At 31.5% G+C, this 288,358-nt stretch overlaps 7 protein-coding genes and 2 long non-coding RNA genes across 12 annotated transcripts; 2 read left to right on the top strand and 7 right to left on the bottom strand.

The window, feature by feature from the left end:
• Positions 1 to 11,676: 11,676 nt before the first annotated feature.
• Positions 11,677 to 12,354, bottom strand: LOC137931081 (uncharacterized). Its single transcript, XR_011108943.1, has 2 exons — positions 12,289 to 12,354; positions 11,677 to 12,021 (listed from the first exon to the last, which is right to left on the bottom strand). It is a non-coding gene; the product is annotated as an uncharacterized lncRNA (long non-coding RNA).
• Positions 12,355 to 32,183: 19,829 nt separating this feature from the next.
• On the top strand, positions 32,184 to 35,461 carry LOC137931049 (inducible metalloproteinase inhibitor protein-like). Its single transcript, XM_068774450.1, has 3 exons — positions 32,184 to 32,480; positions 32,840 to 33,034; positions 34,179 to 35,461. Exons 1-3 carry the CDS (start codon positions 32,426 to 32,428, stop codon positions 34,445 to 34,447), a joined length of 519 nt encoding a protein of 172 aa, XP_068630551.1. The 5' UTR covers positions 32,184 to 32,425; the 3' UTR covers positions 34,448 to 35,461.
• Positions 35,462 to 42,207: 6,746 nt separating this feature from the next.
• On the bottom strand, positions 42,208 to 44,488 carry LOC137931323 (uncharacterized). Its single transcript, XR_011108957.1, has 3 exons — positions 44,407 to 44,488; positions 42,373 to 42,558; positions 42,208 to 42,293 (listed from the first exon to the last, which is right to left on the bottom strand). It is a non-coding gene; the product is annotated as an uncharacterized lncRNA (long non-coding RNA).
• Positions 44,489 to 45,347: 859 nt separating this feature from the next.
• Positions 45,348 to 52,347, bottom strand: LOC137931041 (rh5-interacting protein-like). 2 transcript variants are annotated; one of them, XM_068774437.1, is made up of 9 exons: positions 52,227 to 52,347; positions 51,563 to 51,757; positions 50,399 to 50,611; positions 49,624 to 49,812; positions 49,265 to 49,480; positions 48,282 to 48,479; positions 47,730 to 47,918; positions 47,036 to 47,248; positions 45,348 to 45,528 (listed from the first exon to the last, which is right to left on the bottom strand). In XM_068774437.1, exons 1-9 carry the CDS (start codon positions 52,264 to 52,266, stop codon positions 45,386 to 45,388), a joined length of 1,596 nt encoding a protein of 531 aa, XP_068630538.1. In that variant the 5' UTR covers positions 52,267 to 52,347; the 3' UTR covers positions 45,348 to 45,385. The 2 variants fall into 2 exon arrangements, with proteins under 2 accessions (XP_068630538.1, XP_068630539.1); XM_068774438.1 differs by having other exon boundaries at positions 45,348 to 45,525.
• A 9,263-nt stretch (positions 52,348 to 61,610) lies between these two features.
• On the bottom strand, positions 61,611 to 63,566 carry AspRS-m (aspartyl-tRNA synthetase, mitochondrial). The gene has a single exon (XM_068774423.1). It carries the CDS (start codon positions 63,473 to 63,475, stop codon positions 61,616 to 61,618), a length of 1,860 nt encoding a protein of 619 aa, XP_068630524.1. The 5' UTR covers positions 63,476 to 63,566; the 3' UTR covers positions 61,611 to 61,615.
• A 910-nt stretch (positions 63,567 to 64,476) lies between these two features.
• Positions 64,477 to 72,132, bottom strand: LOC137931149 (inducible metalloproteinase inhibitor protein-like). Its single transcript, XM_068774550.1, has 3 exons — positions 71,910 to 72,132; positions 67,643 to 67,822; positions 64,477 to 64,748 (listed from the first exon to the last, which is right to left on the bottom strand). Exons 1-3 carry the CDS (start codon positions 71,977 to 71,979, stop codon positions 64,534 to 64,536), a joined length of 465 nt encoding a protein of 154 aa, XP_068630651.1. The 5' UTR covers positions 71,980 to 72,132; the 3' UTR covers positions 64,477 to 64,533.
• A 2,450-nt stretch (positions 72,133 to 74,582) lies between these two features.
• Positions 74,583 to 76,737, bottom strand: LOC137931086 (probable RNA-binding protein 46). Its single transcript, XM_068774485.1, has 4 exons — positions 76,048 to 76,737; positions 75,392 to 75,876; positions 75,116 to 75,320; positions 74,583 to 74,787 (listed from the first exon to the last, which is right to left on the bottom strand). Exons 1-4 carry the CDS (start codon positions 76,702 to 76,704, stop codon positions 74,605 to 74,607), a joined length of 1,530 nt encoding a protein of 509 aa, XP_068630586.1. The 5' UTR covers positions 76,705 to 76,737; the 3' UTR covers positions 74,583 to 74,604.
• A 3,880-nt stretch (positions 76,738 to 80,617) lies between these two features.
• Positions 80,618 to 123,051, bottom strand: MFS9 (major facilitator superfamily transporter 9). 2 transcript variants are annotated; one of them, XM_068774256.1, is made up of 11 exons: positions 122,878 to 123,051; positions 93,107 to 93,284; positions 89,498 to 89,616; positions 87,200 to 87,314; positions 86,150 to 86,324; positions 85,794 to 85,894; positions 85,444 to 85,600; positions 84,320 to 84,492; positions 83,649 to 83,752; positions 82,231 to 82,351; positions 80,618 to 81,894 (listed from the first exon to the last, which is right to left on the bottom strand). In XM_068774256.1, exons 1-11 carry the CDS (start codon positions 122,931 to 122,933, stop codon positions 81,688 to 81,690), a joined length of 1,506 nt encoding a protein of 501 aa, XP_068630357.1. In that variant the 5' UTR covers positions 122,934 to 123,051; the 3' UTR covers positions 80,618 to 81,687. The 2 variants fall into 2 exon arrangements, with proteins under 2 accessions (XP_068630357.1, XP_068630356.1); XM_068774255.1 differs by lacking the exon at positions 122,878 to 123,051 and adding an exon at positions 116,051 to 116,296.
• Positions 123,052 to 160,996: 37,945 nt separating this feature from the next.
• LOC137930848 (cardioacceleratory peptide receptor-like) lies at positions 160,997 to 279,526 on the top strand. Of its 2 annotated transcripts, none has more exons than XM_068774184.1 (11): positions 160,997 to 161,042; positions 254,132 to 254,291; positions 258,085 to 258,220; positions 270,287 to 270,390; positions 273,070 to 273,163; positions 274,660 to 274,755; positions 275,121 to 275,324; positions 275,550 to 275,651; positions 276,806 to 276,986; positions 277,859 to 278,003; positions 279,082 to 279,526. In XM_068774184.1, the coding sequence occupies exons 2-11, from the start codon at positions 254,136 to 254,138 to the stop codon at positions 279,172 to 279,174; spliced, it is 1,311 nt and encodes a 436-aa protein (XP_068630285.1). In that variant the 5' UTR covers positions 160,997 to 161,042; positions 254,132 to 254,135; the 3' UTR covers positions 279,175 to 279,526. The 2 variants fall into 2 exon arrangements, with proteins under 2 accessions (XP_068630285.1, XP_068630284.1); XM_068774183.1 differs by lacking the exon at positions 160,997 to 161,042 and adding an exon at positions 208,666 to 208,824.
• The last annotated feature ends 8,832 nt before the right edge of the window (positions 279,527 to 288,358 follow it).

Here is a 288,358-nt window from a genome sequence, read left to right as displayed (position 1 = left end):
ACTTTCTTGTAAACAGTTCTAATTTAAAATTTCTTGAAAACATTAATAATCTAAAATTTTGAATTTATGTACAATTTTATTCACTTTATAAGACATATTTGAACCTGTCTTCTATTCCAGAATAGTTTTAAGGAACTATATTTCCGTAAAAACATTTTGATAATAATTTAAAAGACGTATATTATTTTCTTGTTAATGTTATAATTTGTTTAAAAATTTACGTTATGAGGAACCAGGTAAGGAAACTTTCAATAGATTGTCATTATAAAATCAATATCTGCACTTTTGGTTGACTTCAACATTTTTTATATTATTAATTGTATGACACCGCTGTAGTTTCAGATAGCGCCGATAGATGACACTAGTAGACGTTAGCCAGACGTTATCTTTTGACAGTCATAAAAATTTAAACAGCTCTGATTTTAGAATTGCTTAAAGAAGAATCAACGAAGACCTAACAAAGAGTTAAAACATACAATATTAGTACAAAAATACTGCTTTGTGATATACTGCATTATACAGTTAACCGTGGTCTCCGGGAACATATGCCACAAATATTTTTAAACTATTAAAGAGGTGTGTTTTGTGTGTTTACTTCCAACTTTTAATTTATGTGATTGTTGTTTTATGTTAGATATAATTATGTCGACAGTCTACGTTAAGAATGCAGTGAAATATTTGTGTCCGCAAGCCCCTCTCCACTAAACAAATAGTTCATTATAACAAATTAAATTAACAACGACCAGTTGAAAATTTGTATTCTAACAGATAAATTCTAATAAAAAACACTTCTACTTTCTAATAGTTTTTAGAAGTTAGATATTTATAAATATGCATTTAAGTGCCTTTGCATTTGTAACAGGGAATAAAATTTAATGGAAATCTTTTCATAATACAACAATGAAAACCATTAAGATTTATTTAATATTCCATCCCTGTCTGACAGTGCTGAACAAAATGAATATCAATAAATTCTCTATCAAAACAAATGAGTAAAAATTAATTTCGCTATTTAAACTCGAAAAGCAACTGGACTGTACAAATTCATTATGATATTTAATTTTAATTACAGGTGAATCTTTTGTAGCTCGAGCGCCGGGGTGAACAGAACGTAATTAATCCCCTGCGTTCTTTCTTTTATTAAATTTTTATCATAACATAATTTTGTTTATTGTGCTTTTTTATATCCTGTAGTATCGTAATAAATGAGATATTTAAATAAATATAATAGCACTTATCACTATAAGACTTAATGTGACCCATACTAATTTTTTGTCGGGAGCGATTCTAACCTATAGTTATGTTATTTAATGAATGAGTCGTAAGAGCCGGGCAAAAAGACAAATGCGCAAAATTTCCAAAACTTCAAAATTTTTGTGTTTCCAGAGCCTCTAATCCAACTCTTTTAAATAGACAGTGAGCTCTACCCTTGTCGTTTCATATTATTCATAATTTAATAAAATAAAATACTACAATGTCTGAAGACGAAGGTTTTTGACCAATAGGTTACCAGTGGTGATGAGCGGGTCGGAGATGTCGTCTCTTTCGGCAGGCCTCATAAGAAGGCTCAAAGTCACTCTATTTTACTACTATTTTACTTAAATATATGCTACATACCTTAGATTAGTGTCTCGACAGAATGTTTTCTTTTTCGAGAATTAGATTCTACAGCTGTTACCGTACTTGGTTTTAGAACTAAGTCACTAAATAAATACTCATACCAGTAGAATAACATTTAAAAAAATGTATCGATTCGCGTTCACGAATAATATAATTTTTATTCTTAGAATTTTTTATCTATCAATTCATAATTTGCGAAGTTAAGTCTACGCTTAAAATAATTTTAATACGACCTCAAATTCACGACGTGTTAACGGATGCAAGAGAAATTTCATTAACAAATTGGATTACAGTCATTGGTTGAACGATTTTTACTTTTATTAACGATATGTATTATAAATCATGTTATTCAAAAGTTGGATCTTTTATAAAATTTTAAGATATATATGTTTTCTAAATGTCTTTACATCAATTACGTCAAGCTCTTGTACAAAACGTATGATCCGGTATTACCGAGTATGTATACAATTTTTATTACGGGAAGAATGTTTTTATTAACATTTTATGATTATCTCTAAGTCGGTTGAACAACTTGAGAAAAAGGTTGTATAATTTCTTCTTCTTTTCGGTCAATAGATGCGCATTGCAGGGCATAGTCTTTACTCAAAGATCGTCACGATAACCGGTCATGACCTGACCGCATCAAGCTACTTCCCACGACGTTAACTGCGTCGTCGATCCTCCTTGTGGTTGCCACACGAAAAGCTTTTACTCCAACGGCCATCGGTTGCATAGGCGGTGTGCCCTGCTCACTGCAACTTCAGACGAAATATTCTTCGAGCTACGTTGGTGCCCTTGGTTCTTCTGCGGTTCATCATTACTCATGCAATAAATATAATATTTAATGGAATCAGGCGTTACCTTGCGGAAGTCCATCCTAAGTAAGAAAAGAACCAATATTTAGCCACTTCCGCACATGCAGTGGTAGTCGTTCAACAAAGTGCACCGCCCGCCAGCCCGCTGATAAATGCATATGCGGCAAACAATGCGAATTACACAACTGCCACCGTTAAATCACTCAAAACGTGTTTCACCCCTCCACGGGGCATCTTCAGGAGTTATGTTACACCGATTAGTGCCAAACACAGACTCTGTGTTTGCCGCATATTTATCAGCGGGCTAGCGGGCAGTGCACTTTGTTGCACGACTACTGCTGCATGTGCGAAAGTGGCTAAATATTGGTCTTTTTCTTACAATAAGTATAACTTATATAATTTATCACTGAGTCAACGTTGTGGTACATTCTGTGTAAAAAAAGATAAACAAAAGATAAATGCGTTTAATTTTAATCACGAAGGTGTATTTTTAAGTAAATCACTAGACCGTAGTTGGCTTTAAATAACAAAATTTCTTTTAAATAAAAATTCCCCCAAATCGAATTCGTATTTCTGCATATTTCATTGGTTATAATACACGTGGGACTTCGTTTTAAGTGGCATTCAATTTAGTATATTCATTTAATTCTCAGCTGACAAGACAAGCGCATATTGATATAGTCCTAGAGGAGTAAGTATACTATTATTAAAAAAAGCTTTATTATATGAAACAGTTTTGAAATTGTGCTTGCTCTGTTATTTTATGTACTGCGCGTTTGTTACTAAGATTAATCTAATTAATCACACCTAATAATGTTTGGAGAATCAGTCAATGGATATTCGCTTCAAGAGTTTTCTTTGCAAAACGTTCCGTAATTAGTTCGGACGCTAATCCCGTACCGATGGAATGAGAAACAAAATATGTACATAAATAACACAAACGTGAAAAATCTATGGTACAGTAATATGTTTCCTCATTGTACAGTGTGTTAGTTTTAAGTCTGACAATATGATGCTAATTGCTATTAACATTTCTCAATATTCGCTATAATTTTTTTAAAAGAAAACAATTTATACGGGTTCAATAAAAATAAACAAAGCCTTCATAAGAATATTGATTTATTTACAGCATTCGTTAATCAATCCGGATGATAATAAGATAAATAAAAATATATAAACCTGGACAAATAATAAACCTTGGCTGGAAATAAGAAGCAGTATGAAGGAGTATCTAATGCTGCACGCAGTATAGTAATGATAGTACAGGAGTTTTTAGACATTTTGCATTTAAAATTTTTTAGCAAAACATCGCAAGAAGAAAATTAGAATGAGTAGATCAAGACGAAGGCTCACTTTATCCCTTATCCCCACTATATTGCGCAAATCAATAAAAAATTCATACCGATACCATCAATTAATTAAAAAAACTCTGTTAAGAAACTCAAAGGATCTGTAGTACTTAAATTGGACAAGTACTCTGAATTTATCAAAATAACACAACTCGAAGTAAAATGTGAACAAGTGTTACTAAAATGAAAATCTGCGTGAAATCGTTTTCAAAACTGATTCTAGCTAATTTTTTTTAGTTATTCAATACAGAAAAAAATTCTTAATTTTACTATTTGTATTAAACCAGTTTTTTTTTAATTATCACGTTTAAATAATTTCTTCAATGTCGTTCGTAATACTTTTTAAATTAAGGAATAATCTTAGGCCACAAATACTATCATCCAATACTATCAATAGTTTTAGATTTACATTCAAAATCTTTCGTTAAAAGCAAGTTTTTTAATCCATTAAACTTGCTTTGTTCCAGTTAAAGTTAATAAATACAAAATTGAATTAACGTAATTTAATTTTTCCTGGAAATAGATGGTAATAAAATTAGAATCAAAAAGAAAAGTTTTATTTTTCGATAATAAGATTTTGGCATTTCGAAGCATGATTGACATGATTCACTAGCGAGTAATAATATATTTTTAGCCTCTATTATGAAATTCTTATCTCTTCAGTTAGGTTAATTTTCATAAAAATTCTTCGCATATTATGGAAGATAAGAATAGAATTAGCCACACATAGCAATGAACGTTAAAAATAACTGTTATTTCTTTGGATAGCGAATTGCAGTGCTATTGTAAAATTTTATTACTTTATTTTTAGACGTCGTAGAATAATAAGATTTCTGAATTTGAAATTTTGTTTTCCTTTACTTTACGTTTTCACACTGTAAAAAAATAAATATTTGATGTAAATTTCTTTTAAATATAACGTTGCTTCTTTATAAGTGCCCTGAAATCCTAAAATGTAACACTGCCGTGTGAAGTAAACAACATGGCTGTTCCATACGGAATGCATATGTTGATAAAATAACGTGACTGTTTATACAGTATCACAAAGAGGTTATCGCAGCTATCGGTTTGCGCGGCGTATCGAACTCTACGTCATTTTTAGTCGAAACATTAGTCAATGCTGTGTCTTGTTGTGGCGGCGTTCTTAAAGGCGAGTTGCATATCAAACAAGATGGTTGTTTAAAGTAAGTTGACTTCGCTTAAAGCGTGCCGGCACGTAATGTGTGATGTGACAGCCACACTTATTCTGTGTTTTTATTATTTCAGTGCAAACAAGCCTTCAGCTCCCGTCAGCTGCTTAATTCCTCTTTACTAAAAAAACTTTACAGAAACATTCAATTAAGCTCCCCACAATACAGTAATCAAATATCCTAATATAAAGTACAAAGATAACAAAATAACAATCATTTTTATAATTAATCTTTATTCTTTTCTACGTTTGCAATTTTGAACTGTGCAACTAGGGAGAAAATGAAATTATGAGTATTACAATAAAATTTCTATATTAGCTCGTAAAAGAAATCCTATCTTACGTCTCCAATCGTTAAATTTTTATTTCTTCTTAGAATATTAACCGTCATGACCACGCATAATTCGGCCGTTTTATTGTCAACTAATGGACATAATAAATCTGTAACCAGTGTTCCATAAATTATTATTTTCTTAACTTTGCTCTGCTTTTCGCTATTGATTTAAAATTTTTTGAATTATATATTTAAGAGATTAATTAATTTTGATTCTAAAAAGAAAAATTGTTCGTCTCGTTCGGAAAAATAAAGGGTCTTGACGATAAATACCTACTTTGGTGAGATTAAAGAAAACCGAAGACATAAACAAAAACAGAACCATCTTAGAAGTAACATTTGAAAGGCTTATATCCATTGCTATTTTAATGTGTCGCCTTTTTAGAGAAATGGCAGATTAGAATTGTGAATCTATCCTAGGAAACATCATATTTAATGACAAAATATCTACATCATTTATTTATCAAGCAGAATAACAACTACATGTAATTATAAATAGCAATAAGATAATTAATCCACCATTTACAAGTTTACATTTATAGTATTTGGTTCAAATAAAATTCAAATAATAGGTCACAAACAAATTTTTTAATCGATTTACTACACCAAAAATGTTTTCTAATCATGCAATATATTGATATTATGTTATAAACATTTACAAAACGTATTTTAAGTTGGATGTTATTACAGGTGAGCTCAATTAGATTATCTATTAAATTGGGCTCTTTTGACATTGTACTCTTGTTGCAAAAAGTGGTCGCTATGCAGGTTATAGATTGAAAGTTTTTAAAAGGCGAATGAACAGCTCATATCTCAGCTTACTGCTTAAGATGCATTAAATGATTTAAAGCTTTTTTTCCTATTTTCTAACACGGTCTACAAAATGATCACTATGATAATCATATGCAACAGGTTTAACTTCTGACAGTACAAAGTCTCCAGGGACAGACCAAACAATGATTAATTTTAATATTTAATAATAATCAAAATTCTGAAAAAGCTATTTCTTCTTATGTTTTCATTACATAAAGCGTCAAGATCTATGCCTTCCCCATATATTTCCAATAGGACCGGTAAACTTAACAAGGTCATCTGTCCACCTTTGAGGCGGACGTCCTGCGTTACGTTTGCAGCAAAAGTTTTACTCTCGTGTATACTATCGACAAAAAGTATAAAAATTCAAACTAGATGCGATTCTTCTTTTTGGTCGTTTATCTTCATTACTGAAATTCACGCCTTTCTTGGAAAGCCTTGATCGAGGGTTCGACGAATTGCCTTCACAGGTCTTTATAACGAATTTTTCTGAGTACTTTCGTTGTTGTGAGGCCCGCCACCACCCCCAGATCCCGCCTATCGGATGGATCGATCGTTTTAACTAAAGTTTAACTTTCCCTGAATAAATTCAGCAATAATTTGATGAAATATCACACAGAATAAGTTGAATATGTTTATAAATCGAAATTTAAAAAACAATCAGTTCTAAAAGCTCAACGTATACGTAACGTCGACACGGAGACCTGTCTTGAGGAAATCATTAGAAGCATTTTCAGTATTTTGAAACAAAGGAACGTAATTATAAAACTTTTTGCACGAGCTTCACACAATAGCTCTTGTCGTAATTATTTCCATACCCGTTTCTAAAATGCCTCAAAACTCTTCGTTTTTTATTTACCATTATTCGTCCTTTCCTATTTTTTCCCTTAATATTCCACTTGATATCTAGTTCAAGTCTAGTACATATTTATGTATGTATATATGTGTGTATATACATGTGTATATACATGTGTATATATATATATATATATATATATACACATGTATATGTATAAATGAGCATTCAATAGTTTTAGTTCATCGAAATGTTTAGAATTTGATTCAGTAACATGGTTGATATTATTATAAAGTATACATCAAAAATTGATAAATTTCATTTAAAAAGAGCAGCTGAGTTTCGAGTCTTCTCCTCTCAGTAAATCATCAAAACGAGCAAGTAGTAACTAGTAATGTTAAAATAATTGTTGATTAAAAAGTGCGTGGTAATGCGTTATTAAATAGAGATCATTTGAATTACATTTCAATTGCATTTTCAATGTTTAAATCACATTACAGGACCAAGGTAAACGTTTAAGATATCATGGACAGCAAGACGTACCATAACATACAGGTTTCCTTAATATGCTAAGGGGGTTGTTGTCGGGAACGTAGACGGATAAAAGCTTCGTCGATACCTACTCACTGGACTGGCTGAGTCAAGTTCATTACAGGACTCTCTATTACTACTATCCTGAGGACAGCACAAGACAGTATGTCATAGAAAGAGCTCCCCGTTAGTTCTATCAAGGCGTTTCTGGACGAATGCCTTGAATCGTGAAATAAAAGATAATAAAGAGAAAACATCGAGTCCAGTGATGTCAAATAAAGCCTATTTCTTATAATAGGTACCTGTTAAATGGTTTTGGCCATTTATAAATTCTTTAGTGATTTATAGGCTTCTCTTTCACTTATTTATTTTTATTCTTCATTTATTTATGTAAAATAAAAATAATAAAGTAAATAAATTAATGCACTGTAAAGAACGTATTGACGTAACAGAAAAGAGAAAATTAATAGTTACTCCCCGTGCATCATAATTTCAGCCGTAAGACGTCAGTCACTGTGATGGATACTGGTGGTAATTCAATGAACATTATTAGCAAAGATTACAAAAGATGTTTAACCAAAACTTTGATGGAAAGGTATTAAGTAAAATTATATGAATTGGTTAAGAATAATTTATGTATGTGCGGACATTGCTATTCAACTTATTTTTATTATTATTTGCTTGCGGTCATCTACGATCTTACGAAAAAGAACAGAAAAGCCAAATGAAATAGAAATTAGAATAGGATTGATTGTCAAAAATCAAAAAAAATGAATCACTGCGGATATCCACCACTGCCCGCCACATAATGCAACTATTTACGACTTGTGCCTCTGCATATTTTTTTCCATTATTAAAAAAATTCTCAATTTATTTTACACACAGTGAAATGATTAATATCAATACTATTTTAACTAGAGATTTCTACATCATTCAGGCACACAATTGTTGAATAGTAAAATTAGCAGACGGACATTAGTCTAAACAGACATTTTTCAAGAGATGCCTGTAACCCTTTTTTAAATTAACTGTAAACGTGTTCAGTGGTATATATATCTAGAATATGAAATATTCGCATTGTGATTCGATTCTAAAAATTGTAACTTTTTATTAGGTACATAAATAAAAAGAAATTTATGAAATACATCTTGTACGTATGTGGTTTTCCACGCGCAGAAAACGCATCGGGATTATTATATAAGCATTGCTTTATATTTAGTCAATAAACATATTTAGTCTTTTCATCGTTTAACCGTGTCTTTTTTCTTATATTACAGTCATCATCGAGATCATTGAAACTGTAAGGCATCCTCTGTTGGACTTTGGCCACTCCTAAATATTTCCAATAAGACCAGCGGAGTGCGACGTGCATCTACCGTCTCACGATAACCTTAACTAGGTAGTTCTATTAGTGCATCAATATTCATATTTATTTTAATGAAAACAAATATACTCTATTTAAAATCCTCAAAATTTTTAATAATTACGAGAACAACTAATTTTTCTTCATTAAAATCTCATTTCGACTCAGTCTTGATACTAAAGGCCTTCATTTCTTAAGGCACCGGAGCAAAGAATGGCGAAAGATTTTTCATTCGTAAGGCCTCCGAGGCTAATTAGTGTTGCTGCAATATGCAATGCGACAAGCAGCATCCTTTGAGAGATACTAATTTTTTTTAATTACATCAGCCAACGCAATATACACCCTAAGGTTTTATTAAATTTGTGCTATCAGAGTTAAAATTGTTAACTAGAATGGCTTATCATACAAAAATATACTACCTCTTAGAGTATTGCGACAAGATCTTTAACATTGAATGATAGTTTACTGTCTCCCGAAACTGTATATAACCTCTATAAAGGGTGATTGGTTCTAAATTACATATATAAAAACTTTCCATGGGTGAATGTATAACTTGTTTATCAGCAAAAAACTTTTACACCTGTTTCCAATTATCGTACATAAAGTGATCACTCTGGATTATGTAACATTAATTTGTTTTTCTTTGGGAATACGATAGGTTAGTGACTTGTGGCAAAACGAAGTATGCAGGGACGGGTAGAAAGTAATCAATAATTTTAATATAAAGTAAAAAAAAATTGCAAACGTTTATTCTAACCTCGAGTATATTATTACTTAGTTATTTATTATTTCAGAAATCATTGTTTTTGAATTGATTATACTACATATTGATTACCATCAAATGTAATATGCAATCACTGTTTTAAAGCTTTTACATCTATAACCAACCACATTGGATCCTGTATACAAAAAATGATTTCCAACTATATATTGACTCAGCGCGGAATCTAATAATTCTTTTGCCAAGCAGAAGTAAACTAAATTTTACGAAATTATAAATTCACGATCGTTAAAAATGAATATTCTCTTATCGGTATAAATCTTAGCTACAATATTTTTCGCAATGGATATTTTAAAATTAGATCGATAAACGGCAGTGTGAACTTCGCAAAGCGTGCGGGGCACAACAAATTTATAATAAAAGGTTTCAATTCAAACGCAAAAGTTTTAGTAAAAAGAAAAAAAATACTTAAATATTCTTTGATCTCAAATAATCTTAAAACGTAAAGGTTGTCTGTTATTTCGACCGCTGATAAAACAAATACTTTCTACTGGCAACTGTTTATCCGCTAACTATTTCATCTGATGTATTGGCGATTGCTCAATGAAGATAACAAAATCTTTATTTTACAAACCACAGTTGAAAAAACACCTAAACATTTACAGTACAAATCATGAGAATGCAAATAGTCTAACGTAAAAATACTTAATTTCAGTTATGAACATCAATTCTTCATATCAAGAATAATATCATCATCATTGAAAATCATCTTTTCATCTTTAGGACATCAATTACTGGATACAGGTTTCTAATATGACCGAGTGGAAGTGATCTTCATCCAACGTCTTCCGATGACCTACATAAAGTCCTTTAATCCATCTACACTGCGGTTAGCGGCCTTTGGTTTTCACTCCAAAACCCTCAAAACCACAACAGCCTTCTGTATTTATTTAAAGATACATCGTTATATTAAAATAAAAGCTAGCTGGATTTCCCTGTGTTTTGTAACAACAATTTTAATATTTTTAAAAGTATTACGAAACTAAACAAAGTTCGTCGATTTATACAACTACGTACGTAGTTTTATCGTTACCGCTTTGTTTTTGAACGCAACACAATGATTCATTTTTCATGCTCGAGTACTCCCCGTTACTTCACTCCGGGGACTATAATTTAACGGGATTCAACTATGGATGCCAGATGCCATGTATTTGGCTTGAACGTACGTTTAAATTCTTGTTTATCGATAAAACAAAATTTGTAATCTAAATTCTAGGTGTGACAGATAATTATATTTATGCGACGTAGAATTTTGTTTATATATTTCGCCTAGTGTAAGAAGAATACATTATAGCATGTTCTATTTTTTGATATATTGATAGCTTCAACTAAGATGTATTGTGTTTAAAAGGATAACTATTGTGTTGGCATACACTCAGATCATTAAATCAATAGATCTCTGGACTAAAAAGAGAACAGAAAAAACAGTATCACGATTAATGCCTAGATTAGTTTTTCATTGTTATGGCGTACGTAAATATTTTATTTCTACTAACATATGTTTGCAGACGATGACATGGCACGCTGATCTGAAAGTCTTTGAGTTCAGGCAATGCAACACAGTTTATTTTAAAAGTCTATACAAAAAAGTAATTTAAATACAAGTTATTTTCGTAAAGATTGTCGTAAAATTTTCTAAGTTACTAAGAAAATTTTAAAATTAACACAATTAATATTACTTGTCTAAATTGTTTTAAAGTATGGTTGGTATGAAGAGCAAGGAAAAATAGTTGGCACAAACAAAGGTAGGGTTGTAATTTAACATGACTTTCAAAAGACTTAAATTTATGATGTTATACATGGAACAAGGTATATATAAATGGGCTATTTCCTTAACTTTGAAAACACGTTGTCAAACGTCCTGATACTAAATATTTATAAATACAAAAAGGTTCTGAATCTACCATATGTTATATTTAAATATTATATTCCATAAAATTGTTACTCTTGACTGAAGCGAGGTTCCCCAAATGATATGTAGACCGTGACCAGCGGACCGAACGATTTTTCGAATTTCCTAAGCTAATACCACTAATAATACAGTTTAATTCCATGTTAATATAATACCAAAAAAAATAAAATAACTTACATCAAAATTTTATTCAGTTAACTTGTAAATTTCAAAGAACCACAGGTACACATTATTTTTTTTAATACATGTAATGTGTTGCTTACACAACAATAAACAGAATATTAATTTTTCTTGGGCATAAGCTGCAGAGAATTACGGACCACTTCCTCTGCGGCTTTGTTTGTTATAGATTTTATTATAGTTTCTGCCACTGCAACGCCCTTTACCTGGGCTTCATTCGGAGTTGGAGCAGCTAGTGGCGCTGCCTGCCCGGCGAGGGCAGACACAACACCAACAACTGCTGCCGGAGGATTTAGAATGCCCGAGAAGAAATCCATGTTTTAAACTTGTCTATTATTCTGAAATAATAGATTAATTTAGCAAAGATCTTTGCAAATCGTAAATAAATCCGTCCAAAATGAATGGTACTAATAAATAACACTTGATTATACGAAAAAATTCAGTTTTTATTTTTAATTCCTTTGAATATATATGATAACAGCCTAGTTCTTTGAATAGATCCTTCAAACACTGAAGATCAAAATAAATGTCTATATTTTTAGAGAATGAAACATGTATTTAGACATAATTTTGTTAAAATTTATTTCAAAAATTTCATTACTAACCTTAGGTAAATACTCGACTCCAGAACTGAATCCTTACTGATGAATAAACCGGCGCATACCGCTTTATATATGCGGGCGTTTTGGATGTATTGTACACATACAGTTCTTAGCTTATGTTTTAACTCTCGGCCGTTGAGAAAATAAACAATTCGGCTTAAAGCAAATTTTACACAGAGTACAGAAATGTAGATATTCATGAATTGATTTGGAGGTCACCTCACCGCCTTAAATTTGTTTCTTTGATGACCTTTCTTAATAAAAATATGACCAAATAAATACACACATATAAAATAATTACACCTTGCCACGTTGTTAAGATCTACTGTAGGTATTAAAATAAAATAAAAATAAGACACAGGATGAAGGCCGTTTCCAAACGAACCTAATAGAAATTTAAAGGGAAAGCCTATGGAGATTTGCTAAAAAAAAAACTATTAGGAACAAAGTATTTAATTTACAGGAAATTTAAGTACAAGTAAATCTTCAAAGAATTCTTCTTGGTTAGCGATGCATTTATCCCAACAGTAACTCACGATAAGAGTAACTTCTAAAATACTTCTTTCGGAAGGCCGGTCAGTTACAGTTATCGTAGCTCTTTGAATTTCGGGAATTTAGTTAAAACATTTTCCTTCTTTGTGCTAAATCCGGACAGTAAGGCGGGTTTTAACAGACAGACATAGTTTTTGCCAAAAAAACTCGCCAACCAGTGGAGTTGCGTGGCACGGTGTATTGTCGTGATAGAGTAAACCGTTGGCCCATTTTCCTGGCCTCTTACGATCTCTTACGATATGCATAGTTCCTCGGCAAGCTCTTAGACCGTTAATTTTCTATTTGATCGAATCATTTTTGCTGCTCTTTGCAAGTTTACATCGGTTTTTAAGTCGAAGGACGCCTCCACCATTGCTCATCCTTAACCGAATTATTCCCGCTTTTAATCGCTTATACTACTTGTAAACAATTCACCATATTATCGCTATATACTGATTTTATTATGAGCTTCTTTGGCACTTTTTTGACAGTTAAAATAAATTTTTGTTCCAAATCTATGATGCGTGACAAATACATCGAACATGACCTAACTGTTCTAGCTGTGGAAGCTGATAGACAAGCTGCAACTGGTTCTAATTTGATAATAAAAATGATTACATAGGTTACAAATCAAAGTATGTAAATAAACTTGATTGCTCATACGTAAAAACTAAAATTATCTTGCTACTTGTATATTTGCGATTAAAGCTTTTGTCGTTATTTACTCAAAAATGGGAATTTAAGTACCTATTAGCAGTAAATTGCTTCTTTTGAATTGAACAACTTTTGAAGAGGACTTTGCAATATCTAACCAAGTAAATGCGTTAATAAACTATGTTGCCCTGCCCTTCAATCAATTAAAAACTCTTGAATTCTATAACGAAACTTATTTAATAATATACCTTTATTTTTAGGTTAAAAACTAAGAAAAGGAAAGTGTAAGATATTTTGTGAATCTTTATTTTATTTTATTACTCTGAGAGTGTCCATATATAAAATATGAAAGAATTACTAAATTTTTGAAGACAAAATTTAGCAATTACGAGATTATTATATTACGAGTATTTTTATTTCTTGTATTTATATTGTGTCTGTCACTAATAGCATATAATTTTAAATTTTGGTACATAAATAATATATTATATATAATATATAATAGGTAATAGAAGCATCCAACACGTACTTCTTATATAATATAGGTGTTGTTAAGAGCAAATCGTTCAAATTAATAATTTATTGTAAAATCGCTAACACTCAACTGAGACGTACCATCATGAAATGTTATTCTTACCATAAAGAACATAAATTTATGTACATTTTCGTTTGATTTTCATCGGAAAACATAAATATTTGTATTTAGTATTTGCCAAGTGCGCAGCTGCATACGATGTTTGTTCCGGAAGTATAAATAGAATCAAAAATACCGATAACTTATGTCTTCAGTTGCATCCGTTTAATGTTATTTAGCTTAAGTAAAAAACTATTATGACGCAAGCAATACTACCTTATTTATTTGCTCTTGTATGTATTGAAGTTCAAAAAGGTATAGTAAGTAGCTAAAATGTTATATATAGTCCCACCACGCCACGACTACTAGCTCGTGTTCGCCATTCGAGAACCTTCCGGTCGCAACAGCCATCGGTTGCATCTGTAACTTTCCGTACTATAAAAACAAAGTTTGAAAGGGAAAATTTACTACCGAAAATTACTTTTGGAAACATAAAATCCCAATGGAAAAACTTTAACTAAACTGCTGCTATTCTAATTTTTATGTGTTGTTTAGGTTTAAGTAGTTTATTGAAAAAATTAATAACAATAATTAAATAAAAGCCACGCTTCTCACAGTTTTAAGGTTAGTCCCGCAGATTCGATATTTAAAAAAAAACAAGAAAAACTAACATTTTAAAAAGATTTATAATAACTTTTTAAATTGAAGTGGATTCGAGTAATATCTTAAAATCCTTAGCAAATGTTTAACGGATTAAATATGGATTTTTTGTGATAATTTGTATAAAGACTTCGAAGCTTACATTCATAGAACACTTTCTATTATCGGAGTTAATATTTTCTCTAACAAATCTGTTTCCTCTAAATAATTTTTCAGAGAAATTCATTAATTATTAAAATAATAGACACTATACTTAAGTGCTCAAGTTATTAAAAGTACATGTCGGCAAAATAACTTTGTTAAAAGAAAATTTCGGGTATTTTAATGAGCGGTAAAGGCGAAAGTACTAATGGCCGCTGGAATCTTAAGGTTTTTTATACATAAAGTTATAACTAGGGAATACGAGCTTGTTATATCTTTCTCCAGGTTTCATGCAATTAGCAAGTCTCTTTGGGCAACTGTATCCAATATAATAATACACAACTATGTAGTCTCTCACTTATATATGCAACAAATTTTACAAGATTAATTAACAAAAACTTGAAAATAATCCTATTAAAATTTATTTAGTGTCTTACCATATTTGGCGATTAATTTTTCTACTATAAAGGTAATTGTGTTCTCTTCACAGATATGGGGGCGTTTGGAACCTTCATAGCTTTAAGTTCAATCATACTACAATAGAGGAGCTTAATTTGATGTCAGTTATTATAAATTTAGGCGCTATATAGTTCTTAGTCGATAACAGTATAAACAAATGAGAATTAGGAATAATTAATGTCGGAATTGAAAGTAAATAGTAAAATTAATTGACGAGAATTTAGGAATCTTATATTCCAAAACCAGCTTATTGTTTCCGAACGGAGGCAGCAATAGGAACGGTACCGCCCTAAAAAGGACGGAAGCTTTTATGGCAGTAGCGGGTCAGAGAGTTAATGAGAGGCGTTATAAAATATCTTAATTTTAAAATGTTTAAGTTATTACAGATGTAAATATATTCAAATTAGGTATAGGATTTTTTTGTGAGAGAGCAGTAAAATAGCTTCAGTTGTAGAAATAAAAGACTGGAACTACTGCTCCTTTATATCTAAGAACTTATGAACTACAATGAAGTCAACGTCAGTCGTAAAACACCCAGTGCTGGATATTGGTATCCCCATTCATTTTAAATAAGACCGGTGGAAAGAAATTTGCCTTTTTCAGCGACTCTAACAAGATAAATTAACTGCCCTGTGAGTTGTTATCCTACGCAAGGCTATGTCAGCCTCTTTCGTTCATCTCGTAGAGTAATCTCGAGTTCTCTCTCTCTCTGGCTCGTTGAGCAACTGTGCGCTTGTCAACTAGGCCCAAAATGAGGAACAACATTTCTGTGTCGTAAGTAATTACTGGTAAATACGTACAACAACAAATAATAGCAATAAATATGTTAAAGATTGATTTCCATATCTCAAAAACGCTACATCTGATTCATAATTACGTGGAGTTATTAAACAAAACATCTATTCTTGGGATTGTGCACAAATTTGCAACGTTTCTTAACAAAGTTAAACAAAACACAGCTGAAACTGTTTACCTCCTGTTTCTCCAATCGTAATCGATACCATTGCAATTCTTGGTAATTTCAGTCTAAATCTGGTCAAACGTTCGTTCACAGAAGTTAAATAGTAAGACCGCTTAATTTATAATCATGGAATAACAAATACTTTATTTACTGACTGTACGCTGATAAAACTAGATAAATTTGGTACAGTCAGCTAAAGAATAACAAGGAGTATTTGAAACTAAGATATCCAGTATTTGAAATGTATACGTCTATGAATAAATGAAAAAAATATATGAAATATAAAAAAAAATCCATTGGCTGACATTACAAATATGATCGTAGTAAATCATAGAACTAATATACAGATATACAATAATCCCTGATATTACGCGTAATATATACTATACAAATTAAACAGTTTAGAAGTACTCCATATTATATCAACAGAAATAAGAACAAAACTCTTATAAGAACAAACTCAACCAAAAATACAACCGTGCATAGAAAAAACAATATAGCATAGCAAATAGAATAAATATTTATATCTTTATAAAATTGCTTACTGTTTGTTTGTTTATTAAATTATTTGCAAAAATACTTTAAATACGCGTAAGACTTAAAAAAATTTATTTTTTATTAAATTGAGGTGAAAAGTTTTTTTTTACTTCATCATAGATATCCACGACGCGGTTAGTGTCGAAGTTATCTCACGTCGTAATACTGGCTGCATGTGCAAAGAATAAAAAATTGCACATTTATATGCAAAAATAATTATTTCTTTAACTAGCGAGTTTAAATTCATAACGGTAACGGAATGCTTACTTTGTATCCTAAATTGATAAGTTTCATTCACAACACGTAACCCTTTGCTAACTACATATTTACAGAGCACGTCACTATTAATGTAATTCCACGTCTATATTCAAAATGATAATGCAAAATTCAATTGCAATGTTTATGGTCCGTAATGGATTTTTTTTTTGTAAACAAATATGGTCACGGTTTGTTTTAACCGACAAATATTTCGAATCTTAGACCGGATTCAAAAGCTAATATTCTGAATTAAACGCTTGCACACATATTTATGTGTTTTAAAGGATTATAAGAGCGCTATTTACGAGTCTTGACGATACTAGAACTCGCAGTTTCTATCACTCCAGCAAACTTTGCTCCGTGCTATGCAGTCGCTTAATGAACATGCCTTCATCCCGTTTAATTACCGCTCTTAATGAAAGTACTTTTTGCTTTCGCGCAGAAAGATTTGATTTTGAAGAACTCAAGCAAGGAAATTTAGTATAGAAGTTAATATGTACAAGTGAATAACTGTAATTAGTGCCATCTGTGCTCGAAATTCTACAAAATATTATGAAACTACTTATTTCACTGTTGTCTTTCAGCACAAACTTTAGTTCATCAAATACTTCTGGTACAAAAGTAACACGGCAATGGTTAATAATATATAATACCTACATAACTACAGTTCTACAGACCACTTCTTTTATTTTTAAATTGCATTTGTGGAAATTATACCCTTTCGGCATCCTAGATTCGAACTGGTTGTGTAAGCGAGCTAAGAACTGGGAGAACTCTCACCAGTTATATCAAACCAAATTTGTTTACTGTGAAAATGTGATTGTTTACACGTGGACTGCCAAATACGAGATAATTCGTAAATTACGTTCTTTTCTAAAACGCCATCTACGAATTATCTCGTCTTGTCTTTACATTTTTGTACAGCTACGATTATACTCGAAATATATCAGTGCTAATATCGATAGCCGGCTTCTGGGAAAAGAACAAAAAATCAATGCTGGCTTGCACGAAAATAAAATTCATTAAAAAACAAACAAAATAAATATTAATTTTAATAATATTATATTATAATAAATATATATTATAAAAATTAGTTCAAAATCAGAAAATATAATAAAATTATATTATTTATAAAACTTCTTAAAACTTTTATGCTTTTTGATGATAACTATACACTAGAATTAGAGTTTTTAATAATATAATGACTTACGTCCAGCAGGTGACATTTAGCCAACAGACATTTCGTCGACACACATAGGATTGATATATTGACAACGAATATGAGGTCGTAGAGTAAAATACTAACTATGCCCTGCACGCGTCGCTAAGCCGCCAACTAAAATATATTTTAATAAAAAGACATTACACTAGTTGTCAATTAATTTTGAGTCGTTTTATTGATTTTGTTAATTTCGAAAAAAAAAATGTAACAACGCCGCAACGTTTCGTATTAATTCGTTTATATTAATATATTTTATTTCATTTATATTGTCGACATAATGCTTCTTTGTTCCTATATTTGTCGGCCAATGGTTTTCCTATCAAATTTGCCCTAGTGTTATGTCATAGAACTAGAGAAATTACTTAATAATAACGCCTACGACTATGCCGTGTGAAGCACAAAAGAAGCGTTTTAGACGATGGTCAGAAAGAAACACTTATAATCAAATACAACTTTTGTAGTCCCAAAGTGTAATAATATGTTGTATAAAGTATAAAAATATTATAATGAAAATGAAGAAATAAATAAAATATACTTAAAGTGAAAAAATTATTATTATAAAATAAAAGATAAAATATTTGTTACAAAATTGTTTATTTAAAAAAATGTATAACTAACTTAACATATGCACACGATACTAATTAAGATGTAAATTGCTGATGCTGCCTTGCCATCTGTACCTTCGTATGTGGAAGCGGCAGCCAAAATACGTGTATGTTTTTAATCATTTACTGCAGTCGGTATTACTTTAACGGTTTTAGTTACCTTCGGTTCATCTAAAAATTAGACAAATAATCATAAAAAATATTTTACATGCTTATCACATATTATAACTATATCCAAAATAATACTTAACAAAACATTGCTTTTCTTTCTCTAAGAAAAAAATTATGTTAATAATTATACATATGTGTTATTTTTATATAACAAAGGTAAATAAACACACAAGCTATTCCCAAGTAGAACGTACTATTATATATATTCTTTGGCGCAATACTTAGGTATTATTATGTTAATAGATTTAAATCGTATCAGCTATAAAAATTACAACTTACTATCATTGTTCTCCCAAACACTTTCAATTAACTCTTCAACAACTGTACCATTGGCATGTATAGTTGTTTTTCTTTCTTTCTCAATTTTAGGCTTCGTTTCTACATTGATAATGTAAACAAAACTATAAGCATCGTCCTCATTTACTATTTTTTTCCAAAATTCGGGATCAGTTGTGGAAAACCAAAGTACAGGTTTGCTAACAGAGGTGTAATCTGTAACAATGCTCTGAAAGTTAAGTTGTTGATCAAGGCTTACAAAGAAGTTTCACATTGATAGGTCTGGTCTACATTTACATCGAAAAAAATTGTGATGCAATAGTTATTGAGGCTGGTTGAACAATTTCATGATTACGTTCTATAATCATTAAAGGATTGTCGTTGCTCACGGTAAACATAAGAATTTTAATAAAAGTTTATCTCGCATCAAATTTAAAGCATTTTAAAAGTTATAAAAGAACAACTAACCTTCATCATAATCTTTTTTATCGTCCATGAGATTGTCCTTTCTTACTTTTTCAGTTTTGTTGTTGTTCTCTAATTTGGTTGTATTTTCTTGATTTACGTAAACTTGATCAACCAAGGTAGGAAGTGGATTAGAAAAGTTAGCTTTATTTGAACGACTGTTATTTATAATTTCGCTTGGTAGCGTATTGTCGATCTGAGATTTATTTGAAATACTTTTTGTGTCTTTTACATTAAAATTATTTTCAGAATATTTATGCTTTTGGTCTACATTCACCACTAGTGTCTTATTAAAATTATTTTTCTTTGAAACTTGACCATTATTATTTATAGTCGCTTTTTGAACAAATTCTTTGTTGAGAATTTTTATTTCATTCTGTTCAGATATTACTCCGTCAGATATGTTTGAATTTTTTATAAATTTTGATAAATTTATAATTGAATGATTCCTTTCTGTATTAGCTGATGGATCAATTTTGCTTTTTTTATTGCTTAATAAATCGTCACGGGTGTTTTCGTTTACTTCTGATGTATTGACTTTTAATACTGGTTGTGTTTCCTTTGTGGTTTGCTTCACAATGATGGTTGTAGGTAACGTCGTTCTGGTAATTTCTGCATTTTGGTTTTTTCCTAAGCTTTGTTGCACTGCTTTTTTTTCTTTTGTTGTTTGTGCCACTACTGTGGCTGTGGACGATGTCAAGCTGGTAATTTCCGAGCTTATATTTTTTCCTAAGTTTTGCTGAACAGCCTGTTTTTCTTTTGTCGTTTGCTTCACAATTGAGGATGTAGGTAATGTCGTGCTAGTAATTTCAGAAATCATGTTTTTACCTAAGTTTTGTTGAACTGCTTGTTTTTCTTTTAAAGATTGTGCCACAACTGTGGTTGAGGGTAATATTGTGCTGGTATTTTCCGATTTTTTATATTTTCCTAAGTTTAGTTGCACTGTTTGTATTTCTTTTGTTGTTTGCGCCACAACTGTGGTTGTAGGCAACGTCGAGCTGGTAATTTCTGATTTTATATTTTTCTCTAAGTTTTGCTGCGCTGCTTGTTTTTCTTTTGTTAATTGCACAACAAATGTTGTTGAAGATAAAGTTTTGTTGATAGCTTCCGAATTTTTCATTTTTTCAAAGTTTTGCTGCTCTCCTTGTTTTTCTTTTTGAATTTGCTTCACAGCTGTTGCTGTAGGTAATGTAAAGCTGATGATTTCTGTGTTTTTGTTTTCATTGTTAAAAATCGTACTAAACTTAGAAGGCGCTATTAATTTCTGTGGGATAGGTGCAGTGGAATGTTTTAATTTAGGTTGAATCAAAGGTCGAATATTTTTTGATAAGGCAATGTGTGGATATTTTCTTATAATGATTTCCAAGTTATTATAATATTCAACATCCCCATTTTTGCGTATAAGGGTGTATCTTGCATTCTGAATGGGCTTACGAAAATTACTTTGAGGCTTTATAGTTGTTAGTTCTTGCTGCTTAGTTCCTTAAAAAGACAAAAATATGTAAAATTGTAAGCATAAATTTTAAAAGAATTATAATATTTTATATTTACCTTGGTTTGGTATGAATAAAACATTTTTTATCTCTTGATGATTCCTGCCAATATTAGGTGCCGTTGATGCAGTTTTCTTTGATAAAGATGTCGTTGATGCCTGTTTGTTGGTTTGAGCGTGTCTAATATTAGAATCAGTTAATATTTTCTCTGGATTTAATGATGGCACAGGTGTATTAGATATCTTTGAAAAAAGATGACTTTGTAAATTATCAATATATTTTTTCTCATCCATGGGTAATTTCTTTAACTGTGGACTTAACTGGCTGAAATTCCGATGAAGTTTTTCTTGGTTCATATAACTAATAGACTCTTTACTTAGTACTAAGTTATTTCGTCTATTAATATTTAACGGTTGTTGAAACTGCAGTGGCAAATTATGAACTTGTTTTTTAAGACTCTGATCTGAATCTATCTTACTTTCTTGCTTTCTTTGTAACAAATAGCGTTGTTGTAAATTTCTATTATTTACAGGAGCAACTAATTTTGAAAACCGATCTTGAACATTATAAGCTGCGTTCATAGCATGTTCACCTTGATTATTAGAATCATTGTGAATATTACGACTAGGTGCTGAAACAAAACTTTAATTTGACTTGAAACTTCATAGTGTTTCTTATTTATATTATTCCATATTTTAGTTAGGTGCTAAGCTATAGTATGTTTAATTACATTGTTCTTCTAATAAAATGTCAAATATTTGCAAATTCATTTTTTTCTATTATTTAATGGTAACTTACTCTTCTAGAAACTTTTACATAAAAAAAACAAACAAAAATATTACTTACAAGCTTTTGATATGAAAAACACTGCCGTGTAAAATATAACAGTTTTAACGTACATTTTAGGAAGCGACAATTCGATTAAGATTTCGAACAATACTGTTAATTCGAAGACCTACTATTTCAAATAATAAGTGTAAACATTTCATCAGAAAAGCTGTGTACACAATGTTATTTCACTGTAATATCTTTATAAGCGCTTGACTACGCAAGTAAACCAAAATATACTGATGACGTCAAAAAAAATGTGGGCATTATTATTTAGAACACCGATAGTTTGTATTTTTTTAAGATAGGGTGATTAGGTATAAGTAGTAAAATCATTTGCTGACAAACAAGCTCTTCATTCACCACTTCAAAGATTTACTAGCCGTTTCCAATCACTCTCTATAAAACATGACTCTGAAATATTTAATATTAGTTTAATTTTTCCATTGGAACGCAATAGACCATAAACTTGTGGCAGTAAAAATCTATAGAGGCTGCTAGTAAACGAAATTTATTTTATTATCTAGTAATTCGAATTTCGAAAACAAGTTTTTCGTACTATATTATACCTCTATTTTTGGATATGTTTTTCTATACTATGTATGTATAATGAGCTATAAGTTCACCCATTTACATCTTTTAAACCCATTTCCAATCATCCTGTATTTTTATATAAGTGGAGCACAGACATGAGCTGTTTTTACACTTCATTAAGCCAAGTAACTGCGATTTCATGGTATACATTTAGACGGCCCATTGTAACAATACGTACCAACTCTAACCTTTTGATAAAATAGGCAATAGCTCTTTATATGCAAATATTCGAGAATATCTGATAGATACTTTTTCTTATAGCTTGTTAAAGAAAATATTAAATCTGATTCCTGTTTGTTAATCCTGTTTTTGATCTACTAGATACATATTTTTATGTTTTTAGGAAAAAACTGTTAATCATTCCCAAACGTACGAAATACGGACGAAAATACAGATCACGAAAATTTTAGTTCGATACCGAAAAAAACTTTTGCGAAAATTCTTATCTAAAAGCCAAGTCTGAACCGACCGAAATTACTCCGGGAAACTCGTCCACTTCGATTGATACGACTGGAGTGTTGGCACGCAGCAAACTTTTCGAATATTACCCGTTTCGACAAAAGGTCACCGGGTATTGCGTCGCTTTTGGAATCACACATATGGGACGGACGATATTCAAGGTTGACAGGAGGTCTGTAAATACAAAGTTTCAACCTTTTAATTATATTAAAAAGCTACAAGAGCAAGCCCTACACAAATCCTTCGATTTTTCTACGATTTTGTTAATAAAAGTACAGCTTGAACGTGTTTACTTTGGACACTGAATCACAAAAAACACAACCTGTTGATATTGGAGTCATGTTAATCTATAGTCATGTTAGAATAAAACTTCCGTAGCGTTATTTTAAATTGGAGTCTATTATTAAAGGACATTAAAGGAGCTTAATTTGATGTCAATTTTTATCAATTTGGGCTCTTTAAGCATTCTCTTAAGCAACTTTAAATGATTCGTAGAGGAAAATAAAATACATAAAAAAAGAACCTCCAGAACACTGTCATCATTTAGACTAGTCATTTCATAAGCTATTTATATTTTTATTAGGAAACCGTTTTTTTTTTCAATTCGTCGTATCATGCAACGTGGTGTTACAATTTTAATCAACAATTGTTTGGAGGTCCAAACAAAAAACATAGAAGGAATAAGAGTAACAATCTATTCACCAACAGAAAGTACTGTTCAACAAAGAAATCACAAAACAAGCAAAGCTCCAAAAACAGGCACAATGACGCGAACTCCATTATCTTTATCTTAGTTACGTAAACACAATAAGTTTCACCGACATTATGTCGAAATTTTATGTAAGAATCATCGTACAATATCCCAATTAAAAAAACGGCTAAATATTTTACATTATTATTAGGAAAATTGGCAAAACGAGCAAACAGCTCACGAGATGAAAACAAGTCATTGTAGCTTCGGTGAGTAGTTCTAGTTATACTTCAACAACTTCTTCTTCAACTTTAAGCGTTAATACGGTTTTGTCGACTTACACTGTTGTTCTATCGTAGCCCGTAGACAAACGTGGATAAGTTAGCTGGGTATCAGGTCGTTTGACTATGTAGTCAAGGTCACGGAAGAAAGGGATACAGGGAGGTGCAAGGAGTAAAGAGTTTCTATATCCTAAATGAAATGTAACACTGATGCGTAGAGTAAACCGCATGGCAGCTTCATACGGAAAGCTTTAACGGAATGGTTGTATTGACAAAATTACCAAATACATATGTAATTTTGTCAACACGGTCATTACTAACAATATTTACATTCCTAATACTAATTTTAAAGGTTTCGTCAGTCGACAGGTTTTGGCGACGTTTGTCAACGCAACGTGTGTTGCTACAGCGATCTTCAAGGCAAGAAGCATGACAATAAGACGATTGTTCTTCTTTGCACAAAGCGTGCCCTCGGTTGAAGCTAGCGGACTAACAATAATGTAATTGCAATTATTCTGCCCATATATACTGTTATAATTATAAATAATAGTTTTGAATTAGGAATCTCTCATTTTTATATGATTGTTCATTGTGTTTTTCTTATAATATATTGTAAAATATCTTGTGATATTAAGTGGCTTGATAAAGAGAACCGAATCGCTGTGATTGTATTATATAAACTAGGTATGACAAAATACAATTTTTAAATGTTTATATACCAAATTATTGGTAGGTACAATGAAACCTCTCTTTCTCAGTAAGGGAAACAATTCGATAAAATCTTGTCCGATTGCAAAATATTTTATCTCAGAAGATGAAGATAGCATCTACAACCATGTAGCGTGTTTTATAATATGACTTAGGACTTATGTCGCCTAGAGAGACGCATTGGTCATTTCTTAACTGATATTTAAAAAATAATGGTGTGGTTAAGTCAAAATAACTACTTGAGCAGTACGTAAAATGTTTACAACTGAGCAATATTTTTACAAACAAAATGGCTGTTTATTCTCAAAGCTTGAAAAAAGCTTTCCTATTAGTCAATGGAGTATTATTCAAAGGGCATTATTCGATTTCAATGATGGTTTGGTGGAGTGTAAGCTATAAACAAGTTATTGAGTTACCATATTTTTGTAAAAGGTATCATAACATAACCAAGGTTCTTTCGGCAAGACTTGGCGCTGGGTCATAAAACTCGACCCACTCAATCTTGGTTAGACTTCATCAGCACTAAAGATTGGCCGTCATCTAGTCCTGATCTTAATCCATTGAGTCTTTATAGCTAGTTTTAGAGGGTTAGATTTGCTATAAACGCCATGATATATTTCATTTTATGTTTGGAGTCCATAAAACAATTCATACGATTGTCAGTGAAGAGTTTTATCCAAATAATTAGAGCGTGCAATAGTAACTGGTCCCAACGTTTAAAGGCCTGTATTGCCGCTAATGGAGACCACTCCGAATAAGTTTTAAATGCATTTATTTTATATTAACGTAATAAAGTAACAAAGTATAGTAAATAATGTTCTCATTATTAAATAAGATATAAGACTAAATAACTTAGTACCTATTTTATTAATTTTTTTCATTCATAACATTTCTATTGTTATTTTATTATACCTTAAATTGTAATATCGTTTTCTTGAGAATTTATTAAAAAAAAATTTGTGGTTTTGAAATTTCTTCCGTATAGTCAAAAAATTAATGATAATAGGCAAATTATTTATTTTGTTAAACTTACTGTTGTAAAATAGCTTATTAAATTGAGCATGGATAATAGAACACTGCCATCTAGCGTACAATATATGCACCAAGCAGAAGTAATTAATTTATGTACTTAATCAACTAGATGGCAGTGTCTATCATTTTATTCCTAAATAGTTAACACCTATAATCTTTTCATATTTCTATTGAAATTACATAAGTGCAATTTTCTGCAATAAAGATATAAATAAATATGTAAATAACATCTTTTTAATTATTTTTATCATGCATGTAAGTTCCTAAAATCAAAGAAGCTGTGGCGGCATTTACGTTGACGCCATATAGGAGAAAGAAAAATTGGTCTGATATTGACAGGGCGTCAGTTAGAACTGGGAAAAACGAAGAGCAGCGCTGGCGAGAATATTGCAAAACTCCTCTGCAGCTGACCCGACAATTTGTCACTCGACATACCGAAATTTCTAGCAATGAAATTCTTTTGACAGCTTTTATTATTAATTTAGAAATTTAAATATAATTTACTACAAAGTATTGCAAGTTTGACAATTTTTATTAAAATGACTTTTTTTCCTTTACGGGTTAACCCCAATGGAAACCATAGCAACGATGTGACGTGTTAGTTAATATCTTAACTGTGCGGAAAAACTCGTATCACGTGATGTGAAACGACACGTCATAATTATTGCCCTGATCTCAACAAGTGCATCAATGTTGTGTATTTATATTAGAGGACAAGGACAGTTGCTGAACATAAAATAAATTTAGTAATTTAAATAAAACAATGTATACCTATTATATTGTAGTTATTTAACAGAAAACTAAGATAGCGTGAATTAAAAAAATAATAAAATTACCTGCAGTTACACTTACATCAAAACAACGTAAAAATTGCAAAATAAATTGAGTTCACTTCTGTTACATATGAATTACAGAAAAAATTATAATAAAACAAATTGTGTCGAACAGAAATCATATTTTTATTAAATGACATCTAAAATTATAACCAAAGTTAAATTTTTTATATCGTTACTCCATAATTCGCAATTCTTTCTCTACAATATGGCTCGTTTTATTAATGTTTTCATTAAATAATTTGCATAGTTTGTTTCCGAAAACAATATGGTAATGATGAAATGAAGTAAAAATTGGTTCATGGTATGATGTTTTAAATTAAATTGTATGAATTAAACCAATCGATATTCTGTAATAATTTATGCGTCCTAAACTCAATGATCAATGTACTTCCAAGGAAAACGATAAGGAGGGTTCAAATGTTCTGGTAGAAACCCGTGCGTACAGATTCTACTTAAAACACTGCGTGATTTATCTAGTATAGATTTTTTCTATCACTGATGTCGCTAAAGTTTACCTGATGAAGTTAATACCCTCGTCTCATTTTCTATTATTTTCGTTATCCATAACAATATGTTACGTGCTACCAGCCATGTAACTTAGAAATGTCATTCGATTTCAAACATGGTCAATATCACGCTGATGTAATTGACCTGAAAATTGTTTAATACGTGTTATTTTGCACATACAATTTATTGGATTATTGACTCGGCAGAAATAACAGGATACTCGTCACTATACTATATTAGACAGACCATGATTATGCAAATCATAAATATGTTCAGCCGAATTAATGTAACGTTTTAGTTCTATCCTTAAAAATGAAGTACCACTTTATGTACTTATATAAAATGATAAAACAAAAAATGAAAATGATTTATTTAGAATATTATAAACGATGTGATTCCGCTATTTTATAGAGAATCCTTTGAAAAATCATCCTTCGAGCTTGATTTAATAGAGAGATCTATTTCAAGACAGTTATAACGGCCTTATTAACGTTTAGTTTTTCTCAACAAAATGCTATTCCTAATTATATGGAGGTAATCAAATATAAAAATGTAGTAAAAAAATGTACGAGGGCTAACACAAACTTTCCATTAGCGACGTCTCTAATTTAACTAGCCTCCGATGTCCAGTGTGTATCCTAAGGTTATTCGAAATAACCAAAGTAGAGTAATTGACTTATAGGTGTCGAAAGTGGTAGCCCAGCGATAAGGACTGAGACTTGCAAAAGTAGATTGCGTGTTCGTTTCCCGGGATATTTCTTACATAATTCACACTTTTTTCATTAATAATATAGGATTGCCACTGCTCACAAGTTTCCAGATGATGGGCAGCAGCGTTTTTTGCGTACCATAATACCACACTGCGATCGCCAACACCCCTGCAAAGTGTACCGATTATGGTATATCCCCACAGATATCTTTGGCAGGGGCCTAAGCCTTGCAGTGGGCGTCTATGAGCTAAAACGAAGATTGGTGTTGAATGGCGAGCTATTCATAATCCTTTATTGTTTGTTGAAAAGATTTTAAAACATCGCTATAAGACTAGTAAAGATCGCAGATTAACTTTATTGATAAATCACTTTAAATATGGAATTCAAACAATTAAAAAAAATATATTTTCATAACAAAAGAATAACAATAAACTTACTAGTTTAACTAGACCCTTTAAACTAGGCAATGTCTCGTAGACTGATTTCAGCCGTAGGATGGAGGTCTCCCCAATAGATTATCAAATGGACAGGTAAGAAGTGGCCTGTATGTAGTGTCTACCAAGGACCTTAACAAGGTCGACAAAAGTAATAACTAAATTAAATCTACTATATCAGCGATGAGAAAACGTGGCCTGCGACCGGCTAAACATGTTTATGCGGCCCGCCAAGCATTTCTAAAATTGAATTTATACTACTGACTTTTTCTCATCAATGTATTGTTATAAAATTATAAAATAAAATGGTGGTACATACTAAACCGATAGAAATAATTAATATTAACTACCAATCAAAACTGAGCGATGCACCATTAGAAAGCTGCGTACGTATTGTATATACGCTTGTAACGAAAAAATGGTGGAAAATCTTATATATTTTCAAGTATATTCATTTTTCCGTTCTTATCTTGTTAATTTTTATTTAGAATTAAAACTTGTTTATTTTCCTATTCTAATGTTTATTAATGATAAAGTTTTGTTAAATTAATAATAATTAATAAGTGTTACATTATGTGCGGCCTGCTTAAAAATTTTAAAATTTAAATTGACCCGTTGATTAAAAATGTTGCTCACCCCTACACTATTGTTACTTTACACTTTTCTTAATAACTGTATTTTTAACTTTCTAGATATTTTAGGTTGTAATAAATAAAGCTTCTTATTGAAGCCAATTAAAAGTTTTTTTTATATTAAAAATTTCCAATGTCATAGGTAATTACCGCACGACTGACAAAACGTCACATAGGTGTGTGTAGTGGGACAGAGATAATGCTCTACGAAGCCGAAATTAGCCGATTGTCTCTTTCCAAAGGTCGATGTGCAATATTTAACGCCGAGTACTGTACCGAATATATCGGTATCATTATAGATAAAAATAACATTAAATATTGATCGTGTTTTATTTTACGAACGGTTTTTAGAAATTGATATCATACAAGTTGTAAGGGGAAAAAGTGAATTCAGTAACCGTAGTAAAACCATTTCAATTACATCGGCTTAATGCCATTTTCTCTTTTCACTTTATCGTATTAAAAACTAAAATACACAAACTTTTACACAATATTGCATGGCAGCTAAACCAGGCGCTACAATCTTTACAGAATTTCGCCTTCTCTTTTCAAAGTGAAGTGTTTCACCAGTGGACGAAATCGTCGGATTAACTAGATAGATTTAGTATAAATTAACTAGATAGATATGCTATAGATTATAGTAGTTATTTAATTCGTATATATGACTAATTTGTTACATTCGATTCTGTTAGCAATTAAATATTTCGTTTATTTCGGGAGGTACGAAGGTAATATTTTTCGTATAACAAATGTTTTTTATTGAAAATCCGATGGGCAGGCCATATAGTACACAGAACTGATGACCGCTAGGGCCTGAAAAGACGGGAGTAACGACCGGCTAGATAAGTGTAAAACGTTCGCCCAAAAGCTAGATAGACGAACTAGGCTAGGAAGACGCTTGAAGCAGCTCGCTTCCAGCCGGTCTCATTGTAAATCCAAAGAGTATATTATCCAGCAGTGGACTTTTTGCGTTTGAAATGATTATAAATTAAAAAAAACTATTCTCAAAAAAACCTAACGGTAATGTATTTTATTATGTTTTATATTATACTACTAAGATAGTACTCAGTATAGACAGCAAGAGTATATAAAAATAAATAAGACTCAACGGTAAATTAATCGCAATTTTTAATAAATTTCTTTTAGGAAGTTCTTTAAGAATAAAAAAAAGAAATTATAAACGGTTTATAACTTCTTTTTTTATTCTTAATTTTTGGAATGAATGAATTTCTTGGAATTTAATTAAAAATAATTAAATTCCAAGAAATTCTATAAATCGATTTTAAGAACTGCTTACCGTTTGGCTCAAAGTCATTTATTCACTCATGTTATACATAAAAAACTAAGTGTTTATATAATTTAGGTGTATTTTCATTGAAATTATATTTACCGTCTGAAGCCATTCTTCTTTTTCTTTACAGCTGACAGACACCCATTGCAAGGCAAATCATCCCTCAAAGATCGCCACGACGACCAGTCTTACCTTGCCCGCATCGAACGAATTCCTCTTGCCTCTTCAAACAAACAATCATTTAATCTGCGTCGGTGACGATCTCGCAGCTAAACTCCAAGTACAGCTCTCTCCATTGATAGATTTAGATTGATAACTTAGCGGTACCATACACTGGTCAAAGATTTTCATCTTCAGTCATTGCGAAATTGGAATATTTTAATTTATCTGATCTACAATTAAGAGATTGTTTGGGTCTTTACGTCTCTATGTTTGTAATAAGTATAAATAAACTTAATATTACACTTTTCTGTATTATATTTGTATGTCAAAGTTTGTTCTGATGTGTAAAATTTGTAAGTATTAATTAATTAGTGCAAGTGAGGTATGATGTTATTTGCCCGACCGAGAGTTCGAAAATAAAAACCTTGAAATAATATATTATAAACAATAACAGGTTTGAAGCGTGTAAAATTCTCATAATATGTAGACGAAATTGGCAAAACTTGTTTTAGTAGGTACAAATCAATTTATGTCTTTATATTATTTAATTTTTTAACATATTTTTATTAATCATGCTTATTAGTTTTATTAATTTCGTTACCTGCTACTATAATCATCATTGTTATAATTATTTGACCCACAGTATTCCCTTTTTCAGATGATTGATCAAACTGGGTCTTATGAACATCATCAAATATTAATAATTGAACGATGAACTGCTACCAACAATGTAATAGGATGTTACTCTAACACATTGGTCAAGTCGGATTTCGAGATAAAGGAAAAACACTTTTGTTTAAAAGCTTTGGTTAAAACTACTAGTTTTCCTACATTATTCACTTATATTTAATAACAGCAATCACAGCTGTGTACCTCAGGACATTATTGTCAAAAGCCCAATTTGATTAAAACTAAAGCTAGATTAAGCTCCCCTACAATGACATCTAACTAAAAAGTAGAAGGGTTCTAAACGTGCCCTGATCCGAGAAAAGCCTACAGTAACCTCAGATAACTTCTTTCTTCTTCTTTTTTTCAGTCTACAGAGTCCACTGCAATACCGCGACTACCGCACCAGGAGATCACCACCATGACCAGTTTTCCGCTGCCCGCATCCTGCGACTTTCTGCCCTCTTGACAATGTCAGTCCATCTAGTAGCAGGCTTACTCACGCCAATACTACCTTCTCCTAGCAGCTAATCGAGAACCTTTCGGTCCCGAAGGCCGTCGGTTGCACAAACGATATGCCCCGACCACATTTCAGACGAGAAATTCTTCGAGCACCGTCGGAGAACTTAGTTCTTCTGTTCCGATCTCGCAGCAAAACTCTGAGCATAGCCGCTCCATTGCTCTCTGGGCGACATTGGTCAAAGACCTACGTTTTTAAACTTATTATTTTCACAATATCCTTAATCAAGTAGTAAAGAAATTTATGTCAAAACCTTATTATTAAAAATTCAAAATACTCTAAGTTTTAGTATAATATATATTTACATAAATCGTTAAAATAATAATAAACACAAACAAGCAAAACGCACGTAAGTAAAACATAACATATCAAAAAAAAATAATGCAAATAAGAAGCATCTATTATATTAGATGAGGAAACGGGCAATGTTTACTGGACTATGACGATATAATATAATATAGTACGATGATATGTGCGTAAAAATGGGGCCAACATACGTCATTAACTCCCGTTTCCCCAAAAATTTAAACGTTTCTGATGATATAGGATTTCCGTATTCAAGAGCGGAACATCGTCAGACTTAGGAACGAGGAATTCCCTCGGTCCGTTCGTATCGTGTACTTATATACGCGCGCGAAGTGAAATTTTTTAAATACGAACGTAGTGCTCGACCGGCCAGTTAGCTTAACTTTATCGACTGCCATTTTTTATTATAAGTTTATTATAAGCATCTTTGCAGAATATTTATTGTAAAATATAAATTATAATATTTACAGTTCAAAATGTGGAAAATATTTTTATTACTTGCTGTTATTTCGTGTTACACAGTATACGCAGGTATAGATATTCACTACTTTATTTTTAATTATCAATCAAAATAATAATCATCCGTTGAATGGACTTAAGTTATTTTATAATATATGTTTAGTTATACAGTGTATTCATAATTTATCATTTACGATTGAATGACGACTGGAGTCGGTCATTCATCTTAAAGACGGCATTTACTTGTTTTAAAATTGTATAAAGGCAGTGTGACAAAATGTATAAAGTGTTAAGCGTGTCTTTGGTTCATTAGTATTGTATTTTAGTTCTATTTCGATCGCTATTACAACACGGTATATGCACTCGCTAAAATAAACGTGCTATGATGAAGAATAATTTAATGTAATTATAAGAAATATTTATTCTTGAAGGTGTAGTGGAATGCGGCCCTAATGAAGAACTGGACAGATGCCCATCGAACTGTGCGGACTCGTGCCCGACACGTAGTGGAGAATTCGACAACTGTAGACCTGCAAATCGAAAGAACTGCCCCCAACCAAAATGCGTATGTCGGTTCAACTATCGTCGAGCTGAGAATGGAACCTGTATACCAACAAGGGAATGTCGTGAGTACTTTTTTTTTTCAAATATTTCCTATTTTTTAAGACTACACAGCTTATATAACGTAACAGTAAAATATTGAGCTAATTCTAACCAAAAATAAATTTATATACTTCCGACACACTGTCACGTTACTGATGATATTAGAATGCAAAATTCTAAGGTTTCGCTCTTCATTTTAAGCTCTTTGAACGTCTTTTCTTTAACTTAATAATTAATTAAATTTTAACGGTTTAATCCAGACTCTAATTAAAACTTATTATCTACATAATTATAAATCTAAATGTGAATAACAATTCTCGTCTAACTTTAGGAGTTTTACGAATAAAAATAACACTTAAATATAAATCATCTACACACCTAATGTTGAAAACCGACCTTGAGACAGCTAATCACTCTATTATGCGCCAATGTCACGATCTCTTAAAAAGCATGGCTTAATGTACTGATACAGCAATGTAATTACTAACAACAAAGAATTTTATTTGTTATTAAAAAACGTTTCAGAGGAATAAAAATAAATTTATCTTGTGCTAGAAGTGAAAAAAGATTTCAAACAATATCTTAGGAGCACGTTCGGCAAATACGGAAAAATATCCAATCGCGGAATCGCGCAAACTTGTGAAATCAGACCGTTAAAATTGTTATTTTGTGATAACAACAATGTCAGGACGTTCAAACGTTGTCATTCTTATATTGGCAAATTCGTTCTTATGATTCAATTTACTCTGACAATTGTTACATTGCGAGTTTATATTCATCATTTTAACGCTAAACGACATAAGAAATCATTCCTGAGACCACGAGATATAAATATAATAAACATCTATGTATATTGACCTAAAATTAAAAAATCTTATACTTTGCAAGACCTGGGATTGGTGATTTGCATCATAAAAAGACGTAACACAATAAAAAAGTTATGCAATTTGATGTGTTGTAGTTTATAGGTTTGTCTTAATTTAGCACTAATAAAAAATCATCTTTAAAAATTTAGCAGCGCTTCGTTTAAGTGATATGTTTTTTTTTTTAAGTTAGGTTAAGTTTTATTCGTAGATATTTATGTGTATCTTTTAAATGTTTTTTAAGTAATACACTTTTTTAACAAAATAGCGTTTAATTATAATTTAAAATATTTTTTTTCCATAGCCGCATTCGAGTGTGCCGGACCCAATGAGGAGTACAACCCATGTCCAAGGTATTGCCCAACCGATGACTGCAGTCAAGCAACACCGAACGGAGAATGTCCTTTGTTTGGGATTTTAATAGTCGTCGAGTGTGTACCAACCTGCCGATGCAAACCTACATACTGGCGAAAAGATGGAATATGCGTACCGTATCAAGATTGTCCGGAAAATGAATATACTAGAAGAGATTGGGAAGTTTTACTCCCTTTAGAGCAAGCCACACATACTTAATTTGAACATGTATCTCAGACAAATAAGCTCAAAAGTACTTGCATCTATTTCTTATTACATTATTGCCAGTCTGGTTTCTCAAATTTATACTTTACTGCAAAGATATTGTCTCTAATATTTCTAAAGAAATTAAGAAACTAAAAGAAATTAAATGTGAGGAATGTTATGGACTACTGTAATAATCACTACGGAAATAATTATGAGCTCGGAAAACATGTGACGTTCGAAGAATCAAATATATATCACACGCAATCAAAACTATTGAGTGCTAGCAATAATGAATAATTGTTATTATAGTAGGAAAATATACTAAACCACTGATCACGCATCCTAATTCGAACAGTCATATCGTGATCAAATTATGAAATCCAATAATAAACAAGGTAACTGATTATAGGTATAAATGCTTTAAAGAAGTGTATACATTCACTCCTTTAAAGCTCATTCGGTCGGGCAGAAAAAAGGCTTAAAGGTTTTACATCTATTTTCAAATACCCTGAAAACTTTCGAATAAGTTACATTCATCTTCTGCTAGCACAAACTCTCCAGAAACGGATTTATTTTTAAAAAATAACCTAATTTATACTTGAAATTTAATTGTTTTATAAGCTAGAAGGCTAGTAGGAATCTTGAGAAATTAGCGGAACGCGTAAATGAAAGAATACAGGAATATTTAAAATAAAATTATTTTCACTACATTTCACAAAAGTAAGTTTTAAGTTTATATTTATAGGTGACAAATGTTCCTTGTTAAATATTGTTATGACAAAAGTTTTTACAGGTTATTTGTATTTTTATAATAAAGAGTATATATAAGGTACAAACTTTAAAAGTATATGTTCCTCAAAATACAAAGTAAGATATAATTATGTATAATTTGTAAACTAAAGACTTACAATATTCTGCAACTGCTTTTATGTAAAAGCATATGTATATGTATCCATGTGAGGTTTAGTCTAAATTAATAAATCAATGTTTCGTAATTCTAATTTGTGAATTCAATTAAAAAAAAAAGATAAGAGTATAAGAGAGATAAGAGATTTTAATAAAATAATAAACAATATTATATTAAAAGGTACATTTCTTTTTCCCAGTAAAACGAAGCAAAGATTAAAATCATTTAACAAGATCATAGTGAAGTTAAAACACTTTAATAAAATTAGTTTTTATATTAAAAATCCCTTTCGTGCCCTTTGTTCAATTTAAATAATATTATAATATGTATTATTATATTTAATCCTCAAATAAGTCCTCATTATAAAATTTATTTATGTCGTAAACTTATACACATTCTGACAAAATTATAACCCGTTAAATTGTTAAATTTCATTGCAGTAAATTGTATATACATAACATAAAAAACATCTTTTTGCAACAATCAAAGATGAACACAAATAAATGAAACATTTATTCGGATCAGCCTTTATCTTCAAGAAATACATTACACGCAGCACCGATTGTCTACCTACAAAATCCTTAACAACCTGTTACACAACAATTTAATTTTGCGTCCTTATTGATATAATACTACTTTAAATTAATTCTAATTTTATAAATAGTAACCATCTAAAAAAAACCCTTAGCGAATGTTTGCAACGCCTTTAACAAAAATACGGCAAATTTACATTGAACAGAACTATGCAAATCCCTTAATGAACTCAATAACCCAATTGAATTTTATTTGTTTCAGTTACCAGAAATGATTGTTCGAAATATATTATACTTAGAGCTTATTAAATTTGATGTTAGTTTTGAGACTCTGATAATATGACATTATAACTAGATTTTGCTACTAAAGTTTTTAAAACATCACGTTGTGCTGAAAACAATTTAAATGATATGTCGTTAACAGCAAAGTTTTATTCATCTTCATCATTATTAAATCAGCCATTGCAAGGCATAGACCTTTCTCTATGATGGCCACGATCAGCGGTATAGTGCTGCCCGCATACAGTGACTTCCAAAATTATCTTAATAATATACTTGTGTCTTTTGTACTTTTACAATGTAAGAAGGTATCAGCTCAGTCTAGGGAAGACAACGCTATGTACGGTAGTGGATGCGTTACAGCCAAAATGATGATCACGCACAGCACAGTGCACAAAACTTCTTTCAACCCGTAATTTAAGATGTTACTATATATTATATTATTAAATATTATTATCTAGATCTAACCGGTGAAGATGAGACGCGTTTTTTATATACTAGAGAAGAAAGTACTTAATATAATAAAAAATAAATTAATATTTACTCACTAAATAGAGTTTGTACACAAATCATGATTTTATTTATTTATTATTCTCTACAAAAATCATCAAAGTTATCTAATGTAACCTTATTTGAAGGGATCAGGCACCTAGGCTAGAGTCACACTTATTTTTTTGGGAAGATTTCCTAATATTTTGTTTTCACTATAGTTTAAGAATTACACAAGTTTTTTTCTAATGTGATTTAAAAATTAAGTAACATAGGTGAATTTATGTTTAGAGTTGTGAACGAAATAAAATAAAAAAAAGTATTTCAAAATTAGGAAGTCTTTGATGTCATGAGAATGTGGTAGGTTTTAAATAATATCATGTTTTTTGGTATTTTTTGGTATCAGCAATTATTTTTAAGTTGAAATTGTCAATACATATTAATAATTTTAAATTGGTTTTATTTACATATATAATTAGATCTTAGTTTCAAAAATTCTGTTATTATCATAAATTATATATGTATTGTATAAGTTGATTTTAAAATTTAATTCTCATCAATTTTTTTATAGTCGAAGTTATATTATTATTATATTTATGACAAACTTTTTGTAAAACTATCCACTTAAAATGACGGTACTGTAACTCTCTGGTTTTAAGTCATATTTAATGTTTAATTATAATATTTGCGGCCTTTGGATCTAAATTAATAAATAAATCCTAATAAATCATAAAATGTCGCTAGTGAAAAGGATTTTATTTGCTTCATCAAGCAGAAAAACTATAACATCGGCTGTTCACTGCTGGTGAGAATATAACAGATAAAACATCGAACAGAAAACATATACAGCTAAATAAAAGGACGTTGGGGAGAGGCCACTGATTCCAAAGGTAATTCGAAGTATTTTAGAGTAGCGCTGAAGCTCCTGAGACCACTACGCAGCGTTGATTTGTACACCAATACCTCGCTTTGCGTCGTTTCGGTTTGCGTTTTTTTCGCAGTTGCGTCGCTGCTTAATTAGTACTAATTTTCACTGTGCGTCGTAAAATTTTCGGGGTTGCGTTGTTTTGGGTTCGAGTCTTTAATTTTTTTTTTAATTTTCTTTTCTTTTCCAAAAAATTGCCACACTTTTGCTTCTAATAGCGCCATGCCATCGAAACTCGGGGATTCCCTTTCTGACTAAAAATCAAGGCAATTTGAATATAGTTTTATTTTTACTTTGTTTTGCTAATTTTGGAGTTCAGTTTCAATTACGTAGTTTGTTGTGGTGTAGTGTGTTTCTGGTTACAAAAAAGGTATATATTTTTTCAATTTATTTATTGGCAGAGTTATATTATTTTTGTTTTTTAAATGTTTACTTTGTTCAATTTTCATTTTAAAAAGTTGTATTTTCGTAACCCTGGAACCTATCTTTGATCTTTACATGGTTTGCTTAAAAAAATCTTAGTTCACTTTGCGGCGTTTCAATTTGCGTCATATTTTTACCACGGCACCAAGTGAGGTATTGGTGTAGTTTACAATATATTGCCCATTGTATGAGAAAAAAATAAATGTAATATTTACTAAGTCAAGATTAGAAATGTATGTTTGTATTTCAAATTAGTTGCTAAATTAGTCTTAAGCCTTAGAGAATTGTCATATAACAACATTTCAAAACTTCCATAAAGAAGAATAAGTTGATGACGATAATTTATGAAAGTTATAAATAAACTTCGCTTTAAACCTTCTTTGGTTGAACAGAGCACAATTTGTTTGTAGTTTTTTTCAAATTTGAGAGTGACGCCCAATTGGGCTTTTTTGGTATTATATACATGGTCATCATAATAACAGCAGATACATTAAGTGCAAGGCGTGGTGATGATGATGGGGTTTTGCGCTGTCTTTACTCGAACTTAACTTATGTCAGTACATATAATTCTCTAATTGTCCACAGGTGATCAATATAAATGATTGAAAGTGAAAAATAGTGTGAATCAATGCGGTCAAAAATGATGCGGACCACTCCGTTTCCGCAAACTCATTTCGACGAAATTGTAACCGGCCGCAAGGCTCTCAGCGTCGACTTCAACAGAAAGAAGAGATTAGTTATTACTGTTCATTTATATGATGATGTTTACCAAAAGATCATGGTTCGTTTTTTCTCGACGTATGGTGATTAAAAATGTGACAAAGACGAAGAAAAGATAAAAAATAATACATAACGCAATACAAACTTAGATCTTGTGTTTGAAGTTTTAATGAGTTTTTTATCAGTTTTATTATTTATAATAAAATATGCACTGCACGAATAGTACATAAATTTATTTGTTATTATAAACGTGTCTATATAACGGCCATTGTATGGCCTGATAACGCTTAGTGAAGATGCTTCGACATAATTTTCTATTAATTTTTACTCTATGCTTTGCCTTGCAGAGTGTAATAGCTACAGGTATTTATACATATATTAGTTCCATAAATTATATCAAATAACTATTTATTTATGAAAAAAATTCGAAATAAAGTAAAAATCATATATAACTATTGATATGTTTATAATATCTATAAATTAAATTAATATTAAAATATCTCAAATATTTTAATATTAAATATCTTATTTTCCAAGTATATATCTTATACGCATAAATTGAATAGTTTATACGTATAAGAATACTTGGTAAATAAGCATTTTTATTTTGGAACGCACCCTTATCCCAACTGCAAGTATAATTTCGCATAATTCTTAGCTAATTTCTACTTGGTAAAAGAAAAATGTCTACTAAATTTCAAGTGTCTAAGCCTCATGGTCGGAAATACCGTGATGAGTCAGTTCATAAGTTGTAATTTTTCTATATAGGTGAAAATTAATCTTAGCGATGAATATCTTTCGTCTTTTTCTATTTACAAAAATATTAAGGAAATTCAAATTTGGTTAAGCATCTATAATTACCATCGAACAGTGAAATTAAGATGCCGCAAGAATGAAATGCTATTAATGAACCCCGGGCCGTGTGCTGATCGATTTTGTCCTCGAAACAAAAACGCTTTGAAGCAAGTGTGCTCGAGTCCACCGCATCTCAAACTCCCGCCTCGCTGCGTGTGCAAATACAATTACAGCCGTAATCGAAGGGGAAGATGTATACCAACACATTCCTGCCGTAATTATCACATTTATAATATTTACTTAATCTAAATATTAATCATTATATACCAAAACTGTAAACAGTGATCTCTCTCGCTTTTAGATGTTCATGGATTGATAATAATTCCCATTTTATGTTTAAAAGAACCAAAAATTAAATCATAACTAAAATTGTAAATTTGTTAGTCGAACGCTGGTTTGTAATCAACCAATAATTCATGTTACACATGAAATGAAAGATCAAATTTAATGTGAATAAGTAAGTTATTCACATTAAATTTGATCTTTCATTTCTTAAAACAAAAAAAAAATAAACTCTATCTTAGTTACTTTTCTTTCGAATCATACTTAGTTAATTTATTATACATATGCACGCCAACAGTAAAATCAAACATGTTTATTTGTTGTAAGCGTACACAGCTCTATTTGTTCCAACTTAAATAAGAAAACGCATTTAAGAAATGCATGAAGGAAAATTTAACTATTTTTATAAACCTCATAACGTGTCTACTTTTGTTTTGTCATATCTTTTAATCTTTCGTTGTAGCAACAATACATTGCGGTCATAATGAAATTTTCGATCCATGTCCACCACCCTGCCCCAGCGATGATTGCAGCCAAGCAACTCCTTCCGGAAAATGTCCAATAATAGGTCGCATAGGAATAACGGTGCAGTGTCGTCCAAAGTGCCGGTGCAAACATCACCACTGGCGTAAGAACAACGTCTGTGTTCCTTACAAAGAATGCAAACGTGAGTAATATATTTAGTCATATAAAAACTATAGCAGTGGTAGCATATTATTTATAATAATATTATTTATTAAGACATATAGCCGTAGGTAACGGATTTTGTTTTTGCTGAAGGGCCATCGTTTTGTAAATTATATGGTCTGACAATACACCCTATAAATAGTAGAGGAAAATATCTAGATAAAACTGGAACATGTTTCCCAGAATACAAATTTACAACAATCATTAATTTGTGGCGCTGATCAATCTATACAGAGACCACGTGACTGTGACACGTGATTTTCGTAAACTCCGTTCTTCTCTGACTTTATTTCAATTCCTGCTAAATTTCAAGTTACTAAATGTTATTATTTCAAAGATATAGTGAAAAGTCAGTACATAGTAGAAAATCTCATTTTTATAGCTAATTTCATTATCGCTATTAACAATTTTTTTTTAATTTCTTTATCTTTTCAGCGAATGAAATTATACTACCAATAAAGCCAGGTAAGTATTGAGTTCCATCTCGGCTTTATGTTAATTATTACCGAGTTAACCAAAAAAATGTAGGTTTTGTAATGGAATTTTGTTTACAAATAATTTTAGAAAGTAGTAGAAAGTTCTGTAAAGGATTTATTACGCATAATCAGTTTCCTACATGCATGCATCCAGCATGATATATACAGTATGATTGGTTATAGAAGTAAAAACTAAGAACGGGTAAATGTATAATTTATTTACTGTCAATTAACATACGGTACATCCTATCCCAATATAAATAGTTTCAGATATAATATAATATAATAATGTAATGATAGTAGAGTAAAAAAATGTTTTTTTTATTCAAATTATTACATATTACAATTAAAAATTGTTTACTATCTGTCCCTCCAGAGTTTGTACTGCGAGAAGTCATTGGGCTATAGTATTCTCAAAGAAAAGTAAATTAGAGTATTTCAAAGTAATAAAAACTGGTATATAAGTTTTAAGGCATTTTGACCACAAATGTGCTTAACATTCACCTCTTTATAGCTTTTACACTTATAACCAATCCATCCTTTATATATCTAGATAGGCACTTTCACGGCGCCTATACTTGACTTCATATATAAGTGTCGGTCATTTACCACAACGTAAAAGTTTTAAAAAAATCATCAAAATATACTTAACTTGAACCATATACTTATTAATGGCCAATAAAGCTAAATTTGAAACTTATTTAAAACGAATGTGATTGATATATTCATCACTTCACTGCACACACACAGTAAGTATAACTCTTAATTATACTTACTGTAAATAATTTTTTGTAATACTATTATATAAAATAAAGCTATTACTTGAAACCGCATGATTTTTATTACGTAATTACTAAATAATATCTATTTGACATGTGACAAAAATAACCAAAATTACGGATTACATTTTCTTGCTTTCAGAACCACGTTCGTGTAACGCAACAACGGGAAACACATAGTTAATATCAAAAGTGCGAAAGAAAATAGGGAGTTTTAGTTATTTTTATATATATGTTCTTGTATTATACGTGTTTTTATCATTAGAAATTATTATACTAGTATATAAAGGACATATTTATAATTGAAATAAAGTTGTAGCTAATAACATTAATTACGTAAAATTCGTAATAAGGTTTTTATATACAACAAATACGCATACAGATTCAATTCCAAAGTTCTATTCTAAAAAAGAGAGTAAAAAGTGGATGAGAAAACCAACATAAAATATGTTTAGAGGTTTCATATTTTAATGAAGATTTTCAACTGTTATTCTGTAAGCGATCTGAAAATAAAAAGAAATGTTTTATAGTTTATATCGGTACAAATAAAGAATCCTATGAATTTCATTAGTTTTTACTTACCGCAATCATTTTCTGAGACACAATTTTCTTTAAAATCTCTGTAGAATCCATTTCTACAAACGCATCCGACTCTGCAATAATCTTCACTTTTCATAGTACATTCAACGTTTCGTGTTTGACAAGTTTTTTCTGGGCACGGAGACTTACAGAGTAAGATTTCATTTGATTTTAGACATCTCATTGGATCTAGAAAGCGGCATATATAAAACGATTATCAGTATTAAAATTAAGTTAATATTTGTAGAACAAAGACAAACCGGCGTTAACCGTGGCTAAAATATCATCATATCAGCAGCAGATGGACACCCATCGCATAGCAAAGTCTTCCCGCGACCTTTCACTATGTTATAGGCCCACCTAGGGGGACCTAGCTAAGCCGCGTCTACTAGCCCGTGGTTACCACTCGAGAACCCTTCGGCTCCAACGATCATCGGTTGCACAAGCAATGTGCCCCGTGAACTGCTACTTTAGACAAGCAAATCTGCGGACAACGTCAGTGACCGTGGTTCTTCTGCGGATATCCTGATTTCTGACTTTACATTTTGACTAAAGTATAAATATTAAATTGTGATATTTTTAAATTATTATATTGTAATAGTTTTAAACATAAAACTTTGGTATAACTGGAAAGAACAATAAATAATCTTAGATAACTACTTATATTAAAAAAGGCAAAATTAACAACAGCTAATTTTGCCTTTTTTAATACAGGAAAAGACAGTACTGTACAAATACAGGAAACATCCTGAAACCGTAATAATTTGGCAACATTTTTTATTTATTTATTCTTTGTTATGCTTTCGAAATAAATGGAAAAAATTTTCAGTAAATAAATTTAAATGCAATGGGCTGTCTTTTTGCAAACAACGATATCTTCCAGACAATTATTGGACAGACTTAATTAACAATAAAAAATAGTGGGCAGTCTACTAACATGGAGGGCGTTAGTAATGAATGTACATACATGTACATAAATACTTTCGTAAATACATAAATTACACAGTAAAAATTGGTCCACTCTTGGCCTTATAAATATTGAAATTCGATCATGTCGTACCAGTTTTCCTTATTTTTGTTGACATCGTTTGTAGACATTTTATGCCTGTTTCAAACCCATCGTCAGATAAAATTTGTTGTTTTCCTCTTATGTTCATGACATTAGATAAAATAAGCAAAATAAATAAATTAGTACTATCGCAAATATAACTAATTGGTTTATTATTTACATATTTCCATAACAAATACGATAATCCCGATTTAATACTGATTACAATTTTATTGCTAAAATACATGCACAAGGTATCGGGAATTAACTTTTACGTATTTTTCCATTCCGAAATATCATTACGGCAAGAGGTTAAACAAGGATTCAATTATTTTATGAGAAAACACAAGAGACGGTTCGAGCTTTTCTTCTAAAGCCTTTAACGTTACAAGCTCTGCTTAAAGACAACAATCGTAATCGAGACCGGCTTAAATTTTAAAAACGGACCATTTTAACGACTTAATTGATAAAATAACCATTCAAGACACTCGGTCATTCGCCAATAGGCCCATTACTTTTAAAAACATTAACTTTACTTTTGTCAAAACATTTCTTCATGAAATAAATGAGCTTATGTAATTAACTTAACCTGGCTAGTTACTATCATAAATAGATGAAGTCGCAGAACCTTCTTAAAACTTTTTTGCTAACCTGCCTTTAATATTCCATAAGAGAACCACAAAAAAGTAGTTGAAGAGCCACATGTTTCTCAAGAACCAAAGTTTGTCACCTCTGATCTAGTGAATAGAATACCTACCACGTGCCACGATATGTCCCCTACTGCTGGTAGTATCAAAAGCAGGTACTAAACGATTTATATTACATAAACAAATAATGATACCATACAGATATCAAATAAAATGATTATATTTGAAATAAAATGATAATGATGTTCAATAAATTTAAAAATGAAATGATGCCTGAAAAAGCAAAACATTTTATACGATAGAACTAATTATTAAAAATTTGAAAACAAAATAAATACAAACCTGAATTCGCGTACTGCACCATGATAAATAATGAACTGCAAAAAAGAATGCTCAAAAACGTATGCATTGTTCCTGCTGGCCGACAACTAACGCAAGGTGTCAACAATCGTTGGCTTTTAAATGAGGTAAAATAGAATTGAGATAAAATGCAATACCGAGGACATTTGTCCTCTTGTTTATTACTTATTTAATTACAAACCATATCCGGCGGTAAGAATTAAATGCAAGCCTACCCAAAATTTACTTTCTCTTTGTTTTAAGCCGTAAATACAAGAAACACGAAAAACTATAAAGATTTTTTTCAAGGTCTTGTGAAGTCATAGAACTATTTATTGAAACGTAAAAACACTCATTTCTGGTCCAGCTGAAATCCCAGAGTTCTACGGGAGACACAAAGGAGGTCTACGCTAGCTTGACAAAAAAAGTTGAGGGTTCACAATTCTCAACCAAGAGTTCATGAAAATTTGTCAGCTTTTGATACTGAAGAACTGAAATGTTGACATTTCTACTGAAATGTGGGCATATAATATTTTAAAAAGTTCAACGACTGTAAGATATAAAACTCACATATTCTTTATTAGGTGTTATCTATCTGGTCTTCACGTGTCGAGTTTTGAAATATGGTAAAAATGCAGCTGCGTAAAGTCCACAGTAAAGAGTTAAATTTTGAAAGTGGTCTGCGAGGAAACTCTTTGAACCTTTACCATAACAATTTCACTACCGTTTCAATCTTTATATTCGTCGTCGCGTACTGTCGTTTAACTGCTGGTGGTAGATTTCCAATTATACTGATTCGTCTTTCTCACTTTTTCAATATTTCAAATGCTATGAAATAAAACTATTGGCTTTTTAACACTTGTTGTAAAGTTTGCTATTATTTTTTTTAGGTAAACAAACACAGTTTAATATTTCAACAGTTTATTAAATGAACGAGAAATGACACAGACAAAATCATTTTATACGTGTAACCTTGTAGGTATTACTTTCTTGTGAAATCTTCGTCAGAATCCATTTCTTTTTCCGGAACAACATCGAGGATGTACCAATATTCGATATCGAATATAAAAGGAGTTTTACTGTTAGTCGATTCTGATACTTCATCAGAATCGCTGCATTTACCTACTGGGAAAAGAAAAAAAATTGTTATCTGCAAGAATTACATATGATGAACCAAATAGAATTAATTTTATACGAACTCGTCATTAAGATCTATTTATCCATTACTTAAGAACGGCTTACTGAAAAGTTGGTAAAAAAACAATAATAATTTGTCTATCGTTCTTTTTCTTTTTTGTACAAGTTTCCTAATATTTTGTGCAATTTTATTAAGGCAAAAAAAACTTTATAAAATTGCACAGAATATAATGTCTAGTAGTAGTAAATTAATCTATTTATTCCAGATTTAAAACCGTAATAAGATCGAATCAAGAATGAAGACATCTATAGACAGTTATCTACATAACCCTGTAGATTAGTAGAAATGGCACTGGGCAAATTATTAAACATGTTTCTGCAGTAAAAAGAAAATAAAGGGAAAGTGAAACTAAATCATGGAATTTGTGCACATACAAGAAATTTAATCGCTTAAATTGAACCTGTAGATAGTGAAATAACTGGGTAAAGGACGATATAATCTTTTGAACGGATATACGATGCTATAAAAGAATTATAAAAACAAGGTCGTTAAATTATTATAGCAAATATTTAAAGAAAACCGCCGAGATGTGTCTCTACCGATAAATAGTGCATATATCTCAATGGTTTTAGCATTAGAGCACCATAGTTAGTTAAAATACATAGTTTATGAAACGATTTATATGTCATAAAATCAACGAATTGTAGTTCCTAGTCCTTTAAGTGCTCTCGAATCGAAACACCAAAAAAACCGAGCTATAGCGCAATTTTAGCCTCCCTTTCATCACTGCATGGCGGGAAGTGTACAAATTGACCAAGAAGCTTGGCAGCTTCCCAATGAGGAATATCAAAATAGATTGCAAGCACTCCTAAATCGGAACACTGAATGGGTATTGTGCAATAGTCCAAGCTTGAAGTTCGAAGGCCCTTACTGTCAGTCATTTCATGGAGCTTTTATAAAAATAACCTAAAAAAGTTCTTCGGCAAGTGCCGGCTGTCCAAACAGGGGTCCGCATGGTGATAATTAATAAAACTGTACAAGCAACAATTGCAAATTCAAATTTAAATTCTAACATTCTTTACTCAATATGAATGAATTTGGACTCGTCTTGACGTCTAAACAATTCTAGCACCTGTTCGGATAATAAATTACTTAGACCTAAGAAGAACAAGCGAAAGAAACATTTGAGAGAATATACGTTTGATCTGCAGCAAACTAAAAGCTTGGCAACCTCGCAATGCGATGGAACCTGATAAGTCAATAAATAAAAAGCCCAACCAAGATCCCGTGGTAACTCTCGCTGTTAGTTCATGTACAGAACCAGTATTTCAAATTTAGCAAGAATCTGTTATAGATGTCCTGTTCACTATGTGACCGTGTTTATTTTAGTAATAACAAATGAAAATGAAATGTCACTGTACTTTTAGTACGCATTTCTCTGATATTATCTCATTAAACAATAGAAAGAAATATAAGCTATATAAATACATTTACCAGGAGGAAATAGATTTGTGTACTCAGGACATTCGACTTCTGGAATACATGGAGACATTGAGTTCATTCTCCGAAATCCTTCTTTACAAACGCAACCGGGTTGACCTCTTTCTTTCGAGTCACATTTGTATTGCTTTCCGAGAGAACTACAAAGATCAGAAGGGCATGATTTCTTGTCTGCTTTGTATTCTTCGTTAGGACCACACTTTTTATCTGAAAATGTACATTAATATAGTTTACTCGGACATCATCATCTAATCAATTGTAACCTAATTGTAAATTGTGTTTAAATCATAGATAATTAATTCCCACTAAAAATGCATAAAATATTTTCTGTTACGTAATTCACGTTAATTTTAGTACATATTTTTCAACGATTACCGAAAATTTGGAAAAAAATAACACTGGATGCAGGTTGCTTCCAACTAATCTTACTGGAAATCTATCGGGAAGGCTATATCTTCAGCATTGTACGTCCTACGGGCCAAGTGATGATGAGATACAAAACATTTTTTTAAATTAACTGTTATACAAAATTATTATATATAACTCAATTAATATATTTCTTTGCTATTTTTAACGCTAATATTAAACACCATTTCTATTTTGCTTTGGTTCACTTATCACTTTTCCATTGAAAATAAAGTATTAGTTATAAATAAGTTTTTGGATTTTTAATTGAAATCAAGCTTACCACACAAATCGCTCGTGACACAGAATCCATCAGAGTTTCGATAAAATCCATTATTACACAAGCATTTGTTTTGACAAACTTCGTCAGTGTTGTTTAGGCATCTGTAACGTATGTGACGACCTACGCATGTTCGAGGACGCGGACAGGATTTGACACATTGTATACTCTCATTGGGCTTTGAACAATTATCTAGAAAATTAAACATAAAGTGTAATTTAATACTAAGAAACGATATGTACTCGTATATATGTACAGATTTTAAAATGATTTGCTATAAATATGAAAAACTTAGGCACATATTTTTATTAATTTACCTTTAGAGAATTTGAGCAACTAATACAACTCTCAGACCTATAAATATAATCGTAATGATTATATATTAATAATGACGTGAAGTTAGTTAGTAACGCGTAACAGGTGGGTAACTACAAAAAACTCTATCTTAATCTAGATTTACCATACCATTTCATTTGCATTCATTTTTACTTTATTCTTTTATTTCCTATCTACATTTTTATTTAATTAGTATATATTACATATAAAATGATTTACCACTACATTGATCACCGGTAACACATTGTCCGTCTTCATTTCTGTAGAAACCGTCATCACAAACGCATTTATGTGTGCACGTCTCGTTTGCGATGTACAGGCAACTGACTTCTACAAAACGATTGTTGCAAGTTTTTGGCGGAGGGCATACTTTCACACATTTCAAAGATTCATGCGGTAGTTTGCATTCTGGTTTATCTGTAACATAATATACTATGCAATTAATTTTTAATTTTTAGTACCTATCAACAGCCTCTAAACATTTTGTACATATAAAAATAATTTAACACGTTATATGTTTTATGACCCACCGGCTAATCTGATATTCACCATACTGACATATGGCCGAGCTAAAATAAAGAAATCAACTATTTTTATTAATTGAAATTTATATTTTATACACATAAAATGTGCTTATTTATACATAAAATAAAAAAGTACCATTTTCTATCTAGTTAAAGCGACATATAAAAAGGCCTAAACCATAAGAGTTTTTAATAGATTTTAAAACCTCGCCGTTTAGTTAGGCGAACTTCTAAGTGCGTTTCGTTTGACGACTGTAAAAGTGACAAAATAAAGTATTACAAGAAGGAAACGTTCCCGATAAATCTTATACGAGTCTCAAAGGTAACACCCATCGCTTAAATGGTTCTGTGAAAGATGACTTACTGGTAGGCCCCCACCCCATATGGAGATACTCGATTTGTCACATAGCCTTCAGCGTGTAAATTATTTTGCACAGTAAAGTCAGACAACGTTCACGTTATGACAAGTAAGGAAAAAAGGAAGAGAATTGGTATAAAAAAACAAAGTAGGGTAATCATAAAGATCGTGTTAGCTTTAAATGAAGTCAAGGCTGTTTATTATTCCTGTTATATTTTAATAAACACTAAAGTTAAACCAAGCTCTTTAAACGGCAAGTCGCATGAGCGCTCACTGCTTCCTTAGTGAAACATACATGAAAATAAAAAAATAAAACTTACTGTAATCAGGCGAATTTTTTAATTCCGGACATTCTTCCATCGGAATACACGTTGAATTTAAACTCAATCTTAAAAATCCTGGCTTGCACACGCATCCTGGTTGGCCTACTTCATTTGAATCACATTTGTACCGTGCCACAATAGAACGGCATGTTTCAGGGGGGCAAGTTTTTTTATCTGCCTTGTATACTTCGTTCGGTCCGGTGCATTTTTTATCTAACACCAATACAAAACTAGCAATTAATTATATGGAATAACATTTACAATACTATAAACACAAACAAAATGATATTCCGCCTTACAAAAACCAATCCACTTTTTGTCAAAACACCAGATTTTTGGCATAATTCAAAACTTACCACATAAATCGCTGGTAACACAAAATCCATCTGAATTTCTATAATATCCGTCGTCACAAACGCACTCGTCCTTGCAAACTTGTGCGGTAACGTCCGGACATTTGTAGCGGATGTGTCGACCGAAACAAGTTCTGGGTCGCGGGCATGACGTCGTGCATTTCAAACTCTCGTGGGGTTTAGTGCATTTTTCTAAAAAAGGTAAATGTGGTTATTTTGTTAATTATTTAATTAGGAAAATAATTTAAAAAATTTAAATTTATTATTTTATAATCTATCTTTTTATTGAAAATTATGGGTTTTAGGTATTGGTTAACGGTAACGGTAGATAATTATGACACTTTGAATTATATTAAAAATGTTACATGTGAACGCATCTTTATTTTTTATAATAGTTCACTGATACCATCTATGCGTTTCGCTTGATTACAAAAGTTCAGTTGATAGTGAGCTATATGTATCATCATCATAGTTTCAGCCGCTTCAACTGTTGGACATGGCGCCTCGTCCATAGATTTCCTATAAAACCGGTTGCAAGCAGCCAGCAATGGGCGTCTTCTGGTGACCGTTACAAGTTGTTTGTCTAACTTTTGAGTGGACGTCGTACTTGTGCTCGCCAGTCTGTGGACGCCATTTTAGAACCTTAGAGCCCTGCGGCTATCCATACTGTGCTATATGGTCAGCCTACTGCCACTTCAACTTGCCGAACAGATATGCTATGTCGGTTACTTTAGTACATACATTACTAAATACTTTTTTACGTATTCTTGATAATTACTTGGAACGTTGGGGCAGCTTTCGTAAGGTACACACCGATCACCATCTCGCCAGTAATTCTTCTTGCAACGACACGATGGCCGACATTGCAACGGTATACCGATGCGGCCGATGACTTTGCAAGTTCCGTCGGGTGTAGCGCGACTGCAATTATCATTCGAGCACAATGGACAAGGATCAAATTCTTCATTCACACGCGGACATTTGAACGATGCTGAGAAAAAAAAACAAAATTATGACATATATATATGATATATATGATATATATATATGATACTATAAGATATGCTTTAATATTTACATCAACATTTCATTTCAAGAAATTTTTAAGAAAAAATGGGACGAATTTTTAACAACTTCGCGGTCTTAACAGAGATACGCCTAAGATTACCAAGTCTTTAAGCTTTTTTTTATATTCCAATGTCTTTATATCCTGTTCTTGTTTAAAGCGATGATGCAAAATTCATCGAATTAACTTAGTCACCATCACTTTTTTTATAATTTTATACCCCGTGATAACACGTGAAAGACATATCTGATAAGTAATAAACCATTAATATGACAAAATAAGGAACTTAACATAATTAATACATACACTACTGCATTGTAGCTTTTTACAATAGAGGGTAAAATAGATTCGTCGATTAAACCAAAATATATTTGTGCTACTAGATAAACATATTTGCTGAGTGAGGGTGTTACTTTGATATTTATTTATTACTTTATTTTAAGTCTTATAAATTTAACACAAAAATATTACAATAACAATACAGAAGTATAATTAACAGTCTTCTGAGATTTTTTGCAGAAAACTTTGGATGTATTGTGTGTGACGTTATGTGACGATTGATACGATAAAAGAAGTACTACTAATAAAAATTTACTGATAATGTATATCATAATTAATAATAAAATAAGTAAGTATCAAACAAATATTGTATTAAAATATAATACGTAATATTATAAACTCATCAAATAATATATGAAAAACTTAAAAGAGAATCCGAAACGAACAAGGAAAAATAAAGGAACAAATCTAAGACAGTGCCAAGTAATGCAGCCTTAAGAGACCTGAAACGTTTTAAAAGAGATTTACTACGTTTTAATAAATAAGTAACTGAATCTTTAATAAGTTAGTGATTCTATTTGTACAATGTTAACTTACGACATTCTCTAGTTGGCACACAAGTGCCGTTATGTAATCGTCTGTAGTTGTTTCTACACGTGCACTTAGGCGGCGGACAGACTTTCTGGGATGTGGTCAAACACGCGCGTGCTTCCTTGTCGCTCGACGGACAATATTCACATGCGGGGGACGGACAATTGTTCATAATTTCATTTTCACCACACGTTGAATCATCTGAATAACAAAATTTTGAACATAGATAATTTAAATAATGTATATCTATTGAGACAAACACCTTCAGCTAAAAAAGGACAGGTTTGCTAGATAGTTTTGATGCCACTTTCGGGCGTCCAATAGGGTTGCGGTATGCTCTACTGTATTTTATTTAAAAAAAGCTATCGCATGACAAATTAGTTGTTGGCAGATGCAGTGATTTTGAACTCTCTCTCTTAAGCGCCAAATTCTTATTTGTACATTAAATATGAATTCCAATTTTCCTTGGTCATGCCATAACTTAAAAACGACTTAACAGATTTCATTATTTTTTTTTAACTTTCCTAATACTCTGCAGTTTACTAGTGCTACTTGCAATTATTATTATTATTAATAAACATTAGTTGACAGCAAATGAGTTATACATTCACCCCTTTAAACCATTTAAAGTTTGTACAAAAACGTGCATAAAATAGAGGTTTATACTTACGGTTATCGGGTGAGTTAGCTAATTCGGGGCATTGCTTCATGGGAATGCATGTAGAATTGGCGGCCAGTCTCAAAAATCCTGGTTTACAGACGCACCCTGGTTGACCAACTTCTTCAGGATCGCATGCAAATCTTGACACAATTGAACTGCAAAAATCATTTGGACATTTCTTTTTGTCTGGCTTATATTCTTCATTAGGATCTCCACATTTCTTATCTAAAAGAAAATAGTTATGAATTAATTTGCAAATAATAATTCAAAAGTAGTTAACCGACTTTAACAAAATATTTAGTACATTGCTACCGAAACCGCTCTACCGCGGCTTAGAAAAGCGTGGCTAGAAGGCCAATAAAGAAAGAGCATAAGCTCCGATGCCGCTAACGTTAACAAACATATCCAGAACAGAGTATAGAACTTTCGGTGCGATTAATTGTTGAAAATGTTATTTTATTGTAAAAAATATTAAACTGAGAAAAAAAACTAAATAACACGCAAAATCTGTTTTGCCCATTGATCATTATTCGATATATTTAGTGACTCCATTACGATTGTGTTGCATTTATTTATAATTAAATATGCCGAATTCATTACTAATGTTAATTTTATTTTACAATACGTCGAAAAAGTAGCTTACCACACAGCTGACTAGTGACGCAAAATCCATCCGAATTTCTATAAAACCCTTTGTTACAAGCACACACATTGGTGCACGGTGTGGTTGAATTGAACATCGGACAATGTATAATCTTGTTACGGTTATCGCAGGTTGCCACCGGGGGGCATTTCCTAACACATTGAATACTTTCATTTGGCCCAGAACAGTTAACACTTTCTGATAAAATAAAAATGATATAAATTATAAATTAAAATAATGCTTCCAAATAATTAATTACTTATTAGTATTGGTTTTCACAAACATGGTCACAAAAGATCGGGTACTTTTTTTTAAAATAACATCTTAATTTTTTTTTAATTTTTGAAAAATGCTGTTTGCTATTTAATATTTATAGCCTAACCGGGTACACAGGCGCCTAGCACAGATCTAGAAAGAGGTCTACTGTTTACTCGAACTTGAGAGCACATTTGAAAACCTCTGCTAGGGCGAAAAACTTTAGAAGTTTTTCCGGATTGGGAACACGCTCGGACGGAAGCTCTTTGGCCTCTTAGGCGTGAGCACAGAGAAACTAGGAGCGATTTTTGATTGCTTTGAAACACGATAGAAAGAAACGCTGATAAAAAGGTCTGATAAAAATCTCCATTTTATGAGTGCTTCTTACATCGATATCACGTTAAAATGAGTTTGACGACGGGTCAAATCACTAAAATATTGAAGTATTTTCATATAAATATAAGACGTTAATAATTATTACCATCTGGGCGTAACAGTGCGGTATTATATATTTTTATTAAACAATATTGTGCACGATATTGAATATACTAATAGTACCATTAGGCAAGAAGCACACCAGGCTTTTTATTCTTTTTATGCATAATCTGACCTTCTCGACTATTACTACTATTTGATTTCAAACTTAAACATTGTGAAGTTAATATCCGTGTACAGGACACGGATTTCAATAAAAAAAAAAAAGCAATCGTTAGACGTTTCATGATCATGTCTACTTTGAGATATCAGCTGATAGAGGCTCTCTGCAAGGAAAAGAACCTTCCACATAAAGATCGCAAAGATCGCCACGATGACCGGTCATGCGCTGCCCGCAATCAGCGCTTTCCCACGACCTTGACTTTGTCGTCCGTCCACTTAGTGGAAGTTCTACTGGCACGTGGTCATCACTCTTGAACCTTGAACATCTGCTACACGAGCGATATGCTACCCGGTGCCATTTTAAACAAACAGTTTTTCTAGCTATATCAGTGACTTTGATTCTTCTGCGGATATTAAAATATATACTTGAATTGACATCCTAAGAAATTATTTTTTAAATAGGCATCCAAAAAAGTAGAGTCAAAATGGTTTCTATTTGAGTCAGCACCTAAATAGTTCATTAAAATTAATTTTATCTCACATATTACTTATAGTATCTATATAAAGTTTTCTTAACATAAACCGTTAGATATTTTTTTATTATTGTCACTATATGAAAGAACCATGTATACTCCTCTGTTCTTTATTATAGAAATATATTAGTAACTGCTCCCGTGCACGCATCGTAGAAGAAATATTAAATAAAAAAATATTACGGTCGTGCAAACATTATCAACTTAAATCGTAAAACTAACTCACTACTCTGAATTACTTGCAATAAAAACGTTACAATCAATGTAGACGTTCGTCTAAACGTTATTTCCTCGAATTAACACCGCGTTGGTCTTAGCATTGGACCCTTTGGTAAAATATTATCATCGCCGTCCTTGACAGTAAAAGAAAACATCATGAGGAAATCGAAAGAAAGACGATAAGATATGCGACATACAATCCAACGGAGATTCCATTAGGCATATAACACTGCGACCCGCACACGCGCTTTCCCGAGAGAAGACAATAGTATATATATGTTTAATAATAACACTGATATCGACCACGCTATCTAATTTTATTACGCAGTGACATAGTATGTTAACAACATTACGTTAATTAATCGGCACGTCTTATGCCTCAAGGGAAATGTTATGTTCCTTTTTTATTATTTATAACTATAACTTACTCTCATGTCCATTAGTACTAGGTGACTTTTTCGATGTAACATTTTCTATAGTAGCGTTTTTGGATGTTGAATTCGAATATGCGAAACTGTTTGAAGAACTACTTTCAGCGGTAGTTTTGCTCTGGGCGATGGCAACAGACTCATTATCTAAAAATAAAATTAGTTAATGTTTGCTACAGTACAATGGTATCTTACTATGCTTTTAAGGAACATGGGTCATGCAACATCACCCGACTGCTGCTGAGACCGAAAGTTTCTCGAGAGATCACGATCAGATAGACGCGAGTAGATCTCTCTCTAGGTAGAACGACGGCATAATTAAGATCGCTGGACGTCGCTAAATAAGGGCAGCGATAGACCAGACAACCCGGCAACCCTTGGCTTATGCCTTGTAGGGGGCGTCTATTTGCAGACATAATAATGATGACGGTCTTTTGTAAACATCATAATCAGCGTCATTATTTCAGCCTTTGGAACTCCACTGTTTAACCATAAACTATCTTGGCTTGGATGGAAGTATTTTGCATCCAATCCTATGTTTTTTTAAATGATAAAATTGTTATTGTACCCAATATCGATTAGTCCATTATAGCATTACCATTATTATAGTCCAAAATTCTTACTGTTATTATCTATACGTAATAGTAAGTATAAAAAAAGTTAATCGTGAATGCGTAGTAATTTTATTACAAGAGTCTTCAGTATAATATAAATGTTTATTTTCCTCGACAATGTCATCGATATATTCCACATATGTAGCTAAAGGAGAATCATAAAAAATATAACTAATTTTCTTGCTTAAACTTATTTTAACACATTATATGTACTTTGCACTAGTCGACTGTAAACATGTAATTTTTTTATGAATTTTATTAATTAAAAAAAGTAGAATGTAAAATTAATTTCTTAAATTTAACCGAAGTATACTCGAATCACAAATACTCGAGAAATATTTTCTTTCTTAAATTAATAATATAAAACAAATTTCAAACATGAATTTTTAATATGTTTACACACCTGCAATTAAATATGTAATAATAAATTACAAAAAAAAAATAACCTTAAACATTCTTAAACATGACGTTTATAATTTATTACTATGTATTCAGTTGTCTCTGATACATAAGTGCCTGAATAATTTGTTAAGTAAATAATGTGATATATTTGATACGTTAAACTGTTTAATATTTATCCCAAAATTAGGCACTTTTTTAATATACACAGTATTCTACATTTTTATACACGATACATATAGAAGTAATAAAATTATTGTAACGCATTTTCTTAAATCGTATACAGGGTGATTAAAAATAGGTGTTAAAGCTTCAAAGATATATATTTATATATATGTATATATATATATATAAATAAAGCATCTGTCACAAAAAAGTTACACCTATTTCAAATGTCACATGAAATATGTTATTTTAATTTACTTTGTCTATTGAATTGCGACAAGACAATAATTTTTAGAAATACAAAGTCTACGGGGACAGACTAAAGATTAATAAATTTTAATATGTAGTCAAAACTTTTTCGTGCTATATTGTCTTTACTACATTTATTATTTCTGAAACCATTGATTTTTGGATAGGGTGTACAATAAAATAATTGACAGCAAATTAGCTGTACACTCACCCCTTTTACATCTACTTCTAATCGCTCTGAAGGCAAAAACTAATGAGAAGTTCAGAAGTATTTTGAATGAACTTTGTATAGCGCTATGAACTTAATAGCATATCTATAATAATAACCAATCAGCTATATATATATATAAAGCATCAATTAAAAATTCATAAACATTATAATGTTAGAAAGCAATCTTTCTGTATCTTTTACTTGTTATATATCTATATTTATTATCATTGATATCTATTTGTGTAGGAATGCTTTGTTTAGGATACCATATGTGCAAATGATGTACAAAGTTCAAGTACGGCTTGTTGTTCAGGGCGCGTTTTCTTGACTGTGCTATGGAAAACTTGGAAGCTTGTACATGGAATGTCAAAATGATGGTTCAAGATAGCCAGATTTGGCTCGATTGGTTGTTTTTGTTCACCATGAATCCCTATTAGAAAAAGATTATTTCTGCTAAGACCCGACTCGATTAAGGGGCAATACATATATATATATATATATATATATATATATATTAATTTATTATAGAGTGACAGTCCAAATCTTCAGACAAGATTCTCTCGAGAGGACGGTTGCGTTCAGTTACTCCGCGTCCAATGATATAAAATATAAAATGTGATGATCTGTACCGAAACTCCCGAAAACACATTTCATTAGTTTTTATAAGGAGATTTTTGGTGAAAGTTTTTAACGCTCTTCCAACAAGACGAACATAGCTCCCAGATGATCGTTTGATTACTTAATTGTTTAAAATTAAAGCTCCATATTGAAACACTACAACTGTCTGGACTTTTTAAATAGCGCTATATCGCAAATATTTCGTGTGTTTAACAATTATTAGTAGTAACAAATGACAACGTAAGCCGCAAAATTGTACAACGCATTAGTCTGAATAATTATTTAGAATTAAAGCAAATTCACTGTGAAGCGCTAGTCGTTCCTTTTGAAAAATATAAACGCTATTTTGGTGTACCCTCAGGGCGAAGAAAGAACAATCGTCTAGTAGACTGACGAAAAACTTATCTACTTCTATAGTTTACCACTCCTTAAGCTCTGTTCACACGTAAGGTTCCCTAAAGAAAGGTTGGCACTCGCGAGATAACTATAGGGTCACAACATATTTAGCTTTGAGTGTGGCAGCTATATTATCTTAAGTAAAGAACCTATCGCTATCTTAGAACTCATGCGGCATAAAAAATATTACATATTTTATAAATTAATTGGTATCTAAATAGAAATCTAGTTGTTGTAGACGTGTGCCCAACGTTATTTTTAATTTTACATATTAAAACATTTACTTTTTAAAACAATATAAATTAATAAATTTCATATCATTTATTTGTAAAACCGTTATTTATTTTTAAATATTTGTAGAACATTAAGAAATTATTCAAGATGGCGACCAATGATCAGGTGTATTTAGGGCAGTCCGGAGGGCTAGGAGAAAACTTTCATGGACCCTTGAACTCGATTCCGAGGAAACTGTAAAAGCCCTCCGCTCTCGCAGCGAAAATATCAACAAAAACAATAGCATGGGATTGCTCTTCTAGCGCCCTTCGGAGCATGTTAGAAATGTAGTTATTCGATGTTAATAAAATATTTTTTTTTTTTATATTTAAATTATTAATCAAAGTGTAATATTAACAGTAGTGCACAATTGTTTCTCGCTCGTTAACAGACAGAGCTAAAACAGTTAATTGGCTGAGAAGAGCATACATAATTTTTTAGATATTGTTTTTAAATATTCTTAATTTCATCCATGAGTATAACAGTAATATAGAACGCGATTATCTGTCTTTCCGTAACTATAAAAGCGATACATAGACAAGAATCAAGACAATTTCTACAAATTGTTCTCTACAGAATAGAGTTGTTTTTGAAAACATTAAATGCACACACACGCATAGACTTTGGAATTGTCTAAAAATAGTGCAATAGAAATTGTTACACGCTCAAAAAACTTATTTTTTTGCCGAGACGATTCTTAACTATTTGTAATGTTTGGTACGTCAAGGAGGCAGTTTTGTGGGTTCCACAATTAGTGTACTTAACATGCTGTTATTCAACCCGTCTTCAAGACCAAAACAATTTTAAATTCTTAATGATTTTTTATCAGTAAATAATATATATATATACAAAATAAACTTATACAATAAGATGTAAATTAATAGGAATTAACATAAATTTTATAATTCAAATAAAATTTAAAGTTATTTAATAACCTTTAATGACCTTTTAGCGGCTATAATCAAGATTCTTTTACTAAAACCTAGAGAAATAACATTTTAAAAAACCACAATACTCTTTTCTATAAAGATTGGTTGCAAAACTTATGATTTTTTTGGTATGTACCAATAGGTCTATTTTTTAATTAGTTTTTTTTTTAATTTTATGTTATAGATTTCTGTATTTAAAAAATACCACTTAATAATAGTACAACATGCATGTATTAATAACATGAATGTAATCTTCGACACGCATAAGTAGACGATTTTTTTTTCATATTCAACGAAGAACACTTCTTATTCTAGGAAAAACGTGGAAAAACCTAACCGTACAAAATGGATATAGCGCACAAGTTACGTTTTTTTAACTTGCAACTATAATTTACGGATTGATTATTATGTTATTATTAGAGATAGCTATAATATAAAAATGTAGATATAATAGACTTTAACAAAAATTTTACTGGTAGTATAAGAAGAAAAAACTCAAAAGAAATTAAAAAGTTTAAAAGATGAATAAAATGAACCAAAATTGGTACTACATCGTAATGAAATTGTTTTATTTTTCACTTTTATTGCTATTGAAAATAAATTTAATTTACACACCATAAATAATTTATATCACATAATCAATCTATAATAAAAAATGTATATTTACCTGCATCTACTCCATACAGTAGATAAATAAAAAAACATAATAAAAATAACTTAACCATGGCGAAAAGACAAAAAACGTCTGCCGGCAATTAAACGTGATCGTGCAGTTATATACCGATTTATTATTACACCTACACATACAATAAACTACGTAGATGTCGATGAAAAATTTGAATGTAAATAATTTATGAATAATTTATACGCAGTACTTTTTCACGTTCTTTTTTATCATTTGACCATAGCTGCTTCATGCTATGAGCTTCATCGGCAAGGTGGTGAAGCACTAAAAAGTCTGTAGACCTCTTAGTCATCAATGGACGGCAGACGCTCCATGGTTTGACTGGGCACAAGGGCTCGAAAATGCGTGTAGGTTAGAGCTGATAATCGATGCGTTTCATCATCACCATCATATCAACCGTAGGTCGTCCGCTGTTGGACATGGGCCTCCATCCCTTATTTCTAATAGGACCGGTTAGAATTGGCTTGCATCCAGAATCATCTGAAAACCATAACACAAGATAGTTGCATGTCCACCTTGTGGGTGGAAGTCTTGGACTGCACTTGGTGATCCGTTAGCTCCATTTGAGGTCTCAGCAGTCTCCTGTTCTGAGCCCTATGTAGCCTACCCACTGCCACTTTAATTTTTGCTAAGCCCCTGAATATAATTTACTTTATGGACTCTTAATTCCTGGTTCGATCTTGTGAAAGTCTCAAACATAGCCCTCTTCTTGGCTCGTTGAACAACCGTGAACTTACCATTGAGGGCCGAAGTGGGGAAACCACGCTTCTGCACCTTAATCAAAGGGTTTAGGATTTACTATTTGATAGTTTTTTAGGTTAAAATATTGTCGTCGCCTTTTTTTACTGTCACGATCTGTCAACGACTATCATATTCTATCTTAACAAACTTTACAACATGTATAAAAGATGTAGATTTTAAACGTTGATCTGAGTTTCACCGCACAACTCTGCAAAAAAGCAACGCTTTGCCACAACTTACTCGTAAATAAATTACTGGCTAATGAATATTACCTTTTCATTGATGCAAGAGCCTTTATAGAAAAACTGTCATACATACTCATCCAGTTCGTACCAAGAATATATTAAGAGAAAAAAAAGATTCACAAGTTAATATAAATCTGTATTTACATATTTATTTAAATAAAGTATAACATATATTTCAATAAAAAATTAAATAGCGAACACGTTATTCCTTCTTAATTAATCTATATTTAATTTAAAACTTTCAATAATTATAATCTCCAAGTTAGCTAATATCAAAATTAATCTCATACACTCGTGTCATATTCTACCAATGATTAAATCAGAATTTTTCTTAATTTTATCCTTTAGGTCTAAGATAAAAAAACAAACTTATTGAAGGTTGTGATATTACGTTTATGGAATAAAAATATTGGCAATTTCAGTTGTTAATAATTAAAAATGCGTTTTTATACAAGTTAAACTATACAGATTAAAAAGAAATGTTGAATTACCTTAATACTTAAAATCAATGCAATAATATTTGATGCATTGCTGTAAAATTTTACTGTATTGATTTTAAATTAGTAATTTTACAGTAATATTTTACTAGCAGTCAATAATGTGTAAACTTAATTAAGTTTACACATTATTGACTACTAGCAAAATATTACTGTAAAATTACTATGTGTGGAATTCCACTATAATGACATAACAAAACATGATAATCTACTTTTTATGAAAAAAAAGTTAGCAATAACATGACAGACTACCATAAAATGATGTCGCCCATTGCTTATTCTTGTAATAAATAGCCTCTGGAGTTAAAAGTTTGACTCAAATCATAACATTTCCATGTTTAAATATAAACAAATCATGATAGATTTCTGGTATGCAGTGATGTTTCAATATTGATAACATGATATTTCAGTCATACCTGATTTAACATAAGAATTGACAGACATTTTGCAGTAAAAAACAAAAAAAAATAATAAGCTTTTACAGTTATCTATTAGAACCCATATTTTTATTGCAAAAACGCAAAAAAGTAGTTGCCAATTTTGGACATCTTGAGAAAACTTAGACAACATGGAATCATAATGTTTTGTTTTGTCCCTCTACAAATTACATAAAAACCTAATCAAAATTAATAAGGAAAGACACTATTCAACTTTAATAATACTTTTTTTATTAACAGATTATAAATACAGGACAGTAAATATTACTTCATAACACTTATATGGTAATATTTTTTGTCATCATCATTTATAACATTTGGTGCTCCAGATAATGGGTCTTTGCCTTCATGTGATTTGGGAAATGCTATAACATCTCTTATTGAGTCCGCTCCACATGCTATAGTCATTAACCTATCAATTCCCAATGCTATGCCTGCATGTGGTGGACATCCACTTCTTAAAGCATTTATAAAGTGTGACAATTTACTTGCATCTATTTTAAGCATTTGCAATATCTTTTCCTGTAGATCCACATTATGTACTCTGACAGATCCTCCGCCAATTTCATTACCATTCATGATAATATCATAAGCAAGAGATCTTACTTTCAATGGCTCCGTGTCTAACATGTGTAAATCATTGGGATGCGGGGCTGTAAATGGATGGTGACAAGTTTCCAAACCGTTGTCACCATTAACAAATAAAGGAAAATCTACAACCCAAAATGGTTCTGTAGATTCTTTCATTTTTATCAAACCTTTTGTTTGCAAAACTTCTGCTAATAATATTCTTATTTCACCTAAGCAAGTACAAACTTTATCTTTTTCACCAATGGCTACAATTAATGAGTAATCCCCAAGCAAGTTGGCATGAATATTGTTTTCCATTTCATTTGATAGTTCTTTGGAAATGTTTTCATTCAAAATAATTTTTACATTATATTTATGTTTTAATGCATTTATTTTTTCTTTGTACTTTGCAGACAATTTTCCCACTTCAATGGGATAAGGTAATGCAAATGCATTAATTGTTGTATTGCTGTCTTTGTTGAATAAAGAAGAAATATTTTTTAATTTTAAATCATAAGCAATGATTGGCTTATCTGTGCCATAATTTTCTAATGCATATTGGTAAGTCATCCTTTTAAATGGAGGCTCCGGTATTTGCATTGTAAATGTTTCATAGAGCAATTTCTCAATTAAACTAAGAACATAATCTAAATTTGTAAAGGACATTTCTATGTCCAATTGTGTAAATTCTGGCTGTCTATCTGGCCTTGTTGTTTCATCTCTATAACACCGAGCAACTTGAAAGTATCTATCAATACCACCAGCCATGAGCATCTGTTTAAACTGCTGTGGACTTTGGACCAAGGAGTAAAACAGTCCTGAATAATGTGTTGGAACAATAAACTCTCTAGCACCTCCAGGTGTTCGACAGAATAAGGTAGGTGTTTCAACTTCCACATAGCCATGTTTCTCAACAAGGAATTTTCTCATTTTGTGAAGTATGGAAGACCTTAGTCGTAAGTTATTTTGCATTTCAGGAAACCTTAAATCAATGTAACGATGCTGCAATCTTAATTGCTCCTTAGGCTTTTGATGATCTCTCAAATTAAATGGTAATTTATTAGCTATGTTAAGTATTTCTAAATTGTCTATAGCTATTTCTATTTCACCTGTATCCATTTTAGAGTTTATCATATTTGAGGGTCTTAGTGTAACTACACCATCTATTAACACAACAGACTCTATAGGGATATTATTAAAATTTATGCCACCATTATTTACTATACATTGTATAACTCCATAAGAGTCCCTAAGTAGGAGAAATTTAGACAAGCGGAGGTACTGCACCCACCCACATAGCCTTACTCTTTGTCCATTATCTACTGGTCGCAGCTCCCCACATGTATGTGTCCTATATGTAAAAGTGTTATAATTTTTCCCACTTTCAAATTCATTTTCAACCTTTTTTTCCTCTACTAGATATGTATGTTTACTTTTATAGGTTAAAATTTTTCCATAACTTATTTTATTTTTAAATCCATTGTAAACTTGCGTTGACGGTTCAATAAAATTGGAAAAATTGCTAGATATATTAACTAGTCTTCGTCTCAACATGTTATATACTAATTTAATGTATTTAATTCCAAATAAATAAAAAATAATAAATATCAAATAAACACGATAAGCTATATTGTGCCTCACATATCCCAAGAATAAACTATTTCGTTACGTTTTGTATTCAGACGAAACAATAATTATATCTGATTCTTAATAGATATTTTTCTCTTCATGTAAATAAGGTAAAGTGTAATTGACACTGACACGACTTTTTGTAAAGGTGGCAATAGTAATATACTTTTGGCCACTAGAAGAACACATTAAAAATAAATATAGTATTTAGACGAGTGGGTGAAATTAACCGTATTAGATTTATATTTTGGGTTATCATTTATGTTTTTGAATTTGTTAAACTTTCCTGTGTGTTGCATATAAAAGTTTTGTTTGTAAGCTCGATTGATTGCGTAAGAAATAAGTCTGAAATATATTGTCTGTGATAATATAAGAATAGTAATAAAATTTGTAATATATATGTAAATATTTTGGTCCGATGTTTGTGTTTTGTTTGTGTTAATTAGGAACATATTTCATGAAATACCTGTGCGTACTGCTTAATCATTTATGTGACTATATTACATAAATAGTGATTAGCTCCTCAAAATCAGATTGTTATAGCTATCTGGTCAACATTAACTCGAAAAAAATTTTAAGTCTACTTTGTATTTAATAATATGAAATACACAAAGGCTACTGAAAAAATGTTCCCTTATATGGCCCTTGAACTTATCCATATATCTAAAATCTATTTATAATTTTTAGATTAAATTAAATTTTCAGTTTTTCACTCTTTAATTTTTGTAGTTAAAACACTCTTTTATTCCACTCATATGTACATATTTACGTATAAATTGCATATTTGTTTTAATGTGTCTAATGAAAAAAAAAAGAAAGAGGGAGAAGTAGTCTTACAAAATTTATTAATTGATTCAGTATGATTGTGAAATAACATAATGTTTGATAAATAAAATTTTCAATCAGAAAAAATATATATATATTGTTTTTTTTTTAGTACAAAATATAACCTTTACAATTCAAATGAAGAAAATACAGCAGATTTAATTAAAATCGGGAGAATTTGCTAACTCCGGACAATTGCGGAGAGGTATACACGGAGAATTGATATTTTTTCTTAAAAAGCCCTCCTTGCATGCGCATCTTGTTTGACCCACCTCTCGTGAATCACATTTAAATTTTGCTACAAGTGAGAAACAAGTCTCGGGTGGGCAGCTTCTTACATGATGTCGCAGTTCTTCGTTGTCTCCGCATGTGTCTGCAAATAAAAAATTACTATTGTATAATATCTATTATAAACTAATATTTTTCTGAAAGTTTTATGATTAGCACAGACAAAATGATAAACTTTAGCTAATGTTATTAGTTAACAATGCCATTATTTGGGCCGTGGTGCTGCAAACAAGAAGCAGCAAATGTTTGTACGTTAATTTGGGTCGTATATTCTGTTGTTTATAAGAAATACAAATATTGTAAGTTATCCTGTAGAATTTTAGTGTGTAAGCACATGATAAGGTTCCCATTATCTGTCAATCATAATGCGGTAAAATATGAACACGCTGTTATTTGAATGGCATTTCTACTCGAATGTATATGTTTATGTAATCACGTGACGTAATGCACGTCATTAAGGTTTGAACAAAAATATACTTTAATAAAATTTAAGTCATTTTCGACTGGTACATATTGTAAGTCTAAATTGTAAATGATGACATTAAAGGGGGTTACACCCCAATAAAAACAAATTCGCTTTTTTGTAATTTGATGTTATTGCCTTTTTAAATTCGTGGAAATTATTGATGGTTTTGTGCTTTACGCTCTATTTTGTGAAAACTAAGTTCAGGAGAATTAATAAAAATCTAGATAAAAAAAGTGACTGGAAGATATTGAAACACCTAAAACTTTTTTATTTCATACAAGTATATTTTCAACCAGTTGCAATTTTGAAATAATTTTCTGTTTATAAATATTCTGATATATACTGATAAATTCTTTGTGCCATAATGTTACTTAAATATACTTTTGTTAATTTCAGTTTTGATTTGAATACAAGAAATATGTTTTTAAGCAAATTGTCTACATGTCATCGAGTCAACATAACGATAATTTTCACGTTAATGAAAAATTTAGAATAACTGTAAATTAATGGTTAATTACCAAATGCTTTCGTTTTTCCACAAGCTAATGTCTTTATTAGGATAATTCAGTGATTGAAAATAGATGTTAAAACTTTAAAAGCTTAAATGTAAAGGACAAATTCTACCAATTAATAATGTATAGTAAAACCATCCAAAATTAAAGGATTCACATATAATAAATAACTTAATAATAACAGCAAAAAATGCGTTTTTAAAATTCGGATGACTACAGATTAAAATTAATTACAATCTGTTAAATGCTTTCAATCTGACCCTGCAGACTTTGTACTGCTAGAAGTTATTTGGCTCGCCGTATACCGATAAAAATAATGTATTGTAACACATTTTAACAATCATCTCTTTATACAAGGTGATTAGAATTAGGTAGTAAAACTTAGTTTGCTAACAAATTAGCTATATATTCACCTTTAGAATTTGATAGAAAATGAAACAGTTATATATACTAAATAGTACAATTATCGTATTTAATTGTATTTTTTTCTCAAGGGAAGAAATGAACTCTGCCAGAGTGCTCTACAAAATTTAAGAAATGAGAAGATACTTAATGATGACATGAAAGAATAATAATATATATCCGTAAATGCCCGGCTTTTGATTGGCATCTCGGGAAATAAGTTATTTACTATACGTTGTATACAAAATGTATATATTTATTGGTAAGGTGTAGTTAAAACTTAATTTGTTTATAAAAAAGATGAATAATTTCGACGAAAGATATTTCCGATGTGCAAAATCAAATGCTAGGTATTATTAGTACATAAAATTATGCTTCAATGTTAATCACGGAAGATTAAGTTGTCCTTTCATGAAATTAATTAATGTAGATGGGTTCAAATCGACAAAGTATTTTAGTCATATTATTTCAGTGTATGTGCAAACCAAATTGTCTCACTGTTTTAATTTTATATCGAATGAGGGTAAATAAATATAAGAATTACTATGTCTTCCAAGTTAAGAATTGTTGTCAAAAATTAAATAACACGTAGTTGGGAAATTTTGTTTTATTTGCACTATTATAAATTATCTTCATTAAATAAAGGATTCCGCCTTAGTGATAGTTAAGCGATGTTTCTCATAATCAAAAGTATCTTAAGGAAATGTCACTTCAAATTCAAAACACCAAAAATCCTTATTGTGATGAAAGATCTTTTGTTCCGGAACTCTGTAAATAAAATTATATAATATTACGGAGAAATACTAAATCTTAATTGAAATCATCTTTAATTTATTAATACTGTTCAAAATAAGTTTACAGCGAAAGTATCCTAAAATGCGTATATCATATTTAATTTAAAAGCAAAAAATAAAACTTAATCAGTATATACATTTTTGCTAATAATATCTGTACTGTCAGTAAATATTCCAGGATCTTATCTACTTTAAAAATATTTTCATCAGAGTTATTGCTCTGACAAATATACATTTGTATATTTAAACATTCTTAGATATACACTTTATATTATTGTTAAAAAAAGATTTTTTATTCATATCCTGTCGCATTTTATATTTATCAACAAATTTAAGGTTTTGAAATGGAGTGTGGTCTCGCAAGCGCACCGTACAATGTGGACAAACGACCTTGTTAAGGTTTTTTTTGTTTTTCTTTTTTATTTCACCGGACGCAGACCGCTTCCAAGCCGTTCAAAAATAAATCTATGAATGCTTATGTCAGGCAACGGACGTCCTACTTCTGTAATCATGGTGATGATGAAGATGGACAAATATTTGGAAGTATTGTATTAAAAACTAAATATTTCGTCACAAACGCTCTGATAATTGATTTGGCACGTCGTAAATACTAATCATAAATTACAAAGTCAACTGATTTTGACCTTACACATACCTTCTAATATGTTTATATAGAAAATACATAAAGAGAAGTGAAGATTTAATATACCCGACGTGCCAAATCCCGTGTAATGCCAATCATGAAAAATCAGCTAAAATATAATTCTTGTTTACAAATTTAATAGAAAACGATTGTTGAAGATACGTACACACTGATTTATTGGGACGCAGCGATTCGACAAGTCCCTTGCATAACCCTCGTCGCAATAGCATCTGTCCACACATTTTATGTTTATGATACGACAGGGGATATTTAGTCTGTGACACTCTCTGTCGCAAGCACTACCACATGAGTAGTGTTCACGCTGTGACGCATCACATTTGACTGGAAAAATATTAATATTTTAGCAATCATTTTTTGTATTAGTTTAACGCATAAGATATTTAACGCATAAAAGGAATATGTTATTGCAAATGCTTCTGAATCGGCCCCGAGGACGTCGGTGTTAATGTCTAGGCTGTATTTATTCTATTTTTTTTAAATATTCGAACGTGTAATATCCATAGAACTTACTGTTTCTTAAAAAACAAATATAGGTACCGAAAGCCCAGTGCCGGTTAGAGAGTTTTCAACGTCGCGAACAAAACTAAATTGGGCGCCATTAATACTAGAATTAACACATATTATTACAAAAAAAAAATGGTAAAAAAGCCGTATATACGTAGAGAACTGTGTAAAAATATTATTTATTTTTAAAAACTACAATAGTTACTTAAAAGTAATGCAATATTTGAAATAACCGAAAACGCATTTGGAAAGTTGAAATTCCTGTTACAAACATTTGACTTACAAGATTTTTGTGATGGTATTTGTCATAAATTAATTTAAAAATATTCAGTTTTATATCGGTGCCTGATTATTGCCTTTAACAACAATAAGAACTTGTCAATGAAATAATTAGTAATAAATTCATAGAGAATTTTTATACGGAGGAAGTAGGTGCAAGAGGCAAAACAGATATCTCTCTACAACACGCTGAAGGGTTTAGGTCTATTAATTCATTTTTGCAACGAATTTCTAAATTAGCGTTGTATGGATTATTAATAATAAATATAATACGTAACGAAAAGTTTGGCCAGTGAAGGTGATCTGCGAATGCGTTGCAACGAGGTGTTCTTACACCTGCTACGCGAGTCGTCAGCCCCGAGCTGTACCTGGTTCCTCTTTCTATTTCGGTGAATCTTTGGAATGCTGATAAGTTACTTCTCTAGGTTTTTATTTGATGCTCTAACTGCAGTACAAACCATCAAATTAAATGTAAATTATTCCTATTTAATTTTAGATTTTTGTTAAACAATATCACATTGATTTAATATGTTTATTATATTTTAAAAATAATATGTGATTAATGTTAATGAATAAATAAAAGAAGTAATTAATGTTAACGGTAAAATCTATTAAAAATAAATTTATTAGCGTTTGACTGATATTTTAAATTTTGTAATTAAAACAGTATGTTTTTGATTAAGAATTTGTTAGCTTTTATTCCCGTATACATAAAAAATAAAAACAAGTTTGTTATTTACTGTATGTATGTCTTATGTTATATTTTAAATAAACTTTTTTGAAATAACTTTCAACAATATTTCATTTAATACTCCCCTACCATATATATATATATATAAAGAATATCATCCTTCCTTAAATGAATGAATGTCAATATTCGATTAAATTTGAAATATTATTTCTCAAATGAAAAACGGCATTCACAATAAAATTATTACCGAGCGGGGGGAATCCCGTAACACGCGAGGCACGGGTAAAAACCATCTACGTAACCTATTCAACACGATTGGCGAGTGATGATAAATTGCAGATATTATAAATAAACACGAAGCGAATTCTATAAAAATAGATACATTAACAAATATAAACCCAATTCCTAATATTAAGACTTAAGGTATTATATAATAAATATAGAATTATGTTTTAATTTCATTTATAAACTGTGCGTATATGCAAGCTACATAGACAAAATGTGTAAAAAAATTTGTAGTGTATTTAGCTACCGTAGGGCGGTTTCCGTGATCGAATCTTAGCACTAAAATTATGGAACTAAATTTAGATATGTAGTAATTATTTCTATACCATATAGGATTTATTTATTCCACCAAATTAACAAAAACAGCATATGTAATAAAATGTCATCAACCTTCAGAGTAGACGGGAGAGATCCCGAAGGATTTCTTTTTAAGAACCCGGTTTATTCCATTTTCTTTCGCTGACACGGAGTACAGTTTTAGCAATGTTATAGAGTAATTTTAATTCGTTTCTATTTCAAATAGGCAAATATAATTTATTTCCAATAGGCACGAGAACAACAATACATATATACGTTTACATTATTTTCATTAAACAAAGTACAAATTAAAACACTTGCCTTTTGTAGGCACACACAAACCTGGCTAGCCCTTTTGCTAGGTTATAATTAATCTTACAGGTAAAAGCTAAGGTGTGAATGTTCATTGGCTCTCAATTGATGTATGGAACACCTCATCCAAAAATCTATGATTATATAAATATTAAATAACGTTATGATAACATATTGAGAAAAAGCGATTAAAAAATTCCGATTACTACATTTAAAATGTTTACTTATTATGTTCACCCTGAACTTTAATGCATGTCGCATTCCAATACAAAAAAAAAACTAATTAATGAATTATATTTAAGAGTAGTTACTTTACACAGAGCGATGTGATGTAGGTGTAAAAGCTATTTGTTGACAAATGATCTAAACTACTCAAAACAAAATAGGGCCCACCGCAACTTTGTCTCTAATCGTGTTTATAAATAACTAATATACTAATCATTGACAAAATGAAGCACTACCACTTCTAGCACACATGTTTATTAGTTCATAATGTTGTTTTAAAAGTTAACTTTTTTGTTGATTTCAGGTGGGTAGACAAAAAAGTATAGTGCTTAAATTTATCCATTTCTTAAATGGATAAAATGGCATTATTCCCGATTACAATGCCAGGTTCTCGTCGTCATATGGATGTGGAAACTTCGACAAAGGGCAGTTCTTTTGCTTCAAGAGGGAGAATCGCAAAGATCGGTTGCATCTCGCCTTGGTGTGTCACGGCGAGCTATTCGAAACGTATGGGAGCGGTTCCAGGAGACAGGTACTGTGGCTAGAAGACCTGGATCAGGAAGGATTCGAGCCACAACTGCTCAAGCAGACCGGTACATTCGATTGACTGCGCGCCGGGACCGCACGACAACCGCCCGGACCTTGCAATCCCGGCTAAGGCAAACTACTGGCACACGCGTTAGTGATCAAACCATTCGGAATCGACTCCACGAGGACGGGCAACATTCTAGGATGCGTGTTATTCGTTTAAAATTAACAAGGGCTCACCGGGCAACACGTTTGAGGTTTGCGCGTGAGCATTTGAACTGGACCATGGACAATTGGAGGACAGTACTCTTTTCAGACGAGTGTAAAATTAAGTTTTTTAGCGATGCTAGACGTGTACGTGTGTGGAAAAGAGAAGGAGAACGTTTTACTGAATCATGCATGCACGGTACTGATCGTTTTGGGGGCTCGAGTGTGATGATATGGGGCGGTATAAGCTTGTTAGACAAAACAGAGCTGGTGATCTTGAACGAAGGGACGGTCACTGCAGCCAGTTACGTCGAGCAAGTAATCCGACCTTATGTCATCCCATATTCACAAAGAGTAGGTGATAATTTTGTGTTTATGCAAGACAACGCTCGTGGGCACTTTCTGATGCCAATATCTCGGTTTTACCTTGGCCAGCAATGAGTCCCGATCTCAACCCGATTGAGCATTTAAGGGATCAATTGAAAAGAAGTCTTAAAGAGACCCATAGCCACGTTAACAGCCAACAGGACCTCATAAACTCTGTTGGGAACGAATACCCGACCAAAACATCACTCATCTGATTGAGAGTGTTCCAGATAGGCTCAGAGTGCATACGGAGCAAAGGAGGTCATACTCGATACTAAAGAAAAGCTCCCGGCAAGTTTATTAAAAACAAACAGTGACTATAAAAGTTTTTATTGACAGTCTACTTAGTGCTCATTTTCTCTAAAAATGTGTATTTGAGTGTATTGCGATAAAATTAAACAATTCAAACGTTATTTTGTGTTTACTTAATGTGTAAAACCCTAATTCAACATCGACTAATTGTAAAAATAAATAATCATATATGCACATAAATTAAGGGGCAAAATGATGGTGGGCCCTATTTTGTTTTGAGTAGTATATATTCACATTTTTAAAGACATAACCTATCACCTTGTAAATATTTATATGTACCTAAATAAAGACGAAAGGCTCAGAATTTTTAAACTAAATTAGGAGTATGAAAGTCACTGCTTTATACAAGATATGTATATACCTTGGATATAAAAGACAAAACAAATATCTTAATAAACTTACCTTTATCTAGTGAATTTGCAGTATGCTGCATAATCGAGACAATAGCGAAAAATAATATTGGTGACCACATGTTGTGAACTATATCGAGCAGTTTAAACTGTTTAAGAGATTCGCTTGGCTTGCATTTAAATATGCAAAGCGAACAAAATCATCCAGTTATAGCGAGAGGCGACGGTAGGAGGGGGAAGGGGGATTATGTTTACTAACAACGCTTTTGAACTTATGTTCTTGTACGTTTTATTTAGGAATATGAATAATACGAAATATAAACTTTTTTGAAAAATATATCATTTAGCCCGAATTTTAGTAACATTTATAATAAATAATCCGGAGCAACGTACTTATGTGAATTATTATATTCCACAATAAATTTAGTGACATTGGCATGGCAATCAGTGTAGTAGAATTATTTATAAGTTACTAATAAAATTTATGGTAAGTAAAGATTTTTAATAAGAGTTTCAAAGAGTGAATTTTGTTAAGAATTAAAGGATAATACAATTGAAGGGGAACAACCGTCTACTAGGAATTCCGATGACGTGCCGCGCGACTTACATGTAAGGTAACGGCACCAGTAATTGACCACTTAAGAGCTCTGCTAAAATGTTTTTTTATTGACCACATACATTTAAATTTTAGAATATCAGTGGGTACTTAAAGGAAATTCTTATACCCTTCAGATTAAGTTTTGCTAATAAGTCTTTCAATTTAACAAATCATAAGCACTTAAAAATTATTATTTAATTTCATACAAAACGGTCAACTACTAATGCCCTTACCTTATATATTATATATATTAATACCACGATTAATTAAATCAATGTTTAATAAAATTGTTTTAAGAGTAGTCGGCTTTATCGATATTACTAACAGCGGAGTCCAATGCTACGATGGCAAAGGACCGTTCTAATCCTCCGCTATCTGAATGTAGTCTAAACAGTCGTGTATGGGAGGTAATAATGTCGCGTGATCAAAATTTGTTATAAAAAAAATGAATTTTCTTTTTGATTAAATTCTAGTCATCCGACAGTGCCGCGGCTGCGTAGTTATTTACTTACCAGGACATTTATATTAGGGGGACCAGAAAGTAATGTCGTTTCCGTCAACATATTTTACAGAAAAATTAATGGAATTTTACCGCCCTGTCATTGAAAATTTGTATACTATGGCATATAGATGGCAAAAGATTGTCGATAATTAAGTCGAATGTATTGTTGATTAGAAATAAAAACTCGCTATAAAACATTCCCCATTGCTCTGTGTGGCCGTACGAAGCCAATGAACATGCTTTACTCAATAAATCATTTTGCAAAGTTTTTATAGCATAGTCAAGATGACAAATGTATATTGAACAAGAGATGTTATGATTTTATAGCGTGCTCATATTCGAGTATAAGCAAATAATTGTTTAAAATTAACCTTTGTTAGCCCTGATAATTAAAGAACAGAATATGTTATAATGAAGGCTTCGAATTATGTAAACTGTATTATAAGTGTCACATTTAATAAAGACAATATTTGGAAATATCAAATAAATACGAAAGCCGCTATTAATAAACTATTGAACGTAAGAAGAGGCTCAACATAATCTATGTATAAACGTTAGATATAATTATTTTATAGAAACTATCAGGATTTAGATCACAGAAATCATCTAAGATAAATTTACTCAAGTTTACCTAGTATTATTAAAACGCCTACATGAAAGTGAATTTATAAATTTATTCATCATGCAGTCGTCTAGTAATATATAATTTTTCACAGGGTGGTTTGAGAGTAAAATCAATATATTTATGGTTCCAATTCAAGAATAAACGAAAATCCAGGGAATATCGAACTACTTACAAATACTTCCCTTTCAAAAATGGCAGCGGTGAATTCGAAAAGAATCGCCTTTATAACATTTCGAGCGCCAGGTTAAGTTTGCTTTCGCAACGCCATTTCACTCATTAAAACGATTCAAGAAACTTTTTATGTTCTAATAAACAATGTAATGAGGCCTACAGAGAATTTAGTGTAATGTCAAACTCAAAAACCCATGTGGCACCAGTGTTTGAGATTCAAAATAGAGATCTTTTAATAATGTACATAAATTTAAAATGCAAGAACTTACACAAACTAAAATGAAGAATGTAGTTCAAAAGATATATTGTTTAGTTGGGTAAAAGGTAACCTAAAATAATAAAGACAATTTAGAAATAGGTTTATTAGTCTTTGATGAGGTCACAAGAAAATAATGTACTATGACAGTAAACCATAACTTTTAGTGCATTCACTCTGAATATAAGAATTATAGACACAAGGAAGCACTCAATAACCTTAATTTTACCTAGGTAAACAAAGGTTTTACTGTTATGAATTATTTAACAATGTATAAGATTTTGTCAAGAAAGAATCTAAACAAATGTTAATTAAACAAAAAAACAAGTCTTCTTACGAATGGAATATTTAACTTAAACTAAAATTGTCACAATTAAGTATTATTAAACATTAATAATGTTAATTAATTTTACACAATATTATATTGTGTAAAATTAATAACTATGTCAAATACAAAATTTTTTTTAGTCATAACATTTTGTTAAATAATCTATACAATGACAGTATTGTATTGAATTATTTATCATTAATTCAAGGGAACAACAAGCTAAATTCTAAACTTAAAATCTCATAATTAAACGATACAAAAATTAGCTTAAAGAGTTCTCCATACAGGAGACACTGGAAGAGACATATGACTTTGGTATACGGAGTTTATGTAGTCTAAAGGATAAGCTCCAACAGAGCTTGGTATACTGGGAACCACTCTAGTGTATGCTGGTGGAAGTTGGAGAGGAGTTAAAGTAGCAGACTGTTTTATCAGGTCCATTCGCAGCATCTGAGGGAACAAAAACAATTACAATTGCTTTAGAATATACATACAGGACAGTTGCTAATAGATAAAAGATTTAAACTTGATATTAGTGTAATTTCAACAAGTACTAATTCTAATTTTGGCTTTCTTAAATTATTTTTTCTGAAACCATTGATTCTTTGGATAGATATAGTAGACGTAGTATATAACAGCCCCAACAATCACCCTCTCCAGTCTTTATAGGAAGGCAGAGAAAGGTTGACAAACCATGCAGACAACTCAGTCACAAAGAAAATAAATTTTAATGCAATCTAAATAAAACAATGAAAAACAATTGCTCAATGAATGTTACCATAAGAGAGTTCAAAGCCATATTCGCAGCTTCAACTTTTGCTTGTTGAACAGTATAACAAGGTCTGGTTGTGAGTGGTCCAATTCTTTGGGCTGTGCATGTCAGTGGCTGCCCCACCCAAGGCAATTCCACTGTACACATCCACATGTCACCAGCTGCATCCAAATACTTAAGAAAGTTATATACTGGAGGCAACCAGGAGTATCTGAAATAATTACATAAATTTCATATTGCTATTTTGTAAGAAGTAAAAATGTAATAAGTACCAATACTTACTTTTTACACATTGCATCAAGCTTAGCTGGTGCCAATGTATAAGTAGACTGCAATGTATGAGTGTGCTCTGAAACACTTGGTGAATAGCATTGAGATTCTTCAGCACAGGCAGATCCAATTCCTTCATCTTTAGTAGATTTTTCATATTCTTTTTTGTTCAAGTGCTGTTTATAAAGTGCAAGAGTATGAGAAATATCATGACTGTTATTAAATTTCGCGTTGCCTCTGCTCAGCTTCTGTATTCTGTACAACTCTCTGTCAACCGGTTTCGCCCATTTAATTTCTATGTTCGACCCATCAATTTCAGCGTTCTGCAACTTCGTCATAGCCAGCTCCGCGTCTTCGCGTTCGAAGAAGTGTATAAAAGCGTAGTCGTACATTTTCTTAACACGCTCTATTTTCTTGCAAATAGACTTTTCAAATAGAGTCTTTATCGCATCGGGGGGTGTTCTAATTTGAAAATTACGCACGTATAAAGCCTTAACCTGAAATGTTTACACAAAATTTATAACATTCGCAACTATGGGCATAAATATACAAATCGCAAAAAAATCACAAATACGTTTATCATTCGCAAAACATTCATAAGTTGTTTATTATCCGCAAGAGCCTAATAATAAATATTTAAATGCAAAGCTACGTTATAAAGAACTTACCTTCTTCATGTGTTCATCATCAATGTCTGGTTCGGGTTCAGCCCAATCGACCTTTACCTCCCGATCCCAAAGTTTTACACAACCAGGTATTAAAGCTTTTCGAGCCATCGCCGCAGCCTTATGAGAAGTGAACTCTACGAAAGCGAAACCCCTGTTAAGTCGCTTATCGTAGCAATACCTGTACAAGATTACTTCGACGATTCCAGACACATGCTTACAGAGTTCTTCAAGTAACTCTTCTTTGGTTTTGGTTTTCGGTATGCCGCCTACGAACAGTCTGCAGTTGTCGACAGATTTAGCGACTCCAATGTTGCGATGGGGCCTGATCTCGTATCCGTTTAGTAGATTAACAGCGACGGTAGCTTCATTCCTGTTTGCGTACGTTACGAAAGCATACCCTCTATTAGATCCAGAGAAGTCCATCATTAATCTCATCTCGTATATTTTCCCTGCTGTAGAAAATATTGGCACTAGTTCATCTTCGAATATTTGTCGAGGCAGTTTCCCGACAAAAACTTCGCACCCTTTCGGGGGTGGAGGTCCCGTCCAGTCGGCCGGCGGTCCGTATTTCCTCTGGCCATTGTGCTGGACAATTGGATACCCAGTTTTTTGAACAAGTTCCGATAATTTTTGTTTCAAATCAATTGTTTGCTCCATGTTTTCGAAAATCAACAAGATTCGTGCGCACAAATCAATTGAACAACGATCAGCGAAAGAGCGGTGTTTCAAAGTGGCGGCTTCTTTTATAGTTTTGCCGACAAACATTCGAGGCGGCAGTGACGTCATATTTTAATTCTGTTGCATTTTAAAACTTTTAGTTTCTTTTAAGTGTATATCTTTAAAAAAGCGTATTATTACATTCAATATAAATATTAAATTATATTTAATCAATAATACTGCTCGTAAGCTTTTTGAAGATACACAGCTTACATTTAAGATAATTCAATTTTATTAATTTAACGTTTTTTAAGAAAGTCAAAGCAAACTAGTTTCCTGTTACATCAGATACGTAAATAATAAAATAGTTTTCAGTGTAACTTTGAATTCAATCTATTCATAAACCACATAAAACATCGTCAAGATTTTTGGACATATAGACCTTTCAAGTTCCAAAATAAGTGTTTGTTCATTAAGCCATATTAGACTAAAAAGGACTGAACCATGACAAACATTTTTTTTTTACTTGTATGTACCTTTGTATAACGAAATATTTATAATCGTCGTAAATGTAAAAATACTGAATTTATATATTAGGAAAGTTTTATTCAACTTAATGTCTATAAATTTCTAAATAATTTTTAAATTATTAATTTTACGGCGTAGTAAACAAAATAAGATAATTTTGTGACGGAAAAATCATTACAGCTAACATTTGTAATAAATAAAATAAATTATTACTATTACAGGCTTCCGCTTACTTTATTAACGTGTATTTGAATGTTATAAACTAAAATAATTCTGATATAATGGTAAAGCATATAGTTATATAAATAAAAAAAGATAATTTATATTATTATTATAACGAATTTCTGATTTATATCTAAGTTTTGTAAATACAGAGTTCTAAGTGACTTTACGCGTATTATCAACAGATGGCGTTGATCAGCCAAATAAAGAAAGGCTGGAAATCAAGTTTTAGAAAAAACTTTTTACTCACCGTTGCTTTTTACATTATCTATCAATATCGCTTTGGACTCTAAATTTTAAACAAATTTTATGACACAATTTCGCAAAATTATAGAATTAATTTTTTTTAAACGCAAAACAATAAGACTACTCCGCTATTTCTCTTTGAATATTTTATAAGGGGTACAAATAGTTTATTCCTTTTAGTTCGCCCATAAATTTAAGCAAAAAATTCAAATTCGTTGTGAAAAACTCCAAATAATCATATCAAATCAAATCATCATAATTAAATCTAAATAAATACAAAATTTCTTTTTTTACATGTCTTCTACAAATATATGTATATAACTTACATCTATACAAATAAGTCATTAACTTTGTTAGCTTTTCCTTGCATCTCAATTTATATATTAACGGTATAGAGCAGATTATAATGTGTAAATTATTTTCTACCCTACATAAATTAACAATTTATTTATTTATTTAATCAAATTAATGAGAAGGACGCCGTTTCGTGTAAATACATTAAAATTGACGGTAGATATCAAAATTATGATTTGGAATACGGGCTGTTTTTAAAATAAATAACAATAATTAAAGAACATTCAACATTTATTATTTTTGAACTCCTTACAGCAACAGTTATATTAAAGGATTTAAATAAAATGTCTGATTTACCTGGCAGTGTGTTTAATCTTTTGAGAGTACAATTGTAAATAGTTATTATATATTATTAGTTAGTCTAGAAATATGTTAGGCTAGGTTATAAAAATAGAATAGTCAGCGTTTGAAATACAAAAAGTACAGATTGTATGTGTATAAACTCAGTTCTAACTGAACTGAACATTAGGATTAAGAATTTAAAAAATCGAAGAATATGATTTGTTTATACCCGCTGCAAAAAAAAAATCTTTGATAAAATAGACTTGATTAAGAATGTCAATAGTAATAATACTTTTACTTCTAGCCTCATTGACAAGCTCACACTTGCTTAAGGAGCCATGGAAAGAACTTTTTGTTCAGTAGACAGAGACTCATAGTGTCGCCGCCTTGCATATTAAACTATATAACACACTACACTAAGACTCTACTGTCATAAATAGTGTAATCTATAATCTATCTGCTTCGCATTTAAATTTAGGTTCAAATGGAAAATCAATTTGGTAACAAAGGCACGTTGATGTATACCGAGAAATCGAGACTCAACACATGTAAGCACGTAACCAAACCCGCACTGACACACGAAACGCACCCGTGAGTCACCAAACGGTGCACGGCACCCACAAGACGGTCACGCCCGATGCCAACCACGCTCCAGCCACTGATGTCTACCAATTCACGTCAATACAGAGTAACACCGATAGCGAAACACCCAGATCTACCCAGGAGCCCCAGAAACCCAGACACGGCTACCATGTTAATAAGTAGGTGAATCCACTGTCTCAAGCACATCTGCGTCTACGTAGGACACCCAGTCCTACCCAGGAGACCCAGAAACCCGGGCACGGCTGGGTGTAAATCAGGTAGGCCCGTCGTCCTAGGCTATCAGCAAACACGGCCGGATCACTGATCCGGAAGGGTCCTCCACACTCGCCTCTGCAGACCCGCCACAACCACCATCATCTCAACATGGTCTTTAATCTATCTCTCGATATACATCATCTCATAATACAAATCAATCTACCAATAGTTTGTGCAACTTACCCGAGCCTAGGGTAAGTACTAACCAACCGTCATCATGCAAGAATCTAACCACGTGAGGCCTGTGACAGTTTTACCAATCAGTCACAGCACAACACGGCTCCACCTATGTACTTCTCACGCGCACACTCCGTGCGCCAACACATACCTCACCAACGCATGTCGTCTTTATTCTGAAAAATACTCCCTCCGTCTTCCCAAATAGAGTTCGATCTTTCCAATAACATTTCGTCCTCCCGAATATAAATTCGGTCCTTCCCGAATAAAAAATCGGTCTTCATCCCTTTTTTCCATCTTGACATAATCTGTCATAAAAAAAATTAACCCTCGCATAGCGATAACACATTGTCAGGGTGGCAAAAGAGGTTTAATACATTTAATTGCACTAACCACGCGTCCAAAAAATGTATTTCGCGACACAGCAAGGCATAGGCCTCTACGAAATCTATCCTAAAGGGCTACCCCAGCCGCGTCTACCGGCTCGTGGTCGCGACATGACTTTCGACTAGCGGCAATGGGCAGGATATATAGCGTACATAACCAGCCGTCGGAGCTTTAAGGTTCTGGAGCGGAGACCACAGACCGGCAAGCTCAACTTACTACCTCCACCGACAAGTTGAATTACCTATTAGAATATCTTGTTTAAGTTATTGGAAAACGTTGGTTGTAAGCCGCTTCCAACCGGTTCCAAAAAGGCACGCGTCCTATGGCTGAAATTAATCAGAAAACTCAGTGCCACTTGTCCTTTATCACGTTTAAGGCACTCTTCAGCAGGATATATACCTTAACCACCTGTCATCAAGTCTTAGTTTTGAGTTTTGAGTCTTTCAACATCATGGCATTTAAGCCGTTTAGCCGCGCAACAGTTATCAGGATTATTAAAATAAAACTTCTAATTTCGTTTATTTGTTTATTGATTACACTTAGAAATATACAATAACTCAATACACAAACAGCACTGTCCGTAATAAATCTTAAAATTAAATTATCACATCAAAACACAAAGATCTCTATTGAGATTACATAAGTGAATTTGTGTCCAAAAAGTATTCCATTAAGTGTCCCTTATGACTTTAGTTTGTTATGAAAATTATGAGATAATGCGGAAAAGACTTGTTTAGTTATTCGAGAAAAAATTAACTCAAATGTTTTATATAGTAAAAAAGTTTTTATGTATGAAAACTTAAAAGCTGTATTAAATTAATCAAATAAATGGAAGCAAATAGATTCAATAGTACGTAGAAAGTTTATAAGCAATTTTTTTTAATACAAGCAAAATAAAATTTTAAATGAATGAAGTTTATTCAAAGACAGTTAAAACTTATTTCTGTTACCCGAGGGGTAATTAAAAGTGACTTTAAACTATGTGTGGCTAAATTATTTCTGTCTAAGCAATGGTAAATAGTTTTAAGCTAATAAAAAAGAAGGCATAATTTTCTGTCAATAAAATAGCAAACTATATTGCTTATAAAGATAATTAAGCGTTACTTGAGTTTTTACTGCATTTTATTTAGATGCTTTATTTAGACTATAAATAGCGTTAGCTAATGTACATACGCGATAAAATGTACACACAAAAACCCATATAGTGTTTATGTATCTTTATGTGTAACAAGCTAAGTAAGAAAAGGACCAATATTTAGCCACTTCCAAGCCAATCACAGAGTCTGTGTTTGGCACTATTCGGTGTAACATAACTCCTGAAGATGCCCCGTGGAGGGGTGAAACACGTGTTGAGTAATTTGGCGGTGGCGGTTGTGTGATTCGCATTGTTTGCCGCATACGCATTTAGCAGCGGGCTGGCGGGCGGTGCATTTTATTGCACGACTACCACTGCATGTGCGGAAGTGGCTAAATATTGGTCCTTTTCTTACTTAGGATGGACTTCCGCGAGGTAACGCCTGATTCCATTAAATATGTAACAAGCTGTTTAGCGCTAGTTTTTATATGGTATTAAGCTAAAGATAGGGGCAAGTCCATGCAATATTAACGTGACATGTCAATATTGCAATCAAAGCTTTAGTAAAGCACGGCTAGGTGGGGCCAAGGAAAAAGCTGCCAGTATAGAGCGGTCGATACACCCTCCGTGAAGCCGTGCACGTACCCATGGCGCGGTACAGCGGTTTCGGGAGCGCTTTAACCGATAAAAAAATTAAACATCACAATAAGCATTTTTAAATATTGCTAGGCCATTGTATCCAGGATTGTCATAAATATTTTCTATCTAAATTAATACAGAGTCCGATAAAAAGCAAGTTTTCATACCATTAAATTTATACAAATCTTGTCAAAAGTTATTGTGCGTTACTTCAGTTATATTTCACTATGGTCCATAGCTTTGTTGTCGTATCCTCCCCTGGTTGTAGTGACGGAGGCGCCATCTGTGTCGAAACTAGCGTCGCTGTCATTCTCAACTACCCACGGCTGCTTTTCAGCGGAACACAGCAAGCCGTAGACAATTGCACCCACGAGGTAAATCGCACTCGATATGAAAAACACAATACGCCATTGCTCTGCACTCTGCAAAGAAGAATATTTTTTTGTAACGAAAAGTGTTTTCCATAGCAAACCAGCATTTAAATTTCGGTTAACTATGTATAGGATTATCAGATATCTTATTATAACTCACCAAGTTGTAAGTAATATATTATAACAATGTACTGAAAACTTATGAAATACTTTTTAATGCTTGCTTCGTGAACTAAATAAACCTCTCCGCGATGCTTGCTCGTCTCCTTAATTAAAATTAGTAATCTTTTTTTTTTTTGGATACACTGTCAAAGTTAACAGTGACGTCTAAACTAGGTCTTTGACGCTAGCTCTTCAATGTAAAGGAATGTAAATAATAATTTTTACTTTATCTGTGACTATGGATCCGGCTAACGGTGGGCTTATGATGCCGGGCAGTGTTGCCACTGTGTTGGACAGCCCCATCAAAATGCTGGCATGTGGTGGTGCTATATCCAAATGGTTGACACTGAAAAAGAATATTAAAGCTTTTATAAATCTAAAAAAAATAAGAAAATTATTTTCCAATATAATCGGTAAATGGCGTCTTTTCACAACTGGTTTTTTTATGTCTGTATTATAAAAAAACTATAGAATTTTTATCTAAACACTGCAATTACAAACTATGTGACTTTTCCACGCATCATATATTATTTATATACAATGCATCAAAAAAAATCAACGTCCAAACTGAAACAAAGAACAGATGTTAACCAACAGAAAATATTTTTTTTTATCACAATCTCATTTTTTTGCGGTTACTGTACCTAATGTGATTATTATGCATTTATATGTTGCTACCATAACTCTGAATATACACAATTCCTCTTAGTTTACTAGTAATAACTTTCGTTTTGTCAAAGTATGAACACATCTTTATATAACTTTGACGGGACCTCATTAAAAAAATGTACATGGGCACTAGTGCTATTAAATGTTGATGTATTTAATAAGATTTCTTAAATGGTATTAAAATTATTGATTTATTACTAAAAATACAAGAAAAAAATAGATATCTGACACAGCCCCTATTTTACGTGACTCCATTTTACTTATTTAAAATGTTTGTGATCCATACATGTGTTTTCTAAATCTCCAATTTTACTCTATCACAGTGAGAGGTAGATAGCGGAGATATTTGTCAAGTATGAGTGAGATAGATAGTGATCCTACTCATACATATGTATATATAGTATCAAGCTTATAACAATAACTATTAAAGTAGGCTGTAGATATCAAGAATTTATTTCGAAATAAGTTAGTAAATAGTTTATTAATAAAAGTTTTTTTAAGGTACTATTACAGAGGAATGGTTATAGGTGTAAAGGCTTTAATGTTGAATGTATTGTTCATTTGCTATCAATTATTGTCTAAAAGTTTTTGGTTTTAAAAATAATCAATGACAATGATAATATAGTAAGAAAAAGTGTTTTTAAAATTAGGATTGCTACATATAAAAATCAATTATCGTTTTACAATATATCTTCGCAGACTTTGAATTGTCAGCAGTTATTGGTCTACCGCATTAAATAAAAAAAATAATGTTACGTATTTCAGAGAACATAATTAAACATTTTAAAGTTTTTCCCTGACAAATCAGTAATACATTATCATCCCTCCTACAAATCCTGTTTAATTAGTGTTCGTTTTTTAAAATATTAATGAAGTTTATTGGAGACTATTTATGTTTTCTAACAAGTATTTAAAAAGATGTTTTATGTTTAGTTCTGAATCAACATAATGGAATACAAAAATAAATTAGATACCTGAATCCAGACCAAGCAAATCCACCCAAACCCACAGCAATGGTGAGAAATATAATGCAACCCACCACACTGCTTGCATATGCGGCGGCCACCATAAAAACTGTCTGAAATTATGAAGGGGAAATAAAAATAAAAAATTTTGTTTTTTTTTTTCTTATTTTTTCTCCTTTTACTAGTGACTCAGTCTGAATTTGGTGAAGTCATAAAGGTTAACAAGACTGTGTACAGGTAAAGAAGTATTAAAAAATTTTACATTTTATTTATAATTTTAAAACATCATTCCTAAGGTGAACTATCTTATATAAAGTCAATCTTAGCACAAAGACGTTTGTCTTTTTTAATTTAGCAAGTTTTCGCGGCTTATATACTATTTATCTATACTTTATCTATGGTGTTCTAAAACCGGATCAAAATGTAATATATTTAGACGGTAATAACACGAGACTTGATATAATAGTATAGTTAGGTAATTAAAATGTTACAGGTTAATAGAAACATTTTAGAGTTAAAAATTACTGGGAATAGTTATTTTTTTATCTGAATATATTTTACAGTTAAATTGAGATTTAATAAATTATATTCTAGGCTGAGTCTCATCATTGACGAAATTAAAAATTAAAATAAAAATCTTTCAAATAATTATATTGAGGCCTGGATGTAGGAAGTCTCACCTGGGACAAAAACGCACCGCAATTGAATATCTTTCTTATGTTGGTCCTTGTAAATGTGCCGCGTTTCAACAGCCAGTCGGCCAAGTGGCCCGCGAACTGCAGAACAATGGCCATGGCCAAGTATGGCACTGCCGATAGCCAGCCCGTTTGCGATGTTTCAAACTTGAATACGTCTGAAAATTTATTAAAGAAATCAAAAAATATCTAATTTTCATTTAAATTCAGGTTATTCATTTGAACAATATTGAAGTTTATAAATGCAAAATAGTTTTACATTTAAAAGATAAAGTAAATATGTACAAAGGAAAACATGACTTGTCAGAGTTTGAAGAAGAGAATTTCCCTTCTTCTTCAAAGTCAAGGTACAACGAAATGTATCGCGTCTGACTTCACGGCCTTTCCACCTAGCAGACAACGGACTCCACCGAACCTATTACCCAAAGACGAAAAAGACCAATACACCGAGTATTCCAAGAATAAGCATTTTTCAGCTTGCTCCGATGGATTTAGTCTTTCACTTCGCCGTAATTCAGCCGTGGAAGCTAATTAAGCCACCAGCAGCTCCACCGCTGCCGCATCCGAGGAGTGATCTCGTTTAGTAACGGAGAAAAGAGAGACATTGCAATACCGACACACTACATTGTCTCTCTTCGCTCGCGACCTAGCCTTAGCTGGGGGAGCAGAAATCGACGTTTCTACCTTTGCTCTAGGTTGGGGTCATCTTGCATAAACGTACATGATACGTACCCTCTGGGAACAGTCGAGCTTGTGCCTGGATTTTCTCAGCATATCAGCATTCCGATCCAGTAGTAGCTTACTACACATAATTTTAAAATACTTGCTGATTCAAAAGTGCGTGTCAATGCCTATTTAAGTAAAGATATTTTGAATTCGAAGTTGAAGGTCAAGGTAATTTATGTAGGACCCACTAAAACCCCCTCGGTGGTCATTCATGATACTTTTGGAGAAGCTCCTGGATCTCCAAAGGCATAGGTTCGTCTAGCATATCCAGAATAATCTGTCTAATTTTCCGTACGGATACCAAGAAAAGGTGGATGGTGGTAGAACAAGACCGAAGTAATACCAGGATGGTCGGTATCTGATGGTGATCCATAAAAGCTTACCTTGCATAAAAGTAGGTAAAAAGGTGAGGAGTGTATAAAAGCCCCAGTTCTCACTGAAGTGCGCCATCACAATCGCCCACACCGGGCCCGAAGTCAGCATAGCGCAATAGGGATGACGAAGTCTCGAACCTTCCACACTCTGCGTGCCCCGGGATTCCTGCAATAGTATTTTTTTTACATAAGTATTTTTACCTGGCATATGTTGTTCTGCCGTTGAATCCGTTATGCCGTTACGTATGCCGTTGAATAATACTAATATTTTTACTTTGTTTGTTTCGCAGTAATGGTTGAAAAATTAAACAGTTAAAAATAATAAAAAAAAAAAACAGAATATAAAAGTCGTCACTTACCTGTATGTATTTAAGTTCGGCCGCTGTTATGTGGGGATCCTTTTCTGGTGAATCCTTTACAACCAGCCACCAAATTGTTGTCCACACCAACCCCATGATACCTGAGGACACATTTATTTTTATATTATTGAAAAAAAAAATATTCTTTAGTATCATTTCTTGCAGACTTGCTTGCTTGCCTGTCGCATTCCATTACCTTATACAGGTTGATAAAAAATAGCTGTAAAACCTTTAAAGATTTTGTATGACATACACTATACATTCACACTTCAAAACTTTTATACCTGTAACCAGTCGCCATGTACATCTCTATATATTATTTTAGATTTTGACATAAAATATTTGAACAGTTTTACCAAATACATAGAAAATTCCGGGCCAGCCAGTGTAGTGTGCCAGCAAGGAGCAGATAGGCATGGAGACGACAGTGCCCGCGTAACTTCCGCTGAACGCAAAGGTGGCCAGTCGGGCTCGTTCTTCGCTCGGAGCCCATCGCGACCACACCGCATGAATACAAGGATACGTCACGCCCTGGGGACATAAAAACGGTTCTTTTTATATGTGCGACTACGGCTTTTACATAACAGACATATAACGACTACATACTACTACGAAGACATAATATTAATGACATGTACCCATGTCCATACTAAGTAACGACTTAATTTAATTTGATGAAAATAAATTATGTAATGTTTTTTGTAAACATTCATCAATGCTGGACATAGGTCTTCGCTACATCCTTCCATCATAAGCTGTTTCTTTACTTTCTTTGACTCCGGAACGCTGTTGCTCAATTCATCTACATTTCTACATTCAGCCATAACTTCACTGTCATAATATTTTAGTTTTTTTGGTAAATCTCCTGGATACGCACAAAAGTGTTTACTGTGTTTTTTTGAATTCCTTCCCCCAGAGGAAAGAACATATGTGGAATTCATCCACTAAAACTACCTCGGTGATCGTCGTCTTTATCTTTGAAGGAGCACCTGAAACTCGTACGGAACGCATAAGGCACTTTGACAAGGTATATTCTGCGGTGAAGCTGATCCTGCTCCCGTATCTTTGCCGTGCAGCAGCAACATGGTAACATTTCGTATTGCCGCCCTCTCAGGTTCATTATCCGTCACCACAATGACATACAAACATATAATCAACCCACTGCTACTTAATCAAGCAAGATTTTGAAATCCAAGACTACTTTAGTAGGTCGCCGGATATTCTTAAAATTTACTTAAATTTATACTATTGTGGTGATCTCACCACAGACAACGCGTCGCTTGTCTTACGTAACTAATTTCCGGAATGACAAACATTTTTATGCTTTTAAATTACACGTGTGACTGTTAATATGTTTGTTTATATTTAAAAAGACTTTTATTAAATAAAATATGAATATGAGTTACCTCAAACAGGCCCTCTACTATCCTTACAGCGATTAACAGTGCTGTGCTTGTGTGAGCGAGCGGTGGCGTAAAAAGGGTCAACAGTGAGGTGGCACCGATGCCGATAGCAAACACTCTGGAATTAAACAAATTGTAATTTTAGTGATTTATTCGTATTATCATCATTCGTAATAATCATTTGTGTACGTGATAGGAAGTATACCGAAGTAGAGAAGAGTTCAATTTGATAGAGAACGTAATCAAATTGAACTTTCTCTAATGACAACCTGCATTTGATGTAATTGAAGTAATGCCGTTAGCCGATTTAGGCTTCGTGCATTTTCCTCTACAATGAGCTCACGAAAACAGCGGTCCGTAGACTAAAATTTTATTCTGGAGGATCGTATTCCAATTAATACGATCACGTGTACACGAACAGCGACCATACCTGTTTAGGTGTGAAGGGTAAAGAATCGGGAATGGCAACTTTAAGTTACGAGTACATTGTTGCTTCCAAACCCTACAACGTACTCAGATGGGTTTGTTGTGTAATCATTTTCACAAATAAAACAGAAACATTCCAATATAAACTTCGTTATCACTTAAAAATCCTTTAAACTGTAGTTGAATTTTTAGTCTAATCAACTTGTTAAATTTAATGCCTGGTTATTCAGAAAAAAAGTAAAACCGTACGTGAACATTCGTTTAAAAAAGAGTTTCTAATTTTATGGAGCCTAGACTAAATGTATTAGCTTAGTTACATTTCTTTTTTAACCCTATAAACAAAGCTATTATTTATCTTTATTAATAGTATTCTGCACATTAACAAGAATATCATATATGTGTTTCTTGACAAAACTTTTCACTTAGTTATTATATCTCATATTATAAGATGGCAAGAATGTAACGAAGTAACCCTTAGGTCATAAGTCTGTGAATTTATTTCAATATACCGCATAGCGAATGGCTGAATTTTGACATGTTTACTAGTAAGAACGATAATAAATGATTACTTTCGTTCTTACATAATAATTTTTAAAGATTATATGATAATTCTATTAGAAATAATTATGGAAGGTAAATAGCCCTGTGTAGGCAATACAGCGCAGTACAAAAAAGTGCAAATGTAATGTGTAAAGTATTTCGAAATAAAATAACAAACAGGACTTCATATCACTTGTCATTTAGATACAAGATGACTTGTCGCTTTAACCGCAATGTCCTCTAAATCGGAACATATGAAAACATAATTACTCGACGGGAAATATTTTTGTTTCCTATAAGGCATCTTACTGTATACATTTGAAGTGATTGTTGAATTAAAAGCTGTGGTAAAAAAGATATTCTTTCACGAAGGCATTGTGGCGGTGCCTATGCTCTAAGCCATGGTTGCACAGACTTATTAAGACTAGGGGTCACTTGGACAAATCATGAACTGATAGCGGGCCGGCCGCCAGAAATATAGGTAATTAAATTTTTTTGCTTCTATTTTGGAATAGAATTTAATATTTTTCAAATGTACGGAAGTATTATTTTTGCCGTGGTCTGTGCATCCATGTTCTAAGCTAACAATACTATGTTCCAGTTTGATGAATGATACGATAAAAATGAGGTATTACGACTATAAATCCTATTTAACGACGTTGTGATAAGCAACTGTTTGTTTAATTAGCAATGCACTGGAATTCTAGTGAAAAATCTGTAATGATTTTAATTCTAGTTTTTCCGTACATTTTTCTTGATATTTTCGTATTTTACACATTTTCGGGTAGATTTAGATTAGTTAAATTTTTATGTCGAATGTTTCGTTTTCACGCTTCTTCATAGAACAAAACATACATATTATAGTAACGTAAGTCTCACTTATTAGTCTCTAGATGGTTCACAGTGTCTAAAAATACAATAGTACATAAACAGTACAGTCCATTCATGATAAGAATTAGCCATTCTGTTCTAAAGTATGCCTTTAACTGGTCACTGTGAAAATGACTTTCTAATTGGAGACAATTTCATCGGTGGGGTACTGGCTGGGCTAAAAAAATAATGATTCAATCGAACGGACTGATTAATAATTAATGTCTCATTAATATCTTTTATTATAATCCTTATATTTTAAAATGATGAGCGAAGATGTCATTATCGCCAGATTTTGGATTACAAAATTTTGTACACCAAGTGTCACTTATTATAAGACGAATTAGCGGTAATTATCACTCGCTTTTTAGAATTAAAAAAAGATAAGCAGTTGTAACTTAAAGCTACTATTCGTAATGTTTAGTTTTTAATCTTAAATCTTTGTGTTTTAAAAATGGAACGAACCTGTTACCTCCTATTTTAGCTGCTAGCCAGCCGCCCGGAAGTTGCGTAATCAGATAGCCGTAGAAGAACGAGCTCAGCACCAGTCCTTTGGTTTGTGAGCTCCATTCGAACTCTGGTGCCTGTGGGTTTTAGTAAAAAAAGTTATTAAAACCTTTACATCCAATTACTATTTATTCATATATTGTTGCTTTTGTATCCATTCCATCACGTTATTTGAGAAAGTCTTATGTAAGTAAAAGTCAGAAATAGTTTTGCTATTTTTAGTAAGAGTCGAGAAATATATTTGTTTCTTGTAGTACTATAACAATCACTAAAATTATTTTACAACGTTAATCTTGTGAGTTTTAACGTAACATCTATTTCTTGCGCTAAATTTATTTCAGTATTGTAGTGTATGTATATAATTATGACTATTTCTGTCTGACTGTTTGACTAACAGTTCGGTTTCCGCAATTAGCACTTATGCATGCGTCAAGCAAATAGGTTTACTGAGTTCATCCTTTAAGGTTTTGCCCCACGCAGACCTCAAGACAAGATTTTGTTCGACATCGCAAAGACCTTTGACAACTGTACACTCAAGGTGTTCAAGACAGGCTCGTTAAGATCATACTAGCCTTCCTGTCGAACCTCACTTTTCGATACCTAGCAGAAGGCGCAGTCTCCACTGCTGGACCCATCCATGGAGGCGTCCTCCTTTTTTGATTTTATGAAACCAATTCTGTTTAGCACCGCATTATTAAGAGATTTGTACAAGATGATTCTGATTTCTTCGATAAAGGATGCAGAAGAATTATCGACTAAAGAGAAGGTAAGGAAACTATATAAAGCTACCGGTAAGTGAGAATTTGAATATGAATTTGAATACCAGTAAGAGAAAGACGAATATTATAAGAGTTTTTTTTTGTAAGTCAACTTCCATAGCTTTTTTATAACTTTACGGGAGAATTTTCATAACAGAAAAATATCTTTTAAGTTTCTCGATTGAGCTTAAGTTACGGTTTAATACGCGCTGTACTAAAACAAATGTTTGACATTGATTTTTTTACTGTTTTGTACCGAATATAAAATATAATAAAATTTTAATATAAACATATTATATTCTATATCTACTATACTTCATAGAATTAAGAACTTAATTAAGCGTATAAAAATAGTTTATCCTGGCTTAGCAATAAATACGAAAAGAAACTAATAAAAAGCAAAAATAAAAAAGAAAACCAAATACGATTGGTTAGAACAAAAATTTACTCGTAACACACTACAATTTTTAATTATGGCGTCTGGTTAGTCGGCAAAATGTAAAAACAGTTGCCAACCTTAATTCTCGGCTTTACTATGGTGCTACTTAATTTTGTCACATAGCATTCTCCATTAATTTTTCTTAAGGATTGTACTACCTGGCGTTTTTGATTCATGTCTACATTTAGTTTGGTACGTAAACTTATCAGTAAAATTATATAGTTAAAGGCCGTAAAAGGAAATAGGGCGAAATATCACTAAATTTTTATAGCCTCTAAGTAATCACAAAATCCTAGGACATAATCTAATGTACAATTCCATTACCATAATCGGTCACATCTAGGTTTTTTGTCTCGCATAATATGAGAAGGCAAATGTAATAAACTCTACCGAGGCAGTTAAAACGGGCGAACCCTTGTGAACTTAATACGCGTTTGATAAGGATAAAGATTTACGGACCATCATATTAAATGTATTTCTCGCTTGTATAAATTTATGTTTTTTACTGGACCTTGCAAATTTCACTATACGTTCATAGCTGCTGCGATATCCTAGTGGATAACTTCTTACAATCGTCCGCCGTACGTTCATAACATTGACACGACTTACAATTTTACTTTACTTAACAATTTTAAATATTTTATAAAGAATATTTTTTTATTTATCCAAGTTGTCAAGAAACAACTTTGACATCAATTTGAATAAATGTAACAAATTTTAAATGAAAACTCATGTAATTCCTAATACTACATGCATATTTAATATATAAGAATTTAATCTAACTCATTGCACTCGGAATGTCAGCACTGCTGGCATGAAGTTTTATTCCGGCAATTCAGAATGCAGACATTGTTGGCATGACATTATACAAGGAATGCGCAATAAAAATAAACCCATAACACATGAACGATTTCGAAAAATGTTACTGATGGAATTAATTGAAGATTTTCATGCACCCAAATTACGACCAGGGCAAGTATCCAGTAGTAATAAGGAGCAACACCTAGAAAAAGTTCAACATTTCAATTTTCAATTACCTGGAAGAAAAACTAAGGACTGTCCGGTGTGTTCCAAGCCCAATGTTCGTAGCGAAAGAGGATCAAGGAACGGTTTTAAGCGAAATTTCAAATTTGAAACAAAAAATTGAAAAAAATAAAACTTCATATATTCTCTCAATAAATTTATGTAAAAATGTATTTTATTGTTTTAATTTTTTTAACAAAATTTTATCCAACATTTTTATTGACAAAATATATATGTCATTATCGAGTTGTTAGAAGGAAATGTGAAAATAATCTCAGTGTGCGAAGTTCTAATCTATGATTCATTTAAAATTTATTAAAGGTTTAATTTTAGTAAAGGCCATAGTACTAAAGGACATGTAATTTTTGGATCGTGGTACTACATGAACAAAATTAATAAAATGGGAGATTGTTGCAACACATTTGTTTGGCAAAATAACACCAAAAACATTTTGTACCACGTTGAAGAACCGCTAAATTTACACGTGAGCGGAGTTCAAGTGAATACACTGAACCATTAATGATTTAACATCACACAACCCTGTATAAATTAGTTGATACCGCGTGGTAGCTTACATATTGTACCCTTTCTGAGAGGAGGCGAAAGAGATGTTATGAACATTACAAGAGAAATAAAAAAACTAATAGTAACAAAACGGACAATATTTATAGCATAAGCTTGGCTTCTATAAATGTTATATGATACCTAGGTGATGCACGAAAGATTAACTCTGGCTACAATTGTATTTAAAAACAACTGTATATTGTATGTCTAATTTTATTAGAGATAATCCGACCACGACATTAGTATATCTAAATCTTTGAACAAAAAAACATGACAAACCATTTTTCGGACTTCGTAACTATTATATTTTACTAAAGAATATTATGTCGTTGAATATGTCTTGCGTAGAACTTTTTCATAGTTATAAAGCGTGTTAAGCGAGAGACAAGTATGCTAGCCGTTTTGAAGCATAGAAATGATGTGCCATCTTCATATAGTCAATGGAAAAATGTTTCGGTATTGGCAAAACAAACGTATTACGCATTTATTTTAATACAAACTTTCTAAAGAGACTTTGTACTGCCAAAACTTATTAGCCTGTAGCATTTCAACAGAAAACAAAATGAGACGTGTTTTAGAGAATTCATTTCTGTTAATGATTTGATTTATTAGTATTAAACTAAAATTATTAATATGAAAAAGATCTATGTTATTTTTAATATTTTCCTAGCAATTTTAAAATTTTCCTTTACAAGGACGTTTCTTGTGTATAAACAAGGATACCATAAAAATGGTTTATTAGTGGAAACGACGTTTGAGTTTAGAAATACAACTCCTACTCACGTAAATGATGGTTCCATTTTCCAGTTCGGTTTGGACGGGTTCTGTCATGGCGACCACGGCGACGGAGAGGTTCACACGGAGCGCGTAGCAATTGAAGAAACCAAAAAACGCCAGGAGTGCTACCAGTAGTCTCCGCTTCCTCCAGAAGCGCCATGTTGTTTGTTCTTGAGTTTTCTCCCTGCAAAAATGAACAAATTTTTTCTTAATAATAAAAGGATACTTGGGATGAAGACATTGATTACAGATAATAAAATCTGTTTAAAATTTAAAACCTAATTATCTGAACTTAAGTACTTTTTTACTATGCGGGAAATGAAATACTAAATATATTTACCATAAATAATTCGCAATTGCCCTAAGTCTAGGTTTGGCCCTATCGGGCGCCTTGTGTTGGGATACATTGAAGCCGCCTCATAAACCGGTAAAATTGTATGAATGAACGAATATTGAATGATGTAATGACCCGAGTGATGGTTTCCGAAAGAACCCTCGAGCCGTTTTTGACATTTATGTAAACGTGGTTTAGGCTGTGTCCTAGCCTTCCTGGCTCTGTCCTTTCGACCCCGAATCCAGTAATTGCCAATAAGGCTAGTATAGATCCTGACGGAAAATATAAAGTGGATCTACAGCGCACAATTCAAAAACTTTTGCACGCTATTAAGGTTAATGCCCCAATACCAGCAATATCCAAAATCGGTATTAATTATCGTATCAGATATTCCAGATCGGTGTTATGAAAACTAACATCCTTCCATTCGGTAGAAGTTATAGCAAAACAGAACTTGTATATTAGATTAAAAGTTTGAATACCATATTTGAATACAAAAATATCTTGTATATCGGTAAGTATAGACCATTTTATACCAAATATTATCTATTTTGGCGGTAAAAATTTCTAGGCTGGAGGTACATACGTATGGCTTGAAATATAATGCTTATCACCATTCCAACAACAACTATCACTTGTTAGTGAGTTTATCAATATTACAGTTTAAATGTCGCTATAGGTATTTCATAAAGAAGGAAGTCTACGTCCAATGCGTGTTACAGGTGATGATTCACAGTGTTTAAACTTGGTCTTTTACTCTGGGCCTCATTGTCTAGCTGCTGATCAAACCACGAGATCGAATGAGGCGATGACGTAAGCAACCGACAAAGTGACAAGACAGCGACAAGCAGAGCTTAGGATCTCTACCCATAAGATGGACAAGACCTTGTTAAAGTCTTCGGAAGACTCTGGATGCAGATCGCTTTCAACCGGACCAACAGGAAATCTATGGGGAAGCCTATCTTTTGCAGTAGAAGACTTTTCACAGAAATGGTTATGATGTCAGTTGCTTTTAGGAGCGCACTGCTTAGTGTTATATAAAAGATTTGACGTTAATGGCGTTGGTTTTTACATAAGTTGAATAAAAATCATACGTCAAACGTAGCATTGAAATGTAACAGTACATTGGTTACGTGCGCTTTCGTAAGACACTAGTAGCATAACAGGCGAGGTTACTGGTTTAATAGTTTGGCGAACTTCTGTATTGGCCGGTATTTACTACGCGGTTAATATAATCGGGGCGGCATGAAGCGTGACGTTACGAAACTGGGTCATGCTGCAAATTCGAATTCAATCTTAGTTATGTTTTAAGTTAATTTTAACACATGAACACAGATAAGATCTTATACTTCCATTTTAGGTATATATTTTTTTTTTCATTATAGATTTTGGCTCTTCCTCCTAATACCTTCAAGGCGTGAGTTATCCCAGGTAATTTTATTTTAACAGTGTTTCTAATGTATTCTATTTATAGTTGAATGAAAAATAGCTGATTTTGAGCTACTACTAGTCTGTTTTTTTCTTTAAACTGGATCTAGCTCGACACTGTTTAGTAGCTGGCATTTACAGATTTCGTTGGCTTTAAAGAGAACCCGACAAGCTGTAAGCCTATATTTCGTTTACGAAACTTAGCTCGAGGCCTGCTTCGGGAACCCCGGCTTCATACTATCAACTACTATCAAATACTATTCACGCTTATATAGAAGATGATGTTCTTCTTTTTTTTCAGCTGTTAGATGCCCACTGTAAAGTATAGGCGTCCCCCAAAGATCACTGCGATGACCGGTCTTGCGCTGTCTTTATTCTACAACCTTCAACTATGTCGTCGGTCTACCTAGTAGGGGGCGTATCTATGCCACGTCTACCGGTCGTGATCGTTGAGCCTGTCGGTTCCAACAACCGGCCGGCTATATCCTTAACTTTGGATCCCTTGCCGATAACCTCATTTCTGATTAGATCACGTAGCGAAACTCCGAGAATTGTTCTCTCTATTTTTTTTAGATGCCCTTGACACTTCTTATGAGGCTTGTCGAAAGCGACCACATCTTGGATCAGTATGTCAATACTAACAACACACATTGACTAAAGATCTTAGCTATTAAAAACAGTAAAAGTCACACAAAATGTAACTAACTAAATATGTAGTAATCTTCGATGAGCCGAGATAGTAAAGCTTCGAGTAGCCCAGTGGTAGAGGACTGAGACTTGAAATCGTAGGTCGCAGGTTCGATTCCCGGAATATATTTTGATATAATTCACACTTTGTCCATTAATTATCCTGGATTTCCATTGCTCACAAACAAGTTTCCAGAGGATGGGTAGCAGTGAATTTATAGTGATATTTTGCCGACATAAGAAACATTCGTTTCATAATAAAAAAAACCGAACGTTTCCTTATCTATATAAATAATTACGGTAAAAAGATATTCAGTCTGTTGTACGTAGCCAAAGTGTCTGTTCGATAATGTGTTAGTCAGATAAATATCTTTTTATGTCAGTGCATTGAAAATATTCAATTAGCTAAAAAAAAAACCTTAAAGACGAATATTTTATTTTAAAACACAATTAAACAAATATGTCGTATAATAGACGACTTACAACATGCAGTAATATTAAAATTGAATATTATGAATTTAAAAATTGAGCCTCCGATCGTCAAGAATTTTACAAATAGCATTAAGACGTGTTGAATTAACAAAAATTCAAATATGGATCAAATAAAAGCAAGGAATACATATGTACTGATTTATCAAGGTATCATCATAAAGCTTAGAAACTTGAAATTTGGTACTAATATTAAGAACGGATTATATAAAAATCCAACCGCGGAGGGTTTTAAGAGAACGATTTTAAAGTCGTAAAGTGTAGTGCGCCGAGGTCATGTCTTATACAATATGAAAAGTAGACAATTACACAAACTTTCTCAGCTACATATTGTGAAACAATTTGTTATATTAGTTAGTTATTCGTTTTTGAGAAAAGGAAATTCTTGAAATTCCTTGAAGTTTATTCTTTTTTTAAATGGCCCGACAAAGGCAACATTGGATTTCGAGCACAAGGACATATTCTGAATTCTAACAGAATTTTATTTTCTTTGCGGATTTTCATAACTGTAATGACCTGTTTCGGCTATTGACTTCATTTGATTTCGCATAAAAACTTTGAAGAATTAATGAAGTTTTATAGTAAAATGCATGTATTCTAACAAATTACACACAATAATGTCATTTCAAAGTCGAAGATGGGTGTTTATCATGGTTAATTTTAATATTTTTGTCGTTATGGTTTACAACAGACAATCGAAATTTCAATTTAAGTAACAGCTGGATATTCCGAATGAGGGAAAACAGGAAGTTAACTGGCGTGAAATGCGCACGATAGGAACATTCGAACGAAAGTAGGTTCCATGTTTATGTGTGAAAATTATATTTTTAAATAATATTGCATGTGTTTATTTTTAACATTGGAGGGTAAAATATTAGCCAGTTTCATAATATTTAATATCCCATAATCAGACACATATAATTCAGGCATAGCAAACCGTTGGTTAAGAATGATTAAAAGTCTTTTAGATAGATTATCTTCATTGTTAAAAGTCGTGTTCTTCCTGAAAAGCTTTAGTCCATAATTCGACAAGTTGACTCCGCAGGTTTCTATTGCTTTTCTAAATTCTACCGTTATTATGAGGCCAGTTACCACTCGAACAGAGTCCGCTTTTGATCTCTTTCCCTCTACTTTTCCTACGAAAAGCAGCTTATCTCCGATGCCTCCGTGCTATGTGGCTGAAGTAATCCAGAATCCGTATGTTACAGATGGTTAATTGAGAACATATCTGTTGGTTCTCTTGTCAGTCATGCGTAGCATTCCTCGTCAGCAGCACATTTCAAGAGCGCCGATCTTGCTTCAGTCTTCCCTGCGGTACAAGGTTCAGATGAATAAAAAGAAGATTAAGAATATCAGCGTTCTTACTAGTCTCATTCTTGTAGTGTAGTTGTAGACACTTCATTTCTGACATTTACTGGCAGAATTTCTGTTATTTAAAGTACATCAGCGAAATTTACTGACTACTACTTAATTATATTATAATTTTTGAATATTGTAAAAATGTTATGAATTCATTACTATGAGTGGTAGTTAAAGATTTCCGGTCATTAACTAAAATAAAAAATTATCTTTTTAGAGTTGAGTAGATATCTTATATATTTATTTTTTGTAATTTAACACAATTATTTTAATTGAAAATTCTTACACCGCGTCGTTACACAGGTAGTTCGGTGAGAGTGAAAAATGTCTTGTTTACTAGGCCGCAGTAGAGAGTCGTTAAATAGAGCAAAACGATATAAAAGTGAAATATACAAATAGAAATCCTAAGCGGATCTGCGCAGTGCCTATTGACATTTCCAAAACACACACTATACACTGCGAAACCAAGTAATTCACAGTCAATCCAAAACATGTCAAACAAGAATATTCAGGAAGAAAAAGCTCTCGATTTTCCTAGTTGGAAGAGTTGTCGGAGTTTTTTCCGCTTTCCCGTGGTGGCAATAATGTTAGACAGGCGATAGTTATCGACTAAGTCGAGGTTAGATCTTCTCGAGGACTCTTCAGTCGTAATACTAAACGTGTAATAAGTATCTAATAGATTCAGGCGTTACTTTGCGGAAGTCCATTCTAACAAAGAAATGGATTAATATATAGCAACTTCCGCTATGCAGCAGTAGTCGTGCAATGAAATGCACCGCCTGCCAGCCCACTGATAAATGCGCGTGTGGTAAACAATGCGAAACACAACTACCACCACAATTCAACACATGTTTCACCCCTCCACGGGGCAGGAGATGTTACACCGACTAGTGCCAAACACCGAATGATAAGTGATAACTCAAGTCCAGGTCCCCTGCTAAAGTCCCTTGCAAATATGGCGAATAATGAAGTAAAAACACTTATACCTTCATACAAATAAAAGGGGTAATATGTATGTCTGTCGTTAGCTGGAAAAAGGTGTGTTGTCTTTGGTTCATCATTATTGTTTCGGCCGGGTAACATTCCCTACTGAACAGAAGCCTCTTCCATATATTTACATAAGGATCGGTTGCAAAAAACCGGCAGCTTGCATCAAGTGTTTTCGGACAATCGTAACCAGGTCTGTCCACTTTGAAATCGTACTCTGCACTTTATAGTCTTTGGTTAATCACATTGGCGCGCATGTACAACGTGGAAAACTTATTTTATATTGATAAATAAAAAATATAAACATTGATAGTGGTTTCTATAATACCACGTTCGATTTATATTTTTTTTCCTTTGGAATGAGACAGCCTAATAGCTTTTAACACTACGGAATACTTCAGATAGCTAGTAGTATATAACACGACCAACAAGGAGAATGTCGCTTGTAAGGAAGTATGTAATGACCCCTAAGTTACAAACTGTTACTTAACATCGGGCGTGTCTCCGTTGTGTCGTTAATGTAATATATAATGATCATTATATTCTAATGGTTTAACTTCTGGCGAGAGCTTTGCTAATGTGTTCGTATACTATTATAATAGGGTTCCATATTTGTGATAACTTATTGCAATTAGAAGCGTACCGTTGAAATGTTAAAAAAGGAATGTTATAATTAGGGCCGTGCAAGTGCACCAAACAATAGTTAACTACATATTGAAAAATGTTTATATACTATTGTCAAACATTATACGGTATGTGTTTTTTTATTTATTGAATATTTTAAAAACCTGAGTTTGTATTTGCAGTAAAAATATTGGCACTAAATAAAAAAAACAATAAAAAATTATTGAAAATATAAGATTAAAATATATATTAAATTCTCAGGTACTAATTCAAGGCAGTCAACAATCATCAAACAATTCTCTCTTGACGAGGTTTAATACACAGCAATGGGAGTAATAAATTTTATTGCAGATTAAAAATTTACGCGCATTCAAAGTCATTCGAAGTTAGTTCTAAATACAAAACAAATTATATTTTGATTTATTGTAAAAATAAACATCACAAATTATTTATCCAATAATGTTAAGTTTTATACGTCTGTTCAGTTTAACCAATTTGGAAACAGTTTACTATTTACGTAATTATACATATATACAGGCAATATTCTAATATATGATTGTAAACAAGTAGAAGTCTTTTTTCTACACACAAAACTCGAGTATTTAATTTATTGTTTTATCTTATGCATTAATTTTTAATTGAGTATATAGAATTAAAATGCATATTTTAGTTACATATTTTACTACGTAGATATTTACAAAAAATTAAAAAGCAAACGTCTGCAGAATAAACACTACGATATCTAAACGTGACGCAACAAGCCAGAGTCCAAACAAACCTGAACAGTTAAACATGCTAAACAAAGAGTCACTGAAACAATGAACGCAGACGGAAGTGACAATCATTTGTAAACAGCCATTAGAGCAGATATCACTTCGCTGCCGTCTCCCCCTCTGGGGAAGTCGTTAACCAAATCCCGATGGTGCAATCAATTGTACTTCTGTAAGATGCTTGTCAATGGTGTCGGACAATCTAATTAGGTTGTGACCCAATTACACTTTTAAATCTTACTTCCGCCTCATTCTTCAATTTAATCATTCTATCGGAAGATTCCATTATTGAATGAGTTTAAAGGGCCTTAATTGCTGTCGAAAAAGTGGATATTTTTAATAATCTTTTACGTTTTTATATTTACGTGGAAATCTTCATCATAACAGACTGTAGTAATCATAGGCTAAGTAATTTGAAGACTTGTTAACTCGACACTTATTATTACTTCGCACTTCTTTCTTAATTTTTTAATCAATTTAAAAAGATGAGCAGTATCTCTCTGTAGATAATCCTAATGTTTGGGAATACAATTATCCTACGCCGAAATTAAAAGAGGAAGAGAAACATGAAAAAGCACAAAGATTAAGCTTAACATTTTTATTTTACATTTATACCATTTGTATTTATATTTGAACTGCAAATCAAAAATATTTATTCTGATTATTTATGACTTTGTGACATATAACAAACATATTGTATTGAGTACGTAAATATTAAGTTTGGAAGTAATGACAAAATATTGTAGGTAAATCAACGTCGAACTTTAAGTAAGCAAAGGTAAATATGTCGATAGAATAGACACTTATGATGGATGATGGAGGACATTCAAGTAATATGTCGTGTTTCTACGCACCAGTGGTTCATATTTGTAAGAACCCTTTTAAATTCAAGGTTAGACACGTTGCTTTTGTTAACAATACATTCTTACACGTAAAGCGACATAATCATTATTTTTACATTTAATATTTCGTCCCTATTACTTTTAATTGAATATTTTATTGTTGAAAATAACTGGTCAAGGGTATGAATACTGTATTTATTAAATTCTATTTCTATTAACCAATTGCTCAATGCCAGTGTCGCCTATGTTCAAGATTATTAACATTTCAGCCATGAGTCCACTATTGGACAAAGTCAAAGAAGCTTTATTATATAAGATTATTACAATGATGTATAATAGTCAGCTTAAAATTAAGTTTAAACTAGTTCATGCCGCCCCACCCACTGAGAAGAATTAACAAAAAATTCAATGAGAACAAAAAAAATCCCTTTAAGTTGGAATAATTTCTTTCCAAATGATTCCCATAAATTTCCATAACGACTGATTACAGGCGATCTACATCCAGTGTCTTCGACTGGCCGGTATATGGTTTACACTCCAGAACCTTAAATCACCAGCGGCCACCTGTTCTATGCGATGATGAGGCCCACAGCCACTTCAACTAAGCTGTATACGTTTCAGATAAAGCACTAAAATTATACTTTTTATAAGGAGCAATTTAACCTAACTCTAAAAGTTAGGTTAAATTCCAGAAAATCGGTAAAGTTTTTTAAGATAAACTATATATATATATATATATATATATATATATATATATAACAACCCACATACATATATGTATATATTTTAAGTAATTAAATATTTTTGACTTTTTTACTAACAACTTTTTTTGATATCAATGTTTTTATGACAAGTTTTAGCGTCTGTTTTAATATTGTAGCACTTTTCACCTAGCCTAGCTTTAATGGAAAAAATACCACAAACTTAGTTATAAATTTTTCATTATGCTTAAAACCACATTGAAATAATAATATATTAATATAGCGATGTATTCACCGGGCCTTGGACTTTGGACGGGCAAGCGCAGCCTGGGAACTCGTGGGGTGGGCCGACCACCTTGTTAAGATCGTCAGATAACGCTGGATGTTCGTTTTCAATCGGTCTTAATAAAAATCTCTCGTTATATCTATGTTCAGCAATGGAAGTTTTTTTGAAATGTTGATTATGGAAATATATTTAGTAATAATTAGTAATAATTGTTTCCATGACGATGCTTCAACCTGTACGATTATGTAAGTTTAATGCATTTTATAATTAAGTAATCAAACTTCACATTTAAATTAAAACAAAAAAGGGGAAAATATGAAACTCGGTTTTTTTGGCAATAATGACTAACCTTAATGATAATATATCACGCATATAAAAGAGCAGAAAAATAAAAAGTATAACACTCGAATAGCATCCAGTCTGCAATCGTGACTTTTTGAGATACATTAAGAAACATTTAATTATATCAATAATATGGTATGAAATGCCTTAAGAAAAAGAGGCTTAAGAAAACTACCTATCGTCCTGGTGCAGGTCAATTTTAGTCTCTATGTAAAAATCTAGACACTATTATTTAAATTATAGTAATCTGTATACTACTATTACATATATTTTATACGAGTTGGTTGCCGTTGACTGGTCGTACAACCAATGCAACGATAGTGTTGGCACTCAGAGTATCGTTTTTCCATATCCGGAGTTGTACACAATGCGGAGTGATTTTTTCGATCATATAGAAAAATGGGAAAACTTTTGACCACGATGCCGTAGCTCCAAGCTCTTATTCAATAAGGCCAGAATATATACGACTGTAGCCGAAGCAGTACACACCTCTAAAGTCCAACACAGATGTCGTTACATAGTGCACGACAAACTTTTCCAAAAGGGTCTTGATCTTGAATAGCGACGGATACGAACCAGGAGTCTGTGGACTATTCCATGCGAAACGTAAAACAAAATTTAATGCACTACCGTTGGAGGCGCAGAGAAAATATCACAGTTTCAAAAGGACGACCCTTTGTTAGCAACTGGGAAACGTAATTACAACGTTCTCCTTTTAGAAATTCCTTGGGAGTTATTTGAGCGTCTTGAACGCAGGCTCACTGTCACGATTGCCTGACCTAATTCTTTCGTCGTTGTAGATTAGAATTGTCACTTACAAAAACAGGATAAGAGCGCCCGGGGTAGTGTGCCTCATTTTCATGGAGCACTATTCCCATAGATTTGATTTTATTATTTTATATTCAATGTGAACTACACGCTGTACGTGACTTAATATTATAATCTACAATAATAGGGCCTTGTTATACTAGATACACGCATGTAAGCTGACTCCGATGACTTTAAATAAGATCTTTAAAACCCTATATCTTTAACAATCCAGTAGAAAATGAAGTCATAAAATTATTATTAGAAATTTAAGATACTTACGTAATGATAATATAGTGTGAAAAAGTGTTATCAAAATTCGGATTGCCGAGTCTTAAAATTAATTATTGATTACTATATTTCTATGTAAACTTTGTACTGCCATAATTTATTGGCTTGTCGCATTTCAATAGAAAATATAAAGTAATGAAACATAATCAGAGTAATCACGTTATTCTTTATAGTTAGAAATAGGTGTAAAATCTTTAAACAATTATAATGCCAAAAAATATAACCGAACAACCTGTATTATTAAGATTAACTGTTTTATAACAATCTTTTAATAACTGCTTATATGCACATGTTGCGATTCGGGAATGAATCTAATTAACTTTTATAGTAACCCTTTAAATTAATAGCAGCAATAACAGGAGAAACAATGGAATGTCAATTTCAAAGTCATCGAAAGATAATTTAAACCTGTTACTTCCAGTTTTTATTTTCTGGATTGAAGAACGCTCGTAAATTCAATTTAAACTCTTTGAATAACAGCCGTAGGTATAAACTGGTATATAGTTTTATAACAACAGGTTTACATTCTATGTCATTGAGTACACAGGCACGGATACCGGTTTCAAATTGGACTGAAATGAGCTTTTGTAACTACCTCTAATTTCCGCGTGTTTAACTGCATTAAAAACGGTTTTAATATTATGATACACAACAAATTTAATTTGATTTTTATTTGTGTAATTTTGTTTCTGTCGATTTTAAATTAATCTACTTCGGATGTGGCTCAACGGTTCTTAGTTGCGAGAATGTTCCGTGACGTTGACAATGGTATGTTTATCACATAAAATTAAAGATAGCGTTGTCTTTTGGCATACTATTTCCAGTTGATGATATCTTTTAAAATGTTAAAGCTTAGTACAGTATAGTTCTTTCTCTTTTATTTCTTTGAGAAATGACAACTTTAGAGTAAAATTTTATCCATTAAAGCTAAGATCTTCTCGGCTAATATCCGTCAGTGCCCTAAGACGGAACTCTAAGACCAATGTGTTAATAATTTATGGCACGGAACTCACAGTCGATCAACGTGCAACAAAATGAGTTATGCTTAGGATTTATCTACGATATCAAATCAGAAATGTAAAGATAGTTCAGCGTATTGGCAAGTTTAAGTGACAGTGGTCAGAATACATAGGATACAAAATAGTTGGTTACACGGGCCATAAGGTTCTGGAGTTGAGATCGCAAACTGGCAAGCACTGCGTAGAAGTCCTCTCGCAATGTGAACAGAAGACCTTATTCAGGTAGTCTAAAGACTCTGTATTCAGATAGCTTCAAACCTATATCTGATCTTATCTAAAATCTATGTTTACTGGACGCCTTATGACTGAAATGATGACAGTATTCTATAAAGTACCATAGACATTCAGAGTTGCCTCAGTACTACTTGAATGTTCCTGCTCTAAGAGTAACTATTCCAGTAATGTCTAATAAGACGACGTTATCATGAATTTTAATTTTGCTTAGGTTGGACGTAATGGATAATGACAATCGCATTTAAATAGTTTTGAAACGAAAATAATTATCACAACGCAGAAATTTTCACCAATCGATGAAATTCTCGTTTGGTTTTAAGTATAAAGTGTCAATACAAGGTTTATTCATTGTATTCTTAGTATTTTATAATTAACAAAAGGATATGTTACAAATTTATGTATTTCCTGTCAAAATTTACTTACTGATAATAGCTTTTTATCAATTGAAAGAGGTTATTGTAATTGAATCGTCGTGAAATTTATAATAAAGTAAACGTTTGCCTTGTAAATCTCTTAATTTGGTAGTGCGAAACTCAAAGCATTATAACTAAATTTAAGAGAAAAATCTCTAATTTTATTTTGGATTAAAAACGTTGGTAAGTATTAATTTGAAGTGTAGTTTGTTCTCTATATCTCTTTTTTGCCGCGAAACAGTATCGTTTTGTGCCATGACAAGCATCATAGCTTAAATTACTGCGTTCATATGACAGTGCTGTATTAAATTTAGAATTTAAAAATCCTGATTTAAATTGAATAGTGTCGATCGATTCTGGAATTGAAGATAAAATTACGGTGAAAGCTACAATCCCATGAAAACATTCTGTAATATGTAACATTAATTTTATTTTTCTATTGGAATGTGACAGGCCAATAAATTCTTATAAGCACTCTACAGGGACAGATAGTAAAAAATAATTGACTTTAATATGTTATATAGTAATCAGAATTTTTAAAAACGATTTTTCTTAGTACATTATCATTATATTATTTTTTTTGTAACCATATTATATTTTTGATTTTTAAAAAGAGTGTAACCTACATTAATTAACAGCAAATGAGCTGACATTCACCACCCTTTAAAGCTTTTACATGTATAAGTAATCATACTGTATATGTTAAACACGAAAGCAACTACTATTTATTTATAATAGAGAATGCATATTTTTGTCTTCTGCAATATAGTTTGTTGAATGAATGTCGCAAACAAACTTTCCAAGTGTAATTTAATTACAGTTCCCACGATTCGGTGTACAACGGGCAATGTACGAAGCAAACGCAGTCAAACTTTAGGACTTCCTAACAAAATTACCAGAAGAAATGAGGGTGGGAGGAAGAAAAACTTCTGTTTATTACTTTCTCTTTGATGTGGACGTGACAGTTTGCGAAATTAAAGTTTTTATTTCTCTCTTGTGTATACAAATGTTTGAAATTGCTGTTCGTGCTTCGCCAATAAAAAAAATATTCCTCAAATTTTTTCAAGTTTAGCCATAAAATAAAGACGACTTTTTAAAAACTTATTACAAAATAAAAAGCATAATGCTATTAAAATTATAATAAATACAATATTGTTAATAATAATAGTCAAATAAATTAAATACATAATAATAGAATGTAGTGTTCACAGGGTAGTATATAGAAGAGTCAAAAGAACTCCAGAAGAATGCCTTTTTCAAAACCGCTAAGCGCAGCATATGACGTCCGCCTACAAGGGGGACAGACGATCTTACTAAGGTTGTCGGAAGACTGGATTTGTAACTTCCCATCGGTCTTATTGAAAATCTATGGAAAAAATCTATGTCCAGCAGTGGACGTGATAAGAGATAAATTCATTTTTCTCGCCGCCAACATTTCCCTCTAAAATGAAAGAATAAAAAAATCAAAAGTTTATTTAACACAATATATTTACAAAATCTTACAATCTTTATAAAAATATTTTATCGTAAACGTAGGGTACATGAATATTTCTTACAAATAAAAATTTCTTTCCGAGGTGGTAACAATCCTCTTGAGGAATACGTTATGATTACTTATACGTCCATGCGTGGTAATGAGACTGTCCGCCCACGACATTCTACCCCCCCGTCTGTCTTTCCCCCCTATATCACTACCCAAGCTTTTAATTCAATGCCAGAACTACCCACGCATTGGTAATATTAAATAAACTTTTTACTTAAAGATTAAGACGAATACTACGTTTTAATTTAAATAATATAAGCACTAATGTAACAAATGTCAAATTAATGTTCATACATTCTGTTACACCGAATGTTACCATTGCATATGTTTATATATAACATAAGTAATTTACAAGACCCTATTTTTAAATATTTCGTGTATCTAAGTATATATATATATATATATATATATATATATATATATATATATATGTAGGTACACACACATGTGTCTATTCGATAGTATATTTTTCTTGACCTTTTAATATATAATGTGCCATGTAATAGACAGGAACTTTGGAATCTAAGACACATACTTGACCTAGTGTACATACTAGAGAAAACACGACGAGTTAATATACATCAGTTGTATTTTATAACACATAGCAAAAGCTACTAACTAATCTACCTTTTTAAAGTTTAACAAGAAGTTCTTCTGTTTTATATATTATAGTTCTACCGCCACCTACTAATATTGATTCATAATTTTGTATTAAATATCAAAGAGTACAATTTGGTATATTTCTGTTTAGCATGATAGAAAGGGCGGCAAATCATAATGATTTCACAAACCACAGATCACGTTTCCGTATCACGAACAATCACTCGTTAGATTGAATGAACCAATGGTTTCCTTCGGCAAACAGTGCCTAAGCAAATATGTGGGGAAATTTAATATTATACCTGTATTAATATTGAGGAAAATTCTGATAGACAAGTTGCTTTTACTTGTTATTTCTATAAACTATTTTCGTTTATTGCGTGTTATAGTTTTATACATGGTGATTATATCGTATCGATGATATAGTATTGATGATAGCTTTAAATAGGTCAAGCTGTAGCTCATATGTTGTCAATTAATGCGTGGTACATCTTGTCCAAAAATCAATGAAGTATGAAATAATAAAAAGCATTTTAGAACGAAACATAGATATATAAACGAAACGGATAACATAGATATATGAAAATTAATTATTGTTTACTATCTTTTCCTGTTAAATTCTGTACTGTTAGATGTTATTGGTCCGTCGTTTTCAGAAAGAAACAATAAACTAATATAACTTAATTCAAAGAGTTCACTTTGTAGATTTGACATAGGTGTAAAAGCATTTTGAAAATAAGTCAGCTATAGATTTACCTCTTTAAAGTTTTTATTTACATCTATAGCCAAACATCGTGTATACATACAATATATGTAGTTATAATGTCATATGCAAATATTGTACTTCGTTACTTAAACGACGTTATATGATGTTTTTAAATGGAAAATTTTATTAATAAATTATAAATTGTTTGAGCCAACGTTTCACTTCATTCATTCCATATAAAGCATCAAAAAATAGAAAAGAAGTTTCGACTGTTTTGTAATTTTTTAAAACTAAACAATTTAACAAGACAAAAGGCTGCCTCGTTTATATTAAAGAAAACAAATAGGAATAGCTCACTATGTGAAGGCACAATAAGATTGTTATCGTAGGAAGTTAGTAATAATATATATGAAATATTTGCTATACCAAAATTTGCAATTTAAAAATGAAATTTATAAAAAAATCATGGCAAAATACGAACTCGTACAAAACGCTGGCCTAGGACACTGAAGCCATTAGTTAGTTGATGGCGAAGTAATTGCCCACGAGGATAGACGACTTAATAATAGATCTATTCAGCTATACACATAAATTGCTTAGAGATAAGGTCTTCCTTGCAAATTGCGTAATAAAAGCTGATATCTGAAAGGATAAAAAGTTTTATATAAAACCATGTAAATTGAAATGTGTAACTTTAGTAAATGTAAACAATGTCGGATAACTTTTTTTCAAAGTTTATTTTCAAAAAACCTCTATTCAAAACCTTTCATTTTACTGGAAGGTATGTTTCTAAAATATCTTTTATCCTACTTTAAATATTTTGTGAAAGACATTTTGAGAATATTTGTCGAGAAATGTCAAAGAAGCCAACACGTGGTTCGCAAATATCAGTATACCGACACCTACGGCAATATGCAAATAAAACCACAATAATTATTCTGTAATAAAATTAACGTTACGTGCCGCGGCAATTTTAAATATTTTTCATTCAGACCGCGGGAGGCATATAAGACCTGCATCTTAAAAATTAAAAAATATCGTTTAAGACGATATTATTTAGTATTTTCAATACTGCATAGCTATAATTAGCGGGAAAAAGTTATAAATTTTAATATGCATTCCGTACGCGCATACGTGATGGGAAGTTATCTATATTCGACCCTAAAACTTATTTTTTAGAAACCCCATGATTTCAAAGAGAACTGTGAATGGCCTGAACGGAAAGTGCAGCGAGTGTCGTATTCGCGTCATATGGCACGGAATGATGATGAATGATGAAATGGTGTTGAACATAGTTTTTTAGTGATTTCTAGCAATATAGCTTTAATTTTATATTCCTGTAATTTATAATTTCTTATACATTGAGACTATTATTTTAAAATAATTTAAATACTAGTGATTTTACTATATCAAGAGAATACGTCTGAACGTATTGTGAACTGTATGCTGGTTGTACTGTGAATGTAAATGTATTTTGTATACACTGTATTGTGTATGTACTGTGGACGTATTGTGAACTAAATTGCAGTACGTAACATGGTTTTGTTAACTGAGAAAAAATTCATTGTTTGAAAATTACACGTTTAACGCTAGATTAAGTGTTAAAGTCGCAATTAACATTCAGTAGCGATTTAAATATTTATTTTTATAAACTTCGCGAGCAGTGGTAACCCAGCGGTGGCGGACTGAGACTTACGATTGTATGTCAATCTTATAAAATTGACACTGTGCATTAATTATAAAGGATTGTCACTGCTCACGAAATTTCGAGAGAATGGGCAGCAGTGTCCTCTGCGTACCATAGTATCACACTGCGATCGTCAACCCGCCTGCCAAGCGTGGCGATTGTGGTATATCCCTTCACAGATGTTTTTAGGTGCGGCCTATGCCTTGCAGTGAGCATCTATGGGCTATAAAGACGATATATTCAACTTGGTAAGTAATATCGAAAATTAGAAAAAAAAATAAGTACGCATTTTAGTTTATTTATTACGAATAAAATATTATACTTAATAACCAAACGACTAGAATACAAACTTGAGAAATGAAAAAAAAAACAACGCGACAACCCTTCAAATTGAATTTTGACAGCTGTCAAATGATAGCGTGGTTCGGAAAGTCTAAAGTCATATCGTTTTATTTATAAACCAAACAAAGAATGTCAGCAATATAAATGTTTACTTACATTGTACGAATGTATCTTTGTGTCAAAGATTCGGTAAATTTTTTTAAAAGGAATTTTTCAAGCAACTTTTGTTGGGGGAATTACTTTACATGACTTTTTTACCTTCAAACATACCCTCATAATAAATAGATCATTCATCGGTCTATCTGCAGCACTTTAGCTACAACAATAGGAGCATTAAATGGTCATCTAACTGACTATGTGAAGATATATTGCTACTGAAACCAGTGCCCCGCTGGCTAAACATGAGTAAAAAAAAAGTTGTCGCCGCGAGCGTTCACGGCGGCCTGTTCGAACGGAGCGTACGATACTCCTTTCGTTTCAACACGCATATTCCTAAGACGGTACAGCGGTTACGGTAGTACTATAGTAAATTAAATTATAGTCGATAAGATAGTAAATAACATAAATATATAACACAATAAAATATAATAACACAATAAAAGATAAAATAGTACATAACAATTATAGTCGAGCCGTAGGTAGCTTCTTGTTAGGATAACAATGCCGACATATTATGTTGTTTGACGAATTGAAAGTGCTTGTAGTAGCTTATTCGAATAAATATTATTTTGATTATGAGTGTTACTCTTAGATTTACTCAAAACATAATTATAAAAAAACCTTGAATATATTGCAGGCATCATCCTTCCATAAGTAATAACCAGAGATAGAAGTGGCTGATTTAAATATAATAATCATATGTTAATATGAAATTTCGGCAAAGCGAAGTGCTTCACATGCTTAACAACTATGAACGAATATGCTTAACAACCTGTACTTAATAGAATAATCTTGTTTATGAATCTATTAGCTTGAAAATCAGTATAAGGAGTCCGCCGATGTGCCATCGATAAAACTGTTTAAAAGTTTAACAAAATGGCGGCCATTTGTGACACGACCTATGTAATTATATATGTAAGTGAATAAATAGGCTTGCACTGTTTACTTCAAATGACAGTATGAGAAATGACAAGGACATGTGTGACAGACGGGAGATGACGATATGAGATATAAATGCTTTTTCAACGACTTTGTTTATTAAATTGAAACGAGAATAAATTAGTGTTTGTTTGATGAAATAATACCTTAATAATTATAATAATAAAATGGATAAAGAATATGTTGCAAATGTTCGTAACATTCATAAGTCAGTACAAGTTGTACCGGTTTATGTTTATCGTAAATTTTAATAAGATTGACAGATATTCGGTACATGTAATTCAAGTGTGCTTCACATCAATTATTTCCTTTATGTATTTTTAAAATATAGCATTAACTTAAAGTTAATATTTATTATGTACATGAAGATAGTTTATAGGTTTAAACGCTTTAAAGGAATTGATGTGTATGTCATTTACGTTCAATTAGTGTACGTAATTATAATATGTTAAGAGAAAGTTTTTTCAGTTTATTATTTACTGTATGTCCCTGTAGACTTTCTATCGCCAGAGGATTAAGGCTTGTGACATTTTAATAGAAAGAAATAGTGAACACTTTATACAAGGTGATTGGAAATGAGTTTTAAAGCTTTACAAATATTGTATAGAAAGAACATTGATTGTAGAGTGTGGAGCCAATTGGGTTGCTAAACGTGGCGTCTATTATCATTTTTATTTGGAATTTATTATTTATCTACCCATAGATATATTTGAGGGAGGCGTATACCTTGCAGTGGGCTTATAGTGTATATGGGCTGAAACGACGAGATTATGGATGTGATTTTAATAACAAAATATGTCATCTTTCCAGACGTTTCATTGTTCATGAAAGACGTGTCCGTTTTGAAAAGCCTTGATGGAATCCGAATCTCTTTCGAAACCATACCGTTCTCTACTTTCCTCGGGGCAGTAGTAATAATCCAGCAAATTGACTTAATGACTGACGATTGACTTTTACCGCTTACTTTATGCACATGATGAGGTCAAAATCACTTAAGACTCGTTGGTAACATATTGCAAAGAGCCTGATTTTAATCTTATGTTGGTTGAGGACGGATTTGGTGCGTCTTGTTGTCTATGGTATGGTATGTGTTCAACACCACATTTCAAAGGGCTCAATTCTTTTCCGGTCCACTGCGCGAATTGACCATGATTTAGAGTCGCATATAAAATGTAGAAAACCAGCGTGCTCTTGAGTAGATAATCATCATCATCACAGGAGCCGATAGACACCAAGCCAACAATAGCCAAGATAATCGGTCTTGCGCTGCATGCATCCAGATACTACCCGCGATAATAATGATGTCGTCGGTAGACCTAGTGGGCAACCAGTGACGTCGAATATATGTTTATACTTCAAAATTTTAAGTTTTTTTTATTTACGATGGTAACGATAAACAACTTATGTGCAGATGCATTCGAGGATTGTAAAACGCAATAATCTAATAGCCTATTCATTCTGTTCCGTGAGTGGTCAATGTAATAATGCAGCATATTACAGTAGCGTAATTGTCTATAATCCGTGGAGAATTACGTCTAAATAAACATGATCAATTTACATCAACTTAAATGTCAAAAGTTACAAGCAAACCTTCGCAAATATGATCACATTTTAAGCAATACACAAAGTCGATTTGTAACAAAATAATTATTTTTTTCATTTAATTTATATTTAAATTATGAAAAGAAATTTTTGGTATTTATTAAAAATCTACAAGAGAGGGCAAAGTCAAGCGTCGTTTGGCCAAAATGATGACGCCTTATGCTTTCAGTGATACCGTGAGAACTCAGTATATAAAAAAACATGTACAGGTTAACTGTATGTATTATTTATTTCAGTTAAGTACAGCAACTTTTAAGAACAGAAAAAAGGCGGGGAATTTGAAATTGAAATAATTGTTATAATTTACGATTTATTTTCATGCAATATTAAAACTTTGTAAATTCAACGGGATACAGCACACGGCATTAGATTTAGCACGTTAGCTCAAAAGTATCATTTGTAGAACACAACTTTAAGATTATTTTTGTTTTCATGTCAAAAAAATAAAAAATAGGATTTATCATTATTTATATTAAAAATATGTCCAATTAAATAAATAATCAATCATGAAAATCATCAAAATGAAATTATCATTAGACAGCATAGTAATATTATGTATTAAAATACAATCTATACAAACATATAGAAAAGATTTTTACTTTTGTAATGCCTCATCACAACCTCTCTGGAACTATAAGGCTTAGACTTCAAATTTGTTAGAAATATTCTTTCCACTACTTAGTGGAGCTCAGCTAAGAACGAATTTTACGGAATTCCACCCGAAGGGAGAGTTGGGAGGGAAGCTCAAAAAAAGAATTCTCTTACGTATAAAAATTGGCCAGTATATTTTATATAGTATGTTCAAAAGTAAAAACAATTTTATAAAATTACACTCACAAAGGCAGTGCGGGCCAAGCGAAGCGAGCGGGGTATAACTAGTGGTTATGTATAAGAGCAAGCGCCGATTGGAATGCAAGGTCAAAAATTCAAACAGAGTTTCAAAAAGGTTTTATAGAATTAAAATATACTGGAATGTTTCTTGTCCACGGTTTGTTACCTAAATAGGAATCTTCCTTGTACCCTATAAGTATTTTGCTTCTATACATTAAAGTTAAAAAAAAAAACTATACAATTGAATAAGAATACGTTATTGTAAGTAGTCGCTTTGAAGACCCAATACGGTGAAATAAATAAATTACATTATTTATTATTGTTACATTAAGAATTTCGCGTGGGTGCCTTTCTAATTTTGAATCTAGTGGAATCGGTGAAATACCATCTCAAAGCTTTGGACTCCATACAGACACGAGACAAAAGGCTTATTGGTAACGATGCTTTGTTGAGCGCCAAGCTTCAAAGTTTGAAGTAGCGGAAAAAACCTGCCAGTTTATCGGTGTTTTATAGACTACATTTTGGAGAGTGTGCGTCGGAATTACATAAAAAAGCTCCACGAATTTCTGACACCTGTACACGGTTGAAATCCCTTCAACTCGCAATAAGTGTTTTGCAACTACATTTACGATGCGAACAGCTAAGGAATGGAACAATCTACCGGCGTCATTGTTTCCTGGTAACTATAACTTGGTAGTCTTATGTCAAGAGCGAATAGGCGTCTTCTAGGTACGCATGTGCCATCATAAACCTCGTCATCGATTAACAACTGGCGAGACGGAGGTTAAACACTGTATATAAAGATAAAAAAAAAAAACTTTTAAAGAGGTTTAAGCGTGCATATGCAAACGTAAAAATTTAAGCTTAAACGACATAATAGATTAAAAATACTGCATATACGAATATTATTGTTTTAAATTTTCATACTACTGTATTTTTATATCATTTAACTAACAAGGGGACTTGTACCCGTAAAAACTTTAAAGAGATAAATTCACCATACACCTTATCCAATTCAATAATTTCAGATATAATAAATAACGTAATGCATAAAAAGCGATATTTTTTTTTATAAATACTGATAGATATGTATTAAAAGTAATTATTGTTTATTATCTGTCCCTGCAGAGTTTGACAGAAGTTATTGACCTGTCGCATTCTAATAGAAATAATAAATTAATTTATTTTTAATAATTGGGTTACAAGCCTTAAAACTTTTTGACGACAATATATTTCCAACTCATCCTTAATTATCTTGTATATACCTCTAACTAATCATCCCGTATATACCTGACAAACAAAAGAAAATAACTATTTTATTTAAAGTAATAAAGTACAAAATAGTGTACATTATTTCCTGGTTGTTAAGCATTGTTAGTCATATTGCGTTAGAGGCGTCATACAAATTTATTGAGCAATAAAAGTAACGCGTAAGTAATAAAAGAAAGTTCACTCGACTACAACAATCGAATTCGATATTTTCATATCATCTATGTTTAATAGCGGTAAAAATTTTTTCATCACTGAAAAGGTGACGGCTACCACTATTGTGCAACCCCATGCCCAGGTACGAGCCGATCTGAACCATGTTCGATAGCACAGTAAACCAAACCAATACACAGGAAAAACAAGAGAAGAAAGAAGAAGATACGTATAATAACGAGTCTCATTACGAATATCATTATATATAACTCTTTCCCATGATCTCTCTGTGAGACTTACAGCACGACAGTAGAACAATACAAGTCGACGTTTTAGCCCATATACGCCCACTGTAAGGCATTGGCTTCCCCTAAACATACCTATATGGATGGATATACTACAACCGCTATGGTTGGCAGGCGGGTTGCCGATCGCAGTGTGGTCTTATAATACGCAGAGGATGATGCTGCCCATCACCTATAGACTTGTTTGTGACCGAAGAAAATTCTATATAATTAAAGCACAAGGTGTAAATTTTATAAAATTTTATCCCGGGAATCAAACCCCCTACTTACTGGCAAGTTTCAGTCCTTTACCACTACCACTGCTAACAAAAACGTTTTCATAAAAAAAAAGTTATGATCTTAATTATGAAGCAGGATTCTGTGATATTTTTTTTATTATTGTTAGATTTTATTTAACATAGATTGTATAATATGTTTTATCAATAGGTGTTTAATAAGCTCATGTTGGATCTAAAAGCTAACAACTATTGTCCTTTTAATTTTATAATATTCTACGATTACAGCAGTTTTTAGTTTTTCTTTTAAGACCTTCATGGTCGCTGCGCTCATATGGTATATCGCCATCTTAAGATTGTACTGAATTATAAACTCTGGACAAGAGAACATTACTTTTTTGGTTAATGGCGAAATTGTTTACATGTGAAGATGTTACATTATTATGTAGTTTTGTTGACCAGGTATACGAAAGAAATATTTTTTACCTATTGTCTGGCCCATTTAAGTAAAACAGTGCGTATAGTAAAATTTTATTATTAATTAATTTAATTGATTGGATCTTCATGTGAAATATATTAAGAACCGATACGTTCATCAAAACTAAAAAGCTATAGACAGAAAGGCTACATAGTATATCGAAGGCACAAAACAAAACTTATTTTCACAACATGAATCAAATTTACACATAGCGGCAATACCAATTTACACGTATATTCCAGTTATACAATGCTACTATTATTAAATTTTTATATTAACCTTAATTATGAGAACTGAACAAAAAGTATATTTTAAAAACATCAAACTTAAAATTTACATTATTTAATAATTAAAATGCACGGTATAATGATTTTATGATTACGGATTAAAACAAGCTTTTGCCGATTAATATTTCCGGTTCAGAATTTTGTCTATTATGTTGCTTGAAATGTTTGCCACACGTGGCTGGTTGTACACTTTAAATGTTTATTTTAAATTTTCGACTTACCTCTCTGTGGAGTTATAAAACATAGCAGCTTGACGTTTCAAATCATCGCCCACTGTATTGTCTTCGGTCATTTTTGATCACAATTTTTCACTACGGATCACTGTTCCGTGATTTTATCACACAAACGAAAATAAGCCTTATTTTAGAGGTAAAGGGTAGATTTTTAGATGCGAGTAGTATTGTAGAGTAAATATTTCGAGGCCGGCAAATCGGTGTTTGACGCCCGCGCCTCTCACTCGCCGCTGTCGACTGATCACCCACTCACGCGACCAAAACCCCCACTAACCATGCATGTTGACATTGTAGCCGGCGACACGTGAAGACGTGAACGTTTCGAGGGAAGTACAACAATGGAAATGCAACTCAATATTACTGTTAGACGACCTCGCCGTTGACTGTTCATACTGTGTAATGTTAACAATAACATGGGGGTTCAATCGCATTAGTTTGTGGGCGGAATTCATTCGAAACTAATGCTTACTCAATAAACAAATCCAGAAAGCTCTTTACTAATACCTTACTACAATTATGTATATTGGTTGTTCGTTTTAAATTTCTGCTAAATATGAGATTTAATATCTGCTATAGCTCATTTGCTGTCAATTACTGTATCGCAAAATCAAGGGATTCAGAAATAATAAATATCGTCGTAATGGTGAGAAAAAGCGTTTTGAAAATTCAGCCTATTACGTAATAAAATTATTTATTGTTTACTGTCTGTCCATGCAGACTTTGGACCGCCATAAGTTACAGGCCTGTCGCTTTCTTATAGAAAAAGCCAACTTATGCAATATATTTCGAGTGACCATTTTACACAGAGTTATTTAAAATAGTTGTAAACTCTTTAAAGATTTACGCTCACAAATGAGCAAGGTATACATTCCCATTTAAAGATTTTACTATGTATTTCCAATCATTCTGTATTAGCATATTCCTAAATATATAAAAATATGTAAAGTTTTTCGAAATACTATTTCCAACTAGAAATGTGTTTGTGTGGTGATAAGAACTGATATGGAGAGGATCACTATCTGCTTTAGATATAAAAAATTAAGCCATATTACAAAGGCACTTAACAAAATTAAATATATTCGTAGTCCGTTTAAATATATATATATATTTTCTATCCTTGACTGCCCTGTGACCGTTTTTCTTTTGATCTCATACATTACTGCGTATATTACTTCTTACGGAATGTACGCGCATACTGTAATAGCAATCTAATGCAAAGACAAACAATGTGTCATAGTTTCGATTTCCAAATGAGTCCATATTTGCAAAAATTGTCGATGTTAATTTTTGTTGATATATTGTGTATGTTTCGTTTACTTGGAAAATCAACATGACTTTTTTATTCAATTGACCCTTGAGTTATTGTACGCATTAATATTTTTTGCACTACAAATTAAAATTTTGCAGACAGTGGTCATATCACAATAGATATCGTATTCGTAATTGATTCAAGTAAAAATAACAAACTGTATTTTTTACCATAAAGGGCAACTTTTACTTAGAGAAATGCATTCAAATTTCGAATGCTTGTTATCGACCGAACCCATAGATATTTTTTTTAAATCTCTAGATTTTAGATAAATGTTATAGTTAAATACATGGCGCAATAACTAAATGAGATACATCGTACATGTTTAAGTGATTTGGGCAATAGTCACGTTGAATAAGAAATTCAAAATAAGTTATATTATTATATAATACATTAACTAACTGACCCTACCGACGTTATACTGTATGACGTGTACAGACAAAATAAAATTGGCAACGTAAAAATTATGGATTTTTTATATTGATACGACAAGCACTCAACGAGTATCTTTGCTATTTATTTACTAACATTACAAGTGCAAACCGTAATGGAATTTGTAATTATTTAACATGGAGCCATCTGTAAAGTATTGGGAAACTACAAACATATGATCGATTCAATCAATTTTAAGTTACGTCGTGATCAAGGCTAATATGGATTAGTTTTATATTATAAGCATGTCAGGCATAGAACGTCTATTTTCTCCTCTCCAAAGATTTTCAACAGAACCGGTTGAAAGTGTCCTGCCATTCAGTCATCCCGCGATTTTAAAAAAATCTCTATCTGACCACATAGTGGGTGGATGTCTATAACCTTAAGACCCCAGCGGCAGGTATGCCAGGAAAAAAGATTAATGACGAAGACCCGCGTTTCTCAAATGTTACAGAGCGATAATTAAAAATAGTACAGATCGAATAAGAAATTAAATGAATAGGAAAAAAAACACAAATGTGAAATAACTAAAGCTAAAATAAACAGAAAAGAAACTTATATGAATATGCAAAAAATGTTTAATTGTGAAAGTAAATAAGTATTTTAATTAACGATTTTATTTATTATAAATAAGTAATCAAAAAACTCATAAATACGATAGGGTAGAGCAAGAGACCAATAGTGGGGGTAATTGAAAAAAAAGGCGACAGGGATACAATGTCATATAATTCACACTTTGTGGGTAAGTTATAATGGATTGCCGAAGCTCACAAACAAGGTTCAAGAGAATGAGTTCCAGCGTGCCTGCCTAGGGTGGAGATTATAGTATATCCCTTATAGATATCTTTGGAGAAGGCCTAGGCCTCGCAGTAATTGACTATGGGCTGAAACGACTACGATATCGATATAACGATACATATATAAATAACAATTTATACACTACAATATATGGTGTTAACTGTGGTGTATTCGTGAAACAGCACAAATATTCACCATAATTTATATATGTCAGGTTGATTGAGAATATGTTATGTACAATAAAGTTTAATAAAAAATATCAATAAATTATTCGTCTTTTAATATGTAATAAAATTATTTCAGTTATTTCTGACTATACGTAATATATCTTAAAAATGTAAAATTACCTTTTTCTTTTCTAAAGCCTCGGAATTGTAATGAGCATTGTATTCCTACCAAACCTTGACTTGAATAGTTTAACAACGCGTACATTGCGATAAAAATTCATTGCTTACCAGCATGGAAGTGTTATTGCAAGACATTTAGCGTTAAAAGCGCTTAGTACAGGTCTTTTTGTTTTAAGTAGTAAATTATAAACAGTAATCGAATATTCGGATCCATATTTGTCTAAATTTATTTTTTACTAGAAAATACGGCTTCAACGGAGATGTTCATAAAATTTGTCACCTGAAATTTCATTTTTCTTCACTCCTCCCCCTCTTTGTTATACCACGTTAAACTTTCTATAGCCCCCTCAAAATAAAAATTTTAGATCATAATAGCAAGGTTCCGTGATAATAAGCATGATTTATTTATGAAAATTAAATCAATAATAAATATATACAGCAGAAAACGATTAAATAAATTCTTTATTGTTCAGATTTCCAAAGGTTTCTATATATTCTGAGATATCTATAATCGACATTGAAGTATCTTATTAGTGATCGTCGATCGGCGTGACAGATGATTACAGAGATGACATAAGGCGAAACGTAAAAGCCTTCCCTATATATTACCAATCGGACCGGTTGGAAGCCGCCTACATCCTGCATGTTCCGATGACCTTAACAAGGTCGCGTGGGTGAATGTCCTACGGTTGTGAGTGAATGTTCTACGGTTGTGGGTGAATGTCCTACGTTTGCTAGTCTCTTCCCTGGTCACTTCAACTTTAAGACCCCAGCGTCCATCAGTTCTGCGCGCTGTATGATCACCATTTCAACTTGAAATTTAGCTGGGCTATTACAGCTACTTTCGTACTTCTGCGGAACTCTTCATTCTTGATTCGATTTCGTAGATAAATCTTGAGCATAACCCTCACTAAGGCTCGTTTAGCGACCGAGAGTTTTTTAACGTGGACCTGAGTCGTATCACATTTCACGACGTAATTCATCACTGGTAAAACCTTTTGGTCGTAGACTATCGTCAACAATATGAATAAAGTTATTGTCTTGGGTCAAGGAAGGCCTTTTTACAAGTAGTATGTATAAACTGATAACAAAATCTTTTTGATTGTTCTATTTCTATCTGGCTGGTTTAGATAACATGAAAAAAATTATATTTTAAGAAAAAGTAATAAAAAAATTGTTTCAAGTTACGTTTGTTTTTTTTTTTCATAACAATTAATTCCAATGAAAAAAGAGAAAATACAACGCCAGCCGCGATAAATATTTTGTGAGGTTTATAAGAGTTAATGCAGTATCACTAAGGGAAGCACAACATTGGTTTTCCAGTTTTAAATAGGTAGTGGAAGTGATAATGCTTCCACTCTGATCTTGCACATTTAGGTACCCACTTGTTTCGGTCTTTTCTGAATTCTATAGGCAGCAGTAGCATATTTGTATCAAGAGAGAACTGCAAAAACTAATGGTTTTATTTTTTATCTGAATTCACATAATATCAATATGAGCGACATCATGTTCTATAAGGTACTATGAGATGATAAAGTCATGAAACAAAATGGTACCTATAATTGAATATAAATAAACTGTAAAAACTATGTTACAAATTTTCAAATAAAATGCGAAACTTTCACCTAATATATTATAATTGTCTTAAATTAACTTTGCTGAAAACTGATAAATTAGTGGTGGAGAAGCACAACTGTGGTATTAACCAAGACATTAGTACAAAATACATAGATCTTTTAGGATGTGCTTAATTGTTTGTGAACACTTGAATAAGATGAAGTTCTGAGAACATTGAATTCAGATATCATACTAAGATAACATTGATTCTTGAATATGCAAATTTGATACTTATAAAGAAAGTATAATGAGGTAATTACAAGTAAATTATTACACAGTTAGTTGTTCTAATAGTCTTATTTTTGATGACCATCTACAAAGGGCCAATTTCGAATATTTTTCAGACGAATTTTGTAACACTACTGAAATATTAAATATCTCTTAAATTATAAAAAATATCCAACCCAAATAACGCAATTTATAATATATTTGACATTGGACATTATAAGAATTGAATATATAAATAAAATCAAACATCAAACAAGAAGAAAAGTGACAAAATTTACTATGTCCTTATTAATGACAAATTCACAAAAAAAGTAATATTGAAATTAATGAATGGATGGAAATGAGGACATAATAAATTTCAGAACAGGTTCAAATATTTATTTTCTAATATTAGTATATAGATTAGTTTGTAAACAAAAATTTTGTCTGTTAAACTATTTTTTAATTTTCTCTATCATTATCTAGATTAGGTACCTTATTATTATTTATTTAGTATTAAGTTTGGGTACTACTGTTGTAATAACATGGGTTATATGACTATTACAATCAAAATCTCTTTAATTTTCTGAAGGTGGTTTTCAGGTTGTGGTCGTAATCTCTCAGGGTAAGTCAATCCAGTCAAGATGATTTAAGTTAGCAACCAGTTTTAAAAACTAAGAATCGAATAATTAGGTTAATCACCATTAAGTTAAGTGGGTGTTAAATTAGTTTGTTAAAATGATTCATGCCTTAACCAAGAGCTATATCAGAACCTGCGCCTTGATAGTTTCATTTCAGAATTTCCAACTAGTTACTTATAAGTATTTATTAAAAAAAAAGAACAAATTCAACACAAAGATATATTTCTTTTATGTTTTCATAAAGCTGATTGTTTATGTCAATTTCTCTCCAGTTGCAAATTATCCCTTTTTTCAATTTGACATTTATGAATATATTTAATAGCAATATAGAAGAACATGCATAATAACTGAAAAGTTTTGATTGAATCAGTAAGGTCCTTTATTTGTTGTAGGTTTTGTTTTTTCTATTTTGTTAGCTTATTGATTCAAGTACAAAGTACTGTGTTGTTTTGTACCTATTAAAAAAAATTGTTTTGTATAATTATCATTAATGTATGGTCTTGTTTTAAGATTTACTATAATATTTTTTATGTATGTTTGTGTTAATGACGTTGATGTGCCATTGTCATGCAATGTCTCCGTGTTTTGCTCGGACTATCAGAATACTTTGGTGTTATATACCCTTTTCTGTTAACCTTACAACTATTCAACAGCGTGAAATAGTGCTAACAAACTTGCCTGAGAGAAATTACTTTGACTATAATTAAAGAAGCTTTTGATATTGCCGATAATTTTTACGGCTTGGTATTTTTCATATTTTACCAATTTTATTTTTATTTGAATACTGCCAAAAATAAAAGGGATAGTCTCTAGGCTTGGTTTATTGAAGTTTTGAACTTAAAGCATGACTGTAGTAAAAATCCTTTTATTGGGCAATTTAGTAAACTAATAGTAAGAGAATGCTGCAAATTAGTGCACTAAAAATGTTTTAAAGTATTTGATGTGATCACAAATTGCTTGCAAGCGTCTAATTTATACCTAAATTTTTATTAAAATCAAGCAATAGATATTTGTAATTATATCTATTAATATTTAAATTGGTAAGAAGTAACAGTTTAGATATAAGATTTCTTTAAGTTAATGGTAAGCATCTTCTTCTCAGACTATTCTTACTAGAGAATATTTAAAAATATCAATATTGTACATTTTCAAATATTAAATAAAACAGTTTTATTCTTTTAAATTACAAATATTGTACAGCTGCATATTTGTAATGAAACATTGAAAAAATATTTTAAAAAGATATACAAGAATCGACTTATTAGATTCGGAGAAAGCCACATGCATTTAACCCAGCATTTTACTACTGAAAATCCATTAAATATACTAGTTTTACTCTTTATTAATTAAAGGTAAAATGTACAAGTAAAGGTAATTTATATGTGTTATGAAATTTCTGTTATAACCATTTTTTTGCTAATACATTTACGTTCGATATAAGTATATTAAATAAAAATTGCTTACCCAAATTCGGACACTATTGGAGTATATTTATATCTCTTATATCGACTATTATTCATGTTTGTTGTTTTAACACATTTTGGAAAAATATCACCAATTCTCTACTCTATTACACTATTCATTGTTTTGTATGTATAAGTAAACAAATATTATCAAAATAAACAAATTTCTAGTAAGTTGACTTTACTTTCCAGAGTAACTGTCAGTGTCAAAGTTAGTTGATTTTGACAACTTAATACTACGTGAAACAATTGTACAACTATGTAAAATGGGAAATATTTTTCATTGTATTAAATAACAAATATAAAATTATACTTATAATTGCAATGAAATAAATTTTCACTTCTATAGAGTTAAAATTAATCAGATTACTAACAATAAAAATAATACATACTAAGTACAGGTTTGTGCCTCGAAATGACGCGTCGACCCTTCACTTCAGACAAGCAATTCTGCGAGCTACATCGGAAACCTTGGTTCTTTTGCGGATTTCTTAAGTAGAGTAAAGCTTGCCCTGAGCACTGTGATAATTTGGAATTCTTAAAACAATCCATACGATTGGCAATGCAAAGAATCCTCCCATAGAAAGAGAGTGTGCTGCTGATTGATGACAGGCCTCAACTTTTAAAGGGCTGTATTACAGTCAATGGGAAGCACTTAGAAAAACCTTTATTAATTTTTAATGATTTTATATTAATGTATTAAACTAACATTGTAATACTAACAAATAAAACATGTTGTTTTTCTACGTAACAATATTTTGGCAAAACTAAGTATAATCGTTTACAATTTCGAGCGTAATACCTCCGACGGCTACTAGAGCCTTAGCCGTGCCACATAGACATTGGACATTCCTATCATTGGATATATATGTTTGTTTTAAGACCTACTTGTCCGGAGGCTCTATTAAGATCATCGAGCATTGTACCTTCCGAGTTTTACCGAGTCTTCCATGGTGTCGGCCATTGTGACTATAGCATCACAAACCAAAGGTGAGGGATATATTCGCAGTTTATGTTGACGCCGAGCTTATTACTTTGATGATTAGGTCACTAATAATATAATTATTGCCTTTATTCTAAGAAATAAGTTGAATCGATAGGAGTTTTGAAAAAAATATCTGTATGTACTTTAAATAAAAAAAAAAAACTAATGTAAAACTATTTTTAATTTGAGTTTATTGATCCACTAGTCATATTTAACAAGGTATAAACTTTTGCCTTGATATGAAAACATAATATATACAAATTGTCACTTATAGTGATAAATTAAACTCGGCGCATATCGTATTAGAAATGAAATATAGGAGTAATTTCTTAAAAAAGCTTGGAAGTATTCGGTTTTATTTCTTAAAGTAAACGAAGATAAAATTTATTGCTGTTGGTAAAGTGTTGAAACTGAAATGTTTTGCGGCGAAGTCTCATTATTCATGTCAAATTTTACGCTTTGCACTATGACAGAATAATTATTACCGTAGCGGAGGGTCGACTTAACGGAAAATGAAAAAGTTTTGTCGCCGTTATAATTTGTTGCTTCTGTCTTCCGCTTCTATTATTTTAGCATAAGTGGTTATATCTAAAAATTGAACTCCTCACTTATTTTACGACTTCTTGACTAAAGTGTTTGGACTGAGAAACAAAATTTTCAATGAATAAGGTATAACACAGCATCTTCAATAAATAAAGCGACAACGATACAGAAATAGTTATTTTTTTCCAGTTCAACATTTTAGAAATTGTGTATTAATAATAGTATTATTTTAAAACATAAAAGAAAAGATTTTGTTGAAAAATATAAAGAAGATTATAGACTTGATAGTTCCATTGATACAAGTGACCTACTTTTCTTGAAGCGTGATGAAATAAAAAGAAATTGTTTGGTTTTTTTCAGGGTTCATTATCATACTTTTGTAAAAAAAGGTCCGTGTAAGAAATATACATATTTTTAATATAAAGATGTCGGCTTATATTTATTGTCGTGGGATTATTAACAAGAATATATAAAATACATAAACACGTAAAATAAATTTAAACAATTTGTAGTAATTATACGCAATAAATAAATTTTGATATTTTGTGAGAGATTGTCGTTTATCGTTTTACAAAAACGATAGGCGTTGTCTTTATGGTTTTAATAATACCGTTGTCATTTTAATAGATGTTGTATTTTTTATGTTTATAACCTGTGAGTATATGTTACCAATGCATAATGACACAAATTAAAAAAAATATATTTATTGCTATTTTAGCTGTCACTGTAATTTGGTTTATTTTATAGACTTTAAAATAAAATAGAGATTGTAATGAGGATTTCTCCTAACTTTCGGAAACATCAAGTATGTAATCTCTGTCTATATTTGGTTGTTAGCTAAACCACGTCTTTCATTTTTGCCTTCAATACTACTGTTTGGTTTAGTGTTCCGTAGTTAGGGACTAAAGCATTTTAATGTCTCGTGGTGGCCAAAACATTACAGTTAGTTTATTCTTTTCATTTATTTAATAGTTAAGTTTATTATTAGGTAAATAATTATGTACGCTTGTACGCACATGAAGGGCAGTTACGTGTATAAACAATAGGAATAAATAAATAATTTATAATTTTTTCATGAAATTATTTATAGACATTTCTCGAGTTACGATCATTCGCATTTACGACGCAAAAATTTTACAATTTTTTCTAAAAAATGTGTAATTTTTTTTTAAGTTTTCGTCACATACCAAAACACACACTAACATACTAACGTAAATACATCGCCTACCAAACTTCATTATTTCAATGTTCAGTGTCGTTTGTGAACAGGGAAAATCAATATGGTTAATCGTTTAACTTTTGAAGAAAAATGTTCACTATGTGTCATGAGATAAATTACCATTAAAGGCGATTGTCGTTGATCAATATGAAAATTTAAAAAAAAGTTTAATATTCGAATTCACAATTATAAATGTATTAGACCATACGAGTTTTCAGATATTTATTCGTCGATTTCTCTGCATCTTTAAAAAAAAATGTTAATTGAATCAATAAACAGACATGTTTTTTTATTGTAAATAATGCTAAGATAAAACAAGTAAACTTATATAATTTTGTAACAATTTAAACAAGTGTAATAAATTTAACAGATCTGTGGTAACAATACAAAAAAGGGTTATTTATATTATGTAAAACATAATTTGCGACGTTTATTCCACTAAACAAATTGTTATCTTATTTCTTATTATTTCCCTGGTCAAATAGGTACTTCAATGTTACATCCAGTGTTTATACATGTCTAAACTTTATATTCTATAAAATTTAATAATTTCGAAAATTGTCGGTTACAGCTAAAGGTGAGTTGACGTTTTAATTACGAGCCCTTACATTTTAATTATTAATTCCATTTTACACTTTAGTTTGATCATACAATAATAATTGTTTCTGAGTTTCACGATAAAGTCTTTAAATATATATTTATTCGGGTAATTGTAAAGAAATTGTTTGATCTGTTATTATGTTTTTAATATATAACTGGATGCTACGACAAATATTCTGTTACAAATTTTACGTCTTTCTCAGTTCTCTTACTATGAAATCTCTATTATAATAAAAATAACTTTCTTTTTTATCTATGGTCCGTTTTAAAAAGTGTCATTTTCTTGACTTTTACGCATTTTGACATTAATTTTTTTAATAGATAAAACTGATATGAATAACAGTAGTGACACAACTTCCTTATAATCTTACTTTTTTCACACCAAACCGTAAAATGGTTTATTACACAATTTTGTCGTCTTCAAAGGGTACAAAATCACAAAAAATTAAAGCGATTATATTTGACGACCGACATGTTGAGACCAGTCTGCAGCTCCCGTGTACGCGGTCTAGATTTTAATACTTATGTCAGTTTCCATTGTTGTGTTAGATTATATATTGTACAAAATATTTTAGCTAATAATTCGATAATGTATTTAAACCAAATGCCATAAAATCTTTATTAAATCTTGGATTATCTTTACCACATGAATTCCGGTTATTGTAAGCGGATATATATCTCTTTGATCGATTAGTACAGATTATTAATATTGAATGTAACTCAATTCTTTCGGGTCGCTAAGTTTGTCTTTGTTAGCATTAATGTACTCGGTCTTATCTTTTGGTAATTATGAGGTCATCCATCTAACACATCGCGGTCTTTTCCTGTCGTATACTTCATCAATCTTTCTGGGTGTAAGTTATTTGCTAATAAGAAATTGTGCAGATTATATCGAGCTTATTGTTCAGATATATTAGTTGATCTTCGCATTGATAAGCACTTTGTTTTGATGGCGCTACAACCGTTTGTAGTCTAATCTGTTAGTATCCAGGTGGAGAACCTTCACATGTTCCTCAGATTGACTTTCAGCCATTTTGACTTATATGTGTTGTACGTGATCTATAAATGTGATTAAAATTTTAAGTAATTTGTAATATTTTATCAAATAAAACATCGAAAACAAGACAGAACACATCGAAATCAAATTCTTACATCATAATTTTCATAGTAATACGTCAAATATAAAATAGATTTCTTATGAACTCTTTAGTTACTTTTAAAAATGAACCCACTGTAGGTATTTTTTTTATTTTGTTTACTTGTGATTCTACGCAGATTAAACTACTGAAAATGGAACAAATATTTTAGATGTGTAACAGTATATTTTTTACACGGTTCTGTTTAAAGAATTCTATTCCATAAGAAGGACACCCAGAGAGTAACGGAGAGGGCTATGCACGGTGTTTTGCTGCAAGAAAGAATCAGAAACAAGAGGATCCGCAGAAGAACCTATGTCACGGACGTAGCTCAAAGAATTGCTCCTGAGATGATAGTTGACGGGGCACATCGCTCGTGTAGTCCGTGGCCTTTGGGGCCGTCGGATCTCGAATGGTGACCTTGAGCCGGTAGGCGCAGCATAGACCCCCACTAGTTAGACCCACGAAATTGTTAATATCGCGAGAATGCTGGATGCGGGCAGCGCAGCGCTGGTTATCATCATTGCTGTGGGCGTCTATCGGCTGAAAAGGAGAATTGCGCTTAAACAAAGACATTGCTATGTTTTAAAGTACAAATTAAAAGCAAAAACAAAATAAAATATTTAAATCGGATCGTACATAATATACCTAGTACGGCGTATTTAAATTGAGTTGCAAAGATTTTCATTAACAATCTTTACAAAGTTTAAAAACTTCCCGCAATACGTTGTACCTGTCACATAACTTTACGGTAGATGATTAATGAGTGGTTTCTGTCGACAAGCGATCTTAACACCTTTCGGGTGTGCGTTCATTTAATTTACATGTTCCATGTAAAGCTTTATATGTAAATATACGATGAAACGATTACTGTATCTTTTTTACTCTTTTATGTGAATTAAAATTAAATATTAGAGTATTGATGTAGCGATCTACACCCCGTACCACCTAGGGAAATTCAATATGTTAAATAAGATCTCCTTTGTTATATTGGAAGCCATTCAATTACTTAAATAGCTATTGTTTTAATGACAATTCTGCCGTAGAATGTTAACAGCTGGGTATATTCACTCATTCAATCGGTTTTTAACCTACGGAAGTACGAAAAAGTCTGTGCTCGTCGATAAGATTTAAAATGGTGGCCCAACCGCGAGCGAAGAAATTTGTTAGCCTTAACTACTTTTTATTCCTTACTTAGGTCTAACACCGCCTTCTTAACTCCATGCTTGCAATTCCTTTACTCAAACCATGATAGAAATCTACGGACGTCAAATAATCTTTTACTGCTTTGTTCTTCGCACAAATCTGATTTTGTTCATTTTTCCTTTCCCGTCCGAAGCGTTCTGCTTTTGAATTGACTTTCCCTCGGCATTAGGGTCAGGAAACCGATATATTCTTAAAAAGGGTGTATAGAGCGGTATATATATATATATATATATATATATATATATATATATATATATATATATATATATATATATATATATAACATTTAGTGTCCGCTAATTGTATCTGCACCACTTTGAGTTGACAGGTAGAGAACGCCTAAAGGTATAAAGTCTGCTTTTACAAAATTCGTAAAAAGGGTAAATAAATGAAAAAAATGTATGCCTACCACATTAATTATCCTTTAGATAAGTTGGATGTGGTCCACAACCAGCGTTTTCCGAAGTTTATTATTAATTTTTTTTTCATTGTGGTACAGTTAGACATATAATAATAGCATTTGGTAAGAAAAAGTTAACCTAGCGCCAGTTAGTAGCATGTGCACGAAATAAATATTTTTACTCTGAGGCAGTATCATTAAGGGATATGGTAATAAAATTATTGCGTAAACGTGAAGAACCGCGAATGTTCATGCATATACTGAGTAGTCAAGGTGCTGAAGGTTGTAAAATTGCTTTTAAATTATTCATGAAAACGCTGCCTTTTGATCTGGAGTGCTTTGTTTTTCGTATGATCTTTTTGTTACACTATTTTTTTAACATCAACTACCTTGTTAGTTGTTAGAGGCAAACAAACATGTTGCTACAATTTTCGATATAATTTATAAGTATAAAAGTCTGTATCGATAATAATTATTTTGTACAGTTGCAGCTAAAAAAAACCTTACGGTAAATCTTTTCAGCAAGCGTAGGTTTCTTTATTTTCAGACGTTACTCTTTTTTGCTCCATTTTGTTCACAAAGTAGTAAAACCGATTTATATTACATAAGAAATTAGCATTGAGTAATTACATCAAACTGTTATAAAATTTCGCTTTTTCTTTATAGCAATTTTTGTGAAACTAAAAATATAATGTAACTATTACTTTCACATAGTATTATTTTCTAGCTAGTAGCGAGCCTTAGGATTATGAAAATCGGAATGATTGAACGAAATTCAGCGACATAGGCCAGCGGATCGGCAAGTTGCAGTGGACATACATTCTGGGAGCTACATGTGGATTTGGAGTAATCGTTCTACGACTGAAATGCCAATCTGCAATTAGTTTTTTTTCATAACAAAACCAAATAATTTTTATTACTACTATCGCGTATTTTCCATGCGGCGATGAGGGAATATATAGCAATAAAAGCATAAAAACGTGACAGTCACAAGAACTCCGAATTTATGTAACTTAAACACACCAATTAGGCTATTTCTCTCATAAATATGCTAAGCTGTATGCTAGTTATTTCTTGATAATTCATTATATATAAATTATATCATAACTGTAATTTTAGCACAATAATTTTTTTCCTGTTTAATAAAAAACTGCGCCGATGTCGGCCTCAAGAAGATGCGAAAGAAGGAGAATAAGGACTATAAACCTGGCACCATAGCCCAACAGCGCACGTAAAACGATAACCTGGGACCGTAAAGATTAAATCCTCTCAATAAATTTTGATCTGTAAGGACTTGAGATGTTACTAATATTATTTATCTTTCATAAAGCTCTCTCTTGCTATAAAGGATTCACGAATCCACTGAATTGAGAATAACGACGTAACGAGGAAAAATAATAAATAAATTAATCAGGAAATTACGTTTTCAGCATACATTTAATCGACAAGATAATTTAACACAAAATCACGCACTAATTACTTGTTAAAAGCCAACAATAACAGTGTTCATTCCCTCGTCTGCAGACAAAACAAAACTTTTCCCGATCTGCTTAATTAACGCCAACCCTATTTCAATTTAAATTGCGTACGAAATGGACCGAGTTTGTAATTACCCTCACCTGTATTATTCTTTTCATTATGACTTCGGTTTTGTTTAATCATTATTAAAATTGTTAGTACGATGTATATCGTTTGTACGTCATTTTTTATTTTTTTGGTACAAACATTTTTTATTTTTATTGGTACAAAATACGGTTAAAGTACTACTTTACACTACATACATACAGGCATTATGTGCGAGTAATGTATATTTGTTTATAATAGTCAAAAATAAATTCAAATAATATAAAAGTATATAATAAATATAAAAAAATGTATATTTTGAATGTATAAGAACAAGATCCTTGTATTTTGTTGATATATGCTATTAAGATCTCTATTTACAATAATAATACTTAAAACAATACTTTAGTTGTTATAATTATTCATTTAAATTATATATTTACCTATTAGCAAAACTTTATTGCAATCGTAAAGATATGGACATAGGACTGGATTAAAACTATAAGGATTTCTCTTCCATTCAAACCGTCAGAGTTTTCGAACTTAAATATGTTGTTAACACGTTAAATTCATACTAATACAAGAATTTATAACACATTATATATATTATAGATACCGCATTCGCATCGCGCAAGATTTTTTTCATTGTTTCCATATATATATATAATATTGTATAAGGTTAGGGAAAAAGAAAGAAGAAAATACAAATAAAATTTAAAAATGTATGTACAATTTTCATATAAAATACGAAGGAAATTTTCCACCATATTACATATTTTTATAGAGATACAAGATGACCATCGTTCCCCACCGTTTCTATGCTACTCTTAAAACTTTAAGACGTTTTACATTCTTCAAGTGTAGATGGGTATTTCTTTCTGTGGCTAAAAGAAACTTTTTATTTTTTCGGTAACAAATATGAAGTTTAAATTTAACTCATTATCGATCATGACGATCACAAATTGATATAGAAACTCTAACGACATGGAATAGTCGGTACAACCAACGAATTTGAATCATATAGTAACTGTTAACTGTCCTCTAAACATACATACATATGTCAAAGAAAGAAAAATTAGTTCTACCTATATGGCGTTCTGTAGAACCTCTTACCATTCATAAATGAGATTCTTTGTATGTACGCAATAAACAATGATAAAAGTCAATGAAATGAAACAAAAAGCGACGAATTTTTTAAAGCGAAAATGCAAATTGTTAAGACATGTATTTTATTAAAATAAAATTGTGAGTTATATATTTTTTATCGTTTATAAGCTAAGCAGTTGACCTCTTTCTACCACATTATTGTCTAGAAGAAACCTAATCACTTTTCTCTTGAAGACTCCTAAGGTATAGTTGGCGTAAAACAACGATGCCGATAGGTTGTTCCACTACTTTTCTGTCTGCTCTCCGCACTTAATGTTTCGCTACTACTTTTAGTAGAGCGGGTGGAAGTCAATATAGAGGGTGAGAAATTATTTATTGTCATTTACAAATATTATTCATTCATAATTTAAATTTTTCAGTTTCAAATTTTAACTGACTATGGATATATCAATTAATATACAAATTTTACGTTGCAGTGAATACGATCATTGCCATAATTTCAACCGTAATTTGTTCAGTACTGGAACATAGCCTTCGATGACCTTTAGTATGAAAAAGATCGCAACTACCTTACATGAGCGTTCATTCTTGACTATACTCGGGAGCTTTGCAACCTTTAAAACTTATTAGTTATTGAACAAACTTACATCAACTTCTGGTCCTACTTCATAGATTTGCAGTATGATCTTTTGAAAGCTGCCTGTATTAAACTCTTTCGCCGACCTTCACAAGATCTTGTGTTCATTTTGTGGGTTGAAGTCGCTACACTTGATGGTTTGACTTGGTATTGACTTCAGAACGGTAATGCACAAACAGCCATCTGTTCTGCGTTCTTTGTGACCTGCAGGTGCTACTTTAACTTAATAAAGCTTTATCATAGTTATTATCGTTTGTCTTCGGATCTCTTTACTCCCTTTAATGAAATGAATGAAAACTGAATATATATTAAAGATGGTGTTCCGTGTTGTCAATCTTTATTATTTTTACAGCTTAGTCGAACCAAGGATAGGGTTCGTTTCTCTTTGTAAGCTCGTATCAAACATTTCGTTAACATAAATAACTGTAATAATTAGTGTTTAATACCGACTTATCACTTCAAAATTAGAGTCGATACTTCGAAAATTAATTAATAAAAAATGTTCAACTTTTTTGTCCCTAGAGTACACGCTATAAAATGCAGAAGCTGAAACTGTGTCGCTTTCATGTCACTATTCTTTCTTTGTTTTATATACACACAAAGTCACGGATAATATATTAACGTTATTTCTCATTTTTTTAAAATTATGGACGACTCCGATATCGTAAATTTAATATTAAAATTTAGAAAACACATAGTTTTACCTAAACCCTTTACGCAAATACAATACGGCTTTTGATATCGGATCTCAGTATCCCTCCCAAACTGGTTTCATTATATATGAGTCCTTTGATTATCGTATACTGAGCTTAGTTTGTTGAACAATAGGAAATCATATCAGATCATTCAATATTAGAAGTTGATAAAGTTTTGCATTTACAGACAGAGTCTGTAAATTCTTATTTGTTTTATTTTATTTTTTATTTTATTTTATTTTATTTTTCTACCACATTTATTTTGGTTTTGTTGAGTTAGAAGATTCAAGAAAAATGTGAATAGTGGACAGCACTTTACAAAACCACTCTGAAAAAGTTTGTTCTCACAAAACGTCGTTCAGTTTGCTTTAAAAAATTTCCGGAAATATTTTAACATGGACAGACAAGCAATTGCTACAATAAAAAGCATCTTCTCTAATATTAATCAAAAATCTTCATAGGAAGTGATTAAAGTGTTGCAGTTGAGGTTTTTACAGACAAAACTGAGGTTCCCAATAAGAATCCTAGTTACTTCATTGGTAAAAGGTCGGCGGCTTCCCAATCATTTATGTAATACTCCGATATAAGGCGTTGGTAGGAGTCTCACAGAATTGTTACTAAATAATAAATTAAGGCTAAACGCCGTCAGCGCTTTGCCATCTGCAAGCTATGATTGTAAATGGCGAAGGCAAACAGTGACTTTCAGTTACGAAAAAAAAAATCTAGAGTCGTCGTTAAAAATATTTTATAGTCTTAGGACTGATAAAAATATAGAGTGATTAGTTAAAAGCTTAAAAGACTGGAAATTACACCTCATTTGTTAGCAAAAAGCTGTTTATTTTTTTTTTTCAATCACACTGAAAAATGTTACAATAAGTTTTTTTTCAACTTTTATTTTTGCAACTGGCTATTAACTTTCAGTAGTAAAGTCTGCTGGGACAAATAGTAAACAACAATTCATTTTAAAAGGCGTAAATCTGAATTGTGAAAATCTTATTTTTATTACAATAATCATTTCGTTATTTATATTAGACATAATCAATTGATCTGTGTGCATAAGTTAATGACTTTATAATAAACATGTCATGTCTAGTTTTTTTGTTTAAATTAAATATTTTGAATTTCGATATTACAGGGATATAAAAGATTAAATCCATATTTAATCTTTACTCAAAAAAAAACTATAGCTGCAGATGTTCCGAGTTGTGTAAATCTACTTGAATAAATATCGTATATTTTAACCCAGAGCACGTTAAGCAATAAATCCTTCTCAAACTTCTGAACAGCATTAGCCGTATTTATTACTTCTCTAAGTAATATCAGATTACCAAAGGCCCCCGGAACTATTTCTTTTAAAATACTTTTCTACTTCGCGAAGATAATTGCTTTGCTCTATGCCCTTTTTATTTTTTGGGACTGAGCCCTTTTGTCCTTATGCGAAAAGTTTTCTAACTTAAGACAATGGAGCAAAAATCGTAGTTCCATTATTTAAAACTTAAAAAGTAACTTTCTAAATAGTAACTTTCTTTTTCACATCGAGTTGTATTCACGGCCTCTCTAAGAAGAAATTTTCTTAAATCGGATATCTATAGTATAACTATATTAAAGACATTTTTATTTTATCGTTAGATTTAAACGTTTCACGATACTTTCAAGTTAGTTAATATTTTCAAGGTTAAACAACCTGTTCTAAAGTTAACGTACCAGAAAAAGTTTTTGAATATTATTTTAAAATTTAAATTTTTTTAATTAAAAAACTTTAATTTATTAATAAAAATTAAACTTCGTTGCATAAATTATCAGAAACTTTAGCTCAATAAATTAAATTAAGGGAGGACAATTGAACAATTTTTTTTCCATTAAGGAGACGCAACTTGTACTTTACTTAGTATTGTTAATACATGATAACATAAATCGTAGAAACAATAAAAAAAATTATGCTGAGTAGTCATTAAGTTGAGGACGATGCTGTTGAATACTTACTGTACAAAGTAATTTTTTTTTGTATAATCACAGTACTGTAAATGTGTTTTCAGATAAAAAAAAAACTTTTTTCCTGTCTAATATTACATTTCCTAATATAGTAATATTTAAATGGAGTGATGCTGCTGATATCGATTTTGAGCAACCTACATTAGTGTTTAAATACTCTAAAAGAAAAGTAATGCGAAGCAAAAAAAATGTAAAGTCATTGTATAAAACATTTGTTAAAAGGAATAGTAATAAATATAAAAAATAGCAGTGTACATAAATATACTATATTCATATACATAAGCATATATTCATAATACATAAGCATTTACAATATTCTTCCGTATAATCTCACTTAATTATTGTATAATAAAATTAAAAAGTAATTGAAGAAAAACCCATTATACATCCTGATAGATTATAAAGTGTCTTGAGTTTCCTTAAATAAACTACTGAATGAATGTAATGAATGAATTGCTCTAACTATTGAGATTTGCGGAAGCGATAACAAAAAACCCAAATAAGTATCTTCTGGATTCTTTTAAGATCAGGGCCCGTTTAGAACCATCATAGCCACATACTTTAAGTTAAAGGTCGTTATAAGGAAACTCAATTTGATTATGATTTCTGATTGAGCTAATGAGCCATTTTTCCTATTATGAGTGGTTACTGTAAATGATCCAAGCTTAACGAGTGAATGAATGTATTTTTATAAATACGTCAATAAACTTGAAAATGAAAAAATCTTTCGTACAGTTTTGTCCTCATAAGTAATTTTTTGTGCAAAATAATATCATTAGAATAAAAATGCTTTTTGGCTATTTTTGTGATTTCCATTTCCTTTCAATATCTAAGCTCTCACTTCGGTGGCTCTATTGTGTTCAAAGTTGAATAGGTCTGTGTTAATTTGTATGTTGAAAGTTTTAGTTCTATTCGTACACCAATATTAACGCTACAGTTTCACTTGAAAATTATAGTTAGTTTTGAAAGTTAGTCTTGTACCGTTTAGTGCTCGTTCTAATAAACGAATAAGTAATTATTGTTATTAACTTGGTAATGTTTCTAATTGTAAGAATATGATTTAAATAAAAAAAAAAACAATGAGGAAATCATTCACCATGAGTTCATTAGGAATTAGTGAGTTATAGAATGCTATGCTAGGAGCTTCGCTGCGAGATCGGATCAAAAAAAGAGATTTACTTAAAACCAGTGCAAAAAAACGCTTATACAGTCCTTAACTATTAGTACGTGTCTCCACTTTAGAAAGCAATAGCATATAGTGATCAACAAGAAGTTATGATCTTATTTGTAACTTTACAGTGTAGCAGTGTAAAGATACAATGAAACAACTAAAGAATAAATTCGTGAGTGAAAAGATAATCGCGCCGTCGCCGTTTTTTTAGCTAAAACGTGATGTGAAATAAATTGTTTTAGATTTTTGAATTGTTTTAGATTTTTGTGATTTTAATTAAGGTTACAAATAGATGAATACTTTAACATGCTTTTGAAATTGTAGAATATGTTTTACGTTATAAAAATTGAGACCACTTTAGTTGAGCAGTTTTTAATAAAATTATTAAAAATCTTTTATTATTTAACTAGAAAATTACCAGCTTCGTACTGATTTAAACGATATCTCTGTAACCATAAAGCTTAGAGACCTAAAATTTGGCAAGAATATTGCATTCGCCGAGAGGTCAGGTAATAAGGGATTTTACGAAATTTTACCCGCAGGGCGTTCTCTATTAAGTTCGCGGAGCGGTTGGTAGTCTAATTATGTATGTTATCAAAAATAAAAAAAATATTTCGAAATTATATATGAAATAAACATAATAGAAACATAGTAATGAATGTTAATTTCGAGTCAATAATTAAATATTATACTAGTATAGACAGAGTTTATTGACAACTGGGAAACTCGGAAACCTCGAAACATTATTTTATGAAGGTCACAATGACAAATCTATAAATAAACTCCGGAAGCTTCGCAACTGAAATATATTCCATTCCTTTCCCTTGGATTGTCATAATGGATTTATTTCCTGAATTGGAAAACGATGTTTTAAACATTTGGTTCGTTAATCTATTAAGTCAAGATTTTTTGGTAAACAAGGAGTCGGGACATAAATGGCGTGAGTATAACACTGTAAAACTTATTTAAAAGATCGTTATTTGTTGGTGAGTCCACATTTTATTAATTTATTTTTATTTACCACAACACGATACTGGTGGTGGTTACACAGCGGTAGAGGACTGAGATTTACGATCATAGATCGCGGATTCGATTCCGGGGATAAACCTTTTTTATATATAATTCACGTTTTATGCATGAATTAAATAGGATTACCACTGCTCACAAACAAGTTTATGCTGCCTACCATACTACCTGCCAAGCGTGGCGATTATGGTACATCCCCCATAGATATCTTTAGGGGAAGTTTATGCTTTGCAGTGGGCGTCTAAAGGCAGAAATGACAAACAACAACATTACGACGGTCTTTGTCAATTGCTACCTCTACGAACAGTCTATACGGATGCTGTAATAAGACCCAGATTGACCAGCAGACCAAATGTCCGAAATGGAGCTAAGGAAGCCACGACCTATGATGGGAACTTCACCGTATACCAAAGTAGGCTCTGGACTGGAATCTTCAAAAAAGCGCAAAAAACTGGTTATCCAGCTTTGTTGGCGTAGGATAACTGTGGAGGCGGAACAAATAGGGAAGATGTGGACTCACCGGGATGGCGACGCATTGTGGATGCTCTCCGCCCCACTGGAGGAACATAGAAACTTATGTAATTACATTGCGACATGCCAATAACATTTATAACAAAGCCTGTAGGTGCAGTTAGTATATAATTATTAAAAATCGATGAATGAAATTTTATTTTAAATGGAATTATTTAAATATCTCGTCCGAATCTCACTGACTCCATTTATTTACGTTGGATTTTTTAAAAATTTTATTATAACAACGTTTTTTATTCTATAGCTATCATATCACGTATTGAATTCACAGTCAGACTGTCTGGGTTGTTAATGCGTGTTTGAGGTTAACGTTAGACATCAGCACGTCTTTATAATCACTTCGATTTTTCGTATCTCTAATAGAACTACGTATGATCGTTCTTTTAAGATTTTTACTAGTATTTTAATGTTTGTAAAATGGATGTTTTCGTAATTTTTTTGCATGCATACATTTTTATAAATGACTTGTTAATGTGTGGGTTAAGGGTTAAGATACGCCGAAATTTAAACTTTAATTTTTAACTTTCGTTAATAGTTAAGGTAGTACAAGGTACCTGGATGCGGACAGCGGCCGTCATTGCGGTGACCTTTGAGGGAAGCCTACGCCTTGCAGAGAGAATCTGTCGGACGACATGAAAGTGATAATGATGAATCATTAGTTTACATTAATAACTTTGTAAAGTCTCTCACTTATTATGTAATAAATATTTTAATGTTTAGTTTAATAGCCTGGCTTAGATTTTAACAAAACAAAATTAGGTAAAAGAAAGTCAACAAACACATAACTGAATTAGAATCATGCTGTCTCATTTGTTTCGTTAACGGCATATTACATATATTTATTGTTTCTACTTTCGTCAAAATTGGGTTATAACATCCAACTATTGTTGAGACATGATTAAGTTTGGCTAGACTTTTGATAGTATTACGAACAGTCTTTTTAAAATAAATACGCCTGAAGTTAAAGAATATTCTTAGTAATGAAAGATGGGCGACAAAATGAAATCAGGCGTGTTAAAATAAACTAAATAATAAAAATGTTCATAAAATTATAGGGAGTAATTTGATCATACATATTTCTTTTATTTTAATTATTTCTTATTAACCAGTTGAAATGTGACCTACAATCGCAAGTCTTAGTTCTTTACCGCTAAGCTCTATATATATAAATCTGTATCTCAAATAACTAGTGTATATTTATCAAATTTATTTATATCATTATATTAGTGGGACCGGAAAGTAATGCTTTCTTAAGTTAAATTCGCACGACTACATTTTTAACGAGTTTTTATTTATAATCAACAATATATTCACCTTCGTTATCAACAACTTTTTGCCTTTTAGAATATAAATTTTCAATACCAGAGCGGTTTTTCTGTAAAATATCTCGACAGAAACGACATTACTTTCCGGTCTCCCTAATAAATTAAAAGATACAACATTTTATACTTTTGAAATATTAGAATAATGCAAGAAAAGGTTTTATACCTGCCGAGATATACGAACATGTAAAAACTACTAATAAAGACGCATGTTATACGCTAACCGCGTATCACACGGCGGGTCACGTTCCTGTTTTAACATGATATTAGACCACGTTTATCGTTCTTTTTATTTTATACCATTACGTGTTCACTTCACTAATCCAGTTGTTTTTAATAAGACAGATAATAATGGTTGATTTATTCAAAAAAATTAAGATTTAAAAGATTTCATTAGGTCGGTAAATTATCAAGGATTAAAGTGTAAGTGCTTAAAAATTAGTTTTATACCGTAACAAATATATTTTTTACGTAAATATTATTTAAACAACTATTAGTTTTAGTCGCATTGTTAAGGTTAATTTTATTAGAAGAACTTATCGTGGTGTTAAAGTTTCTTGAAAAAATGTATTCATCTTTCATCGTTGAAAGTGTTTAAAGCCTTAGGATTTGTCATCGTTTACTATACTAGGTTATATACGTAGACGAGTTTTCATATTTCTGTATAACTTTAGGACAGATACTCTATTGGAATTAATTTTAAAGAAAAAGCTATTACAGAATAAACTTTATAATTATGCCGCGGTTCTTTTTCTTCTTATTTTGAGCCGATAGACGCCCACTGGAAGGCTTTAGCCTCTCCCGTAGATCGTTACGATAAACAGCCATGCGCTGTTTCAGGCTGAATAACAGTGTCCATCATGCGGTGGTTGCAAATTCACATCAAACCAACTGTTGCGTGTCTTACACGGACGAGACTTAAGATGTGATCGTTAGATTCATCCATGTGACGAATACGGCAACTTCCGTACAGACACTGGCTTACAAACTGAAAATGGTAATATGGATTAGGGATGAGGAAGTAGTCGCACCAACCGTAAAAACTTGACATCGTTAGAGCGTCAAGAAACCAACGGTAAAAAAAATTTATATCAATCAAAGATGTTGTGGTATTTTGAAGATGTGTTGATACCGTTTTGTTACATAATTTGGATCCCTAAAGCTCGCTTTTTGTACAAACAATCGACATAGCGTTGGTTGTGGTCTTTATTGTTTTGAATTCTGAGGTACAAAATATTCAGAAATTTATTCTGCTAGCAAAAAAATAATCATTACAAAGGGGGTTCAGCAGATGTACGATCAAAGGTTTGCTGAATGAAGACTAGAAGCTGTTTTATCTTAATGAGCGCGTGAAAAGTTTGTAGTTTTGTTTAGGCCATAGACAGGGATAATTTTTGTTTTCTTTTTCAAATAACAAATATATTCACGTTATACAAATTATAAATAATAAAGCGATAAATACCTGAATAAACGAACGAGAGAGCCTGTACAATATGAGAAGTGTGACGCTATTTGTGGTCTTCTGACCTGATTGAACTGGTTTTCGTTATTAGGAATACAACTTTACTCTTTTGTGGCTGTCTAGAATTTTGTAACGAGAAAGGTTTTTAAATTTATAATTCTGATCAGTATGACGCAAAGCAAGTTGTTAGTACATTTAAAATATAGTGTATAGGTAATGTTTACGAATATCTTGAATTTCAAGAATCTGAAATTATAATGCAGAGAAATGTTCAAAATAAACGCATAAATAGTCCTATATCTGTTACCAAATGCCATATAATACAAAGGTAATAGAGAATGTTGCTAAATATATTCAAGCAATCGAATCAAATGTTATGTATTGGTATTTCCTGTTTTCGAAACACCTGTAGCGTTAGTCATTTACTTTTACATCTTTGAATTCATTATTAATTCAAATATAGAATTGAAATAATGCGTATTTATTTATGTAGTGAGAAATTCACACAAATATTAAGATAATGTTTATTTATTTTTAACTTCCTTGTGCTTTAAAAAAAATATAGAAGTGAAATTGATGAAGCCATATCAGGTTCTCGGTTTCTGCGGGAATGAATACGGCGTTTCGTGCATATTTATTTTCATTGATGATTATTTTGTAATTTAGCTTTGATAAAAGTGTAATATATAAGATACTTAAATATTTAAACCATAAAAACCGCTAAAAATAATTAACCGCTAACCTATTTCTTTATAACATAATTTCGTATTATTTGTACGAAACATTAATAGTTAAGTTAGGAACATCACTGCTTGCATTGTACGTTCGCAATATTTAATTAAAACCTCCAGGGAAATCTACTTAAGTTATTATTACACATTTTAATATAACATTGCAGACCTTTTCATTTATTTGTATGAAATGCGACACAAAAATGTGGCAGTTAAATCTTCTGCTATGCTACGTCTTAAAATAAAAGATTCGAGAAATTAAATTAGAAATGAGGTGATCTGCAGAAGCCACGGACATTGTTTGTAGAATTGCTCATCTAAAAGTGCAGGCGACGGACTTTGTAGCAGATAGATCCACGGGAAGAGACTACGTGCCAGTAGATGCAGCGTGGGTAGGTCCGCCAATACCTAATTGTAGATAGACTTCTTTTGACTTTAACTATTTCTCATTCATTGGTCTAGGCGAACCACGAGTGACCACGGTCAGGTAGACGCGGCGAGGAACGGTTCCCCGACGACATATATAAGTCGTGGGATGTCCCTGGATGCAGTCAGCGGTGATCAGTACCTTATAGTCGGCGTCTAACGTCTGATCTGAACGAATTATTATTGTAGTTAATTAAATTCTTAACCTAAGTAAAGGTAACTAATAGTGGATTGTTTGTTTATATTGAACTAAATAAAGACTGTAAAGCATTACTATTTGTAATGTGAATTGTGATCGACTTATAATTACTGAAGGACATAAAAATTGTATCATTTTGTTTGTGGGAAGAAATCTATAGTATAAGTGTGGAATTCACAATATGTATGTATATACATATATAGCGTGTAACAAGATCATTCAACTATAAAGTAAATTATTAAAGGTAGGTGAAAAAAGTTAATATCATAAAATAAAAAAACAAAATCAGAAAAATAATCAATAATAATATTTATAAATAAAAAGAACTCGAATTAAGAAGTTAGAGAGGCAGGTGGGACAAAAGAGTAAGAGAAAAGTGTAGTTAGTGCACGCAAAGAACGCGCTGTTGGATTGATAAACATTTTGCAGTGATTGAAAATAAATCGAACGCAGTTATTAAGAAGGCTCTCTAGTTTTTTTTTATGTATGGTGTAAAAGGTACATACAAATTAATAGTCAATGAAAAACTTTATCAAAAAGTATAAATATATCGTATATTCTATCAGTAGATGGGGAAACTCTGTCTACACGATGTTTATATAAATGATGCTACAAGGATATTGTAACCAATTTATGATATCGTGTTACTAAATGTTCCTTACTTACGTCCTACACTTTATTAGGATTGCGTTATAAGCTTGCCAATAATATGCTTGATAACTTTTTCCATTACACTACTAAATATTATACGAGTTTTGGTACTATACATCCATCCTTTAGCGAGTCCTTATACTTTTCTTTTATGTTCCTTAACTCTCGGACGTTCTTTATACATAGTTATACACGCATAAATAAGGACCCAAACCGCGATGCCTGACCCAAATTTAAGCCACATTTCGGTTACTTTTAAACACATATTTTCTTCCAAAATATTTACAGACTAGGTTAGAAAAATTATTACATACATAACTTTCTCATGAGCGAAATGGAAACAATTTTTCAATCCCTGCTTTTCAATGAACTGTGAGAAGTAGAAGTTCATTGTAGAGAAATTGAATTTAAAAAAGGACTCAGAATTTTTTTATAAATATAATCTTTATTTATCTATAGAATAATACATGAAATAGGTACGATAGATAATAGCTAACTGCAGTAATAACTAACTAAATGTATTAAACTTAATAAATATGTTTACGAATGTTTAAGAGGAAAAATAAAAAAAATTAAAAACTAAAACAAATCACGAAGATAATTGCTACATAAAAAAACAAGCTATAGATTATACTGATAACTACAAAGATTTGTCAAAAATATAATTTTAATCTCTGACTGAAGTCCTCGGGTTTAGTCTGAAATAAGATCTAGCCTAGTTTAGAATTTTTTTTATTTGTGTTTTGTTGTTTTTTTGTTATTGTTTATGTGTATTAGTGTACTGAAGTACTTCGCCTGGGCAACATTTGAGAAATTACGAAACGTCATCACGTCCAATATTCCTCAGTTAGTAAATACGAAGGTATAGAACCTAGTAATGACGTTCAGAAACATGATGGTTCACAAAAATGTGGAGACTTCCGTGCTCATTAGCTAGCTCACAAGCAAAACGAGCCATTGAGTGGGTTATGGAAAGAATTTTTCTATTAGATCAAATTAGAAATGCGGAGAAGAAGAAAGAGTCCGTGGACAAACAAAAGTTACGGTCATAGCGGATTAGAAAGTTGAAGTAGCAATGAGCAGGTCAAATTGCGTGCAGAACGGTTTACATTTAGTTCAGTATCCTGTTAAATTTAATTATTTTTTGTTATATACTGATACTATGGTTCACTGTGGAATAAATTTCTATTTCATAGATTCTATAGCGTATTAATTGTTATTAATTGTAACAAATAAATCAAATAGTGAAATATAAATTAAAATAAAAACTACAATTATTTTTATTGTAGGTGGCCCAGATATTCAATTTACAACCGACAATTCGATTTCCGGATAAAAGAAAACTTCTTGTGGAAATTGGCCTACACAAAGACCAGACACATACGACGGAAATGGCGGGAAAAGTTCTAAATCTCATAAAATTATTTTCATAAGAGCCTGTACAACGATATAAGAACTATAAAAAGGGCAGTTTTTGTTAACAAGAGTGAGTGTAATTAAATGAACGCAATTAGCACTTCAGGTCACGCTATTGGCGAATAAGTCAAACCAGCGCCAAATAGAGTAAAGATCGGCTACCGGCGTTTTTAGTGCGTGTACAAAAATAGATTGAATGAATCAGAGAGTTCAAAACGTTTATGGCTCGTGGGATTGCGCAGGTACGATGCTTGTATTTACGTTGTAGCACTTATCGATAAAATGAATGTTACCGGAAAGTTCGTTGTACGGTACCGATTAAATAGTTCATAAAATATATTGCTATTTAATAAAATTAACAAATTTTGGTATTGAAAATTACAAATATTTAGAGTCATGTTTATTTCGAAAGTGTTCTTAATACAATTTTTAAAAAAAGTATTTCTTTTTAAGTAATGTAGAACATAAAAATTTGAACATAACACTGTAGTTGTGAAACTGGAAACCTATCGCACGACTCTTAACTCCTTGGCTGCGGTTGACGATATGTATTGAGCAAAGTCAGTTATCTCCCCTTAAATAATTGCGTTATTAAACATACGACTCGTCTTTAAGAACGCCGCCACAACAAAAGACGCAGTTCGGGGAACGCTGGCGGAACAGGAAACCGCTTTGGCAACCACGCCACAACGGACTGCCTGCCATTTAATATCTCGCGCGACTGTCGAAATCCTTCATGATATACATGCTGGTTTTTAAATTGATATGTATTTTTATCAATAAAATTATTCTGAATGAATAAGCCATTGGGTTACTTCGCACAACAGTGTTTCATTTCAGTTAGGATAGATAAACACTTTATTAAACAGTTACTCTCTGACTCTCTGCTTTACTACCTGAAGCCATACATATCATTATAACTTTCATAATATGAAACTAAATAAGTTAAAATTTATGACTGCAGTTGTCTGAATCGTATTAAAACAAATTTTCTCATTGCTTTTTTATCATGTTAGAAGACGGGTTCATCTAATGTTAAATGGAGATGCTTCTTGATTTATTAAAATTTCCTTACATGTATACAAGTTATCCCTGTTTATTTGCTAGGCAAAAGTTTAGTAGCTATGATTTACGAATCTCTTTACATAAAGCAAGAAACAGTTTTAAGCACATACTTGAAAGCAATGATAATCATTGGTTCTTATATTCATCGGTTTTGTATATGACCACTTATCACTACGATCTACAGGATGAATTTACTCGGAGTATTGTTGATATGATAATGTGACGAGTCTTTTGTGTACCATAATACCACACTACGATTTCCAACTCGCCTACCAATAGTGTTTCCCCTTTAGATATCTTTGGGGCAGGACTATTCTGCTGTAGGCGTCTATGGGTTGAAATGACGACGACGGAAACTATAATATACATGGAAAAAGAAAAACTTAATATATAAAGACTTTATATAGTTCTTCACATCACTAGATGCATAACGCTTGACGCATGACTGACTATGCTGGAGCAATTAATGTAATTTTAGATCGTGTTTACAAGGACTCGAACAGCTAATGATATAGATATCGTAGCCCGTGCGGTCTTTAAGGAAATAATTTAGGTAAACCCGAAATCGAGACTAAGTCCCATTGTATTGTCTCATAATATATGCTCTATAAATGATAATTGAGAAAAAAATATTGTTATTTTATTATGGTTAGTCATAAAGTCCTTTTCGCTTCGTTATAACATGGGTAAGTTTTTTTAAGAAAAAAAAAACTCGAGATTATGTACTTTAACTTTAAAGTGATAATAAAAAAACAATCAATGTAGTAATCATTAAAAGCTAAGTGTCATTATCAACCACGGTGTGGAAAGTTTCTCAGAATATTTTTAAATATTTTGTATTGTCAACATAATGGAATAATTATGGTATTCTTTCCAACTGAAAGGCCTCCCACAAAGATCGCCACAATGACCGATTTTGGTCTCCCCGTATCCAGCGACTTCGCGCGAGCTTAACTATGCCGTCAGTCCACAGTGATTTAACGGTGGTAGGTGTGTAATTCGCATTGTTTGCCGCGCATTTATCAGAGGGCCGGCGGGCGGTGCACTTTATTCCATGAATACTGCTACATAGCGAAAGTAGCTTTATATTAGTCCTTTTTTTACTCAAAACTAGGAACATAGCCTTCGCCATTACTATCTGGGTGACCTTGAGTTTTGTTATAGGGCCCATCAAAAGCGACCACGTCTCGTTTCCGTAGCTCATCATTGGCACACAATTATGGTATTATACTAAACAATGTTTATGACAGTTCACAAAGAAAAATTTATTAAAAATACTTAAAAATTTATATTTATTGCGCTTACGTTAGTTGAAATAATTTTTTTTAAAATTTATTATAGCACAAACACATCAAATACACAAATTATTGATAGCCTAACTTAGGCAGTTTTCTTGCCGATGTATATATGTAGTATGTTAAAACAACAATGTACATTACATTAATTTTATTGTATATAGTAATTGCTACATTACATAGATAAAATTTTACATTTATGACGAAATAACGTTGAATCAATTTTATATTAATCTACAGCCGAAATTACTATAGACCAATGTAATATTTTTAAAAACTGAAAATAACAACAAATATATTTAAAAAAAAATACATTGTGATATAAACACATACTTTACATTTAATGTTAATTGAAGCGATTAAAAATCTTAATTCGCATTGTTGTTACATTGTTTATTGTAAATTAAATAAATGACATCGCAATACACAAAACGAAAGAATATACAGACCGTTACTTTTTTATCTTCAGAATTTTACGAAATTACAATTCGTCGTGAAAAAAAATTCCAAAATATTACCGTGTCAATTGTGATGATGTGATCATTTCGTCTTATTGAAATAATTGATTGAATAAATGATCATTAGTTAAGAAATACTTATAAATGATTTTACGGAAAATCGTATATTGATCCATAGAAACATATGGTCGGGGCAGATTTCTCTGCACTCAATTGCACATATCGAGGGACTATTTCCGTAGCGCTTTCGACTGCCGTGTTTTATCGTCAGTGAAACGTTAAACGATCCGAGTGCAGTAGTGATATATACCACAAGCACTTTGTATTGAGATAACGGTCGATTGAATTATTGATGCGTACTTTGTATGCGTCTAACTTTATTAATAGTCTGTGTAGTTTATTTGCAACCAATTGTAATAACGAACTGTTGATTTGGTAATTGTGATGTTATTAAATAGCAGTGGACTATACGAAGCAGTTTCTGATGAATCTGTGGGTTCAATATTTTTTTTATACTCAAGATTTTGAAGAAGTGTTTACCATTAAGGTAAGGTGTGGGCGTCGAGAAAATGAGGTGTTTTTAAGCGAGCCGTCGCGTACATTAAGAAAAGCATATTTATGTTTTTTTAAAAAAAGGCATAACGGATAATATGTTTATTTGTTTATTCCAAAACCAGAATTCTAAAAAAACTTCCTAAGAAATCCTGTATGGAATCGGGCTGTCTTTTAACATTATGTAACATCTAAGAAGAAACATCCATTTGTTTACAGAACTTTTCGAACGATTTAAAACTTTTGATCGTATCATTGGATTTGTTTGTATGCTATTACTTAATACAAGAAAATATTCGATTTGTCTGATTCGATCGCTGAACGTGTTTCAGGATTCTCCCAAGCCGGGATCCCCTCTCAATTAAATCTCATCACAGCTGAGAGTGCGGTGTCTTCTAAATCTAATATACGGAGCTAAGGCGCTCAAAGTAGCCAGCCACTGAGCTTATTTATTAATAATAACGTGACGTTAAAGCCGTGAAAAAAGTTTTTAGAATGAGATAAAAAAAACTTAGCTGATGGTGAGAAGAATTATTTTTTTAATATCGGTGCGATATATATTAATCTATTGATATTTAATGTGTACTCTGAAACATCACATAGTATGTCATCTTTAAATAATTTGTTACCAAATAGAAGCACAGTAATAGTTAAATATTACTGCAGACAACCTCTTTTTTATATTGATTTGCATACATAAAATATAAAAAAAAACTTTAAAATCTGTAAAATTGCAAACAACGAAATGCTATTATACATCATTATCATCATTTCAGCCGAAGAACGTCCGCTGTACATAAGCCTCCTCCATGGATTTTCAAAAAGATCGGTTAGAAATTGGCAGCCATCATCTTCGACCTTAACAAGTTCTATCCACATTTTGGGTGAAGAGCTTGAAACTTCTTAATTAAAGATAGAACAATGAAAAGTTGAATGAAAAAAATAATTGTGATTAGCCGTTGTAACTTATTAAGTTTTATAAAGAACCCATTGTAGAAAACTTTTTTCAGTTTTGGACGGATAAAACTTCGGTTATTTCGGCCGAGGTCATTAAGTAAATGCAACCTAATTGTGAGCGAACAAAAAGTCCCCTTAAAAGATGTTTAATTTAGCTTTTAGGGTAATAACTGTAAAATAACTCTGTTTATACCTTATTTCGTCTTCATTTTGTAAGTAAAACTTTTAAAGAAGATTAATTTAATAAAAGCGAAGTGCGATGAACTTTTAGCGTGAACGTCTAAGTTTGTAAATATTTTTTCGAACTTTCATACACAATATAGTTATATTAAGTTGTCACTGTATAAAGAATTTGCTGGTATCCGTGATATGCTTTAACGGAAGAAAAGGCTTTTTTTTAAATATCTCGGTTTTATTCATAAATAGAAATAATATTGTCTTACAACACTAATAGTTTTACAACAACACTAATAGTTTTGCGAATTAAAGACCTTTTATCTTAAGTCACTGTTTTTTGTATACCTAGACACTACCGCTGCTAGAGTAGGGTATAAAAATTAATGATAATATTTTATATACCACATACCACACAGGTCCTCAGGAAGTCATTTACCATGCTGCCTATCTGTGAAATGAGTCCTCCGTCCTTTAGAAGAGTCAACTCTCTTTGTAAAGCTGTATTATTTATTACTGACTTAGAATTGAACTTTTTTCAGTCCGTAACATTGCGTATTTTTTATGTTTTTATGCATTGTAATATTTAGTGTATTAATATTTTATTATTTAACTTGTTATACATTATTAGTTGTTTTTAATTACTGCGTACAATTTTACCCATTAAACTTTTAATAATTATTCTTTTAACGTGACAGTTGAAAGCCCTCTATTGAATTCCAATTATTGTTCAAACCACACAAAAGGTTGTCTGTAAGAAATCTTGGGATTTGATAAGACCGTCGATTGTATTTCTGTTTGTGTTTTTATTCCATTGTTTGTGTATTATCTTTATAAGATGTTGTTTAAATGTTCAATAGTGTTATTATTGTATTTTTACCGTTAGATACATTTTAATAGGCAGTTTCATCATCATCGTCATCATCTTCCGTCGTCCATTTCACGACGTTCACTGCTGGGCATAGGCTCCAATAGATGTCTAACAGGAGTTTTCTGACGACCTTAACAAAGGTGATTTATTATTATATGATTCTGTAGAGTGCGACAACTGAAATAAAACGTATAATCTTTTCGATTTGCAAACACAATAAACTTGGAATTGTAAGCAATCATATCTAATTCTCAATACTGTTCTCAACTCAATAAAGAACGGTCGGTTGCAAGCAAGCTTCTCGATAGATGAAATATCTCTTTGTTGTTGAGTTCGCAGCAGATAGAAGTCGTTTTGCAATTTTCTCTGCGTTTTATAGACCTTTGCTTTATACATATGGATATAAGATTGGCGCGACTGGGGAATCAAGCAATATCTGCATTTTTCGTATGAAGAAAATCTTACATTTTTTCATCGGCAAAAAGATAATCAATGTGTTCAATCGAGTTCCCCTGAGGATTAACTTGAAAAGCCGTTCTTACTTTAAGCGTCTTTGGTTTTATTCATTTATCATAAAATATAGGATCAGTAAACTGATAAGTATTTTATTATATTCGTGACGTTACACGATAGTGTCCCAATAATTATCATTATCACATTTCAGGTGTAGCACGTCCACCGCTGGGCATAGCTATTCCCCATTGATTCCCAATAAGACTCGATGAAATTCGGCCTGCATCCAGCGTCTTTCGACGATCTTAGCAATGACGTCTGTCCACCTTGTGGCGGACATCTCACGTTGCGTTTGCCTAATCGTGGTCTCCTTTTCAGAACTTTAAAGCGGCCACTTGTTTTTGCGCGCTATGTGGTTGACCACTGCCACTTCAAATTCAAATGGTTGCATGAAAAGTATAGTAAGACGCAACATTTTTTAAAATTGATTTGTTAACTATTTATTGTACATCAACACAGACGATGAAAAGAAATCAAATGAGCTATCTGAAATAAAATATACAAAGTGTGTTTTTGTTTGTTTTTGTAGCAGACGGCGATTTCTTTTAGACTTGTAAGGACTTATTTCATAAGGAACAGTGGAAAGGGCATTCATCGAGTGATGGAAGGGGATGGTATATCTATTAAAACTAAAATAAACTTCCAAAAGAACCATATAAAAACTTATCAAGATTTTACGAAGTTTTCGAATGTGATCATCGTTCGACTAGACTTAATAAATACAAAGAGTGACCAAGCTCCTTGATAATTCGAGACATTGTTCGAAATTTGTATTTGGGAGCCAAAATTTAAAACGCATTTAAAACACGCAAACAATATTTTTTTTTAACAAATATTGTATTTATCGAAATTATATGACTAAAGTATAAAACATACGCATTGAAGTTAGATATGATGGCACACGCATATGACAGCACTCCTTATAATGCTTAAGATGCTGGTTAGTTGATTTTGATGTGTTTGGATTTCGATAATTTTATATACAATTAAAATAACATATTTTTTTTTTATTTATATTGAATCGCATAATGTTTTTATACCTATTACGATATTTTAGAGAATATATTAATGGTAACGTACTCAGTGTCTAAATTATTGTAAATTTCTGTCTACTTATTTTTCTGAGTTCAATATTAGGTAGTGTACAACAAAACAGCCTTTCGTTGAAAACAAATCTATTGAAATAATACTGTAAAAGAAGCTGAAATCTCGCCGTATTCAAGTTTGTTGACTGTGGAATTAATTAAGGGAAATAATTTAAATTTATGTAATAAATTATTAAATTCTTTAAATTAAATAACATTAAAAATGTTATAATCTATAAGGTGTTTTAATTACATAGGATTGACACTGCTCACAAACAAGTTTCCAGAGGATGGGCAACAGCGTCCTCTGCGTACCATAATACTACACCGCGATCGCCAACCAGCCTGCCAAGCATGGCGTTTGTGGTATAATCCCCCAAAGAAAACTTTGGGGAAGCCTATGCCTTGTAGAGAGTGTCTAAAGGCTTGACAGAAATTGGAAGGTAGCTAAAAGAAAAATAAAAATATAACCAAGTGTCAAGTGAATTAACTTTCTTAACTTTGTTACAGGAAGGCTTCGGAAGTATGGTCTGAATCCGGAAAACCCTGAAATGATTTTACATTTCTCCTTAAAGGATTGTCCGAAAATGAACTTTCAATTAAAGATCGTGAATTTTTTTTTGATTTTTTTTAAATCATACTGATGCCAGAGTTAAAGATTATTAAAATGTTAACCCAAAGTGGGACCATTGATCGGGGCGGTAGAGGAGGAACGTGGCCAGCTCTTGGCATTAGGCTGCGCCGAGGCGGTCGCTCTGTTTGAACTAAATGAACACACTGCGGAGGCAAGCAGGCGAGATGGGTGCTTCTCCGATTCATCAGTGGAGGCTCAAGCGCTGACAGAAATGACTGTAGAGGAGTCAGCTGTAAATGCAAATATTAACGCATTACTTTTCAGGAAGATTACAAAATATCTCTTCTTGGAAGGTAACGTGGAGATTAAGAGTTATGTCAGCGGCCGTAGCAGACGTAATGTGGATTTTTTATGTACCTATCGCCCTGTGGAGGAAGCAACATCATAAGCAGGTGTTTTTCCCTATAACATTATAACCGTTAAAGCTGCTTAACTCAGCGATGAAGATTTTTTCAATTTACTTATTAAATATAGATATATTGTTTCCCTACTTATAGTATGGTTAATGGACCCATCGAGCACAATGCGGGGTAATTATAAATAAAGCACATCAAAGGCTCGTGCCGAAAACCGAACTTGATTTACAACGTAGATTAACCTTTTGTGTTTAGAACACCGATTCGTTTATAATTAACATTTTAGTATTGATTACACGTCCGTGTTAACGGGGTTTAGCCGTATTCAAAGCTTTAATATTCATACTACAAAACAAATGAAAATTATGTAATAAATAAATCTCAATTAAAAGCCAATCTTATGAATTATTAAAGAATAATATTTCTTAAATTATTCGCATGAAAGAATTAAAAATAAATAAATAACAACACTTCAATAATTGTTAGTGCGACAAAAGCGCTAAAATACGTCGTATTTCCAAAGCGCTGCAATATCGTTAACACTCATCATTCAGCTTAAAGATCATGGCTTCATAAATGTCAGTATTAAGAGTTTACCTGGAATTGTTGTAACGAGCTTTAAAAAAACTCCGTATTGTATTTCTCCATTTCTCTTTGTAACTGGCAGTTTGTTAAAAATATTTATAAGTAAAACTTTGTGGATATATACTTCATATTATATATAACTATATATATATATATATATATATATATATATATAATTATATATATATTGTTTAATTTTATTTTATATATATATATATATATATATATATATAAAATAAAATTAAACAAATTTCAGTCTCGAACTATGACACTCTTTGGTATTATTATTTGGAAGTATTCATTATAAATATTTTTACGAAGTCTATTTAAAAGTATCGCAAATCTTGTGTTGCTTGTACCCAAGAATACAAGCAACTATACAGTTGTTTTTTTTAAATACATTCAATAATTAGTATACATATATAAAGCGAGGAACAAGAGGTAAAGGAATTTTAAAACAGTGGTTACATAGAGTTCTAATCACTGTAATTGTTTGATTATTCGCCAGTAGTTTATATTTATTAATTTAAAAATATGCGTTACTAAAAACCATCTTAGCGATCATTTTAAAGTCAAAGTTTCAAATTGAGGATTGAAATAGAGATTATCGGATTTCTGGCTTTTTTCTTCTCCACGGAAACAACATTTCGAATCTTCATTCTAAAGTCTTAATTGATATTCATATAAGAATCTTCTTCAGTGCGTGGAGAAAATCGGGTATAATTATAACTCATATAAAAAGGCATTCAAATTTATATTATATCAATGTTTTGTCGTGTCGAAGATGCATTGTAAAGTCTATTTGAAAGAATAAATATATGTTTAAGATAATTTTAGCGGAAGTGTTAGTCAAACTCTGAGCTATGTGTACGCTAACGGGGGAGAGTAAGATTGACACGACGCACACGTGAAATTTGAGAACAAATAGTCTGACGTTTGTCTACCAACCACTCGCACACCTCAAGATGTGATAAGCACTAGAGCACAAACTAAAGTATAAGTCTGGCGTTAATGTGATATTATTGCCATTTATTTTATTTAAGTTGATTGTTACGGCTAGGAGAGCTTATAAATCCGATCTTAATTATGATCAAAATGACCTGAACCAACGCCTGATAAAAATATTAGGGGCCTTTTTTTTAACCACTTACAACCCTTAGGTATAACGTTAAATCTTTGTCGTGTTACTCTGTATCTATGCATATCAAATGCATTCAAAGTTATTAAATTAAGTAAGTTTTAGTAAATAAATTGGTTTTAACTATTGTTAAATTATAGAAACAATAAATGGAGCACCGGCAATCTCTGTTTGTATATGACGTTCTAAACGTTAAATAAACCCATACATCTATTTAGAAGGACCTTTGTTTTATCAGGGCACTGCCCCCAGATACACAAGCCTGCACTAAGAGCATTTGCAAATTTCACATATAAATCACCTACGTTTAATACAAATGGAGGGTGACCATGATAATTATGAGACACCGATCGGACGTTAACAAGCAATATTTGACAAAGTTGGCTACTAATGCAACATAAGTCACACAAATAATGAACGAATTATTTTTATAACAAGTAATCAATATTTATTACAATCTATAGGAAAAAAGTTTTTAAAGGATGAAGAAGTAGAAGCGTCCACTTTAATACCACGCTGCGATCGCCAATCTGCCTAGCAAGCATGGAGACTCTGATAGCCTTCCAGTGGACGTATATGGGCTGAAACGACGACGACAATGATCAGCTATTTATTACACATTCATCTTAAAACAAAACAAAAATAATTTATAACCATATGTATAAAGAATATACACTTATTTCTCATTTCTTCCCATTAATCTTTTCTGGCTAAATTATTAGCCCAAAACCAGCACAGGTTATTTTAAAAATGTTATTATAAATACAAATACTTTTACAGTTTAATTTCAAATAAAGAATTATCATTGAATTAATTGAAGTTTATGCATTACTTTTATGTTTTATTTAACGCCTCAATTATTTTGTGTACAAAGTCCATATTAGGAAGGAGATTGCTATGTAGGAAATTTGTAAATATCTAAAATTGCATGTAAGAAAGCATTGCTATATTATATAATATATTACTTTAATTATCTTATTATAACTTTGTACAATGGCCTTAATAAGGATTCCATAAATCATAATATGGTCACCCTTGTCATAAGTGGTTTCGCTTTCCGTGAATGTAATATACATTCGCATTGTTTATTACGTTGGGGAACCGGAAAGATTGCAACGTAAGTATTTGTAGGAGCACCTCAAGTGCTTGTCAGAACGTATTCATTTATAGATATAAGAGCAGGCGTACGATATATAAATGATTCAATCAATATGTAGAATTAATGGTGATGATGATGTTCGGAATTGATATTAGTATTAAAATAAGTCTATTAATTTATTTTATACCATTCTTACATATTATACAAAGTTTTTGTAAGTGTTAAATACAACAATGTCTAGAGACGAAGATCTTTAACTAGCTCGCGTTGCCGAACTTATGGATTAATGATGGGCCTAATGAGAAGGATCAAGGTCACCTAGAGAACAAAAAAGATACTGTGCCATGGTCGAGCTTCGCTGCCAGTTCGAATTACAAATAAGGAGAGAAGAACTTAGGCCACCGACGAAGCGCGAAAAACTTTTCGTCCGAAGTGATTGTGGCCGGAGCACATCGTTCGTGCAGTCGATGGCTGTTGGAGCCGAAAGGTTCTTAAGTGGAGACCACGAGTATCGGTTCATCACTTAAGAATCTTCTACAGACTAGGCTAGACTATATTCGAATGTTGATGCGCGCTGTTAGCCGTTTTGGCTTTTACAGCTTCATCGGACTCAGGGCTCGCGGATCAGAAATCCGCAAGCTAATAAACTAAAAAAAAAATTACATCAGATGCGTTGCCTGACGTATTATATTGGCTTCTATAAAGACGCGGCGTGGATAAGCTTCTCCAATAGGTGGACCAACGACAAAGTCAAGGTCGGGGGAAGTTGTCGAATAAGGGGACGCGCAAGTTATCGTGACGATCTCTGGGAAAGGTATACGCCTTAAAGTGGGCGTCTATAGGCTAAAATGATGATGATGTAGGCTTTCTTCATGAATGAAGAATCATTTTCAAATCCTACTCGATTTCAAAAATTCAAGGGCGATGAATATAAAAACGCTATAAGAATAGTAAACAATACAAAGCCACATAATGACAGTGTGTCTTTCCAGTTTCATGTAAGCATAAAAGCATAGATGCCACAAGAAAAAATGAAAATAAAATATTAAAGTAGTGTAGGTAACAAACTCACTGGGGCGGAGAGGTTTTTCGTCTGTATGAATAAATGTACGAACCGCATCACGAACTAAAAAAAAAGACTCAAAGTATATCCGAGCAACAATTTTTAAAATATAAATCACGTAGATATCAGCGAATTTGCAAATTTATTAGAATATTAAATTGAATTATTCATAAATGAATACTCCAATACAATTTCAAAATGTCTTCAATGAAATTGTATTGGTATTTAAGATGCAGGACTTTGTGATTACAATCTTTTTGCTTGGGTTATTAACGAAATGAACCACTGTATTAAATGAAATGTCATTTTAATATGATTAAGGTGGCGTATTAATATTTTCTATGCCTTCAGTTCTAATATTGAATTTCTTCTCTTATAAAATTTAATTTCATGTTCATAACATTAATAATAATGTCATCATGAAAATCACTTGTTTTGACATAATTAAATGAGTATGGAAACGAGTTAAGTAACCCATTTCAAGTTGTGGTTTACTAAGGTAGAGTAAATCACAGCTAACTATATGTGTAATTTATTTTTAATTATAGTTTCATGTAGAGATGATTCCAAAAGTAAACTGAAAGACGTAAACAAGTGTTAATTATTTTTTTAAATTATTAACTTTAATTGTTCTTTAGATATATATGAGGATTAAATATAGGTTTAGAAAGCTAAAAGGTGTGTGTGCAGCTCGGAAATAATAATTAACGTGATGATAATGTAGTGAAGAAAACCGTCTTTAAAATTCAGATTACTAAATATGGTATTATTTTTTATCACTATCACTCCCTGCAGTTTTTGTATAGAAAGAAATAATTGGCTCGTATCATTCGAATAGTTTCAGAGTGATAATTTTACATTCTCACCCTTTCAAATCTGTTATACACTGTAACTAATATTTGTATGATTTTTTTGTAATAAAAATCTATTCCTTATTTACATATTTATTTAATTTAATTGATATCATTGCTTGTCTTACTGATAATAATTACATTAAAATATAAAATGCAATAATAGTATCTTTAATTACATAGTACTCGCAAAGCCAATTAACTTCCCGAACCTATTGTGTTTGTATTGAGACACCGACTTCGTTCATCGAGGCAATTACAATTGTCGTTCGATTGTGTCTAAACACCGGTAAAGAATATCGTAATTATAGTTTTGTAAGTATAGTAGAGATTTGTAGACTAACGAAAGTAATTTGCAAGTTAAATGAGCAATGGACAGGGTACATAGTGCGCAAAAGGGATGACTGCTGGTCTGTTAAGGTTCTGGAGTGACGAGTGCAACGAACGACATCCGTCCATATGGTAGAAAAACCACCTTTGTTATGGTCGCCGAGAAGAAGCTTGATGTAAAAGTAATAACTTTTATAATATATATAATATACTTGATCCGTTTTCTGCATTCCATGTCAAATATGTGAACGTCAGCTTTGGCTTTTCTACGATATATAACCATGTCAAACTCTTATTATTTTTAAAAATAATTAATCATTTTCTGCCAGATGACGGCAATTTTTTACAATTGAGGTTAATAACATTTACATATGTATCACTATTTGTAAGTAATTACAAGTTAAAAGTTCAATTTTATTATTTTTAGCTACATTTTCAGTTCGAGGAACAACATGAATTTTTATTACGATCTAAAAAGTTCTCGCAGAGTACAAAGGCGAGTGCATATGACACTAGTCATTTTTGTTTCACGAAAATAGTGCACTGCGTGCGACTATAGCGAAGTGCTCGAACAAATAAAGAAAGAAGGCAGCTGCGAATGTCTAGGCTGCAAAAACAATATGTTCGTTTTTGTTATTTAATTTTTATCATCATCTTTTAGGCGTAGGACATCTGGATGTTAGATATATGCCTTTGGACCGGTTGGAGCCCACCTCCAACGTCAACCGTCTTATTAATTTTTAATAAATTTTACCATTGTATTGAAATTAAAAAAATCGCAGCTTTTAAGGTGACATATGTGCGGTTTACCAGAATAGTGTGTTATTTAAAAAAAATAATATGTGTTCTATGTAAAATAATGTGTTCTGCTCAAATGTATATTATATATGCATATATAAATATATGGATGATACATATGTTAATATACACATATCCGAAACCATGTAATTTACGTAAGAGCTTATGTAACAACAATTACACTTTTGTAAACGATTTGTTTATTTCCAAACGGTTTCCGTAAAATATTTTAATGTTAGCGCGTGTTAAAAAAATCAACATAATATTAACATTTGTGTTGGATAGCAACAGTTACATAAGCAACTCGAGAACACAAAAAACAGTCATTAACAACAGACTTTATAATAAAAATAAACAACTGATTCTTTGGGATTTTTATCCCAATCAGAAGTAATAAACTTGAGCGCTTGTTATCAAGTAAAAATGAAAAGTTGCAAAGTTGATTTTCATTACTTTTTTTTATTTGAATTTTTGTTATTTAATTGAGGGTTGAATTTTCACTATACACTAATTATGTATTTTTTAAAAAATTTATTGTTTTTGTTCAATAAATACTTATATAATATGAACTTCATTATTATGTCTTTTGCATGTTTTTTTTATAAAATATTGAGTATTCTAATATCACACGATTTTTGAATCTTATATTGTTTTTTTTTTGCACACTTTTGCAAGGGACTTATCTACTGTGTAAAAACAGAAGGGTGTAATTTTTAACATATATGTATATACATTTTCAACACCTTTTATCGCTTCATGACCGCCTTCTCTATTTTTCCTTATTAACCAAATCCATCCAATGGTTGTCTGGGTCAATCGTCTTTTGCGATAAGACCGTCCGATGTTTTTTGAGACTTAGAGGCTTTCAAATCGCTCCATTTCTCGACTAAAGGCATTGAACGCTGACGTGGGACAGTGTTAGATTTTGTATTACCTTGTATATCACCGCACTGTTATGTTCCCCTAGTATCACTATCCATCGGGTGATCGATCGATTTGCTTGGTACGTGACATTCTAATATTAAATATAACCTAAAATATTAACATAGAGTATATAATAATATACAATTTTTATAAGAAGAAAATTGCATCTTATTTTGAAAAAAATCCACTTTTTCTTAACCGTGGTACTTTTCTTAAAAGAATTGTCTGAGTTAGGTTTACGTCATATAAAAGCTTGCCTTCTAGTAGGAATATAGATAAACCCAGAATAATTAATTTATAGTTAGATTAGCGACTGTCAAGTATTTTTTTACAGAGTAGTATTGAATTGTAGGACTCAAGTTATTTTTAGTTTAAATTTAATAGTTGAAAAAATAATGCTATCGATTTTCTTTATACACGGGAACACGTTCAATCGGTTTTACTATGTTTATAATACGTAGACATGTTTTCAATATGACTTTGGATATATAAAAATGAGTAAAAAATATAGTTTAATGATTAAGAACTGCTAAGTACTAACCAAGAGTTCAATTACATTAATTTTGTATTAAATAATTATACAAAGTTCTATTAACTTTTATAATCTTGGTCAGAATTAATTTAGTGTCGATTAACTCTAGCCGGTATTATAATTAAGAGAGCCCATTCATTTTTATTCTATTCATTTAGAGTATTTTAACATATAGTTTTGAATATAGGCAAACATATTTCAATTTATAAGGCTAAGGCTATAGAAAACCTATTAAAACTTATATTATGTTTTGCTGTTGGCGTTCCTAAAAAAAATTAAACAAATAAATATTCATTGCGAGTTTTGTATCGAATAGTCCATAAACTGAGCAAATTTTTTTTAGAAAAAAACGGTATATTCTTAAATACATTAATACGCTGGATTTGCTGCGAATAATGCGTATTATGCTCGCGTACTCTTTTCCTTAGATGAAATCGTTTCCCATTAGTAGGAAAATTACAAGGTTAGTCACACTCATCATTTCATAAGTAGAACATCCACTGTCGGATGTAGATCTCCATAAAATTTTAAAGTGGACCAGTCGGAAGTGGTCTGCTTCCAGCATCTTCCGACAACCTTAATAAGCTCGTCTGCCTGGTTCGTGGTCACCAGTCCAAAAACTTAAGTTATCAGCGGTCGTCTTTTCGTCACACTATGTGTCCTTTCCGCTGCCACTTCAACTTGCTATGTTGGTTAATTTAGTTCGTTTACTGAACTGAACTGAACTATAAGGAATTCTATAAAAAAATATTAAATGTAAATATTTTTCAATATTTAATTAAAAATAACTGTCGAATAATTTATTAAAAATATTTTGTTTTTAAACAATTTAAATTATTTTTCACTTGGTTTATGTTATAGTTCTGAATCTTGAGAAACGAAAATCAAAGTGTCTATATTAGCATCATTTAACTTTAATCACAGAAACGAGGAATTCTAACGTTTTCATATAAGAAGACTGAAAACAAAATCATGTACGCTCTATCATTTCACATAACACATAATAAAAATTTGCGATACAAATTTATCACATTTATGTGATATCACAACAGACGGCGCTACTTGCGAATCGGGTTCGAGTTTTGTTAATTGAATATCTAATTAATGTTTTATGGTAATGACGGTTTTGGCATATTACCTTGCTTCGTTATAACGTACGGAGTTATCAGAAAATTTTCAACAGGTTAACAGCTATGTTTCGCTTCATTTCACTGAAAATACTCGTGACCTTTTTATTGTTGTATATTTAATAGAAAAGTAATAGTCTTTTTCTTTTTGTGTCGTAACATTTATGAAGGACAAGATAAACAAAACGAAAACTGTTGCGTAAAAATTACATAACTTATTAGTGCTGTTTATTGTTTAAAAAAAAACACTTGATATAAATTAAAATCCTGTAACATAATGTAATTCAATTCCAAGTGTCTTAAACTCAAATATGTATAAATAAATGAGGTTTGTTAATAGAAAATTTTGCGCCATTGCCTGTCCAATCTCCGACTAATGTTCTTTAAATGACGGTCAGATATCGGGGTGGCAAAAACCCAGGCGGGTTAATTTCTACCAGAAACGCGGCGAAACTTCTTGTTCTTTTCATTTGCACACTAAACCCCGCTGCGAGCGCCCGCGAAACTCGTCGCCTTTGCCACCGTTCGTGATCGCGAATTGAAAATAAACTAACAAAAAGATAAAAAACTTTATTATGTGCAAATGCGATGTAACTTAAAACGCATTTCGGTTATAATGATGGAAAATTTTGTTTTCAAAGTGACGCACAAGTGACAACATTCCCGACGATGAATTAATAAACACATTTCACCTTCGCCCAAATTCATTAGCCAAGGAGATAAAGCAGAGGATATCAAATTGTAAGTAATTATACATCATGGTGCACAGTCTTTATAAATGATTTTAACTCTTTTAATTGTAGATTAAAAAATTATTATTCGAACTCCTTGGGACTACAGCTGTTTAATTACGCGGTAAATAGTCTTATTAAGTAAATTCTGTGAAGGATATAATTAAAGTAATTAACGTTTTTACTCCAATGTACCGCACAGACAGCGATGTCTGTCGCTGTGGAAATGCATTGCAAGATTTTAATTTCATCAGTTTAACTCTTTTGTTTAAACCTTTATGCCTATCTGTCATCAAATTTATAATCATGACAATTATTTTAAGGATGCGTATATTGCCGATTTCTTTATTTGGTTACGAATGCGGAGATTTCGTGTATTTAAATATTATTTTGGAAACGAAAATTAACTTGTATAAAATATTGCGTTTATGTATGAGTTTATTTATTGTAGTTCATTAAAGTAATAATGATATTTTTAGATCTGAAGCAAACTCGTTATCATATGTAATCAATTAGGCATAAAAAAATAAAATAATAAACTTGTTTAATAGTGTATATAAATAAAATCCAAGAGGAATTTAATTTTGGGTCAGTTTTTATATCTTTGGATTTCGAATGTGTTAATTATGTAATACATCAGAAAGTGGCAAGAATAGCATAGGCTCATACTTAATGGTAAATGACAGGTTTAAAACTGCATTTTCGAAATTCATCTAATGTCGTACTGGTGTTTACATTTTTATACAAATAACAAGGGATGTCTCACTATTTCAATAAAATCCGTCTGAGTTTGTTATGTGCTCGTCTCAGACCAGAACGCGTTAACAACCCTCGTAATTTTGAATTACAGAGGATTCTATTACAGGAGACTCAATACCATTGTAGTTTATATCAAATTGAGCTCTATTGACATTTAATTTAAACTTTTTCGCACTCTATAGATAAGAACTAAAAAAAGAAACAACTCATATAGAGGTACAAGAGGCGGTCTTATCGCTCGAGGCAATCTCTACCAGACAATCTTTGGATGGAGATGAAAGACATAAAAGAGAGGGCAGTTTAGGGCGTACATACATACAAATACATAAATTGTTATACACACATGCATATGTACAGACGTACTTATATAAATATTTATACATATATGACATTCTTCTCATGACATATACAAGTGGTCAATGTAAGATTTTAAGTGGATAATACTATCAATAAAGAAAATAAATACGGTAACCTTAGAATAATATTGTTTGAAGGAAAATGTAGACTAAACCATTGTACTTACCACCTTCAAAAAAATATAACCAATGTAATCATCAAAGCTCAGCCGATAGGCAAGTTGAAGTGTTAATAAGCAGGCTATATAGCATGAAGAATAGGTCGCTGGGGTGTAAGGTTCTGGTAAGAAGACCACGGAACGGCAAGCGTATCGTAGACAACGTTTTTAAGATCATCAGAAGATGCTGGATACAGGCCTCTTCTAGCCGGTCTTATTGGAACCCTCTACTACTGAAATGATGACGATGACTTAAAAAAACCTCCATCTTTCTATATTTGTATTAATTTTCTAGTAATCTGCACCGAGTTTTTAAAAATGATTAAAATCAAAGTCACAGAAGCACGGTTAAACTAGTCTTTTTTGAAACTCGTCTATGATAACTGTACGCGACCATTTAATTATAATAACCTTTGTTTCCGTTTACAACACGCTCCACAGAGTTAGTTAACGTGTTTATATTGCCTTTTGAACATATTTTAAATTCGTTTAAAACGTCCCTAACATTTGAACTTTTATCATAACAAAGTCTTTATATATATTTCGAAATGATAAGTGTACAAGATTTGAATTCAAAATACACATGGTTCTTTGTTTTTCAAACATTTTTTAATGATTAACCTTGTTTATTTCTTTATAATTTACCTTTAATGACAAACGTTTGCGCTGTTATCAATTATTTATAAAATTGTACGATTATATTATATGTGTAAGCACCCTTATACGGGACGGGCACGGTGTTCACGATTAACAAAAAAACATAATTGCTGCAATTAAAACAATGCATCTGTAAATCTTACGCAATATAGAGATGTTTATCTTTTGTTTTACCGTTCGGCAGCTATTGTCTTTTGTTTTTATCCGTGCGCTATTAGCAGAGTCCCAGCGGCAGTTGACTGAGCCTTGCGTTCATAGACCGCGGGTTCGATTTCTGGGTTACACTTCCACCACCACAATCTTATACTACTGACACTATGTGCATTAATTATACAGGATTGCCACTGCGCACAACCAAGTTTACAGAGGATGGGCAGCATCCTCTTTGTACCATACTATACCACTGCAATCGTTAATCCGTCTGCAAAGCGTGTTAATTACGGTATATCCTTATGTTATGCCTTGCAGTGGGCGTTTATGCGCTGAAACGACAATTGGCCGAGTAATAGTGATCATCGTGGTCGTTGCACGGACGTTTTACAGTTCCAGTCATTTTTTTGACTGAGATATTTTGCACGCATAGATCCAGGGATGGCTTTAACAGGATCCCTCTGATCGTAGTAGTAAAACATCGTGGTGGTAAGGAAATGTTTCTAAAAGAAACCTCTTTTAGATAGACACTTTCTAACCACTACACAAAAAAATTGCTACTGCTGCAAATTTTTTTACATTGAATTACAGCATTACAACATTTTATGTTAGCATCGAATAATCATCTACAAAAGGTATTTTAAACATCATTATTATTTGATCTCTTTCTCGTTTGATGTCAATCGGTGATGTGGTCTACGATGGTTCACGGTTGCTCAGATGTCTATTGAAGAGTCCCAAGTTATAGCTAGCTGGAAACAATCACGCCGGAAGGTTCTTATATCCCTTGGCTGTTCGACTATAAGTTTAGCAGCAAAACGCTTAGTGTGGGTCGAAGGGATTACAACCAACTATGAATGTCGTGAATCTGTGCATCTTTATATCCTATGGAAGAATGGAGACGGGGTAATTAATTCATGTAACTCCTACACACACTTTAGAAAATGCAGTCTACATAAAACCGATTAAATAGCAAAAAAAAAAAATAAAGAACGTTCACTGATGACATGGCGAGCTATGTAGCCTGCCTGTAGTGGTTGAGCCACCTTAATTTACCGATTCACTGGGCAGTCTAAATTAAAATTATGCAAAAGTCAAATTAAAGCTATCTCCATCACAAGCGAGATTATCTTAATAAATATCTTTGCGTTAGATAATTCAATTAACTCAAGGGTTAGTTGCGTCAAACTTCTGGGTTAAAGTAAACGGGCAATTTATCAAGAAGCCGTCAATAGTCACATGCTTTAATATTAGTTCCTCGCCTTCCATAATTGACGTTTAATTAGTTGTTTAATTTTGCCTTAAAAGGGATTTAATTAATTTGAAATCGCTTATTACTTGTCCAATCTCGGTTACTGGTGTTATGAGTTTACGTTTCCGGTTTGAAGTGGCCTGCGGGATTAATATAGCATCGATTAATTGTAGCTCGTTTTATTGTTTGGAGAGGCGTTTTATTTTATTTTTTATAAGAGCTTAACATCCACTTTAAGAGAAAGCCTAACATCGATATCAACAGGGCTGTGTTCACCTCGTCGTTTTAGCCTATATACGCCCAATACAAGGCATATGATTTTCCCAAAGATTTCTTTACGCATAGATATAGATTTTTAATCGGCACGCAATCGGCAATGTTATATAGTTAATGCATAAAGTCCGAATTATTTATAAGACTGCATCTCGAAAACCGAACCCGCGACTTTCCATTGTAAGTTTCAGTTCTCTACCGCTAAGAACAACAATAGGTAAAATATATTTTTATGTACGCAATATAATTTAAAACCTATTAAAATACAAATAACGCTATACTGCAGACGTGCTAAAATATAATGATATAAATATAATGAAATAATATAATAAAAAATAAAACGATATGTAGTAAAAAAATGAAAAAAGTATTATGAATAATTAATACATCTGCACCCTTTTTGCCGTAATAAGTGAAAGTTTAACTATGATGTTTAATGTAACGAGTAATGTCGCATTATTTTACGACATAGTTACTTACTCATCACAAGATGAAAATTTTGTCTCTCTTGTCATATTAAAATTCGCCGTTCCACCGAGTAAAATGACAATCGTCGTTATCATTTTTATTGGATTTTTAAATATTTGCAATCTACGAGTTTTAATACATTTTAATTATAATTTCAATACAATTTTTTCCATAATTTTCTGGCTAAAATGTATTGAAGACATAGGCAAAGTTATTTTCTTTCTAATTGAACAAGGCAAAGTACAAAGAAAAATAAAAGGATAAAACGAAATAAGTAAACACTTCACTCCTTTTCGGCATGCTAAGAATAGATACAAACAATGTATCGTTTTTCATCTTTCCTAAAAAGTTACATATTCAGACTTATCATTTTATTCGGTAGGGGCAGCGGTTTTTTATTACCTTAGTAAAAAGCTCTCCTTCTTCAAAGTTCGAACGGATGTGTAATCGTATATTTTTTTAACAAGCATAAGCTATGATTTCGCTTGTTTTGTAATTGTATGAAAATCGGGCGCCTGGGTTCCATAAATGTAATCGTAGTACAAGAGTCTTGATTTTATAACCTTAAAAACATTACTGCCTGCTGCTCATTTCAACATTATGGTGACTATTGTTGTGAAATCTCTCTTAGTATCGTATTAACAGTTACTTCCTTGAGACATTGGATGTTATTTTGTTACTAGTTATTAAAAAGATAAATGATCGAATCATTCATTTAACATTGGAACTTTTAACTGAACTCTTACTTTGCTTCGCAAGGTGTTAAAGTTGTGGTGAAGAAGCAATAAGAAAATTCACAACAGCACATCTTTAAATAAATTTTAGAAGTTAAGATTTATACATATAAACTTTATCAAATAAAGCCTAAATCAAGCGAGATCATTGCCAAGGATTTTTGTCACTTCAATATTCGTTTATTGAATAATGAGCATTTTCCGTCAATTTACGTTTAATGCGATTTGAATTTTGCAAATGGTAGTCCAATAATGCTTTGCAGGATTTCATTAAATATCTTCTCCTCTCTATTACAAATAATTATCTGGATTCAAATCAAATTTATCTATTACTGTATTTTTAAATCGGAACCTTACAATATTTATATGATAGACGATATTTCACAAAGGAGTTCACACAAGGGAAAAGAATAAGGTACAGGTCATCATATACAAGGTTATTAGTTACAGGTGTAAAGGTTTAAAAGCTGTCAAAATAGTTTGTTTGCTGTCAAAGAAATCTTTTTCATGATAAATGAGTTATACCCCTTTATAGCTTTTACACATGTAACCAATTATCTTGTATAAACGTTTAAAATAAAAAGAGCTAATTATATCATAATTACTTAATAAAAATCCTGACTCACTAAGCTCGATTTGTTATTGTCAGAAAAATTATTTAACCTCAGCGCTAATTAATTAATAAGTAAAAACAACATTAGAATTGTGTTTAACTTGCATTTGGGTTGTGCTCCACGAAAAATACGAATAATTAAATAAAAAAAAAACAGTACAAAATTCTTTGTACGAAAAAAATCCTTTCAAATGTTTGTTTGCAACGGGCCGGCTGAGTCAACATCACAGCGTGATACTAAAACGAAATGAAAGATTATCTGTTGTCACAACTTCCGTTCTATGAAGAATTATTCTCGAGTTATTTGAACGAAATTGATTCGCCACATGAACAATTCGCTTCACTGGGTTTGAGGTGTTAGATCGTCAAAGCTAGTCTAAACTCCTCTATAGAAACTGCGCTCGGGGACTTTCCCATCAACTTTTTTTTTAATTTGTGGCCGCCGCTATTCGGGGCCTTTCGTACCCCTGTCTTTGGGAAGGACAGGGTCGTTTTTTCATTTAATTTTTTTTTTTTTTGCATTCTTCTTGTAATCTTTCGTACTTCATCTTTCTATCCGCATTTCTTCAGCCTTTCCCTTTCATTCGATATCATTCATTCCTCACCTCATTCCTCAGTTTTACATTTCTATATTTTATTTTGAACATTTTGTTCTATATATCTTTAATTTTTATTTTTATTTATTTGCTATTTTATTGTTTACACTTATTATTATTTTTAACTTTTTTATTTCTACTGATTGCTTTTTCTGCAATTTTCTTGTAACCCTCATGAAGTTTACATTATTTATTTTATCCTATTTAAAAACCGACAAACTTTTGAACGGTTGATGCGAATGCTCCACGGAGTAACAGAATGCGCGAGACCTCCTAGGAGGTTGTAGACCTTATTTGTCACTTGCAACGCGTTTAGCTTTCATGACATGTGATTGATTGCTCTAATTAAAGAACAAAATCGTATCAGTCTTACTTTATGTTAACTGATCATAAAAACGAAGTGCATCTCATCTTCTACTTATCTTTAACATATACGTAAATGAAAAGAATATTAAATTTAGATGTTTCTAATTTTATTTTGGTACATTGTAAAACTAAACACATCTGTGGCGTATATTATAACGGTTTTATGTTCATAACAACCGCTTTAGAATTTTTATTTTCATTCATTATCATCACCATTTCAGCCACAGGACGTCAACAGCTGGACAGAATTAGCTTGTTCGATAGGTTTCTACAAACATCGGTTGGAAGCGATCTACATATAGGGTCTCCCGTGCCTCCTGCGTCTTGCTTGCCAGCAGCGGTCTCTACTCGAGAAGCTTGAGCTCCAGTGGCCATCTATTCTTTGCGCCATGTCACATGCCCACTGCCACTTAAAATTGCCCATCTACTGGGCGACATCGATTAATTTGGGTCGACTACGGACCTACTCGTTTCTAATTTGATCTCGTAGAAAAATCTCGAGCGTGAATTTCTATGGCCTGTTAAGCGGCTGTGAGGTGAGAATACATTTCTCATTTACGAGGAAACATTTCTGTGCCGTTAGTTATTAGTGGTAATACACAGTGCTCGTGGTGATAAAATGTTTGATGTCTAAAGTCTATCTGAAAATAAAGGCATCATCTATATCTGACCTTAAATAGTAGAACGTATAATTAGTGTTCCTTTTTGTGGGTGCCGTATGTACACACATAAAGAATACAGTGAATCGTCATGGTCCGCCGGCCTGCCCACGTTAAGTAGTTTGGATTTGGGAAAGCCTTTTTTAAACTCTATTAGAGGAGCTCATATTGCCCTAAGACTTAGTAACAGTTTTGGTAACTTTACGTAACTAAATGGCAAAGTAATACCTAATATTCAATAAATGCAATAATGTTATTTAATTTCAAATAAAAACGACAACATATCCTCTTTAATAATTAATACTAGTAAAATAAATGGATAATAATCTCTTCATTGACGATAGTTTAATTAATGAATATTTCATAAATGAAAAAATATGTAAAATATCTAAAAGAGTTAAAGAAAGAAATGTATAATAGGGCTGTCATTCTTTGTTAAGGTTAATAAATGCATGCTATTAAATTATACTTAATAATTTACAGTTGCAATGTTTTGTGTGCAAAAAAATTGTCATCTGAATTTTTAAATAAAAGTGTAATAAACTTGCAGGATCCTTTTGTTGCACAGTATTTTTTAAATTAAACAGGGCGTAGGAAAAGGTCTTTTTTTTTTGCTTTTCGTGGTTGTTGTATGAATGTCAGCTATTTATAGCTTTTAAATTTTACTGGCAAATTTCAAACGGAATTTTTTTTTAATTTCGGAGTAAAAAACAAATGAAAAGCAGCACGTACTCAGTGAATGTTGTGTATTTGCTCTTGCCATGTTCTCCCCGTGTATTCTCAAGCTTTATATTAAACCAGATTTCATCCTTTTTATCGTCCACTGCTGGATATAGCCTTTCCCAATAGATTTCTAATAAAACTGGTCGCTTGTCTACTTTATGGGTTGATCTACCATGCCCTTATCTAAATTGTCTAAAAAGAATATATTTCACCTGATAGCGGGCAATGAATGCAATTGTATGCAATATGTGTAAATAGATAAACTGAAGCTGTATTTATAAATCCTGCAATCGTTACTAGCCTTAACAAAACTATCATATAGGTAACAATTATCACAGTATACTCTTTGATACTTTGTTGCGTAGACGATATATTATATAGAAAGTGTAATGTCGGGAATTAATCCCGCGAGCAATCATTTTTAAATCACTAACTAGTAAACTACAGATCTGTTACGATGTCAGTAAAAAATGTCAATTTGAACACCATATACGTATCGCTAATCGTCAACGCACGGCATTGAGGGCGCAATGTTTTTACTGCAATTTAAATATTCAGACTAAAATGTAATGCCCATACATAAAAAGATATTTTTAATTAAATATGTTTGTATAAAATTACTTTAAACCGAAATATAAACAGTATAATATATATTTAAGATAACATTCTTTTACATTTTCGTTGCCTCCGAAAAAAAAAAACCTTAAAATAGAGCATGTCCCCTTCATATGCATATTTATATTAAAAAAACAAAACTGAATACAAAAAAGAATGAATAGCTTCGCGTTTGATTTTTTTAACAGATAACAAATGTATTCTCAATTATAAACGTAAGTATTATAAGTAAATATTCGTTGTTGTCGTCGTTTCAGCCCATAGAAGGCATAAGCAAGGCATAGGTCACTCCCACAGATATCAATATGGGGATATATCATAATCGCCACTCTCGGCAGGCGGGTTGGTGATAGCAGTGTGGTATTATGGTACGTAAAGGATGTTGCTGCCCATCCTCTAGAAACTATCTTTTAAGCAGTGACAATCCTATATAATTAATGCACAAAGTGTGAATTACATAAAATTTTACCTCCGGAATCGAACCCGCGACCTACGATCGCAAGTCGCAATCCTCTACCTCTGCACCTAATAAATATTGATGAATTTAAACCAGAATAATCTATGTACATACACAATAGTCATATTCACATGGGATTTTTATGTTCATTTGCCACTAACACCAATGTAATATAAGAGATAATTTACATTAAATCATTTTCTATAATCATATAATACCAAGAGGTCGTCGAAAATGAAACTGACAAGGTTTCGTTGAAACTTCGTTTACCGGAAATGTTATTGCTTGCGGCTCTCGTATCTTAATTTGAATAATGCTTTAATTTTGACTTTCGACGTTTTAAAAAAGTACAAAAATAAATTATATTTGAACGCTGTTCTGATTGTTGTTTAACCAATGATTAGAATGACAATCGTTAAAAGAGTCCGCCAGGGGACGATTGATATACGTTGGATTGCAAACGTTGACAAAAAAAATATCATTAAAGAATTGCCGCTGCTAATAAATAAGGCAGCATCGTCTTTTGCGTACCATAGTATCACACTGTGATCGTGGACCCGTCTGTCAAGCGTGGTAATTATGTTATATACCTAATTGACATCTTTGAGGAAGGACTGTGCTTTGTGGCGGGTGTCTATGACGAGTATTCCTACTTTAAGTTCCTTGTTATAGTTATATATACAAAGTTAGTTATAAAAATGTTCAAAAAAGACTTTAAATCTTAACTACAGGCTGGAGCTGCGCCGACGGCTAATATTAAAATTTATTTTTAATTATATCATATGTATGTGTTTATTCATTAATATTTATATCGATTAGTGGTCTTGGTATTAGATTATTACGCGTTTGAAATCCTTGTGGCTTAATTTGGTTTCTATTAAATTTAGTTGGTTTGGCATTCTTTGTTTATGACGTGTAAAAGTGATTGCTATAAAAAATCTAAATAGTAAAAATGTGAAATGGTAAGATAAAAATAACGTAAAAGTAAAAATATTATTTTCCACATTGTAACTTTTAACAGGATTAATATTGATTGTAACTTTTTTTTTGCTTTACTCTGCTTGGCAAGGTGTTATAGTTGTGGAGAAGAAGCAGGAAGAAACTCCGTAAGAACACAAGTTTTAATTAAAAGTGTTCATTCAGAGCATAAAATCAATATATGAAAAGGATATGTAATCGCATGTAAAAAAGACATGTTTAAATTATTAATTTATAGTTCCAGTTACAAAAATCTATTGAACTTCACCGAATAATAATGATTGTAACCTAATAAGAAAACCATTAAAAATAACTTCGATTAAAATAGTCTTTTAATTTTTTCGAATGTTGAAGAAAACGTGCAGGTTTTAATAAACCTCAATAGGAGATAAATTTAGTACAATAAATTCGTTTCACAATACGCCAACAGACACAAATTGTTTTGGCTGCGTATATACGTTCCATTGGACAGGGCTGCCGGATACATTGTTTATTGAATTTGCCGATCCGATTCATCTCAGACCACACGGTTCGCAAAACTAAACCAATCAAATTCAACCCGAACTTCCGCAATTGAGTGTTATAACTCAACCTATATATCCGTTGGGAAATTCAGCTAGCATAGAAATATATGACAGTTGTATCCTGTGGCAATTGTAAGATATGGTTCCTTACTTCTTTAGGCGCGTTCTGTATGAACGCCGAAAAATTATACACTCAAAGACCGCATAGAAACGTAGGATAAATGTGGCTAGTACTTTCTTTTAAAGTAACCATAGGACTGATAATATATGTTTTACAATATTCCCAATAAGCTGTAGTAGTCCAGCGATAGAAAACTGAGACTTACGATCGTAAATCGCGGGTTCGATTCCCGGAATACAATCTTACATAATTCACACTTTGTACATCAATTATAAAAATTATATGATAACCACTGCTCACAAACAAATTTCCAAAGCATGGGCATCAGCGTTCTCTGAAGACCATAACACTACATAGCGAACGTCAACCTGACTGCCGAGCGTGGTGATTATTATTATATACAGAGATATATTTCGGTGAGGCCTTTGCCTTGCATTGGTCTTCTATGGGTATAAACGAAGAGTATTTCTACTTTAAGTTCCTTATTGTAGTGATATGTTCTTAGTTAATTATAAAAATGTTCAAAAAAAAGGCTTTAAAACTAGATTATAGGTGTTTCATTGGAAACTGTCAAAGCAATAGCAATTTTTTGAAAAATGTATTCTACATGGTTTTAGTGAGCAAAATAATTTAACATTGAAAACGTTTTTTGGCATTGATGTAGATTTGTTTAATCCATTTTACTTTCCACTGTAAACACCCAAACCTACTGTAACTCGACTTCCCTACAAATTGTTCATAGGTACTAACGTAAAAAGTGTAAATGATAAAAAAGTAATGCATAAATAATGGTAACGAAGCACTACTTAAGATAGCAGATAAACTGTATTTAAATAACAATTACAAATGCAGAATAAACAGCTCGTAAACTATCATTCCTCTGTGAGATAATAACAAGAAATAATTACTCTAAAGATCCGTTTTGTGAAACGAAGTAGGGTTAAGAATTATAAACACCGTATTTTTAAATATTATGTAATAAATAAATATTAAAAACTTTTTTGTTACATTTGTAATTATGTTTAGATCTAAATTTCTCTCAGACGGTTTTGTTTTTTTTATTTGTTTCTATATTATTCTTATATATTGCTTTATAATGTATTATGGTGATAGATGTAAAATCAGTAATGAGCGAAAATAAACTCAACTCAACTCTCATTTGTCAGTAAAAAGCTTAAAACTTTTATACCTATGTTATTAGAAATTTATTTGATTACTTTGTCACACTGAAATAAGTTACATGAAATTATTTTTTCTATTTCAATGCGACGTACCTATCACTACTGTCAGTAGAAAATCTGCAGGAACGTATAGTAAACAGTAACTAATTGTAATATTTTGTAAATCGAATTTTGATAACCCTTTCTTTGCTTTATAACCATTAGTTATTATTCCTGAAAACATTTAATTCCGAAGTGGTAAAAATCAATCGAATTTTCTGTAAAATATATCTAGAGAAACGACATTGCTTTCCGGTTACCTTAATATACTCGTATATATTCACTGCTTGAAAGATTTTATACCTACAACCAGCGATTCGGTATATTATATTTTGCATTGCTATATAGTTATTTTATACGACATAGTTAAGGGCTTTATTTTTATTAATTCTGTTACATTAACATTCAACAAGAATAAGTACATTAATAGTACCGTTACAGTTTTTTCTATAATGCGTGCGCCTGTGTCATTATAATAAAAACCACTTTGTGACGTTTTGCTTTGTGGCATTGTGTATAAACGAACAAGGTTCCTATCCATCAAAGTACTTTATGATGGTGGAATAAAAATGCAAGCGGTATTGGCTTTGTCATGTCAAGTTTTGCCGGTGAATACATTCATAAATGATTGATGGTAAATCAAGGATGTATATAATGTAACGATTACATCATTCAAGCACAGAATATAAGCTGTACAATGAGGGAATTTTTAATGATAATCGAAATATCTTCGTGGCCGTCACGTACCTTTTTTTTAATCAGCATTTAAGTGATAAATTAACACTTTTACATCGGCCAAAAAGAAACGGAGGGCACCTGCCGCTTTTTGATATAAAATCACATGGATATTATATCCGGTCTGGTTATAATTTTCAGTCAAGTATTTTTTATAATCACTTATTCACAAAGTTTTTTTATTTTTTCTCTTACAATCTAACTGTATAAATTAGGACATAAACAATGTCAAACAGATAAACAAGAGAATATTACAGTAAATCTTAAAAGCAGTACATATATTAATAAAACATGTGCACAACATTTACGTTTGGATCAGGTATGGCAAAGTTATTTCTAAACTAGCATAAAAGAAACTATTAAGAGATAAACAAAAGCTGAAGCTACAGAGAATACAAAAAGGAATATTAAGTAGACAAGAGTTTTGTTCTTGAACGTGGTGTACCGGACATAGAAAATATAAAAATAAGGCAGTCTTTGCTAGCTGTTATAGATAGAAGTGATAAAATAAAATATTTTTAATAAATGTTATAACAATAGGCTTCAATTTAAATATTTTTCAAAATGTATAAAATTTCTATATTATATCCATTAACGTGCCATGGAGAGAACCATGCTCGGTATTTCTCCATGAGATCGAATAAGTAATCAGAAGACACGTAGATGAACGAAAATTACTAAAATGTCCAGTGCATTGGCACGTTGAAGAAGTAACGGTAAAGATAGAAATAGCGCACAAAAGATCACCTCTAGAGTTTTAACATTCACGGATCTACACTCGAAGTGCAGGACGTCCACCCACATGGTGAATGAATTGTTAAGGGTCATTATAAGATGCAGGCTAATTTCAAACGGTCCTGTAGGAAATCCGTGGGGGAACCTATGTGGACTTAGGACAGTGGACAGTCCTAGGCTAAAATAAAGACGATGATCCATCCAATACTGAAATTTTTGAAACAATGTGATTAAACAAATATGAAATACGAGCGAACACAATTAACCGGCTATAATTTCAAATACTATTCAAACGGAAAATTGTTTAACTTTCCAGTTCAGTATTAATTACGAATATCTGTTAAAATTTTGTAACAAATATCCATCGTAGCATAAGGAAAATTTACGGATAATATGTAAGATAGTCGGTACATAAACCTATCTTTTTCATATAACTTTTGATGAAAAATATATACTGTTGTATATAAAGATAAGCTATTTGCATTTCCTTGCGATTTGAGCAGAGACAAGTTATTTATGGAGGTCCAAAACCTCCATTTAATTTGGATCTATCGGTAAACAAAACGATGAGGTTGTAAATTTTCCTTCATCCCTTTGAATCAAGGTTGGATCCTTGACTTTACTCGTGACAATTTAAATTCGCAAATTAAGTTCCGTAAAAGCTGTGACTGTGGTTTCTTTGGTACAATATTGAAGATATAATTACAATTTTTGGTTTTTACATTTTTTATTATCCTATACAAACCGGGGCTAGGATTAAATTCATACTAAATTAAGATTTTTGAGATGAAACTAATATAAAATGAATATTCTTACGCTTAAATTTTAGGTTATTATAGTTTACTTTATTTATAAATATAAGAGACGAATAAGCTGTTACTTGTATAACATATAAGTGTTTCTAGCAATTTCTTTGCCTAGCTTCAATATTTCAAGCTTTATTTACTTTATTGCCTGTACAAGGGACGAATCTCGGCGTGGAGCGGCTGAGATTGTGTAGTTTTATCCGACAACTGGCAAACGACTGGTACGCCCAACAGTACTTTCAATTTTGTTAGCAATCTGGTAGGAAGACGGATTTATTAGATTTCGTGTTTGGCTAGAAGCTAAAGTTCTTGTGATTTTTGTTTATTTCTTAGACACAACGTAAATGCCCATAATAATTATAAAAAAAAATCATCTTTGTGAAATACGTATATATCCTGATAGTATTAAAATATTTTTTTCCATTTAACATTACCAAGAGATCACTAATAATCAGGCCCGTTGTACACAGTTAGTGTCAATGTAATACCAAACCAAAGGTTACACCAAATCAAACGGAGATTACAGGGATTTGCAAGAGGTGACTGGAGTGAGCGAAGACATTTGCAAAGAATTTTAAAGTTTTGCTTACAATAACTTTGTAAGCAAAACTTTAAAATTCTAAAAACTTTCTAAAGCTTTCTAAAAACTTGAAATTACTATTATTTGTTGTTTATTTCATTGTTGTCCTAGAATATAAACAATGACATATTAAATAGAAGTCAATTTATAAACACGCCATTATAGCATGAACAGGAATAATGAACATAAGAACAAAAGAGAGTATTCGCACCATGCTAACGACAGATGTATCTAAACGCTTTGTTAGCTAATCACTTAAACGAGGTAGGTTATGCCTTCTCTGGAAGTCATTTTATAAATTCATAATACATTTGTACTAACCTCTTATTAGTTTATTTATTTGTTGTCTGTCTATTTTATAAGAAGTAATATAGATAGGTTTCTTGGTGAACTCATTTAAATGATAGGTGGAGAGAATACAAAAGTTTATTTAACACTTGGTAGTTGCTTGTTGTTGTGAGTTCTATTATTTAGTCTGGAGAAGTTACTTTTAAGTGATCACTTTCATTGTGTTCGACGGCACACATTCAAATATATTAATGTCGTGACTTCAAAAATACAATATGTGTCTAAAAATGAAAATGAAGTGATAAATATATGAGTATAAAGTGTCATAATGACTCGTTGTTTTATTGCATTTTAGATTAAGCTTGATAATATAATATCAAAGATCGTAGAGAAGAACTCTTGTAGCAAGAAGGGTTTTGTGTAATCAATGCGCTGTGACTGAAAAAAAAAAGTCATTTTAAATCATTTGATATTGTTTTTAGATTGGTTCACGTCCAATAGCAGTTCGCCTAGGAGATTAGTGATAGCTTATACGTTTTTAGTTACAGAATATGCTGGATTCTATAATATGTCTTTATTTGTTTACCTGTAGTATAAGTTATTATTATTTCATACAAAGAGTATGCCGCACAATAAAACATATATGAGAATTTCAAATATTTTTAATAAATTAAAATTAAAATGTTTACATTTTAGATACATGTAAGTACACTTATTTATTAAATTAATATCTTGATAATGTTAAAATGTAGAAAAGCAAAGTACTTTTTTCTCGTACTTAAATATTTTTTTTCCATTATGGCGGGTTACGGCCAGTCACCTAAACAGCCTAAGACTTTAGGTTCTGGATTGGCAGGCGTCCACTTACAAAAAGGTCTGACGAATTTTTAAAGGTCGGAAAACAATAGAAGTCGGCTACTTTCGACCTGTCTAATTGAAAATCTATGAAGGTGGCCTATATCCTTTAGTGGATGTAGTTGGGCAGAAATAATGAAGATAGCTTTACTTTTTGAATGAATTACGTTAACACGTATATATCTAAATACTGTGTAACCTACTATGAAAATTATTTACATTCTTTAATATTTTACGCTTACCGTGAAAAAATATATTTCCTTTAGGTAAAGTAAAGATGAGGTGTACGAATCAGGTTATCAAACTCTACGAACGACCCCATTATACGCAGGAAGGCGGTTGATCAGCGTAATGTAGCTTATGACTTAGACAAATTTGCTTCATTTCAGTTACATAAACGTTATTTCATGAGTTGTGTTATTATAATTATATTTAAATTAGGTAAATAATAACCATGATTAGCTTTAAAATACTTCCGAAATATATCGATGAATGTATTAAAGTGCATAGAAGTCTAAAAAATATGGCGCTAGATAAAAATATTACAGATATAATTGACTTAGCATTAGAGTAATGTTCTCGTTCATCAGATGCTCAATACTTGTATTCATATAGTAGATAATAATCGACCTTTTAATTTTAAAAGTCTTAAAAACATGGGTATAGTAAATGGCTCAAGGTTCAAAGGCTGCCCAGCTTTGCGAAATAATGCTTCGGAAATAATGCTTCGCTTTGAAATCTAAGGCTTCGGTGTTCCCCAGACTGAAAAAGATTGCAGGGTCTGTGAGAAAGGATCTGGACAAAGAACAAAAGATATCTGGTTTTTAAAATTGCAATTTTAAGGAGTAAATAAGACTACGATTATGTCTCGTGGAACCGCCGTTCTAAAGTGAAAGGAAACACGAGCCAGTAAATTACAGCTGTTCACTAGATAGACAACCAAAGTCGCCGGAAAACGCTGGATGTGGGCAGCGTAAGAAGAATCATCGTGACTACCTTAGGGGGAGGTACTGGTGGGCATAGGGCTTCTATTGGCTGTCAATGATGATAAAATAAGATCAAATTTTATTGATTTATAAAATTTTACTTGCTTTCATTAAAAATAAAATTGCGATAATCATTATTTGAGTTAATTCCGTAATAAGTCTTCCGCTTGTACATTCCTCCAAGACTTCGTAACTATAAGTGAACTAAGAAATGAAGAACGGGTTGCTTCATTACGAATGTTCCTAAGGTTTATTTAAGTAAAAGGGTCATCTTGAACCCTCGTTTCTAGGGTTATTTTCATTTGCCTCTTAAGTAAAGATCGTTGATGAAGTTTAACGAAATCATTTGCAAGTGTTACTGCGCTATCAGGCTAGTAAAACCATCTGCGGAATTTAGGGTTCAAGTGTTCGAATCTTAAGCGACCTTTATAACATTATTATTGCTGTTTTTTGAATTACCACAATTCCTAGTATCATTATTAACAAATAAAATGAAAATTCACGAATTTTAATCAGTGAAACAGAAGAAGATCACTCATTGAATTTAACTCTTCTTAGAGACATTTTGTCGTCTTAAATACCGCAATGCTTGAAGACGAAGTTATTTGACCAGTGTTTGCTGATGGTGATTATCTACGGATCTGAGACTTGGTTGCTTACAATATACCTTATAGAACGGTTCAACGTCACCTAGAGAGCAATGGACAAAGCTATACTTGAAACTTTGAGTTGAGCTTCCACTAGGTAAATAGACGAAATAATTAACGTCGCGGAAATTCGCTGAATGAAAATCGTGGTGATTTTTGGGAAGGCCTATGCTTTGCAGTGAGCATCTATCGGCTCATAGACGAGTATGATAAATCAGTGAGAGAAGAGGTTTGATTATGACTTCTAGTGGTAACCTTTCAACTGCTTGGAAAATATTTAATTATGATGACGTATCATAATTTTTTTCATAATCATCATTTCAACCATAAGACGTCCACTGTTGAACATAAGCCTTCCCCGATTTTTTCATAGTTTATTTTTCCATTATCCATATTGATACTGAGTTATGGCCATAGAATATTTGTTATTAGTACCTTCGATTAGGTACGTTACGTTATTTATTTTTACACAAAATGATAATTGCTGCAAAAGTTTTTATTGCAATTAATATATTCTGAAATACCTGAATACTAACGAAACGAAAAAAGTATAAAGGATTGACCAACGTTTTCGCATGAAAAAAAATTTAATATCAGCCATGCCATGGCGTGCCGCGATTTATTAAGGTCGCGATATTGTCACCACAGTTACGGAATTTTATAATTAACGTATTAATATATCAATGAAATAAAGCTTCGTTTTTAATTCTGTTGATTTATGGATACGTTGAGAACATACGTTACCAAAGTTTTTTTTGTGCAGTTCCAAAATTGTTAGGTGGAGTAATAAACACTTTTATTAGTTATTAGTTTTTTATATACATGGAAAACTAAAGTTTTGGTACAGTAATAGTGTAGCTAATCTTAATGCTAATACACTAGTAGTGTAAGTCTTCTTGCTTATTTTGTAATTATGTACACCTTAAACTGCCTTCTCCTTCGTGTCTCTCATCTCCATCCAAAGGTTGTCTGGTAGAAATCGCCACAAGCGATAATACCGTCTCTTGTACGTCTATTTAAATAGCTTTTTTTTTTAAAATTATTTTTTCTATGTTATTTTGTAACATTGCCTTTTTAATTGAATTATTGAGTTTTAGTATATAACAGAGTGTAAATACAGAAAAACCGTTTGATTTTTACCGCTCCGACATTGAAAATATGCACACTAACTAGATGCGAAACGTTATTGATAACGAAGGCGAATATATTGTTGATGATAAAAACTTGTTAAAGATGTAGTCGTGTGAATTTAACTTAAGAAAGCGACTTAACTTTTCAGTATACATATATATATATTTATGTATTTAAGAGATCTCCACCAGTAATAACTTATCACGATGTTTCTGGAACTATAAGACAATCTTGAAATTCGGTAGGAGTATTTCTTTTAAAAAGTTAATAAATTTAAAAAATAGATTTAAAAAATCCCTCCCTTAAGCGGTGTTGAGTCGAGAGTCCATTAAAGAATGCATATTTTGAAATAATAGCTTTTATTTGAGCAGAATATATTTTGTGGCATGTTGAAAATTACCAAGAATTGATTTTGTGTCACACGAAACGGATGGAAGATGGCTAGTTTACCTATATGCTTTACTTTTGGCGTCAGGACAAGTTTCGACTTTACAAAATTTTGATATCCCGAACTCAAACAAAAAAGTATGTATATATCCAAAGTTATGTCCATTATCTATTTTGGTCAACTACTTGGCGGTTGCATTGTTGCGGTCGCATCTTTCAAACAGCTGTCTGCAGAGTTCATTTGCGACGTCATTAATTTTAATAGTTACATCTATTAATCACCAAATCCTTTCAAAATATTGGTGAGATTTTATAATTTTTTTCTATCATATTTCTTAATTTTAATTTATATTTCCATCTTTATTAGTGGAAGCTTGTAATGAGTGAATTGATTCTATATCATTGTTTTTGGACCAGACTCTCATTGCTGTCAAAATGGCATTTGCATATGTCGCAAATCCGCGACGGCAGGACGGCAAGGCGCAAAGCTCAAGGGCTCCTGGGGGAGTCTAGGTTCGTCACTCTATATAAAAACAATTTTACCGGATTTTCCTATGTTCTGTTTAATATAAATGAGCCATTTTTTCTTAGTCACTTCTCCTTCAATATTTATATATTAACAATTTTATCTGATAGAAAAAGAAATAGAGGAAATATTTGCAAAGTTTCTTTCGAAATAACATCGTTTTTATATGCATTTCTAGTTACGCGAATAGAAACACGTGTCGTATGTAAATTTTGTTCCTTGACCCTCGAACTTCCAAGAAGATATCTTTTCTCAAGAAAATGTAGTTCGCGAAATTCATACTGAAATTTCAGTCTGAAACGTAAATAGTAACATGCGATATTGGAAAACTGGGTGAGCAGAAGTAACTTGAATCTTTGTTTGTTTACTTAATCGTGTAAATTTGTGATCTTTAAATGTTAATTATAAAGTTCAGTTGCGGTTTTAAATAGATAGATGAAATTTCATAAAAGATATACTATCGTACAATTAATAATATGAATGAACTCTTACAAACGTGTATATTTTAACAAAATAAAATATTTTATCATCTACGAGTTTAAAATGTTTAATGAAATATTAATGTCGTGTAATGTTTGATTCATGAATCCATTACATTTCGGAGTTGGACACTTTTCAATTAAGCGAAATTCTTTCACGAGGTTCTAAGGTGGGCTATAATGAAGGACATTTAAACGCAACGCTGTTAAGTATAAATTACAATTCTCATTTTGCCCTCGTTAAGAAATAATACGCTGTTTTCAATTTAAATGTACTTTATTAATACCGTTTCGTAGATTCATTTGCATTTGAACCATGAAACAGTTCTAGTACTGATGTAAAAAATACACGAATTGACCAAGTTTTTAGTAACAATAGCAAATAAAGCCGATTATCCTTCTTAATGTGTTTACTTTCTTTATTCGTCACCTAAATTCTCAAATCTATCTTCGGCAATGTCGTAAATAACTAATAAATATAAGAGTCGTTAAATACGGAAAGGTTTTTTATTTCATAACCTCGAAACGTTTTGAGTACCTAGTCTTGAAAATTATTAAGACGGCTATTATTCTCGGCTATAAAGTAAGCAATTTGTCTTTTTACTTCTAAATGCTAGGTCTTTTAAGAGTAAAGTTGGAAGTGAATAAATATAAAACCACAATTAAAAAATCAAGAGATTAATTGAAATATTATTTTTTAAAATAAATATTGTCAAAAACATTAGACATATACGCGTAGGCAGGTGTCGACGGGACATTGATTTCGTGTTCCTATCCACTTCATGTCAAACTCCGCTTATCGTCGCTTTGAACTGTCAGATATGAGCTAAGTGAAACCGATAAATTTACAATGGCGCCTGAAAGCTTTGTCGAGTGTCTGTTTCGGACGCGCCAAAAATCTTTTCTGTATTGCGGTTATCTAAATAGACTCAGTGAAATGGTTTCCTCTCGTGGGTTTCAATGCGAAATGTGTCTTTATTGTCATGTTGACTATGTAACATTAGCGCCACATATCATAGGTATAAGTAGGTATTAAGAATTAAACAGTATTTATAAACATCTACTATTAAATTATAAGTTCACCCAAATTAATTAAACTTTTCTACAAATTACTACATTTAAACAGCCAATAGTTGCGGTCGTCGTTTATAGTAACTATTTTCGATTGGTTGATTTTTATGTGCTCGACTCTAGTTAAACTGTGCTTGAATAATATTACTGTCTAAAATATTTTTGACTGTTTGAATTTTCATCGTAATGAAAATATAGTGTTTCAAAAGTCATTTCAAGTTTGAAAAAAATTAGATAGAGATAAAGAAAAAAGATACGTATTAAGTATATAAAAGACAGTTGTTATTGAAGTACAAAATCAGGGGACCTGTATTGTTAAAATAATATAATCTATATGTAAATATTCGCGGCAGTCAAGTCATTGAACAGTAAAATTTATTACGATTCGATTGGTAGGCTTCGTGATGGCTGCCATTTACTTACGGATATTTTCCTTTAAATGTTCGGAAAAAGTCGGTTTATTAGTATATACTCCTGATGTAAAATAACCCCATCGTCTGCAGACATTAAATCAAATCTGAGTGTAAGCCAATTTATGTAACGTCTCACAGAGATCGGTTTGCCAAAGAAAATTTTATAAACGCGCTGAAAACATGGACAAGTGAGACATTGTTTAATATTGATAGATACATTTTTGAGTTATAACGAGATAAATATTGTAGTTTGGGCATAAAGAAATTGTGAAAAAATTTAAAAGGTTTTTGAAAACATGAAATTTTTTTGAACGAATGTAAACTTTTTTTGAGATACCTTACTTTTAGTTCGGGTCTCAGTTTCCACCTATGCTTTTTCAATTAAAAATACATAATACGTATAAATGAATAAAACCAATAATTCTCGAATGTAAAACTGGAACACAGTATTAGGAAAAGAAAGCCTTTCATAAAAAAAATCCACTAATAATTTTAAGGATTCTACGAACTAATAATTCGTCACAATAGAATTATTGATTCTTATCATGATTTCATTGTTATAGACTGAGATTGTACAATACTATCAGAAACATTTTTACTGGACTGTTTCATAATTATTTCAGCAGTAGGATGTCCACTGTACTGTTGTCCTCCTTTAGATTTACAAAAGCATCGACTTGTGACCAGCGCCCTCCAACTACTTTCACAATATCATCTGACCATCTTGTCTGGACTGTGTCCCATTCTGACGGCACCAGCTACCATATGTTCTGCGCACTATGTAGCATGCCCATCGCCTCTTTGCCTCTTCAACTTCCTGGGCTATGTTGGTTACTTACGCTCACCTCCTCATTTCCTATTCGATCTCGTAGAATAATCCAAAGCATAGGACCATACACGGCTCGTTGAGCAATTGTCAGCTTCCTAATGAGACCCGGAGTAAGAGATCATGTTCCAGTGCCGTAAGACACCACACATTGATCGTAGATTAAACAACTTAATCAAATTTTATTTATGTTAGTGATGATCACAATAATAAGGAAGAGTAAAATTCTAATCAAAAAGCTTAAATATATTTGCTAATGAGTTATTTTTAGCAGAGTCAAATAACAATGGAAGTATTACGGAGTAGGGGCCTCAAAGGGCCTTTAATAGATCAAAAACAAACTGTCAATATAGAATAAACAATTAAATGTAATTCGATAATAATTGGTAAGGTAAGCATACATTTCCACTCATAATTCGTTCATTAACATAAGATCTACTTTAGTAGTGGCCGTATCGCTAAAACTCCTTCCGCTAATGGAAGTCCTGCGCTCAAGGATAACGGAGCCGTTGGCCCTCGGCTTATTGTTAAGGTTAAGTGTAGAAAAATGAGAATAAATTGGATTGCTGGAAGAATAGAAATCTCTGAAGATATAACGTTAGTAAAATATTTATTTAAATTATTGATTTAGCGGAGAAGATTCGTATTATTTTATTAGCATTCCGGATTGTAAAATAAAATGTAAATTATCAATTTTCTTTATAGCAACAAAACAGTTCCGTTTATTTTAAACGGTTTCTGAGATGTATGTATTCGTAAAGATATGTAGCTATTTACTCTTTTAATATGTTGTGTAATGGCAGACTTATATTATGTCTTTTAGATATTCTCTACCTGTAAACTTTTATAGAAGATTTATCAGCGTGACCGTGGCGTGAAGTCTTGTAATTGCTAAAGATAGGGTATAAGGGTGAGCGTAAATTGATCTTTGATAGGTATAAACGCACCGACAGTACAAGGAAGAATTGTTTCATTGTTTCTGATGAAGTTGTTACGTTGTTACGAATATAAGATTCATCAAACTGATGTATCGGAAATGTTTTGTAATCACGGAAGCTATATATATTTTTTATCAGTTACTAGTCTACCTTTTTTTTTTAAATGACCCCCGCTATTGGGGGCCTCTCGTACCCCTATCTTATAGTGGGACAGGGACTTATTTTACAATTATATTTTTTCACATTCATTTTTATTTTCTTTCTCTTCTTTCTTTCTTTACATTTTCATTTTCTTTCAGTCTATTTTCTCTCTTTCATACAACAATTCATATTTCTTTCTCATTCGCTCTATTCAACTTTCATTCTTTCCCCTTTTTTATTATAATTTACATTTTTTATTTTTAGGTTACTTTTTTATTTTTACATTTAAATTTCTTACACTATAATTATTTTTTTATTTATCACAGATTTATATGTTTCCTATTTTATCATTTTATTCTCTATTTTTATTTATTTATTGTATTTGCCTTTTGTTTATGTCTATAGCTTTTTTAACAATTTCCTTACATAGGGTCAAGAATGTATGTTGATGTTCTGCGCCTATCAGGGAGGCTATTGACTCCTCCCTGATTTGAATGCCAGACCGACACTCGAAGCCATGCCGGAGTCCCCCGAATGCGGGGCACCGAGCCACAAGGTGGATCACGGTCTGGTCCACACCCGGTTCATAGAAGCACGAGGGGTCCTCCTTGAGCTTAAACCTATGAAGGTACTCAGAGAACCCCCCGTGCCCCGTGAAGAGCTGAGCCGAGACCGCGTCCACCTCGATACTGCGGAGCACGCGGTAAGCTGAGACGGCGTCCGGGAAAAATATCCTCGTTTAGCCGTCATACCTTCCACATACCTCCTGTTCCATTCGTCGAGCGACTCCAGTCTCAGTTGTCGCTTGACGAATGAGACGGGGCATCTCTCATACTCAGGTCGTCTCTTGCTCTTCAGGGCCGCTTCCTTGGCCAGCTGGTCCGCCCTCTCGTTCCCCTCCAACCCCGCGTGCGCTTTCACCCAATACAATCTAACATCTACGTACTAGTCTACCTTTGACCACCTATTCATCTGTTGGAAAGCGAGGATGTAGTCGAAGACGAAAAACTTCACTCACTCTGACGTTGAAGTAACCCGGGTTATATTTCTCAGGAAATAAGGAAGCAGGCAGATTGTTCCATACTCGGGCAGGTCAGACGAAACGATTTTCATGGCTCCACGGGAACACTTTGTAGAGTGGCAGTACACTCCGTGTAAGGGCAGTAGTGCGTTGACCTCCAACTCGTACTTTAAAGAAGTGGGGATGGTAGGATAAGGTCGTGGAGCTCTGCAGCGTATTCTCCAAAATGAATCTATTGTTTACTGGTCATGTTGGAAAGACTGACGTCGCATAGTATTTTGAAATAGTAATGAGACTATTTTTCATAACGTTCTCATAACATAACGTTTTTGTGAATGAAAATGTTTTATAAAAATTTATAATTAATCTACGTTTTCGGTAGTCACATTTTAGTTTGCTTATATATCTTAAGTAAACGACTAAAACCTACCTGAAAAATTAAATAATTGCAAGGTATAGAAAAATATAAATCTCGAAGCCTCGCTGTGAGATTGAATCAGAAATGAGGAGCTTCGCATAATATACATATAACTTAAATCAACGACGTAGCTCGAAGAATTGCTCATCTGAAGTAGCAACAGGCGTGGCACATCGTTCATGCAGCCGACGGCTCTTGGAGCCGAAAGGTTCACGAGCGGCTACCACGAGCACCAGCTAGGTGTGGTGTAGATAGACCCTCAATTAGGTGCATCGCCTACCTAATTGATTTCAAGTGAAGTAGGTTAATTTTTAAATATTATTTTCGCCATAGTCAATGAATAAAACAGGTAATAAAATTTAAATTAGTTATTATAAGATATGTTTATACTCCATTTATATAATAGTATATAAGGAATATTATAAACATGTATTAATATTTTAAAAAAATATTAAGAAGTTTAATGTAAAGGAATATTAAGCTTAGTTAAACCATTGATATGATTTAACTCTTGTATCTACTCTAATATGCAAGGCATGTAATATATAAATGGAATTAGTTAACAAACAAAATATCTCATTAACAGTAATTAGTAACACAATTGCACTGGATGCTTTGACCTTTTGCGACATATTGTAATATATAGTGCACGCAGCAAAGAAATAATTGTAAGTGGAATATAAATGGTCGAATTAACAAAGAGTGATGGTTTGGACATGTTTAATCACCGTTTGATGATACCGAAAGTTGTTCGTTGACGGGTGTTTCGTGAAAACACAAGGTTACTTGCTAAATTACAATGTGTAGCTTTTTTAGACACCAGTTGGAATGGTTGCCTAGTAGAATACCAGTTTTGTAACTGTAAAGAAGTTAGAAGAAGAAGCATTAATGAAACTGCTTTATTTTATTTATTTATTGTAACATACAAGGTATAATGGCGAACTTAATGCAGAAGACATTTTCCACCAGGTAATCATCTAGGCGGTACATAGATAATATAATGAAGATTGAATAAGCAATTAAAGAGAAAAAACTTAAAACAGGAAAAAATAGTATAAAAATTAAAAACTGTGCATTTGTTTTATTTATCGGGTGTTAAGAATTACATGCAGTTATAAAATCACATAATATAGAATTAAATACGCATTTTTTTGTCCACTTCGTCTATACCTGGTATATGCGAAGTTAAAATTGACACTGTGAAGTGATTTTCTCTTACACAACTATGATATGGTATAATAATTTTTTTATCCATACTAATATTATAATTCATTGAAGTACGTAGACCTTTTCCCTGTTAAGTACGTAATTTCTGAGTCGTGTAATTAATGTGGGCGTTTATACTGTTTTCTATTGAACATAATGTCAGAGTAATTACACTTAATGCCTTAACTTAATTATTATTGTATTTATATAAGAAAAAGGGAAAGTATGTAGGCAATGATTTTTTACGTGGCGGTAGCAAATAAGTATTCTGATTGTTAAATTAGAAATCAGCATGCGATAAACAAAGAATTTAATTTTCTTTTTATTTGTATAAGCAAAATGTCGAAGATAAAGATGAAGTGGAATATCGTTTACTTAATAAAGTAAAATATTTTGTAGTTGATTAGAAACGTCAGTAGATATTAGTAGGTTTAAGTGGATTACAGTTTCAACCAATAAATAAATATTTTACAACTATCGAAAAATGTGTTGGTCCAAAAAGGCTTTAGATAGAAGTGCTCGGCATAATCGAAGCATAGGTGATGTAGTGGATTGGTTTTTATAATCTCATCGCCACTAAGTAGCCGAGGTGTTATTCCTCACGAAGAGTGTTAGGTTTCAAACCTTTATTAGCTAGTCCCAGTTAAATGCACTTGTTATATATAAATACTATGTGATTCGTTTGCTAAGATGAATTCTATCCTAATTCTTAGCCTCCACTGGTAGAATTTACGTCTTTTAACCAAGCCTCACTTCGGCCAGGTCTTCGGAAAATACTGGATGCGAGAAGTTTCTAGCCCGCACTATAGAAAATCTATAGCTTCGGCCTACGTTCAGCTATGGACATTCTACGGCTGAAATGTTGATGATGGTAAAGAAGAAGCATCTCTTATTCCTGCATTGCCCTTTTTCAATTTTATTTCTTCCATTCTGTTTGTACTTTTTGCATTTTGTATTGATTTTAAAATGTTATAAACAGTGTGTAGGTTGCATATTATAATTGTATAATTTTGTAGAACTGTAAATAGATCTAATTAAATGAATAAATTACCCAGTAGACTACTACTCTTAATTTTATAAAATATAAATACTTCCACTAGGTCTCGAATTGTTATGGAATGTCATTATATAACTATAAAATACGGTATCCTCAAAGTAGCTTAATTACTACTGGTTGGTTTCTTGTGCCGAGGGTGTAGAAGTTATCACAGCGCGTATTGTAGTTTGAAGGCATCATATGTTATTACATATGATGCATTAACTCGGTAATTATATTTAATTACTGAGTTAATTAGTACGTAGGACTATGAGGGTAGATGAGACGCAGCACGTTATTGTACAAATTTTTGTAAAGTGATTTACAGAGTATTGGATTGCTATAGGCAGACTATACATTTTAACTTACAGAAAAAAGAAGCTTTTGTATAGTTACATCCGAACAAAAAGTATTACATAGTTTTCAGACTCAAACTTTCTTTTATTTGTATGATTTTCTTTACAAATTATCATGCATCTCAATGAATTCTAAATATATTTTCCAGTAAGCAATAAGTAAATACCTAAATATAAGATCAGATAAAAACTACAACTTAAACGTGTAGGGACGTTAAAGTTGAAGTGGGGCTATTTCGTATACAATTCGATATAAATACTTGTAGTCAGCAGGCTGTTTCCAACCGAACCTATTGGAAGCCTATGGGAGAGGCCTATATCTAGTAATGGACGTCCTGTGGCTGAAATGATGACGACGACGATGACTTGTCGATTAAAAACTAAAAATTTCCTTTAATGTATTTCAACTGAAGGCGAGATGATTCAATGAAGAAGGAGCGTGTACTTGATTTTTTATTCGAATACATCACCTGTGAAAGATAATTTAGTGTCAATAACTACTATAAGAGATTTTACTGCTTACGCATTTTGGTTCAACAGGTTTTAATAATTACGATATATTAATTATATTCACGTTTGTTATTTACCCTTTAAACTATAAAATTAAGCGAGACGATGTGAAAGTAACGTAATTTAATTTCTACTTAATAGAAAATAAGTAATGAAATCTCTTATTAAAGTAATTATTGCGCCGTAAATTTGTACTTGATGTTGATATTAATAGCTAGAACGTTCCTCGGTTACGAGCTAGCTGTTAAACCGACTAATTGGCTGTAAACTTATCTGTTATAATAGTGTACGCGCTTTCAATTGTTCACTCTGTTTAAGGCAATTAAGGGAAGAGAACATTATTTACAAGTTCGTATGATGACTCACGGCACAGAAACGTCTCATACTTTGGGCCTAATTTGCAAGCTCACGGTTGTAAAACCAGCTATGAGTTACGAATGAATAGATCTGTAGGCGAATGAAAATAGCCAAAAGGATACAGGGACTAAGATAAACTAAGACTCTGGCTTAGGGCCTCAACTCCCTGTATGTTAGTCAAGACCACAAGGGTGTTAACTCCAGAATCCGAGTAGTGCAACATAGTCCGTTCATCTACAAGATGAACAGACAACCTTGTTAAAATCATCGAAAGGTGGTCTAAATATAGGCCGCTTCCCAGCGGTCCCATCGGGAATCTGTGGTCTATATATATAGACTCTATGGAAACTTATGTCCTTCAGAGGACGTAGGACGGTTTAAATTATGTTCATGAATAATAGTCATTTTAAATTAAAGAAAAAATGTAATGATTTCTTCAGAAAGCGCCTCAAAATACTCAGATTTCTCAAAATACAGGGAGATCCATCAGCGAACTTCTTACTGCAGAAATAAAGGTGATCAATGATGACAAATCAATTGTGTAATTATCCCCTATGCCTTGATAACTCACGGATAAAGATGGATGTGTGTAGCTGCTACTACGGTAAAGATAAAGATAAAAGATTGATTTAATTTATTCAACAACTTTTAATAGAACTCTTGTTGATCGACTGGTTATAATTTTTTAATCTGTTTTAATTGTTACTCTACTTAAATATAACTTTGATGTTATATGTACTTATATAAATAATACGAATGTATATAAACAATATATATACTTAATTATAATATAAGACGGTAGATTAAAGATGTTCTAAAAATAAGAATAACATTACGCTGGACAATATCTCTAACCAATATAAGGATGAATAACAGCACAACAAACATCTTATAACCTATTCTAAACCTTCTATGTTAATTTCATAAACATTTATCTTCCTGTGGCGCTATTTAGAGGTCAACAACCATTAGTATTATATTCATTTTAGTTTCAGCTGCCAGCATTTTTATCTTGTTTTTTCTTTCTTATATATAACACCTAATTCGTAAGAAAAATAATTAAAATTCGCGTTCGCGTTAATGAGAAATAACGATGAAGATTGAAATTTTGTTACAACTGCAAGTACCGTAGCCCTCTGTGGTTTGGGCACTCTCTTGTTACTCTGATGTAATTTCATAAACAAAGTTACGACTTTCTTGCGAATGAAGGAGTGATAAATTTATTAAGTGAACCTTGTACACTTATTATTACATAAAAATTGCACAGTTTTGCAGATAAAAAAAAAACTAATCATTATAATTGATATTATTCTGACTTAGTTTTTCTTTGGCTTTGTTTAAGGAAATTAGTAAACGGAAAAAGCAGTGGTATTATGCCTGTTCGTTCAAAGTTACAGCAATCCAGTAATATTGTTTTCAAATCTTCTCTGAGAATATTAGCTGATTTTTTATTCCTTTAGTGGCGAAGCATATGACCTGTTTCACGTGATATTAAACGATGACGTGGTTTACGGTGATGCATGCTTTCCTAAAAGATACCTATTTACTCTTATATTCAAGACTCCTTTGCTATAATTGTCTGAAATCAATAACGCCGGTTGGTTATTCCACTTCTTGTTTGTTCCACTGTTCCCATTACCACCAGATTTCCCGCGACCTTGATTACGTTGCCGGAAAACTACTATAAATACTCTATTGCTCCATAATGTGTTGAATAATTTAGACTTCTTAATTATACACATGAGCTAATTTCTAGAAATAGCTTATTAAGTAAGATTGTTAGGACCATTTAAAATTTGGAGAATACTGAAACCTCTTAAATTCTTTCTAAAACATAAAAAAGAAGTGATTTTAGTACTTTTATTGAATTGTCATCGTCATTTGAAAAAAAGAATTTTAAAAGTTGTCGAAAAAAAACAATGTTCATAAACCTCGTAGCAGAATGGTATACTAAAATCATAGAAAAAAGAAGCAGGCTTGAAAATAAGAAAAGCAAGTTACGAGGGTTCCGCGAGCCAATATCCCTTCGAAACAATACAGGATGCCCCTCGCGACGAGACATTCGTACAGATCTCAAATTGTTTTCATTTTCCTCCGACAATTCATTTCCTTTTTTACAGTTGCATACAATTTAAGATATCATTCTTTTACATCCAGTACAAAAATAATCTGCCCATAGAAATACTGGCTAGGCATTTGCATTACATTTTATTATTTTTCCAGGGGTTGTTAAATTATATTATTTATCTGCACACCTACATCTTGAGATGAACACAACAAGAAGCCAATTTATCAGAAGCTGGTAAAACGACGTTCAAAACGACCTCCATTAAAACAGTACAATTATTTAATTGAGCGTTCTTGATGATGAGTAGAATGTCAAACAAAATATCTATCTCTCTTCGCTCAGCGTGCCGTCAGTTGGAGCTTGAGCGTTAACAATTGTGCTCTAGTATGTAGCTTCTAGTGTTGCATCTAAACAAATGTTATGCTTTTGGAAAACAATATAGTGGCTGTAGTGGTAGACGTTAAACTTTGAGTAATGAGGTTTTATTGCCAGTGGAAACACCTGTAAAAAAGATGAAAATTAAAAATTAAAATAATTAAAAGATATCCTATAAATCAGGGCCACACGGGATTTGCCCTTTAACTTCACCTGCTGTGGGATTAAAACAAATTCTTAACTTCTCAGTGCCGGTCCTGATAAACAATTACGTTAACGGACTCTCCCAGATAATTGCGTTGGCTGCTTGATTTCTTAAGGATTTCTGTACTAATTTACTTAAGGCATTTGTACATTAATTTAACAGGTTTAAATCGAAAAAGTTTTGAGTGAAAAATCTTAAATACAAATCTTCATAATCGGATGGGATTATTACCACATATTTTTATTCTTTATTGTCATATATTCTTAATTATGTATACATAATAACACGCGTATTATTTATATATATATTTATATATACTATGTTAGTTAACATAGTCAACAAATTAAATATATATTTAATTTGTTGACATTGCATGAAAGTAAATTTAAATAATATTGTAAATCAAGTGTTTGTTTTAGTTGTAAAATATAGTGTGATACTCGTACTATCGTGATATACCATTGAGATCCGTATTAAAAATATTATCCTATTGTATTAATTTAAAAGAACCTTTGTTTTATTAATTTTTTATTTTCATTATTATACTGTATTAAATGCATATGTATTGTTATTGCCATTGTTTAACTTTAATTTGTTTTGTGTTTTTGTTTATTCAACGATGGCTCAAAAATAAACCTTAGTGGTTTTTAGCGCCGTCTATTTTCATAATCTTAACTCTTTTTGATAATGTTAAATAAATATTAATGATTATGTAAATACATTTTGGATACCTATTACCATATCTACGGCACAGTTTGCATGAAGGTCCGTACTTAAAAGATAAGTTAACAGCCATTTCTCCTTTTCTTTCCGCTATTATAGAATATGTATCGTTTTTTCCGTATAAACAGATTATGGAAAATATTATTAACAATATATGTATTTTCAACAGGTGTTTATATCAGTCCAATATCTATTCATACCTCAATATTTCACTGTAAAAGTTTCAAGTTTAAAATTCAATTAATTAAAAAAGTTATAAAGTAAAAATTAGAGAACCCAAATTCCATCTGCCATGCCCTAATCAACTACACGATTTATGCATAAATACACGTACAAAGCACTTATTAGAAAGGGGTCAGATAATTTGTTGTTATAAAATTATTGAAACGGTCGTAATGGATTCACAATGTTTCTGTTCGCTTTTAAGCTTTATAACGTGAATTATTGGTATTCTTTTTACTGATGTGGTCATAAATAATGCTTTATGAATAATCGGCTCGGTTAAAAGTTTTTGGGTTATTCATATAAAAAGAAATGGATCCAAAATGAAAGTTATTTTAAGACCGTATAGACGCGAAGTAAACATTGATTCTTCGACTGTGATAAAATTTCTAGTCTGAAGCTAGCAATTCTTCAAACTTGTAGCTTTCAATTGATTATTATGATATTACTGGGTTTTAGTGGTATTCCTACTCGACGGAACTGCAGTAATACACAACTTATTTCTTCCTTTTTTTCTGTCCGGAACTACATTTTTGTTTTATTGACATTAATAGGCTCCGCGGGTTTGAGAAGGTAGAGTGCGGAAGGCGTTAAGCCTAAACCTAGTTTACGTAACACGGTGAAAACCCTCGAAGGTCCGGCAGTTAAATCAAAAATGTAAATATTACTGAACTAGGCCGTCGAGCTCTTTGATCTATTAGGCGGACGCCCCATGGTCCTGCTGGTAATAGCCATCTGTTCTTTTCGCTATGTGACTCCCTGCCACAGGTACATAGGTTACGACAAGAATTTTTTTTAAATCTTATAAATAACAAAATTCCAGTTTAAAAGAGATATTCATCTCATTGAGTTAATGGTAATGAGACATAATCTAAGAGTAGGGAAATCGTTATAACATTGAATAATCCGATAATAGAAAATTATTAAACAGTACTGTGTGATTTTAGTGAGAGGCCAGGCCTATGAGCGTCCTCTTAATCGACCTAAGAGAATAGTGGCATAATTGTATAATTTTAAGTATTATTTTTACTATTTACTCGTATTTTAATTCTTTAATAAAGATAATAAATTACGTGAAAAAAGTAAATCAATATTTAATTATTTCGCAATGATTTCTACGTAAGTATTTCTTTAATAAAATAATCCAACACATTCTGAAGGGTTTCTATATTTGAAATTGTGTCTCAGTGACAGCGGTACGCTCCTCTGGTTATTCGCCAGATTTATGTTATTGAAATACATCAGAGCGTATAAAATTACGCTCGCGAAGGGTAATTTGTTTTGGGACATTGCTAAAACGCAGCGCAAATAACGAATTTCTTTTTGATTGTGTTGATTTGTATGGAAATAAACCGCTTGCATCCGATCGCGTCTCTGAATAATGAGAACGGTCCGGACCGAACATTGTGCTCTTAACCCAGGTAAATTTCTTCGAAGATAATTTTGCATGATGTTTATAACTTTAATTCTTGGCCGGTGAAAGTTTTATAATAATTCTTACAGAATAGAGAATATATTTATTATTTAAATGTTTGCTAAAATTATGGTTAATACTCAGTCAACCATAAAATATTTAGCGATAGTTGAAATATGTAAAATAAATTAAATCTCGTGGACTTTTAATCCCCTAGACTATTCATATGTGAAGGCGCAAAATTTATTGAATTAATTAAAACATAATTTAATTACATATCAATTTGATGGAAAAAATACTTTAATCGTTTAGATCAAATAAATACTTCATTCTCTACTTGATACTAAGCCAAAGTTTGTTATTAAAAATGTTTCAATAAAACTAACATGGATATTAATACTAAACATTTTTTAGGTAAGACTTTTATTGCTTACAGATATAATGAATTTTCGATTATTACACAAAATATTTTCCTTTTTCTTTTTCCCTTAGAGAAACAATGTTGTGAATAAATTTTCTTATGAGAATAAATAATTAATTTTGCTCTATGTATAATCATAATATTATTATTATAGGTTTCGTATTTCTTAATACTTTATCCAGAGGATGGGCAGCAGCGTCTTCTGCGTACCGTAATACCGCACTGCGATCGTCAACCCGTCTGCCAAGCGTGGCGATTTAAATATGTTCTCCTATAGATATACTTAGGGTTGCCCTTACAGTGGACGTCAATGGGATCTAACGGCATTACCTTATTTTATTAATAGTGTAGTTTATATATATATACACACATATATCGCTCAGTGCCTTTTCCGTCATAATATGGTAGAATCCAAGAGCCGCTTTTTTTCTATGACACATCAAAAAATTAACCGCAAAAGTAATGGTGCAAACCCATCTTACATATATATATATATATATATATATATATATATATACATATATATATATACACGAATTTCTTATAAACAAAATTATTTCTGCTGCCAAATATTTATTCGCGAAAGTTAATGAATTTTTCTTTAAAGTGTTTTCATAGACTCGTAAGATTGTTAATAAATTTGATTTCTAGGTAATGAGCGCAAACGTGGAGTTGGTGTTGTTGGTAAGAAATTTTAAAGTTTTAAATTTAAAAGATAAAGAAACTCAGTCTTTATGAGTTCGATACATAATAATATCATTTATAAGAGTAAGTGGAATGTATAAAACCAATGATATATAAGAGAATGGAACATATTGTATCTCAAGAAGAAAGGATAATATTTACACTACTATTATTAGAATAGAAAATAGAATGCTATCAAATACTAAATGGTCCCGGCGCCAGTTGGTTTGGTATGTCAAGTATCCTATACAGCTTTGCCAAAACGCCTTTTTAGATATCGGCTATCTTAATTGGACTGGACTCAACAAGTATTTTTTTTCATCGACTGGTTTGCGTCATATATAGCGTCAATGACTTATTAAATGAATTGTTATTAATTGATTTGTTACTAAAGTGGATTATTTATATTTTTCATAAACTGTATATACCTTTAACTAAACATAGTGAAGTTATGGGTTAATATAGTGTATAGTTTGGATGCTGTCAATATGTTTACAATTATTTAGCTTTTTTATCTTATGGCGTTGCAAAGTAAGTTTTATATAGATGTTATTTATCAATGAATGATATTCAGACTTGCTAATGGCTCCTTTTTTGTTAGAATAACACTATTATTTTAACACTATATTACTCATATAAAGTCTGTATAAAGCTTGATAGTTATATAAGGATGTTCTATAATATTGATCACAAATTATCTTAAATTATATATAGTTAAAGTTATAGAAACACTGTTTCATTAAGAATGTGCTTAAGAATGTGAATATAGTCCGCATGACTCAACAGTCTCACAATACAATTAAATGTAACCGAAAGTTTTAATATTCACGTCTTTACTTTCACCAAAACCTCATGCATTTTTACAATGCACTGGAATTATGGTTTTCGATAAATAATCGTTTGCATATAATAAATTAGAAAGCGAGAGTTTAAGCGCTGTTTATGTTTACACCCTTAAACCTTTAACGACTTTTAAAGCGCTTGATATACCATCGTGTAAGAAAGCTACACGCGGTGAGCCACGGAGTTTTTACTCTTTTTTTTTATAATTACTTAATAGATTAGAAAGGAAATTTGATTTTTAGAATGATATTCTATGATAATTTAATTTTAGTTGTAGGTTGTGTGAACGAAATAAGATCATAAATAATTATATAATTGGTATCAAGAATATTAAATAATTTTATTTAATACATACATAAGTATTTAAATTTTTAGAAATACTGGGTAAAATGTTAACCAATAACTATGTATATAGTGATTACTCTGATATATCGTACATTAATTATTTTTTTCTGTTGGAATGCGACATTCCAATATCCTCTCGGAGTATAAAGTCTACATGGATATATAGTTAACAATTATTTAACTTTAATATGTAGTAATCTGAATTATGATAACGCTTTTTCTTTCTGTGTTTTCATTACGATATTGGTTATTTCTGAAATCATTGATTATTGGATATAGTGTACCGTAATTTATTGACAGCAAATGCACATATACTTATAAATAAATTCACTCTTTTAAAGCTTTTAAACTTGGAACTAAAAACCATGTACGTGTCATAAAAAATATAGTTTGCTTTGGTATGTATAGCTTTATCATGTTCGAGATGGCGTATCGCTAAAGAACAAAAACCTCTTAACAATAACCGTGTTCGAGGGCTTCATCAGAAAGTTCAACTCGAGCCGATTTTCATTTATTCACCAGATTAAGAAACCACCAAGATCTTAGGTCGCATAGGCGAACGCTTTAACGAGTTTTAGAGATTTTGTTTTGTTTTGTGGCCTCATTTTGGTGCTTCTCGTTCTCTCTTTAATATATAAAGACCCTTATTTTGAAGTTTTCTTTCCCTTTTTTATTTGCGCTTTCGTCTTTAATTTTCCACAAATTCATTTATTAATTTCTTTCTTTCGTCTACTCATTTTCTCACATTCTTTTATGCACTTTCCATGTATCGTCTTTCATCCTTCGCTACATTTAACACAATGCTTACATTTTTTATTTATTTTGCTTTTATTTATTTAAAAAATGTTTCATTTTTTGTTTATATTTACATTTTGAATACATTAAATAACTTATAGTTTAATTATAAAAACTTAGCAATGTTGATTATTTCTAGTTCTGCTCGGCGCTTTGTGTACCATCCTTTTTGCTGTTATTGTGGAAAATTCAATACAAAAGCTTACACGCAGTTATTTTTTATATATATACTCAGAAATGTTTCACTTTAAAATAAATTTGCATAGATTTCTATCAGCAAAAAAAAAAATCAAATTGAAACTCAGAATTACAATTTGTTTATGAAAGATAATATTACAATATTTATTTTGGGGAAAAATAAAGTAGGTTGACAATTTTTATTAAACTGCTATTAGCGATGAAGTAGAAATGAAGCTAATTTACTTAATTTAATTGTCTATTCAATGTTGTTTGTTTTAAGTATTAATTCTGAAACTTATAGTGGAAATGCAGAAAATATAGGTTCTATTGATTTGGGTTCGTTTTTTACATGCAACCTCCATTACTACCTTGTTGCAGTATTGCAAAAATGCAGCGGCATTTCTCATCCCTTATCAAAGAGGCAATGCTACCGCTATTCGTCAAGTTCATTAGATGTTGCGGCTTTCATTATGACTGGTCCACGTACATATTAGTGAATTGAAATAAGAATTTGAATTAAAAAATCACAGGCAGCACCGTATTTAAATCACAAAATAGTTAAATTTGAATTCCAGTTTAATTCCTTTGATCAGAAAATTGCACCTGTAACATGTCAATGATAGGACGGTTTTTGATTTCAAAATCTACTCCAGATAAAATATGTTAAAACTGGATAACACTAGGTTTTGTAGTCAAAAATATTAAAAGATTCTTAATAACGATGCTATAGCCTTAAAAAATGATTAAAAAACACCTCTCTTCAACCTCCGTTAATAACATCAAAATTACGAAGGAATCTCTTTATCGTACAATAAACATTTTTAAATGTGATACTTTGACATAACTGTTACGATTACGCAACCGAGAATGCCTTCAACCATTGCCTAAAACGAACAAGCACACGTGACAAGCGCAGAGAAACTCTTTTGTGCATTGAGTCATTCATACTGATTATGACAATGACGATGATAGTTTTAAATGACACACTGAAACCTTTTGTACTCGAATCCGGGTAATTGGAATGGTAAAGGTTGCGGCTTGCAGGGCACTTGCGACTCTTTTAAGAATTACTTTTGGCTTTGATTATTTTTATTTATTTCAAAATTCGAAACAATTTGTGCGAATCATTTTATTTCACTTTAAAATTCGTGGAATTGAAATACTGAACAGCCTTTATATATATTACCTTACCAGCAACTATTTCTTTCGTGTTTTAGTTTTAATATTTAACTTCAATACAGCTATTTTGTACTTTTAGATAGGTAAGGTGAAAATTTTAGATGGAGAAGGTGAATGCATTGCAAGGAAGCCTATTTAAGCTTAAGACGAGAGTCGATGGCCCCAAGCATCTTACCATCTACCAATCCATGGAATACTAAGAAGCTACGTCTTATTTCTAAACTCCTGCTGGCTACGTATGTTGCCACTGTCAATTAAAAAATAATTAATCTCTTCATTTATTTAAATTTAACGTCATCATAATGTTAGCCGATATCACATCTCCCGAGAATCTCCGGCATGAGTGGTCTTGCGCTGCCCGTATTCAACTTCCCGCGAACTTAAGTAGATTTCAACTCACGTGAAGTAAAATAAAATGTAGAAATAATATGTAGTCACGTTCCTGGATTCTCTAAATGTTTAAGTAGTTTACTTAGTGTTATTCAAATTAAATACTATTACGATAAAAAGTCTACTTGATTTTTAATTATTTATGTTAATGGAGCTTAATTTTATTCTGAATTTGATATTTACAAAGCAATTTATTTCATCCAATTTGATTAAACGCTCGATTAAAGACATTCTATAATCATAATTCATAATTTAAAATTACCCGTAATAACATATTTTGACATATAATTTTCCTAACAATGATTTACCTCTCTGATAGAATTATAAATTATTTATGTCAATAATTAACATCTAACATCCTCAATTTGCTTCCCATTAAATATTCGACGCAGGTTTCACTAACTAAAGGGCGTAACACACAATTAAGAATTCATGATTTTAGTACGTATGAAACTTCGATAATTATAAATTCTTAACCTATAACAAAAGACAAAAATTTGTAATGCACAATTTGTTCAAACATGTTATCGGAAAAAACTTAATTTAAGACTTACATTTTAATTGAAACTAAATGAAAGACACGACTATAAAATGGGTTTAAGAAAATAATGTAAATTTATTCGTATCTTGAACTCACTAGATTCTGAAAGATAGAAAGGGACTATCTTATATATATAGCTACTGTCGCTATGCAGCAGTAGTCGTGCAATGAAGTGCACCGCCCGACTACTGCTACATATCGGAAGTAGCTATATATTAGTCCCTTTCTTAAATAAACATCTCACTAAAAATAACTTGATTTTAAGGTATATCCAATATTTTAAATTAATGGGACATCTAAAGTGAAATCAAAGTTTGATTATAGATATCTTAACAAAGTCACATTGATGTTTCTAAAGAAAACTTTAGTTAATGTACGAATTTTCGAGAAAGACGAATTAATGTGTGTGTAAAGACAGAAAAATTTAAACTATAAAGCTATTTTCATAGGTACAGTTTATTACTAATAGCATGATAACCGCATTGCCTGATTTTGAGATCGACAAAATGTTAGTAGAAATAACCAAAAAAATGAGGGACCCTTGGATATAAAATATAAGTGTTGAAAGAGTAATTGAAAATTTGCTTATTAAAATGTTTAAATTTTGGTTTAGTTTTTATTTCCATTGAATGTTTCAAAAATATAAATTGCTTTATTGCAAGTTTCGATTGTTATAATAGGTTACATACAACATATTTCCCATCTCACATATCTTATGTCAATTACACAGACATATTTACTTAATAATTAGGCGATGGCAGGAGACAGTGCTTTAATATCGCAAATAGGTAAATAACTTGTTATATTTTGTTTCATTATTAAATACAAAAATTAATATAGTAAACGAATTAATATGTCCAAGACAGTATAAACAAATTACACGATTCGTAGTCTTCTGTTAATGGTAAGATTAGAAAGATAAGAACCAATTGTAATTTTATTTGAATATTGTAATTTTATTACAGAGAAAGATATTGAAAACCATTGAAACACGCAACAATTATTAATTAGACAGGTTTTTGGTTACGTTTCCTGTATCTAATACGTTCCTTGGATTACAATAACATAGAAGTTGTATCATTCATACAATGTTTCTAAGCTAATCTCATTGATTACGAAATTAAATGGAAAAGAGTCCTTAATTGGTATACATTTACATGTTCTCTTAATTAGAAGTATAGACTTTATCCTACTTCTACGAAGAAAGCTTTCGTATATTTTTAATCAAGCAAAAGTGTAACTATATGGCCACGTAAATGAATAAATCCTGCTTACGTTGGTCCCTTTTGCAGGATGCCTTCTAGATAAGTGCCTAGTTTTCTAATAAACTGCATTTTTATCATTATAATTTAAGCTGTAACCAGTGGCGTAGCTAGAATATTTGGGGCCCCTGGCAAAATTGTGGTCAGGTGCCCCCCACCCTCCATTTTTTACTGAGTTTAAAAATTTTTAGATTTCAGAAACCAATGGCCTTATCTTTTCACGCACATAAGACCATATGGTGTTCTCTTGGGGTGTTTTTAAAAAAATTCATATGGTGTTCTCTTCAAATGAATCTTTTTTTCTGAAAACGCCACATGGTGCTATCTTGAAGGTCAAAATTTACAAAAAAATATAAGGTAAACGAATATAAGGAAAAAAAAATATAAGGAAAAACTTTTAACAAACACATATTTAGTTATCTTAAAGGATTAAAAAACGGGCGTTGGTAGCTTTGGGGGGAGGGTCGCAAATATAAAACGAAAAAATTACCTTGTAAAAAGAAATTAGCCGAAATTTTAAAAATAACATAAACCGAACAGGATGCATTTGAACCTGATGACCAACTCCGACTAGTAAATGTTTCTGTAAAATATTGTGAATGCGGCTGACCCACGCATATTGAAAAGGGAAGATTCGCCACGCTATTGACGGACGAATGAGGTGTTCACAGAAAACATGTAGAAAAAGACTTCTCTATTTTATAACACAATTTCGAAAATTAACATATGGCGATTTCGGCCACTATGCGCATTTTATATATAAATTGTTTAGGCATGAAAATGAAGTATATTTCGGATGAAACAGATGTTAGCAGGTCTGCGATTTATGGTATAATTCATGGCTTCTCAAATTATTTAACTCACGATACCCTTTCGGTTTATAAGTTTTTCGCGACCCCATTCAATAAGAGATTCCTAAGCGGCCCCCTTTAAAAAAAAAAAAGGAAAAAGTCTTATAGAAATTCTTATTTTCGAAATCTCGCGACCCCCTAAAATTTCAGGAGACACGCTAGAGGGTCCGAAACTCAGTTTTAGAAGCCTTTATATTTTTTAATAAATTCGATTATGATTTTTTTAATACTTATTTCGATAAATTTGGGCCGTTTGATACGATTGTGGAGGTGGACCAACCCCTACATGCAAAAAAATAAATGAACATAAACGAATTTTACAAAACGAGAAAATATGGATAATTTGGGCAATTTGCATATACACTGAGAATAGTGCTCTGAAAGTAACACATAGACATCGTACTGTAGATTGTGTATATTTTGTTAAAGTACATGTTAATTCGGTATCCAAATAGTGACTTATTATTAGAGGTGATACAACCAATTAAGTTCAAACGTTTACGTCGCGAAACAGTCACCACAATCTACACTTTGTTGACCCTAACGATTTAATAATTCATACACAAAATATCGAATGTTTATGGAAAGTCTTCACGACTGTTTGCGTTAAAACAAATGATTTAGGTCTATTGAAATAGCTGCAAACCGTTTCGTTTTCAAAAAAATATGCGGCTAGTTCCCTATTTTAATAAATTCTTGGCCTATTTCATTAAATTCTTGATTTTTAATTTTGGGGCCACAAAAGATACCATCTCCCAAAAAAAATTAAATAATAAAAATCTCTGACTAACGAACCGAACCAGTTTCGGTATATATTAAATTTGTAAATGATCTTAGGGCCCCACTAATCTGTTGAATATGTCATTTTTGGCAAAAAAGGGCCCCCTGGAGATCTGAACTCTGACATCGCTAGTTAAAATCGTGGTTTTCATTTTTCTTTTAAAATTTTTTTGTTCATCAAAAAAAATATTTTCAATTTGGGTGCCCCCCTTGCCCGTGGTGCCCTAGGGCGACCGCCCCTCTTGCCACCCCCTAGCTACGCCACTGGCTGTAACTCATATTCTGAACATAGGCTTTCTCAAATGATTTCCAACAGGAAGCAGCTAGCATCCGGCGTTTTCTAATGACCTTCAGAAAGTGATCCCTCTGCCTTGTGAGTTGATATCTTCGCTGCGCTTGCTTGTCGGTAATTTCCACTATATCTTAGTCCCCAGTGGCAATATATCCTGCATGCTATTTGGCCTGTTAACTACCTCTTGAACTCGCAAATCTTTTGGGTTATGTTATAAGTTATTTACTATGTCATAAGTTATATATACATACATATATATATATATATATATATATACAACGAACACTCAGAAATAATTTGTAGTATTTTATTCCTCCCATTGGACTGCGATAGAATTTTTGACAGAATGAAGTCTAACGGAGCAGCTAGCTTAATATAATTGAAGATGAAGAATAAAATAATTAGCCTGTCGAACTTTCGTGGCGTAAAATGAATCCTTTCAAAAGTTGCGTAATAAGTTTCTTAAATTTCTCTTTACGAAGTTGAATGGAGTCGTATGGTTTTTAATACAAACTCTGTACACATCTTAATAAGTCCTAATTGTTTTAAGCTTATCTAATCTCGGATACGGAAAGTTGTTTGTGTATTGCAATTTTACGGTAGAATTAAACTTTGTGGTAAATTCAGAATATTCCCACGTTTCCTTGTGATCTTAGAAATATTTATTGTGATTATAAATTTTTATGTCCTTGTATTTAACTAATTGAAAAGTTTTGAACGATGGCAAGGTAGTGTCTGTTAAAAGGTCAGTGCTTCATAAAGTTTTTATAGTAAAATATCCAGTTCAACAGTACATATGACCACATTGTCTTTAGCTACGTGTTAAACAGACTTATTAGCCCAATAATCTTTCACCAGCTATATATATTCGTTCATTGATGGGATATAATATTATATCATAATTTTTGTTTCACAATTACAATGATAGAGACATTTCTGAAACAATCTATTAATTAACAATTCTAAAAAAAATCACTGTTGTGAAAACCGGATGACGGAGTCATTATTAAATCAGATAAAATGATTTTTCTTACTTTTTGCACTTTTATGGTCGTTACTTAACCTTTCGATAAAAATAACATTGATCAATGACTCACATCACGTAGATGTTATATCGTTAATAAATTTAGTCTTCAGCTTTTGACGAACGCTATAAGCGGATCAAACCTTGATTACGCTATTAGGGATCATTGGCACAACACGAACGAGTCACACCTTATATCATCTAAACGAGTACATTATCATTGATAATTCGATATAATTCACTATATCACTACTATAATAGGTAATAATTACTTTTTAATATATTTTTCTCGTTAATATCGTAGTTTTTGTTATAAAATATTAAATTAATAAGGCGTTCATATAACTTGTGACATGATCTGTTCATTCCAACGTTCCCTGAATCGAGGCTTTAAAACAATGTCGTTTGCTCTTGCCAGTGTAATATACAAGATAAAAATGCTATTAATTTAGTAATTTAATATATAACAATGTGGTTTTATAAAGCGTTGAAAAACAAGGGTATTTTTTTTTAAGAACAAATTGAAGTAGACAAATAAAAAGTTAGAAACAACAAAGTGAGTAATTAAATTTAAAATACGCGTAGCATGTCTCTATTTACATGAGAGTTTACTTGGAATAATATTTGGTTATAGCCGTCAAAAGCTTTAACGGAGCGAACGTATAGCTCATTAGTCTCTTTACTTTTTTGTTAACTTTAAAGCTTTAACATATATTTCCAATCAGCCTATGTAAAGAGATCACTTTTAAAGTCTACTTTAAATGGACATGCCAATAGCTGTAAAATTTTTGCCTGAAATGAAAGTAAACAATAATTAATTTTAATATGTAGTAATCTGAATCTTAAAAACGCGTTTCCTTGCTATATTATTATTACGTTATTATTATTTCTAGAACTATTGTTTATTTTTGTACTATGAATTATTTAAAAAGAAAATGAGCGTTCTATGTTCAACTCTTCAACAATTTTTTAAATAAAACCAATCACTCTATGTAGGTTTTGTTTGGTATAATGCTTCTATTTACTACAAAATTGGTATGTGTAAATATTACCATCTCCAAACTAGCGTCCCATATTATTAATTGGCTGTTATCGCTAGTAGAAAGTCACCCGATAATCTGACAATAGCAACCAAATGAGTTTAGGAATTACAGCGAAAGCTGAGTTCTTCTTATCTTTGCAATAACTACTAATGGCATCTCACTGAATGATCTTAGAACTTGGCGATGTCGCAACCAGGTGGAATAGTCAGTGAAATAGTTATATCAGCTAGAGACGAGGTTCCTCTAGATTAGTTGAAAGAGATATAGACTAAACATCTGTATCACTGCAAATCTAGTAAAGCTGCAAATGTCATTTGACCATAACTAAATAAAATACTATAACAAAAAAGTTTAATACATAATTAGTGTCCAGTTACAGAAACTAAAAATATTTAGTTAAAAAAATAAAACGAAATTAAATATTGGAATTATAAATTTCACTAAAACAAATTACAATTTTCCTGAGTGTTTGTTGAATGAAATAGCAGTAATTTACTTGTAAAGACTCAATCGAAACCTTTTTAATAATTAACTAGCCGACCCGACAGAGTTGTCCTATCCTAGCTATGAATAATCAATAAGAATTTTTAAATGGCGTTTATTTTAATGTTCTTTATAGACAATATTTTTAATCATATTTTTGGAGTATAAATAAATAATATTCATGCAATTTATGCGTGGGAATATTCGTAATACAAAGGGCCATGTAAAAAGCGTGAATTTTCAAGATATAGGCCACAAACAATCAACGACGGTCATTGCAATATATTTTCTGAAGCTACAAGAAAACTTATAAACAAGAAAAATAAATTTATTCTCTGGTTGTGGCTTGATTTAAGGAATGATTATTTATTTATATAAACATCAGATTGTCAAACAATAAACGCGACGGTCCCGAACACAACCCTTTATTTAATTCTTAGCAGTGTAACCATTTTTTCATTCTTTATTTCTCGTCGTAAACGAAAGTAATAAATTTAGGTACGTGTATGAAGTTATAAGCAATAAGTAAATAAAAGTTTTAGCATAGCAGAAGTAGCTATATATTACACCTTTTCTTACTTAAAATAAGAATTGTTTTATTCCATTTATCAAACTATATTCACTTTTTCTAAATAACATTGGTTTTACTTGTACGCAAGTTTCCTTGATATTTGTGTAACCCTTTTTTTTATTTACTAAGCTATATGTAGCTATATGTAATATAAATATTAAAAAAATACAATAATTAGTTAATCAATGTTTTAGTAGATAGGTATACTTTTAATTTCTATAAATATATGTTGATGTTTCTTTAATAATGCAAAAAAGATCGTTTGAAGCGACATATGCCTTCTCTATCTTATTCCAGAATTCTCTATCTTTGGCTGACCATGATAATATTTGTAAAATTATCTTTATATCTTTTGCCTTATGTTTGTGGCCTGCTCACTCTTACTTAGTGGATGTTTAACAACATCTTTATCTTTAAATCTTTTAAGTACAAAGTGCTGTTTATTTTGTCTCTCAGCATGACATTCAAAAAGCTTCTTTCGATGCCTCTTTTATAAGAGCTGATTTTATTTAAATATGTTTTTGTGGGCGTCCGCGTTTTATATGCACGAACAATACGTTACTGGCTGTTAAATATCATAGTCATATCTTTGGCTATAAATAGTACATTTGAATCGATAAATTCCCTAAAAAGTCATGGTTGGGATCAAGGTGTATAGTGCGAACTATACGTTGCCAGACGAGGTCTTCGCCTATCTAAAGACAAGTATAAATGTTGCTAGATAATCAGAAGACGGTTCGATTTACAAACGAAATCGTGCATCATTCCTAACTAATTGCCATTGTTTTAAATTAATTGTAACTAATTAGAAAAAAAAAACTAGTTCAGTTTGTTCAGTCTGTTCTTTATTTTTTCACTGTTTTTTTTCCAGTTTAAATAACACGAATGAGTTGTTTGACCGTGCCGCGTATATTGTTAGTGTTTTTCAATTTATTTTCTGGTAGTTTAATTGCTAGGACTCATTTACACGTCAGTTGTATGCTTTATTTCTGACATGTTTGCACTTCATCTACAACTGTGTATGAATTCACAATGCAATACATTAGGTACTTAAATCATCGTGTATTAAATTTAAAAAGTTTATTAAACTAGTTGCGAGAAGGATTTTTGTAAGTTATTATAAAGCTTAGGAATGATATGCTCTACTAATGTATTAAGTATATAAAGAAAGTTATCTCAAAAAAACCGTTTCTACATATAAGGACGCGGTTTGAACCCTGCAAATTTTAAGTTGAAGGATACCATTAAGGATAAGAGAGCGCAAATAGATTCTAGTTTCTATCAAATCAGGCTCATCTGATATTCTTGCCATGACGTACACAATCTTTTCCCAGAACATCCACTGCTGAACATAGGCATCGCCCATAGATTTCCAAAAGGTTCTTGTTGGAAGCGTCCAGCATCCAGTATCTTCAGATAATGATAACGAGGTCGTTTATCGACATTGTGGGTTGACGTCTTTCGCTGTGCTTGACGAGTCACGATCATCGCTCCAAAATTTTAAGACCTTAGCGACGATCCTTTATGCATGGTATGTAGCCTGCCCGTTGTTTCATTTTGTCAATCCACTAGGCTGCCTTGGTAACTTTCTTTTGTTTACGGGTCTCCTTACTCCTGGTTCGATGTAGTACAAAAATTTCAGATATAGTCCCCTTTATGACTCGTTGAACGACTGAGAGCTTGCTAATCACAGACATAGTGAAAAACACGCTGAGGTATATACCAAATTCTATTCTAAAATGAATCCTCTGTATAAAGCCTGGTTTGTATTCTTCTATTAAGATAATTGCTTTTTAATTGTACTGTTTTTACGATGGAAGGTCGATCAATAAATATTTTTTTTTATCTATCATTAAAATGTTTGACGGTAACTAAATTGTATATAACATAAGTTACTGATTGTGTATAAAATAAATTGGATATAAATTTGTATGGTGTTGAGTAAATTTTATTTATGTTAATAAAATAGAATTTCCCTTGAGAACGACTTCACCGAAGTCTTCTATCTTTTCAAGAAGTTTCCTAATACTCTGTGAAATGTTCTTATGGAAAAGAAAATTTATAAAATGGCGCAGAAACTCCTGAAGACATACTGGCTATTGAAACTTTATGCATTTGACAGTTCGCTTTTCTATTGGCGTGTTAACGCGCTGATTTATATTGTCGCTTAACAACTGAATCGGTTAGCATTTTTTGTTCATAAAATTATTTTTCTTTCACATTTAAATACTAAAAAAATGTTCACTCTAAAAAAATGTAATAAGTAATTTAAAAAAAATCGTAAATACTGTCCTGTGTATCGATCTCAAAATAATATTTGTATCATAATAATCAATAAAAAAGCGACTGATGATGAAAAATAAAACTTTTTTTCTATTAAATTTAATGCAAAGGGTTAATAACATCGGACCATAGAGTCTTTCGGAGAGTTAGTAAATGGACAAATAGATTCTTTTCAATCTTTATAATTTCATTGTTAGAGAGACTTCTTACATTAAACAATAACGAATAACTAGAATAAAATTAAAGAATAGAGTTGGTTTACTAATTACTTCAGATTTTTGGGATACGAAATACATTCATGTTAAACTAGCCGTTCAAAGAATAAGCTGGCTTTAATTGACCGTCGTAGATTTTTCTGCGAAAATATTGACGAGATAACTTATGATAGCGGCGTGGCGGGAACGTTTCATTTCCACACTAAACCCCGCTGCGGGCACTCGCGGCTCCCGGTTTAACACTTTATACGCGATTGTGAATTTAAAATAAAAAAAAAAAAAAACTATAACAATGTGCAAAGACAATGTGACCTTACATATAAATATTTTTTATCCGCGTATGCTTTTTGTATTTAATTTTTAATTGCAATATTTTAACTATCGAAAGTGTACATACAAAGTTGACTTTCCTAGTGTAAATATAGTAGAACACAGAACTTTAGCCCAAATAAGCACCTGAAGAAAAAACTATTATTGTAAGTAATTAAATTTCAACATTAGTTGCTATTATACGCTCGATAAATTAATAAATATTTATTGCTCGAACTTCCTTGGAAAAAGCTCCGTAATATTTTTGTATGGGTTCAATTAAGTAATCTCTTCTGTAGAAGAGATAACAGGTATTTAGCTTTCTTATTATATCATTAAACAACTATATTTCAAGTGTTGCGACAGTAATTGTACATAAAGGAGTGTTGCGTTTCGAGTATCTGTAATTATTTACGGATTGCTCTCCGGCGTGTAATATAAACTTATCCTCTTTAGTGGGGCTTCAAGGGACACAAGGTCTTAACTCTATATTTGGATACCAAAGCCTCGTTATGTGAAATTAAAAATGTTTATGCTATGGTTTTTTGGCGGTAAACCAATTAAATACGCGGCGAGAGAGTTCGTTCAGAAAATGATAAGTCATATTCATTTTATTGCATGATTTATAATAACTGTTTCCATCCAAACTACGAATGAATTTTTAAATTTACTGTGAATTAATAAAAATTGAAAATGATTATTACTAATTTAATTAATTAATAAAACTTCGTACGTATTATGCATAGCGGTCTACAATCGGTTTTTTACTAAAAAAAATAAATTAAGTATTAAAAAATATGTAAAAATTCAGTCATTCTTAGAAATTCCATTAGAAGTCATTGTGGAATAACTAAAAATAAAGCTACTAGCCAAAATATGATAAAATAAAAATAGTTTATATGATTTATTTTTATTTGGTTTCTACAATTTATGGTATAAAATCTTTTAAAATAAATATACCAACACAATCTATACGCTTAATATATTTTATTTGTATTTTTATATAATATTTGTAATCTTCTGGTTTATTTATGTTATGTAAATTTTAATAAATTGAGTGCTAACATGTTTTTCTACGTTTGACTTACATATATATCTCGGTGATACTTATGTAGATCCCGAACATTTTGGTAAATCTAAAAAATGATTTGATCCTAGAAACAAGACTTTTTTTGTTGGGAAACCTTTTCCCACTAAGAGAAGTATATTCGTATTTTTATGATTCGTAATTTTAGTACTTTTATCAATTTTTATTTATGCTGCCTTGATGCGTAAGGAATTCTAAATTTCTTCATTAACCGCTGCAAACTCGAAAAAATGTGTTACGGAAAATATCCCGCAAACCCAACCTTTAGTTATTAAAAATTAATGAAAATTCAATATAGAGAACCATTAATTAATACCGGTAAGTTTTACATAATAGGACGATACGTGAATTTAAATTTAATTAGCAAGAAGGCCCTACGCAGCTTTATTAATTAAGACGATTTTTGTAATTGAATTAACGAAAGTTTCATGGATTAAATTTCAGTATTTAAATAATTCGCCAATTCGAAAGAATCGTAGATTATGTAAGACCATTTGTTTTCTACAATTTACCGTTAATTTAACATTTGTGAAATATATATATTAATCGAAAGTGTTTGCAGTGTTTTCGTTTATTTTTTTTGGCACCCTATCAGGGGAGGGCTATGTCGAGCAGCGGACGCCCTGAAGCTATAATTATCATAATGATAAAAATTCATCCTCCATTAAAATTAGAATTTAATATTTGAATTTATAATTCACGCATAAATTGAGCCCAAACAACAAAGCGCGAGTATTTTATAAACTATTCATTTTAATTGTTGTCGTAATAACAAAATGTTGGAGGAATTTATTTATTTTAATAAAGCACGGCAACAGCAAAACATATATTTTCATTATTTTTACATACAATGAAGAAATTCAAATATGTTTGCCTATTGTAGGCATACAACAACCCTGGACATAATTCTGCTGGCTTTTAACTAAATGAATACAAAAACATTTTTAAAATTTTATGTTATTAATGACAGAGCTCTCTATTCAATAATGAAACGAGCAACAAATATTCAATTTGAAATTAAAAATAAACTAAATAGCGTATGATAACACAGATAATAGCAGCGGCATTTTGTACTTACGGCTGAATCATTTCAGCTATCATTATTGATAATTTCAGAAAAAGTTTAGCAACCTGAGAAGCACTTCCAAAACTGTTCAACTCGGAAATTATTGCATTAAATTGAAAGTAGGTGTTTTACATTCTGGCAATCGGTATTGAATTCCGAGGTCTGTTTTGTACTGTGAGATATTAAAAACTGTTGTATTTATTGTTTGTATCATTATTATGTTTTGAATATAACAAAATCGACCAACACTTACTGGTGGAACCATTTATTGACATACTGCGAGATCTTAGTTGCGTATCTAATACAATATCTCTTGATAGTAAGTCTTTCACTTTGCCCACAATACACGACGCAATTAGATTGTAATCATCATGCTCATTGGACTATTAATCGTATTAGCTATGGCGTCCACTAATCATGTAACTTTGTCTTACATCAGTATGTATGTATAACCAAGTTTCACTGGAGTACTCCGGCTTCGGAAATAGTCTCCTTAGTGATAGACGTAGCTTGCGATAGTAAAAATATTTTTTTACAATCGCAAGCTGCGCATTTAAGAGATAAAAGTTTATATCAAGACCGTACAGTACAGAAAGTTTTAAAACTTTTTTGTTTTTATAACTGTTAATTATAACGTGTTTAAAAAACAAAACTGTATTAGCTTTAAATCTTAAATCATGAGGTAATATCAAAACAAAAATAAATAAATTTAATACATTTTATTAACCTCGTGATTTCATTCGCTACCGATGTAGCTTCTTTTTGGGCGAATGAAAAATGCTGTTTTTTATATCAACATATTTGTATTTTACCTCATAAAATGTATACATCCAAGTCCGTCAAAATAAAGGAATGATCCTGTAAAGTAATATTTAGGGTTCCAAGTTAAATATTATTTTATAAGTATTCCTAAATAAGCATCTTTCCTTTATTTTCTATAAACTTTGTGTAGGCCTGATTCGCGCACTAAGGTCCAGTTGGTACCCACCACCTTCGTGATGTCGTCATTCTGCCGTCGCATTTGCGGCCTATCCCATGGTCTTTCTGGTCCTTATGGCCTATTCTAGTAAGCTTGAACTTTATCGATCCCTTATCTGGCGATATAACTGGCCTATTTCTTTTTAAGTCCTTTCTATTACAAAATAAGAATAATTAATAAACAGGCATTAATACGGATTTCTTTTAAGGTTTAATAAAACGTACGTTTCTATCATTATTTCATTAAAAGAATTATAAAAGAATTACACCTCCGTTCGTACAAAACGAAACCGATGAATATTAATGTCTTCCTAATTTAATTTGATCACATTCTCCTTTTGTGGGTATGTGTCGACAGCGTGATATATTGTTGAGCCGCCATTTATTTCTCTATGTGGTCTTTGAGATATTGTATTAGGATCATTGTAGATTAAAAATTGTTTTATAATGTAAATAAAGATGAAAAAAACACATTTTGATTTTCTTAGAATTAATAAATTTTGTCATTATTATAGTCTTTGCTGCTTTTTTAATATTAGTCTTAGGAGTGTATTTTCTTTGCTTTGATAACTTTACAAATTTTAGTTTTGCGCTGGCAAAGATTTTAAATCACAAATATCTATGCAGTATCGCGTTAGCTATCACCTTTTTTAAACAATGTACGTTGATGACCGATTGATGACCAACGTTCACAAATAAATACATAATTTGTTTAATTGTTTATTGTAAATTAAGACAGAGGTAAAGTAATAAAATTATAAGAAATTGCTTTCATCAAGCGATAAAACATATCAGATATACATAAATATTATAATACATACTGCTCATATTACATAATGAAAATGACTACGTATTAATACATAAATTACATAGTTATTAACATGTATACATTCTATTTTTATTTTTAAAACCTTAAAGTCGATTAATATGGTGCTCATTTGGTTATAACTCTCTAATGGTCCTAACTTAGCATTACTCAGTGTTTTAAATACTAAATTTAGTACAGAACAGTGTCTCATTATTATATTTTAATTAAAGCATTATTATATTAAAATTGTAACTCTAATGAGTCTATCTTCCAATGAGAACGATATCCGTAGTAATAGTAATTAGCCGTAGGGATCGAGCCGAGATCCAGAACCTTCGCGCCCAATCATATTGTGAAGAATTTCTCTAAAATCAATTTTGCTTTTTCTTTACGGTGTTCGAATTTATTAGATTTACAGTGTAATGATTAAAGCCGAGGCTTCCTTGGGAGCTCTTGAGTTTTGGTACCTTGAAAGAGGCATTGGGCTAAGCGCTCTCAGCGCCCTGCCGCCTCGTGCTTACGGTATCTGCAAATGCCATTTGGGCAACAGACCAAGTCAGATTAAAATAAAGAACCAAAACTTCATGGGGGTTACCAAGTGCAGTAACTGTGAAAATGTCAAGATGCAGGACCTTCAGGTGAGAACCATCTCATGCCCTTTTGGATTCTTTTACGTCCTCGTTCGCGTTTATATATTGCTAGAGTAAATGTAACATAAGTAAAATAACATAGTATTACAAGCTTTTTTTAAACCTGTTCCATATTTTTTAAATTTAAACGAATCTTTGTTACGTGTCTGTAGTCAGTTACGATCGTTATCAAGTTATTGTCGCATATTGTAAAAGTGAAACTGAAACTAAATACTCTATAATTATTTATTTATTCAATTAATAAAAAATAACTAAAAACGCTATTAAAACGTATTATAACAGTATTAATTTCAATGGTGTAAATCTACTGTCATTATAACCATTTTCATTTTCATTATACTCCATAATTATTTAAATATTCAATTAATAAAAAAAAAACTAAAAGCGCTATTACAACTATAACAGTATTAATTTTAATGATGTAAACCTACTGTCATTTACAACATTTTCATTTTCATTTTTTAATGCCGAATCTATACACATAGGAACGAAGCATCCGGGAAATTGAAGCCACGCTCTGTGGAATTCTTTCAGATGCCACTCACAATCTATTCTATATAGTGAGTAGTGTCTTGCGACTTGATTGTAGCGATAGATAAAGTTAGATGACATCGTAACGGACTTGCAATGCTAACAATTTTTTCAACAGTTCTGAATAAAATAATAGCAAACGAGAGCTTACACAAGTCATCTTACTACCCACTTGAATCTAAATATTTTATTAACTTTCATCTATTACAATTTAAACGTATTACTTTTAACTATTCCGAGAAACACTGTGCTTTATTTCAATCTATCAAACACGTTACTTCTATTTTCCCCTTCATTTTTATTTTATTTTTGTTATAATATTTTATTATTGGTGTAAACTAAGTTGAACTATGCATTACTTGATAGTTTTACACTGTACATGTTTCCTTTAAAGAAAAAGCAGTTTCTTACTGGACTCTTGGACCTATTTTTTGATTACTTGGACTCTTTTCTTTAAGGGGAGGCGCTTTTTTAAAAGAATATTTTGTGATCAGGTTTGATTGTCAAGAAAATTAATTTGTGTGTCGCTAGTCGAAGAGGTATTTAAAAACGCCCAAAGTGCTGTCCATTTTAGCCAAATTCTTCGATGACTGTCATGACACTTTAGAGAGTTAAAATGATTTTTTATACCAGTTATACGAAGCAACTTCTTAGTATCAAATTATTTTATGTATTTTAAATAACATAAATATTTGAGTTACAAAATATGCAAGAAGTTGGATTAGTCTGTTTATATTGTTACAAACCTGTTCTTTACGTGTATGGTAAATGTGTTTGTGAATCTGATGTATATCATATTGAACCTAATTTAGTTTTCGTGATTTCTTTTTGTTTCAGAGACTAAACAACGAACAGTAAATAAAATGTCAGTTTTTTGTTTACTTTTTCTTATGCGTTGTTAGTGTCATTTCTTTTTTATTAACATGTATTATTGATACATATTTGTTTTAGGGTCTAATTTGCCTTTATAACAGTTAAAAACTATGGTCTACGTTTTTAAATTTAATCTGAATTTATTTGTTGGTTTATATTTTCAGTGTTTTATATAGCTTTTAATACAAATCATCGATACGAGATTAATGGAGCTAATAATAAAAGAGGACCGGAAATACGTAATAATAGCGTAATATGGACACAAATCGTTTTGGCTGTGTGTTCACGAACCATTGGACGGGATAATAAGTTGGATAAAATAGCGTGGTTTGTGGGGAACCTTGTTTATAAACGCATTCGTCGATTCAATACATCCAGACACAACACTGCTCGGAACTGTTTCCAATAATAGTTTTATAAATTTCGTTTCACCATTAGTTTGAAAATGGAATGTTTGAAGATTCATTCTCGTAGTTTATATAGATCATTATTTCGGTTTGACCTTGATGATTTTTGTTACATCTGCGTTAAAATGTTTACCCAGATGTTCTTTGCAACAAGGTACTGCAAGAAGAAATTTATGTATAAAATTATAGGTTTCAAATTAAATAAATAGCAAATCTGCACCAGTGGATTAATTAGTTATTTCGCAGACTTTGTATAAATTATTTTTCATTTTCATTTGTCATGGGCTTAATTTCGAATCTTATCATTATAAATTTTTCTTAAATTTAAATACGTCTACGATAGTTTTGGCTGTTACAAATAAAGTATGCTTATATCTGTATGCAGTTCCATCTTTATATAATTTAGCATGACATAGTAACAAAGTAGTTTAATAAATAAAAATCAGTTCGCCAAGCGTACTGTGAAAATATATTTATACTTGTTTGCTGCTAACGACTACTTGCTTACAAAAGTATATTTTGTTATCAAATAACGATACGTATGATGGTATGACCTGACCACACATATTTTGTAAACCCTTGTATTAATAAATGGTAAATGTACAGAAATATTTTATGAGACTTAACGACAAACGTAATAGAATTATCGTTTGATCCGACGGAAAATCGGATCTCTAAGAACGATGTTTCGTTAGTTTAAAAAGTTTATAACTGGAGTTGTATTGGAAGTTTGCTATAATCCCTAAAATTATTTTACTGATATCGATAAAACTGACATCTCGAACTTTTTTTAAAAATATACTATTGATTTTATTTCTCCTACATGTACATATTATACATAGGAAAGTTGTTTTATATGTATCACGGAACAAAAGGAATATATTATATTTAAAAATAAGGAAACTTTATTTAGTAATTTGGCCGCTTTTTGCATTCGTGGAGTCTTACGTGGACCAATGTTCATTTGCAATTTAATACACATATGAAAACTTAAAAACAGTTAAACTGTTTTTGTTAAGTTGTCGTTTATGCGCGTGAAATTTAACAAAACAATTATTAAGTTTACTTATTTGTTTTGGTTTAAAAAATTTTAAAACGTAAACGTGGCCTAAGTTACTCCTTATTAAATCAGCTACCCGCCTGCATAAGTCCCGTCAAAATCGGTACAGCCATTTCAAAGATTATCCGGAACAAGCAGAAAGACCGATATAAAAAATATAAAAAATTTAATTTTGGTATTTGTACTATGTATATAATACAATGTCTGTTTGTAATATTAAAAAGTGGCTATTTTAATATTACAAACAGACATTGTACAGACAGGATTGGACAGTATTAGCTCAAAGGTACGGGACAGAGGTTTCTAGATTCAAGTAACAATGCGTTTGCTAAAATCCATATGCAGTGGCGCTAGCACCCTACAGTGGTACGACTTTGATGAAAATATTGTCATAAAACAATTTCAAGCACGTTGTACATAATGAGTTTTTTCATCTCATATTACTTTTCCAGTGCAAATATGTTTCGTAATTATTTTTATGTGTGTTATTGTATTTAAATCTAGTTGGCTGATACAAAGCAATCAATATTCGATTCTCGACGCCTATACTAAAATGTTTATTGCAATTTTAACGCGTAACCTACCACGTGCTCCGCTCTAAAAGAAATCACGAATAAAAACGGCAGCGGTATTAATCGTTATGCAGTGAACACGAAATGACGTGAATGAAATATTTCCCAGAATAATTTAACCATCCGTTTTTATCGATTACAAATTTAAGCACTACCGAGATTTATTACCCTGTTATGAACGTGTAATGTGCTATTTTTAAATATCATATGGGAATATTCATGAGATCGATTTTCTCGCAAAAATGCTGATGTATGAAGATGATTAACGACTTATATTTATTCGACGGTGTCTTAAAATAGCGCGCAATTTGGTTAGAATCAAACGATTTGAGAGATTCATCAATATTCATGCGCGGTGCTCTTCTGATAATGCGTGTGTAATTTGTAAGAAAATTATACATCATGACCAACATACTTTTGAAAAATCAGTTTATATACAAAACAATTTTACGGCTTTTATTTCAATTGAACTGACGTTCAATGTTGGTTTTGTTTGGATTGTGAATTGATACAAAGGAAAAATTTCGCGGCGGTACGGAAAATCGGCATTAAATCATCTCAGATATTTTTATGTTCCAATAGTCCAACCCCAGGACGAACGGGTTTCTTCGAGTCAGTATGCTAGTCCTCTGGTGGTATAGTTTAATATAAAACAAAGCTTGGAATAGAAGCATTTCTTTCATATAATAAATTTACAGGTATCAAAATATTGACTTCCAAAAATTGGTGATAAAGGTTCTTCTTGGAAATATGGTTATTTCCAATTAATAAGAAAAGATGTATTCAAATTTAAAACATTACGACCGTAAAGTTTTAGCGAACATTTAGTTTTACCACAAGATGAAATTTTATCGCAGTGGTTGTTTTTCTAAACGATTCGACTTATTCCTTCCGCAACTATTATTTTGTTTTACACGTTAACCTTTTTTCAGGTTTATTTCTCTTGAATCGTTAAAATGTATTTGTTTACAGATTTGTTCTGTGGAACGTTTGCACCACGATTTTAGGATTTCGTAATAAAAATAAGATTAAAAACGAGCCGTAACGTTTTAAAAAGCAAGTCATATGTTCTAAAATAGATATATCAAGCAACGGTCGATAACAAATTTCACAATTCTATGAAATTGATAATATGTATCATTTTATGAAATTTATATATTACAAGGTTTTTAACGGTATTTCCCACAAAACAATCATCATTTAAATATGATTCACTTCGTTTTTCCGTATTTTATCATTAACTATTGTTACTTTTATCTCATTCAAGGTTCTTAAAATAAGTCCGGCGGCGACTAAACTTATTTTTATTTTTATCAATGTATTTAAACTTTTTTATTCGTGGCATCGTTTCGGTGTTTAATTTATTTGAGGATACATTCGATTTACTTTAAAAATAATACACGTACATAAGAATAAAAAAGTAATAGTTATAGGGCGGCATTTCGGTTGGGTTAATCTCAGTTCGTTGGCGAAATAATATTCATAACTAAATTATTGGGAACGTTATCATGTGTATCATCATCAACAATTAAGCTTATAGACGCCCATTGCAAGTCGAAGGATCATTTTGGCCACCTTTGAGGGTGCCAGAGGTGGCCAAAATACCGGTCTTGTGCATCTAGCGACTTCTCGCGCCCTTGTCTGTGTCCACTTTCTACCTAGATGAAAGTCGACCCACACAGCGGCTAACGGTTCATGGTTGCTACTCCAGAACCTTCTGGCATCGTAGTCCCAAGGGTTACGATTGCACGAGCGAAATGTCCAACCCACTGTCGGTCGGTGAACTTAGTTATCTAATATATATAATTCTCGTGTCACGGTGTTCGAACTTGAACTCCTCCGAAACGGCTTGACCGATTTTTACCAAATTTTACATGCGTATTCAGTATGTCTGAGAATCGGCTACTATCTATTTTCCATACCCCTAAGTGATAAGGGTGGTCCACCCCTAAATTTTATTTTTAATTATTTAGACAATTTTTTTGGTTTTTATTTTATTATGATACAGCATACAAAGATACATACAAACCTAAATTTTCACCCCTCTACGATCAACCCTTATCTTACATTTGTTAATTAAAAACTTTATTTTTTTTTGCAAAACAACGTTTGCGGGATCAGCTAGTATACATATAAAGGTTAGTTGCCAACTGCTAGGGTATATAAGAATAGAAAGAATTTTATAATTTACATCATTAAAAATTTTATCTAGTAATTAACTCTTATGTGTATATTGTTACTTAAAAAATTTACAGTCCAAATTAAGTACTATAGCTTACATATACATAGGTAATTTTATACGTAATGTGTATATTACCTCTAAGGAATTTCAATATGAATCTTTTGTACGTAAAATTTTAGACAAATGAGTGGTTTTGCCGGCTTTTGTGTAATGCCTTGTTTGACAGGTTCAATACGAAATTTTGTAATTAAATCCTTCAAATTTCTCTACTGCTAAGACAATTATCTTCGCGGGTATAATAAACTCTGTGCGGATTAGTTAAGAGTCGAAGCACATATTTTATATATGTGTATATATTATTATATTATATAATATTAAAGTACACAATGTTATTCTACATACTGTGCATGGTGTGTAAATCCCATAGCGGGACTTTTAGGAACTGAGTATGTGCTCTGAAATCAATGCTCTACAGAAGTCGATTTGTATTAAATTTGCGTTTAAAAATCATCATCATTTGTTATAGTCGCAGAACGTTTACTACTGGACATAGTAGGCTTTTGGGACATCCTGTAGTTTTCCCTTTTACCTTCATGAGGTTTAAAGACGCGTTGTCGTAACAATATCATCAACACCACCGTAAAAGGTCCAAAGGTCGACCTAGGCATCTCTAATACGTTTCCTATAGGATCGGTAGGAAACGGCTTGCACCTGGCTGCTACCGACGACCCTAATAAGTTCGTCTATACCTTGTGGGTGAACTTTCTGCCTTGGTGGATAAGGAATATTTATTCCTTAATCTAGTTATTTGGTTATAACAGTGGGCTTGACAATTAATCGTTTTAAGTAAAAAAATCAAATAAACAGGTCACTGGTACGATAATTACAGCAACACAAACTTTTCAAGTTAATTGCAATTAGGTTAAAACTACAAACGCAATCATTCTCTTCGCGATATATTTCAATTATTACGCCGGTGTTTATTTATAACATGTTTGTAAAGTTACTAGTTTTCTCTATACGGAGTTTATTGCAGAGCGCTTTAATATAGAATAAGGAAAAACTGTTATTTTTTTTTTCATATCGTGTGTAATTTTATTAGAATTCAATTAGAAATGAGGTGATTCGTATGAAGACTAACGTTACCAATATGTTTAAAGAATTACTTGTCTGAATTGGCAGTAGGGGGAACACATTGCTTGTGCAACCGAAAGGTTTGACGAGCCGGTATACGTAGCGTAGCTGATAGGCCCCTCAGTAGGTGGACTAACAAGATATTTAAGGTCGCAAGAAGTTAGTGGATGCTGGCAGCGCTAGACCGGTCATGGTGGCGATTTTTCAGGGAGGCCTAAACATTTCAGTGGTCGTTAATTGTCTGACATAATGATGAAGTATTTACATATATAAAAAATAATCGTTTCAATGCTCTGTGTATGTATTCGTCCTTGACTTTTTGTATATTTATTATCTAAAATATGATCGCTTTGTCACTATTAATTTAAATTTTTTCTGAACTTTTTTTCTGCAAGGTGTTTAAATAAAGCGGTCTATGAGAAATGTGAGCTTTGTTTATCATTAGATATTTAAGATATTTTGATAATGCAGACATGAAACTCAAATATTAAGACTACAATTTATAGAGCTTAAAATTTACACCTTATTTCTAGCATGTTTTTTTAAGGATATGATATTTACTTTCTGAGAATTCCCTGTTTATTTTATTATAATAAGAATTTATATTTAAAAATGTAAATTATTCTCTTTTTCCCTTGGACTCGCTTTTATTCGAAAACAATATTACCAATTTAATTAAGTGTTTTTATAATTTTAATAATTTTGTTTCAAAAATGTAAATTGTGCAAAACTAGCAATAAAATTCTGAAAACACAATGAATTTGTTTACGGTTGAGGTAGGAGCTAGCGGAATAACCGAATAAATTCATTGCAAGGAGGCTTATTAAAATCTGCAACGCTTATTACCACCACCGAGCACCATATCCCACAATTCCCTTGATGAACCCAGTACCCGCATGAATTTGTGGAATACTGACGAAAAACGTAACCAATGCTAATTTACGCCTTTGACTATTCACTGTGAATGTTGCACCTTTAACAATTCACGCTACAAGTTTACGTTTTCGTTTAGTAGCCTCCAATGTTTTATATATTATAAAATTTATTTCTTCAATTTATATTTAATCATTAAATAAAATTATCACTTACAAATGAATTTGAATAATTTTTCTATACTTATGAAACATAGCAATTAATTTCTGGTAGAACAGTCTGTCGAGAGCATGTTCAAGGGTTGTAAATTAGACAGAAATTCAGTCAGTCCATAAATATGTAAAATTTAATAAAAAAGTAAATGAATTCGTGACGACACTTTTTCCGGACTCACTTTTGATTAAACGAATGACAAGTCTTGTATAAAAAGTTCTTATATAAAATTCTCGGAAGAACAGCGTGATGAATGATGACTGATTTGATCGATATTCAACACGATGACACTTTCACATTATAAACTTGAAGCTGTCATCAGATAATTAAAGTGCGGCAAGTCAATAAAGCGGACAAGTAATCCGTATCTACCTTATTAAAAATTCGATTACATTTGGGACTAGTTTTTATTCAAAAAACATCAAAAAAATCAACAACCTTAAAAGCTTCCTTGATGTATGTAACGATAAAAATACGTAGGATATTATACTTATATATAAGCAGGCTGATGGTTTATAGGTGTATAAGCTTAAAATATGTTGATACAAAGGTCGTTTGCTGTTTGTTAAAGTGTGGCTTGATCTAACCAAAGATCATTGATTTCAGAAATAATAAATAATGTGATAAAAAGGTAATAAAGAAAGATTTTTTCTAAATTCGGATTACTACGTATTACAATTCCATATTGTTTATTATGTGTCCCTGCAGACTTTCTTTTGCCAAAAGTGACACTAGCATTCTAATTTGATCGCTCAATAACTTTTAAACTTTATTTAAATAGAGTTTCATGGTGATCACTTTATACAGGTTGATTGGAAATAGGTGTAAAAGCTTTGAACCTTTTTGCTGACAAACACACCCAGCTCTTTTCAATTTTGACATGAATAAATATTCACCCTGTGTTTAAATATACTTAAGAACCACTGCAATCAATTTGTAAGCAATTATTGTGGAGATATACAGATATCGGCACGTGTTTGTGTACAGTCGCAACTCTTGTGCTTGGATTTAGTAATAAAGACCATATGCGAACACATAAATACACAGAAGACGTTATGCGATCGGAAATGGAGCCAATAATTGTAACGAACGGCCGACACGGGCCTAAACTATAAAACGTAATAACCGGAGCGACTTTGCGCTTTTTTATTCCACGAACGTTTCTCTTAGTTCTTTATTTTTTAAAAGCAAAAAATTATTAATAAGATAAAAATTATGCTACATGAACTTGTAACGATAATTAATACGAAAAAACTAATGCTTTTGTATCAAATAAATCAAATATTTAAGACCAAAGAAAAATAATAGTTTTAAATGTTTTTGCTACGTTTTAACGTTTTAAATTTCGAATTTGATACTGTTTTACATAAGATAAGGGAGTATTGTAGTGTAATAGTTATTATCTATAAAAGTAGTAGAAAAAAAAATCGTCTACTAATATGAATCTTAAAATACTATATTTTGAATTTTATATCACTTGACGAACTTATGAAATAAAAAATGCGAAATGAAATTTCAACTTGCTTGCATAACAACTGCCAATCATTCATGCTTCATAAACCAGAGACCTTATATCCCCCACTAACAAGGCGTCTTTATTCACAAAGATTGAAGTTTGTAATTTCATTTTGATTCAAAATAGAGACCGTTCTTTAAAATAACGCTCAATTTACGCTGTATTCGATTTATTTTAAATAAGTTTTATTTCAGAACTATCTACATCTAACATAAAATTTGTTTTAGTACTACCACGCTTATTACAATGTATTATTCCATTATAATTATTTCAGATATAGGACATTGCTAGACATATTGTTTTTAACGGCTGCGTTGTTCAGTGTTTATCAATCACGAAATAAATTCATTTATTCCACATTTAATTAACAAATTAGCTGATTGCTCTGAAAAATATATCATGCATTTATTTTTCTACTGTTATACGAATGTTAACGAGTGGCGATCACGAGCCGGCAGAAACGGCGAAGTTAGGCCCCTAAGTGGACCAAAAATATAGTTAAGGTCGCAGGAAGCCGCTAGATATAGACAGCGCAAGACATCATGGCATCATGTAGAGAAAGATTTTATGATGATGACTTAATATATAAATACATTTGTATTAACATTTCTCAATAGTAGATTAGGCAAATATTTACATTTTAACGAACATATTTTATCGCACGGGTTTCTCAATTCTTCGAATACAATTATAAGAGATTCTAATTCCTTACATTACTAAAGATTATGTCTGTTTTGAAACGCGTTGTCGGAATTGATGATTTGCTGTTTATGCTATTCTATCCCCTAATTTCTACAAGTTCCGTTATTATCTTGACTTGATCAAACCTGCAGGTAATTGATGATCATCTTTCTATAAACAGTAGTTTGTTGAAGTTATAAGTTTATGTGGGGGCGATGTGACTGAAATAACTTAAAACTTATTGGTATATATGGATAGAAAATATCTTGACAGAATATCACAATATATCAATAAGTTGTTTATTGTGATTTTTAGTAATGCTACAACGTAAAAAAAACTGTTATTACTATATCTGTCGGGTATGTACGCCTCCTACACTTGTTCTAGTTATATCCAGGCGCTAACATGTAACATTAATATTAACTAAAGTTTTAGCATAAGCAACATAACGTGTAGACTATAAATAACGGTATTAAGGACAGTTTGTATAATCCTACGCATCTGACTAACATTTACAATGTGTTGGTACATATCTCAATTTACATACTAATTTTAAGGTCGGCCTGTTTATAATTGATTACAGTGATGTAATTAGTTCAGTCGAGTACTTATCGGATATGGATTAAGTGTCACGTAAACCTTATTAAATGTATCAAGAGACATATGCTTTAGCCTCAGGTCTAGACAAAAAGACTGAGAATATACAGAGAATGCAGTATTGTTAACAATTGCTTTGGGATCGTAGGCATTCATCATCTACCAAACCGGGGCTGATCAAGAACTCAAATTAGCCTCGTGTTGCCATGGCTGAAAAAAAGAAGTGTCAGAGGAACTAGTAGAGAAAGTAGACTCTTTTCTGTGACTTGCTTTGATGAAGGGTATCGAAGCGTTTTGTAAGAGATCCCGGCCTCTCTATTTATTACTCAGGATTCCACAACAGTATGTCGTCGGTCAGAAAGCAAGATGTTTTAGAGATTTACCCTATCGTCAAAAAAATTATCGAAGTTGATCGAAATATATCGAATAAGGTGTGTGAACCTGTCATCTAATGTAAGTTGAGTATGTTATTTGGTGTATGTATATGTAGACCACATAGCGCACAGACCAGGTAGTTGCTGGTCTTAAAGTTCTAAAGTGGAGACTCCAGGTCCCGTTCTTGCTTTATTGGAAATCTATGGGGTAGGCCTGTCTCCAGCAGTGGACGTTCCACAGCTAAAATGATGATATATTAAAATTCCCCGATACTCGTTTAATTAAATAAACACGTGTTAAATTCCCTGAGAATATAAAATTAAATTCGAAGTATGTCAAATATCTTATAGTAAACAAACTATTAATAGTTCAATGAAGTGTTTTCAGTGTAGCGTCTTTGTTTAAATAATTCTAAAAATAAACTCAAAGGTCAACGATCTAAATTGCCACGTTTAAAAAAATATTGAATCTGTAAAATCTCAACACAACCATATATTTTTAAAATAAGTATAGATGTAAAAGGAAAAGAAAAACTGATTGTTAATTACGTGCAAAATACGATGCAAATAAAAGAAATAAGTTCAATATTTATTCCTTTTATTTTACAGCGCTCAATTTTCTTTAATTTTTTAAAAAAAAAACGTGTGTTATAGACCTTTGTTATTTTATGTGCACTCTTATAAAAGCGAGAGAATTTATATGCAGTTTTTTTAAACAAATCCTTTTACATATGTTTTTGTTTATGTATATGCCAGGTAAAATATGTAGTTAAACCGCCACCTAACCATCTGAAATTGAACATTGCTTATTACAGGTCGTATTCTTTTTGATATCGCCTAAATAAGATTCAATATCAAATTCCATTAGTTTCACGTCTGGCATAATAAATAGTTTTTGTGAAGAATATCAATTTATTGTGTTTAAAAATGTTCTTTTCGTTATTATTTCGATAGTGTTATTACAGTGCGTACAGTTTTATTTTTAATTGTTTATAAATACTCTTGGCAACGGAACAAAGACAATGAAAAGGGCATTGCTATGACACAAATACCGACGCCGGTAAAAAAGAGCTAATTAAAAAGAGTTGAGATTTAAAAAAAAAATATTTTCACAAGATTCGTACCAAATAAAAAATTATAGTTTTTTTTTCAATCGTGCCATGACATAGGATGATTGCTGTAATAAATTTTGTCATAGCTTAAACGTTGAATAATATTTTAAAATTAAGTCATAAAATATATTTCAATTTAATTGTTCAATATTCATTAGAGGTATTAAATTTTAGAGCTTACTTTAATAGGATTCGCGGCATTGTTATACAAAACGCTTTACCAAGTATTGTCTGCGATTTAATATCAATTGTCTCTAAAAATTTAACACAGACTTTTATGAGCTACGGTTAAAATAAAATCATATGCGTTGAATTTATTTAAAGACATAGTCGTGCATTCTCTGCGAATTCTCTAACATCTCTTACTAAGCATGTACGTGGTATGGAGGCATTTGTTGATATAGTTCGTTAGTTTTATCAATTAGATTTTTGGTACTTTTAATATACGTCACACGTCTAGTCATAGTGAGTAATAATTTTCGTGGTAAAAACTTTTTCGTAACACCAAAAGTGTGGTGCACATAAAAGTGATAGTTTACATCTTTTGATTGTTTTCCCAGACAGATTTTTGTAGCGGAAGAGCCATCTTTATTTAACTATTTGATGTACTTCGTTTTCTGAAATATTTTGTTTTATGAACAGAGTGATTTCGTTTACAAATTTTCAATTTTTTTCCTTTTATTGGTAGGTACTGCCAGTTACACTGCAGCAGAAAACAGACTTTTACTAAATTGTATATATATATATATGTATATATATATATATATATACACATATACATATATACATATATATATATATGTGTGTGTGTGTATATATATATTGGAAGTGTATATGGGGACCGGAAAGTAATGTCGTTTTCTTAAGTTAAATTCACAGGACTACATTTTTAATAAGTTCCTTCGTTATCAATCACCTTTTGCCATATAATGTAAAAATTTTGGGATTTTCCTTAAAATATGTCGATAGAAACTACATTATGTAAATGAATGCGCAATATGATATATATAATATATGTAATCTAATTTAATTGTATAAACAGAGATGATAATGGATGATAAATGGATATATATATTTTATGTACATTTTTATTTAATGTATTTTTATTTAACTACATCACAAATTAAAAAAATGTTATAAAAGTTTATACAAACGTCGATATTAAATAAAAATATGACGGTGCATGATCGGTTTTGAGACATGCGACAGTCAGCGGAAATCCAGATGAGTTATAGTGTATAAACGCCATTAAGTAGGTCATTGCGTTTCCGAACACGCGAAATTTTCCTCATTTGAGATATTGAAGACGCCTTCCTGGCCGATTTAACTGTGACAACAACTGGTTATTACCAGATTATGGCAGCTGTGAATGATTTTTTATCACGACAAGTTCATGGCTTATACGCGTACTTTAATTTATTGAAATTACTTTCCCCTTAGAATAATTCAGTGTTCACTTATGTACGTTGGGAGAAGAATGTTAGAAGAGCCCAAATTTATAGAAAATAATATCAGATTGAGCTTTTCTGTAATGACATCTTTCAATTTAAAGATAATAGGTATCCAAAGGCGCCTTAATCTTAGAAGAATTACTTTTCCGATATAGCTAATATAGTAGTAAAGTGTTTTTTGATAATCCATGACTTAAGACTATCACTTTAAATAATCCTACACACAATAAAAATCCTATTCTTTTAAGTTTTGTTTAGTCAACTTTTTAATTTTATTACATAATATATCGTAGTATAACTGAAAGGTGAGGCGTATTAATTCTTTATATGAATAAACGGACGTAAATCAAGTTGATCCTCTACTTCGTAGAAGGTTATTTTTAATAGAAAAAATATTGGGTTTATGATAGGTTTGTCGCTGGTAGTCACTGGATTCAGGGAGCACGATTGGCATTGATTCTTCTTTTTCTTAGGTCACTTCTTCGTTGCTGAAGATAGTACATTTGATGTATCACTGTTAACAGTTGCAGAAATTTTAACGAATGTGTAGAGATTACTACTCTACGATCTCTCAATTGTCCATAACATTTCTCTGTTGCTGTGAGGTTTTACGTAAAATTCGTAAATTTTTGTGTCTTTCTTTTCCATCCATATTTGTCAAAATAGTCTATAGACTTATGATTATAATGAGAAGTTAATTGGTTAAGAATTATTTAAACGAAGTTTCTTATGATAAATTTGATAAATTGTATGGATATATTTCATTTGTCTTGTCTTGGGTTTACTTGTGTAAACGTGTGATATATGTTCTTTTTTATAGATTTTTATCGCAACAATTATACATCAACAGAAGGAAGGTAAATTATATACTAGGTAGAAAAATTCAAACCTCTCTGCAACATGTCACGTTCTCTTTTGACACGCTGAACATACTTTTTTATGTATTTATCACCTATTAAAAATTGCCATTGACAATTTTATTGAAAATTCATTTTGTTAGTAAAAATCGATTAGTTACAAGCGATTCAAAAGCAACACAAAGACCGCACGCTGGAACTATTGAATCACGAAGATAAAAGATTGCTTGTTATATAAAATTTAGGTGTTTAATCCTTAAATATATAAAACGTTAAAAGCTTTTTCATTTTATTTATGGGATAATTATAAATCAGAATAATGAATAAGACCAGGTGTTATAAAATCGTTTCAATAACTTTCTCTCGCTTAGTGCCCATTTCATATTTTACATCTAGTCCCGTGGGCACATCGAAAACTTTCATTAAGAATTGATATAAAGGCGTAGTGTCAAGCTTAAAGTATGATTTAAAAGGCGGCCACAAGCATGCCCGAATCCGGTTAAATTATTTTCAGAGAATGGTGATCAGTAGGTAAGTTATTAATCGACTTATTTAATAGGAATCAAGTAACAGATTTACCGTTATTTAACTTAAAGTTAAAAGCACTAGTTTCAGCCAAAGGGTACAAAGTTACCCCTAATACAAGCAGTAGTTTTTTTAGTAATACTGGAGTTAGATTTGGGCTATAGTGAATAAGATGGTGCTATTTTAATCACTGACCATGCGGATTTCTTTGTGAAGATAACGCATTATTCGCTGACGAGGTATTTTTTAAGAGTAATGAGTTTTACCTAACTACAGAATATAATTACTTATATACGAAGCAGTGCTAGCGCAGCGGTAAGGACTGAAACTTACTATCGATCATGAGTTCGATTCCTGGGATACAATGTTATATAATTTACACTTCATGTATTCATTATATAGGATTGTTATTTATCTCAAACAAGTTTCCCGCTTCCCTAACATGGCAATTATGGTATAACCCATTAGATATCATTGGAAGAGACCTGGCCAATGCCCTGCATTGGACGATATTGGACGTATGAAACGACGACCACGTTCTATATTCAACATTAATATAACTATACAACAACAACAATTTTCGACTATATGATGTACGGGAAATTTAATTTTTAATAATTGTATCAAGTATTACAAATTAAATTGTAAAATATGTGAAGAGTAATTTATGAAAAAATAGATACCTCCGAATCAACCTAGGTGATGTGCATTGTATGTTGTCTTAGGACCAAAATTCTTTAGCAGTGATGTGTAGTGTATCCTTAACTTTGTAAGAGAGAATCTAATTAATATATATGAACATGAACAAGCAAGGCGTTTATCAAGTTAATAAGATTTGTCCCCCGAGAAGTTACGCCTTCACAAAAATCTAATCTAGTTTCTTTGATATGTAACTTAATATTAATTAATTCATCAAGTAGAACATAAATTATACAAAGTGAAAATTTGTAATGACAAAAACTAACTTTAACATAAGTCAGTGTTAGTTATAAAATACTAACTCGTACAAATACAATTTAAATTTGATTCTTTAATTAAAGTTCAAGTCTGTTGGTTTGATGATTTGTGAAGGCATTTAGTTCGTAAAAAAAGTTGTCTTCTTGTCCCATAACGATGTCTTATAATTAAAGTTTTATTGAAAGTTTCATTTTGATCATCATAATTATCGTTGTACATGTAAAATTCCTCTTCTGGATATAGACCTTCCCCATAGATCTACATCAAGGTCGTCTATTTATTTGTCTCAGAAAGATGAATTGCCATACATAAGAAACTGTGCAGAGTAAGAATAGTGGTAGTTTTGCGATAGAGGACTGAGACTTGCGATCGTAGCTCGCAGGTTCGTTTACCAGAATGCAATCTTATATTATTCAAACCTCGTGCATTAATTATACGTGGAGGATGGGCGGCATCTTCCTCCGCGTACCATGATACCACATTGCGCTCACCAACTCGTTTGCCTAGCGTGGGGATTATGGTATAATATATACCTCCATAGATATTTTTGGAGTAGGCCTATGGATTGCAGTGGGCACCTATGGAGCTGAAACCACGAAACAGAAATATCTCCATTACACATTAGGAGCGGTTTTATTTAGAAACTGGAAAATGTGAGCATTAAAATGTGAACTGTAGAAACTGTGGATGCGTAAAAATAACCTATTTGCAATTCAATTTACGGAAAATTGTTCTTAATGTACATTAAATAAGAACAAAAAGTATTTCTCGAAATCCCAATACCAAGAGCATAATCGTTTGTACTACTGACTTTCCACGAATTGAAAGTGGGCAGTTCATACAGAAGCATTGGAACAAAATTAACGTACACTAATTCAATAAAGAAGTGTAAATGTAGATTTTTTGTAAACAAATTGAATCGACCGCGCTAACCATATGTTCGCAATCAACAAAAAACGTAATCTGAGTTTATTTGATCCTATTTTTTTTCTTTCGCTTCAATAAATGTTTATAAATACTTAAAAGAAATTTTGTCTATGCACGTGCGAAATTAATTACCGTTGTTTATGTAACATGCCCGCGCACCTGAATTTTGCGTCCGATATAAATTGAAATAAGTGAAAAAATATTCGTAATATGTGCTACCGAAGTCGCCGTTCTTATAAAACAGTGGCGAGCAGGGGGCCGAGGAAAAAAAAGCATGAGTGCGGCAGAAGAACAGAATGCCATTGGGGTCATGAGTTTCTGGAGTGGAGACTACGAACCAGCAAGCGTAGTCTACGTCCTCCCACCAGAAAGACTAGTTACAGAACTTGTTAAAGTCTTCGAAAGATGCTGGTTGCTTTCACCTGGTCCTGTTGAAAATTATGGTGGCTTTGTATAGCAGTGGACGTTCTAAGGCTGAAATGAAAGTTTTTACTATAGACAGCAAGAATTGACGCCAACGTAGTAGTCTCCTAGATGGCTTTAGGCAATAAAGAAAGAAAAAAAGAAATCGATGATATTAAGTATACAAAAATAAGAGTAAAATAAATACTTAATAACCTTGAACTAACAAACGAAACTTGAAAAGAAGTCTCCTTTTTCTTGAAACAGTTATTTAAATAACAAAGGGTTTTCATAATGTTTCTTTTTTGTCCCGGACGTCCAATTATGGTAATGATGCAGTAAAAGTGCCATTTACAAAATTTTCTTTTTTTTAATAAAATAGTAGGGAGCTAGCAAAGTAATATAGTATAGCATCTTGAATTATTAAAGACATGAAATTATTCTGTTAATGCCTAAAAATCAGCATAAATTAAAAAATGTGCGTATCACGCGTACGGCTTGACGAGTATTTCTTATAAGTTTAGCAGATTTTTCCGTCAAAAGATTAAAAAATATTTAGTTATGATTTTCCTTTAAGTATAAATGCATTTAGAATATTAGCGCTTGCATAAAATACAGGTAAATAAGACATCCCAGAAATTTCACTAACATTTACATTTGAATTATTAATTCTCTTTTGCACTTTTTAATTCTTCAGGTTTCTGTAAAATTTTATGCTTGTTAATAACCGATAATTATCGCAGTCTCTAGAAGAAAGAGCATTCTTAAGTGCTATCTAAATGTTTCTCTTGACTTATAGACGTTATGAAGGAAATGACTATAATCAAGCGTCACAATACATTTTCGTTTTACAGAATGTTCACAAAATAAAACGAGCTAGGGTAAATTTGATAACAGATTGTATGTATATGTAGTTTTCATTTAATATAAATGTCAAAGTATGAAAAATCTTCTAATTATGAAATAAGATAAACATTAAATAAGAAGCACTTTAATAGTTTTTTTCGTTCTTCAACTGGAACTGTTCCCTTGAAATATGATGCAGAAAGAGTCCCGATTTGAGAATAACCCGCTACTAACACAGTCACTTTTTTTAAGAAAATTTTAAATTTTAAACGAATGTTCGACGTGCTGATTGAATTGTTTGACAAGATTGGTAAACGATATTGTTTAATATAATACGATATAATATAATATTGTCCCATCAATTTGGAACACAGTTATGTGTAACACATAAACCGCGTTTAGCAAAATAGTTACTGATAAAAATTAATCTTACCGACTCAGTTTAAATTCTTGAAAAAAAATGTACTGTATGATGAAACAGTGTACATAGAATTAATAAGTCATTGTTCACAAAGCGGGCATCGACTTCTCGTAAAATAGACACGAGATATTTTTCGCCTCTGTTCGTCTGGGGACTAAGAGTAGCCAGTTTGAGTGTTTGGTTAAACTTCGGGTCCAGGGATCTTTTGTCTGGCGTCTAACGTTCTGTTACGAGATTGCACATTGTTGAAACTCGGTATAAAAATACATATTATTAGTCTCAGTATGTATGTGATACTACAGTGTATATATACGTAGACGTTATTTTTATACAATGATGGAGACGATACGAATTAATAGCCGTTAGTATTTAGGAGGCAAACATAAATAGTGCAAAGTCATTTACTACATTCATTTCAGCTGTAGACCATTCGACCTGATTTGATCAAGAAAAGTGAAACAGTTTAATATATGACTTTGACATTTCAGTGTATTACAATTTGTTATACAGACAGCTTCTTGGCTCTGTCACTAGACATGCCTATAATTATCTAATAGATCAAAAGTTCTCAAAGCTGATACCGGAAACCAACATCTGCAAAGTTTTAAATGGATTTGACGAAAAAACTCTAACAACGTTAATAGTTCACTGATTTTTTTTATTGCTAAACACATTCTAAAAAATTGAAAAAAATGTGACATGTCCATTATAAATAAAGATTTTTTTATTTAACTAATCGTGGTTACGTAATGCGTGACATTTTAAAAATCTAATCCTTATAGTTTGTTAAATCGTCCTGGCGAATATATCCAACATCATATTTCATTCAATCAGACCAATTGTAAGATGTGATCGTCGGTAGAATTTCATATGACTTATAGTTTACAATGCCAATATGTGGGTCATCGCGTCAAACTCGACTCCGAGCGTGCGAACATCCCCTTATTTCCTAAAGCAATTGTATGTGTCACTTGTAATATACGTGTGCCAAATAATCATATTATTTATTCGCATGCGGCGCCGTTTCATAATTTAATGCGGTAGAAATGAAAGTCCCGGGTAATTTAAATCATTTATTTTTGGATTTTATGTAATTTTTTTCTATTTATGTTGTGAGAACTGTCTGATCTGTCATTAATAAAGCGTTCGAGAATTTGGACGCTAAATAATTTTTGTATTTTTTTAGTTCAAATTTCATGGGATGAATTTTTTTTTAAATATTACTTAACGTTCGTTATTCATTTAAAAACTGTAAAAAAGAATAATGTCGATAATAATGTCGATAACTGTTAAATGTAAAGAAAGATATTTCACAGTTGTATTTACATTTATTACGTGCAAAGTCCATTTATACGCAACTTCTATGTTTTATCTATGACTAAGGTTGGCAGATATTTTTGAATATTTCTTTTTGTCCTTAGCATGATATAGTTCAACCGCACTCCACTTCCCCAACTATTCTCTGATGTTTAACAGCTAGGACTTTCTGACTTTCATGCTTAAAACTTTTCTATCTTATTAAAATATACTACGTATGTAATGTTTTTTGTAAGAGCCTACTTAAAAATTTATAAACACTAAAAATTTACGACTTTTACAAGAAAGATTTTAATAAATGTATGTTCGTGCACTTATCTTATTTTAAATTCATTGTGAAATTTTACGAATATAATGAAGTTATAAATAATGTAGGGTTTAATGAAACTGGACGAAACCTTTACACATTCATTTTCACCCAAGCAAACGTAAAGTGAACAGTTTTCATAAAAGCGTTGTACATCGTCGACGTATTCTATTTTTTTTCGTATTATATAATTTATACTGATATTAAAATATGTTATTACTTGGAAAAGTTTCTATTCTACTTTATTTTCATCAAACGAAAAAAAAACAAAGAATCTTTTCAATAAAATAATGATAAGATTTCCTAGTCATAGACAAGTGGAATATCAGAATTCAATGGAAATATTAATACTGCGGTAGTATTAAAATTGACAATAGCATGGTTCTTACATCAAACCATTTTTAGCTTTTATTGAACCTATTGTCAACTTTAGTAATCGGTATCGTAGAAAACAACTAAGGGAAATATAAGACTTTCGAACAATAGAGTACAATGACTTATATAGAAGTCTTCTGTATGTAGAAAATGATTTCCAAAATTGTCAGAGGTTTACTGAAGACTCGACGGTTGGCTAAGGTGGTTTGACAAAAAAACGAATTTTTAAACTTGTAAGCGTGTGAACCATGAAAATTTATTTAGATTTTTTCTTTTATTTCACAGAAAGTAACAAAATTAAGTGTAATATTATTTTTTTTATTATCTAGTCTTTCATGATATGGAAGAAATAAAATGTAGAAACGTGTTGTAAGTTTATACAAGAATGCTTGAGTACTCATTGGGAATAGATATTGGCCAATTAAGATCAGCTTGGCTGGACCAAAATTACGCCGAGACGCTAGGACTCTATTATATGCTTTTGAAGGAGCCGAGAATATTTTAAAAATCTCAACAACTGTTACTTAAGATAAATGTCCTAATTTTTTAAATTTTGTCGAGTTTTGAAGATATGGTAAATATAGTAAAAATGATGCAGGGAATCCGTCGGAACCAGCTAAATCTTAAAAGTGGTATATACGAAATAAAAGTTATTAATAGGAAATTTTTTATTTTTCAAAAAAAACCCGTTTCGTAATATAAAAACAAAATGTTACGACATGTGTTGTGGTTTTGAAGAGCCTCATGAATATTAGAATGTAAAAAGATCTGTACACCGTGTTTACGTGAGAATATAAAGTTCAAAGAAATTTCACCGTAATGACGTTGGCACTAAAGATTAAAATATAATGTACGTGATTTAAAAGCGCTTCGAGGAACAGTAACAAGCTAACGTGTCGGATAAATGGACTTAAATTCACTTATACCTGCTGATCGCTTCTCGATAGTTTTGGGAAGCACGTACCGGGATGTATAGATTCACGGAAATATATGCTAAGGAATTTTCTTTCGCACTTTCGTATTTAGTGCTTTTATTTAGATAGATAATCTTATTAAGATATAAAAAAATTGAAGTCCTTTTTCTTAAATAAGTATATATCTTTATGTGCGTATTGTGAAGGCGTTATTTAGTCCAGAAGTAATGCCTTGTTGAAAACATTGGTGTTTAGTCTGACCGCAATAGCAGCTGAGCCATAAGTCGTTACAAAAATAAGTCGGAAATCAAATATTAATAATAATAACAACAGTTGTCCTAAAAAAATACACTTTTTATGGATATAACAACTAAAAAAACTTGTCTGTATCAAATTCGAAATCATTTTAAATAACACCCGTATCTGCTATTATAAACAAAATCACAACATTCACAATAATTTATACATATATATATATATACACACACACATATACGCACACACATATATATGTATATATATATATGTATACATATATAGTAGTATATAAGTAAATATATAAAGTTTAGTGTTGGAAGTGGTGGAAGTAATCAAATTTGAAGTTTTTTTTCCTAATCGGATTTAAATTTGTGTATACGTTCCGAAATTGGAATGTATCGTTATTTATGTTGATAGCGTTATCAGAGGACATTCAATTGCCTCCATAGATATATGTTAGTGCGTAACTTTTATTCGATTTCGTATCGCGAAATAGATAACAGACCTTTTGTATAAATCGAATGGTCGGAGATAAGCAATACTTTTTAGGGCAAAAAATTATTCAAATGTATTTATTTATGGATGTAATGAAATTTGACTATATATATTATATGTTCAACGCAAGACTCGTTAATAATTAATATTTCAATTTTAATAACAATAATTTCAATTTTGCGGTTCATCTAATCGAATAACATAATATGGTACTCATAGGGTACAAAAAGTTTTTCAAATAGAAAAAAACATTCTATGTATACTTATATTTTTATGTATAAATTTTTCTATGTGTATTAATTGTGCTTCATGTAATATGTTACTTTAGTAAGTACTGTAATACAGTATCATATTTAAATTGATAAAAACATTTTTTTAAATAATATTTTATTATAATTAAAGGTAGTAAGCGATTTAGCCCTGCGGCTTGGCAAGTTGAAGTGACAATAAGTAGATTACAGAGCGCGCTGAAACTATTGCCACTTGGACCTTAAGGTTGTGAAAAGGGACTACGGATCGGCAAGCGCAGCGCAGGATGTCTGTCCATAAGATGGAGAGAGACTCAGTTAAGTTTATCGAAAGATGGTGGATGTAGGCTGCTCCCACCATTCTAGCAGAAAGACGTCCATTGCTGGACGTAGGTCTCCTCCGTATATTCATAATTGTACCGATTTATAACAAAGTTTTAAGCATTTTGTTAATAAAGGAAAAAAATAGTGTATGAAATAAAATTACTAGTATATTAAATAATATCATGTTATGTTATAATTTAGTGTTAATATTAACACATTTTAGTTGTCTGTAATCATATTACAATGTAATAACCAAACACTTCATAACCGTCACTTAACACGGTTTCTCCTTATTTCGTTCTACAATAAGATCCTTATAAACAGATTACTGTACGAGGAACGAAATTAACTGTGATTTACTGCACCCTTGTTACCGCAGGGATTAAGATCGGATGGTTTTGTTGTAACACAATGCAGTGGAGTGGAAAATAAAAGCGAGAAATTACCTTCGACCAACCTTTTATAGTTCCTTTTAGCGTTTCATAAAGTTTTACGCGTAAACAATTAATTACTGTTTATATGCGAATTAGCAATGGTTCTGCCCAAGCTAATCTCATGATGAGCTTAAAAAAATAAATAAAAAGTTTATTATTAGGTTAACGATTATAGATGGATTATTCTTTCACGTTTTATTAAAGGATGCTTATTAAAGAGTGTGTATAACATTTTCATAACCTAATTGAACAAATTGAAACTTGGCCCCTAACTAAAGCCTACATTGGCAAGCTAACAGTAGCTCAGCGACATATGGAGAGAGCATTGTTCGCTATTCCTCTATGAGACCAAATCAGGAAGAGAGATGCGCGGACGTATGTAAGTAATTGAAATAATACAATGGATTGGAAAAAATAAATGACAGTGGGAATTTGTAGCCACATAGCACATAGAACAAATGGCAACTGTGGCCTTGAGGTTATGAAGTAAGCAGTCACAAGGCGGACTATGTAAATATCCTTGAAAATTATATATTGTTAAACTATGGTGGAGGCCTATATCTAAAAGCGAACGTTCTAGGGCTGAAATGATGGTGATGAAGTATACTAAGGAAAAAGAGAGAGGTAGAGGACACAGCTTTGCCGTGGACAACAGAACTCTTTCCCTGAATCGTAATGCGTGTGAATAATCTTGGAGTGTAAGAGAAAGAGAAGAACTGAAGGACGTACCTATATCTTCATAATCAAGACAGCTTTCTCAGTAACATACGACTAAGAAGAATAGGAAGAATTAAACATACACTTACGTAACATCTTACAATGAGACTCACGACTAACGTTCATGGTCATGTTCGAAGCGTTTTGTTTTGTCATCTTTAACCCTTTCTAAAAATTGGTAATTGTTACTTTAATCACTTGTTTCTCCTTATATGATGTCGATACACTCTTAATATTATGGTAATGTAGTTAGTTTGTAAGAATACACTAATAATTCTACTCATTTTATTGAAAAATATTTTTATAACTAACATCACAGACTCACGTTCATCATAATTTGTTAAAGTCAAACATTTTGTCTCATTAAATTTAAAAAAAAAATCATAAAAACTAAATTGAGCTTTACTGTGGCTGCAAAGCACGAAATATTACACTTTTGACACTTTGCCTCAGTGGTTATTATTTATTACCGCGCCTTGGTTAACACCTGTTACTCTTATTTTTCATACAAAAAGAGCTTGTTTTAAAATTATTATTTCATACATTCGAAATCAGTGTATAATTATAATAATAATATAATTTTACTTGTTACTTCTAGGACACTAAGTTTAAAAATGTAAGAAAAAGATTAACTAAACCTTAATAAAAAATAATTTGGTCCGGGATATCAAAGAGGTTTACTTTTATTATTATATATTTATGTATATAACTTGAGTAACGATATTACCGATCTGATTTATCTTTTTATTTTAAATCTCGTAAGACTTTGTAGAACTTGTAAAAGAACTTTAAGGAACTTAAAAGAAAATTGAAAACAAGTTGACTGTTGGAACTTCGCGCGTTGAATAGAAAGCTTTTTACATAGCGCCTTTAACGGTTCGCAAGCTGAAAATTTATTCGTTCTTATAGCAAACTAATGAACATTTTCAATCTTTTTTATTACACTCTAATCAAATATAGCAAATAACTATTGACTGTTATTAGCCGACAGGTTGCTGTCAGGACAGCTAGAAAATAGTAAAAGTATTTGAAAAGATATTAGTTTGTAACATTTAGTTCAATTCCTGTGACACTATTCGTCATTCTGTGAGATTTCACGGATATCCGTGGGTTCAATACTGTAGTTACAAAAGAATTTTAATTTATTTACTAATAAAGAACTTGATAAATACGTATAACGCACGTACCTTTGTGGGAGACTTCATAAATTTACAATTATTTTTTCAATGTCTTTGATTACTTTTCAGTTACACTGTTACATGAATGTGAAGAGCGGAAAGGCTGTTTTGTAAAGATAAGTCGTGAGCGAAGGATTGTATTAAGCAAATGCTATCCTGTTCATTACGTCATTTCATGTTATTAAAAAACGTTACTCCTTTTTTATAATTTATAATGTAATGGATTTGTAATTAAGAAGGGTTCGATCATGGCGTCCCGAAATTAAACTAACGATTATTGGGCCAATAGTTAGTTAGTTGATTGACAGATGCATTACTGAATTAGTATGTGGACGAAATTTTGAAAATAATACTTTTACAAATGTTTTGGGTTCTTGAAACATTTTAACACGTAGGACCCTACTTAAACCATATGAATATATTCTTTAAGAAAAACTGTTGTCCGTCACCAAAACTTCGCTTCGATTATGTCTAACGACCAAATGCCTATCGATAAATTTCCAGCGAAAATGTAATCTTTCCAATTGTTATATTCGATTTCGAAAATACGTTACAATGTATGTATTTTACCATCATCATTTCAGCCATAGCACATCCATATGATCATAAAAGCATCTCTAATAGATTTCCAATAAGATCGTGGGAAGCAGGCAACATCTATCATCTGTGTTTGTATTTGTTTTATTAAAAAATACTGATAATCGATAAATTTCGATCATTTCGAATTTCGAGTTATTTGCGGTTACTAAAAGAATCGACTGGCAACAAATTATATGTTATTCAAAACAGTTTACGAAGCAACGTGTTATGTAAAGCTTTCCAGATACGATCAAAATAAAACTACACCTGTGTTAGTAAAGCAAACGATTACTATTCCACGTGAATACTCGTCAGCGAAATTCGACGGACTGGTGCGGTCACGCACGGCTTACGAATTCAAAGAATAATTCCAAAATTATACTTTTATTCAGATACTCGGTTACAGTTTCGGTGATTAATTAAAAGACCAGACTACCGATGAGACATCCTATTTATAAATTCAGAATCGATGGTAGCTTATTCGTCTATTTATTTATTTATATATTTATTTTATTATTATTATTATAGCCAATAAACATCCTGTACCGGACAGGCCTATTCTATAGATTTCTGAAAGCGGTCTGCATCCAAAATCTTTCAACAATCTTAACAGGGTCATCTATTTACCTTGTGGGTAGACATTCTACGTTGCGGTTGCCGTAAATTGATCTCCAGAATCCAAAGGCACCAACGGACATATACTCATCAATTGTATGCCCTTCCTTTGGTTCATCTAAACATCCCTTCATAACTATACTATAACTTTTACAAAATTTATTCTGATCTATATACGACTAGAGAAGATTGAAGAAGAGCCCAATTCGCTAGAAACGATAATTAAATTTAGGTTCCCTATAATGATATTCTTCAACGTAAATTAAAGCTGCGAAGGTTCCAAACGTGATCTCTGATTGAAAACATTTCACAACAAAAAATTTCTTTCTTTTTCTTTTGTAATGATTTTCTCAAATGTTCTGAATATAGTAATGCTGTATGTATAATTATGTATTATAATTTATTTGAACTATTTTATGAAAATACGTTTACGAACTGTCTTCTTCCAAATATACTTTATTTATTAAAGTTCAGGTTCAACAATGAAAATACAGCAATAAAGAACTAACTATTGGTAAACTTATCTACTTATTTTCGCACTGGAATGTAGATATTACCTTATGATTTCCAAGCGAAAAGTTTCGGAGCGTAGTGCTTTCAAATTATTTCCTATTCTTGTAAAAGTTTAATGAAAATCTTTTTCAAGTTTGATCTGAAATATGGCCGTGTCTTTGGATATTACATTAATACGTATTTTGAGAAATAAACCTCTTTTTATATACGCTCCGATATATGCATATACTTATATATAAATTTAAATTTAAAGGAAGTAAATTATGCACTAGACTTAGTAAGGTTATTAGGTAACGGTTAAAATTCATACAAATATTAGTTCTCTTATTAATAAAGGTTTATTAAAATTACTATAGCCAACGACAGCACAGTTTATATATATATTTTTTTTCATTTTATCTTTTTGTTTCCGATCTCTTGTTTATCATATGTCACCGAATGCTGTACGTATGTTTTTTACTTAATGTTTTTTATTCTTATGCCCTGAATATTCTAATAGATAAACTTAATTTTAAATAACAATAATATTAATAAAAGCACTAGAAAATATGTATTTGGCAATTGTTTTTTTTTTTTAATTTATAATTAGTTTTTCTCATTTATAATTCGTTAAAATTTTACTGAGAATAGGATTCCTTGCCAGATGCTATCTAAAGACGAACTGGCGGTAGATATTGGCGCCAGCGCTTAGTTACTCTTATGAATTAGTGTAAGAGTAGCTAAGCTAATGACGTGTACTGTATTTTGTCTGAAAAACACAGTCGTTTGATTATTGTCTTATTTCGGTTTGTCTCGTTTTTCTACTACGTTAAAAACGTAGATTTTTAAGAACGTGTTATTTAGCGAAATATTCTTTGAAGTACTAAAATGAAGCTGGGGGTCTGATTGCAACAAAATACAAATTAGTATTTTATTAAACATCTACTATACATTTTTATGAAGAGTAGACACTGCGGACTCTTTATACAGATTTTAAAGCTAAACGATACATAAAGTGAAGAATAGCAATCACGTGTCATCTTATATCTACGAAATTAAAGAATTCTATTATTAGGGCTTAGGTTCGGGGAATTTAAAGAAGGCTCTGGGGATTGCCCTAGATTCATACTAACTCCTTCACGTTTACTCGTAGAGTACGTTGACAAAGACATTCTATATTCCCGTTTGTCGCACTGATTTACCTAATGATTAACTGTATCGCTTCCTCTTCACAACGATCTAAAAAAGATTATAGAGTTTTAACCAGTCGGACAGTTGCTTTCGCAACGGAAAGACACCTTACAATTTTCTCTTGAGACAAAAAAAAGTAGTTCGTAAATAAAAATATATAAAATACCCTTTCTACTTTTACTTTTTAAGAGCAATACGCAATGATAAATTTATTTTTCCACTCCTATATTTTTATTATCAAAGTTGTAAAAGATCTCGGAAGGTTATTATCAAGGCCATGAAGGTTACGTGTTATATTAAGGCTGTAATCTACTGTTATTTTACGAGTGGATTTTATGTGTTAACAGCATGGATTCGGTTAAACGTTGCTTACATTCCAAATTGATTGCAAATATTGACTCGGTGAGGGGTGATTATACCAATATTTTTTTAGTACACTATAAAAATAATTTGATATTATATTATTTTTATGTAATTGATATTACATAGGTATGATACAAAACATATTAGAAAAACATGTTTTAAATATAGACATTTAAAACGTGTTTTTTTTAATAATGGAGGAACGCTAAGTTCCTTTTGAGGCTTTCTTGAGAACTCTCGAGGTTAGTAACTGTAAAGAGGTTTTCCAGGTCCAGGTCCAGCTGATGGGAAAACAGCGTTTATCTCTGAGAGAAAGAAAATTCTGTTTTTGAATTCCAATGAAATAATTTTTTCTATTATTTATTGAATAGTTATTTAGATTAGAATCTTAGAAAGAAAAATTTAACGTTGGCACAAATAGTCTATGAGCATGCTTATAAACGAAAGCATTGATAAAGTATAGAAAATAATAATTTTAGCCAATTGTCGACTTTAAGGAAGTTACTGTGAAACTCATCTGATAGATTGGCATGTGCCATACGAATTTTATTAACATTTTTTTATACCTTTATTCCGCATCGTTGTAACTCTTACAAATGTCGGACTCTATCCGTGACCAACAAAATTTGTTCACTTTGCGGTTACGACTTGAAACCTGAAAAAATCTCGCTGACTTCAGACAAGTTTGATGGTTTTGCTTACAATTTTTTTCGGTCACAGTGTTATCAGTTCTTGCTACAGGGTATGTAGCTAATGAAGAATATTACATTCAAGGTAATGGGATTACTGGACGAGTGAAATTTCGGCTTTTGCTAATAAGGCACACATCGTAGCTTTTCTAAAAATATTGGCCCAAAACATATTAATTATACCGCAGCCACCATATTCTCCAGATTGGCCTTACTGTGTTACATTTTCTCTTGTCTCTAAAACTTAATTGACGTAAGAATGACGATTTGATAAGATTGACAAAGATGGCATTGGGGGAAGAGCTGAACAAGACCAGAATTTTTTATGTAATGATTTTAAGACTGGAAAAAACGTTGAAACTAGGCTATATGATCTACCAACAAAAACAAAATAAGCAAAACTATGAACAGACTTAGTTCATTGTTTCTTCTCTTGATTTAGCAACAAAATTAATAAATGACATAACTTTTGTTAACATAACTTTTCATGTTTTGTGTGTAATGTTCTTTAAGTTACATAACAGTACAAAGTTACATTAATTTTTATGAATTGAAATGTCCAGAGACTCTTAGTAATATATGGCACTCGTCGTGGACACAGTAATGCAGACAAATTTAGCCTGCGACTTAGAATGAGGACAGATAAGTTTGTTTAATTTAATAATAAAAGAGAACTAACACCGGCAAAATTGTTTGTACGGGTCTCATCACAATTTCAGTGGTACTTTCATTACGTACGTAAAGTTCAATAATTATTTCTCATTCTTTGTAATCTTTCTTATAATAATGTAAACAAATTACTATTGACGATCCCAACGTAATGTATTCAATATATACGTAATACTAAATAACGTGATGAAAAAACGTGAATAATGTGATGAAAAAAAATTCAATTAAGAATAAAAAATACATATATTTTTTTAATATTAATGTTAGTTTCAGAACTTAACTTTTATTTACATATGTTACGTAAGTCCAAGGTTTGATATATATAACATTATTGTTAGTAGTCTGACAAACGTTCCAAAACCATAAAACTAATCTAAAAAGATTTTTAAAAACAAAACTTTTGACATGTTAGCCCACTACAGTATTGATCTAAAATACATGTAAAGTCAATTAATTCTAAGTATGTTTGACTGAAAATAATCTAAGTAAATAAAAAAATACAGTTAAGCAAAATTTACTTAACTAAATGTAAGCATAAATAAAAAACTAGGTTTTAATTTTACAATAATAAAATAAATTCTTCAAGGACTGTTATGTTTTTATTTATCTTACGTAATAGTAAATGTTTTATAATGTTTCAGTTCCCGGAAAACCCTGCCTTTGTGAAGTTTTTTGTTATGTGAAGTTGGTTAACTTCTCCCCGATACCCCCCATTGGTTGTTTCAACAGAACTCTGTTTATGGTTTACTACTGGTTTACAAAGTATAAGAAATGCATAGTAATGACTAAAGATACTAAAACAGAAATAATATTTATTGCTTTCATCCAAGTATAATAATATACAATTCATTACTTGTATCGCCTAGTAGTCGCCTCTTAAAAACCTTTTAGGTTCAACGCGGAAAGTCACTGGCTCCTTTCTTAGATTGCCGAGTGATCCACGCTACCCTCAATTCCTCACTACATAAACAGCAACACTGACTTGACGAGGAAAGCCTCGTCTTTACTGCTTCATCTATCATCAGAGTGTCTAATGTAAGTTCGGCAACCCGAATGCCTTAGTTTATGGATAATCATCATCGGAAATTAGTACACGAACCATTCCTTTCCGTGCACTCATTTCCGATGAAGCTGTAAAAACCTTAGAGCTAATAGCAAAAACATCTTCAAACAGTGCAGTCCCGGATGCAGGTAGCGCAAAACTGGCCATTATGATGATCTTTCAGAAAGGCAATGACCATGACATGACAATGATGATGAAATGTCTTTTTTACCAATTGTAGAAATATAGAGTTAAAGGTAATAAAGATTTTTGAATATTCAATAAAATCTTCGACAATGTAACACGCTAGACGAGATTCAAGACGAACGTGTCCTGTGTAAGACGCAAGGGTTAAACAAAAAGTATCAATAAGATAAATGCCCTTTTAAATTGTTTGAGTGGCGCTCCTTTTCTTTGGCCGAGCGCCTGTACTTCACTATTGAGAACAAAGTCGGGATTGCGGTAGCAGGGGAAAAAATCTCGATATCGGGTAAGACGTAAAATCTATAAATCAAAGATCAAAAGGTTTTAGGTTACAGACTAAAGGAGTCTATTGTGTTGGTAACTGATAATAAATATTCCGTTCGTATTCACGATATCGCTTCTGTCCATTGTTACACGTGTGTATTAAAATAAAAGTTAATTAAACAAACTTAATTTATAATAAACATTTAAAAATACTCTATTTAAAAATACCTATTTAAAAATAAGTGAACATTTCATTAAAATATATCTCAATAAATATATGACAATGTACTTGTGTAGTGAACAACAAATATTTCTTCTTCGTCGTCGTTTCAGCCCATAGACGCCCTTTGGTATAGGCGTTCCTCAATGACTTCCTCCATCTATGGGGGGATATACCTTAATGGCCACGCTTCGCAGGAGGGTTGGTGATCACAGTGCGATATTTTGATACACAGAGGACACTGCTGCCCATCTTCTGAAAACTTGTTTGTGAGCAATGGCAATCCACAAATTGTGACTCATATATGAAAATTATCGCAGAAATCGAACCCCAGACCTACAACCGAAAGATCAGTTTACCAAACAGCTCAAATTTATTTTTGACTCTGTCCAAATAACATAGTTCAAGGAGAACAAAACAACTTGGACATATAATATGTACGTCTTTTCCACGCGTTCCTGAAATTATCCTTGTGAAAACTGATATCAAAGAAAGGTGACAAGAATATATTTCCAAGTAAAAGTGATTCTACGTGGTTATCCGAACTCCAGTTAATATTTTGTATATACTTATAGCTTTATTTTTTTACAGATATAAATATGGAGTGTTGGTTATAGGTATGTGCTTTAAAGGGATCTAATTTGCTGCTAAAACAGTGTACACCATATCATAGTATCAATGGTGTCAGAATATAATTAATTACCTATTGATAGTATAGTAAGAAAAAGCGTTTACAAAATTGCATATTATCTGACTAAAAAGTAAATGTAACACACTTCAGAATTATCATTTTATACAGGATATGATCGTTGTAAAAATTTTTAAATGCTGGTGCCGAAAAATGAGCAATACATTCACTTCTTTCAAGCTTTTATATCTATAATCAACCACGTTTTATAGTGTGAAACGTTCACAAAACATGTTTATTATTTACTCGTATTATAAATATCATTCGGCAAATAAAGTCAAACCCGCTAGTGGAAAGTCAAAAGGTCGACTGTGAACGATATATTACCTAACTTTTTTACCACCCATGTCTGTTATTAAGGTGAGGTTTAGGCAAAAACTTAATATTAATATATCAGAAGTAATCGTAAAGTTTATCTACCAATATTAAACCTTTTGGTTAGATGCTAACAAAATACATTAAATCATATTTTAAAGATCCGTTCAAAAGGAAAGTGAGTGAAAATTTCTGATACTTGCCTATTTTGTTTAATATTTTTTTCTTATTTTTCGACTCTTCAACTTTATTTATCGTACTGTCACTGTGTTATATTATTTTTAAATCAAGATCAACACTTATTTTATTGTTATTTACAGTTTTATCGTGTTTGAGCTGAACGGAGATGGCGTTAGTCTAAAAATCTTTTAATGTAACAACTAAGTGGCTTCCTTAATCCTCTAGGATTCTTGACTGGGGCCGCTACCTATTGTATAAATTGGCTAATTGCCCCTTTTGAAGTTCACAAGGTAATCGATTGCTATCACTATGTACGGCGCCATCCGGAGCTACAGTATCTTAAAGACTATTTTCGGATGTTGCAAATATATTTAAACAATATATGGAATCATTAACTGTTTGCTAGTTTGAAGTGGTAATATTCGTTCCTTTAGCTTTTAAATGTAAAAAATAATAGGATGCAAGCTTCCTTTCGGAGACAGTCAAACATCATTTAATTTTGCTAAAGCAACGATAATGTTATTATGATAAATAAAATATCTATTTCATATAATATTTTTAAAACTGTATTTTTATTATGCATCGTTTTATGCATATCTATAAAAGGAAAAAAATATAGCGTCTTCATTTCGTTGACTTAGTATTTCTCCACAAAAGAAAAGTAAGTAGATGTATACGTTTTCAAGTATGTCATTTAAAGTTGAAAATCTCTCAATAGCTATTTAAGAAAATATATATTCAAATTAATAGCCATCCAATAGTAAGTCCTAACTAATTTATCCTTTATTAATGCCGATAATCATTGCTTTTGAAATATATAGTACTCGTAAAAAACAAGACATGTCGCATTTTCGAGTAACTAGTTGTGAAGAGAAAAACTAGCTTAAGCTATTAATACATACTTAGATATTATAACAAATTAAAGTTCTTAACGAACTAGATGCAAAATACATCACAATATGAATGCGATCATACGCACACGTTGTTAAGACATAAACAAGGACGATGCATCTTTACAGTTTATTTCAAAGATAAAGTATTATTACTTTTGTAAATAATACTCCCGTATCGTGAATCGAGGTCTTATTCAAATCAATTGACACAAAAACAATATAGGTATAAACATTAAGCTCAAAATTTTAAAATTCAGCATTATTAATTGAATTCGAAAGGAAACGAAATATTTCACCATCAATCACTAAGTATATATAAAATTCAAGTGCTGTAAATACCATTGAATGCTTCTGGCGCCTGCAAGTACCGGCAAACTCAAGTACTTTATACGTTAATATCAAACATTCTCCACTTGGCTATTTAAATGATCACTCTTCATTTCTTGTAACTGTTTTATACAACTGTTACTAAGATATTGCATGAATTGAAAGGAATGTTTTGAATGAAAAAAAATATGATTTGAAGTACACGTTGCTTGTTTAGTTCTTAAAAGAAAAATATATTTTATAACCTTATAAAGCTGTAGCTTTTTGGTGACTGTTTTTTATGGTCCCGTTGTTGGGGCCTATGGTTCAACCCTTATCTAAGGTGGACGGGATCCTTATTTAAATTGTAATTTTTTACCTAATTTTAATATCTTTTATTTTTTCTCCAATTTTCTTTTCAATATCTTTCATTCCTTTCCATACATCACCTTACTTTCTTCGCCTTTCCTCCAGAGTTTTACAATTTTACATTTATTACTTTCATCATTTAACAATTCATTAATTATTTATTCTTTTTTTGTTATTATTAATACCGTGTTTAATTTACATTTCTAATATCATAGCTATTTTATCGCTCTCGTTTTTTTATTTTCATTATATTGGTTCTTTTTAAATTTATTTATAACTTTTTTTATAGTTACTACTATTACCTTTTTGCCAAACTCCAAAAAGCCCTGGCGACACTCCTTTTTAATCACCAGCGAGGCGATGTTCTCCTTTTATATTCTCTCTGTTACCCGAGACTAGCAGTCTTCCTTGATGAGTGTTACACATTAGTATAATAGTATAAATTTTTTCCGATCATTTTAATTTTTGTATGAGTATTACATAGTATTAGTATACTGTAAGCATATTTAGTCATCGTAACCATCATTTTAGCCGTAGGAAACGCATTGTTGGACATAGGCCTGCACCATGGATTACCAATAGGGCCGGTGGAAGTGGTCAAAATAAAATCTCTTCCGACAATCTTAACAAGGTCGTATGTTCACCGTGTGTCTCATCAACTCTAAAACTTTAAGGTACCAGCTACTATCTGTTCTGCAAACAAAAATGCCTCCATTATGCTGGCCCCGCCAGGAATACCGAAGCCACCAGATACTAAGGACCGAGTATTTTTGATTTATTTTTAACACCATGTAACATATAATACATATTAAAAAATAATTAAGAAAAATATTTATGAACAAGTAACATTGGTTATTTATATTCGTTACAAGAATTGTACCAATGATGAGTTAGCCAAATAAAACGAATAGGAATCATAGTCACATAGTCAAATGTATCAACTTGTTGCTAGATGCGAGTAACATAATTTATATTCAAACAACTCTACTGCGCGTCGACGGTCGGACTAAATTGCGGTGTCGGGAGCGGTGAATTATGTTTACAGGAGAACTAGGTGGAGTAGCAGAAAAACATGTTCTTTTTACAAATAATATTTTTCGTAATATGGTTAAGTGAATATTTTATTTTTTGCCTGTTCGCTTTAGTTTAACATTGATATAGCTATTTATATTTCTCTTCAAGAAGGTTTTATGTAACTCTTCAGGCAAATGACGTCATATTTTTAGGCTTCACTGCAAACAACGAACGTGGGTTTCACACCATTTTTTCTATAATAAATAATTTTATTATCGTAGCATTACATTTGATTTTAAAGGTATATAGGTATAAAAAGATCTGGCTGTGTAATATTAGGAAATGAACGAAGACCCAAATTGCCTGTATTAGAGAATAAGCCTTTAAAAACATTTTAAATTACATTTTCATTTTGTTAAACTTGGTGTAATGTAAAAAATGGGTTCTGTTTTTACTATATATTTACTTTAGCTGTCTGCATATAACTAGAGTACCCTAGACTTACTTATTGTAAAGAAATACCTAATTAATATTAAACTTTGCCTGTATTTGCTTGTGTATATTATACTATACTGCTAATGAATAAAAATAACAGAGTCAGAATACAAAGAATACACAATCTAGGTTACTTCAATGTTATCTAATAAATCTTACAATAATTAATAATACAATATGTAGTAATTTAAATTTAATATATAGAATGTATTATAAATATCAACTTAAACATAACCTCAAAATTATGAAACGCATAAAGGTATTAACTTTAAAATACAACTTTATTAGTTGCTATTATATTAAGAACAATGTTTCCAAGTGTGATAGAGCAACATCTGATAGTATAAGTTATATATTGGTAAGAATCCTAAGGTAACATTGTTACAGTATGTTACTCTAACATGGTTATATAATGCTGAAGTTTGAGAACATATGCCGCTTGACACATTTGTTGCTTAAAGTTATATTATGTAATACATAGTTAGTTTCAGTTATTGACAACATGTATAATGTATTAAATGTAATCGTAGTGTGGAACAACATTAACGAATATCTAAAAATATTCTTGATAATTTGTAAATATAAAATTGAAATTTACAAAATAACGGTCGATTTTACCTTCCCGTCGAATTCGCCATCAACACGGACAGACAGAAATAAATTTTTAATTTATTAAATTCTAATTCGTGTGGTTGGCGATCTAATTAACGTATCACGGTAATTAAATTTAGAATGTAATTTGGGTCCTTCGATTGCCACCAAATCAACACATTTCAGTCGAATCGATTTATTTGGCATCGCTTTACGGTATTTACTGTTTATATAGTCGATAACAATAATTTGTGATTAAAATATTATTTAACTTTCTCAAGTTGAACAAATGACCGTTTTAAGGTCGACAGCAAACGTCGAATCTTATTGATCATATGTAAATCTATTGAGAATGCCAATCGCCAAATTTTGAACATTTATAGTAAAGAACTGTAAATATTGAAACGTTTTATAGATTCAAAGTCATAGTTTCTGTAGCCTGTAACGTATTAGACAATGATAAGAAACTTACTTTTTCATCTTATACGTGGCGTCTACTTCAAAACCAATGTATATAGGATAAAAGGTGTAAGGCAAACTTCTTTCAGCAGGACTGTCAACATAAGAATAGAAGGTAGAATTAAATGGATGAGAAGTGAAGAAGTAGAGAACAGCATATGGTGGTGGGCTTTAAAAAAGTTCTATTATATGATAACAACTTGATTTTAGTCGTATCTCGTCTCATGTACAGACTTCTTATAGAACCGATATGAAACGGTCTGTGTTCAGCCTCTGCCGTCGACTTTAACAAAGTTTTCTATCCACCTTGTGCATCTACTTCAGTTGCTGAAAACTATTATGTTAAATAATTTACATACAACTTTATTTACCTTCTTCTCTCTTTATTTAATAATATTATACTAATAACATTATTTCATCTAACATTTATAAAATAAATTCTTTCTGTACACGTGAACGGACATGAAAAATGTTATTTTAATATAATTAGAACTGGTTTAATGTTTTACTTCCTGGAGGAACTTCACTGATTGACACAAATATTCAATTAATATTGCACTTTATCTCGTCAGAGAGGCTGTCGAACGATATAATGGTATTAAATATTGTTTTAGTTTTTATCCTGATATATTAAATTTTTCCATAAATATATTTTATATAATATAACTAACGGTAGACGAGATAAACGGTTTTGAGATCAATTTTTAAACTTTATTCTTTAACTGATCTGTATTAAGACAGTAATTGACTAGCAATGAGCTATTTCGTGATAAACTTCATTTCGCATAAGTGTTCACTGTAAATGAACTTTTGTAAATAATCATTTGAATAAATAAAAAATGTACATCATTGTTGTATTTTCTTAAGTAGTAATTGTTCATATAACTATTATCTGTATTGACTACATATCAATGTAGATTTAAACAAATTGAAGCAGCCTTACCCTTGACATATTCCAGAACATTCTTAATTTAAATTTGATTTTTAAATCTCTGTGAAAAAGTAATTCGATTCCAAAATTCACTCTACCTTCGTCACTCGCGTTAATGGTTTAAGGAATGACGTGTTTCAATCAATATAAATCAAAATTAGCAACGATGCGAAAGGGGACGTGTATTTATAAAAGTGTCTGAGTGATATTTAAACACTTTAACTTTGCTTTTACGAAAATGAAAATAAAATGAAGCGGCTGGAATATTGTCTTTTGACGTTGAAGTGTCCTTTTATCCATTGTGTATTTTGGGAAAAGAGAAATAAGTTATTGAATAAATAAATATTATTTACAAACAGTTGCAAAAACTTGTATCGATAACTATTAGTTAGGGCCCCAGTTTTTAGGGACCTATCATTTACCCCTACATGTGAAATAGGGACTTGGTTTAATAATTAATATTTTTTTAGGTTATAACTTTTATTTTATTTTCTACTTTTATTCCTACGATTTCTTCTTCTATTTTTCATTTTTGATTCTTAACAAATTCAAACATTTATCACATTATTTACATATCTTTCAGACACTACCACCGATACCTTTTGATTAAAGGTATTAAAGCCTCAGTTGTTATTTATATGTGTCTTTCTTTTACTTCTTATTTGCAAACGCTTTATCTATTTATTTATTATATCGTCTAATTTATGTCGATGACATTGTGAAATCTATAATTATGGTACGATAATAATGATCGAATAATAAAATTTAATTTATTTTTTGTTATTATACACGGAAGGTAACGGTCATCTACACGATGGTAATCATCTTGAAATATAATATAGAAGTTCTCATACATTATCAGCATAAAGAAATTTAACAAACTACAGAGTTTCCAAACAGGCACGCATGTTTGGTAACCAATAAAGGTTAGATGAGGAATCCATTGACAGATTTTTGAAAGGATATATCTACATCAAAAGGTCGTCGATCGTTTGCAGTTATCCTATTACCGGTAACGGCTTGAACAACCTTATTTATTATAATAAGGTTGTATATAACTTCTAGTTTTGAGGTGACGTAAGGTGGCAGGTTGCTTCCGGTCTTACTGGATCTATGTGGAAGGCCTATGTATGACCATAGATGAATAATGATGACGATGAAGCGTGTGTATTTATCGTGTATATATGTTCTTATAAATTTATCCGTTTTTTGCTAGGCGAATAAAAATAATTTCAACTATTCGTAAGCGAGGCAGACTTTTAGATTACTAAATACTGTGCGTCATATGCTGGTTTCAATAGATATAATGTTTATAACGTTCCCGTATTCTCATTCCCGATATTTGCTACGAGCCTCGTCTAAACGAAAATAAAGAACAACTGAAACCAATATTTTTAACAGATGTAATAGAAAAACATTAACCAATTTCAATTACTAGACTATTATTGTACAATAGTTAGAATAAAGTTAAACATTTACTGATTACGTGAAAGAAGTGTCACACGGCTTTAATAAAATTTAATTTCAATCCGCGGGGGCTTTGTGACCGTTCACTGAATTTAATTGATCTTAGTAGTACGCAATATATAAAATAATTAGATATAACTTTATATAATACTTTACCCATAGAGATATTGAGAAGGGATATATATAATTTTTTTTAGTTACATTGGCCTAGAGAGGTGAAAAAGTTCTCACTTTTGCTTATTCCATTTATTTATTTAATCATATATTGAGACACAGGAAAAATAAATAATATAAGGCATATACAAGTAGATGTATTAGGGGCTGTCTGAAATTTGAAAATTGAAAATGGAAATTTCTTTTAGATAACCATTGGATGGACTTAGTTACTCAGGAAAACTAGACCGGGTATAAGTGATATTGTAATTGTGATATTAAACAGGGTTGAAAATATAAAATACGCGAATATAAAAATACATAGTGCTTATAATATATATCATCATAATTATATCAGCCTCTCCCAAATATCGCTACGATTACCGGTCTTGCTCTGCACGCATTCAGCGACTCGGCGTAGCGCTTTATAATATTGATATTAACTCGCGTATTATTTAAATAATTACATGATATAATAAATAAGCTTTATAGTTAAAATACAATATATCTACAAACATAAGTACAGGGATATAACATTACAGTTACGAGTACTGAAAGATTACTAACCTTTTAAAAATTTAGTAGTTTGCCTTTTTTACCAACAAAGGAAACTCATTTAGTCTGAACATTAAACGGTTACTTGTCTAGAAAATTAGGTGCATGCTTGGGAAGTACTAATTCCAGTTTCTCTGACGATCGTTACCCGAGTTTTACTCGGGAAGTGGAAATGGTTTTAAAGATAAGATGGTGAGGAGGGAAACATACCCATCTATATTATTAAGATAAAATATGAGTATTTCGGCGAAGGTGCAAGGAAGCTTGAGTGTAGTAAAAAATTCAGATATGTGGTCATATTTCATCGACACCATCAAATCAACCCATAGATTCCACCTCCAAAGATTTCGATACCATAATTATCACTCGGTAGGCGGGTTGGCAATCGCAGTGTGGTATTATGGTACGCAGCGGACACTGCTGCCCGTCCTCTGAAAACTTATTTGTGAGCAGCAAACTCCTATATAGTTAATGCACAAAGTGTTTACTATTCAAGATTGTATTGAAAAATTGAACCCGCGACTCGCAATTACAAGTGTCAGTCCTCTACCGCTAGGTGACCACTACTCATATACGGTTATATTTATGAAATTCAAATATAAAACGTATGCAATATTTTGAATTCGCTCATCATCTTAATGATCACTATTTCTAATGAAGGATACATGCTACTAGACATAGGCCTCTCCCTTATTACATATTTCTAATGGGACAGGTAGGAAGTTGCATGTTCACCTTATAAGTAGACGTCTTATGTTTCCGTAACAGTTTCGGATGTTGATCTATTAAGAAAGCATTATAGAAGCACATTGTTAACAGTAATGAAAGGTTACAGTAATATCACAACATTATGGCCGGTTATTTACTAATGATTTATACGAACCAATATTAAAAATATAAAAATACTTGTATTCCTTTTATAATCAGTTCGTGACCAAATTAAATTGGAATTGTATATTATTAACTTATTTTACTAATTTTACATCAAATTATTCAATTTAAATAGACATGAAAATGTTATTATCAAAATAAATGTAATTTAGTATAATAATGTTTGTTACAGAAACATGGATCCAGAATTGTTAATCGAAGAGATGGACATGCAGACCACACCAAGCACATCCTCCTTCACAACCATCTACCCAACCTTCGAAAACCGAAGTTCGTGGAGTAATATTTCCGACGTCGACGGGCAGAGTCTAAATATTTATTATTTCTATGACGTAAGTGTTACGTTCGTATAAAATAAGTAAGCGAAAGGTACATAAAATATCAAAATAGAAAATAAAGTAAAAATACACATATAACTGTGGAATATAAATCGGCATTAATTACCGTTGTATGAAGATATTTCAGTATTCCAATTCACTAATAAAAACTTTATTAACATTAACACGAAATTTAATACTACAATAATATACCATGGTAATAAGCGATTAAATCTTAATAAGAATGTTTTTTTTTTCTGGAATCATCTGTGTTTCCTTTTCTTTAGAATACCAAAAACAAAATACTGGAGTTTTCGTGATTAGACAGGGTTCTTGGCCTAAATACTTATAAATCACAATGCGGCACTGGACCTTAACTTAGATATGAATCCCGTGATAGTTACAGAAATAGTCAACATATAGATACAAAAAAAAAATCGATGCAAGAATACGTAAAAAAAGAGCTTATTAATTGATTAAGATGAGTAATGAAGCGTTCACTTTTGTTTTGTGAACATATAAAAAAGTTTAAAAATTAGTACTTTAAAATTGTTTATATAGAATAAAATTTTATATGTAACATTTGAACTAAAAATTAGTCAAGCCCTTGAAACATACGTTCGAGTCGAATCATGTAAAAGCGAGTCAATCTCGTCACACCCACTACATTTTCAGGTGGATTAAGTAGGCAGTAAAACGTGAAAGGATTTAATCGTGTAATGGACGCTTTCGCGCGAACGATATCGTGCGACGACATTGATAGTGTTATCAGAATACACCCACTGTTGCCGAACGAAAATTGTACCGTCAATACACTTAGCGATTGTTATCTATTCGCCGGATCTGAACCCTAAGAACAAGAGAGTGAGGAGTTTTTAATAATCATTTTTAAATAAAAAACGCTGTTAGGAAGATTTGTCAATAACATTTAAGCGAAAAGACGTTTACGTTAAACGTCTGTCAACCTTAGGGGCGAACAGCCTACGCTGTACTTGTCAGTCCGTGGTTTCTGCTCCGAAACGATTCCGGAACGGACTCCGTCTCATCGACCATCTGTTCTGAGAGTTATTTGGCATGTCCATTACAATTTCAACTTACCAATCCTTTGGACTATTCCGGTTACTCTAACTGCACAATATCGTTTTTGAATACAAACTATTGGTAAAGTTATGTTCCTTGTGAATGAAATTCTGCTACGCATCGTTATCACGGAACATTAAAAAATATGGAGTTTATATAAGTATTTGAAATACGCGCTATTGGTAACGGCATAGTTCTGTAATTTTATGGGATAATTTATTAACAGAATTTCAAAAAAACAGCGCCACTTTAAAAGAACGTCATTATAAAATAAAAATAAAGAGTAGCTAATTTCAAAACCAAAGCTAATAGCATTAGTCTTTATCGATTAGTCAGCGGATAGGCGCCCTTACTTTAAGTAAGCTACTTACTGCAAGGTATAAGCCTCCCGTAAAGATCGCTACGATGACTTGTACTGCGTTGCTCACTTTACTTATTCGTCAGAATTTATGGCTAAAGATCAGATATTTCAATTTAAAATTGCTAGAGTAGGCAATGTTATGTTCCAGTAGGTTTCTTTTTTTGTAAGCCGTCTTATCGCCTAGCAGTCTGAAAATAGCTGTGTTTCGGTTAGTAATAGGCCGGAATAATTCAAGAGATAATTAGGTTTCAATAAAAAAATAGGATACCTTTTACTTCACTTTGAAATATATTACAGTAGTTTATTTTTTCTATTGGAATACAACTGGCCAATAACTTCTGGCAGTACAGAATCTTGCAGAGACAAAAAGTAAACAATATTTAATTTTAATAGTTGGAAATTCAAGTTTTTAAAACGCTTTTTTTAACTATATTATAACTATGTTATATATTATTTATAAAACCATTGATTTTTGAGTAGAGTGTACTACGATTAATCGTCAGCAAATGCATCCACCCTTTTAAACTATTATATCCTGTCAAACCGTATATACAAAAGGAAATAAATTATACGTACGGCGTATTTATTCATAATTATTTAACAGAAATAAAAGTATTATTTTATTGTTGATAAGAAAAACGAGATGAAATAAAAGAAAATTGTGGCAAATAAAGTACAAACGAAGAACCTAACTTGATAAAGTCAAACGATTTCGTACGTGGAATGAATGCAAATAGCGCGCACATATATTTACAGTACTAGCAATTCTGTTACAGGAATGTCGACGTGTGTATACCACGTCTTTCTTTGTAACACTAGATGTCCCGTAATTAATATAACTGACATGAACATAATTTATACACAAAGTAATAAGTATTTTCGGAGTTCTAGAATTTGTCAACATTTAAATATCTTAACGGTCGTTAAAGCCAATTCTGAACTCGTTTCGAAATACTACTACACTAAATTATTATTTAGTATCAGTCCGATACTGAAATATACATAGCTGTAATAAATAAACAATTATGTTTGTGTAGTTTTAAAAATAGTTTTTCAACCTTTGTATACTTGCAAACTACTTAAGAAAACATTTGGTTATTTTGTTAAAGGATAAAATATAAATATATTGATTACAGAAAAATTACACGTATTGAGCGTTAGTGTTGTTCAGACCTCTTATTATATTTTAATATAATCTTTGCCTCAAAAATGTATTTCAAAAGACAAGATGTTCAAAAAATTTGAGATATTAATTAGGAGTAGTGAGAAAAATAATAAGTTTAATTTTTTAATAGTTTAAATTGTAAGTAGTTTAAGATTTATCAAGAAGTACAAAACTATAAAGCCGTATTATTCAAAATAATCATATCTGCAGTTTTTTTTTTAATACTATAAACTATTCAACAAATTAAAATCTTTTCGATGGATTAATTGAGAAAAATTGGCACCATTTGCTGAACGATAGAAATTAACGTCAAACTTGGTAAATATTAAGAACATAAAAAAAAAACTTTTTACAGTATCTTTATACTTTTAAATAAGACTTTGAAAACAATACTTGTGTTTACTGTTTTATGCAGTTTTGGTTGTGTCAAATTCAAATTCGAAATGTCTTTATTCAAGTGGACCTTTACACGTACTTTTGTATCGTCAATTATTTTACTATAAAGTATAGTGAGCTACCGCCGGCTCGGTAAATTGATCTGCTAAGAGATACCTAGAAACAAGTTGCTGCTTTTTAAACGCAACAATTGCTGCTTTTTAAACGAAATTGAACAATGTTTGATGTTTATTTTGACGTTATAAAATCAAACATGTAAATGTGTAAACAAACCAAATTCCACATATTTCGATCGACCCAAATCTTTGTAATAATGTCCTTTTAATTTTAGATTTAAAACTGAATAAAAGAAACAGTGAGATATCGTACGGAATTTTCTTATTTATGCATACATTCTGACCTATGAAGGATTTGTTAACTGTATGAAAACGAAATTTAGGCAATACGAGTTTATTTTTATTTCTTGAGTTATCATGTGCCTATGACTATTAATTATATATTAATTGTAAACTTTGGCGCATATACAGTATATTATTAAATATTTATGTAAAAGTAACCGTTAGATTACCAATTTCCTTAAAAACATCTGTCAAGGCGACACTGCCCTTTATTAAAATACCATAAAAAATAACTGAAATAAAGGTAGAATTTTTTTAATTTAGAAGTCGGCCGAGCAGAGTTTGCCTGCGAATGTGATGGGATGAATTTTCTACTGGAGATTTTTATCTAAAATTATGCTTAGCAGTTATGTAGTCTAAGTCTAAGCTTATTTGGCTAGTCGTATGTAAGTATATACTTTGTTTCAGTCCGTGCAGTTCACCGTGATGTGGGTGCTATTTGTGTCGATAGTCGTGCTAAACGCTTCAGTTATCGCCGCGTTGCTCTGCACCAACGCGAGGAAGAGCCGGATGAACTTCTTCATAATGCAACTAGCGATTGCGGGTAAGATTATTTATTGCTGTTGTTTATTTGACGTGTCCGGAAAAGACGATTTATTGAAATGCCTTTGAGTTATTCGTACTGTACATTGTAAAATTATTAGTTTATACATCCATCACAATATTTCGGCAGATGTCAACTAAGAATCGCTTGACAAAAGAAAATTAAAACATTAACTGTAGCAATAAAAAATAAACTTTAATAAAACTATAGTAATAAATACACCATTTTTGTTATTTTAATTCAAAATCAGAGCGGATTTATTACATAAAACTTATTTTTTTGTGAATTTGTTGTTAAGTAAAAAGTTTCTGTCAGATTTCAAAAGGCAAGTAAACCGTCACTACTTGTCTTTGTAATAATTTATATACTGCAATGACATGTTAAGATATATAAATGACTTCTGCTTACCACTGGACTTATTATTATACTGTTTTTAAATTATTAAGCTTCTATCTCTATATTTTCCCATAACAGCCTACTTAAACCAATGTTCCAATTAACCAATTTTCTGGAAGAAAGTTAAGACCGTTCTTTGGGTTGAATTTTTATACATGCTTTCTTTAAAGTAAAAAATAATTATTAGGTAAATAGGAAAATCTTTCTGTAGTTACGAATTTTCTGTATGAAATGACTAGACTTGAGCTATTTCAAGTGTAATATAAAAATAAGCATAGCTAAGTAAGTAATCTGTTTCTATTTTCATCGATTGATAGAACAGGAAAATTACAGAAAATAAAAGGTAGAAGCAATTCTCACCATTTGTGTTTTAATCTTGGACTCCTCAGAACTATATCACAAATAAATAAAGCGTGATTTACGAGCGCGACACAGTTGTAATATCGTATTCAACGTTAACATTTTTACACGACCCTTGGGAGCTGTACTGGTCACGGAAATAAAAAAATAAGTTTATTGGAATCCCTTTCTATGATACAGCTTTGAAAAGTTAGCAAACGCAATAAATATTTTTATTTGTTAAAAAAGGAAAACGTGTAAAGAAAATCCTGTTAGAAACTATTCGTCTTCTGTAAATATTTCGGCCTCCAATTTTGCCTTTGTACTTTTTTGAAAATGCGTTCATAGACTTATTCATAGAATGACTTGATTACATTATTAAAATTTATGAATTCAATGAGACTCGGCTAAATTTAACTGATGCAAATGAAAGACTTTTTTCATCAAATTAACATCAAGAGCAAATAACAACGCAGGCGCTCAAATTTAAAATAGGCAACGCATTGAAGATGTATATAATTGCCTTATCTTATCTAAATAAGTATATGTTAAATAAAAATACATGTATATAAAAGTGAATCCCTATTTCCCTTGGTTGCATCGTAGCATGAAAACGACTTTACTGGTTTATTTAATCTTTTTATATTAATTTCCTAAAACTTTTGAGATTTTTCATGAATACGTGAAAAAAATTAGGCGAAAACTAAAAAAAAGCAGGATATATAATGACAATTAAAACTGAATTCGCTGTGAACTTTGCAGATTTTTTTTCAACACGAAATTAACTTATTTATTCAACGTTTTATCAATAAATGAAGCGATTGCTCTGAAATATATTTAAATTATTATTTTTTTTATTCAAATACGACAGGCCAATTATTTCTGTTAGTACAAAATCTGCCAGGACAATTGGTAAAAAACCTTAGAAATTTATATATCTAAATAACATTTATTATAAAGTCGTGTAAAATGAAAAGATAAAAAAAAAATAATAACATTTCAATAAAATTTTATTTGAAACTGGATTACACTTTAATATTAACCATTTTTTAGAACATGCGATGGATTTTAACGATCCAGTATCTTGACAGGCCTTTCGGGGGCTCGGAAGGCGATCTATCACTTTGTGGTTGACATTGCATCATTGCGTACAAAATATTCACTACTGCGGCTTTATTACGTAAAGAAAAATAATTGTATAATTTACAGTGTATCCACTAGAATCATTATGTACACCTATCCCCTGATTTACACGGTAGATACGTTCCTGAGAGAAACATGTAAATCAAAAATTAAAAATTTTCAAGCCAAAACCGTATAAATCGAAAAACTCGCAGAAAATGCATGATTTTGTTATTTTACAGTTGTGTTTTTTAATTTAAGGTGTACACAGAAATAAAAATAAAATGCATTGACAAGTTAAAACATTTAATATATTACGGAAAAACTGTTTTTTTTATATTTAATTACAATATACATTAAACAGAAGAACAAAAAGAAATTACTCTCATTCTTTTTTTCGCAATCGAAGATTCGAATTCACATTAATCACTCGAAATTATTTGTTCGATGTTTGAAGCAGAAATATTTACATTATGAGAGATGGCAATAAAATCGGTTATTAAAATAAAAAAAAACTTTTTTGTAAAACCGTGTAAAAGCGAAAACGTGTAAAACGAGTCCCGTGTAAATCGGGGGATAGGTGTATATATATTTTGAGAAGAAGTAACTCGTCGGTAGAGGAATGAGACTTGTGACTGTAGGTCGTGGGTTAGATTCCCGGGAAACAATTTAATATAAATCACACTTTGTATATTAATTGTATAGGATTTCCACTGCTCACAAACAAAGTCTCCAGAGGATAGGCAGCATGCGGCTGCAGCTGCCTGCCATAATACCACACTGCGAATGCCAACCCGCTTGCTAAGCGTGGCGATTATAGAATAACCCCCCAAAGTTACCTTTTCGGGAGGTCAATGCCTTGCAGTAGGCGTTTATGGGCTAAAACCTATATATATATATATATATATATATATATATATATATATAGGTTAACTTTAATAATATATATATATATATATATATATATATATATATATATTAAAGTTTTTTTATTGTAATTTTATTTATAATTGAAAAAATATATAGTGCATGTCAATTATAAATATAAATACTATTTTTTAGCGGTATATGTGATTATTGTTATTAAAATAAGTGTTTATATGGTTGATATGCCTTGTAAATAGATAAGAATAATGTAAAAATCGATCATTCTAAAAATCTTGCACATCTTTATTTGTATTCATCACGCACTCGTTCTAACACCGTGTTTGGATCACCCATTTTGTCTTTAATTACAGAAAAACAATAGCTTGCTTTATCAGAAACTAAATATTACAATTTACAAAAACCTTCCAAAGCAATCGAGTGTTCAAATTCCTATGTTTTGTAATTTCTCTGCAATCATCATCCTCATCGTCATCATTTCAGTTGTAGAGCTTACTTGACAAGTAAAAAGACCTCCATCCAGCGTCTTCTGGTGACCTGAACGAGATCGTCCGTGCGCGTTAAGGCTCCTGCGGCTTTCTCCTCTGAGTGCAAAAGCACCACCTTTACCATGGCTGCTATCCCCGCCTGGAATACCGAAGCCTCCTGTAATTAGGGGACTTGACTTTTGCCTATCATCTAGGGATATGTGTATTTATTTATTGCAACTCGTTTTCACAACAGAGTTCATATAATTTAATTTAACTTAATTATACGCAATCTATACGAAACCAACAAAAGTAAGTCCTCATAATTCAAATAATGTTTTATCTGATAACACTTCGTCCTTGCCGTTTATTTCGTCTGCCTGAGCTATTTAGCTAAGTGCGATTGAATTACAGAGGACTATCGAAATTTATTTACGGCCTCTCTTCTGATTAATGCAAGTCAGCGCTTTTATTCCAGTTCAGTAATATTTGAATAAATTATCATTTTGCAGAGCCTATCTAAGCACTAGCTTAGAATAAGTCATAAATATTTCTTAAGATATTTTGTAGTAGGAATATCGACATTCTACATTTTATAGATTAACCTATCAGATTTACCAACTGGATAAATGTGGTTGAAAATCATGAAACCATAACGTGCTGAGTATGGATTTACCTAATTCCTGGCCGCTAGTTCTCAGCTATTTTTAGTCACTACAAGTAACTTTTGTGTGATTAGGTTATAGCTGTGATAAATAAATCAGTTTCAATTTCTTCTTTTTTTTTAATTTGAATGTTATTGCTATAGCAGTTATCACTCGGAAATTACCGTAAGTCACACAGGTCACAGTGTGTTTATGGTGAAGTTTTTGTGTTTTCTTAATAATCTACGATCTGTTTTTCGTAAATGCGTGAATAACTTTAATAATATTCAAAGAGTGCACTTCAAAGATCGGGGATGTATATACTATATGAACGTACTTATTCAAAAGCGTCATCACAACCGACAACCTGTAAAGGAAGTAAAATGTCTAAGAGGCTTAGGTCACAGAATCGGAGATAAAGTTTTTTTTTGAGCCTCATTTCTACTACAGATTTAAATATATTTATCAATATATGCTTTTCTGGGATGTGTGTAAATTACATCTTTATATTGAATTTGTAGCAGTATTATTAATGCTGCTAGCCAAAAGCTTTCATTTGCACCTTCATCGGAACTGAGTTCGTGGAACTGAACGATCCACGACTTTAACGTAATGAAACTAGCCCGATTTGGACAGTCGACCGAAAACGGATAAAGGTTTACGTTACGCTTACGAGTGTATAGTGTGATGTGTGTCAGCTTGTAAGCTATGAGATGAAAGCGAGGACTACTTGTTAAAGATTGAATATGGATCCCAATCCGACCTCGGATCGCCCTTCATAGTGCGCGGTGGAAGGGGTGGAATCAGCCGTCTGTGAAAGCGAAGCAGTTTGTGACATGATGCTTGACTTTGGTGCAGTTGGTGGAGTTGTTGTTGTTGTGAGATCTGCGCTTGCAGTGTTTTGACTAACTGATGAGGATGTGGTGTGGTTTTGTACGATGTAATCAGTAAGGAGATTCTTATGGTGATGGAAAACAAAAAACGAATTGGCTTAGCTTGTACCCGGCTTAAAATTACCTATTTTGAAAGTAATTAAGCAGGCAGAAGTAAACTAAGTACTAATTAGTCGCAATCTTATAAAAATAATTGTTGACTTGAATATTCTGCTATACAGTCGCGATATTTAGTTTGTTAGTAGTTGTCTATAATATATCTAATAAGATATTTGAATCTTGTTTACATTTAATGAAGTACCTAAATCAGTGAAGTATAATACAATACAAATAAAAGGTCACAAGATAAAAAAATCGCTTAAAATTATTGTAACTGGCTAGGCTTACAAAGACTATCATCGATCGCATTGATTTAGAAAAAAATTATGAAAAGTACGTTTCTCTACTTCTTCTTTTTAGACGAAAGACGTTCACTGCAAGGCACGGGCCTCCTCCTTAGGTCGCCATAATGATCGGTATTGCGCTGCTGACATTCAGCGACTTTCTGCGACCGTAACTATGTCGTCAGTCTACCTAGTATGGGAACTGCCAACGCCGCGTCTACCCAGTTATGGTCGTCATTCGAGAACCATCCGGACTGAATGGCCATCGGTTGCACGAGCGATGTGACCCGCCTACTGCCACTTTAGATGAGTAAGTTTTCGCACTATTTCGGTGACATTAGTCCTTCTGCGAATCTCTTTGTTTCTCATTCGATATCGCAGCGTATTCTTTCTCCATTGGTTTTTGAGCGACCTTACTGTTAATCGAAAAAAATATTTCACTAGTTTGAAAAAAGCGTTTTGATTATTTTTGCCATATAAGTGATAGTTTTGTTATTAAGAGAAGACGTAATATCGTTTGAAAATATTTATTTTATGTAGTAATGTAATATCGATGTATCTGTTTATAACTTATCTCGTAGTAAAACTTCAGCTTTTCTAAAGATGCAAATCTTTCTGTTTTACGACTCTCCGCATGGAGAAAAGTGCTGAAAGTCATATCACGAAATACTAAAATTCTGCTGATACAACCGCAAGATTTTAGTGTTCTGCGATACAAAATTACAAAGTCAAGTTGTAACGAGCGATAGAAACGTGTCAAGTTGAATGTACTGCTAACGAAGGCGAGAGAATTCACTCTTTGAAATTATTTTCGCTTTAAATCGATAGTTCAAAGAACAACAAAGCAGTTTGTGATCCGTGAAATTATACTTGACAATTATTGTACTGTTTCGTATTCAGACAAACAAAATAGACACCCTGTAGTCTATTTTCATTGGCTATCATTGTATTGCATGTTACTAATATTGGGCAGAAATAAAAGATTGTTCTAAGAAATACCTACGAAAATGTTATCGTAAACATGAAAATTGTTTTAGATAATTCATTCTCCATGTTAGTGATTGAAAGTTATACTTTAAAATCGTAGATTGCAATTGTGATCCCTTAAAATTGATCAGTCGCTTTGGGGATATCCACCGATATCATCTGTTTTAACTCTGCGTTCTTATTATGTAGCTACCTCAAAAAGAGAGTTTTGCAATAATATACAATTTATAAGAAAATAATCATCGAGAAATCGGTTCCATTAAACCAAATTTACTGCAGCGTATGGCGCAAGACACAAGGCTCCAATTTTAACAATGTATGCAACTCGACTACTTTTATATTCTATCGCTCAATGCTTTTATTAAAACTATGTGTTAAATATTAAATTTTTATTTAAGTTTGAAAATATAAATCTGCCACTAGACAAAACATTTATAAATAACCCGGTATGGAAAATATTTCGAAAAATGTATTTATTATTTTGAATTTAGCTTTTTGTCGAAAAAACTAGAAATCGGGTCGCACGAAAATCATATATTTCCATTTGTTGTCGGGAATTTCTTTCAGCTTACATCTGTGATTTGATTTCTTGGAAAGAATTTGTCATATCGCTTACGCAGAGAATAATTCTATTGACAGCTCATACTCCAATAAGCACGGCAATATTTATTCAGCTGGTTGATTACGGCAAACAGAGGGTCAAAATCCCCGCAATATTTCCCTTAAGGGAAATCTTGAAGCATTCAGAGAGAAGTTGGTAAGATAAATTCACTGTATTTTTAGATTCTTATGTTCAATTTATTATAACTGGATAACATCACGTGTCTCGTTATATTTGACGTGTTAGTTATAAACTAAAATGATTTATATTGAATATGTTACATTAGTTATGTAATGACTTAAAGTTTAAGAAAAACAGACTGATTACGCATCGCAACCTTGGAGATTTTGTGATAAAGGCGAATGCTACAAAGTTTTAAATCCGCTATTCTTCGTTATCACTTCAGCCGTAAGAGATATACTGCTGGACATAGTCTCCTACCCCCATAGATTTCCTTTTCGATCAGTTGGTAGCGGATTGCATCCAGCATATTCCGACGAATGTAATAAGGCCGTCTATCCTCCTTGTCGATGAACATCCTATGCTGTGCTTCCTTTTACGTTGTCTCCTTTCCAGAACCTAAAGTTCTGCGCATTATGTGGCCTGTTCACTGCCACTTCAAACTGCCAACCGCTGCACTATATCATTTAAAATCTTTCGTCTAGGTTCATTTCTAATTCGATCTCGTAAGGAAATTCCGAACATCCCGAAAAAAAGCAATGTTGAGAGATAGCCCTACTAGATAGTAAACAGTCAGTAGAGAGAGATCTCTCTACTGACTGTTTATCCGCGTTGTCCACGTCGATACGACGTTTCAGTGCCGTATATCTGAAACTTAATACAATATTAAAACAACTGTCGAGTTATTTACTTAGTATCATAAAAAAATAAAAAAAATATTTACTTCAGAGACCAGACATAAAAATTTAAATTAGCTTGGGAAACAGATTTTAATTTGATACATAATTGCGTAAGAAAATCAAAAGTTTCGCTACGGTGGATCGTTTCTCCATCAATTTAGCCTTTTTTATGTTTTATTTGAGATGAACTAACTCCTCGATATCTAAATATCGTACTTGTAAATAAATGGGGATGGTTTATACTTTTTCCGCCGTATTCATTGTAAAATATTAATTTATAGCAATTTGAGATATACGTGGTAAGTAATAAGGTAAAAAATCGATTGTTAGGTTAAAAGTTTTTTTAAATATGATGGATGATTTTTATGATTCATTCGCGGCGTAAATGCTTCTGGTTTATTTATAAACGCGTATGTAATATAAAGTACATTTTCTATTGAATGAAATTTTTAATAATATACCTCAAGTAGGATATTATTAAGAATAGTAAATTATGATCGTCTGAATATTTTACAAAGATAATCTGCCTTTTGGAGCGAAGGAAACTTGGAAATCAATCGAATGTACCCATGGATGGTGGTATATGGTACTTTAGAAGACAATGCCATCTTGCTTTTAATGAAATATTACTGTTGTCAGAAGGTTTTTTTCTACGAAAGCGTAGGAGCCTTAATCTACCACATGTACTCAGTATGTTGTTTTGCGCAACCGTCAGTGAGCAGTGGTTAAACAATGTAATTAATATACACCTGCTAGGAATAGGAGCACCAGTCTTTGACTTTACTATCAAAAACATTATAGATGATGGCAATAGTGCAAGCCTATTTATCCACATACATGAAGAGGATAACTATATTGATACTATTGCACCAAAATTAGAATTACAGAAATGACACATGACAGCAAAATGATATAATTGTTTTTGTACGTTTTGTTTTTTATTAAATTAAAACAAAAATCTGCTACATATTTTGTTTTTTTTTTTGTTTATATTCAAACGTAATTTAATTATAAAACGCAATATAAGATGTATGAATAGTTTGATAATAGTGGCCAGTCTAGTCGAAGTTCGAATCTAATCAATATTTTCAAACTGGAATACTAAACCCATTTTGACTGATAGTCCAAGTCGATGTCCTCTTTCAAAAGCAATTTCTCACAATCACTCCATCGTTGATTCGCCTAAGCGAATTAAGATGAGGTGCGCTTTCAATTCGTTGAAATAAATATTGGAAAGATCTGGGTGGCGCCGCTCAAATGAATCGTTGAGCTTATTTACTTTCAAGAAGACGTCCTAGGCTAGACCTGGATGCTGTCTGGTTACACAAGCGCACTAGTTCCTCACAACCTTGCCTACCGAACACCATGTGTTAGTTTGTACACAGGTGGAAGCCTGCAAAGGCCAGCTTGATGATCAGCTCGGTAGTGGCTAGGACTCGAACATTTTAACTATTCGTTTTTTTCAAGGAAATGTCAACAAGGACGTTAGAAGTATAATAATAGAGAGGACAAGAAATTTGTTTTATGACAGCGTCCAGTATAGTGCCGTATTCGCATTTTCCTTGAAACTATTGACTGCGTAAACTACTCGGACGACGATGACGATGCCATAGGACTTACGAAAAACTCTAAATCCGCTTCTCTAGAGCGCGTAATTGATAACGATCATATTATGACGACACACTATAGGAATGCAGTAAAGATTTCCTTAACCGAAAATTTAAAATCTGCCCAATTCATAGATTTTATATCTTAAAAAGGCCACGAGTGCGATAAAATAAAAGAAGAATTATCTCAAAATAAAACTAATAAAATTCTTATTTTGCTGTATAATACAATATATTAATAATCAAATCAAAGAACTTTCGTCTAAGTTTTTTTTTTCTAATAATCATAAATATCTATTTTATTGCCGTTATGCAGTTTTCTCGCCATAAAAATGTCAGCGTAAGTCGAGCGCGCTAATTTTATCCGAAACTGTCTTGTTAGCAAGATATTTATGGAAGACCGTTCACCTCTATTATGGCAACGAAATGATTATTGCCCATTAAAGTGAGCCAAATTAATGAAATTACAACGTCGTAGGGAACTTAATCTATTAAGCGAGAGAAATTATAAAATATTAAGCGAATCTTATTTAGAAAACCAACAAATTTTGCATGTAGCTAAACATTCTGTAAAAAATTCTTATCAATAAGTTGAATTCACTGATTTATTTGTGGTTATAAAGACGATTTTTTAATTCAATGTTTAATATTTGAGAGTTTGGTTCCCGTTCTATATTTACTAGATTCTTGTATATACCATAGTATAGCAAGAAAAACGTACATATTTTGTAGATATATATAATAATTAAAATCGTTGCACCTTAGTTTTAGGTTATACACCACAATAAACACATTTTTATTTGTTGACGGAATTTATTGTATGTTGATATATCTCATTGTTATATTAGCCCCAGACGTATTAATGTCAAATTAACTTTATATTAATTGATGGCCGTTAGGGCCGAAAGTTTCTCGAGTGGCAATCACGATTCGGTGACATGGCGTGGATAGGCCCCTACTAGGTGAGCTGATGACATAGTTGGCAGAAAGTCCCTGAGTGCAGGCAGTGTAAAGCTCTCATCGTGGCGATCTATTGGGCAGGCCTGTGCCTTACAGTGGGCGTCCATTGGCTGAAAGGAAAAAGAACTCTATACTTATTGCTATTAAATCTAATATATAAAATTCTCGTGTCACGGTGTGCGTGATTAAACTTCTCCGAAATGGCTCGACCGATTTTCGTGAATCTTAGCGTGCACATCGGCCAGAGTGGAGAATCGGACAACATCTATTTTTCATTCCTCTAAATGTTAAGGGTGGTCCACTCCTAATTTTATTGTATTTTTTGGACAAAATTTTTTGTTTTTATTTTTTTATGATACAGCATACAAAAATACATACAACCCTAAATTTTCACTCATCTGCGATCAACCCTTTTTTTACTTGTTAATTAAAAACTTTATTTTTCTGCAAAACAATGCTTGCGGGATCAGCTTGTATTTTTATATAATATCATTGTAAATAAATGTACAGATAACGTTTGTTGTATTTTCAGTCGTAAAGAAGTATTTGAAAATGTTATTTAATACAATGCATTAAAAATTAACTAGGCGATACATTAACCGTCGTTATTAAAACTAGAAGTCTATGAAATCTATAACAACTGTTATATCCAAATAGATAAGTATGATTATTTAGGCTACATATTTTAATTCTCTTATTCCGTTCTAGAAAATGATCTGAGTTTCGATCAAATGGAATGACAAAATTGCTTTAAATGAAATGGGGACGTAGGTCGATCAATTCAGTTCTTCGCATCGTCCTTACAAGATACTGTAAATCCGGTTTAGAAATGTATTTTAGGGCTAAATTGAAAATGGGTAACAGTTCGCATATAATCAAAATTCCGTTCTATCTGAGTTATTTTGAATATCAGAGGCATTGTGTGGAATCTGTGAAAGTATTTTTGAAATTACTCGTGTATTATCCTGCTATTACTTTAATCTACACATGTTTAATTACATTGGTAAACGTAACAAACATGTTGCGTTTACATTACACTTGTAGCATTCACGTTAAAATCCTTTACATACACACACGATTTACGACACACGAACTGACACACCTGTACATCAAAAGTGTGTGCGAATTCTTACATATATAAATAAACTTTGAATTCGAATTTGCTACAGGTATATTAACCAGTATGGTCGTCGATATTTTTAGTTCCTTCCTCTCTTTTTAAATAACGTTCGTTAATGCTACGTATTACATGCCGATTGTTCGTTCGAATTCAAATTCGAAAGCCGATTTTAATACGGATACTGACAGTCAGATAATCGGTTACATTTTTTTCGTGGATTATAACTGAATTTATTTTACTCACCAATAAAAAAGGGATAAATACAAGTGCGGATAGCACTTTTTGTTAACTTTTTGATGTAATTGAAATATAAATATTTTAAATATTAAGTGTTAAGCATTAAAAAGTTATTTATGTCGATTTATATATGATAAGGTGTTAATATATGAAACATTAAGAGTACTATTCTGTTCTAGATTTTAAAAAGTTTAGCTGCTATTGAATAAGTGAAAACTATATTTACCATCTCCTTCTTAATCGCTTCCTCCTGCTGCTCCTCCTTTGCTATAAATTTTTCTGGCTGCTCAATTTTGTGATCTGCTATTTTGTGAAAGTTTTAAGGGGCCGTACACACTGGTTTTGAACGCTTTTGAAATTACGCCATTCGAGTACATGACGTCCCCTAGCTCTTTTATCTTCTACATATCAACAACAATTAACTTCTTTAGAATGTCCGGGATCCTTCGTACAATGTAGCCGAAGTAAATAAGTATTCTACGCAATAACTACAAAAATTACAAACTATGTATATGTTTTAATTTCTGCAAGCAGTTTTACAATGTTAAATTTGGTATTGTTACAGATCTTTTTGTCGGATTAGTCTACGTGTTTGTGGACATCGTTCAAAAGATAACGATAGCATGGTTGGCGGGAGAGTTTATGTGCAAAATTGTGAAATTTCTTCAGGTAAGTTTACGAGGAAAACGTCCGTTTTTTTAAGTAAAACGATAAGAATAAATAAGATAAAAAGAAAGAAAAGAAACAACGTTATAATTTTTTTATTTTTAGCTTGTTTATTCTAACAAAATCTTTCTAGTATATACACTTACATATGTTGTTCTGTAGTGGAAACCACTGATCGGCAGGGGCAACGTAAGTCATCCACCAATAAGGTTCACAGATAGTCTTGTTAAAATAGTCTAACAGTCCTATTGGAATTTTAAGGGAGACTACATATTTCCTGCGGTGGACGTCATAGAACTGAAATGGTGACCATAATGATGATGAATAATAGAACAGGTATTTTATATAAACGTATAGATTGAATACTCAAATTTAAGACATTCTTTCGAAGTTCAGAATCTATGGAATTTCGTCTTCAGGATTTCTTCTTCCTTATCTTTTCAGTCGATAAACGCCCACTGCAAACCATAGGCCTCCTCTAAAGATCGTCTTTTCGACCAGCCTTGCGCTGCCCGTAACTTTCACCAATTTTCTGTGACCCAAACCATGTTGTTGGTCCACCTAATGGAGGCTTACTGACGCCTCGTCTACCGACTCCACTAAATTCTGTTAAATTATAAACATGTATAACTTTTGGTAACAACTAAAAGTTCTACTACATTAAATAATTACCTAATTTACAGATATAACTTAGGTTTTTTTTTTAATTTTAATGAACATTATTTTTGTGTGGTTTACGCAACAATACTTACATCGTATTTACAGTGAAGTGAAGATCGGAAAATAAATATTTTCATATATACTTTACATGTCTTAGAATAGTTACATTGAAACATATTACCCGCACGAAATTCAATTAAAATATTTGGGACGGGAATAAACAAACCCACTAAATCACAATCAAAGTGATTTCTTCGCAATAAACGAGGGTGAATTTCAATTACCGACGTTTCCGGTCAAAGCTAATTTCCTTACGACAATACACGTTTTCATTTAACTACTAACGTGCGGTTGATGGCGGAATACCGTTCGTTTTAAAATTAAAATGAAACTTAATGAAGTAGTTAGCCTTATTGTTCCTCCGAGAAATGTATAGAAAAATATTAGTTCAGGTTGCAGTTAATATTACTTTAGAAATGCTATTCTAATAATCGTAACTGATAAGCCATCAACCAACCCCTCACTTTAAAGCTCACTTCATACCAAAGTCAAACGTTTTTATATCATATAACGAAACTTCGATCGGATAAAAAGAAATTATTATAAATAAAGATCACAAAGTTTATTAAGGTTTTTGGGATCGTTGTCGATATAATTGTTAATATTTGTTTATTCCGATCAAATTAAATAAAAACATAAAGTATACAATATTATTACTTGATGAGTACAAGAACATGAATTACATTTAAAATCATTTTAAAACATTGCTAAATATCGTTTAGATTACCGTCGTTTTTGTTGAATTGAAAAGAATTTTTCTTTATTTATAATTCTGACATTTGAGGTTGTTTTAGGTGCTTTATGTAACCAAAAAATATTAGACTGAAAAAATATGATGCGCAAGTTTTTGTCTAGTCTTTCTCTATTATCGCATCTGCCGTATATTATTAGGTTTTATCTGGCTACAAGTTTTTAAATCGAACGAACTTAGTAAGCGCTGATATTGGAAAATACTTATGGAAGTTAAAAGCAGCGTAGAGCATGAACGATTGGGGAACGCGTTCCGATATTTGGGTAGACGGTTTGAATGTTATAACTTTGTGATTGTTTTGAAAATTATCACAACTAATATTCAGAGCCATTTATTTTATTAGTCTTATTTGATTTCAGATACTTTCTAATGTTTATTGCAATGTTATTTACAATTATGATTGTATTTAAAGATCAATATATAGAACAACGTGATTTTGACTTGTTATTTATTTTTTACTTTATTTGAGATAAACAGTAACAAAAGGCAGTAAGACAGTACAAACTAAGAAGCTTAGAAATATAAAATTAATTACAATTGTTACTTTATAACTATCTCACTGAGAACATGTAATGATTTATAGTCAGACAATGACAAAACAGATAAAAACATTACTAAACAGGGATCAAAGATTATGGTTATGTAATCTTTATCATTAATTAAAATATTACTTTATTTTAGCTATAATTCCAAAATTATAAAAACATTTTTAATTTCGATAAAGACCCACCTGAATTTTCAAATATTTTTTATTGTATTATTTTATTTTAACACGCTATCATTATTATCATTTACTCAGCCGTCAGGCGTCTATTGCTGGACTTAAGCCTCCTCTATAATTTTTTTTAGGGGGACTATCTGCTTTAATTACACATCCGGGGATCACTCTCCATAACCTTAAAACCTCAGAGGTCAACTGTTCCGCGCGCTGTATGGTCTGTCCACTGCTACTTCGAGTTGATAGTTAGCTAAGCTGCGTTTGTTGCTTTCATTTGTCTACAGATCTCTTTATTCCCGATTCGATCTCGAGTAGAAAGTCCGTAGTATATAGAACATTAATTTATTATTGGATTTTCAGAGTATTTGAATTTATTTTCGTGGTTTTAGAAGAGTTTAGTAAATGTATAAAACGTCCTAATACTTTCAATACTTCTAGTATTATTTTTTGTTTTTAAGCCTACTACTTTTTATCAAATTTATATTTGTTCCAGGCGGTGGTAATGTACGCTTCTACTTATGTGCTAGTTGCCTTAAGTATAGATCGTTGCGATGCTATAACTAACCCAATGAACTTCTCAGGAAGCTGTAAGTATATTTTCTTTCACTATAGCTATATTTATAGAAAAAAAACCTTCTTGGTTCTTCAGTTTGGTGTTTATATTTAGCAAACTAGAATCGATGAGTAAGGGTTATGTTATTTATAAAGTTAAAAAACCAACATGGCTGTCTAATGTATCTATCTCTAGCGGGTTTTATCGTCGAATAAAAACAATTTTTTCACACAATTTTTAAATTAAATAGAACCCGTAAATAGTTTTGTGAACATTTATTTTTTCTATAAAATAAGATTTATTTTATATATGATGCTCATGTTATTTTTATTATTATTTAAGATTTTAAATTATGACGTATAAATAAAATATATAAATCTTAACCTTCTATGAAAAATAGTGACAGACACATTATAAATACAAGATATAAAAATAAATTCGAGACATCTAAATTTTGTCTTCAAAATATTAACAAATCGTTCAAGGGTCTGAGTGTACTGACACATACTCGTAATAAAGATATGATAGAGGTTTTTTGCTTAGTTTTAAATATAAAATAAAAGTATAATACCAAATGAACCTTATTATAGCATTCACGTGTTTTTAGTTGATAGAAATGTGCAGAACTTGGTTTGATGACTTATTATTATGATTAATAATGTATGATAAGTAACTTTATTTTAAAGAGCAACTTTTGAATTTTGGTCGGCTTTTCTCAACAGATCACCCTTCCGAGCCGGTGGTAGCTTACTACTTATAATGTTAAAATAATAGACGATTCAAAAGCGCATGTAAATGCCAACTCTAACAAATATATTTTAAATTTTTATTTTGAATTTAACGAGTAAAAGTATGAAAATCGTAATTGAGATTGTTAATAATTTCAAGTATAAATTATAAGTAAATTCTATGTGATTGTAAATGTTATGCTTGCCCAAGTTCGAAAAAAATATTTTATTAATAATAAAGATAAATTAAAAATTACGTTACATAATATAAGGGAATCCAATTACATTAAACCACCTCATCGTTACAAAATCACAATGGTCTTTAACGTAATAATATAATTGAATAAAAAGATTGATTTTATTTAAGTAATTTCAATAAAAACGCTGTAGTAAAATTCCTAATAGGTCAGTTAAATGATTAGTTTATGGGCACTCTTTTAAATGAACCAAAGTAATTGAAATCCATTAGAAACGTTATTGTAAAGAGGGCTTTATTTATACATTTTATGTTTTTGATGTGAATAAAATATATATTTAATGCATATCAATAGTTCTACATAAAATTTTGAAAGATATGGAGAGAGATAATAGAGAGATAATATAGAGATAATATGGAGAGAGTCGAAAATGAATTTAGAAAAATATTTTTCTAAATGCATTCGTTACTCACTTTCTGGTCTTTGTCGTTAAATAATTCAATATTCTTACCCTATGTAGCACACAACAAAGTCATGGCTAAATATTTGTAATATAAATTGTTTTGCTTCTGTAGTTTATGGTTTATACCTATATTATATTCCAGGGAACCGTGCCAGGGGCCTTATAGTGTCGGCGTGGCTCATAAGCATTATATTCTCTATACCACTTCTTATTCTATATGAAGTAAAAGAAGTACAAGGTAATGTATTGCCACATATACTTTGAACATTTGTTATTATTTTATGCCATATGAAAATTCTATATGGCAACATGAATTGTATATTTTTTAGTAATTATTATCATAAATTTCCCTTCATTTTCTTTATCTTATCGAATATTGTATTGTTTACCATTTTACCCGTAGCAATCCAGATCGTCCTTCTATTTCGTTTTACGCCTTGTAGATTCCAATTTAAAACGTTTCAACCACGACTTATACATGAATTAGAATATGGTACAGTTGATCCGCTCAAATTAAAATCTATCGGTTTTGGAATTGACAGACATCAAATTCTAGTTCTCTTTTTGTTAACCATTATCTAACACTTTTGACTTGACTTTTAGGACAGCTACAATGTTGGATAGATCTGGGAACGCCTCGAAGGTGGCAAATTTGGATGTCACTGGTGTCAGTGATGATATTTGTGCTCCCAGCATTGGCTATTGCTGCTTGTTACGCTGTCATTGTTTTGACGATTTGGACCAAGAGTAAAGCTGTCGTAATGAGTCCGCCCATTAATTCTCGTAGAACAAAAACATTGCGGAATGGTAAGGTCATCACAATTTTTTTATAAAGCAATCGTCTACACATACTTGTATATTTGATGTACATTATTTTATGGAAACCTAATAAATTTCAAGATGTTGTTGTCCATTGTACAATGTAGTCGTATAATAACAATATAATGTGAAATATCTAAACTTAAATTTCACATTATATAAATATAGATTTTTTACTTACATATTTCATAATATTTTCTTTTCTGACGTAAGGTCAAGTCGAATCTGATCCTGATTCAAGACGAGCCAGTTCCAGAGGATTGATACCGCGGGCCAAGATCAAAAGTGTCAAAATGACTTTCGTCATTGTTTTCGGTATGATCGTTATATCTGACAATTTTTAATTTAATAGTGTTAAATTTCCTAAGTTTTGCGTCATAAATTGGACAGTAGATACATCAAAGTTTATAATAATATAAATAATTCTAATCAATTTTATTTATTTCGTTCAGAAATACGAGTATCATAATAATAAGATTATATGTACAAACAACCTATGTCTTGTTTTAAATATTAATAGCAGTCATAATCCAGTTATAGCTTTAAAAATGATTCGAATGTTTTATTGAAACCGGAAACAAGTTTACGATCTCTCTTGCATAATATATATTTATATATGAAACTTGTCTGTAAGACTTGTATGTAAATAAAATAAGACCTTGTTTCAGTTCAAGATTAAAATATTTTTAGAACAACATCGCTTCTCTTCCTGTCCAGTATTTCTTGTAACTTGTATTTATTTTTTTTTCTTTTGACAAGTCGTAAACTTTTTATGATGTTTTTCTTGAGTTTCGTTCCGTTTCGTAAATTTAAAAAGATTTTTATATCGACATTTATTACTACTGTGATCTATGAAAATATTTATCGAGTCGGATGTTTGTGAAAATCTTAGATGTTAAATTTATTGCATCATATATATTTTTATTAAGGTAACCATCAATTCTGAATATTTTTCGAGTGTAAAAAATTTCGATAGTTTAAAATAACAAAATTTGATGTCATTTATTTATTAAAAAGAACCAGGTTGCGTTTCACAGTGTCAAATGTTTATTTTCGTGTACAGTTATTTAAATTAGTTTTTACTTAATCAATTACAATGTCCAAAGATTTGAGAGCAGTGTGCGTAGACTATGATTTTATAGAAACTGCTATTTTATTGTGCCCGTCTATACTGACTACGATTTCTATACGTTTTGTTATCAACCATTAAACCCTTCAGGCAGTTTTATTTTTTTTATTTTAGGCACGTCTGCTGCTAGATAAAGGTCTCTCCTGTTGATTTCCAATAAGACCAGTTGAAAATCAACCTGTATCCAGAGTCTTTTTAAAGTCAAATCACCTTGAGAATCGTTGTTTTATACTGCGCTTTGCCGTTCCGTCTACACTGCAAAAATTTAGGCTATCTATTCTGCGTTTACGTGGTTAATATCCGTATCAAAATGTAAATAATAATATTTTTAATCCGACAGTGTTCGTGCTGTGTTGGTCTCCATACATCGTGTTCGATCTATTACAAGTCTACAACCACATACCGCCGACGCAGACCAATTTAGCGATAGCCACTCTCATCCAAAGTCTGGCGCCGTTAAATTCCGCAGCGAACCCCTTAATTTGCTGCATGTTTTCTCCGCATATTTACACAAGTCTAAGGTAACAAAATTATTTTGGTGTTAATTTATTATAAATTAAAAGCGTAAAGTTGCCGCCGGGGATACTAAAAATATCAATAATATCTTATAGATAAAGAATAATTATTAAAACTTACTGTTTATACCAGAATCGATGTAAAATGTAAAATAGTGTAAATCCTTACTGCTAAATCTTAGAATTTCTCTAATGAAGCGTTTTTATAGTAAATGCGTTGCTTTGTGTCTGCAAAACAGAAAAAGTTTTTTAGAAGTATATATAACCGGCTGTCATGTCATACCAATACTTAGGAAAAGTTATACTTAGATATAATATTTTATATGTTTCCACAGTTTCTATTAATAGTTAAAGATAATTTGACTTTTATACTTTGTTTGATCGTTTCATGGTAGTTCATATCCAAAATTTCAATTTACTGTGAATAAAAATTAAAAGCCTGTACAAAATTAATCTATAACTATTAATTGTGTATTGAGGCCCCCATTAGCGATGACTATGTTGCAATGAGTAATTATTTTACTGGACATTTCCCTTCTTTATTGAAATTGTTTAAGGTATAAACGCTTTAAAGCAGTGCATACAATTAATGGTCTCAGTTGTATTAATAACATAATGATGATCTAGTAAGAAATAGTTCTATTTCAAAATTTATAATTCAAATTCTGATTCTAAAATATTAAACTTTATTAATGTTTGTTATCTGTCGCTCTAGACAATGTAGACAGCGAGAAGTTATTGTACTTTGAAGGCTTTTGTTGATAACATCCTTTTATTACTTTTATACTTCTGACCTATCACATTGTATACAAGGGCACAATTTGAAAATATATTTTGTTGTCGTCTATGTTAGCTGTATCAAATGTTCTGCATTTTAGACGTGTTCCTCCGTACCGGTGGTTGTGGTGCGGCAAATCCCACAAGCGTCACGTCCGTGGTACGCTTCGTTCAAGATCCGACTCCACCGCAAATTCCGATCTTCTCAGCTCGACGCACGCGCGACGTTCACATTCTGTGGCAACGGTAATTATAATTGTAATATATTTATCTTGATTTACTGAAATACATTTACTTACCTACATAGTTGACGTACATTAAAATGCTTATAAATACGAAAATAAATAAAACTAATAAAGATTATCGAGTAAGAGGTTAAATTCAGAGTAAACTTATTTATGTGCTTTAGATAGGTTTAACCCAAAATATGCGTAATTTTCAATAATTTATATTAACATACATAATTTAACAGGTATTCAAAACGAATACGCATACAGATATCGATTTTTTATTAAAATTTTCTAGTGTTTTATTGGCAAAACGGCAGGTCTACGAACTATTGAATTTCATGATATCATGCGTTTATGAGGACAAAGGAGGAAGAAAATAATTAATGATAAAAGAACTAGTATAATAGAAAATCATTGCCGGCTAATATCAGTGCAAGTTTTAATTAGTCTATACAGTGCAATAACTGTAAATAAATTAACATACCGAGAAGATAAATGATATTATGTCATATTAAGATCCTGGATATTTAACTAAGATAAGACTGAAGTTTAATTTGAAGTTTTATTAAAAAAAGACTTGACACGGTTTATGTTATTAAAGTTGACCATTTTTTGCTTGAAGGAAATAGGACATTTTTTAAAAACATACCGTAGTATGCTTGTCTCATATATCAAGATTGGCATACAGCGTGGTTTATTATAGGTGTAAAAGTTTCAAAGTTATAACTCACTTCCTCTCAATTAATGTATGGCATGTCCTGTCCAAGTATAATGTATCAATTTTTAGTAGTAGTAAATAAAGCAATGATAAAATGGTAGGAAAAAACGTTTTCAAAGTTCGGATTACTACATGTTATAATATATTTTACTGATCTGTCGCTTTCCAATAGAAAAAATAAATTATTGTAAAGTATTTGTGTGTGTAAAATGATCTATTTCTACAGAGTAATTAGAAATAGACGAAAAACTTTTAAAGCTTTTGCTTAGAAATAAGCTTTACATTCACACTCTTTAAAACTTTTATGTTAAAAAAATCACCGGGTATATTGAATTGAAACACGACATATATTTCAAACAAATTTATTCCATTTCAGGTTTTAAATCGTACACGCAGTAGCAGCATATCCCGAGCACAACCCGAAAACCGTCGCACCCAACTCCTTGTACTAATATCATCCCGGGACTGACAGCGGATGCCCGCTTATGAACCCGCTGATGACGTCATGCTATAAAGCGACCAACACACGCGACGAGACGGGAACGGAACGGGCTCAAGAACGGATGTAATTAAACTAAAAATAAGTTTTAATTAGATTACAAAATGCCAGTATGTACTGCATTTAGCGCTGATCTCCAACTGAAGTGACTTTTGTGGGTAGTTACATGCCAGTCATGACGACTGTAAGTTATCGCAAAACATCTGCAACGAAAAATTTATACGTATTTTTAGCATTTTGGTATCATATAAAATGCCGTCTTTAATATTGACATATAAGATTTGACTTTCACTAAAATATGTCGAATTTATTATGTTTGTAATAAAATTAAAACAATCCAAATTGAACGCTTTGTAAAATTTTAAAAATAAGATTATTTCTTGCTATCTTTCTTAATAATATGGAAATAGTTTTACTTAAGGTTTTATGTTAGAAATACTATTGATATTTAGTATTTCACTTGCCTTTTCGTCTTGCCAAATATTCTTTTGTGTGATTTAACGCACATCGAAATATATTATGTAGCATGTACACGTCTATGCTATGCAATATAAAATAAACATTTCAGAAACTTGGCGTTAATCTTACAGCTAGAATTCTAAGTAAGGAATAAGTATCTTTTAACATTATTTCAGCTATTTAATAAGGCAAGCCGTTGTTTGCCAAAGAAGTTACAAAACGAGGTTTATATTATAGATGTACTAATGTGGGCATAATGCATAAATTTTTAAAACAATTTAGGTGTTTCGTACTCAACGAATGCTATAGTAAAGTAGTAATTTTTATCTTCATAGTGAATGGTAATTTTTTATTAAAAAAAATCGTGAGTAATTTCGTATTATAACAAAAACATCTTAGTGTTTAAAATTTATAAGATTATTTATTAATTAATGTAAATACTAATAGCCAATTTAGAGGTTCAATTTTAGCGAAAGTGGATTAAATGGCTCCAAAGATATAATGCTAAGAATCTTGGTTATTCTTAAAGAGTATTCTAATTTCTCAATTGCTGTCATTACTACTACTTCCTATTATACTCACTTTTGATTCAATTATAACTATATGTGCCAGTTCTCATCATTTTATGTACTGTATTTTGATATGTTTATTATTCCTGGATCAAATCTGATAACTGATTGTGTAATAATTGTTGTTAAAGATTTTATAAATAAATAATATTATGTTCCATTAAAGTTTCTGATACTTTATATTTCCTATTTAATTATGATTACAATTAAATTTTATTCCCGGTTACAATGTGTAGACATTTGCCTTCTTAATTATTTTATTCGTAACAAACCAATATCAAAATATTTCTGTTATTTTTTTTAAATAAGCTCATTTATAAATTCTGCGAACAATTTAGATAGTTACAGTTCTTAATTATCGCTTTTTAAAAAAAAAAAAAAACTAAGGTATGTAGCTAGTAAGATGTTTAGTGCGTATTTATTCTAAAATACCAAAGACTAATTTAACAAAATATTGTATTAAATCAATGTTATGAAATTAATTAAAAATTGCACTTTACGTTGACGAAGCATGTACAAAAAATGTATATTATTCATTCGTACTTATTATCATTATAGTTCGTAGACGATGAAAAATATGTACAAGTATTTTTGTAATAAATTAGATATTAGGGTATATGTGATGGGAGATTATATAAATAAATGTATTGAAGAAAATTTATTTTATTACCAAAATTTTCTACCTCGACTAATTATGATATTTACTTATGTTGTTTTATGATAACCTGTTCTCGAGTAACAATGTTTCGTTTTACGAGGGATAACTTTGTGTATTCGTTTAGGGTGAGGAACGATTTAAGTTAGACTTGTGTCGAAAAGTATACTAAAAGTGCGTATGTAGTTTATTATTAAATGTATTAATCTAATTATTGCACCTGAATGAGAATTAGTAACAGATTGATAATGATAATTGACATTTTCTTTATTATAAAACGCCATTATTTATTAGTGTTTTGTAATAATTATCACTGTATAAATCAATTATCACCGTAACATCACTATGAAATTTATGTTTAATGTGCTTCATTGGAATTAAATTTACGCGTTGCAGCACCTTTAAAATCAAAAATCAGCTAGATATTTGCATACTTGTTTTGAGGCCAAGGCTTCAGTAACACTTTCAAGAGTATAATTTTTATATATTCTTTAAAAAGAGTCATTGTAATAGTACATTAAAAACTATATGCCTAGTTCCGAAGAAAATATAATTTTTTTTTGCTTCTTCAGGGTGTTGATTATGTCCATACCGTTCCTCTAAAAGATCTGTTAAGTATGGTACTCAAAGTCGTTAGAAAAATTATTAGGTTTATAAGTAATTTATGAAGTTAATGACATAGGCTATAGCTATGACTTAGGATAAGCAAAGGAAAAAGTTCAAATAGTGGCCTTATTGTAAATGATGATTACATTCAGAAAGCTAATGGATGGGCTTATGTACCACAGAGCAAACAGTCAATAAGTGACGGAAAGGGTTAAAAATACGATGCAAATGAATATTAGAATGCACAATACAATGCATAGTCAATTAATTATAATAAGCAACACATAAACTAAACTATATTTCAAGCAATATTTACAAAGATCCAGTCATATTCAAAAGTCTAGAGGAAACATATGACAGTGACATGGAACAAAGCTTCTCTAACCTTTGGATAGAATATGGTTAGCTTTCTTACTTTATTTTCTCAATAAAAGCATCCAACGTTGAATAATGTATTAAATATGAAAGATATGTGAAGTATTTTGATATATCATACCACAATACTCTTTATTTTTAAAGCACAAAATATCATCACTGACATATCAGCCGATAAACGCCCACTGCGAGGCATTCATCTCCCCCAAAGATGACTGCATCTAGCGGCTTTCCGCAACTCGACTATGAGTTGGGAAGTCACTTTCCACTAAGAGGATCTACTTACGCCGCATCTACCGGCACAAATTTTAGGTAATTAAATATAAACTTGGTAAATGTAAACTTTAATTTAGACCTAAGCGCTCTCTCTGTGATTTATAGGAAATTTGTATTAATGGAATCGACTCGAAGAATATCATGAATTTCCTGACAGATGTCTCTGAAAAAAATTATTACACAGAAACGAAAATGGAACCCAAAAGTTTATGGTAGTAATACTACTTGTATTAAAATAATTATATTAATCGCTAATATAATATTATAATTTTTTTAAAACATAATTATCACCGAAAGATTTAATTTTACAATGAAGGCAATGGTGCTGCTTCTCGAGAAATATGTTCGTACTTTTTAAAAGAAAAATACACCAATGACAAAGATCCGGCACAAAATACACCTGAAATACGCGAAGGTGAGTTATTATTTTAAGGTTCTCGGTAGAAGATTTTATTTCAAATACCTCAAGGGTAAAAGATAATCCAAATTGACTGTATAATTTCCATTTTCTGTTACGTGTATATACGAAAAAAATATCAGTAAAAGTAGGAAGGGGTTCTTTTTTTCTGACAACGTAGTGTATATCTCAAAATAATATAGTATCAAGACTTCATAAATTTATTTACTTGTTTGTGGGCTAGCATGTACGGTATTAAAATACGTTTGTGTTATTTCTCAGAATGATTTAAAAAAAAAATAAGAACTACATAAAACAGTGTTTGAAACCCCTTAAACCATGTGAAAATTTTCAAGTCACAATAAAGCTTTGAAATGATTCGCTATACTACTATATTAAGGTTATTGTGAAAACGATTACAAAAGCCTATCTCTGTTGCAACAAACAAGCTCTCTCACTTGAGATCAGGGCGTGGTTGATACTCGTAGTCATTGTAAGAGAGTTCAATTATAAAAAAATAAAATTAAATAGGTGTTACATTAGTTACGTAGCAGTAAATGTTGGTAACACCAGTTTAACACTAGATGTCGCTGTATCAATTCATAATTAGCTCTGTAATTTTGAACATTTTAGAAGGTTTGAATAAGTATGAATCATGACTATAAAATTTTTAACATACCGTAGAAGCATATACACTGAAGATACGTTATAAATATGCACCAGCCAGACGAAATCTTTTAGTACCCGTATCATTCCTGTAAGATTAAATGTATTCCTTCAGCTGAAATTAATTTGTTACGTCCAAGGAGGAACAGTGTATTCTTCATTAAAAAGGAATTTCACAGGTGAGGATCGCGAGTATTGGTCGTGATTAGTATAATTTTAGCATTTTTTTTTCTGTGGATTGTTTCTGCTTGTCTCGGTTTTCTTCTTGCTTTTAAAATAATATACATTGAGAGATAATTTAATAATTTAAGTTTTTCGCTATCTTAGCCACAAAAACTCTAGATAATTTGTAAAAAATCACTGATATTTTTTAAAGTGTCGCGTGAATTTTGTAAAACATGCCCAATGTAGCTTTAAATTGCGTTAGCGTTCGTGTGGTATGCTCTGAGCAATTTTGGATTGTACTTGGGTTAATGTATATACAAAAGACTATAACATATAAGTTGATAATTTTCTTAAAAAAAGTTGATTCTTTTCATTAGTATTTTCTTATATTTTTTCGGATCTTTACTAAAAACTAATGGCATCTAAATGCAAATGTGTAGATCCGGACGGCAGCTGCTACGATCGTAAACAACGATTTTCGAGAATTTTCGATTTGTTCGCCACATTTTTGAAATGGCATTTGTATACAATGAATTGGGGAATAATTGAGATTGTAACATTCTTATTTTCGTTATGTCGTACGAAAAAATAGTAAATAATAACTTTAGTAAAGTAATATAGTTTGATTATCGTGATTTGATTACTGAAAATGGATTTAACTTTTAAAATATTTTCCAGTTTAAAAGTTTCCTTTGCAAGTTACACACTGTCATGAATTTCAGGTTATTAACTTAAAATAATAATTCTGCGTTAATACAAATAATTAATTTGAAATTTTATATTAAAACTTTATTAAATGTTTTTGTAGTAAACGATTGACGGTGATATTTCCAACATGAAGAATAACAATAAAAATGATAGTAACAGACAAAACAAAAACGGATAGCGTTGTTTTCAATCGAAATTGTTCTGAGATATATGTTAGTGCAAATTGTCTGTGAACAGCATCTCGTCTCGGATCACACAGTTATTGTAGATCAGCCACAGTGTTTTATTACACCGTCTTTCTTAACATTACATTGTTTTTTTAGATTAAAATTATTTAATTTGATAGTATTGATATAAATATAATAAAATAGATGAATATTAAAAAGATGTATATATATAACTGCTATCGAATTGTCAATAATGATCATAAAATTGTTTAAAAATCAATCTGGTGTATCCTACATAAAGTTTACATAAAACTATCTGCCTCGGTAAACTTCGTACTGACAAAAGTTATCGACCTCAAAAATATAAAAAAATAGAGTTCTTATTTTATTTATTGAATTGATTTCTTAATAGCACACAACAATTAATGACTAAAATAAGTTTTAGTGTACAGCAAGATTTAAAAATATAATGGAATCACATAAATAATGATTATAAAGTGACATTATTATATTTTTACGCTTTTCGGTATACGATATTTTTTAGTTTCCTTATACATATCCTGCTAGAGATGAAAAACGGATTTCAATATTATGTAACCACATTCGTATTGGATAAATTTTGCGTAAAGAAGCTGTTTCACTATATGTACACGCATAGTGAAATGATTACGAATGCGTTCCTTATAAGAATTATTTAATTTATTGTTAAACGTGTTGTTTTAAGAAAAGATATTTATTATTAAATATCAATATTAGTGACGATTTCAAAACGTCTAAACCATGTATTTCGTTGTCATTTTTGATTTATTGGTAATATTAAAATCCTTTACAATTGAACCACCAATAAATATTAAATAAGGTCACATGTCATCAACATCAAAGGAGTACGTTTCGTTTGTCAACGTCAAAGTACTTTCGATTCGAAGAAGGTCACTCAAGAACAAAAGGAAAGATTACGACTGGATAAAACTCGTTTCAACAAAACTTCTTAAAGAGAGCTTTGACATTGCATGATTTACGAATATCATATCTTCGACGTCATCGATTTCATTTCATAGAATATGAGATTATTGGAAGCGCGTTATCGTGAGAAGACATTTTAATATTTCCTAATATTTAATACAGTTCAATAAATTTATATACGTTAGTTCTAATATACAGGTTGATAGATTTATATATGTAAAAGCTTCAATGGGTTAAAAGTATAGTTGATTTATCAGCAAAAACTTTTAGAGTTTTTACACCTATTTACAATCACCCGGAATAAAATGACCACTTTGTAACTCTAATGAAATGCGCCAAGCCAATATCTTTTGCAATAAAAATTCTGCAGGGACAGATAGTACACAATAATTAATTTTAATATGTAGTAATCAGAATTTTGGAAACCTCTTTCTTTTTATATTATTATAACGTTGTTTAATATTACGGAGACGATTAATTTATGAATAAGAGATACCATTTATTATTTGGCATCGAATGCTTAATACTATATAATGTGAGGAAACTAGCATTATCCCTAAAATCCAAAAGTTGGTGTTCTACTGCCTCAGGGTGGCTCAAATGGTCATGGTAGTCTAAATTGGCCTTCATAAATATTTTACATGCTAAAGATATACATCATCGTCTTGAACGTAATAGAGAGAGAATATAAATTATTTATCGTTAGTACAATCTGGCTATACGCCTATAACTAATTACCTGTATAAATTAATTTTAACGCAACTTTGATATACTAAATTGTAATGTACTTCGTTCACAAATGGAATCTTTATGAAAAATGTATTAACGCACATTTTTTTACAAAGTAATTGAAATAAATGAATAAATTTTGCATAGCTATTCCAATTTAAAATAAAAGTAGTCATAACATTTCGATTAAAATAATGAAGAAAGAAGAATTCTATCATATATAATAGTGTAATAACATTAGCGTCGGTATATTTCAAACGGTCGTTGGACTTTTTCATTTCAGACGTGCAAATTATTTATGATAATTTCAATACTCATTAGAATTACGACAAAATTCGTATTCATGTAATTTATGTTCGAGCAGGTAAATTTCAACTGTTTGCAGTTTAAAATAAATATTTTTGGACTGATTATTAACATGACTTTATCTAACTGTTGCTTGCTGATTTTTCTTCTTCCAAAATTAAAATATTCTTTATTCAACTATGCTGTTACAAGTACTTTCAAATCGTCAATTAACGTAAAATGCCATTACTGTCAGTCCTACAAGAAGCTATTACCAGCTCCGAATGCAGTTTTGCCGAGCGCCGAGTTTTTCAAACAGTCGTCAAGATACCAACAGTTCTCTTTTCAAATGTAGATTTAGTAAGAGTCCATGCCGGTCGAAACGAAATGAGTAGGGCTCTCATTGGGTGGACTGAGTAAATAGTTAAGTTCGCGGAAAATCGCTGGGTGCGGATATAGTAGAACCGGCCATCGTGGTTATATTTGACGGAGGCCTGTGCTATGTAGTGAGTGTCCATCGGCTGAAAAAGAAGAAAAAGAGTCCATGACAATAATTAGCTTCCCGAGTGAGCATCATCAACATTTATTTCGACGTATTAACATAACTATAATGTTTAATTTTGTCAAAGTGTAAAAAAACATAAACGATCAGACCACGCAATTTAGAACACGGAATAAACGACGCTGTTATAAAATTTTCATTACCAATACATTTGTTCAAGGTCAAAAATTTCATAGAACTACGCATTATGTTTACGGTTGAACTATAAATAAATATTAGTTGTACCTTCTAAGGCTTCAGGGAAATTTGACGTCCATTGCTGAAGTTTTCATTACTGTTTATTTTTGGATAATAAACTTCTAGAACTAATCAATTAAAATTTGTCAACATGAACGATGTTGGAATGAAAATAATATTTTCCAAACGGTATATACAATAGACCAGTAAATTAGTTGATATAAATTTATTAGGTAGTATACGGTTTGTTTTTTAAATATTTAAGCACATTCAAATTACTTAAAGGTTAGTATAGTAAGAACTCTGATATTCCATATTTTCTTATATGCATCTGAATCCTGGACAATCCCCACGACAGATCGAAGAAAAATAGTGCTTGCGAAAAATGCCACGCTTACCATGAACTGAAAGAACCAACAGATCTGTTTTCGATCTACTCCGTGTAAATGCTCTCCACCATCTACTACAAATGGATTCTGGGCTACTCCAGCCACATAGCTCGAAGGCAGCATAGCAGGGAGTCTCGTTAAACTTGTTATCGTAGGAAAAGTAGAGGAAAAGGGACTAAGAGGGAGATTACTAAACCGATGAGCAGCCTTTGTGCAAGTGGCGACGGAGCTCACAAATACGAAAGGGTTCAGAAAACAAAGTCGCTGAGACCTGAAGAGGCATCTTCAAATCCTTGACCAAGGCTTTCCGGGAAGGGCGCGACCTTCAACAATGAAGATAAGCTACCAAGAAGAAAGATTTTTTCTTCTTGGTAGCTAAGGATTTGTGTCAAGCTCCTTTGGGATAATTCAAAGTTGCAGTCCGGTTGAGGTCCTTTCAGGCCAACGTCATAAAGCGGAAAATCACCAAGAAGAAAGATGATGTAAAAACTATTGACATTGAAACATCGTGTATAATACTAACATGCTCTACTGTCATCTTACAAAACAATTGCATTGCATGTATAAAAATAACGTTAGTTTGAGTAAAATCTAAATTAGTTTAAAATTTTTGTTGATTTATTAATTTATTATATATGCATATATAGGTGTAATTAACCGGAAATCTACCAGTAAGTCTAGAGTTGTATAACAATAATTTGGCAGACATGTATTAATATCGATATAGTAAACAGGAAGATAGAAGAATACTATATATGTAAATACTATATTTATAATATAATTACTAATACGTACACAGCTATGTTAAAAAAATTTAATACTTACTATACATGCGTAATGATAAATTACACGTTTAACCCTTTCAGGACCATAAGGTTACGGTACCTTATTTAATTAATTTAGCTAGATGTAATGAATTAATAGGCATCCTAAAAACATAATTTATACTAAAAATTCAAAAAAGTTTTACATTTTTTTTGGAAATTTATGGGACAAATATGTCCCT

This window comes from Battus philenor, unplaced genomic scaffold (assembly GCF_028537555.1).
Source record: "Battus philenor isolate CCGP_79_NKW_IND1 unplaced genomic scaffold, ilBatPhil1.0.hap1 SCAF_7, whole genome shotgun sequence".
In the NCBI taxonomy this organism is placed as follows: domain Eukaryota; kingdom Metazoa; phylum Arthropoda; class Insecta; order Lepidoptera; family Papilionidae; genus Battus; species Battus philenor.
The sequence above is the reverse complement of the archived record's forward strand: the minus strand, read 5'-3'. Positions and strand labels throughout refer to the sequence as shown.

Coding starts and splice junctions, on each gene's coding strand:
- LOC137931086 (XM_068774485.1), bottom strand. CDS start 76,704: ATGGAGCAAACAATTGATTTGAAACAAAAATTATCGGAACTTGTTCAA. Junction 75,321..75,391: donor CTTGATGCAATGTGTAAAAA/GTAAGTATTGGT, acceptor TAATTATTTCAG/ATACTCCTGGTTGCCTCCAG. Junction 74,788..75,115: donor TGGCTTTGAACTCTCTTATG/GTAACATTCATT, acceptor TTGTTCCCTCAG/ATGCTGCGAATGGACCTGAT.
- AspRS-m (XM_068774423.1), bottom strand. CDS start 63,475: ATGTTGAGACGAAGACTAGTTAATATATCTAGCAATTTTTCCAATTTT.
- MFS9 (XM_068774255.1), bottom strand. CDS start 116,121: ATGACCGAAGACAATACAGTGGGCGATGATTTGAAACGTCAAGCTGCT. Junction 89,617..93,106: donor AAAATGGAACCATCATTTAC/GTGAGTAGGAGT, acceptor TAAAACCCACAG/GCACCAGAGTTCGAATGGAG. Junction 83,753..84,319: donor GCGGTGCGTTTTTGTCCCAG/GTGAGACTTCCT, acceptor TCATAATTTCAG/ACAGTTTTTATGGTGGCCGC.
- LOC137931041 (XM_068774437.1), bottom strand. CDS start 52,266: ATGAAGCAATGCCCCGAATTAGCTAACTCACCCGATAACC. Junction 50,612..51,562: donor TGTGCCAACTAGAGAATGTC/GTAAGTTAACAT, acceptor TTTTTTTCTCAG/CATCGTTCAAATGTCCGCGT. Junction 49,481..49,623: donor TGTTACCAGCGATTTATGTG/GTAAGTTTTGAA, acceptor TATTGGTGTTAG/ATAAAAAATGCACCGGACCG.
- LOC137930848 (XM_068774184.1), top strand. CDS start 254,136: ATGGATCCAGAATTGTTAATCGAAGAGATGGACATGCAGACCACACCA. Junction 275,325..275,549: donor AACAAAAACATTGCGGAATG/GTAAGGTCATCA, acceptor TTCTGACGTAAG/GTCAAGTCGAATCTGATCCT. Junction 275,652..276,805: donor GACTTTCGTCATTGTTTTCG/GTATGATCGTTA, acceptor TTAATCCGACAG/TGTTCGTGCTGTGTTGGTCT.
- LOC137931149 (XM_068774550.1), bottom strand. CDS start 71,979: ATGTGGTCACCAATATTATTTTTCGCTATTGTCTCGATTATGCAGCAT. Junction 67,823..71,909: donor TGCAAATTCACTAGATAAAG/GTAAGTTTATTA, acceptor ATATTTTTCCAG/TCAAATGTGATGCGTCACAG. Junction 64,749..67,642: donor CCCAATAAATCAGTGTGTAC/GTATCTTCAACA, acceptor TTTTATTTGCAG/ACACATGCGGAGACAACGAA.
- LOC137931049 (XM_068774450.1), top strand. CDS start 32,426: ATGTGGAAAATATTTTTATTACTTGCTGTTATTTCGTGTTACACAGTA. Junction 32,481..32,839: donor GTGTTACACAGTATACGCAG/GTATAGATATTC, acceptor TTATTCTTGAAG/GTGTAGTGGAATGCGGCCCT. Junction 33,035..34,178: donor TATACCAACAAGGGAATGTC/GTGAGTACTTTT, acceptor TTTTTTCCATAG/CCGCATTCGAGTGTGCCGGA.